General features: G+C 36.9%; 1 protein-coding gene and 1 pseudogene across 14 annotated transcripts; both read left to right on the top strand.

Annotated features, from left to right (window-relative positions):
• Positions 1–89408: 89408 nt before the first annotated feature.
• On the top strand, positions 89409–191166 carry LOC100731184 (coiled-coil domain-containing protein 112-like; annotated as a pseudogene).
• Positions 191167–215968: 24802 nt separating this feature from the next.
• On the top strand, positions 215969–270223 carry Map3k7 (mitogen-activated protein kinase kinase kinase 7). Of its 14 annotated transcripts, none has more exons than XR_010042013.1 (20): positions 215969–216390; positions 226043–226153; positions 228468–228533; positions 228987–229032; positions 230052–230190; positions 232584–232708; positions 235393–235521; positions 237341–237471; positions 238986–239067; positions 240657–240787; positions 241256–241385; positions 243707–243787; positions 249230–249294; positions 260825–260930; positions 263346–263407; positions 264402–264517; positions 266191–266924; positions 267960–268014; positions 269501–269533; positions 269844–270223. XR_010042013.1 is itself a non-coding variant. In XM_063233250.1 (17 exons), the coding sequence occupies exons 1-17, from the start codon at positions 216271–216273 to the stop codon at positions 266369–266371; spliced, it is 1821 nt and encodes a 606-aa protein (XP_063089320.1). In that variant the 5' UTR covers positions 215969–216270; the 3' UTR covers positions 266372–268110. The 14 variants fall into 14 exon arrangements, 2 of the variants coding, with proteins under 2 accessions (XP_063089320.1, XP_023419850.1); XR_010042014.1 differs by having other exon boundaries at positions 267943–268014; XR_010042017.1 differs by lacking the exon at positions 267960–268014.
• Positions 270224–288358: the final 18135 nt, after the last annotated feature.

Genomic DNA, 288358 nt, shown 5'->3' with positions numbered 1-288358 from the left:
GACTATACAGTATAAATGACTGACTAGGTAGACTGAAAAACAGTTTATAACACTGGATCAAAAGGCAATAAAAATCATTGTTTCATTTTACCTGAAATTACAAAATAAAACATTGAAATAAAATGGAAATTTTTCTAATCATCAGAGAACTATTCTTTGTATTTCAAAATATAGCAATCATTATCATTCCTCTAAGTTTAAGAAAAAAATATTGTGGAAACCCCTGTCCTCTTATCTGTCACTTTCCCCAGTCTCTTCCCCCATCCCTAAACAATCCCTAGTCTACTGAATTTTTCCCTGTTTACCTTACCTCGATATTTCATATAAATGGAATAATGCAAATACGTTGGCTTTTGTGACTCTCTTCTTTCCTTTAACCTAACATTTGTAAAGTTCATATTATTGCATCTATCAGTTCTTCAATCCCCTTATTGTTAAGTAATATTCTAACACATGTATGTCATATTTTATCTGTTCATCTGTGTTCAGTCATATGAGTTATTTCTACTTTTTATCATTAAGAGTAATCTTGCTATAAAAATTTGTCGTTAATGTGAATATATATATAGTTTAATTTTGCTTATGTAGATACAGTGCAATTAGTGGTCAGTTCTTCAGTTTTTAAGTCTCCCAATTTTATATTAAACATTATCAGTGGACACTGCTACAAAAGAGATTTTCTTATATTTTATTCAAATTCTTTACCCATGTTCTTACTGTTAATCAAATTATTTTTATCCTGCCAAAGATTATGAGATTTACATTCTGTTATAAAAGCATAAATCATCAGCTTTTATTTTTGGTTTTATTAGTCCATGTTTGAAACAATCAATACATTCATCATACAAAACTGGTACATATATATACTTTCTCTTGTTATTTACATCCTGTTTGAGCTCAGTAAACACTTTGTAATTTTCTTTGTTTCTTTGATTTCTTCAAACATTCTAACCACTTGGTTTTAAGTTCTTTGCCTCTGACTTCCTCCATTTCAGTGCCAGTGAGATTAGTTTTGGGGTAGAGTTTTGTAGGCATCTTGTTTTCTCATGTTTCTGTTATTTTTGTGCTGAAGATTAAAAATGAGTTAGGGTAGAAAAAAGACTGTAGAGATTCTTTAGCCAGTTGGGTATTTTCTTTTATGTTACCTCTTCAACCTACTCAACATAATCAGTGCCATCCACTGTTTTGCAAGGAGAGAATTGTAACCAGTTATATCAGCACCTAAAGAACCAATCATACAGAACCACATAATTTTAAACTTCCTTGAAAAGTTTTGCTGTTTTCTGCAGTGACCCAAAAAGACTGTGATATAGTACTGATGACGAGCAGCCTGGGATAGAGGCTGAGGGAAGGAAAAAGAAGAACAGTGGAAAGCAGGAAGTTCAGAAAGAAGAGAAGAGATAACGGCCAGTGACAGAAAAGTAGTAAGCCTGGGTTGACATTATTTTTACATCTGAAATGGAGGCTGGTGGGCACAATTTGAAAGCTAATTTTCAAGACACAGGAGGCATAATTGGAGATTGACGGAAGCCATATGTAGGCCAGATACCAAATAGGCTAATAGAAATCTTGTGTTTGAATCTTGTATACACAATTTTTGGTGATTGTTAACTTGACATGCCCATGAGAGATACTACTAACTTAAACTAATTCTTATTCTCCATTTCATAAATGTAAACATTGCACATATAGTTGTGTATGTGTTTGTGTAGATACATACATACATACATACATTCAGGAAAATAAAAATACTATGCTGTTTTTTAACAGATGACATTAACCTCAGATGGAGGACCCTGAACAATGTTGTATATCACAGAAAACCCACTACATGGTTAGTCCTTAGAGAAAAAATTCAAAGTGCATATGCAGCAATCTCAATAACCATGGTTACCCAAGAAGCAGCTCACAGTATTGATAAGTGACTGGAAGCTAATGACCACCACTCTGAGCACCTCTTATAATTGCTGAGTGAAAGGTAACTTGCATTAATCTCAGGATGTCTCAATAAATTTAATATTAAAATATTTATACAGATGAAAGGTATGAAGATGAAAGGAGAGACACACACATAAGAAAAAAAAGCACATAAGTAAACAGTCCCCTCAGTTATATATATGCTTCAGTCAGAATTCAACCAGAGTGCTCCTCCCCCTACATTCACAAATGCAGAAACTTTGATTTGCGGCAGTTATGGAGAGGGATGAGCTCCAGTTCTGAGTTGAGTCTGGGAGGTTGGAGGTGTCTGCTGGTGCTTGAGCTGGCTCCCCCCTCCTATGACTTGTTCTCTTTATTTTCGAGTGAATGAAGGGTCTTGGAGGTCCATAAGAATCCCTGAACCTGCTTCTCACTCCCTCTAGCAGGCATTGTTGTGCTTGGTTTTGGGTGCACTCCATTAGGCATGGCTAACCGAGGTTTTTCTGATTATATCTTCTGATACACTATGTTCCATTGGGTCAAGCAGGGGGAGCACAGTGTGAGTGGTAGAGTACCAAGTCATCCATTGATTTCTGAAGGGCCTTTTTGATCTTCATACCTTTCCTTCCACAATAATTTCTGCAGCTGTTTATACCTGTTCTTTCCATATATATCTTTCCACATGATCACTCTTTGCAACCTCCTCTAATCACACCACTCTTTACCCACAGCAAACTCTGTCTGCACCCACCCCACAAACTCATTGATGCCTAGGGCTTGCAGAGTTCAGCAGGTTCTGGCTGGTGGGGGCAAGGTTCTCAAGTAGACACCAAGCTCTCGAGTATCTGGAGGGCAGGCTGCAGGTCTAGACAGTCCATGTGCACAGAGCTCACTGGTGTTTTGGGAGGAGCAGTAACAAAGTACCTATACTGGCACTGCTTTAGGGTCTGTTCTTCTCCCCTGGATCACATTGATCACAATACTGCCAGACACTGAGCCACAGATCTCTAGATGCATGGTTCTTGATCGTTATAGAGCCATGCCCTTATGTTTTCTCTTTCCGAAGGACCTGCTGGTCCTAACTCAGTCAAACCCCTGTAAGCAATTCACTGGTTGTCAGTTTTTCTAGTGCTCTGGTCTGCAAATAGCTTCCTTATTGTGCTCCTTCTCCTGGTGAGAAGGATGCAGGCACTGGACTGGACTGGATGGTGGCTCAGCTACTTCCCTCAGTGGGGTTGGTTAACTCCCAAAATGATGTGTTTGCTGGACTTAGGGTGTAGGCAGTGCTGGAATGAAGAGAAGCCCTGCTTCTTTTTCTAAATTCCTCAAATACTATAATTCATCATGAAGGCTTTCCCTTTAAGTTGCTTCCTGCATTTGCAACATTAATCACCTCCATTGCTGAGAATCTGCAGTTCACACTTAACATCTTCTAAGCATCCTTCAAGAATTGCTGTCTCTAATCAACTATGATAAGTCTCGTGATGGATAATTTATAGCATAATAATTCACAAGGAGAGGGAATGATGAAGCTATATTAGTTTTATATTAAAATTATGTTAATATTAGCTAATATTTATATTTAATTTTAAAATTGAAATTTAAAATTATGTTAATATTAGCTAATATTTATATTTAATTTTAAAATTGAAATTGAAGATTAATTATAATCTTCAATGCAAACACTAACAATATAATTCAAAAGTATAGTGAAAGAAACAAAGGGAATTAAATAATACATTGGAAAATTTTAATTGTTTTAAAAGGTGGTAATATAACAAAAAAAGAATTCAAGCATAGATAAAAATAGCATGATGACAAACATAAATGTGATCTCTCCAGTAATCACATTAAATGTAAATGGATTAAGCAGTCTAATTAAAAGGCAGAGGTTTCCAGAGTGGATGAAAAAGCAAGGAAAAAAACATAATATAAGTAAGTGCCATATACAATCAACCCATTTTAGTTTTAAAAACACATAGTAGGGGGCTGAGGATTTAGCTCAGCAGCATAAGCACTTGCCTTACAAGTGCGCAGTCGTGAGTTCAATCCCCAGCACTGATAAAAAAAAAAAAAGCACATAGGAGTCTGAAGAAAAAAATGGAAACTATGTACTATAAAGCAGTAATAAAAATAATAATTTCAGTGGAAATATCCAGCAAAATATGCTTTAGGAAAAATATCCCCTATAGAAAAAGAAGCACATATGATAATGATAAAAATAATTATCTGACAACAAAACCCCGAAATGTATGAAAGTCACTGACATAATCAAAGAAATATGCAGTTTTAAAACACTGATTTAGTCATTGATAATACAAGTAGGTAAAGATCAATAAGGAAATCAAATACTTGAACAGTAGTCCCTAACAAAAATCTATTAAAGGACCTACCTTCAAATACCGCCTCATTGAGGTTAAGGCTTCAACATATAAATTTGGAGGAGGACAAAATTTGACCTAGAACACTGACCAAGAGAAGAAAAAGACTCAAGTGACAAAAATCTACAGTGAAAGTGGGAACATTATCAACCTTCCGGAAATAAAACAGATTATAATGGAGTATTATGTACTACTTTATACCAAAAGCATTAGATAAATTCAATTCAGTGGGAAAATTCCTGGGAAGATACAAACTACTAAAACTATCTTAATAATAAATAAAACATATAAATAGACCTGTAACAAATAAACACACTATATGTTAAATTTTACTAAGAAAAATGTCCAAAGCATCAATAATTTCACTGATAAATTCTACAAAATGTTAAATAAAATTTAATTTCTTCAAAAACTTCTAAAATTCTTCTATAAAATAAAAGATGGGATGTTTTCAATGTTATAAAGCCAACATACTCTGATACCAAAAGCCAAAAGATCAAAAGAAAACTATGAACCAATGTCCATTCTGAATATAAATATAAAATCATGCCCAACATAAGCAATAAAGTTCTAAATACAGTATCATTTTTTAAAATTAGGCATCAAGAGAAAGTAGAATTCATCTCAAAAACCAACCTCGGTTCAATATGCAAAAATCAATTAATATAATACACCAAAATAAAGGACCAAAAAGATTTTTATTGTGACATGAAATTCTGTTGAAGAAAGCAGAAAGCAGTGTCCTCCCAAGAAAGAGGTCATATGGGCTGCAGCCAGCAGTGCCCTGGGGTGAGGTTGCTTAATCCCCTTGGAGCTCAGATTTTGGCACAGTCTGCCCAGGTGTTGGACATAGAGCTACCTCCACGGGTTTTAATGCTACTTTGGTCTCAACTAAACAGATGAATAAAATGTGGTATAACGGACAATGGGATATTACTTAATCTTTAAAAAGCAATAAAGTATTGGTATATACTATAATGGGAAGAGATTTCAAATATATTAACAGAGATGTCAGAAAGGGCTACATATCATATGATTACAATGCATAGAACAATTAAGTTCATGGAAATTATGGCTGTCAGAGACTGAAGACGGGAAAGGAAGAATGGAAATAATTACTAATGGTACAGGATTCTTTCTGATGTCATAAAAATATTCAAAAATTTGGGAAACAGTGATGGTTGTACAATTCTTTGAAGATAATAAAAAATGGAATTACACAGTTTAAAAGAGTACATATAATGGTACATAATGTTCCCAAATTGGAACCAACCCTTATGTCCACCACAGTAGAATATACCACATGAGATAATACACCACATGCGACAGGAGTGACTCTCAAAACACATGAGCAGAAGCAGCCTGTGAAAAGTATCAATAGCATTGTGTTAGAAATTAGAATAGTGCCTGAGGAGAGAGGCTGCTACAGATTGGTCATATTTTATTTCTTTATCTAGTACTAAGTGCCAATTACATGAATATTTTCTTTTTGTTTAAAATAAAAAACTTCACACTGTGCATTTATGATTCATGCGCTTTCATATGCGTGTTATTTTTGAATAACACGTTCACCACCAAAAATAGTATTTCTATTCCCTACTATTTTCTAAATTAACCAGCCAGAAAATACAACAAAAAGGAATTAGATACCATTATAATTATTTAATTATGTGTGATCATTGGCTTATTGTCTATTTCAGTGACTCTCCACCAGGGGAAAATTTTTCTATTCTGAGGACATTTAGCAACATCTGGAGACATTTTTGCCTGTCACAACTGGGAGCCTGCTGCTGGCATCTAGTGAGAAAAGGCCAGAAATTCTACTAAGTATGCTACTGAGTCTAGCAAACAAAATATGTACCCTAAAATATCGACACTGCCACAGGCACACTCTACCTCTTCCAGTTGCTTTAGATCCACGAGAAAAGAGCAATCATCTATTTGATTTATGTCTGTTTTTTCCTACAACCCATTGGAGTTACCTGGTGAACAATAGGCTCTCAATAAAATTTATTGAATTAATAATTGAATGTATCTCTGTTTCTCTTCATATCTCAGTATAACCTCTTTCTCTCTCTATCTCTATCTCTATTCTCTCTCTCTCTCCTCTCTCTCTCTCACACACAAGCACATGCATGTGTACAGTGGATTACAGCTGCTGATGGAGGCCTAGAGAATCTAGGTCACTGCGACTTTTCCCTGACAATCTATATCTCAAATTTTGAGAAAATCTACGTAAAAATTAAATTGGGTGGGTATTTTTAAGCTTTTTCTGAAGACTCTTGAGAGAAGGTTCTGGTCTCTCCTGTCTACTTTCAATTCCAAGCAGATAACATTCAGCAATACACAGACAATTGGCAAAAGCTTAATAAACACAGCTTGAATTTGTGAGAATGTAGATAGTCAGTTAAGTAGTGAAGCCTTTAGTTTTTTCATCTGAAATTATGTGAATTATACTAAACAACCTCAAGGCCCTTTTAGCTAAAATTTGATGATTCAATTATTGAAAAAGGCATAAATTATAAGCTCTAAAGAGGTGATATTTTGTGTGTTGCCAAATTGTGGTTTTTTTCTGGATAGTCTCCCTATTACAGCAGAATGCAACAGCTTCACTTGATACCACCAACAGGTGTGTAATTAAGCCTGATCTTTCTCCAGCATAGTTCATTTTCCACTGATGGGTCTACAATTAAAACAACTCCCTCCCCAGAGAAGGATACATCAGTGTTATACTTTTCATCTTTAATTACATGGGTTGAAGATGAGTAAATGCACAGGAGATCCCAGTTGGGAGGAGTAAATTCATTAGGTGGTTGGTAATATGCCATCCTATCTGCATTTCAAGTGACTGTCTCTGCACAGTAAAGATGGCCTTCTACAAATCTGCTCAAATAGCCCAATGATTAAGCCCATTCCCTACTGCCTACCCGCGTACTGGAAACGTAATTGAAGACTATGAAATTTCTAGGCTCTCAAAAAGATAAGTGCTGTGTCAAAGCCAAAGCTAATTTGCTACTTCAATGCTTTTTAGTAGATGGGCCAAAATACCTTGCTAATGATCTATAGAAGAAAAGAGTTTCCAAATCATTCTGCCTCTTTCTCAGTAAACCTCCTTATAACTCCCTCTTTTCCTCTCATATCACTTGAGCTATTCACTTGTTTACTTGTACGTCTGAACACTTTCACTGGAATTTCAGTGTATAAAAGGATGGAGCATTTGTTTCATTAAAACTTATGACTACTTGGGTCACAGTGTCTGACCCATGACATCTAGTAACTGGTTCTGGAATAAATATTGATTCAGAATATTTCTTCTAGATAGACTTTTTGGTAGAGATTTCAGGGCTGAGATTACTGACACTGAACCCAGTCTACTAGAGCTGGCCTTGCTCTGGCATTGTAAGTTTCTTGTATACTTAGTCAAATTTTAGTCTTTTAATTTCCAGTCAATATAATGACTTACTATTCAATTCCTATAGCTCTGAAATCTAGAACTTTGCCTGGTAATTTTGTTACATATCTATGTGCTCAACACAACCTCTCTAATGACATTCACTTTTGTTTCTGTCAGGAAGTAATTAGTCACCCAAGCACTAATTGCCCTGTGCCCTAAGCTGTCTCCTAGCTATTAAGGACAAATTGACCTCTTTTTCTGGCAGGAAGGCATAACAGAAGTTGCCTAAAGAGGCCTGCAGAAAGGAACTTTCCCCAGGCCCCAGACTTCTGTCCTGGTTTGTTTCACACCCCCACCAGAACACACCAGCCTAACTGTGAGGGGAATATCCTTAGCTAGGGCAGAGAATTATCGTCTTCCAAGTCTATGAAACCAAATTCTTAAATCCACTCAGGATTCTGGCTGCCAACAGAAAAACTACGTCCTAACAAACTGTCCTTCCTTCCTTGTTTTTCTCTTCCTTCAGATGGTTTCTACCTAAGCTGCGTCTTTTTGGTAGGTCATTAGTGCGGCTTCAGGCCACATTTCATAACATCCAGCATCTTTCCACTTTACTACTAACCCTCCCGCCCCCGAGTTAATGCCCCAAACTCAGTAAGCACGCTGTCTGGGCATCAACGTCCCAATGTGGCCTTTTAACCTCCGTGTCACTAAGATAATATTTTAAATGTGATTTTTTAAAGTGTGATGAAAGTCTACATTCTTCTATACCCAACTCTTAATCAAACTGCACATTTTACTTTCATTCTAAAGCTCATTTTAGTATCAGTTAATGAGTTTTCTCTTGTAAGTAAGAATATATCTCATAAGCAAGCAAGCAACAAAAAGCTTTTTAATAACTAAAAAGTGAAGACTTGAGTAGCGTAAAGACATTGTGAACTTGGTATATCAAAATGGTAGACGGCAGTTTCAGGCTTACAACTTCCCAAATTCAGATTTAGTGGAAAAGAACTCAAGCTGAGCTGCTTAATTAAAAAAGACTATACTTAGTATCGGGAGGGTTTTTTTTTTGGATTTTTTGTTTGTTTCTTTGTCTGTTTGTTTCTTGAGACAGGATCTCACTACACAGCTTAGGCTAGCCTTGAACTCACTATGTAGCCCGGGTTGGCCTTGAACGCGTGGCAATCCTCTTGCCTCAGCCTCCCAAATACTGAGATTATAGATGTGTGCTGAAATTTTTCATTTCTTTTAATTCTTTGCAGTACATAATGGTTACAATTATTGTAAAGAACTGGTATATATATATATATATATTTTTCTTCTCACCCCATTTTTTGCAAGAATCAGAGTCATTTATTTATTTTACCAGTCTTTATTGTTAATTAATTTAAACACAGATTAACAAAAGAAAGCAAGTCAAAAAATATAAAAATGTATAAGGAAAGTATATTAAAACAAGGAACACTTTTAGTTATATTGGCAGTGCTAGATTACAATAATTATTTTTCTTTTTTTAACTGACTTGCTTTTCTTTTGCACTGTATGTTGGCTTTCTCATATAAGAAAAACCAAGAAATTCTTAACCTAATGTATCTGATTTGCTTCACTTAACATTATGGTCTCAAAGTGCACCATTTTCCCTATGAGGAGTCAATTTATTTATTCAAAGTAATTATTCAGATTAAAAGATTTAGGATTGAAAAAATGATCAAACAATCCAACAGTGAAAGCACAAACCATTATTTTGGATGAACTGACAGATATTAGTAGTACAGTTACTTATCTTGTGTGTGTGTGTGTGTGTGTGTGTGTGTGTGTGTGTAGTTTACTTTGAAGATAATAATAGACAATATATTAACCATTGTTAATCTCCTATTACTGTGTTTTGAAATTCTGTATCATTTTTATTCTTTTTTCATTTTAAAATGAAAAAGACTCAATTTATTCTTCTTTATGGCAGAGTAGCATTCCCTTGTATATAAATATCATATTTTAATACATTCTGTTAATAAACGTGGAGGCTGCTTCCAAGATTTAGTTATTATGAATTCTGCTTCTGTAAACATGGATATGCCTGTATCGCTATAATGTATTTAAATCTTTCAAGAAATATGTAACGGATAATATCTGGATCAAATAGAATTTCTGATTTTAGTTCTGAGGCATCTCAGTACTGATACAAGTCTTTTGAGGAAAGCTGGAAATACTTTTTTGCATTTTATAGGATTTCTCTTCATTCCATTAGTGGTTTTATTGCTATGCAGAAGCTTTTTAGTTTGATGTGATCCCATTTGTTGATTCTTAATATCATTCCTTGCATAACCAAGACTTTGTTCAGAAAGTCTATCTACATCTATGTCATCCCTGTAGCCTGGCCAGTTGCAGCCCACACAGCCTCTTTCATGGGCTGACACCACTCACAGCCTATAGCCTTCCTTAGGAGATATTCCACATCCTAGTATCTCCATCTGATACCACTGATATCTCCACTGCATCTTTGGTTTCCCTCTCACAGATTCACACTCTGTCTCCTTTTTGGGCTCATTCACGGGCTCCCATACATTCCTTTAAAATCTGGTTGGAATCCTCTCAGACTCCACAACTCTTGCATTCTGTATGCTTATGAAACGAGCATCACAGAGATGATGCCAGGTTCTGCTGTCAATAACAGCAATAGCCAGCCCCCTTTGTACACTAGCTGCAGTGGCCTCTGAGTGCTTGCATAACTGAGCTCAGTGAAATGAATTCCAGGGAACCTGGTGGCCCTTCTTAAGCAAAGATATTAGGGACTCTATCCTCAAACAAAAGTTTATATTTTGCACCCTTGAACCTGCAATTGTGGAGTCTTGCTGGTCTCTGAAATTCCCTCAAGACATCTTTTTCTTGTCCCTCACAAAGCTCTTGGTTTCTTTATAAGGTACTATTCTCTTCAGCAGCCAAACTTGCTTAGGCTTCATCTTGACAAGTGGTTCATTTTAGGCAAAAATTTAAGTTTTTCAAATTAATCTACTGTCCTTTGTAATCTTATTCTTATTAGAAATCTGGCTTAAAGCAGCTAGCAGTACCCATACTACAGGCAGAGCAGTGGCTTCTTGAAATTCCCCTACTAAACTAATTAGTCCACTGCTCTTAATCATAGCTTCCTTCAAACTTACCGAACAGGGGCAAAATTCAGACTTTTGTTTTTAGCCCAGAGTGTTACACACACAGCCTGTAGCCTAGTTGCCAAGACTTCTTACTCCCAATTGAAACCTTCTGAGCCTGGCCTTTACCCTTTGTGTTCCTATCAGCATTTTGATCTTCTAAGCTCCAAAAGAATCACTCACCAGGCTCTTCTTGTAACATTCTAGGGTTTTTTGAGTCCACATAGCCAACATTTCTAAACTCCTACAAAACACTTCCAAAGGCTTCTAAAACCCATAGTTTGATACAATCACAGGAATGACCCCACTTGTCCAGTACTAATTTTTGTATTATCTTTCCTATTGCTGAACACAATATCAGATGCTCGCATCTCAACCACTTACTAGTTTGCCCAGAGCGTCACTTGGGCAGCATGTTTGCTTGCATACTGACTGTCCCCTAGTGTTACTCAAGCAGATGTCATTTCAACCTGTTGACTCTTGTTTGCAAGAGATGCACTCTTAGATCTTTTTGTTTTGTATCTACCATTTTGGCATATGTTTTTATTTAGAACATTGTGTTCAGCTTTGCTGTTTGTTTCTAGTAAAATATAACAATAAGTTTTGCATATTTTCTTTCACTGATTTGTGTTTATTTACCAAAAAACTAAAAATCTGTGCTATCCTGCAGAAAAACTCTTATCGTAAGTTACATTAGATACAATTTTTATACTTCTCCAAGATTCAGTGATATTCTTTTACAGTGCAAAACAGACATGCTGGGGACATAGAGACCGAACAGGAAGAAATGCCAAAAGATCTTTAAAAGAAAAAGCTGAAAAAAGAAGAAAAGTTAGCTTATCAGAGAGGGAAAATCTGCATTATGAAATGTAAAACCAACAACAGATATGTCAACCGTTCATAATGCAGAAATGACAGAACTTGAAAGAAGAAACAAAATTTTAAAATTCCAGTAGTGGTCAATGAATATCTACAGATGATGTTGATAAAGTTGACAGGTATCTAATAAGCTATCCTGCTATCCAAAAGTGGGTGAAAAATATTATTATGAAATATTTATGCCCCTTCTGAACCAAAGAATATGAAACTTGTTCATTTTTTATTCAAACAAGGCTGCCCAAAAGGTAATTGAGATTAGGTCTAATAGATCAAATAATTGAGAAATAGGATAGAAAAATGCTAACCAGAATGCCCATCATTGATGTCTTTACTACTACATTTAACAGGTAAAAAATTGAAATTATACCACTCAAAGGAATAAAAGAAAAGACCAACATTATAGTATAAAATGTTTTGTTCAAAGAAACACAATGATGTAAAAAAAGAATTAAAAAGATAGATATTATTGTCAAGACTGTAATACTGTGTTGTATATTGAATGCTTTAAAATATCCATACACAGAAAAATTATTGAATACATTTGACAAAATTGTTGTGTGTTTTTTTTCCCAGTACCAGGAATCAAACTCAGCCTTGCACTTACCAGGCAAGCACTTGAGCCACTGAGCTAAATACTTAGCCCTAAAACTGTCTTTTTTGTACTTCCTGTTATATCTTATAAAATTAACAAAAAATATGCAGTTTTAGACCATCCTGCATGTAAATAGTTGAGCTAGCAAGAGATTGAAGCAAAAGTTTAATTTAGATTGCAGTCTCTGGGGGTTCAGTCCAAGGTCAGCTGGCTCCAACACAGGAACATAATATCAAAAAGTGTTTGTGAAGCAGATCATGATGGTTGAGAAGTACTGTGGGGTACAGTGCCGGTGAGAAAGGAACAAGGGACCAGGACCAGGACATGACCAAGGTCATGTCTCTATGGCCCACCCAGACACACACACACACATAAACAAACACACACACAAACACACATGCACACACACGCACACACACACACACACACACACACACACACACACACACACACACCAGAGATCAGTGGTTTGGGGGCAGTTTCCAAACCAAACAAGTTGAAACAAGCAAGCTTAACTGTCACAGATGCTTATCACACATTAGTTTTGTACAAAAGTTATAGCTTCCATGTGCTGATTATTTTGCCAAAAAAAGTAAATCTCAAAAGTAACTAATGAGTATGTGTTTCTTCAATCAATGCTCATTCTTTCCTAATAGCACATGCTTGCAATGTGTAATGACTACTTTCATTGTGGGTATTTGGAACACGTACATGACAGTCTTAATGCTTTTTATGTTCCCTTCTGCTCCCCACCCCACCTATTGGTGCCCTCACATTTGCAAAAGATCTATCTTTCTCTTCCCTTTACCTGTTATTTGGCTTTCATTTACACTTTGGGTTTCTCGTATGAAAGGCCATATGGCACTTAAGCTTGTGTGTCTGATTTATTTCACTTAACATTATGGATTCAAGGTGCATCCATGTTCCTACAAATGTTTCCTATTTATCATTCTTTATAAAAGCAGAATATGCCATTGTGTATAAATAGCATTTTTTATCCTTTCATCTGTTACTGGACATATAAACTGTTTGTAATATTTAGCTAGTATTAATTGTGCTGCTGTAATATGGTTATGCAGATATTACCACAATAAGATGTCTTTAACTCTTCCAGGAAGACTCCTAGTAGGGTAATGACCTGGGTTGAGTGGATTCCTACGTTTAGCTTTCTAAGGCATCTCTCTATTGATTTCCATAGTGTTTGCACTAGTTCATGGTCTAAGGAAGATCCCTCTTTCACCACAACCTTCCTGGCACTTGTTAATATTTGACATTTGGATAATGGTCATTCTTTTTGGATAAAATGAAATCTCAGTGTTGTTTTAATTTGCATTTCTATAATGACTTGTAATGCTGAATTTTTTTCAGGCATTTATGGGATGTTTGCACTTCTTCTGAGAAGTATCTATTCATTTCAGTGACCTATTTTTTTTACTGGTCTTTTATTTTGGGAGAATCTAATATTTTTTAGTTCTTTGTATGTTCTAAATATTAGTACCCTGTCACAGACATAGCTGTCAAAGAATCTTCCCATTCTATAGGCTTTTTATTTTTCATTTTTGAGGGATTTCTTTGCTGTGCAGAATCTTTCTTTCTTTCTTTCTTTCTTTCTTTCTGTCTGTCTGTCTGTCTGTCTGTCTTTCATTTATTTATTTATTTATTGGTACTGAGGATCCAACTCATGACCTCACGCTTGCCAGTCAAGCACTTATGCTGCTGAGCTATATCCCCAACGCTAGAACCTTTTTAATTTGATTAAGACTGTTGACTCTTGATGTTGGTTTTTGTGCAGTTGAGATTCTGTTCAGAAATCTCTTGCTTATGCCTAGGACTTCAAAAATTTTACCTATTTTATCTATTAGCAGGGAAACTGTTTTTGTTTAAGTATTAGATGTTTAGATGACCCATTTTCATTTTAGCTTAGTATAGGATGATAGATATGCATCTACTTTCAATCTTCATGTGGATAGCCACTTTTACTAAAGAGGCTGTTATTCCGTCAGCATATATTTTTGGACCTTTTGTCAGAGACCAGGTGGTTGAATGTGCCTGGGGTTTTTCTTGTGTTCTCTATTTTGTTCCCTTGACCCATAGGTCTATTTTTGTGCTGGAACTGTGCTGTTTTATCACTATGGCTTTGTAATATAACTTGAAGCTTTGGGTTGTGATGCCTTCTGATTTTCTCTTGTTACCCAGTATTGCCTTTGTAATGCTTCTAGATCCCATATGAATGTTAGCGTTGCTCTCTCTAGTTCTATAAGGAATGCCCTTGGTGTTTTTTAGTGCGATTGTACTAATTATATACATACTAGCTTTGGAAGTAAGGCCATTTTGACAAAGTTGGTTCTGCCTACCTGAGACCAGGGATAATTTTCCCATTTTGATAACATCTCCTTTTTCAAGGCTAAACCTTATAGATCACATGAGAGGTGGAGAAGTGGTGAGGAAAGACAGAGAGATAGGCAAAATAAAGCACAAACAATACAATAACAAGGAAAGAATCTGAGGAGAAAAGAAAGACTAAGGGAGAGAAAAATAAATGAAAAAGTTTAATAATTAGAAAATGTTTTAAAAAGTAGTTGACGCAGAAGGATTAAAGAAATGAGAAAAAGAAATAAGAAAGAAACACTAGAAAAAAAACTAGAACAGACATGGTGGCCAGAAAACACATGCAGAATCCCCATCTTGCTGCTATGATGTATAGTCAGAACCCTGCTTTAGATGTAGTCCCCTTGCAGGTACCAAGCCAGTCCCTTGGGAGCGCTAGCATGCTGATTAACTTCCTGCTCAGGAACAGTGAGAGCTGTCCATTTCTTTGGGTGTACCTTGTGGTTACAAGCTGTGTTTTGGGTCAACTGCAGTCTTTTTATCTGTCTCAGGACTGAACCACCTCAATTAGAAAGAAAGAAAGAAAGAAAGAAAATGATGTGAAATAATTCGCCTGACATTGAGTTCTGTCACCTCTGCCAGTGACCTAGCACAGCTGCTCCCAGTGCTGCTGGACAAATCTTACATTTGTCTCCATATTCTTTGTCGGGAAGCTGGAGGAAGTATATCATTGGGATTTCTTTATCCCAGCAGACCTCCTCTGATTTTTCATGCTCAAGTCCTAAACCTTCCCTGAATGAAGAGCTTCCCTTTCTGGCTCCCAGAACCTGGTATGGTTGTAAAGGCTGTAATGGTTGTAATGGCTGATAACATTGTCTCAATTTGAGCAGTTTAGAAGCTTCAGGAGGTAGCTCAGCAGTTCTACATCTTACAAAGTTTGGAGGACATGTCCCAAGTAACGGTTTATTGTAATGGTTGGTTTGTTGTATCGACCTGAGGAGTTTAAAAGTTTAACTAAATGAATCAGCAGGATGGTGTCTTGAACTGTGTTGCTCCTCACCCTGCCTTGGAGCCAGCTGATTAGACTGAAACTTCTAGAAACTTTGAACTAAATAAATCTTTCCTTATTTAATTTTGGACATTGGGTATTTTGTCTCAGCAATGAGAGAAAAGTAACTAAAACACCAGCTTTGCCTTAGGATCTCTTCCCCACTGGACTAGGATTTCCCAACAATAGATCTTAACTGTCTTTGGAGAAAAGAACAGGAAAGTGCCCACTCTGTACTGACTGCCCAGTTCTCTCCCTTGCTTCAGGGCCACACCCAGTGCAAGGTGGTTAGCCTCTTTCTTCCTAGAGTTGGGGCAGGCTTTTCTTCCTGACAGGGAGCTGTGGGTAGGACAGTGTTCTCTGGTGTTTGGAAGGATGATGAGTTATGGAGAGAAACAGCTCATTTTCCTTTTTCGTTGCCCTTTATGGGTTCCCTGAGTCACCAACCACAGTTTACTCCTGTGGATGGGTTTCGTCCCCCAGGATGCCAGGAAAGGTATGGGAGGAACCTATCCCAAGAGTCTGGCTTCTGCAGCTCTGGATGCTTGGCTGAGGCTGAAAGCCACTTCCCAGATGGCATCCTACAGGTGAAAGGTGCAGGAAGACATGCAACCCAGTATAGGCGACACTTTTGCTTTTCAAAGATCCGTATATTTAGTTTGATCTAGACAGACAGTCTTTCAGTCTTTCTAGATTTCTGAGTGTGGCTGTCTTTCAGAGTACCTGTATTTTTCAGGCGCAGTTCTCTGAGTCTGTCTTCTCATCAGTCATGTTAGACTCTCCCACGATCATTCTTCTCATTCATATTCTCCTTGACTTCTCTGTGATACTTGAAGATTCTGACTACTTACCCATTTCTCATGTAAAATGCTCTTCTCTTTTTCATATTATATCTGCCCTCCTCAAACACATCATTGACTCTTTTCTAAAATACACATTTTAGTGTATATATCTAAGTAAGTAACATACAGTTATAGGATAAACATAGTAAAAAAAAAAGAGGTTACTAGATTAAAGCAAATTAGTAGGTGCACTATTTCACATCCTTATTGTTGTGCAGCAAGAATGGACAAAGTTCTATTATTTAGCAAAAATCCCAGATGTGACACAATTTTTATTACTTGTAGTCCTCGTATGGCGCGGTAGATCTCTTGATTTTTCATCCTGAATGTGTGGCACTGTATCGTGTGCCATACGGCTCTTCATTTCCTCCCCAACCTGCCACCCTAGTAACTTCTACTTTGTTCTCTATCTCTGCATATTTGATTTTTAAAATATATTCTATATATAAGTGAAATCATTTTTATTTCCATGACTGTCTTATTTCATTTAGCATAATGTCCTCCAGGCTCTTCCACATTGTGAAAAATGTCAAAAGTCTCGCTCAGACAGGATGGAATAATACTCCCTTGTGTATACATACACTACTTATCCATTCATTCACTAACGAATATTTGAGTTGATTCCATCTCGGGGCTACTCTGAATAATGTTTCAATGAACAAAAGAGCATAGCTCCATACGAAGTGATGGTTTCATTTCATCTGGATATATACCCAGAAGAGGAATTGCAAGGTCATTGACTTGCATGGTCTTCAATAATATTTTAAAAGAGTAAGTGTCAGAAATACTTAGTGTTAGCCTGTGGAGGATCACCAGGTCGTCCTCCCCCAGATTCAAGTGTGACTGTGCTTGCTTAAGAGTAGTGCAGGGTGTATGGAGGTGACTTCTCAAAACTGGGTTCTGGGGAATCAGCACCATGTGCAGACTGCAGAGGGAGAGAACCAGTCCTCACAAATCAGTGCCACGCACAGGCTGCTGCTGGAGTGGGGACATCCATACCCAAGCCTCTCTGTGTGAGCCAGTGCCATTCATGAACTGAGGGGGCAGGGAGGGAACTAGACCTCACAAGGAGGTGATCCCTGCCTGGAAACCAGCACCATGCACAGGCCCATCGCTTGAGTGCAGACAGCCACACTCAAGCCTCTCTTGGTGAGTCAGCACCACTGGTGGACTGTGAAGACAGAGAACCAGGCCTCAGCAGGAGGTGACCCCCCTACCAAACCATATCATTTTCATTGTTTTGTTGGGTTGAGTTTTGTTCTCTTTTGTTTTGTTTATGTTAAATCTGATGGCATGAGCAGCTATTTAAACATAACAAAACATATTATGGTAGCCATTTTGGATTTACTATTAGCTTATTTTGAAGGCATTTATTACTGTTTTGTTTGATTGTTTCTACTCTATTCTTTTCTGTTTGATTTTTACCAAAGGTATCTGCAGCTGTTTTGAAGATAACAAAAGATATTACGGTAACTATTGCTGATTTTCTAAGGTTTTGAAGTCCTGTATCAGTTATACTAGTTTTCTTTGATCTCTTTTCCTTGGTTTTATCCTCTTTAAAATAAAAATAAATAAATAAATTGGTTTTGAGTGTAATTAGTGAGTCTGACCAAGGCTGTGTACATGTCTTCATTAGAAAATATGAGATGATATTTCCACTGAGGCCTGTATGCCTCCAGGGGAAAGCTCCTTCCCAGAATTGGCTACAAAGCAGATAACTCACTAACCATAGTCTAAATCTGGTGTTTCAACCCTTTGGCGAGAATGCTTTGTTCCATTTTTGTTTTTTTACAGAACTTGCCTGCCTAGCCGCTTGTCTAGTGCCTCCCGTTACCATTTCCCCCAGTGCAAGTGTAATCAATAAATATCAAGCTTCTGGCTGCCTCATGACTTTTTGTTCTCTTTATAAAAAAAAGGTCAAAATAAGTTTTTTAAAAAAAAAGGCCGGGGATTTAAATCAGTGGCATAAATGCCGGCCTGGCAACGATAAGGTCATGAGCTTGATCCTCGGTACAAAAAAATAGTTTAAAAAAAATGGCCATCCCAGATCCCTGCTGCACTGCCGTCTCTCGCTCTGTCTTCTCGCCCTGTGCCATAACACCTGGCAGGGGACTGGAGCCCACTGCGGGGACCCAGCACCAGCCTCAGCTCTCCGACAGTTCACTGTCTAGTTTCCAGTGGACTTAGCAAACACACTTTCTGGAATCGTTCCCTATTGTGTTAGACTGAGTATTGATAAAATCCAGACTCTGATTTCTCTGAGACCAATCTCACTTTGGCTTGTGAATTCCTCCTGAAAACTTGAATCACGCAGGCTGTGGCCTAAGTTTTCCCTCATCCTCATACCTCAGTCACTCATCCCACAGTTTCCTGGCCTGTCAAATCTGATTTTGCTATCTCTTGTGCGTCTTTTCCCTGAATTGAAAGCCCCATTGCCACCAACTTATTTCAAGTCCTTTTTGGCTTTATACTAAGCTATTGTAAAATTCCTCTAACTGAACTCCTGATCTATTCCATGCCAATCTATGTTGCGAACTTTTGTTAAATTAAACTTTTACACAATTGCTTTGATGAGATCAACCACTCTCCTTAAAAGTATTACAAGTTTTTCAATTGTCAGCAAGATAAAAGGTAATCTTTTTAGCCTGGAAATCAAGTTTCTTGATAATCTCGCTTCTCTACTATTTTGCAACCTGTTTCCTGCCAACAGCATGCACAGACTCTTCCCCCATCATAGCAGATTCCTAACGTTTCAACATATGCCTTCGTAATTCTGTTCACGCTGTCCTTGCCCCTGTAATAGTCTACTTCTTCCTTTGTCTCAAACATATTCTATCATCTCTCCAACAGTTCCACTGTACAATAGGACCAAATTAGTTCCCACCTTCACATTTATTTATATTTCCTGTTCCTTATTCTGCTTATAATCAAAGGCAGAAATAACTTCAATCAACCTCCCCTTCTATATTCTCTAGTTCACGTTTGGAACTTCTTGCTGCTTCTCCAAAGAGAGCAATACCCACCAGAATTTAATAACTGGGTCCCATCTCATTTCTAAACTCATTTACAAATTTATATGCTTTGGTTCTTATAAATGAGCTTTATCTTGTTTCCTGTTTCAAATTTCTGTCAACTAAAGCTCTTCCCATACCTATCCTTCTTCTCCTAAGATTTAGAGTTATATTACAAGTGCCTCCTCTTATACTAGTTATATAATCTTTTATATAAACTTTTCCAGATTTAATGTGGTTTAAAAATACAACACTCCTTACTTCATAAAGGTTAAATAAGCTACACAAATAAAGCACTTAAAGGCAAATATTACCATTGGATATATTGTATAATCAAGATATGTATCAGTGTTTAAATGTTATGGAAGAATTCTTTTATATCAGAAAATTAATACTTATACTGCCTGGTACTTTTTGACACCTAGTTCCAAATGTAAAGATGCATGGGTGAACACTTGCAATGGGACAGGTAAACAAGCAATCACAGAATCCATTGGCATAACATTTTAAGCCCTATATTTTAGCCCCAGTTATTTTCTCTGATTTTATTTGTTGTTGTCCCTGGGCCATTGGAGGCCTTGGAAAACCAAATTTTGATCTAAGACAAGGATCAGAAGCTTCTAATCAGAGCATAGATTTTCAAAATCTGGCCCCTGGCTGAATCATGCATGGACACACAAGGGTTAATTTCTGCTGTTCTGTTTTTTAAAGCTGTCACTGAGCTACTAAAAGCAATTCAAAGGAAAATAGTAAAACATCAAAATGTGCAGCAGCTTCCTTTTGTCAATTGTTTGTATTATTCTAAAAAGTTTACTGTATGTTCTAGTAATACCCCCAACATATTTATTTGTAGTAGAAAGATAAGGCTAAATCAAAACAGCATACACATCAGACTTAGAATCATTAAAATGTCCAGACTTTGCTAACAATTTTAACCACTGGCCACCAAGTTAACAATTGTGACTCAAATATCCCCTTTCCACACTTTGAGTGGTGAGGATGCACTGAAGGGGTAAATTAGTAATAAAACAGATCCAAACTTTTCTTTTCCTCCGTGTACCTTATGAAAGTGTTATCTAGGAGTGTACAGTCAAAAACCCTTGCTGAGACTTAATCATGATTCTAAAACTTACCTTGGAAATATCAGCAAGTTTGATATGAAAAGGCCTGAGACAATTTGATTCCTAACTCTTACTTTAAGTTTTCAAGGAAATAATGCATTGATTTGAAAAATATTTTGGTTTTTATTGGATTAAAAATACTTGTGTGCTTATTTATATGTTTTGCAGAGCCTTTCTAGGTATTTCTCAAGAAATCATTAAATAATTTCATTTAATTCCATCATGACCAGAGTTCCAAAAGCTTTCCATTTTAAAAAAAGGGAAAATCTGAGATGAACACACACTTTTCACAGGAAGATATGCAAATGGAAGGTAAATACATGAAGACATGCTCAACATCACTGGTCATTAGAGAAGTACAAATTAAAACAACTTTGAGATTCTGTCTCACTCCAGAAAGAATGGCTGCCAAATGTTGGCAGAGCTGTGGAGAAAAAGGAACACTCCTCCACTGCTGGTGGGAGTGCAGACTAGTACAACCACTGTGGAAATCAGTGTGGAGATGCCTCAAAAAACTAGAATTGGAGGTCCCATTCAATTTAGCTATTTCCCCTCTGGCTATTTCCCCAGACAATTTGCGAATGTCATGCCACAGCAATATATTTTCACCCATGTTTATAGCAGCACAATTTGTAATATCTAAATCTTGGATATAACCAAATGCCCATCAACTGCAGAATGGATTAAAAAGATGTGGTATTTCAACAGAATATTGCTTGGCAAAGAAGAATAATCTTGAGGCTTTTATAGGTAAATGGAGGCAACCTGAGAAAAATATTCATAAGTGAAATAAATCAAACTCACATTTGTAAATATCATATTGTCTCCCTTGTGTAAAAGAAAAACTTAAAGCATAATAAGATTCAAAATATACAATAGATACTGTGATAATGAAAGAGAAAGAAAGTGTTCAAAAGGAAAGAACTGAGACAGGGAAAGGAGAAAAGAAAGAAGGGAAAGATTATATGTATACAGGTACAAATATCTGTGTATGCATGTATAATATACAAAATAGATAACTATGCTGCTGATCTCTGTTAGCTCATCAGGAAGAACAGTTTGCACTTTCATTGTTTGATCATTTTCATGCCTGAATCTTGTAACCTGAACAACTACTTCTAAGACAATAATATGCAATATATTAACTAGTTTAATTTTCTATTTTTTTGAAATTCTGTATCATTTCTATCATTTTTTGCTTTGCTTTTTAAAATAAAATAAAAATAAAAGGAGATGACGTGCTCACATCATTTATTGGAGCATAATTTCAAAGGATAGAGGCATAACATCACCACTATCACCCATATACACTTAGTTATATGAGAATTTCTGGAGTAGATTTGAAAGAAACCCAAGAGATTGTGATATAATTTCCAGTGATCAGAAAGAGGTAAGCAGGCATGTTCTTTACTCTAAAACAATTAATAAGCCCTAATGGCTGCTATTTTTCCTTCTTGAACAAAACAATGACTAGATGATTTCATTTTCAATAGAATTTGTGTGCACAATTTAAAGCCGAGAAATATGAAATACATGTTCACTGGCACTAAATGAACCTATTTTTCAAGTGAGTAATGGCCAATAGATAGGTTTGTTTTCTCTTAATTGCAGAGTTGTGCTTATACAAAGTTTTCAGTAATTAGAATTTGAAAACCTTGGAAACATAAAATTACTTTTAAGACAGCAGTGAAAATAACCACTCACCTTTTCAACCAAGGTAAGAAAAAATATATTCAAGGAAGTAAAACTGAATACTGATGTTGTTCATTTTTATCACTAATATAATATACATCATGGAAAGAAGTCATTTTTTAGTAAGTGGTCTAATAAACTTTTCATAGTTATTTATCAGACTCTTATAATGCAATCTTGGCTATGCATTTCTAATCCTATAACTTCCCTATTTCCTAATTTCAAAAGGTCACCAACATAACAGAGCTGATAATTTTTCTCTACTACTAAATTCCCAGAGTGAAGGCCTTTTACTGGGTCATTTTTCCTTTGGCTTACCACAAGGCACAAATTACTAATCAATAGAAAAGAAAATACCAGTCACACAATCTCTTCACTTTAATTTCTCTAGTTATGTCCTCTGTTCAATAGTCTAAATAAGATTTCATTAATGTTACATTTTCCTAGAAATTTATATCAGATGCAAGTCCCCAGGCAACACTTAGGATAATAAACGAGGCTATCAGAGTGAGAAATTAGCTAGACCTTTCCATGATCCTTCAATCAAAATGCAATTAATAATGAACTCCATGCCTGATAAAACATATAGTCTGTCTCAGTAAATAAACACAACAAGGTTAGGATTTTCTCTTAGATAATGTAGTTTACATGATAGCTATATTTGCTGTGAGAGTACAATAAGTAGCTTGTATTTATTAAATTCCCATTTTTTGGCACATAATTCACTCTCTACTTTTTATGCACTATTTCAAAATCCCACAACATATAAAGTGATTATTAGTCTTTCCATTTTTAATTACTATTTTGTTCATAAAACCTGTTAACTTATCCTGGTTCCTACAGCTTGTAACTGCTAGAATCAGTTTAAATCCACTAAATTATAGAACATAATGAAACACATTTGTGAACTATGACTCTATTTATGATTTTATTTCCAGAACTGATAGTTTGTTGATTTAAATAAAAGCTAATATGTAGATTTTTAAATTGTCTAGTAAATTTAACTTCTTATGTCTTTTCTTCCTTTTAAAGTATTGTTTTCATGATATTTCAACTTTGTCCTAAGAAGCCAGATTAGGAAGTATTTCTTTGGGGTTACAGCTCTCATAAGGGTAAAAGTCTTAATTAAATGAAAATAGTAATTTGCTTCAAGAGTAACTGTGGAATAAAGAAAATTAATAATTTGGTCACTGTTACAGGTGAAATTAAAGAAAAAATTAAGCAATACCTACAATTCAATGAAAATGCAGATACAACATACTGAAACCTGTGGGGTGCAATGAAAGTGATCTTAAGAGGGAAATATATAACAATGAATTGTCATGTCAGGAAAACAGAAGGATTGCAAATAAACAACCTAATGCTACACCTCAGTCTTCTAGAGAAAGAAGAGCAAGTCAACCCAAAGCTCATAGAAGAGAGAAAATTATAAAGATCAGAGCAGAAATTAATGCAATTGAGGCTAAGAAAACAATCCAAAAATTAATGTATCAAAGAGTTGGTTCTATAAACAAAATTGATAAACCTCTAGCCAACCTTATCAAGAAACAGAAAAAAATTCATGCAATAAGGAATGAGAAAGGCGAAATTACTACAGATCCTATGGAAATTCAGATCATGAATACCTACTTTGAAAACCTTTACTCACATAGGGTAAAAAACACAGAGGAAACAGACAGATTTCTGGAAACATATGAATTACCAAAGCTGAATCAAGAAGATAAAACAATTTTGAATAACCCAATATCAGCTACTGAATTTGCAAATGTGGTTAAAAACAAAGAAAAACCCAGCTCCTGATGGATTCATTGCTGAATTCTATAAGAAATTTAGAGAAGATTTAATGACAATACTCCTCAAACTTTTCAATGAAACTGAAAGGGAAACAATTCTTCCTAAATCACTCCTAGAGGCAAGTATTACTCTGATACCAAAATGAGAGACAGACCCAACTAAAAAGGAGAACTGTAGGCCAGTCTGCCTAATGAATATCAATACAAAAATTCTCAATAAAATACTGGCAAGTAGAATGCAGCAAATCATCAAGATTATATATCATGGTCAAGTGGGATTTATCCCAGGAATGCAGGGATGGTTTTACAAATGCAAATCAATACATATAATATACCACCTCAACAGAGCCAAAAACAAAAATTACATGATCATCTCAATAGAAGCAGAAAAAGCTTTGGATAAAATCCAGCACTTGTTCATGATACAAACCTTACAGAAACTTAGAATAGATGGTGTCTCCCTCAATCTGATAAAAGCCATCTATGACAAACCAACAGCCAACACTGTACTAAATGAACAAAACTGAAAGCTTTCCCTCTAAAATCAGGAACAAGACAAGGATGTCTACTATCATCACTCCTATTCAGTATAGTTCTAAAAACACTAGCCAGAGCAATTAGATAAGAGAAAGCAATAAAAGGAAAAAAATAGGGAAGGAAGAATTTAAATTATCACTATATGCAGACGACATGATACTCTACCTAGAAGATTACAAAAATTCTATCAAAAGACTATTAGAGTTAATAAGCAAATTCAGCAGTGCAGCCAGATACAAAGTCAGTGCTCAAAAATTAATAGCATTACTATATACAAACAACAGATTCTCTGAGAGAGAAATTATGGAAATAACAGCTTTCACAATAACATAGAAAAAAAAGCAAAATTTAGGAATCAACCTAGCAAAGGATGTAAAAGACCTATACACTGAAAACTATTGGACTTTTAAAAAGGAGATTGAAGAGGATATCAGAAAATGAAAAGATATCGTTGCTCTTGGTTAGGGAGAATCAATTTTGTGAAAACAGTTATACTCCCAAAACTGCTATAGAGATTTAATGCAATCCCAATCAAAATGCCATTAACATGTCTTACACATCTAGAGAAAACATTCCTAAAATTCATTTGGAAACAGAAGAGACCTAGAATTACAAAGGCAATCCTGGGCAACAAAGGCAAGAAGGACACATCACAAGCCCTGACTTGAAATTATACTACAAAGATACAGCAATAAAATCAGCATGTTGCTGTTAAAAAAAAATAGACCTTAGGATCAGTGGAACAGATTAGAAAATATAGACACAACCACAAAGACACTCAGCCACTTTATCTTTGACAAAGGGACCAAATGTGTTCACTGGAAGAAAGGTAGCCTCTTTAATAAATGGTGCTGGAAAAATTGGCTTTCCACATGCTGAAGACTGAAACTAGACCCATGTTTATCACCATGAACTAAACTAAAGTAAAAATGATCAAAAATGTAATATTAAAACAGAAACACTAAATCTACTAGAAGACAAGGTAGATAGAAATCTTGAAGACATAGGGGTAGGCAAAGAGTTCATGAACAAAACACAGACTGCATAGGAAATGCTTCCCAGAATCAAAAGCTGGGATCTTTTCTTATTAAAAAGTTTTTGTACTTCAAAAGAAATCACCAACAGAGTGAAAAGAAACCCACAGAGTGGTAAAGAATTTTAGCCAGCTGTCTCTCAGACAAATGACTTATATGTAGAACATATAAAAAACTGAAAACCGTCAGGCCCCCCAAATTTAAAGACTCAATTCAAAAATGGGCAGAGTAGAATCCAAAATAATGAAATAATGAAATATCAGAGGTGAACACGCACTTCTCAGATGAAGAAATACAAATGGCAAATACATACATAAAGAAGTATTCAACATCAGTGCTCATTCTTGAAATGCAAATTAAAACAACATTGAGATTCCATCTCTCTCCAGAAAGAAATCAACTGATAACAAATGTTGGCAAGGCTGTGGGGCTAAAGGAACACTTCTTCAGTACTGGAGGGATTGTAAACTGGTACAACCAATGGGGGAAACCAGTGTGGAGATTCTTTAAAAGACTAGGACTGGAAGTCCCATTTAATGTAGCTGTTCCCCTTCTGGGTATTTTCCCAGAAAAATTGAAAATGTCATGCCACAGTGCTATATGTGGACCCATGTTTGTAGTGACACAATTTGTAGTAGCTAAATCTTGGAAACAAACCAAATGCCCATCAACCACAGAATGGATAAAAAAGATGTGGTGTTTTTATATAATGGAATATTACTCAGCTATAAAAGGTTAATCTTGAGGTTTTTATAAATAAATGGAAACAACTTGAAATTATATCCATAAGTGAATAAATCAAACTCACATTTATAAATATCAAATTGTCTCTAATATAAAAAATAATAAAAAATAAAAATCTGTAAGAGTAATGAGTCAAAATATACAATAGATATTGTAATAATGAAAGAGAATGAAAGTGCTCAAAAGGACAGAACAACTAGGATAGGGGAAAAGAAAAACGGAAGAAATGAAAGGATTATATGTGTCCCGGCCTGCGGGTGAGTTAACGTAGATGTCTGCTAGAGGGGGAGTGGGGATGAGAAGAGAGAAGATGCGAAGAATGGAGACAAGACAGTGCTCTGATCAAGTCTCGTGTATTCAAAGAAAGAGTATATAGGGTATTGGGGGAGGAGGGAGTTGGATTCTGAGACATCAGCAGGTAACTTAGCAACAGTGGCAAGACCGAGGGTTGTTGGGTAATTCAAATCACCCTCACACGGGTTCATAAAGTGGACTGATTAGCATAATCCCTGAATGGGCCAAACAGGCTAGGAAAGGAGAGAAGCTTAACTACCGAATGGAAACTTTAAGGTGGCTGCTGCCTGTAGATATAAGGTGGCAGCCAATTACAGAGCTTCCCACATATATGTACGTTGGTAATATACATAAATGTAGGCATGTATAAGTCTGCTAGATAGATAACTATATTATTAATCTCTGTTAATCACTGAAAAGAACAGTTTGTGTTATCATTGTTTGACTGATCACTTTTGTGCCTAGATTTTGTAACATGAGCAACTTTTTCTAAGATAACAATATGCAATATATTAACTAGTGTTAATGCCCTACTTTTTTCTTTTTGAAATTTTGTATCATTTGTATCCTTTTTTTCTGTTTTGCTATTTTTTAAAAAAAATTTTTGGTCACTTTTCTCTTTCACATGGATCTTGAAAGAGTCTGAGCTTTTTAGTAGTTTAAGGATTGTGTAGAGGCTGACACACTCACTTTAGTTTGGAATGGTAATGGTGTGACATTTTTCCTTGTTAAATTGTACCAAAACTATTCATAATATGAAAATAACTTTTACTATCTGTGTATCAGATAAAAAGTTACAAAATCTATCAAAGACAAGATTAAAGGAGTAATTATTTATGAGCAGTGTGTCTCTATTCATTCAGGGAAGACACTAATAAGCGGGGAAGTAGGAAATAGGAAGTCCACATTCACAGAATGAGACACTAAGACATTTGTCTCCTCGCACTTTAATTTAAGTAAGTCATATAAGCAGGATAGTTCTTTCTCCAAAAGAAACCACTTAGCTCATTTGAATTTATTATTATTATTTCACATAGTGCTGAAACTTAAGACAGCCTTTAAAATAATTGTACAAGATTTACCAACCAAGAGCTTTTCACGCTGTCACTTTCCTATAAAGAAGTGATAACACATAAAGTTAAAAGGAATTTTTAAAGATAATTTTAATATTCCCTTTGTGAGGACTGCATATGATGAAGGGCATATAACATCAGTAACGATATAAAACAGTGTTTAAAAAAAATATATATATATATATATATCATAACACAATCCCACAGAAAAGTATATGTATTTTAGAAAAGAGAAAATATGACTTATAAGGTCATATTGCAAGTCAGGGACCAAGCCAGGATTCAAATCTCAATTTGTCTGATTCTAAATTTTATGCTATATAATCCTCCCCAAATTACAAGAGTCACTCTGGTTTAAAGAAGGTTACATTTTCTATGAAGCCCTGGCACTCATATGCAAGGACCTGGATAATTTACCTAGGAAAAATGTGGTCATGAACAATGAGATAAACTTGGTTCAAATTAAAGAATTCGATCTCTAATTCAATAAATGCTTACTGAACAGTGCCTACAAATTGCAAGTGACCAGGATTGCAGACCTGGGAAGGACCCAGTTTGTCTTGATTCTCCAGTCACAATTCATGGCATTGCCACTACCTGAACTACAAAGAAGCATCATCTGTGTGTCCTTAAGTCACTCCTCTCCTCTCTTCTGGCATCCATCACGCAGTCTAGACGCCCCCAGAGATGCTTTCCATAACTCACAAACTTTTGTTTATCATTAACTCTACACCAGTGGTCATTTTCATATGGTTTGAGATTGTTCTCAGTATCTCTTCTCTCTGAGAAGTCAGTATCAACAGCAGCCATGTAGGATCACCAACAGGACCCAGACTGACGGAGCCACACATGACCTGCCTCCTCCTCCCTGCTCCAGAGCCTCAGTCTCTTGCTGAAAGAATTTAATCACTTACCTCGGCCTCCCTGGTAACACAGACAAAAAGTGGAAGGGACTAAGTTCCCTGTAGAACAACCCTGAACCAGAGAATACAGAAGACAAGAGGAAGAACTACAAGGTGAATTCTTTACCTTTCTTTGAAGCGAGACTGTCCTAGGCACTCTGGTTCCTAAGGCGCCACAGCTTTGACTGAGCTGTGCTCCTCATGGAGACCAGCAATGCACACCGCCTCCTTACCTTCCTCATGTGCCTCGCCTTCCCTCTCATTCTTGCTTCCTGGCATTGTTCCCTTTCCCACAAAGCCTTAGCAACTTCGCCCGTTTTCTAAGAATCCTAAGCTAAGAATACTTACACAAGTTCTGTTAGTCAGTTATCTCTAGATTGTCATCTCTTATTATAATAATCATAATAATGTTTTCCAAGAGCATTAGTATACCTAAAACACAATGTTCAATATCTTTTCTTCAAATTCTTTGTATGTACTCTCAACCCAAAGTTAAATTCTGGAGTGAAGCCAAGCGTGGTGGCCCCTTCCTGTATTCCTAGCACTTGGGAGTCCAGATAGTGCGTTCAAGGACAGCCTAGTAAAACCTTGCCTCAAAAAAAATTTTTGAGTGAAAATTTTATTCACTATTTATTTAAGAAAACACTTGTATTCCGTACATTTTCAGATTCAGTTTTATCAGAATTATCGTTCTGTTTTCTCATAATTTAAATTTCCTTACTGAGGTAAAACATCACAGTGTACGTCTTAGTTTATGTAAATTAAATTATCAGATTGCAGTTGTGTTTAATTTAATCCTTGCAAAGCAGACAAAGAAAATAAAGGCAAAGTAAGTGTATATATGTGGATAAACTTCATACAATGTAAGACCCTGGAGCCTGAGGCATGGGAAAGAGAGGAGAGATGCAGAAACATGAGATAGGGAAACGAGAAATCGTAACGATGCTTGAGCTTTTAGTCTCACATCACAGCACCTATTCTAAAATATTGACTTTTACTAGAGACAACACTCACAAGTTTACAAAACTTCAAGGAAGTTTCATTTCTTTACTCCCAACAACTAGATTTTTTGAAATGTTCCTGCAAGCTAATTTTTAAAAACAAGTTCAGTGCAAGTTAATAGAGATTTATAAAAGCACAAGCTTTTCTGCTGTGTCTTGCTTGTCTCTGAGACCTTCTTGTTCTCCATCACTGAACCAAAAGTCAGGGAAGAGGCTCTGGGCATTTCTGGAGTGAGATAGCAGAACCCGTTGGAGCACAAGTGTTAGGCGTGGTAATCAAATTCTTTTGTTGCTGTGAAGTCCATAAATCATCGTGTGAACAGAACCAAACTTCAAGCCCCATCAATAATAACAGGACTATGGCCAGCATCCCTGGTGGAAATCTGAGAACACATAGATGATGGTTCACTTGGCTTGGTTCATGAAGCGCCCATGTGCGCGTAAAATTTTAGAAAGAGAAATCAGAAATTATGTCCAGTTTGAGAATTCACGACTACTCACAGACCACATGTAGTTAATCATTAGTCATTTATAAAGCCCATATGATTTCTAAACTACTTATGGTATTGGTCATAGATACCTTTTATAAAAGTCTTAGTTTTAACAATCAATTTTTCTAAAAATTTATATTGCTCCCTGTTGAAAGAATTCTTGACCCTTTTCCTCTTTTTGTGCTACGTTTTTATGTTCTTGTTCACCTCATTTTAGCCAGTCTATATGCTGTAATCATCAGTCAATTCATTTTTCTTAGTAAAGAATGCTGTTTAACCCCTTTTTCATGGAACCACTTTAAGGCGATACATACTTCTCCAAAATTTCCTCATGACCCTGAACCTGGAAGCTGCCTTTCAATGGGTTTAAGGGGTACTTAGGCATCTAACCTTCGTTAGCTTGACACTTTGACTGACTAAGCAGGTCATGTACCTGATTTACAGCTTTTCTACCTTTTGCAATTTCCAAAAGAGTTTTGCTGAGTGCCTTGGCTGGAAAGGAGTTGTTTCATGGAGCAGATGTGGAAAGCTGCTTCAGACAAATCATAATATTTTATGTATGACTTGCTTCTAACTTTTAAAGTTACACATCTATCATTTCATTTAGTGTCTAGCTTGATGTGGGAAAATGAAAGGAAGCCAGAGTAAGAAGAATAAAAGAAGAAAAGGAGCCCAGGAGAGGTTTTCTTTACAAGAATAGATGGTGGAAAAAAATGAGAGACCACTAGGGAACATAAGTAGAGCTATAGTTCCAGGAAAATCAGCACATGATGAAGAACACTTTAACTTGTAGATGAGGTGCAGTGAGAAACAACTTGACTCTCTTAGAAGGTGTAATCACTCTTTATATAGTATCTTGCAGCTGAAAACCTCAAAGTCTTTGTTTTACAGTACAGACTATTACAGACATCTGGAACATGGTCATAGGTCCCGGGCAAACTTGGATTTGAGTTCTGGCACCATCACTTACAAGTGGTTCAACCTTGGAATAGTATATGTCTTCAACACCAGTTTTTTCATCTCTAAACTGAGCATGTACCTCTCCTAGGAGATCAATGTCGCAAGGTGCCTGTGAATTACTGAGTGCAATGCCTAGTGTGTATTAGTAGTAGCAGTTGTTACACAGTGGATACATGTGTTTGGGCATTGTCATCTTTTCCAACAGAACCAAGGGAAAGAGTGACTAGCCACGAACAAACAACAATTTCATTGTGATCAATAATTCTCTCTGCTGAGTTTCATTTATTTTCCTTGTATCTTTGGCAAATGTTCTTCATCATTTTGGGAAGGAAAATAAGAAGTTATACAATAGCTAAAATAATTAGATGTTTATAAGATGTCTATATGTGACCCACCCTCTAAGTTCAGACATACTAACCTTACCACTGAAGAAGCTTATGATCATGGTTAACTCTTAATATCAAAAATCCAGGATACATCAGAGATTAAGAATGACTGAAGACTTTATTCTCACAGAACTTTCTTCTCTTTCTCTACTTCTAACATCTCCCCTCTCAAATATCCTATCATTTTTATTAGAAGGTATGGTGCTTCGTTATTACTTGTATTTGCCAAGAATTATTCCAGTGGGTACTTGAACAGCCTGTAGGTGATCCAGCAGAACGTGGCTATTGGTACCTGGCTCCATAGACTCCTGCTTAGTCCATCACCTACAGTTCCATTTGGTAAATGAAGATTGGCACTATCAAAATCCTTCATGAGCTCTTGATAAATGCATTGTTCACAGTCACTCTTAAGACTTGAAACCTTCTTCATCTAAAAAGACAGCTATTTGGGGATCAGAAAACATAGAGCTTCTGTGCTTTTTAGTCCAAGGCTCATCTGCAGAATTCAGTCTTTATTTCCCATTAAACAACTTATTTATAATTAAAAAACATTGCCCTGTACTTATTAAAGAATCCAACCTTCAAAGAAATTTCATGTGTTTCCTCTTTCCACAAAGACAAGCATACTACCTTAGTGTGGTTTATAATCACCATTGCCAAAGGACTAATTTGGTCTTTTATTTTTTACATAAAAAAGCTTACAAAATACTATGTAAAATGCAATCAGCTCTAAAACTGAATGTAATCATATGAAATAAAGTGCCACATGTAAGATTAGGATTAAATGTTCAGTTACTAATTTTAAATGTGAATAATTCTGATTTGGGAGTGAGAGGTGGAAATTAAGTATGCCAGGAACTAGAATTTTTAATTGTTTCAGAAACAAAATTTTCCTTATACATTAACATTTATAGTTTTATCAGGCACAATGTCAGAAGCCAGATTGTATTTTGGCCCATAATACCGTATTTTATTAAAACTTTCTATTTATTCATGCAGTTCCCAGTGAACGTTTAAAATATTTATTTTCATCAGAAGTCATAGTAGTATGCCCCAAAAAATTACTATTATCTTCATGTCTATGTTAGGTGGAATTGTGACAAAATTAATGTGACTTAAAAACACCAATGCTAGCCAGGTATGGTGGAGCACTCCTGTAATCCAAGCACTCGGGAGGCTGAGGGAGGCAGATTGTTGCAAATTTGAGACCAGCCTGGGCTACAAAGTGAGCCCACATCCAGTCGGAAGCAAAGAGCGAGACCCTGTCTCAAAAAAGACCAAAAAAAAAAAAAAAAAAAAAAACACCAATGCTGACCTCATGTATTGCACTTGCTTAATTTAGCACTTAATAGAGTAATAGAGCTCTTGCTTAATTTAGCAGCTTCTAAATTTGATCCCAAGCACTACAGAAAAAAAGGAGAAGGAAGAGGGAAAAAAAGAAGAAAGGGAAGAGAAAGGGAAGGAGGAAGGGGAAAAGAGAAGAAGGACATGAAGAGGGAGGAAGAGTGGGGGGAGGGGGCGAGGCTTCATTGATCATTGTAGAGCCTAAACCAAGCATTCATCTGTCCTGAGAAAGATTCCCACTTAATACAAGTGAGACACCTTGAGAAGGGCCTGGGTCACCTGCTGCTTGCATCACTGCATGAGGAAGTCTTACAAACAAATCTGCTCCCCAGGAACAGTCTCAACCACACTCAATCCTGACCCTTTTGTGTGGATTAGAGCAATGATCATGACATTTTAAAGTATATACAAAACCCACAGTACCAGTCCAAGACATCTTCTGATTCCGATATGAGGTGATGCCTGAACTCTGAATCTAAGAAGGAGCACAAAGGCACTCTCCATGCTGGTGGCCATGGGACCACCTGGAGGACAGAAATTTAGCAGTCAGGTTGGTGTTGGCGCATAGACAAGGCTCCTGCTTTGTCCAGTTTTTGAGCCACCTATCTCTGGATTTACATGAATCTTTTTACTCTTTTAACAAGGCTATCTATGAGCCTTTACAGATTTTGTTCCAATAATTTCATTTTCTAAAACATAATCAAAATAGCTCATTGTACCCACAAGTACCCCTCAGTCTCTTAACTTGCTCCAAGGTTGTGGAATCCATCATTGCTTTAGATAGAAAAAGCTTTGAAATGAAATTGAATACGTATGGGGAGCTATGTGGCATATCAGTGAAGCCAGTAAGATCTCTCTTTCTCTCTGTCTGTCTCTGTCTCTGCCTCTGCCTCTGTCTCGTCTCTGTCTCTGTCTGTCTCTCTCTCTCTTTCTCTGTCTCATTTCCTCTGTCTGTCTGTCTGTCTGTCTGTCTGTCTCTGTGTGTTGTTGTTGTTGTTGTTGTTATTCATTGAAGATTCTGAGAGGATAAAAACAAACTACAAATAAAATTTTGAGGTATCGTCGCCTAGGCCATTTACTTCTTGTGTGTGCCTTAAAAATGCATAATGCCTCTGAGCCTCAGTTTCTCCAAACATAAAATAGAAAAACTTTACATTCAACCTGTAGAGTATGATTTATAGCCTCTAGTGAAACCTGCTACAGAAAGATGCTATAAAAAATGTGGAGTGTTCTTTTTATTATTGGTCACATCTGCACCAAGACCAGAAATACTTTTTTTAACAGAAGAAGGACTTAGTGTTCTCTATTCTCCACATTTTTTCCTCTAATGAGGTATAGAACTATGTAGTCGATAATGACTATAGCTTAAAGTATAGGTTCAGTTACTATGTAATCTCATAAATCTCTTTCAGCCAGAAGTAACAGCTAACCTCCGCTTCCTCTGATATTTTATTTACCCTGTAAATCAGCTCTATACTTGCACTCCACAAAGGGAGTTGGGAGGCCCAACTCTCCCCAGAATGTAAAGGGAGACAAACCGCTCACGTGTGCCCCTGATCCAGGAACCTTTTTGTGGCCAGCGGGCACACCCCCCAGGTGCAGGGCTTGGAGTCCTATTAATCATTAAGAACAGTTATGCCAGTTGAGTCATGAGAGGTGGGGAAAATACTGGGCTAAAAAGCAGAGCTGCTTGAAATTCTGAAGTAGAGCCATGCAGAACAGAGAATGGAATCACAGAAGTAAAAACATTAGCCAAAAACAATGGTTTTGCCTCAAAGCACGTGTCTTACTCTATTTGGCTTTGCTCTTAATTAACCTCCATCATCCTGCTACACGCATAGACACTGTGACCACACACACAGTTTCCCTTTTAGTGCAGATCTGCTTTTTCTCTGCAGAGGTCTCCCAGCTGAGACCAAGTGGTGTGGCTTCCTTTTTCTCTGAAACAAGATCCAAACAGGTAAGACCAGGTACATGTTTGATTCATTTTCCTCCATTCTCTGCCCTGACCTAAGAATATAATATAGGAATATAGACAATAAATAGTAGTATAGGAACAAGTAATTCATTTGTCAGGATCACACAGACAACCTTGAATTTGGTTCATTAACAGAAGGAAAACTCCCTCCTAATTAATTTAAAGAGCATCATTTGGACAACAATATAACAAAATAGAGTACCCTTGAACTTCTTATCAGTAAGTGTCCAAGCTCACAGACTTCATGCAATGTTTAATCACACAGTGAAGAGAAAGGCTTATAATAAGATAATGACTCCGTGGAACTCCTCCATATCACAGTGAGAGAAGGTGAAGAGGGAAGAGAAAAAATGAAAAAATCTAAGGGAAAAGCAAAAGCCACTGCTGAAGCGTACTGGAGTAAAAGGTAAATATATGGTCAAAACCACACTGAACACGTCTCAAATTAAACTGGTAAGTTTCATTTTAATTCAAACTACAATACACTTAGAAATTAAGCACTAAGAAAAAAGAAAAATGATCCGTTTCCTTAATCACTTCTCTAGATGCTCTAATGTTTAAGCATTGCTAGTCATATTCATGTCTACAGAATTTCCTGTGTATGTATGTATGTGTATGTGTGTGCCGGCATGTGTGTGCGTGTGTGTGTGTGTGTATAGTGAGGGGAGGTAGGAGTGGTTTAGGAAAACTAGAACTGATTTTCCTATCAGTTTGATTCATTGACTCATACTATTGTTACATGGATAATTTCCAAACTGATCATTTTCTAAAGATTAAAACAAATGTGCTCGCACTCTGAAAAGAAGCCTTCCAGATCACCGCCAGCCTAGCTGTCTCCCACCAAGATAACAAAATTCCCATCTGCTTGTCTGTCCCACGCTGAATCTTGGGGACTCACTCAGAGCTGCCAGTTTCCTTCTGTTTATGTTTTATATTAAACAACAATCTAAGGCACCCTGAATGTACTTTCAAATCTCCTGGAATTTATCTCTTGTACTGCTTAAAAAAATTTTTAAAGTCATATTTTTGAACTTTTGAACAGAGATTAGAACCATTGTTCAAGAAGATTCTAGTGCAAGATTCTTATCTTTAAGGTCACATAATGTGTTTTTTTTATAATCCCAACTTGCTTTGAGTACAGGCCAATTTAAAAAGGATCTTATGCTTTCCTCATTTCTCCTTTGTTTAAATAAAGTGTTTCTCATGTGAACTTTGCATAATTTTTAAGTTTTTGGAATATTTCATGTTCGTTTCTTATTGGCACATTCTTTGCTGAATGTCTATGTAGTTGTTTGACACTGATAGAAAATACAAAAAATAGAGTATCGCACTATACCTAGATAAGATGTAACCCTTGGAGGAAGCTGGGGGAAGGCTACAAAGGACTCAGTAGTATTTATTGTATTGCAACTTCATGTGAGTCTATAATTATTTGAAAATATAAAAACAAAGTGACCAACTGTCCAGGAATTTTCAGGTTTTAATGCTGAAATTCCCGCATCCTGGGAAACCTTAGCACACCAGGACAGTTGTTCACTCCACAAAACGAAATAGTCATTTTATCTATTTTCAGTGATTTCACACCTAAAGCAATCATGATAAATGAGGAGAGGGAACACTCATGAGCCAATAGAATGCATAACACATGTGTGACATTTCAGTGTGTCTCACCTGTGGCAAATACTGTCAATGTAACAGAAAATACCCCCCCGCCCCAGCCAGGACACCTCAATTTCTTAGTTCTCCAGGTAATACCTCCTGTTCTGGTTCCCGTTGCTCCTGTCTCTCAGGAACGGCTGGTCACTGTGGTGCACAACTGGTCACCACCATGCACATTGTATAAACTAACCCCCAATTGACAAGCCATTCTGCCTCTGTATTTCCTGCTTGCTTATCTCATGTAAACCCTAGACCACCAGAGATCAAGGCCTGATATTTTGGGAAAGATCCCAATCAGTGCCTGTCGATATAAATACATCTGTCTCCACGTCGTGGGTGTCGTTTCCATGTCTCTGCCTGCACTTGCATCAACAGATTACTTCCTCCTTCCTGAGCTCAGAGAGCCTCAGAATCCTCCTCAGCACAATACTGTTGCAGATCACCACTGGCAGTGAGCAGGAATTACTAATGGAAGTAAACCCACTCCCTGTTTTTATATTCTTCTGTCTACCAAACAGTTCTTTAGACAGTTTTACACCAATACAGCCTTAAAAAGAAAATATTGATTTCCAGGTTATGCTCTACTCTTCACTGGTAAAATAAACTTACTTTTTATAGTTTCCAGGCGTAGTTTTTGTCTTTCTCTGTAAGCTCCACTCAGTATTGACCGAAACTGATTTAGTCACTCAACAGTCGATCTTAAAAATCATATTTTGGAAATACCTCTTAAACTGCAAACTATTCCTGTGAGATATATGCATGCAACAGTAAGTTATTTTTTTAGCAAAAAAAATCATGCTAGAATTTTACATGACATGGTTTATAAAAACCAACTAAGTAAGTGTTCCCAGTTTTGTATACTCTTAAGGGTAATAGAATCATGCAGAGCTGTGTTCAAAATCTGGCAATCCCATATCTCATACTCTTGAGAACTCACATGCAATCTTACTCTCTTGAGAACTGTTTCTTCATCTATAAAATGATCACAGTAGTCTCTGCACTACTGAGATATTGTGATGCTCAAGGAGACAATGTACATGAAGTACAACATAAAATAAGTAGCAGTAACCAGATGGCACCATTGGTGGACCCCAGGGGGGAGAACAGGAAGCCAGCCCCTTCCAGTGAGTCGAGCCATTCATGGGCTGTGGGGAAGAAAATAAGAAGCCAGCCACTTTCTGTGAGTTGGTGCCATTCTTGGGCCATGGGGAGAAGAACAAGAAGCCAGCCACTTCCTGTGAGTCTGCACTTCCATAGGCCATGCGGAGGGAAGCCAGATGCAAGCCTCTTCTGGTGGGAAAGCTGGGAGGTGAGACGAGCCAAGGTATTCTTGCCCCCTGTAAGCTACCAGCTGATTTGGAGGAACATAGGCTGAGAAGATAACTATTGCAGAAAAATAAAACTTAGTACTTGCAGTGTTTAGTATTTCACTGATTTTGCAGGCCTAAAGTCAGAAGTGTGATCATTTGTTTAGAGGATACCAATACAGCATTTATGTGGGATCTCCTGTTAGAAGTGGTAGCCATCATTAATTCCATATAAAGTCCTGTATCATTTTCAATTTTTTTTTTGGTTTGCTTTTATTCTGTTTTGTCTTGTTTGATTTTATCATATCTGATGGCATAGGCAGCTATTCCAAAGATAACAAGATATATTATGGTAGCCAATTTAGATTTACCATTATCTTGTTTTGAAGTCCTACATTGCATTCATTGTTTCATTTTTATGGGTTCTATTCTGTTATGTTTTATTTGACTTTACTCTGTCTAATGCTATGGGAAGCTATTTTGAAGGCAAGAGGCATTAAGGTAGCCATTGTTGAATTTCTATTGTCTTGTTTTGAAATCCTGTATCATTTACAGTATTTTGTTATGAAATCCTGTATCCCTTGTACTATTTTGTTTTGATTAGCTCCATTCTATTTTATGTTGCTTGGTTTTATTTCCTTCAAAATAAAAAATAAGTAATAGTAATCATTTATTTTGTAATATTGTTATTACTTTCTTTGGCTTTCAATAATAAAATAAAATAAATTTCTTTTGTACCAGGGATTGAACACACAACCTCGCACTTACCAGGCAGGGATTTATGCCACTTAGCTAAATCCCCAGCCCATAAAATAAAAATCTTATATTACTAGACAAGTAGAAATTATTTAGAAATTTTAATTTCTTTCTTATCACAAGTAGTTATACACCTAAAATTAGTTCTAATATACTACACAAATGTAAATCATTATATGCCAATGAACATTTTAAAATCTCTGATCAACATCACTTAACACATTGGTACTTCAGACCAGGCATGTAATCACAGCACTCAGGAGGCTGAGGCAGAAAGATCACTACAAGTTCAAGGCCAGACTAACTATATAATCAGATCCTATCTTAAAAAAGAAAAAGAAAAAAATGAAGAAAGCATAGCTATTTAGCAATCTCATCACTCTTGAGAAAATGCACACCAATTGTCATACTTGGACCAATTTAGAATTAAATTCAAATGCTAAATAAAAGTTTATCAAATTTCTTATTCTAAACTATCAAAGTTAATCCAGTATCTCACCTGCTTGAGTGATAACATTTACTTTCAACTTTTAAATCTTTGTACTAAATTGGCAGGAGTAAAGTTTTTTAAAGAAAAAGAACATTAAAGAATTGGAATTTTTCCCTCCTCATTTTTCAAACTCCTTCATATAAAGGAGATTTGTCAATAAGTGCTGCTATTAACCATCTAAAGGACAGACAGTATATGAAAAATATATCAGTTAAATTCACATGTTTGGTAAATGGTATAATTTCCGGGTTGCTTAGTTTGTTAAGTTATAAAATAGTAATATGATGGAGTGCATATTACAGATAATGTATTAGTTGAGCCTGGTTTCCTAGGAGCTTATAGAAAATTTTAATTTCATAAATATACATACATATTTTTAACTGAGTTTAGCTCCCCAGTAGGCTACATGGCCTAATTACAAATCTTAAAATGTGAACTACAGAGAGATTCTAAAAATAAGTCAGCCACAAGCCCTTATTATTAATTTAAATATAATCTGAAATAGCATATACAAAAGGACAACTTACAGGGACGCTAAGACTGTCTGATTTTGTCAGCAGCATTCAGGTTCCCCTCTGACTTGCCCTCTGTTGGAAAGATTAAAAGTAAGGCCTGAAATTAACATAGCCTCCATCAATCGAGTCGCACAGTGTCCAGTCATTCTCCCTGTTCTATATTCCGGGCAGCTGTTGCTGTGGCTCTTGAGATGTTAGACTCACTAATAAGTAATTTTCCAGTCCTTTAGCAAGAGTGGAGCTAGAGGAGAGAAATGGCTTGTCTTGATGTGTTCCAGCTGGAAGTAAATAGGTTCTCCCATCCAAAAGCAGGTCATTGCCTGGAGCTTTCCAAGTTTTGCCTAACTGAGCACTGTATGAGGAGTTAGTCAGGATCCCACTGGCTTTACATGATTAAGAATAGAGGGACATAGTGATTCAACCCCCAGGAAGAGGATAAGAACTGTTAATTTCAATCCCAGATTTCCTTGCTAACACATTTTACAACCTTGAAAACACCACTTAGCTTTTGGCTGTGCTTCCACGATAGCCCTAATTATTTAATATTTATTGAATACTCAGAAACATTCGGTTCCTGAAGAGAATATAAAGCAAAAACAACTGGCTCTGTTAATTCAGTGTTTATTTTATAAGGACCCTGTTAGCAGCATTTCACAACCTACCATTCTGTACTAGACTAGACTAGAAAAAAATCATTCAGTATGTACAGACTATTCATTAGCAATGTTTTCACTGGATGAAAGAGAGGAGAGAATTGACTTCCCTTTTTGACTCAGGACACAATTCCAAGAAGATCTTGGTTCACAAAAAAAGGTGAAGTCTTTCATTCTGTTAACAAAATCTGTACTATGCAGAGAGACAAAGAAAACAGCCAAAATATAGGGGTGCTTGCGATTGTTTCTCTCTTCAAATTTGATTAAGACTCGAAGTTGTTTTAGTTTTGTCAAAGTTATGTTTATGATGAAGCCAAGAAAAGTGCTGGCAGTGAGGAAAAACAAAACCTCTGCAGAGCCAGCCTTGGGTTTGGATGGGTGCCCCATTTGCTTCCCCTTGTCACCAGCACATTTATCCTGATGTAAACAGCTATGTTTGCATAGACAGCACCAGAGTTCCTAAGAATTATTTGGATCAACAACCGTGAATAGCCCCTGACATTTGCAATATTCAGTGTCATCACTTGGTTCTACAGCTTATTCATGGGTGGATATGACTGATAGTTTTTTCTCTGCAGCGAGGAATTGTTTTCAACAGCAAATCGTATACATCAGGGCCTTTAAAATGCTTAAAATCGAGAGTGAAATTTGGGGAACTTTTTTTTATTGTTTTGATTTCTTTCTGTTTTGCTTGTATTTGTTTTAAAACAAGTTTCTATGGTTATCCTAGCACTGGAAGCCACAGTGAAATATATTATTCAAAGACCCAAATTGGAAATCATTTAACCTGCTAGGAAGAATCATCTTTATCTATTTTTGGAGTCAGTATGTAACCATCCCCAGTATACTACAATAGACAGGAAGATATTTTTCACTCTTTTTCTGTACATGCTTTCCATTTTTATAAGAAATCTTTGTAAAGATTAAAGCAAATAGAGGCAGGAAGCAAAATATGTAAAGCCATCTTACTCCTTTTTGCTTTCAAAATTATATCTTTGAAAACCTATCAATTTAGTCCCAATTACTTAAAACTGTATGACTATTTGTGCAACAGCTATACTAAAATTTAGTGCTGTGTGTGAAAAAGTAACAGTAATAACAGATTGCAATGTTAATAAATTGATTATCGTGTTAGAAAACTCCATATATTTACCTAAAAAAAGCCCAAATATTTACCGAACATCATTTAATATTTTCATGATATTCTGTGTGAGCTCTGTAAAAATAATGCATCTTTTGTGCTATGCTTTAATAGGGTGATAAATTTGTGCATATTAGCTGTGCAGGTCATTTGCCCCTATGCTAAATGGCCTCAGGCTGCTGCATAATGGGAGATTCCACAGACTCAGCCTCCTCTTCTTTCACTTGGAGCTGTCATTCTTCAATATTTGGAATCTCGCAGGCTTATCTCTTAACCATCTTTGCTTCTAGTCCAGAGGTGGGAAAATAAACTCAAAGTTTGGGGCTCCCTACTGGCTTTATTTCCACAGGAGGAAGACTTACCAGACAGAAGGCTGGGTTATTAAATGACTGAAAAACAAAACAGTAAACAATTAGGCAAGAATATAAATTATATTTTCTGCTGGAAATGCTGGCCATTAGTACTTAGCCATTGTACCTAGTCAATGCTTGTTTAAATTTTCTTCTGTGTGAGGGTAGTACTATAATCTCGTCTTTGCCAGATCCCTCTTCTCTTTTTCCTTCCCCTTCTCCTCCTCCTCCTTTTTCTTCTTCATCTCCTCCTGCTCCTCCTCTTCCTCCTCCTCCTTTTATAGAACTTCTTGAGTTCACTAATGTGATTTTAAATCGTAGTCCCACACATTCAATGTTCTGCCCACCTTTCTACAGACATGTAGCAGCCCTGCAGGTCTGCTTTTTTATTTTAGTCATCAGGTCCATCATGAAATTTGTGACAGTTACAGTGAGTCCAAGCCTGGCTCATTTTGAATACTAGTTATGACTTGTAGCTGTAGCTTCTAATATAAAAGCAGATCTTTTGTAAAACTCATTAGGGAAAATTTCATGACTTATCTATAAAAGCCTGACATGACTGAGAATTCAATTCTTAGCCACTCATTTAGTCCAGTGAGTCAAGACAGGCTGTCCCTGACAAACATTACCACCACCTCAGCATACAGTATAACACAGCCAAGGAAATTGCTAGCTACTATTCATCAGCCATGTGAGAGAAATACTTTATGACCTTTAAAGTGAGCCTTTGTGCATTAATATAGCTCTCTGACAATCCTCAACACATTTACTCATGGTGGATTTGACTCTTGGCTCAATGAGATCTAAAGGAAGTTGAATAAAAACACAGAAGAGCAATTTTGATCATTTATTTCTGTGGGAGTCTAGAGAATTTGCTTAGAAATCCAAATCCTCTAGCCTAAAGTGCTCTAACTGTCACTAACACATATAGCAAGTTCATAGACTGGCAAAGACCACATAGACATCTTGATTTCTCCCTTGGGGCCCAAACCTGTTTGTCCTACAGCTGAGCAGAGATATATGTTAATAGCAGCACTATTGTTTAAAATTAGTTTCTGCTTCTTGACTAATTTTACAGGATTTTGTGTGACCATTAAATCAATATTCTTCTTTGCAGCATGTGGTATTCACTTCACTTTCAAAAGTTAAGGTTCTTTCACATTTTTCTTTTGCAAAACAGCAAGCCAGTTAGGAAGAACTGTTACAATCACTGTCATATGATTATATTTTATAATGTGCTTCCATATCATACAAAAGCAGAAGTGGGGAAATGAGCCCAAAGCTTTGCATCCCATCCACATGAAACTTAAAGACACCTAACTGATGAGGTCATACATCCAGAGGCCAGGGCTGCTTCAGAGGGCTTAGATCAGAGTCCATCCTTCAGTGGACCACTCAATCAGCTCTGTCCTCACCTGGGTCAGCTTGTGCCGGAGGTCAAACCGGAAACTGAAAAATGGAATAATTATCTACTGTGTTGCTGACTCCACATCATGAAATGTCCTCCCAAATTATCCCTGAGTGATTAGAAGCAATTTCCAGCTGCCCCCAGTGCTCCTCGTGCTGAATGCCTTTCCTGTCCAGCTAAGTCCTCTCTAAAGCCAGACAGGCCAGAGAAGCTCAGCTCCAACCCCCTGTGTCCTATCAGTTGTCCTCTCTAAAGAATGGGAAATCTTTCTTCCAACTCCATCTAACACCTGCTCCCCGTCTCCTGCCCCTTTTAGCCCAAGCAATGTAATTTGAGATAAATACAAACAGTGTTACTCTGCACCCTTTTTTGCACCTATAACATGAAAGAAAGAAAGGAAGAAAGAAAGAAAGAAAGAAAGAAAGAAAGAAAGAAAGAAAGAAAGAAAGAAAGAAAGAAAGAAAGAAAGAAAGAAAAGAAAAACACCAAAGATGAAAACAATGGCTCACGTGAACTTTGCAGATTAATACATCTTCTGGTCCCTGCTGTCAGATTTATCTCTTCTTTGTAGCTAAATCAGGTCATTATGCTACAAATCTTTGTTCTACATGAAAGATTTAAATCTCCACAGAATTTGGAGACTGGGGAGGGGAGAACAGTCATAATAAACCATACTGAGTAATTGGCAATAGTTTCATCGAGATGTTTGTGTAGAGGCTACTATCAAATTCCAATAAACTTTTTCTGACCCTTTTCACTTTCCAATGTCCCTGAGAATCCTGAACAGACTACATTGTCCCGGCTCTCGAACTCTGCTCAATTATAAACTCTCTCCATATCTAACACATCATGTTTCCAAACAATCAAAGAAATTAAAAGATCTTTTGGGTTGCTATGTGATAATCATAGCAATTTTTTAGAGTTCCTATAACTCAAGCATTTGTCCTTGACGCGTTCTCAATTATTTCTTCAGAATTAAAAGAAGAAGGATGCATAATGCAAGGCTTAACAATTCCATTCAGCTGCTTTAAAATCAAAACCACAGAATGGCGGTGGCAACAAAAGTCTGGAAAGGCATTAAGTCATCAAAGTCGCCATTCAGAGAAACAGCTTTGGAATAGACGTCTTTCCCCTCATTTTTATCCAAAGAACCAGGGTGGGGACATTGAATATATTACTGAAGATAATGAAGCACCAGGCTTAAGTCAGGGCTGCTTTTATATAGATATTATTTAGGCAGACTGGATAGACTGCCCTGCAGTGTGAGTGGCAGTCTTTGCTTCCCATAGCAACCTTTTGCTTTCTGTTTATTTCAGGAAGCAAAAAGATGGTGATTTAAGTCTTGAGCCCTGCATCTGAATACTTCCACTGTACCTAAACAAAAAGCGAGGGAACACTTTATGTTTGTCTGGTGGGCTGACTGGAACCCACTTTTGTTCTGGATATGCAGTGCAGATCCAGGTTTGGCAGAGCCTGGTCTTGCATAGTTTCCAGGAGGCAGTGTTCATTGGGATTCTGTGTGAATGACACCCTGGGGATGAACAAGACAATGGCCCTGGGTTTAAGACCTTTTGAAAATAGCCATTTGCCACATGTTTAATCATGTTTCCTTCCTGATACCTAGAAGTGTTCTATTTTCAGTCATTTCAAAGAGGCAAAGTGGACCTCGTCAAGCAGCACAAGGAAATGTCTTTGGGTCAAAGTACTTATGACAAAAGACCTCGGAACGCTGTGGGGATCCTGCCATAAACAGTTAAAATTCTGACTGAAAGAAAGCCTAGAGACTGGGCTTTCCCTGTCTACAACTGACCCTGTCTACAATCTCAGGGTATAAGCTGACCCTGTCTACAACCTCAAGGACCATCTGACAAAATTATCTCTGACCTGGTCCCATCATCTTATCTCATCTCGCTCCCTCCAAAGACCTCTTCTCTGCTAAGTGTGTCTCCTTGAGAAGGTCCCTATTTAAATGCTAATGTTTTGCTCACCCTGTATCAGTCATTAGTTTATCACATTAGCCTCAGTCACCCTGGAAAAATGGAACCTGGTTGGGTGAGCACTAATAAAAGCCACGGTGAAAGGGTGCTCCAGACCTCGTGTGGGCAGTGGACATGAGTGGTGTTGATTAAAGAGTGCCCTGGTGTCAGCACCCAGAGTAACTGGAAATCAACTAAGTGGCTTATCAGAATGGGATACACATTCACTTCCCAAAACAAGTTAGAGGATACATTCAATGACACTTGTCTTCAACCCAGGTTTGTCTATGGGTTGTCCTAATGGAGTTTAAGCAAATTCCAATAAGCAAGATCAAAAATGTTAACCCCTTTCTAATAAAAAAAGAGATGGTTAAACAGTCCACAGACCTCTAGAAGCCACAATTCAGCTGGGAATCCAAACCGCATATTTGGCCCTTGCCATTTAAGATGGTCCAGAACAAACTAGGTCAATTCTGACAGAATGACAGTTATTCCCATAGTGGCATTGGGACGTTATTTGGAAATCAGATTATTTATTTTTAAAGACAACACCCATTGTCAGACTTGTTTTTCTTTCAGTTAATCTAAACAGGAACATCCTTATCTGCAAGGACACAGATACCTCATTTGTTGAACTTGCTGCAGTACATAAATGTGTTGCATAGAAATGAACTTTCTGGTTAAATTAAGATGTTCTGTATTATGAAAGCCTATATGTACTAACAACATGAATTAAATGTAAGAAAATGTTTCCCTGGGTATCTAAAAGGCAAAAAGAGTAAAAAGTGGCATAAAATTTGCACAAACATGTTTTAAACATGTTCAACTTCTTTTATTAATTTTTTTAATGATGCTTATTCTTAACATGCTCAAATGTCTCCCAGAGGGGAAAAGTGGGCTGTGAAAAACCTTTTGATCTTCATTCATTTTCAAGCATCTGCAAATTTAAAGGACCTGTTGGGGAAATATTCTGCTCATTTGTTGCCTAAGAGGCACTTCTGCTTTCAGTGGGAAGAAAGATGTTGAGTTACATTTGGAGAAGTCTCAAATTTAGGAAATTGCAATCTCTCCATGAAAACAGGAGTATGTGATTTTCTGGCTATTTTCCAGTGGCTCTCCACTGGAAAGAAAGTTTCAGAATACTCAAAAATAGTGCAGAAACATGTGTCCTTCAGAGCACTCCCTTGTTAAAGAAAGCATCTTTGTACCTATACGTCACCGTAATGCCACGGAAGCCAGTAGTGTTTGAGGACTGAGGTAAGGGAATCAATACCTAGGCAGAAAACATAGATGATTCAACAGGATAGAACTGTGTGATATTGGTGGAAAACAAGCTTTATGTAAGACTGACATGGATTTGAGTTGTTGTTCTAACACTTCCCAGTTATCTGGAGAAGTCAATAAACCCCTCTGGGCTTCAATTACATTATCAGCAACATAATATTGTCTCCTTTATAAAATTGTTAACAGTATTAAAATTTTAAATGCCTACAAATAGTAATACATATATAAATCACAATACCTGACAAGGTATAGTTAATATGCAAAAAAACTGGCAATCATCAAGAAATCAAAAAATAATACATGCTGGCATTCAGTGAAAAGGAGCTTTCCCACACTGTTGGCAGGAATATAAACTCACAACCATCATGGAGTTCAGTATGGAGATTTCTCAAAGAACTAAAGTTAAACATTCCATATTACTCAGGGTATCCCTCTTCTAGTTACATTTTCCAAAGAGCTAAACACATCATACTATGTGCTACATACTTGCCGATGTTTATAGCAATGAAATAATAGCTGAATCCTGGAAGCAGCCTGTATAGTCATCAATAGAAGTTTGGATAAAGAAACTGTGTTAACTGTGAAGTTACACTCAAATAATTTAAGGAAAGAGGCACTATGGTGTTGGATTATCTGGTGGTGAAACACAATGATGCTTGAATTGCTCAGTTCTGCCCTGCATTGTTCTATTACAATATCCTCTCTTATCTCAATCTTCCCCCTATTTTTAAATTAATCTATTTTCTCTCATTTTTTAATTAAGGAAAAACTAAATTAAAGAATAACGGGACATATTATAGTAACTTTTTTGTTGTCCTATTAACCTGAGTTGAACCCCAGTATTGCTCTCCCCATCTTGTTCTGTCTGATTATTATATATTCTATTTTGTTTGATAGTATCAAGTTTGAGGGTATAGGCAATCACTTTGAAGGCAATAAAATATACTATGATGCCCAATATGGATTGACTATCATCCTTTTTTTTTTTTTTTTTTGAAGTCCTGTAAGGTCCTCAGTGTAGATTTTATTGGTCTTGTTCTATACTGTTTTGATCAATTCTATTATACCTGATGATATAGACAACTCAATTTGAAAATAGCAAGAGGCACAATGGTAACCACTTTTGATCACCTGGTATTCTATTTTTGCATCACGTGCTATGCCCACCCTTCTGTTCTAACTGACTCTGTTTTGCTTAGTCACATTTGTTTTTATTCTCTTAAAAAACGTAATAAGAACCATGAGAGTGATAAAACCCTAAAAGTCTAATTGTTACTGTAAAAAAGAGAGGAAAATAAGGTGGACTAAGGGATATAACCGCAGGTATGTTCGAGAGTGTAGGATGGAAAACCATATAACTGAGCTTTTGTTGGATCATTGACCGGAACTGTCTCCAATTCCACTGTATGAATGTTCACTTTATATGCTTTAATTTAGTGATATGGACAACTGTTTCTGGGAAGATAATGTGTAGCCTGTTAACTGTAATTTCGTACTGTATATATTTTTTCTAGAAATACTGTATTATTTGTACCCTTTTACTGCATTGTTTTTTTTTTATGTCCTTTCTTTTTTCTTCTTCTTCTATCTTTAAATTAAAAAAAAAATTTAAACCAAAAAAAAGAAACTGTGTTATCTAAATATATTGAAACACTACTCAGCTATAAAAGACCAACTTGTAACTTTTGTAGAAAAATAGATGCGCATATGAAATAGACTGTTGAGTGAGATAAATCAGATACCCAATCATAAGTACTGAAGGCAACTATCATTTCAGTAAGGCAAGAACAGAAGGAGACAAGGGGCTATTCTCTTATACATAGAAAGAGGCCCAAGAGATTGTGGGCAAGAAGAGAGAGGAGACAGAAGGGAAATAAGCAGACTAAAGATTTGCCATGTACAGGAGCATAATGAATATGAACATTATATTTCATAACATTCAGGTAAGATTAATAATATCAATGAAAGTAAAAAAGAGAAAGTGGATTTAGAGGAAAGAGGAGGGAGGACATAGGGAAGAGAAAAGGGGAAAAAAAGAATGAAGCTATATTATGTACCTGTACCCATCCTCAAGATGATTATAAACTGCATACACTGAACACATGTACTAATAAAAACTAAATTTAAAAATTTTTTAAATTAAAAACATTGGTATTCCTGTTATTCATTCACTGAACAATTCCAAACATAAAGAATTCCACTAAAATTTCTTATTCAAATCTTTTAGATTTTCTACTCTGCAAAATCATAAAGAAACAATGCATAACCTATGCCCTATAATTTCACATATCAGGAAATAGGCCACAAAGAGATGAAACAATTCATCTGAGATCAGTAGCCTCATTACCTGCCGAGTCGGCATTAAAGGCCTATCTCCTGGTACTCCCTCGAGTCCCCTTTCCATCACCCTCAAATGGCCTCTAAGTAAGACGAAAGTTTTGCAATCCTTCTAATTCAAAAACATGTGACTCAACCGGAAGATGTACCTAGAAGTTTCAAATCGAACTACTCTAATGCAAACAAGTAATTTTATTCAGTGTCTATTAAAAACAAAGAAGCCATGCTTCCCTACTCACTTTATCTGGAACCTTCACTTTATTTGATCTAATAATAAAATAAGAGTAGGAAAGTAGTTAAGCTATGAAAAAAGCCATGACACAAGCATCCAGTGATGCTCATCAGTGATTAGTGCACAACTTGAATGGGAGGAAACCTGTGTTGAATTTTACTCATACCCTCAATAAAGGCATTAGCTAGTAAACTATTTTAATAGTCCTGATGAAATTGTAAAGGTTTTATTTTAACAATCTGATAGCATCAAAATGAATTCAACTTTTAACTACAAAAATCTTAAGGTAGCATTCTTGGTTTTAAAAAAGCGTAAGAGAGGCTAACAGACCAAAAGGATACGACCAAAATGTTGTATGCATACTCAGACATTTTTAAAAAATGTTTTTTGAGGTTTTCTCTAGTTAGACCCAGGTCATTCTTCAATCATTCTTGGAAGCGCTACATACACACATATGTACGCACAAGTGCACCACATGCACACATACATTATTCTCATAGTTCTGCCAAGAATTGTGCACTGCACTGATTTCTAAAGCACTTCTGCAATAATGGAAGTTGTATACACACATCATATTTTGGCTTCACATCAAAAGGAGAAGTCAGGAACCTCTCTCTGTAGGGTGAACAGTTTCTAGTTTTGAGAGCTAAGATGTGTCTTCAGGAGGGTGAAGAGAATTGAAGCATCAAGCAAATCTCCCTGTTCTCATTCAGTCTGAAAATTAACATAGCTTTGGAAACCTGGTTTCATGCTTCCTTACCCAGCTACCTGCAAAGCTCGCATGGCACCTTATACTTCAAATAGAGAATGATATGACCTGGAGGCATTGTGGGAGCCACTGAAGAGCCAGGCAAGGCAGACTAAATTTGAGCTTTCCTAGTACTGATGACAACCGTTAGCTTCTACTATTTCTGACTTTTGCATGCTTGCTCTCTAATTATGTCACATCTTGAAAATGCAGCAGGAGAAAATTCCATTTCAGCTCTAATAATAGAAATGGATAATATTTACCACTTTAACAGATTGTACTGTGTTGTGAATGAAGGCTGCCTCTTCAAACACATTATATAGATGAAGTTTCTCTGCATAGTGGAGCATACAGGAATTAGAAAACTAAGTAGACTATGGGAGCGATGTGATTTTAAGAAAGTAATTTAATCTAAATTGCGGTGTTAAAAGGAAATCTCACCCATAAAAATTGTATGTTGGAAAAGCAACTAAATGTCTAAGTAAGGGGAAAAAGCAATTTTAAAATGTTATTTTAAAGTATATTAGTGGTACTGAATCCTACTCTATTGAAAAATCAGATCATTTTCTCAAACAAAAGCTTAGTCTATCAATGTAGTAGTAGCAATATGCTGAATTACTCAAAAATATTGAACCACAGAAGAGAGAAAAATGAATGAATCGCATTCTACAAAACCACAACTAGTGGAGGCAGCAGCAAGAAATAACTTGCCTAAGGATTTGGACAAGGGCGTCTGAAGGGATGGTGCAGGGTCCCTGTGTGGGCTTTCACCCTGCATCACATCCACAATTGGCCACAAAATTAAAATTTCCGTCACGGTCAGTAATGTATTTCTCCATCAATATTTAGCTACAAAGTTGCATGTGGACTCACATTTTAAGGAAATTTGGGGTGTGTTAAGCATATTAGAAAAAAAAAAAAACTTCTCCCTGGGTCACCATTGAGTACAGACAATACCAGCTTGTGAAAAGTGCAATAGTCTTTCTTTGGGGTGAAAAATAAGATGACGTTTGATAAGGTTCAGTTGACTTACAGCAAATAAAATTCTTAAGGCAGAAGTAGATTTCAAGAATTGCAAGATTATCTACTTTATGGCAGAGTAATAATCACTGTATATAAATGTAACACTTTATCCATTCATCTGTTGATGGATATATACACTATTTCTAAGACCTATTATAAATTATGCTACTATAAACATGGATATAAAGTTATCCTTGTAGTATGATGATATTAACACTGAGGAAATTACCTAGAAGGAGAATAAGTGGGTCAAATGAAATTTCTATTTTTAACTTTTTTAGGAACTTCCACAGATTTCCAGAGTGACTGTAAACTTGAGGCATTTGTAGGTAGATATTTGTACCTGGAGAGCATGTTAATAAATTAGGCACACAGATTAAATATCATATGGTTTCTCTTATACAAAAAACTCAAAGAATGGAAGATAGATAAATAGGAAGTAGAGAGAAGTACAAATAATTCCTCAAATTATCTATTCTATTGTTTCAAAAATATTTTAATATACACATTAATTTGTTTGCTTACTAGTTCCTTATGGCTCATTGAAAAGAAAGTTTTATGCTTTTATATGTTTCTTCTCTATGTCTTGTATACTGAGCAACTACTTTGAAGATAACATTAGTGTGTTGACTAGTGTTATTCTTTTGTTTTATGAGATTTTATTTTTTCATAAAATTTAAAAATATAAAAAATAATTGCAAGAGCATATTATCTGATGGGGAGAGCAACTATTTAAACTCTGCATTGAAAGGTCCGGGATTTAGCTCAGTGGTATAAGTGCCTGCACAGCAAGCATGAGATTGTGAGTTCAATCTCCTGTACCAAAAATAATAATAATAATAAACTGCATTGATTAATATTCAACAAACATATAGTGTGCTATATATACTAACAGCTGAGATGATACGACCCAGGTTATACCTGCCTTCCCAACTGTGCAGAATCAATAAATTTAAGCCTTATGTGCACACTGTATCTCCACCTTCAATAGTTTCTGAGAAATAAGGGAGAAGTGAGACCACAGAAGATGGTGGGCCTCTACTAACAGGGGCCCTGCAACCCCACCTGGACATTAATCCATCGCATCCCTGCAATCTGGGTTTTTCCCAAAACATGCACCCTCCTTGGATTCCTGCTACCATATAGTGAACCATAAAAGCTCTCTCTTCAATTGAATCTTAGTAAAGAACTTTGCTATCATGACCCGCAGACCATGTAGGAGACAATGTATAAGTGTCTGAAACTTTGTGAATATATACATCATTTTTCAAAAAATATGTTACCCTGAATGTTTCAAGTGTGAAACAGTTGCAAATTAAATGCCGAACTGTTTAGATAGTACCATGCGAAAGATGCCTTAAATAGACAAGAATTATTCTATTTGTAACCTAAAGAATACCATGAAAAAATTCATTTTCCTAGACATAAAATGTAGATGCTGGTATAAAAGAGGATGCTTCACTTGATTTATAAGACTTAGAATATTGAAAATAAATTACCCCAAACCAAAGGTTGTGAGTATATGAGCTATTTTTAAAAAATCATTTAGGAATTACAAAAGCAAAACAAAACATGGAATTTGTTCCTACTCTGAATATCAGATCTTTTCCAGGCACTAACAATTTCAAAGAGACAGAAACATTAGCCACCCTGATTTGATTAGTACATGTTGTGTTCATACATTGAAATAGCTTGCTGTGGTTCATAAATACATACAATGACATGTTAGTGAAAGTCTTTAAGTTTTAAGGACAGGGAAATTCCAACTACCCTGATTTGAACATTACACTAATTTTAACTAACAATTATTAATTGTGGCGCACAGGGTACCACATTCATATGTGCAACATATAATTGGTAATTTAAAATTTTAGAAAGACTGAAAGGTATTTCAAGTGCTCTGACTAAAAACCAGAGAAGAGCAGGGAAAAATAACCACCCAAGGAGGTGGTGGAGAGAGAGTCAAAGGTACAGAGGATGCAGATGGAGCTGCTGGTTTCCTGATTCTGCCCATGACTACAATAGCAGCCACAAGATGCAGGCGGCAAACATCAGTGAAACTGATCCCGAACCCAGTTGCTGCTCCCAGCCTTAGCCCTTGGGCTCCAGTCCCCACCACAGGCAGCAGCCCGCCCTGAACTGTGTCCTAAGGCAGCTGAGTTCCTGTTTCTGGGAGACCCGGGACTCCTGCGTTGTCCAGTCTGGCCTCCACAACTCCTTGTCAAACATTCCTTGGACTGGTCAGCAGCGGCCACCACGCTAGCTGTCCCCTGACTTGCTCAGCATTGTCTCATGCTCGGATTTTTCCCCTAGCCGTTCAGGCTCCCTCTCCAATGCCTCACACAGGCATTTCCTCTAATAAAATCCTGGCACATTCAGCTCTGTTCTGCTCTGTGTCACAAGGAAGGGTGTAAGTGGCCTAGAAGCCTGCAAGTATTTCTGTTTCCTGCAAGCCTCGTGTGGCCCCAGGTATAAGACAGCCTCCAGATGTTTCTCTCCATTGTTTTCCTGAAAGCCTACATGGACTCTTAATAACTTATCTCAGTAAATTTCTCTTCCTGATGAGTTACTCACATATACCTAGACAACAATTTTTCAGAGTACTTTGAAAAAGCAATCTAACCGTAATGCAGTTAGATAAATACTCATCAAAAGTTGGGAGGCTGGTATTGGTTGGGTATGCCTTATTTTTAATACTTGAAAGCTTTAAATCAAATAAAACACCCTCTTTCATCCTAGCTTCCACACTTTGATTTAGGAAAATGAGGTTTTTCATGGTTTCCTGTAGGTTATAAATAGCATAGTTCTTGTCTATTTAAGACATATTTGGCAGTATGTGATACCTAGACAATTTGGCATTTAAATTTCAACTATAGCAGTTTAAAATATGCAGGATGACATAAGACATAAGCTAGGCTTCTAAACTTTGGCTTTTTATGACTAATATTTAAAATAATGTATCTTGAGGTTAATACTCCACTTGAAATTGTCTCTGTCTCTTTCTATACACAATTGGTTTGACTGTTATGACTGCCAAGATAAATTAGAAAAGAGTTGAGCCAATTGTGCCTTTAAACACAGCTTTAAATATCCCTGCCATGGAAGAAAAATGAAAAGGTTAAACTAGAAACTTCTAAGGTTTTTTTTTTTTTTTTCTAACTTCAATAGTGTAAGATTTTATGATTCCATGGCTTAATGCAGTCAGGTATGTTTAGAGTTCTCTCTCCCCAGCCTTGAGTTCCCTTTTCATGAAATCTGGGTAAATGGAATTTCCTTCTCTAAACATTAGTAACTATGACGGTGCCAGTTCCAGCATGTGAGAATGTCTGGACCACTCCTGAGCTCAGCCTCAATCAGATGGCAGGCGCCGCACTCCTGGCTTGGAGAAGGGAAAGATCTGTCTGGCCTCTGACATCCTTCTGTTCACTGCTGCTTTGAGGAGATAAGGAGAGGAAAACTGGAAGGCTTTCTACACTCTAAAAAACAATCCGACCCAGCTTTCCTTAATGATGTTACCTTTTACATCAAAAGCCATTAAAGCAAATACCTTCAAAAGAGTGACTCACTGAACAAGCCCGTTTAACGATGTTTAGCTACCTAAATCTCTATGACATCACAAATGTCCAACTAAACTTTCAGATTTTAGCTTGAATGATGACAGTGTGAAGATACCAGGTTTTCAATGGGAAAATCAGTCTTACCCTTTCCCAATTATGCCTTCACAGACAATGCCTCATGTGCACCTTCAGAAGTTAGTTAGATTTCAGAAATAAATGAGATCTAATTAGGCATCTGCTATCATTGCTCAAAAGAATTAATTCATCACTAATACTCTTATCAAGTATGATTTTCATCATAGTATCTATTAAAACTAATGCATATTTAAATATAGGTACTTTTATATACAAACACACAAATATATGTATGTGTGTTTATAAATATGAGTTTCCTTGATACGAAATCAGAGTACAATAGAATTTTCTTTTTGAAACATCTTCAGCAATCACTACTCTTCCAGTTCTAATTCTGTATCTGGGAATTCCAGGCCACGCCTGGAACTAGTTCTAATCATGTGCTTGGGAACCACAATATTCACTCTGTGGCTTTGACAGATTTATCTCTCTAAGTCTTACTTTTCCTGTGTTATTTTTCTCCTAGATCCTGATTCTGATTGAGATCAGTGTCCCCCACAAGTCCACATGTTAAAGACTTGATCATCAACCTGTAGAGCTATAGGAAGATGGTGGTGTCGTAAAGAGGCAGAACTTACTGGGAAGCAGTTAGGTCATGGGACGTGCCCTGGAAGAGGATTCTGGGACACCAGCCCTTCCTCTTTCTCTGTCTTTCCCTCCCAGTCAGCATCAGGTAGACTGACTCCCTCTTTCACATGTTCCCACCTTTATGTACCATTATGCTGCATTATGTAGCATCATGCCGCCAGGAGCCCAAAGCCAAGTGACCATGGGCTGAATCTCTGCAAGTATGAAGCTTCTAAACCCTTTTTAAAGTTAATTATCTAGAGTATTTTGTCATTGTGATGTAAATCTGACTTAACAGTTCCTAACTGACCTAAACAAAATAAATTTTTAAAAATTTTAAGAAACTTTGCTACTGTGAGGGTCTAAGCAGCTGACACTTGCAGATGAGATGAGATTTCTACACTCTGAGCATTTGTATGTGCAAAAAAGTGGATTTTTCTCTCCTTGCAAAGTTCACAAATTCTGTTCAAATCCACCTTCTTTTCAACTCCATAAACATCATTGCTTAATACAAATTAAAGTGAATTACAGCTTAACACTTTTCTCTCAACAGATCTACATCTTAGAAATTATTTCTGTTGAATTTGATACCATGATATTAGTAATCCAACTGTTTTACAATACGGGACATTTTTTATGTCAAATTGATTAGCAATGCTTTAACGGAATCTTATAGCTCTAGGTTCCACAAGTAATACAGCTATTCTTTACTATAATCACATGATTATGTCCCAACTCATTGATGAGCAATACTTTTTATTTGTTTATAAGATTCATCACCCATGAATAGTTAATTAGAGAACAATCTGATGAAACTAAAAATTCACTAAGAATTTCTTCTTTATTAGCCAGTTACTTTGTCTTAGTTTCAAAGCCAAAGACTGAATAATATCAAGCCACAGTCACAAATTTGTATTAGAAGTCACAACAGGGAGAAGGTAAAAGACCTATAACATTTCTTCTATTTGCTTCATTTAAGTAAGTATTGTAATTTTAACCATTTCAAATATATAATGAAATGCACAGTTAATAGGATAACAAGCCTCAACTCAAATTTTCACTCAGTTAAACAATATTATTAACAGTCACTCAAATATTTACAAAATAAAATGTAGAACATACAGTAAAGAGTCAAAAGCACCATTCCTTCTCTCCCTAGAAAAACCACCACAAATGATAGTACTCTTCCTATTCTTATTGTTTTCATTTTTAACTACATAGAAATATATTATAAATGTACGCTGAGCTGAGAACTTAGCTCAGTGGCATAAGCGCCTGCCTTGCAAGTGCGTGGTCATGAGTTTGATCCCTGATACCAAAAAACAAAAACAAAAAAACATAAGCTATTATATTCATATATTTTTATAGTTTAATGTTATCTACTATATCCTTTGACAACCTCTTTTCCACCCAACAATACTATATATTCATTTTGACACATATAGACCTAGTTTATTTGTGAATATTAATGTTCAGTAGTCTATTAAATTTCATTTAATTTTTCCTTTTCCTTATTTTTGAATGATTTTGTTGCTTCTAATTTTCTGCTAATACAACAATGCTGCTTATCATTTGTAGGAAAGAATTGGGAAGTGAACCCAGGGCCATCATATTGCACTGTACCCCCATACTTTTCATTTTGTATTTTGAGACATTTTTTGCCAAGTCACTAAGTTTCTCAGGCTGGGCTCAAACTTGCCATCCTCCTGCCTTAGCTCCCTGGACTGCTAGCATTATGTGCCACCACACCTGTCTTGCACTGACATTTTTGAAGATACCTTGTTGTCTGAGTGTTCAATCAGAATGAATAACTAGGAAGTAGGATATACACATCTGTAAAAATATTATTAAATAACTTTCAAAATGAGTACATCAATGTACCTAAAATCAGCAGTTTTTGAAAGTCCTATGTTCTTTATTTTCAACACCAAGTATGATTAAAGTTTTTAAGTTTTGCCAATCTATTGATTTTAAAATGGTGTCCATTTTGTTTTTTTTTCCAATTAGCAGTATGATTTTATGATTTTTTACAATTATATTGGCCTTGAAATTTCTTCTTCAATTAATTAACTTTCATATTTCTTGCTTATTTTCTATTAAAATGTTTCCTTTTATTTACAAATATCTTCAAATACAAACCTTATACTTTCATTTTATAGTCTTCTTACATATCTTTTCTATTTTAAATAAGTAAAGTTGTCAAAATTTTGAATCTTGCATAAGAATTCTTTCCCCACTGTGAAGACCATAAAATCACTTTATTCTTGCATTTTTCAGTTCATCTTTACATCTTAATTTATCAGAATTCATTTTTGTGCATGGTGTGAGGTGGATTTAAAACTTTATTTTTCCCATAAAAGTAGCTAATTGTCCTACTACCTTTATTTTCTACAATGACGTGAAAACCACGTCTCTCATATGTTAATTTCTCACATACACACAACTGCTGTTTGCTGCATTGGTGTATATGTACATTCCCCTTCCTGTACAATACGTTTTAATTAGTATATCTTTATAATGAACCTTAATAAAAGATAGAGGAAGTTCACTCTCTGTAATCTTTCTTCAGTTTTTTCCTTTGTCTGTTCTTGGCATTTTAATCAGTGGAGTTAATTTTAAAAACAACTGATTTTATAGATTTTGAGAGAATCAAAATTTTAAACTACTGAGCCTTCCCATCCAAACATATAACTGTTCATTTATTTAGGTCTTTGTATATATTATTCAACAGACTTTTACTGATATTTCCCAAAGGCCACATACTGTGTATATCAGTCAGGGTTTACTAGAGAAACAGGTGTAATACAAAGATACTCAGTGTATAAGAAATTGCAAGATTGGCTTACAATGGTCAGCCACAGAGTTGGATGAGGGAGCGTGCAGAGGGTGTCTGCACACTGGGGCTGAAGGGTTCAGTTCAAAGTCCAGCACTCACTGCAGTGTTCCGTGCAGGTCCATATCAGGAAGCCAATGGGTCCAAGACAGAAGGCTGAAAACTTTATGGTAGAAGGCTGAAGGATCCCAGGTGGAAGCCAAAGAGTCTGCACTAGAATCCAGGAGGTGACATCCAAGCTGAAGGCAAAGACTGGGGCTCCTCCAAAGAGCAGAAGAGTCAGCTCTTCTTCATAAGCCAGCCTCATTCCCTAGGATGTAGACTTGCTGAGTCAACTTAGTCAAGATTCTAAACTTCTCAAGTTGACGCAATCAATCAACCACTACACTATGGTAAATCTAATTTCAGATACATTGTAGTTTTGTGGCTATGAAGAATGTTTTAAGTTAAATTTTTAAACCAGACATGGTGACATATGCCTACAATCCTAATTATTCAGGAGGTTGAGGCAGGAAGATCACAAGTTTGAGTCTAGTCTGAGCAACTTAATAAGACACTATCTCAAAATAAAAAGGGCTGGGAATATAGCTCAGCAATATAGTTCTAGCATGAGGGAGGCAATGGGTCCAACCTCTAGTACATTTAAAACCAGTTTTATTGGATATATGCAAGTACAACTAATTTTTATATATAGTTCTCAAACTTTTCGGTACCTTCTACCATCTAAAATAAATACTCTTGAATTTCATATGCAGTCATATCATCTGTGATAGTAACAATATAGTTTCTTATGTTCCCATTCCCTTATTTCTTGTCTGTTTCCCATTTCTTATTGAGCTGCCTACAAACTCTAGAACAATACTGAATAGAAATGGTAATAGTACACATTTTCAATTGTTCCTGACTTTAAGAATCTGTATCTAATGTACCACCATTACATGTGGGGTTTACATTGTTTTAGATAGATTTCCCTTTTGTACAACAACTTTTTTTTCTATTGACTTTTTAAAACATTTTTAATATAAAAGCCTACTGCATCTAGTGTATCTACTGTAATGGACACATTTTTCTCTTTACAATAATATAGTAAGTTATATTTGATTCTAAAATTTTATCATCCCTCTAATTCTTTCTCTTTTTTTTGTACCAGGGATTGAACTCACAACCTTATGCTTACCAGACAGGCACTTATGCCGCTGAACTAAATCTCCAGCCCATCTCTATAATTCTTATCATAAACCCTACTGGTTGGTATTTCTTCAGTTCTGGAAAATTCTCATCTGGTCTCTATTCAGATACAAGTATCAACTTTTGCCCTTTCCTATTTTCTCTTTGTGGAAAGAAATGTATATATTAACAGATCTAACTACAGATATAGATGATAGAACAAAGATACTTCCTGTTAGATGTGTTAGTCTCATTCTATTTCAACTATCCTAATGAGTTACACTTGTGCTGATTACTTTTTTCTCATCGCTAAGACAAAAATACTCCAAATAAATGAAGGAAAGATTTGTTTAGCTCATAGTTTGTGGAGGCTTCCGTCCATAATCAGCTGACTCCAAGGCAGGATGGTATGGCAGAGGGCCAGCAGTTCATGGGATGGAAGAAGCAAAGTCAACCAGAGCAAAAGGCAGGGAACAAGCTTCTTTTCCTCCCTTATACTGTAAACAGGCTCCATGCTCCTAGGATGGGTATAGTACTCACACTATTTCCTGGGCCCTCCTCTTTACTGGCCAAGGGTGCTTACAAAGTGAGGGCCCTGGCCCCCTGCTGAGTCACTTAGTTAAACTTCTATACCTCTCAGGTTGATACTGTGTACCAACCATTCCAACACCATACTTCTATTCTTTAATTTTATTCTTTAATTTTTCATCTTTTATCCCTGATGCATCCTGGATAGATTCCTCAGGCTATCTTTGAGGTCACAGATTTTCTCTTAAGTAGAATCTTAATCTAATGCTTGACTTTCTCACAGAATTCTGGGGTAATGGCTTTTTGTAACTTCTAAACACTTCTTCAACTTGTCAATTCCTTTTCCACAAAACTCTACTATTTCTTTATATCTTTTAGTAGTTAGTTCATTTTAAGCATGCTTATTTTACAATCAGTTTAAGATTACTTATGTTCTTTAGTTGTTAGTTTTTTTCTTTGTTACATCTTGTACTGGTATTAGTTGCAACCCACTTAGGAAACAAAAGCCATGTAAGTAATTTGAATAGGAACATGTTAATACCAAGAATGATGAATTAATAAAAGATACTTAAAAACTCAAACAGCTTAAAAAAAAAAAAAAGGCCCCTAAAGAACCTAAGAATACCAAGTGTAGGGAACAACTATTACAGCTATGACTGAGAAAGGTACCTAAGGAAGAAACAAATTAGACAGTGATCCCACCCTTAGCAAGGCTGAGGTCCAAACCTGTTTGAAGGGCATGTGATTACCACTCACTGAGCACCAGTCTTCTGGATGCCTTGGCCAAAACTTCCGTAAGAAACTGCCCACTGGACCTCCCTATCCAGAGCCCAGGAGACTGTGTTAAGATCATTGCTCCCAGAGCTCAAAGACCCGCCCAGAGAACAGCCACACTAAGCTGTACTGCCTGGCAGGTTTCAGGCCTGCCCAGGACACACCCAGCGACCTTCTGTGGAACTGGGAACTGGGAAACTTAGCTGGTGGCTGAGGTGAGTCCGTGTGCCATCCTGAGCCCAGGACATTGTGTTATGATCATTGCTCCCAGAGCTCAAGGAGCCACCCAGAGCCCAGCCACTTTAGACTCTCCTTGGGAGGTTTTGCAGCCTGAGTAGATTATGCCCACAACCTTCTTCAATTATGGGAGTGGAGAGCAAATGAAGTGAATTTCAGGGCATTGGTCTTTGCCTGGGGAGAGCTTTAGCCCATCACCCACAGTGGGTAGGTGCCTGCCCAGCTACCTGGAACACTGAAGGTAGCACAGGAGGACCTGAGGGCCTAACTGGACCACACTCAGCAACATCCATTCAGTCCCAGGAGCCTAGAGCATAGGAGAGGATTTCCAACACATCTGGGGGAAGATTTAGAAAAACATTTGAAACACAGAAATATAGGAAGATGACAAAACGAAAGACCAAAATGCAATCTCAAACCTCCAGTCAATCCCAAGAAACCCTAGGAGTCATGTACATAGAAGAAAATATGTGCCATATACCTGAAATACCTGTAATAATAGCAACTGAAATAAAGTAGCAACTCCAGGAAGCTTTAAAGGAATTCAAACTAGAAACAATCTCTCAGGTAAAAGAAGAAATGGTAAAAGTAATGAAAGAGATGCTGAACACATCTAAAGAAGACACAGTTAAAAAATTAGAGGAACAAAACAAAAAGATAGAATCCCTGGATGAACAATTTAAGAAACAAACAATGCATGAAGCAGAATCAAAGAGATATACAGGAAATCAAAACTTCCATTGAAAGTTGTCAAAACTGACTCAACAAAAGTGAAGACAGAATTTCAGACCTTGAAGACAAGATTGCAGCTAGTGAACAGGAAAGGAAAGATCTTTTAAAAAAAAAAAAACAAGGAATCAGGAAATAACAATTGAACAGCTTCAAGGTGATGCAAAGAAAAACAACATAAGATTAATAGGGATAAATAAAAAAGAAGGGAACAACACAAATGATATCAAAAGGCTATTCACAGAAGTCATAGCTGAAAATTTCCCAAACATGAGACTGGAAACTGATATCAAGATCAGTGAAGCATATAGAACTCCAAATAGCCATAACCAAAATAAAGCTATACACAGGCATATAATAATGACCATCCTAGAAATCCAACATAATAATAGAATACTAAAAGCTGTCAGAGAGAAAAGGCAGATCACCTATAAAAGAAAGCCTACCAGAATCACAGCAGACTGCTCAACACAATGAAGTCAAGAAGAGCATGGAGGGAAGTATTTCAGATCCTAAAGGAAAATGATTTTCAACCTAGACTGATCTACCCTGCAAAACTGTCTTTCAAAATGGATGGAGAAATGAGATACTTCCATCACAAAGAACAGCTTGAGAACTTCATGATCACCAAGCCAACCTTACAAAGAATATTGAAAGACAGTTAAGATAACTTAGGAAAAAACCACTAAGCAAAGCAGACAATTAAACAGAACGAAAGATAAAGATGCAATGGCAGAAAGATAACATGTTAACAATAAGCCAACATATAACAACTATAACCATTAGTGTAAATGGTCTCAGTGTACCAATTAAAAGAAACAGACTGGCAGAATGGATCAAGAAACAAAATCCAACCATATGCTGTCTACAAGAAACTCATCTAACACAAAAGGATACTCACAGACTGAAAGTCAAAGAATAGAAAACAATATATCATGCAACAGGAACACCCCCCCCCCCAAAAAAAAGCAGGGGTAGCTATTCTGTTTGCAGACAATGTGAACTTTAAACCACTAATGATCAGAAGGGATAAAGAAGGTCATTACATACTGGTTAGGGGAAAACTTCAAGAGGAAGAGATAACTATCTTAAATATATATGTGCCAAATTCCAGAGCACTCAGTTATATAAAACAAGTATTAACAGAAATGAAAAACCAAATTATCAGTAACACAATTATAACAGGGGACCTTAACACACCATTGACACCAATGGACAGATCAACCAGAGAGAAAATCAGCAAAGAAATAACAGAACTGAATCACACCTGTCAACAATCAGACTTGATAGACATATACAGAGTGATCCACCCAACATCAGAATACACATTCTTCTCAGCAGTACATGGGTCTTTCTCTAAAATAGACCATATATTAGCTCACAGAGCATATTTAAATAAACGCAAAAGAGTTGAAATTATACCTTGCATGCTATCAGATCATAGTGTCATGAAATTAGAAATTAATGATAAAAAGTACTGCAAAAATCCCACACACACATGGACTCTGAATAACACACTCTTGAGTAATCAGTAGGTCACAGGGGAAATTAAACAATACCTACAAGGAAACAAAAATACAAATAAAACTTATCGGAATCTGTGGGATGCAATGAAAGCTGTCCTCAGAGGAAAATTTATTGCACTGAGTTCCCATATCAGGAAAACAGAACAAATACAAAGAAACAACCTGATGTTACACCTCAAACATCTAGAAAAAGAAGAGCAAGTCAAGCCCAAAGCCAAAAGAAGAGAGGAAATTATAAACATCAAAGCAGAAATTAATGCAATAGAGACTAAGAGAACAATCCAAAGAATCAATGAATCAAAGAGTTGGTTCTTTGAAAGAATAAATAAAATTGATAAGCCCCTAGCCAAGCTTATTTAAAAAGGGAAGAAAAAGCTCAAATTCATGCCATAAAGAATGAAAAAGGCAAAATCACTGCAGACCCTTTAGAAATACAGAAGATCATCAACACCTATTTGGAAAACCTCTACTCTCATAGGTTTGATAACACAGAAGAAATAGACAGATTGCTAGAAACATATGAACTACCCACTGAATAACCCAATTTCTATTCATGAAATTGAGAATGTAATCAGGTCCTTACTTACACAGAAGACCCCAGGCCTAGACAGATTCACTGCAGAATTCTACTAGAAGTACAAAGAAGGCTTAATGCCGACACTCCTCAAACTGTTCAATGAAATTGAAAGGGAAGCCATCCTTCCTAAGTCATTCCTAGAAGCAAATATTACTCCAGTACCAAAAGCAGAGAAAGACCAATCTAAAACAGAGAACTACAGGCCGATCTCCCTAATGAACACAGATGCAAAAATCCTCAATAAAAAATTGGCAAACAGAATGCAACAAAACATCAAGATTATACACCATGACCAAGTGGGATTCATCACAGGTATGCAGGGATGGTTCAACATACGTAAATCAAAAAATGTAATTCACCATATTAATAAAACCAAAAGTAAGAATCACATAATCATTTCTATAGATGCAGAAAAAACTTTTGATAAGGTCCAACATTCATTTATGATAAGAACCTTACAGAAAATTGGAATAGATGGTCTTTACCTCAATATAATAAAGGCCATCTATGACAAACCAACAGCCAGTTTCATACTAAATGGCCAAAAATTGAAAGTCTTTACTTTAAAATAAGGCACAAGACATGGATGTCCCTCCTATCCTAAATAGGATCACTGCTCCTATTTAATATAGTACTGGAAATACTAGCCAGAGCAATTAGACAAGAGAGAAATAAAATGGGTAAAGATAGGAAAAGAAAAAGTTAAATTATCATTATTTGCAGATGATATGATACTCTACATAGAAGACCCCCAAAACTCCATTGAAAGACTCTTAGACATAATAAATACATTCAGCAAGGTAGATGGATACAAAATCAATACTCAAAAATCAACAGCACTCCTATACACTAACAACAAGATCACAGAGAGAGAAATAAGCCATACCCTTCACACTAGCAACCAAAAAAATTAAATATTTAGGAATTACTCTCGTGAAAGAAGTGAAAGACCTATACAAGGAAAATTATAATACACTGAAAAAAGAAATTGAAGAGGATCTCAGAAAGTGGAAAGACATCCTTTGCTCATAGATAAGAAAAGTAAATATTGTGAAAATGGCCATTCTCCCAAAACTATTATACAGATTCAATACAATCCCAATTAAAATACCATCAACATGCCTCATAAATCTAGCCAAATCACTCCTAAAATTCATCTGGAGTTAGAAGAGACCTAGAACAGCAAAGACAGTTCTAAGCAGTGAAGACAAGGCAGGAGACATCACAATCCCTGACTTGAAGTTATACTACAAAGCAACCGTAGTAAAATCAACATGGTACTGGAATCAAAACAGAGCTGAAGATCAATGGAATAGATTAGAAGATACAATTACAAACACACTCACCCACCTTATCTTTGATAAAGGGGCCAAACAGGTTCACTGGAAGAACAACAGTCTCTTTAATAAATGATGTTGGACAAACTGGCTCTCCATATGCCAAAAACTAAAACTAGACCCATGCCTATCAGCATGTACTAAATTAAAATCTAAATGGATCAAAGATCTGAATATTAAAACAGAAACACTAAATCTATTGGAAAACAAATTGGGTAAAAACCTTGAAAACATAGGGGTAGGTAGAGATTTCATGAACAGAACTCAAACCACACGGGAAATACTTCCCAGAATCAATAACTGGGATCCCCTCTTATTAAAAAGTTTCTGCATGTCAAAAGAAATCTCCAGCATAGTGAAAAGAAAACCCACAAACTGGGAAAAAATCTTAGTGAACTGTCCCTCAGACAAAGGACTTCTGTCTAAAACATATAAAGAATTTTTAAAAATCAGACCCCCAAAATTCAAAGATCCAATCCAAAAATGGGCATCTGAGATGAATACACACTTTTCAGATGAAGAAATACAAATGGCAAATAGATACATGGAAAAATGTTCATCATCATTATTCATTAGAGAAATGCAATTTAAAAGCACACTGAAATTCCATCTCACTCCTGAAAGAATGGCCAGGATAAAAAAAAAAAAAAAACTACCAAGAACAAATGCTGGAGAGGCTGTGAGGAAAAGGAACTCTCCTGCACTGTTGATGGGAGTGTAGATTGGTGCAACCACTGTGGAAGTCAGTCTGGAGATTTCTCATAAAGCTGGGATTGGAAGTCCCATTTATTCCAGCTATTCCACTTCTAAGCATATTCCCAGAAGAACTGAAAGCATCATACCGCAGTGATATATGTGCACAATTTGTAATAGCCAGATCTTGGAAAAAATTGAAGTGCCCATCAACTGAGGAATGGATAAAAAAGTTGTGGTATTTTTATACAATGGAGTACTACTCAGCTATAAAGAATGATAACATTGAGATATTTATAAATAAATGGGCGCAGCTTGAGACCATGCTCATAAGTGAAATAAATCAAACCCACATGTACAAATCCGAATAGTTTCCCTGGTATAAGAAATGATAACAACACATAAAGTATGTGGTAATTGTGCTTCCCCATTATAAGCCTTGGAAGCCTTATAAGGTTTTCATTCATTAATTGTAATGGTTTTATTCTGGACTGTTTGATTTTACTGTCTGAGATGATATGAACAGCTATTTTGGATAAAACAAGACATCATAATAGCTAGTGCTGATTTAATACCATCTTTTTTTGAAGTCCCATCAAGCTTTTGGTCTTCTGTCTTCATCAGTCTTAACATGTTGTATGTTATTGGGTTTTATTATATGTGATAATATAAACAAAAACTTTTATAGACAAGAAAATAATCCAGAAACCATTGTTCATTTTCTGTTAGTTGGTTCTAAATACCCTATAATACTGTCATTCTCTTGAATGGTTTTACATTGTCTTGATATGTTTGATGCTACAGTATATGAAGTTACACTCAAATATTTCAAGGAAAGAGACACTATGGTAACTTTTATGTCGGGATATCTTGTGGTGAAACACTATGTTGCTTAAATTGTTATGTTCTGACCTGTGCTGTTTTGTTGTTATGTCTTCTTTTATCTCAATCTCCTTTTTTTATTATTTATTTTTTATTTTTATCTTTTTAATTAAGGGAAAAAATAAATAAGAGATAACAGGATATATTATAGTAACCCACTTTGATTTCCTATTAACTTAATTTGAAGCCCTGTGTTGCTCTCACTATCTTATTTTGACTGATTTTACTCTATTCTGTTTTGCTTGATAGTATCAAGTTTGAGAGTATAGGCAACAACTTTGAAGACAATAAGATTCACTCTAATGCCCATTCTGGTTTGACTATTTTTTTTTTTTTTTTGTCTTTTTCCTTTTCCTTTTTATCGGTACCCGGGGTTGAACTCAGGACTGCCTGCTTCCAAGGCAGCCGCTTATGCCACTGAACTAAACCTCCAGCCCCAACTATTATCTTCTTTTGAAGTCCTGTAATGTGTCCAATGTTTTGGTTTTATTGGTTTTGTTCTGTACTGTTTTGTTCAATTTTATTATACCTGACAATATAGGCAATTCTTTTTAAGATAACAAGATGCATTATGGTAACGATTGTTGATCACTTGTATTCTGTTTTTACATTATGTACTATGTCCATCCTTTTGATTTGACTGACTCTGTTTTGTCATGTCACATTTGGTTTTATTCTCTTCAAAAAAAAAAAAAAGTAATAAGAACTGTGGGAGTAATAAAACCCAAAATGTGTAATTGTTATTATAAAAAAGAGAGCCCTTTTTCTTTTGAAAGTGCTCTAAAGGATATAACTGCATGTATATTTAAGTGTATAAGATAGACAACCATATTACTGAGTTTTTGTTGGATCATTGAACTGTTTGCAGTCTCACTGTTTGAATGTCCACTTTATATGCTTTAATTTTGTAAGTTGAACAACTATTTCTAAGGTGACCATGTGTAATCTATTAACTAGTGATTTCCTACTCTTTATTTTTTTAAATTCTATATTACTTGTACCCTTTTTCTGTTTTCTTTCTTTTTCTCCTTAAATAAAATTTTTTAAAAAAAGAAGCTGCCCACTGTAGTGCCAGAGATATTTGTTAAGGTTCTCTGGGCTGAAGCTGACCAGGGGACAGGTTAGTTAGAGCTGGCACACGAAAAATGCCCCCTGAGAAACTGACTGGAGGTGAGGTCCTCTTGGTCTTCTGCAAGCCACTAGTAGCTGAGCACGGGGGAAAAAAGACTCAGGAACCCCCTCCTCTACTGTACCTTACACGGCCCTCCAGTATGTCAAAACCCAATATGCTATCTGCTGGCAAATAACCCAATTCTGTCAATAAAAATCAGGGCAGCAGGGACAGATTTATAACCAAGAAATATTAAACAAATTGGAACAACAAGCTTTCTCTTATGGTGGGTTCCTTTCTCTTATTATTTGTAACATTTAATTTAATTTTATTTTATTTTACTTTTTTAAGAACAGACTATATTTATTGAGAGAAAGAAAGCTTCTGTCCGTGGAACAGAAGAGGTCCCCAAGGAGGTTGTAAAGGATTCTGGAATATTTTATTTCTCATGAACAGTTAGCTTTTCATGAAAGTTTCATTAGAATTAAGTGCCCCTTTTGGTCAATTTTATACCTATTTCTCCCAGATCTCAGTGGTTCTTCTGGTCATCTCTAAATGTTTACTGGATTAGGGTTTCCATACAATATAAGCAGAATAATATGGACCTCAAAGCAGTATGTGTCACAGGCTTGTGAATTATTTTCACAGAAATTTTACACTTTCCAGAAACTTGGATAGATTTCTAGTTTCTTGAGACTTGGGGGAAATTTCCTAGAGTCTTTTCCAAGTGTTTAAGCAGGGAAAAAAATTATGAAGAGAAACCAAGGATTGGGAAATGCCAGATTAATCTACTACTTTGTCATTAAGTTTGATATTTTCCTTCCTCCATCTCAAAATTCTCAGTATATTTGTCTCTGTCGGTAACTCACTATGTGATGGGGACACACACCTTCATATTTACATCTATGATTGCATATCTCAGGGATCCCTAAAGTCCCCTAAACCTACTGCTATTCCTATACTGTATGTCTCAAATAACAGTGTCACAATCCCTCAACCCCCAGGACAGAACTATGAAATTTATCCTAAATTTCTGTTTTCCCTCATTCTCCTCCCTTCTTTCCTCACATCATTCAAAAAAATTATCAAATCTTATGGATGTTACCCTTTTATTTTTCATAGCCACAGCCTTAATTATGTTCCTTTAGCTTCAGCTTGCCTCAAATCTGTCTTTCTCCTAAAATGTCCAAACTCTTTACCCAGGCCTTCAAAGCCCTGCACGGCCTCGCTCTAGCCAGCCTCTGAGACATTATCTGTGCTGGTCACTTAATCATGGTCCAGCCATTGACCTTTCTCTTTCTCAAACATGACAGGTTCATATAGTTCTTAATTCAATATGAGCTTTTGTCAGCCCTAGGTGATCAGTCTATCCCCAATTTACAAAAAAACTGAGGTTTGCTGAGCAGAAGTAACTTGTCTATAGCTATCTATCTAGTAAATGACCAAAATAAGACTGGTTTCTAGCAATCTGATTCTGGGTCCACTCTTTACATGACTATGCTCTCCGGCCTCCTGTACTTACTCAATAAGGTCCTTCAGGAAACTGTCACAGAAGGGCTGACCCATCATGGAAAAATGTTCATGAGAAGAGCTGGAAAAGACAGAGTAACATTTCTTGGACCAGTTAAGCATAATAGCTACTCCAGGATAATCTCAACTTTAAATAGTCTATCTTATGATCCATAGGGTATTTGTATTCTATGGAATGTACATTCACAAAATGTGATCTTTATAAATATGAGATATATGTAAAATAAATTCTGAGTCATGTAGAGCAAATTCCAATATTCATTTTATATGACCTATATAAGACTTATAACCAATAAAATATTTATACGGAATAATCACAACCACATACATATGTGCACTCACACACATTCACCCTCCAGCACAATATTCTTAAACCGGAATTTGTTTTTACACACATCATAAATATTTTTAAGAGTAAATGAAAAAAATGTGTGTACAACTTTGTGTAAATATGTGTTCCTCTTCAAATTCTTCTTTTGCTTAGCATTTTTCAGCCTTTTTTAAACCCTTAGAACCAAAAGATCAATATACAATAATAAAAATAATTGAAAAGATGTCTAATTGGGGGTTGTGTATACGCTGCACATCCTTTCAATCACTTTTATTATTATATATTGATCCTGTGGCACAAAAATAGTGAACAAATTGAAGGCATCATTTCCTCCAAAGGTGTTTGCATCCTAATCCCTGGAACTTGTGAATATATTATATTACATGGCAAAGGGGAATTGAAGTTCCAGGAATTAGAGCTGCTAATCAACTACCTTGAGATGTGGATACTATCCTGGATTATCCAGTTGAGCCCCATGTAATCACAATGTAATTCATAACCAAACTAGATCGGCAGGAGACTCAGAGTCCATGATGCCATACAAGGAAATGGATTCTGCACAAACCCTCCAGGGGGGAACACAGAACTGCCAGAACTTTGATTTTAACCCCATGAGACGCACTTCTGATTCCTATCTCCAGAACAAGATTATAAATGTGTATTGTTGAAATCCATTAAAATTTTAGATAATAATTAAATTACCTACTCAGATTCTCATGTTTCCTTCTTTGATTTTCCTTTTCAGTATACAAGTTCTATCTTAGGACTAAATCTCCTAGCTTTGAATTCAGAACTGTTATTTCAGGATGACAACGTATATCTGTTCATATCCTTAGTCAACATGCATTTATACTTCTAGTCATAACGCTCCCCTGAATCATAGGCACAAATGTCTACCTCACACACAGTATGGCTGCTAAGATGCTCCATAGACCCATCAAAGTAACAGAGCCAAAACTGTCCCTCTGATGTGCCTACCCCATCTGCAGTGCCTAGAGTCTTCATTTCAGTTGATGCAAAGTTCACTCCTCCTGTTTAGGTCCAAGTCCTTTGAGTTTACCCTTGCCTCCTCTTTCCCTCACACTGCACACACGATCCATTGGAAGTCCGCCTCTCTGTATTCAAAATGCATGCGCTTCTCACTCCCTTTGCTGACATCACCCCACTCAAGCCACTGTTTCTGCTCAGCTAAGGGCCTCTAACTGGTCTCTGGCTTTACTCCGTTCAGCCCATTCTCAATACCGCAGCCAGACTGACCACACCTAAAACATAAAACTGACCTCAGCGCCCACCTACTCCACATTTCCCAATATGGAGTTCTCACCTCTTTCCTCCTGCCTCTTCCTGTGACTCTGCTGAGCTCCCTCAGCTCCAGGAACACAGACTCCCTGCTCCCGGAAGCAGAAGACACTGTCCTGCTTCAGAGGGACTGGGCTTGCTGCTGCTGATTTGAAATTTATTTATTTATTTGCTTTTTTTTTTATCAGTACCAGGGATCAAACTCAGGACAGCACACTTACAAGACAGGCGCTTATGCCACTGAGCTAAATCTCCAGGCCTCTGCTGATGATTTGAGACTCATTCCCTCAGTGAAGCCTTTCCTAACCAACTTGCAATAGAAGAAAAATCCATCCGCTCCTCACCCTCTTCTGTTACTTCCTAGCTAACTCAGCCTGCTAATCTTTCTCCGTAGTACTCAGTGCCATCTGACTCGGTATATATCTGCTTGCTGACTTGCTGAGATATAGACATTCAACACTCATAAAGTAAATCTCCAAGAAAACAACAACTATGCTTTGTTCATTGTTTTATGCTCATGTATGGTGTATATCTGAAATGTTTCCCAAAATCTCATGTGCTGAAGCCTTGACCACAAGGCACAAGTGTCCACTTGTAGGGTCTATAAGAGGTGATTGGATCTTGTATTGTGAAGGCTCCAGCTTCATCAATGGGTTAATCTGACGATGAACTCATAACCTAATCAGTTGTTGGGAAGTAACAGAAACTAGTTGGGCTTAATATGCCCTGTTTGGGGGAGGCAGGCCCCTGGAGACATGTCCTGGGAGGGAATATTGGAACCCTGACCTCATTCTCTCCCCCTCAAGTCCCCTCTTCTATCTTCCTTCCCCCAACTTTTAGGCCACCATGAAGTGAACAGTTTTGCTCCACTACATGCTGTCCAGCATGTTTCTTTTTGCCTTCAATCCAAAGAAATGGGGCCAAGTAACCATGGACTAAAACGTCTGAAACCATGAGCCAAAATAAAATCTCTTTCTCCTTTAATAATATATCCTAAAATCCAAAGCTGTGTCTGGCATTTAATAAGCTTGGATATGAGAATTTGGTAAATAATAAAATTATTGTCTTGAGGCCTAGAGATACCAAGATGAACAAAAAATAGTATTAGACAATGAAGAACTCACAGAAAGCACTGCTCAAGAACATTTTCTACAATGATGGGAATGTTATCAATGTGTTCTATCTAATATAGCAGCCATAAGCAACATGTGCCTACTGAGCACATAAAACTTGAATACTGTGAATTATAATTTTATTTTAAACGTAAATGATTCTTTTTAATACTAGTCTTTTCAGCAACCAAGCTCCTTTCTGTTCCAACTTTATGTTTTGTTTTTCTGACAAAACTGAAAACTTTTCAAATGAGATTTTTGCTGCTGTTTCTCAGGGAAAATCTTGCTAAGAGCAACAAGCAGTACACATGCCATGGCCTGAACACTGAGCTGCCTTGAAATTTCCTCACCTAGATTAATTAGCCCACTTCCCTTAATCTCATTTTCCTTCAAAGTCTCAGAATGTGGGCAAAATGTGGACAAATTTTCTTCTAGAGCGTAACATACTTGGGCTGAAGTCCAGCTCCCCATGGGTTCTTCTTTCCCTCCTAACACCTCCTAAGCTTTACCATTTGCCTTTGTATCAGTATTCAAGAGCTGACCTTGCAGTATCAAAATTTGTCTCAGTCACTCTCTTATCATTGGGACATTATATCCAACACCTGTCACTTAAAGGAGGAGAGATCTAGCTTGGTTCATATTTTAGTTCATTGTTGGCCACCTCCAAAGAATGAACAACATGGCAGAGGTGCATAGCAGAGGAAAAGCTGCTCATGTCATGGAGGTCGAGAAGCAGAGAGAAAAGTGATTAACGGCAGAGGGAGATACACACTTCCAGGTCTTACCTCCAGTGACTCAACTCCAAGCAGGCCCCACCTCATAACAGCAAATAAGCTTTAGTGTCCCATAATCCAATTTACTTCCCACAACCCCTGCTTATGAACACGTGAGGCTCTTGGGGGGCCGTAGGACATTAACAGTGAGTATATGATCGATTAATGGTTTGACTGACAGTGGAGATAGTTATAAAAGGCTTGCAGAGGACATGATAATTGAGTTGAACTTTAAAGAATGAGTAGGAGTTTGCAGGCCAAGACCAGGAAGATGACACATGGAAAGCAGACATGGATGGGAGTCCCCACACTGGCAAGATTTCAGGCAGTTCGGTGTGGTTATATTAGAGGTAGGTGCATTTGGTTATTACTGTCTGAAAGTTTAAATTAAATAAATTTTCCAAAATCTAAAAGCCAGTGTGCAGTGAAATATTATACAATTGTTTAATGACTTGAGACAAGGTAGACTTAGGCTTTAAATTTTTAGCCTCTTACATGCAGCCTGGTAACAAATGTAGATTAAGTTCCTTTAATTGCTTTTTGATTCAGAAAATTATCATAATTCATCTTATGGAGACCTTGGAGGTTATTTAACTGAAACTTTCTTTGGTCCAATGAGAAAATTAAGACCCACAAGTAGAGCTAATTAATGCAGAAATGGGACCATATTCCAGATGTTTTAGCTCATAGTCTTGGGTCATTACCAACAAACAGCAAATACTCAAGCATATGTCTTCCTCTCACCTGGCACAAAGCAAGCTACGAGTCCTACAACATGTCCATTTATAACTTCCAATCACTTTACAAAATAGAGAATGATGATCCAGTCACTAATTCTCTACTATGTAAAAAGGGTAGTCAAGGCCAACCAATGAAAAACATATAAAACATTAGAATTCTTAAAGCATAGTATTTCAGTTTGAAAGAGTTACTTACACACTATACCATGAATTGTTATTTTCACAACCAATAAGATGCAAAACTCTGTACAGTCGAGTAAAATGAAAATCATACTATACATTTGTTTCCCATCTTGACTCAACCACTCACTAGCTGGGTTACCTAGGACAAGTAATTAACCTCTATGAACATCCATTTCTTGATTGTTAAAATACAGGCATTGGATTTTCAAGACTCTTTCTGGCTCTATGGTTTTCATGTGATTTTTCTGAGTTAGAAAAAAACAAGCAAAAAAATTCTACTTAAACAGAGATTCATTTATTTTCCTTCTCTGTAGTCAGTCCAACAAGCCAATTGATACTTCTTCTGTCAGGCTATACATGAATTAAGTGTCCCAAAACAAGACTTCCCTATTCTATATTTTTCTGTGCTTATAAATCCTCTTACTAACATTGCCCTTTGCATCTTAAATTTAGCAACACATGAACATGCAAAACTCAGTCTGTGACTTTTCAAGGAGTCTCTTCTTTTGAAAACCCTGGTGCCTTTTATTACCAAGTTACAATCAATCTTCTGCAAATGTATTGAATTCCTCAGGTAGAAATGAGATAAAAGATATACTTTATCCTTCTTGGTATCATCTTTAAAATCTTTGGGCAGCCTAGAGAACCACAGAACCTAATTCATAATAAATAAGAATAAATAAAATAGTTTATTCCCATGGAACCAATTATGACTTCCTATGGCAATCTATGTAGGTCCCTAAATACAGTTACAATCGTTTACATTTAACTATTTCCACCACTGAAGTTAAGTGGCTCCTTTTCAGTTTAGTTCTATTTTTCATGCAAAAATGCAAATAAAATTTTTCCTTTGACTAATTTATTTTGACATATATGATGTTTATCCCTACTTTCTTGAGTTCCCCAACAGGTAGCTAAGCATTCACAGTATGTCTCTTAGAAGATGAGGCTCATCTCCTGCAAGCTCAATTAAGAACAGATGGTTAAAAACTGCAACAGTATTTGCATAAAAAGATCATCATACTTTGACACTATAGATTTTAGATTACTTTTAACTGTTTTCCCTGAAAAGAGGGTCCCCTCCAGTAAGCGAAAAATAGCGAGAAAATTTGCCTTACGTTTTTTATGGAATAGGGAAACATTTCATAGCAAAGGCACTGTGAGAGGGAAAGTAGTGCACACACAATAAAGTAGCGTGACATACTGCGAATAAAGGTGTCACATCTGCTCAGATGTACCAGGAACTTACTAAAGCTGGTAGGCTTTAGCCGTTCACTCTCTCAGAACCAGGCAAACCTAAGGAATTCAAAAAGGCTGAGTTAAGATAATGTGCTCTATTTAATTGTTTTGAAAAAAAAAGAACATCAAAGCAGAGCTCAATGATCTACTCTTTTTCTGTAAATCAAGGTAAATCAGGCTCCCTATTGTGGTTTTCAGACGTGGTGATTGCATCATCTCATTACATCTCTGTCCTGGTCTGACTTACAGAAGCTTGGGTGACAGATAAGCTGCTGAAGAACAAGGATGAATTGTTCTATTCAGAGCAGATTTTTTTTTTTAAAAAATGAGTTGTCAGATCTTCAGCTACAAAAATATGGCCATTATAAAAAGTTTGATAAAAATAACATTTAAAAAATACAAGTAAATTTGATGCTGGTTTGAAAAACGAAACAAAAATATAAATAACTTCTCCAATAAACACAACTCTAGGTAACTCTGTTTTATACCCACAGAAATTTACCTCCCAGATGACACTAACTGACCACAGAGCTAATCATATGACCTAGGTGAAAGAGTTTTGGCCCAGACAGGACACTGTAGCTGGTGAAGCCTTAGAGGCGGAACCAAGGAGCTTCATTTTTCCCACCCTAGGAATTTGCCCCTCGTGCCAAACGAGTGCCAGTGAGATACCTGTGCATCCCTAATGCCCCCTCAGGCACCACCCCCACCTAAGCTACATGTATGGCCCCCACTCCACGTGTCCCACGGAGAGATCGCAGACCCCGGGGGAAGATGCTGGGCCCCAGGGTGTCGGGGGTCTCTCCCTGCATTCTTAAAATAAAGGTCGTTTATATTTCATACTTCTTATCTTTTCAGCCGCCGCCGCCCCCACAGTTCTATCACTAGGTACAGTCAATGAGCTGAGCCACAGGAGTTGTGAAAAGCTCTACCAGGAAGAGAAAGTTCTAGTAAGATTCTTGCTAACAGCAAGAAAAGCGCCAATCAGATTCTACATCTAACAATTTTTTTGGATAAATGGAGAAAAATCAGTCTGTTAGCAGTGAGAACTGAAGTTGCAAAGATTCTCTGAGTAAGATTCAATAAGGAGGACCAGACACAGAGCTCAGCAGCACAGCGCCTGCCTGGCAAGCACAAGGTCCTGAGTTCAATCCCCAGGGCAAAATAAATAAATAAACAATCATAGAGCAGGAGGGACAAACTGAGGTCACGAGGAAATCAAAGGTATGACTGCGGACAAATCAGGAGCATGCAATTGCTATAATGTAGGTAAAATAAAGATGAGAGATACTGATTTATTTGATGAGAAGACATGAGACAAGAGAATAAATAAGAAGAGCTAAATCACAGTAAGGACATATCACTGCATTGGAAATAGTGTTGTCAGGATCCCTAGGACTGCCTTGGACTTATTTCTAGTGTTGTGTTATGTATATTTCTTACTCTTGTTCCCCTGAGAACCTATTTCTTTTATTTCCCTTTCAAAAACCCCTCACTTACTTAAACTATCCCCCAAACACTTTGTCTTTGAAATCAGAAATATTCAATATGTCTATTGTCTATAAACTTTTAAGGTTTTTGTCATTTTCTCACTGGTTTGTTACAATATTTCATATATTCAGTCTGTAAGTCTCTATAAAAATCTGTTCACCTTTTGACTCAACATAGTAAACAGCAGTGTTTTCAGTCCATGCATTATAAAAACCACTCTCTTTATCATTTTCCTCATCACTGAGACAGTCACTGAGACACTGAGACACCCGACATTCACAGTCTAAAGGAGAGTTACTATGTAGGTTCGTATTTTCAGCACACAGTCATCTGACTCCAAGACAGGAAGGCATAGTGTGAGGGTCTCCCCGAGGAAAGCTGCTCAAATTATGGCAACCAGGAAGCAGACAGCAAGGAGCAGAGCCAGGAAAGGAGATATGCTCATCCAGGGCAAGCTCCTGGTGACCTGCCACTAGCCAGGCCCCACCTCCCCAGTAGCAAGTAAATTGTAGCACCCCTATAATCCAATCTCTTTCCAACAGGCCCACCAACAAGCTCATGAGGCTCTTGGAGCATATCTAGATACAAATCATAATAGCCACTTTACAGGACTTTTACTATGCTTTCAAAATAATTACCATTCCATATTCTGTTTCTATAAATTTAACTATGCAAGGTATCTCATGAAAGTTGAATCAAAAGGTATTTTTCCTTTTACAACTGGTTTATTTCAGTTAACATAGTGGCCTAGATGTTTGTGCATGTTATAGCACATGCAGAACTTTTACCTTTCCACTCTACATATATGTCACATTATGGATAAGTACTCGTCTATTGATGAACATTTGTGCTGCCTCCAGCCCATGGCTAACGTGAGTAATGCTACTATGAACATGAGCATGCAGATATCAACCCAACTATCTGCTTTAATCCAGAAATAGAATTGCTGGATCAGATGGCAGTTCTAATTTCAAGTTTTTAAAGGAATCTCATATTTGCTCCTTAGTATCTGTACCATTCTACACTCCAATATATAACACACAAGGGTCCGACTTCTTCACATCCTTACCTATACTTATTTATTTCATTTTTTTTTAAATACATCCATCTTAGTGGTTGAGATAGCATTCTTTTACTTTATAGTAGTGAAATATGTTTAAATTTCAAAATTTTCTAAAAAATTTTTTATGTATATAAGTTGTCAGATTTTAAAGCTCTAATATATTGCTTCAAAAATATGCCCATCTTCATATTATATAGATATTTGCTTTCTGGTATTACTTTAATACACTCAGGATTAATCATATGAAGTAGAGTCTAAGCATTGTTTCAAGTCTTATTAAGTGCTTTCTCAATATCATGTTTAAGTAGCATACATCCTTTTTGACTAACTTGAAATTCTACATTTATTATGAGTTAAATATTTAAATATAATGGAAAAACATCTGGGCTATTTATTCAATTTCTATATGTTAAAGTATTGATTACTATTGCTTTAAAATTATGTAGTAATTTAAAAGGGAGAGTCGTTCTTCACTATAGTGTTTATCTAAAATGTTCTGAATTATCATCGTATATAAGGTTTATACACAGGTCAAAGAGTAGCATACAGTTTAATTAACTACCAAAGATATCATCCCATTATAGAATAATATAATGTAGCATAATTTAATGTAATATAGCATACTCAATGTTCATAATGATGAATCAAAACATTATGAAAAATGTAAATATATTCAGCACAACTGCTAAAAATAAATCAAAGAATGTGATGTACTTCAGTGAAATTGATGTAACATAACAGTAAAAAGTTTCTCTGCTTCAAAAACAAAGGTACAGCATCTACAATAACAAAAACAAATCTCCTTAATCACAGGAATGCACTCAGACTTAATTTTAATTACACTTAGGAATCAGCAAAGCATTGTTCTCAGAGATGAGGTCCCAGAAGCCCTCAAGTGCGCCTGCATTTGCTCTTCATCAAATCATCAGAAATCATTGTAGTCTTCTAACTACAGCTTTTCTCCATTATCACTCCTATGGCCGTGGTTGGTTCTCTCAGATTGCAGTGATAGCTATGCTGTCCTTTGTAATTTCAGAGAACATGCGCCCAGCCTTTTATGGTTTTCCTTTCCTGAATCACTTCCTAAAGATGCCAGAGCTATCACAGAACCTGCATTATAACATCCAACTAGTCTCTGTTCTTCTGTTTCTTTGCCTCAGGCAGGTCCTGCCTTATCATTTGCAACCGTTTTGAGTCAAAACCATTCTCTAGTGAACAAATGGCATAAAGAGAAGCCTCAGAGGAAACTACACAAATTACAGAACACATTCATCTCAGGATAGCATGGTAGGCACATTAATTACATACATCTACGATAGGAGGCATAACATTGTGGTCTGTTCACCAAAGAGTCCATTACAATAGCTCTTTTCTTTTTGACCAGAGGCTAAATGCACCCTGAGCACAGAAATATATATTTTAACAGTGTATTGTGGCTTGCTTAGTGTAAAACTGGATAGAAGAGAAGTGGCAGCGTGTCAGAAAGTAATGGAAACTCGAATCAAGTAATGTAAGTTGGAATGTAGAGAAAAGTAGAATCTCTGGTTGAATATGAAAAGTAATGCTTAGATAACCAAAAGAATTTCTTAGGTAACTGGCAAGCTTATCCTCGGTATACTTGCACATAGTCAGTAAATGCTTGTTAAATGAATGAGTGAAGTTTTTAGAACTATCTATATTCATTGACACTCAAAGTGAGGTCAAGAGACTATGGGTCAAATGGCTAAATAGCAAGATAAGCAAGATAAGCCCATAAGAAGATAAGCTTCCTCCAGAGGGTACATTAATTTGACTAACTTTCTTTTTCTTTTTTTAAATTTTATTTTAAAGAGGATAAAACAAGGATAATAAAACCAATCAAAACAAACCAGGATAAGTGATATAGGACTTCAAAACATAACAAAATCAACAATTCTTAGCATAATGCCTTTTGTTGTCTTCAAATAGCTGCAGATAACTTCATAGTAAAAATCAAACAGAACAGAATAGAATAGAAACAATAAAAACAAAACAATGTAATAAAGGACTTCAAAACAAGCCAATAGTAAATCCAAAATGGTTACCATAATATGTCTTCTTATCTTTTAAATAGCTGCTCATGCCATCAGATTTAACACAATCAAACAAAACAAAAGAGAATAAAATCCAACCCAACAAAACATACTAAGATTGTTTCCATGAAGGAAGCAGTACATTGGTATACTCTCGAACATTCTCTTAATTTATCAGCATTTTGATCATAGGTACGCTTTTGCCCAGGTCCTGAACATTAGTTCATTAAAATATAATTCTGCAGAAATGCAGGTGGCAGTAAAGTCTTCTTACATTATCTGTGACAGGGCCCATGCCCTGCCCTGCAAAGATGTTCTTAGTTCCATGGTGAGATACAGGTCAGACTTTCAGAGACGATAAACAGATTGTTGCGAACAACAATGCATTCAATTGATATACAGGTATATATGCAGGCCAGTTCTGCGCTAAGCTCAGAGAATTGGCTATGTTAGTATTTATGCAATTAATGATAGCTACAGTGATTGCATAGAAGGTAAATAGGACCCGATAATCTAAAAACTGTTTAAGGGGTCTCATTCACTGAACTGAGAGCATCAAAAAAAATCACATGTAATGGATAGATTCTGCCACCCAAAGAACTTTTTCTGATGGTTCATGAATATGAATGGATTTAAGAAAGCCATCCTTCAATTTGCATGCTTTCAGCTGTCTGTATGAGAATACCTGAGTTAAACTGGATGCCACACAGAGGAAATGCATTTGATCACATGAGTTAAAGTTAGAGTTACAATGAGCTTTGGCTTGGCCATTCCGTGACTCCAGCCCACTTCCCTGCTTTGCTCTGGGCCCTCCTTTCTGTCACGCAGTGCGCCCTCAGACAGGCAAAAAGTAGCTTAGCCATCCTTGCTCACACGCAGACTCTTCCCGTGGTCCCCTATTAAAACCAAGGAAGTCCTTTTCAGTAGCGGCCTCTGATAAATTTACTTCCATATTTCATCTATTCCAATTGGAATCACTCAAATTCCCAGACAAAGCTCTCTAGCCAGGGAAATGACACGGCAGGTTAGGCCTAATGTCCTGAAACTGACAGAGACACTGATACTGGAATTTCCTTAGAACACAGTTCATCCTTCCAGCTGAGGCCAATGCCTCAAACTTCCTATGATGGAAAAGGGCTGACTTAAACCTCCATATAAAACATAAAGTTCAAACCCAGTCTCATTAAGGAGTGGACAACCTACAATGTGAAGTAATAAAGATAAAAAATAAGTGCTGGAGTGTCATAACATGAAGAAGTAATGTCACAAGGGATGTTTGATAATAGATAATTCCAAAAGAGAAATATTGTCCAAGGAGAATTGGGAAGTTGGCCTGTTGATGTCTCTAAATGTAGCAGTGACTAAAGAAAATTATGTTGTGATTCTGGAAGATGGATTCCAGTAATTTAAGCAGATATGACCGTAGGGCAGAGAAGGATTAAATCCGAGTTGTGTTAGCCTGAAGAGACTTCCCTTGGGCACTACCTAATCTTTTTGCTGCAAAATCCATGTTCGCCAAGCAACCTGCCAAATTATTATTTGTTCTTCTGAGTGACTGACCCTACAACAGGGATTGCCCAGTTGAAAAAATGCTCCTGATTGAAAAAATCAGTTCCATTTCCCTTGGTAAATTGGCACCATGGTTTATAAATCATTCTCTTTTGTATTTTGTTAGAGAGGTTCTATTCCTCAAAACCAGTTCCCCCAACAAAATAATAAATGCAAGATCTTGAAAAGGTAAAGCTGAGTCCTACAGCGAGGACTAAAATATTTCCATCAAGGTGTGAGCCCCATGAGTCATTGCCTGAATGTGCCAGCCGACTTGCCCTTCAGTGGGAACTTCAATACATGAGCCCCCCAATTTAAAGTCCATTTGAAAACACACCAAGAATACCCTGATCTTTAATTGAATAGAGGGTTCTGAAAGAGATACTAAGCCTAAGAGCTGTGAGCCAACCCTCTAAAATCCAAAATATCAAAGACTAACTCCTGACTTCCCACTGGGCACGTGACTGTGAGAAAGTCATCAAAACTCAGTAATCCAATTATGAAACGGCAAGTACTGTAACTCAGAACATTTTATAATAATTAAGATATGGTTCACTAAGTGCCTGGCATATGACAGTTTTCTGTTGTTTTTTCCTATTTTTTAAATACTGTGTTGATGTTACAACTTCTGTATTTGGTTAAAAGGTATCTGCTAATGTTGTCCAACGCAGTAATTGGTAACTAAGAGCTCAATAAATGAGCTTGAGTGACTATAGAATATGGAAGATACGTGTAATCCAAAATGCCAGTGTAATTTGTAAGATTTTTTCTTCATCCAGATTAAATCAGTGTGAGCACCCAGCATGGGCAAAGTCTGATTTATCTGCTTCCTAATCAAGTCACAGTATCTTTGCATAGCTCTTACTTATTTATGAATTGTTTAAAAACAACAACTAGAAAACATCACAGAACATTAATTTAAAAGAAGAAAATGATGGTGTTATGTGAAGAGCAGTTCATCGAATATATTTAATCTAGAAGAAGTCAGAAAGTAAAAACATGGGAAATATTAGATCTCCTCAAATATTCCAAAGGTCATGGCATACGAGAGGAAATAGAGTCTATAGACTTTTTACTTGTCTGTCTTTTCCATTAGACCAACAAATAACTTGAGAGAGGAGACTAAGCCTCATCTCTCACTGTATTCCCAGAAATTGGCTTAGTGCTGAGAACGTTATAGGTGCACAATAAATGTTTGTTGATTGAGAAGACAAAAGGGTGAAAAAATGAATGTGTGATAGAAAGATAGGATGGAGAGGGTCAAGGAATAGACAGTATTGAAATCATTAGGAGACGTTAATGCGAGGATAAGTTAGAAAACAGAAAAGTAAAATGAACATAGGGAAAAGATTGTTTCAAAATCCCTCAGCTAATTTGTATAAAGGCTCACTAGAACACAGCAGCTAGACATCTAATTTATTACTCCTACTACATTTCATTGTTTTCAAATCTAATACAATTTGGTGGATTTCTATTATAATCCTGCCATAGAACTCTGCTAGGGGCTGATTTGCATTCCCCTAAAAATATTTATGTCCAAATGCACAGTACCTCATAATGAAAATAGGATCATTACAGATATAATTAGGGTGAAGTCATACTGCAATAGAGTGAACCCCTAATCCATGGAAAGAGGAAAGGTGGACAGAGACAGGACTAGAAGAAAAATAAGGTCCAGCAACACAAGAAGAAGAATGTCACCTATAAGTCAAGGAGAGAGGCCTGGAAAAGATCCTCTGCCAGCCCCTCAAAGAACACAATCCTGTTGGCATTGAACTTTGGGCTCTCAACCTCCAGAAATGTGGAATATTGCATTTATGTTGTTTACACCAACCTAGCTGTGGCATTTTGATATGGCAGTCTGAGCAGACTAACACAGAGCAAAGGTCAAAATACACTAAAAGCTCTAGTACAAGATTTTTGAATCACCTCTGACTAAAAGTTCTTCCCTGAGCAGAAATGCTTATTTTATTTAATTTATAATTGAGCAAGAAAGGAAATTTTATGTCAAGCCATTAAATTGGGGGGTTTTATTTGTTATAGTAGCTGATATTATCTTATAAAGCACTTAAGTAATTTAACTGGTAAGGTATTTTAAGTTAATTTTACATAAAAACAAACATGGACATACCACAGAAACAATTTAACATCCAATTAAAATTTTGGAATAAAATATCTTCAAAGAAAATTTGAGTTTTTAGGAAATATGTAGGCAAAGTTTCCTAAAACCTTCCCTAGGGTGTACCTTCTGTATTTGAAGATAAGGTCTTTAAAGAGGTAATTAAGTTAAATTGAGGTTGGGCTTTCATTCAATGTGACTGGTGTCCTTCTAAGAAGAGAATTTAAGGCTCTCTCTCTCTCTCTCTCTCTCTCTCTCTCTCTCTCTCTCTGTCTCATACACACACACACACACACACACACACACACACACACACACAGCAGGAGGGAGGGAATGAGGGTGGGAAAGAAAGATAAAGGAAAAAGTGGAGGGAGGAAACCAAAGGATGGAGGGAGGGACGGGGGACAGAGAGAACCAAGAAAAATGTCTAATAGTCAAAGAGAGAGATCCTCAAAATACACAGACCTGATGGCACCTTGAACCTGGACTTGCAGCCAAGTAAATTTACTGGGAAGAAATAAAATGCTGTTATTTAAGACTGTGTTAAAGACTTTGTTATGGCAGCTCTAGCAAACTAGCAGACTTAGCGTCCTTTCCTTCATACAATGTGTGTGCGATAGATTTAACCCAGCAGCTCTGTATTACAGGACTGAAGAAGACCCTTTGCTTGGTGTGTATAACATTGCCCTCTACATTAAAAACACTTTGATGTATTATCAGTACAATACACACATCTCTGTCATTTCAGCCTCAAAACAGCCGTGTAGGACACATGTAATTAGGGCTGAATCTTTAGGGAACTACTGAAAGGCAAAGCTGTTAAGTAATGGGACTACAAATCACAGCCTAGTCTTCTGGCCCCTTTACTCTCTAAGAACGGAAGCAAATGATTATTGAACACATACTAGGTACCAGCACTACACTATATGCCTTACATTCATTATGTCATTTAGTCTTCAGAGCAAACTCTGTGAAACTGAGAATCCTGCAGGATAGCTAACTTGCTCACAGTCACACACTAAGTGGGAAAGTCAGGTTTGCACCCAAGCCACTCCCTCCACTGTACCTTTTACCTGTTATAATTCATCTCTGTCTTTTCTTCATAAACTTTATCTACCTTTCCGCTATTCACTGTCTTCAGCAAGTCTCCAGCTGTTGCTAAAACATCCATCCTCCACACCTCCCACCTTGCAGATCAGGTGCGCTGGGCCCAACTCCAGTGCCAGAAACTTCGTGCCTTCTAAATGCAGTAGGTGACTCGGGGCTTGACATTTGATGTCAGTGGCTGACAGTCTCCAATTAAACCATGTCAGAAACAGGAGGAATGTGATGTTCTTGTATTTTTTCACCCTGAGCATTCCGTGGCTTTCCCCCTTCATTCAGGATCACAGCCAAAGTGGAAGCTGAAATCCTCTCTGACAGCGTTGGCTGGATTGCCACAGTGAATTAGTCCAGATCCCCACGGACTGCCTTTCTCTTTGTTCTAGCTTGTCACAGCAGCAGCAGCAGCGAGGAGGGTGACCCAGCGCTTTTAGTCTAGACATACAGTCATCAGAGGCCCTCAGGGCTCTGGGTAAATTTACAAGCTTTTGAGACAAGGACCTGTCTGATAACAAAACCAACACCTGATAATTGACACCCTAAAGATAGAGAGCTCTGCAGAGAAATACAGAACTGACAGCTTTCTCAGCATGTCACACCATTTCACCTTGTCTACTGTTGCTTGGTTTGATGATATCAGTTTCGTATCCAGAACTGTCTTTCCAAGAGATTAGATTCCCCTCTTTGGCACCAGAAGAGCTCTGGCAGGGGCCTCCCCACCATGGATGAGGTGTATTCTCCTCCTCCTTCCCTCCACTGCTTTTGGAGTCCAGAACAGCTGCTGATCTCATCAGCAACCCCTGAAAGATCAGTGGAAAAATCCTATAGCTCTCATGCCTACACCCCACCACACTCAGGGCAAGCGCATGTATAAGAACGGGCCTGCAACAGAGACCAGCTAGGAAGGTAGAGGTCTTTGTTTCTGAAATCTCTTTGGGTCCAGACTTCCATACAGGGATGGGAGGAGTGCTACAAAGACAGAATTCCCTAAATAGAGCAAGAATATGTAAAGTAACCTTATTTCAGATCAGGGAGAGGAGAAAAGTGACCCTCCTCATACTGTAAAATATTTTCTACCTCCCAGAAGCAGCAAAAATGTATGAAGATCAAGTCTTCATTCTTTGTCTCTCTCTCTCTCTCTCTCTCTCTCTCTCTCTCTCTCTCTCTCCTTTTTCTCTTCTGTCTCTGTCTCTCTCGCTCTCTCTATACACACATACACACACACACACACACACACACACACACACACACACACTCAGAAACTAGTCATTTTATTTACAGAGTTCCTACAATGCTTGTGACAAGGTATGAATTCCTTATAAAACGCAAGTAGCATGGGCAGGGAAGAGTTGCAGATCATTTTACATAGTTACTCTGGCTGCACTGCAATCCTGGGCTGGTGGACTAAAAATCTATCTCAGATAATTGACATTTATTTGATTGAAACAGCAGGGTGCCTTCCATCACCATGGGAGGAGACCATATGGAAGAACAGTGCGAGTAGAGATAATGTTTGTCTACTGAGTGTGCCAATGTGTTTAGAGATTATTCACAGGGCTCTGGGGACTCCAGTACGATAATGTTTCAGCCAAATTAGAATCAGATTAATTGCTCTAATCTAATGGAAAGACAATGTTTATCAAATTATTGCTCTTTTCACCACACGATATTGCAGTGTCATTATTCTTTGGGTTTAAGAAAGGAAATGAAAAGACTCTTGTAGCACATCTGCTCAAGAGTTAGATGATAGTGCTTTCCCACTACACACGGGACTGTAATGTGGTTGGCAATTCTGTGAAGTAACCTATAAATTAAAGTAAAAGATTTGTAGTGGATAAATCTGCTGGAGTCCTGTGATATCGGTTCATATTTTGATAAGCCAATCTAAAGTCAATTAACTTTTTCCAGATTCGAGAGACTTTCTTCTTCATATTATGTAGGGAGTGTTTTCCTCTATAAACAGGGGAGTGCTTTTATAAAAAAACGTAAGTAGCACTTACAAGAGAATTCTAAAACTCCTTTTCAAAATAACCAAAATCAGCCCAGCTTTTCAACACTAAGAGGAAATGAAAGTCTCAGAAACTCATCGCTTGTAACCCTCTGTAGACTCATACAAGACAATGAAACCTTCCCTGTCTTCTAAGATAGAGGAGTCCATTAACCTCCACAATAACACAATTGCCCATTTTGCTGCTGCTTTCTGACTTATCATTTGCATCCCTGAGAATTCTCAGCAGCTTCAAGCAATGATCAGGTGTTACCTCTTAGAGATACTGAGAGCCACATTCAAGCCTCAGAACGAGGTTCAGGCAAACGAATCAGTGCTTCTTACACCTACTAGACTAGATGCCTAGGTCGGACAGGGAATTTGAGAATGAGATAGGGAAGGAATTTTCTCCCATCTACATCTCTAGATGATGCTCTGTTGGACCCTGCAGAGGAGGGAAGAAAAGTAGCGCATTGAGATGTTCAGTTTTGTACAAATGATTATTTTAAATAACAGCAGTGTGAAGTCCTCAGTTTTCATGAAAGCTTTGGGGGAGATAACTGTCAAACTTCTACAGGGCCACATGATAAATCCAATGGTTACCTTTCCTTTCAGAACTTCCTTTCAGAACTACCCTTAGCAAATAAGACCAGAAAGAAGAAAAAAATTTCAAATTATATTTTCCTATATGTGTGTGTAGATACATATATAAAACAGTAGACAGAAATATTATGGCCTCCCTTTTGTAGCTGGCCCTTATGATTTATTGAATAAGAAATATTGACAGTTTTAAGGTTAAAGATATTTCTAATTGTCCTCCTTTTCTTTCTCCATTAAAGGATCTGTTATGTCCTCCAGCTGGCAAATGTATAATCGCAGAGGCTAAACCAAGATTTAGGGATAGATTTTAATTTGTGCTGTTGGTGGCTTTTCCTCACTTGTATCCTAAAGTCATTTTTAGGACTGGAAATTTTTAAAAACCCATGATTATGCTATCATTACTCAGTTGGTCTAAACAATGTCCCATATATCACTATAGCTCACATTTGTGGGGTGTCAAGACAAAGTTAGGAACACATGAATAGAGTCGATTGCTCTGTGACCCAACGAAGCACAAGTCTTGCTGTGAATTTTGTGTTGCTGCTTCAACAATGGACTCCCCTGTGTTAAAAAGACTCATTCATGAGAAATAAATGAAGAGTACTGTAGCTATATTGATGCCTAGGAAAACAGTGTATGTTTTCCAAGACAAAGCACAGAGCTGTAGATCTTCATTAATTACAATGCACTGGAACAAAAGCAAATCCAACAACTGTAATTAACGATGTGATGCCTATAACCTCCATCTAAAAGCTTTCATTTCTCTATAATTTAACAGTAAGAGCCTAAGAAATTATTTTAATCTTTATTTTTGCAATTCATTTTGGAAAGGTTGTATGACTCAGTCTGAGGCATATTCATACATTCATTTACATTTTTATTTTAAATACCTTCATTCTTTAAATCTTTCCCTATAATTTAGAACTGAATTCCAGAACTTTTATTGTAAGCCAAGTATTTGCAGTAACATTTGTGGAATTCGTACAAATATTATGAGTATGGTGGGCATAATTTTTATGTCTTTGGGTAGAAAAAGACAAATCTATTCTTAACTTAATCAGCAATACATTCAGAGAGTTATCAACTTAGATAATTTTTAGTAAAGAATAAAGAACAAACCACCAATCCACAAATGTTTATCTAATGCTTATAATATATAAATGTTAAAGAGACATAAGATATCACTCTGGCCTACAAGGTAAAAAGATAAAATGAGAAAAACATTAAAAACTAAAACAATTATATATTGATATAAATGACTCTTATTGCAATGATACTATAAATTTAAAACAAGGAGACACTAGTACTCTGCAAAGCGAAAAATGCTTTCACAGAGGAAGTAGGATGTATGATTGCTATTGAGATCCAAACCCAATTTCAGTAGATGGAAGAAAAGGTTAAAAGAATAACAAAACCAGGACACAAAGACAGGTGAGAATGCAGAAGAGGAAAAGGCCCCGCTGCTGACTGCATGAATGTTCAATAATTGAGATTAAAGTGAGAAAGACAGTGAGAGAAAAGAGTCCACAGGAAGGTGCAAGATGAGTGGATGGACTTAACAACTTGGTGCGGTAGACACTGTTAGAAGCAATAAGAGGAGAGTTATAGGGGGAGCTAGTCATAGGAAGGAGACCTTGGATTCAAAAAGGTAAAAAAGAACTGGTAAGATTGGAATGCTTACAAAGATAGTGGCTCAGCATCTCTCTTTCCAGTAACTGGAGAGTAATTGCAGAAAAAAAAGAGAAAGAATATCCACAAATGCCTGCAAAGTCAGGGTAGGATTAGTTCAATATGACATTAATGAAATGATGAACTAAAAGATGCTAATGAGCACAGGATTCTTATACCTCCCCTACCTGAACGGGAGCGGTCCACTGTATCACCAGGAAGTGTGGGCTTTGGGAATGAACATAGTCAGAGTCCAGCCTTACCATCAACTAGCCGTATGTCATAACAAAAATTATTTCACTTCTCGGAAGAGTTCCTAAGTCACAGTTACACTGTAAGAATTAAATGTGCTGGTGGAAATGAAGCATTTTGAATGCTACCTGGTGCACTTTAAATTTTCAGAAAACAATTGGTGTAGCTATATGGCTGAGTTAGTATGAGTATAAACATAGTGAGCGAAAGAACAAAGTGCAAACAATATAGCTATTGTGAGAAAGTGAGAACCTAAAATTCAAGATGTCAGTGGTATCATTTTGGTGGAAGTGATCAAGAGTCACAGAAAAAGGAGTCAATAAGAAATATGAAGGCTACAGACAGAGGTGATAATTTGCTTCAACTTCATGTTTCCTTGAGATGATTATTTGCACTAAATCACAGACTGTGTCTATGCCATGTACCTATCTGTCTCTGGGAAGAAGCTCGGAATATGGTAATGACTATGTTAGGGCTTAAATCTAAAATATTCCCCAAAACATTGGACCCTGCCCATTGAAAGCACAAAGGTGTAAAGTGATAAACTCCATTGAAAGATGATTTAAAGAACATGTCCAGCTAGGGAAGCCCTGAGCTCAACAAATCAGACCCTCACAGCCACTGCAGCTATGATCCAAGCAGACTCTGGCGTCATCTTGGTTTTTAAGCATGTAGAATGCAGGAGTTATGGGGTCATGAGGCTTCCACCCAGATTTCAGAAGAAGATCTGGGAAGCCAGTCAAAAATATGTGACAGGAGCCTGGGCCCTGCCGCTCGCCCTGGGATGTTCCACTCCACCCTGAGCTCTCTGCCGAGGCCCACGGATGTTCCCCTGTGGCGAACCCAGGGACCCAAACCCCCGACCCAACTGGTCTCTGTGGCCTTAGCATCTCAGAAAGCAAGCATGGCAGCCCTGATGATGATCATGGTGAAGGCAGCAGCCACTGTGGTAGCCAAGGCTGTGGCCAAGGCGAGCGTGGGCAGAACGATAGCTGCTTTCCTACTTCAGGTGGAATTCATCCTCTTCAACTTCAAAACTGAAAGCAGAAAGTTAGTTGAACAAAGGAAGCAGAATTCATACACACAGCAGAAAATTTTAAGAATCAAACTAGCTATTTTCTTGTTACTGGTAAATGGTCTAAAGTCAAGAAACAACTATAAGATAAAAGAAGCTTTAGTTAAATATTATTATTATAGAAAAAGGTAAACACAATCATTTCTACAACCAAAAAAATGACTTCAGAATTGAGCATAGTATGCTGGAAGAATTGGAAAAAAAGTTGATTAACAGCAGGAAAATGGAAAGAGCAAAAATCCAGCAACAATTAGCCAACATACATAACAATGTAAAAAAAATTCATCAGTTAAAAGATCTTCCTACACCTGATTGTTTTGAAAAGTTCAGAAAACTGATGGAAGAAATTGAAAACAGAATTAACACTTAAATAAGAGCAAAGACTGATATACAATGAACTTATTAAAGAAAACAACAAATAATGAATGGAGTGCCATATCCAGAAAAATTGACTCATGCTTTGGGAAATTCAGAAACAGAGAAAGCTTCAGAGCAATCTCAAGCAAAGTTCCTACAGACAAAATGAGACCAAATACTCTTCCAGAAGCAGTGGTAGATTCTGAAAAATTCCTTCAGCAAACAGGAGGGCGCAGTGGGGCTGGAGCACTTATGACCATGAGCACTTGGTCAAGGTGAGAAACAAACACAAATGGAGCCCCGCATTTATGGCAGAAGTTCTAGAACACCTTCCAGGAAGAACACAGGATGAAGTTCAATGGCACAAGAAATAGTATCAAAAATTTCTGGCTCTAGAAGAAAGAATAAAAGCCTGGTTAGGACTGGAAAAGTAAAAAGCAGCCAGAGAAATCTTCAAGTGAAAAGAGAAGGCAGACAACATTCCTTTGCTTTCCCAGATGAGCAGGAAGGTAAAAGCACAAAGAGGAAGAAGAAAAAACAGAGGCTGGCAATTGCAGCTTGGATAAAACAGAAACGTATACAACTGTCCATGAAATACACTTGTGTTATGGATCGAGAACTGGTGGTCAACTTAATGCCAGCTGGATTACATCAGCAAGGCATTGAGCGAAGATGCTCCACCTGGGGAAAGCTGCCAGGACAAATAGGTGGAGAAGAAGGGAGGTGTGAGGGTGGAGGCGTTAAGGAGGCACTGTGGGGTCTCCTATGAGTTGCTGTCTGAGCTGTTGGTTCTCCTGGAGAAGTTTAATCCTCACTTGGAGCATCGCTTCTTGGCTCCGGAGGGGAAGACATGTGCTGCCTGGTCTCCAGGATGAGCTAGTCACGCTGCTTCCTGGCACATACTCAACTGTGCTTGTCATTGGAGGAGCTCGGGGCCTGTGTGTCGCTGAGGATGGCTGGGTGCCTTTCAGGACAGCCCTGGTCTTTGCTGTGAGTGGGAATTCTCGGCTCCAGCATAGAACCCTCATCCCACTAGCACAGCTCCTTCATCCTGCTGGCATGGACTTTCTGGCTTCCACCGCTGACCCTTGGGTCTTCCTGGCACGGATCCATAAAGAGACTGGTGTGAGTCCTTCTTGTGGGCTCTGGACCTCCAGCTGGACTTGTGGGAGGCACTGTCCTGAGCTCTGTGTTTTTATCTGGACTCATGTGGGATATTGCCACAGGGTTTAGGCTCTTGACTAAATAATCTATGTCTTTGGTGTTGCAGATAGATTTCCTGCATTTTCCTGTGTTAACTCCTGGTGACCATTATAAAAATATTATAAACTCTGGTGATTTCTTACTGGTTTTTTTTTTTTTTTTTTTTTTTTTTTTTTTTTTTTTTTGGTAGTTCTGTATTACTTGTACCTTTACACTGTTTTGTTTTGTTCTGTTTTTTCTTTTTCCTTTTAAATAAATTTTTTTAAAAAGGTAAAAAAAAAAAAAAACAACTCCATGCCTTGATCATAATTGTTCTCTGTGTACAATCCCTGACTACAACTTGTAAGTTAAAAGAAGAGAAAGAGAAAAAGCAGCAGAAAGAGCGCCATCACCAGCTTAAACTAAAATTACTACTAGAAACTTACACCAACAGAAGAAAGAACAGGGAGAATTTCTGAGGCTTGAAAAGGAGATAAAAGAAAAGGCAGAAAAGGCTGAAAAAAGGGAAACTGTTGCTGATGAAATTACCAGGTTTCAGGAAAGAAACTTATATAAACTTAAATTGAAAATTCTAGATAGACAGAGAAAAAGGCAAAAAAAAAAGGAGACTGACAAAATTAAAGAAAAAGTTGAAAACAATGTTTGTAGAGATCCTCCCAGGCTTTACGCACCTACCAAAGATTGGGAAGAACGGACCAAACGCATAGGACAGCGGGCTCTGGGCCACTTCTACACACCCCACATGGAGCATTCCAACCCGGAGACAGGAATGCAGAGAAACATGTGAGGTAATGGAATTGCTATTCATTTAATGGGCGTTCTGGCACATTCAGTAATACCAGGAGAGTATGACTAACCATATTCTTTTAAATACCACTAGTCTAGTTGGATTACTGTGCTCTATGTAAATTGAGACTATTTTAAGTTTCATGCCACATCATCATTAATGGCTCCTGTTTCTAAGATGGTATTTAGGGTATATGTTGGCCTATTATTGATATAAAAGCTATTTATATAAATTTATGTTACAAATTTATCCATTTAAATACTCAAAGCATTTCAGAGATAGTTTGTTTTTCTCATGGTATAGCACAATAAATTCAGGCAGCCACAGAGAGGCTTATTTAAACACAAATTTGCAACTTTTGTAACTGCAAAGTAAGTTAGCCTGAATGAGAAAAATGGCTTTTAAAAAAAGAGTTACAAAATAACTTAATACTTTTGCTAAGTTTAACAAATTGGTGGTTTGTCAATTATTACATTTTTGTGCAATAAATATTTTGTATTTGAAAAAAAAGATATGAGAGAAGGTTACAGTCGTGCCAGAAGCTTCTGAGAGGGTGTGTGAGAAGCTGTGAGGGTGAAGCTGAGGGGACAGTGGAGGCCCCCAGAAGCTGGAGATCACAGGAAGATGGAGCATCTGCTGAGAAAAACCACACAGCTAGCAGAGCAGCTCAGGTCCGATAAATTAGTGCACTGTGCAAAACAGTGCAAAAGGACCCCAAAACTACCATAGGATCCAGTGATCCTCTCCTGGGGATATATCCAAAGAACTCAAAGTCAGTATAGGAAAAGGAATCTCTGCACACCCAGGTTCATTCTAGTGCTCTTCATGATAGCCTAGTCACAGAAGCAACTGAGATTCACATTAACAGATAAATGGATAAAGAAAATGTTGTACAATAGATATACATATATACACACATGATGGAGGATTATGCAGTCATAAAAAAGAATAAAATCATATCATTTATAGGAAAATGGGTGAAACTGGAGATCAGTGATATTTACTGAAATGAGCCAGCTCAGAAAGAAAAGTATCACATATTTACTTTCATATGTGGAATGTGAGTGGGGGGGAGGATGACATGAACGTAGAAGAGGCCTATTATAAAAACATTAGATAAAGGATCATAGGGAAAATGGAAATGATCAAAGCATGTTATATGCATATATGGAAATGTTACAAATATTATTACAATGTGCTGACAATTATCACAAAGAATTTTCCATTGCCACCTTAGAATCCATGATACAGCAACAGGGTGGAAACAGCCTGCCTTCTGAGTAATGCATGGTAGAGAGCTGTGCAGAAACACCATCCCAAATGCCACCAACTCACATGACTATGAAATAAAACTTGATCCCTAAAAGCTGACTTTTGACAGAATATAGTGTTAATTACTATAGTCCTTAAAAGCTTTTATGGTTGCCATATTATACTGTTGATTCATGTCCAAAGCTACTATTTAAGTACACACCTCCACCAGGAATTTGCTGATATTTTGGCTAAATCCAACATACTGAATTTATCTTTCATATTTTTAGGTGTAGTTTATCCCTTTCCAACTTCTCAAAAACTTGTACCATGCTTTCAAATTCATGTCTTCCATAAATGAATATGCCTTTAAACTCACGGATAAACACTTAATATTCAAATATAGTGGTCTTGGTATTTACTAAAGAAGGTACAAATATTGTTCCCATCCCAATAACATATCGTTCTTCCATGTGAAGTACTGCACAATGATTGATCAGTTCTTGTGTTGTCCCCTTTTCCCATTTCATGTTTCCTGTCATCTTGGGAAAGGTTTGAATATATTCCCCCAAGAATTCATGTCTTGGGATTTAATATGCATTGTGAGGGTTTAAAAGAGTGGAAACATAATCCAACTATGATGCAAAGAGCTAGAGCCTATAAGAAATGGTGAGAATTAGGTAAGTTCCCTAGGCTGGGTATATATGGGTGAATCCTGGTGGCTTTATAAAAGGGAGAGAGGCCAGAGCTCCCCGAGCCCCACCCTCTGCACCTGCCTCCTGCCACCCAATTCCCTGCTGTGCTTCAGCACTGCCAGCAAACACATCGTCACAGGATGTGGGACTTTGAATATTTAGAACTGCGAACTAAATAAACTTTCTTCCTTTGTAATATCACTTAGCTTCATAATCACTTTACTGTTGTAATAAAGCAAAACTAACTAATGTGTTATCCTTCAACAAAATTACTTATTATTTAGTTTCCCTTTTTCCCTGTTTATTTTTAGCTTTGATTTTTCAGTTTCCAGGAAACATATTCTCTTTTCTTGAGAAAATAGCCAAGGATGCATCATTCTGAAATCAAATGCTGGAGTCCAGGAGTAAAAAAACCTTATCTTTTTACACCATCTACAAAGCAAAAATACTCCCCTCACTTTTGCAAAATCCTGACTGCCATTTGTGTAAAAAAAAATAATGTTAGAAACATAGTTGTGTTCCCAAATTATTTTTCTTAGTATAAAGAAAAATGCTGACTTGAGCATCAGAAGACTTTGATTTGAGTCTCAATTACAAGTTTAAAAATCCTAGAAAAATGCCTTAACTTCTCTGAACCACAGGCTTGTTTTTGTTTTGTTTTAAACATCTGTTAATATACATAATTTTTTATTTTGGATATCCTTCGAAGCATTGGACTGTGGGATTGCGTGAGAACTGATGAATAAATGATGCTCAGAATCTTATGGCTGGGTGTTACTTTGGTTGCTTGTCTGCTCCAAGAATGCTTCCCATGTCTTTCTAATCAGGATCTTCTTCTCACTGTGGATCAGGGTTCTCACTGTGGATCAGGGGGAGTACGCGGTGGTCATTAAGTGTGATATATCTTGGCAAGTTCTCGGCTGTTACCCTATATATCTGTCTCAGGGAAAGCAGGAAGCTCTTCCCTGACACTTTGGATCTATGTCCTGTGATTTCCATCCTTTAAGGTTAGGGGAGGACACTGGGTCTGGAGCTGTAGGAACCAGAGTTATTTCCATTGGTCTCAGCAACAGAGTGTTACTCCATGCGAAAGTGTTTTAGGGTGACAGAGGTTTGGAAAGTAAAGTATGAATCCAGAAGGTTCATAATACTACATTAACATGTTAAAGACAGAAATCTGGGGGTAAAGAAAACTACTTCACTTTATTTCATTCCGTGGTTCTCAAAATTATTTGACCTTGGAAGTCTTTCTTCCATGGGATTAATATTAATGTCTCATTGAACTAATTTTCAGTGGAACTCTCTTCTGGAAATATTGATACAAGATAGTGAACAACTGCATTTTCTCAACTATATAGGAAAAAGCCTGTTTACTTTTATTCTTATTCTTACCTGTTCATAATCCATCCCCTGTCCCTGTCCCTGTCCCTGTCCCTATCCATCTCTCTCTCTCCCTCTCCCAAAAAGCCTTTGAAGAGAACACATAAGCCAAGTCTATGTTTCTGGATCTAAAACACCATCCCAGGCATCAAGGGGGTAGTTTTCTCTACTCTGTCAGACTTCTAGGATTGGCCTATATAAATTTCCAATCTTAATGCCATCCTTAAATTGTAGGACACCAACAACCGTAGGAAGTTGTGTAACTTTTGTGTGTAGCAATAAAAACAAACTCTAAAGACTGGAGTGAAAACCAAAGAGGACATTGGAGGATCTCTGTGTTAGACTGAATCAGTCACCTTCCCATCACTGAGACATAATACCCAGTACCCATCAATAAAAAGGACAGCGTCTATTTAGGCTCATAGTTTTCAGAGGGTTAAGTACACAGTCAGTTGACTCCAATAGACAAACAGCATGGTGAAAAGCCATAGTGAGTAAAAAAAAATCTAGTCCATCCACGGAAATCAGGAAGAGGAGAGAGAGAAGGGAGGAGCTGGGACAAGAATACCCGCTTCTAAGTCATGCCCTTAATGGCTCACTCCTTTCAGCCAAGCCCTCTCTCCAAACACAAAACATGAGGGGCATTTTAAATCCAAACTACAACATCCACCTTTAGCCCCTAAAAGGTTTTTGTCTATTTTATTATGCAAAATGCATTTAATTTATCTGCAAGAGTTGCTGAAGCCTTAACTGTTCCAACATAGCTGAAAAGTTTGAGATTAAAGTCTCCTCTGAGTCTCAAGGCAAACTCCTACCTGTTAACCCTTGCAAAAATAAAAATAAATAAAATTTTTCTAACATTCAATGGCACAGGGTAAGCACTTCATTTCAAAAGACAAGATTGAAGGACAAAGAGAAATGGGGCCAAACCAAGATGGAAATCTAGCAGGTCAGACACTAAATCTTGTAACTCTATGTGTAGCACACACGACAGGCAGTAGTTAGCCTATCACCAGTTTCAGATAGAACACCATGATAGTCTTGATTTTCACTGATGGCTAAAAAAATTGAACAAAAGACCTAAATAGCCAGAGCAATCCTGTAAATTGGGAGGAACCATACAAGAAGCATCATAATACCTGATTTCAAAGTATATTATGAACCATTGTAACAAAAGCAGCATGGTATTGGCCCTGGAATAGACATGTAGACTAACAGAGTACAATTAAAGACCAGGAAAAAAGACATTCATTTATAGCCAGCTGATGCTTACCAAGGCCAAAACACACATTAGAGAAAACATCATCTTTCCAACAAATGGTACTGAGAAAACTGGGCATTCACCTGTAACAGTCTGAAACTAGAACCCTCTCACTCTGCATGAAAAGAAAATTTTTTTGTCTTTTTTGAGACGGAGTCTCACTCTGCAGTTCAGGCTGGACTTGAGCTCACTTTGTAGCTCAGGCTGGTCTCAAACTCGCAATGATCCTCCCACCTCAGCCTCCTGAGGGACAGGCATGAGCCACAACGCCCGGCTCCATGCATGAAAAATTTAATGGATGAAAAGTCTGAGACTTTGAAACTTTCTCAGAGGAAAATGTGAAAGAAAAACTTTAAGATTTCGGTACAGGCAGCAATTTGCTGAATAAGACTCCAATAGATCATAAAATAAAAGCAAGAACTGACAAATGGGATTACATTAAATTAAAAAGCTTCTTCACAACAAAAGAAATAAGCAACAGAGCAGAGACAAGCTACAGAATGGGAGAAAATCTTTGCCATCTGTCCCTCTGACAGAGAACTGATACCCAGAAGACATGAAGAATAAGAAAAATTTAACATGAGAAGTACAAGCAATCCAATCAATACTTGGGCAAATAAGCACAACAGACAATTTACAAGTGATCAATAAATATATGAAAATATATGCTCAATTTGTTTGGATGTCCTCATGGATCATGTCTGTGGGTAGCCTACGTCATTTCCACAAATAACACAGTTACTTTCTTATCAGTGAGAAACAATACCTGACATCCACAAATTAAAGAAGAAAAGGTTTATTTTGGCCCACATTCTGTGGATGTTACAGACCATAGTCAGCTACCTCCAAAGCTGGGCAGCATGCCAGTCAGCATAATAGAGGAGAAACAGCTCAGGGCATGACAAGCAGGAAGCAGAGACAAATGAAGGGAGAAGGAAGTGAAATAAACTCTTTCTAAGCCAACCCCATGACTCCTCCAACCCGGCTTAACCTCCCAACATCATATTTATCTATAAATTCACCCTTGGGCTAATCCATGGGTGAATATCACACAACACCTCCCAAAAGTTCCCTATATGAGAACTTGAGGCTGTGGGGGACATCTAGCTATAAACCAAAACAGCAAGAATTAGTCAGATGAGCCTACCTAGATCCACAAGGCAAGTAAACATTAAGAAACAAAGGTAATTAATGCGTGAATACATGTAGTCTGTGTTACATAAACAAAATATTTAGCAAAATACAGCTAGAATGGGAGAAGTATGCATCATTTTTTTCTGGAGAGCTGGTCAGATATCACCTGGCACTCAGGCATCCAGTTTTAGTTCTGGGCTTCACACTCTAAAACATGTTAAACACTGAGACGTCTTCTGAGGAGGGCAAAAGAGCAGAGAACACAAGCACAGTATTATCAGGTGGAGAATAGCTATAGTAAATGGGGCTGCTGGACCTACAGGTGAGTCCAAGGAGACAAAATAGCTGCCTTCTGGTATATGAGTGGCTGCCACTTTAAAGAAGTGTTAAATGCTTCTGCAAAATCCGATGGGGTGGAATTTGGTGAGCTTTGTGTAAGTGAGGGCTGGGCAAGGACAGAAAAGCTGCCTCCACATGTCAGGCTGCCTTTATGGAGAGAGTTAAGCAGCCCTTCAATCACCAGGTGCTGGCAACCCAGATACAGTCAGTCATCATTGTTCATAGAGTCTATAGGTGCAAATTTGCCTAAAATTTATAAGTACTCAAAATCAAGATTCTGGAACTTTCACTGTCACTTGAAGATCTGTGCTGACCACTAAAAGTTTTGAGTCATCTAATGTGTCTGTTACCAGCTGAGTTCATAGAAGTGGGTATATTGCCTTCTTAGTTTAGCTCTGCTATGATAAACAAGCCTTTGGAGTGTCACATTTTTATATTTTTGGTTGATTTTGTTTTTTAAAATGACTCCCAACTGTAGTCCTGGAATGCTGCCTGGGACAAGAATGAGCCTACAGAGAAAATATGTATGTTGACAGTCTTCACTCAGGTAGGAGTGCTAGCTAGTGCTCTTAAGTGTGAGTATAATATTAATGAGTCTTCACATATTATTTGCCATTCGTATTTCTTCATCTGAGAAATGGGTGTTTATCTCAGATGCCCATTTTGGATTGGGTCTTTGCATTTGGGGGGCCTGATGTTTTTCAGTTTTTTATATGTACTAGATAGATATAAGCCCTTTGTGTGAGGAAGAGCTGGCTAAAATTCTTTCCCATTCTGTGGGTTTTCTCTTCTTCACTCTGTGATTTCTTTTGAAGTACAAAAGCTTTTTAATAAGATGAGATCCCAGTTGTTGATTCTGGGAAGCATTTCGCACTCAGTTTGCATTTTGTTTGTGAACTCTTTGCCTACTCCTATGTCTCCAAGACTGCTACCTACCTTGTCTTCCAATAGATTCAGTGGTTCTGTTTTAATATTTAGACCTTTGATCCATTTTGACTTTAGTTTAGTGTATGGTAATAAACATGGGTCTAGTGTCAGTCTTCAGGATGTGGAAAGCCAATTTTTCCAGCTCCATTTATTAAATAGGCTATCTTTAAAAAAATTTTTTGAAGGTAGTAAAATACAACAAAACAAGACAGAACAAGGCCAATGGAGACAAAGCAGTGAATCTGGTCCAGAATTTCAGAGCAGCACACCGGGATAACAGTAATAGGTACCATAGTATATCTTCTCAGCTTCACAGTAGTTGTCAATTCCATCATGTATAGCAAAATCAAACCAAAAACAGAATACTATAAAACCTATCGAAACATAATATTAAATAGAGCAAAACAATTGATCATAACAAAGCAAAACAGTGAAAACAATATTTGCCTTCAAATAAAGTTGGAAATCTCTCATATTTGCTATATTGTGTACTGTAATCCTCCCAAGAGATGCTCAGACCTCTGGCCCCAGGTCAGCATAATCAACCCACCAATACAAGCATTTAGTTGCTTTATGTGCCTTAGGTGCTACCAACTCAGGCTGTCCTTGACACCATCCAGTTGCTAATGTGGGGGGTGGGGGAGGAAGGGGAAGAAACGGGATAGGCATTTGATTTTCAGCCCACATGCCAGTAGGCTTGCGGGGACACTGACTTGTTCTATCCCTGGCATGCCCAAGGCTCACTCATGCCACGGCCACTTACCAGGAAGGAGGGCTTGTTGCTTTTTTGCTCAGCCCCCCAAGTTCCCCACATGGCTGGATCTAGGAAAAACAGACCATCTTTCTTCCAGTGAACGTGTTTAGCCCACTTGTCAAAGGTAAGATGGCTAAGTGTCTTAGTAGTTGTGTCTGCATCTTCTAATCTGTTCCATGGATCCATGATATTTATAAATGTGAGTTTGATTTACTTCACTCATGAATATGGTCGCAAGCTGTCTCCACTTACCTACAAAAGTCTCAAGATTATCTTTTTTCTAATTTTTTTTATTTTAAAGAGAATAAAACAAAAGATAACAGAACAAAACAAATCAGAATAGAACACTGCAAGCAACACAGCACTTTACAACAAGACAACCAGTCATCAACAGTAGCTACCATAATGTCTCTTTTATTTGACATAGTTGAGCATACCTTCACACACAATAATATCAAACATAACAAAATAGTATAAAATCATTCAAAAGAATGAAAGCATTACAGGACTTCACAACCAAATAACAAGAAATGAACAATGGCTGCTGTAATATCTCATTCCTCCCCCCAAAAATTTTATACCATCTCACATAATAAAATCAAATAAAATACAACAGAATAGAACCAATAAAAACAGAAGAACAAAAGCACAGTAGGACTTCAAAACGTGATCACAGTGAATCAGCAATGGCTGTGATAATGTCTTGTTTTCTTCAAATAGCTGTTCATACCATCACACATAATAAAATCAAACAAAACAGAATAAGACCCATCAAGCCAATGAATGAAAGCATTATAAGACTTCAAAGTAATATAATAGGAAACTGTGATTACTATAAAATATCCCATTATATTAAAAATAGCTGCCCTTACCATCTGACAGCATAAAATCTAACAAAATAAGACAAAACAAAGCCAAACCTTAACAAAATTGTGTAAACAATGCAAGAGTTCAAGCTAAGACTATATCAATTTGAGTGTATTTTCCATCTTCCCCTCCCCAGGTGTTTCCTCCCTTTTCTCTTATATTAACTGTTTTGCTTTTGGATCCCATGAACTCCTTCTGTTTCTTATGCTAGGGTTCACACATATGAGCTCAAACTGTTTCAGCCATGAACATGATCTCCAGTTGCATCCATTTACCTACAGGAGTCTTGAGATTATTCTACTTTATGGCTGGGTAGTTTTCCACTGCATGAAAATACCATATCTTTCTTATCCATTCTGCAGTTGATGGGCAAGTTACTCTTGCTTTTTTTGTTTGTTTGTTTTTTGTTTTTTGTCTCCTGTCGCATGGAACAATTGTTTTCTCTCCTTTCTTTTTCAGTCTATGAATTTCCATTCCAGTTAGATGTGTTTCTTGTATACAGTATTTCGTTGGATCTTGTTTCTTGATCCATTGTCCCTGTGTTTCTTTTTATTGCTGACCTGAGGCCATCTACATTAATGGTTACAACCAGCATACCTTAGTTTGACTCTGCCCTGCTGTCCTCCTGTTGGCCCTCCACTTTTTCCCTTTATTCAGTTGCCTGTCTTGTTTGGTGACCCTCCTCTGCTTCCTGTTCCTGGAACCATATTCATCTTTATCTCTCTCTAGAATATTCTTTAGCACTCTCTGTAGGGTTGGTTTGGTAGTCATGAATCCCTTCAATTGTTCTTTATCATGGAAGTATCTTATTTTTCCATCAATGTTAAAAGGTAGTTTTTCTGGGTAGATCAATCTGGGTTGGAAGTTGTTTTCTTTCAGGGTTTGAAACACCTCACTCCAAACTCTTCTTGACTTGATGGTTTGTGTTGAGAAGTTTGCTATGATTCTGATTGGTTTTCCTTTATAGGTGATCTCTTTTCTCTAACAGCTTTTAATATTTTATTCTTGTGCTGAATTTCAGGGATCTTGATAATTATATGTCTGGGTGTACATTTACTTTGGTTATGGCTAGTTGGAATCCTATATGCCTCACTTATCTGCACGCCAGGTCCATTTCCCATGTTTGGGAAGTTTTCTTCTATTACTTCTGTGAATATCCTTTTAATTTCATTTGTGTTGACTCCTGCTTCTTCCCCTACAACTATCACTCTTAAGTTATGCTTCTTTGCATCATCTTGCAGCCATTGAGTTGCTATTTCTTGATTCCGTGTTATTTTTAAGAGATCTTTCCTTTCACAATCACTAGCTGCAAGCCATAAAGTAGAATAATCTCAAGGCTCCTGTACGTAAATGGATGCAACTGGAGATCATGTTCATGGCTGAAACAGTTTGAACTCATATGTGTGAACCCTAGCATAAGAAAATTTCAAGGTTTGAAAGTCTATCTTGAGTCTCTTTCAAGCAGTTTTGCCAGCTTTCATTTGAATGTTTAATTTCCTGCATCTCTCTTTGAATCTGCTTCATACATTGTAATTCCTTTCTACATTCATTCAAGGTGTCCATCATTTTCCTATACACCTCTTTATTGTCTCTGTCTTCTTTAGACCTGCTGAGCAATTCTTTCAGTATGTTTGTGATTCCTCTTTTACCTGAGATATTATTTCTCATTTGACTGCTTTTATAATCTCATGAAGTTGTTTCCTCACTTCAGTTGCTGTCCTCTCAGAGATTTCAGGTGTGTGACTTCCATTTTCTTCCATGACTGTATCTCTCAGACTTATTGTGTGTGTTAGAGGTCTGAGTTTGCCTTTTGCTCCTTTGTCTTGACATTCTCTTGAGTTCCTCCCAACAAGCTGATTGTGGTGTCCCAGGCACTTCCCACATTGGCTGTCCCTAAGTACTGTAGGGAATGGGATGGTCACCTGGATTCCTCTAATTCCAGATTTACACCGAGGTAGTAGGATGTGGAGTGGGCTTCTCAGGAACTATGCAGCTACACTGGGGCTTTGCTTATGATCAGGGGCACATGAAAATGGGGCTGCTTCTCTCAACCTGTATGTCTACACTGGGACTCCCACAATGGTGGCAGGCACACAAGGGTGCGTTTGTCTGATTCTGTTAGTGGATGATGGCTGTCTGCAGGGGGGGCCCTCAAGTGGTGACCTACAGATGCACAGGGCTTCCCTGGGGGTGTCCCTGCTCCTGCTGGAGCCTTCTGGTGGCAGCTCCCAGAAGATGAAGGTAGATCTGCTGGTTCTTTCTGCCCACACTGGCCACCTGTAGAATGTGACATTTTAGTGGCAGTGCACAGTAGGTAGAGGTGGATCTGTCTGTCTCCTTTGGCCCACACTGGGCATGTGGAGGAATGGGCCTTCTGTGGGGGTGGCGATGCAAGGCAGGCAGAGGCGGGCCTTCTCCTGGTTCTCTCTGCCTGCTCTGGGTACACTGAAGGAAGGGCCTTCCAGCAGCAGTACCCAGCAGGCAGAGGCCAAGATTATCCTTTTCGTAGCTGAGTAATATTCCATTGTATAAAAATATCATCTCCTTTTTATCCATTCTGCAGTTGTTGAGCATTTTGGTTATTTCCAAGATTTAGCTATTACAAACTGTGCTGCTATAAACATGGGTGCATATATATCACTATGGCATGACATTTTCAATTTTCCTCAGAAAATACACAGAAAGGGAATAGCTAAATTAAATGGGATTTCTAATCCTAGGAGATTTTTTAGGAATCTTCACACTTGTTTCCACAGTGGTTGCACCAGGTTACCCTCCCACCAGCAATAGAGAAGGGTTCTTTTTCCCCCACAGCTCTGCCAACATTTGGTATCTGTTGATTTCTCATTGGCAACCATTCTTTCTGGAGTGAGATGGAATCTCTGAGTTGTTTTAATCTGAATTTCTCAAATGACCAGTGACGCTGAGCATGTCTTCATTCTCTGAGTTCATAAAAAAAAAAAAAAAAAAAAAAAAACAGTTTATGCTGTCACTGTGTGATTGTGCACTTTTTTGTCTAGGTTTTGTAACCTGAACAACTAGTTCTAAGATAATAACATGCAATGTATTAAGTAGTGTTAATTCCCTACTTTTTTCTTTTTTAGAATCCTGTATCATTTCTATCCTGTTTTATTTTGCTTTTTAAAATAAAATTTTCAAAAAATAGAGGAAATGCACATATGTATGAGTCAAATATATAAAAAGTATACATTTAAAGATTTTACATGTGTGCATGTTAAACAGAAACATACATGAAACAAGGTTATATATTTGTTGACTGAAAGATGTGAACAGGTTTACAGTAATTGCTTAACTGTATATTCCTAGAGATGGCATTATTTGGTGTTTACTAAACTCATTGTTTAAGTAATGTTATATAACACAAACACTTTGAATAATGAGAATTAGTAGTATATGTTATAAAAACAATATAATATTAACTGACACTAATAGGCACTCACCATGTACCAAGAAGTACATGCTAGACTCTCTGAGGATTATATTCTTTAATTCCTATAGTAACTTCATGAAATAAATACTTTAACTCTTTTATAAATAAGACAATAGGACCTTATATTACCTCAGGGACTCTGATTCAAATTCAAACAGGCCAATCTTAGTCCCTGTACTGGACTGACTAGTTTTTTTCCCACCCTGATTGGCTTGTGATGCAACTCTCTCTGCATTACAAACAACTCATACCTGAACCTTTCTGTGGTTCTTACCTTGTTTCCTTGATTCCTTTGTACAAAAACTATACATAATAATGAGATTAAATTCCCAGTAGACATATATAAAAGCAGGGAGTACATATATCTTGCATTGCAATGCAAGCTTCAAGTACACAACACCTACCTGAAGTTCATTAAATAGATCCATATATTGTTAAATATCCACTGAATAGACCAACATATTGTTAAATAGCCTTTGCCACAATTCTTCAAGTTCCCCAGATACAATCTTGGGCAGTCTCATAACTTTTCACTACACTGCCAGATTACAAGATGTCCGGTCATTTTAAGTCACAAACATGGGCTCAGATCATCTTGTCTCATCTTCCTTGCTCTTATCCCTGTCTTCAGTTCTAAAACTTTATTCACTGCATTTACTGTCATGGCATGGTTATACTGAGGGAAGAGAGGAGAGAAAGTTTTTATTTTATCAGTAGCATTGCAAGATGCTCTCTAGATCAATTGTGTGCTTGAAAGCCTTGATTTTTGAGACACATTTGAGAGATTTCTCAAGCACTGTGATCTTCTGCTGCTACTGAGACTCAGACAAGGGTATCACAGATAACCTTAATTGTCAGCTTGACAGGATGAAGAAAATCCTGGAGAGATGATTGGATTCTAGGGGTGATATACTCACCAGTGAATGAATCACTGATATTCATAGCTGCTTGTGCTGGTGGGATGCAGGGCAGAGTTGGTAGTGAGTCCCTGTGAGCATGGCTTTACAGGACACATCTTTGTCTGGTGCTCTTTGCCTCTGTTAGCTTTGTGGTCACCATGAACTGAGCAACTTTCTGCCTTGGAACCAGCTGATCCTGGGCTGATCTCTGCAACTATGAACCAAACTAAACTTCTCCTCCTTTAATTGCCAGTGTTGGGTATTTTGTCTCAGCTACAAGACCAACACTTACTGTATGTCTAGTCTGACTGGTTATCTTGACTTACCTGCAGCTGCTGAAAATCCTTCAGTGACTTCCAGCTTGCCCCATCTGCTGAGACACCGTAGCCTCTCTGATCCACACTTAAGCATCACCTAAGATGACCACCACCACAATCCCTCTCTTTCTCTTGTCTCTCACCTTAATACTGGAAAATACCAGCATACTGTTCAGCCAGAAAAATTCAGGAACTATAGCTAATTTCAATATAACAGAAACCATTTTCTTCTCATGTCAAGACAACTATGCAGCCTATTCCCCATATTTTGGATTTTCCAGACTGGAGTTTGGAGTTTCCAAACACTGTCCCTGGTGCCTGACCAAATCAAGAGTCACATTTCCAGAGCTCTAAAGGATCTTTCTGAAGGCCAACACACAAGGCAGGCACTCTCTGGAGAGTGGGAGGAGGCAAAACTCAGCCTTTTCACTCTTTTCTATCCTCAAAATAAGTATAGGATTGAAGATCATAGAACTTTGTTGTAACAATCTACTTTGAAATTCCAAACAGATGCTCTGTCTTACAGCGCATTCTAGTGTTTGTGATCAATCATATCTTGGTATCTTGTTTAAGATTCTAATTTAACATTCTAGATAGCTATGTATTCTGTTTCCCTGACATAAAATGTTTTTCCCCACGACTGAAAAATTTGGGAGACATTGTTTTAGATATGGATATCATCCTGCAAACCATTTTCAGCTACACAGTATGGTCTTTAAAATTTCTATTTTATTTTGTCTTCTAAATTCACACAATTACATGGTGAACTGATAAAAAATCATGAAATGAAGCAATAAGCTTTTTACATAATCATTTCCTAAAGAGACGGGGAAAAATCTTCTTTCAGTAATTCTACAGGCTTAACAAGGAATGAAGTCCCTTATGTACTAGTTTGTGGTCTGCAAAACCAGCACAGCATTTTTACCCAAAATGGCTATTAAATTTTGCCCAGGTAGGTGTTGTTTTGTCAAATTCTATTTTCTCAGGGATCATCCCTATTTTTCTGTCCTTGTTTCAAGGTCAGTAGTTAGTTGTCTATCTTCATACATTCATATTTTATTAAAAAAATAGAATTTTTCATTAAAACTTAAAAAGGGCATAACTCCTCAAGCAACTCTTAACCTAGAATCATTTCTCATTTCTTGTCTTCTCTTCCTTTTTTTTTAAGCAGAGTCTGGGCTAATAATTCTTTCTCTTATCTTGAGCTTTAATAGGGTCACAGGAAGCATTTTCCCTTTCTCTTATAGGGCACAACTATTCATTTTACTATGAGACCCTTACATCCCTTCATATAGGTTATTCTTATTCTTCACCTTATTCTTCAACCTAAAGGGCAAAGGCTCTGGGTGTATCAAGGAATCTCGAGGGTACTGAGGAACTAATACGGCCAGGCCTTTATGAGGCTCAGAGTGGTTTCCTATTCTGAATATGTCGGTTAATATTATGTAAAACCAGCACACTTGTTTACTTGACAATGCATATAGTAAAAACCTTAGGGAAATAAAGTGTCTAGACTCAAAACCACAAAATATAATCCCAAATACAAATTGATCCTGATCATGTCACTTGCCTTTATTTAATAACTTGTGGTTTCTTCCCAGGAAGCCAAGCAAGCAGTGGTTCTTGAAATAAGAAATGTACACGTAGGGAAATGAGCACGTAAACCACAGGGCAATGAGAAGAAAACATTATCATTTGTATCGAGCTTAAAAATAACAAAGTAAAGATTTCTACTATTTAATTTTGTATTAATATGGAGGATTTGAAATAGAGATCATAATAATTTGCTTGAGAGAATTGTGACAATTTATGGATGTTAGTATTGCAGAATTACTTTTAACTAAACTAACCACCACAAAATGGGCAAATGACTTTCAGAGATACTGTGAATTAAAGAAAATATTAAGAAAATCCCTGAATAACACAAAAGTGCTAAGGCAAATATTTTTCTAGCCACAAGGCAAGTAAAAAGCAACAATCATTCTTGTAACTGGAACATGTTTATTAAAAGAAAAGCACCAAATGTGTTTTATCTAGGTAACGATGACAGTATTTTAGGAGAAAGTGAAGAAATAATCTGTGCTTTCAAAAGACAATTTTGAAAAAAAGAAAAAGAAAGACAGAAAGAAAAATTGCATTGTTATACATATTTTTCTTGCTGGAAATCATCATCTAAAACTGCCAATTATAGGTACTTAAACTCACCATCTCCGAACCAGTCTAAAAGTTTTCATAGGAAGTTCAAGGCCAGTCTGGACTACCCAATCAGTTCAAGGTCATTATAAACTACATAGTGAGATCCTATTTCAAAAATAATAATATTAGTAATAAAAATTAAACTTTCTAGAATAATTTCAGTGATTTTATGCACACAGTGAATGAAATATAAAAATAAAGCAACTTCAGTTCATTTGCATGTTGACAAACAATATCAGGGAAACTACAAATATATTGGATGAATTAAGACAAAAACTTTTACAATTGGGCGTAGTAGTATACACTTGTAATCCCAGCACTGGAGGCTGAGCCAGAGGATTGGCATGAGTTTGAGGCTAACTTGAAACACATAACACAACCCAAATAAACAAAAAAACCAACAAACTTCTGCATAATTGATGGGTTAGTGGAAAATTACTTGAAAAATAATTATTATAATTTGTAAGTAAAACCAATAAAATTCCACTTAAATCTATATATCTTTGTGTTACTGTTTTCAGCAATGACACAACTTGTAACATTAAGGAAAACTAATCTTAAAATGATAACTTTATGCAGCTGTATTATTAAACGATACAAGATTTTCAAATGTGGCTAAGCATATTCATTGACATTACTTTCATTAAGTATCATTATAAGACAGCAACCAAAAATATTTTAAAACATTCATATCTAAAATAATTTTAAATTTTTATTTTATTTTCAGCCTATCTTTTTAAGATATCTACATCTGTATGTTGTATAATGATACAATGTAGTATAACATGGTAATACTATAAGTAACTTATAGAGAATAAATATATTGGAACCAAAGCTCAAGCTATTTGAGCAGTCAAAGAAGAGGCCACAAACTTGGAAGCTGACGTCCAGGAGTTTGTCTCACGCTTTCCTCTTGCTCCAGACATGTCTTTTTTAATCTTTTTTCCTACTCCCTTCACAACCGCCACCGCCCGGCTTTGACTCAGTATCTCCTAACACACCGAGATCTCCTTCACGTCTGTAGTTCACCCTGGAATATTCTGTCCTCTCTTGTCACTGCAGAATTTCCACTCTTCCTCTGAGACTTAGACCACATGTCACGTTGCCCATAAATATTTGTTCCATTCTCCTAAATATATCAGCCAGAGAGCCAGTTTGTGGGGAAATACAAAAAAACAGGGGGTCGGGTGATTTTGAATCTCAGTTCTACCATTTGAAATCACAGTATGGGGATGTTAATAAAATGTGTTTTCAGTTTTTTCATCCAATAAATGGAGATTCAACATTTCTTTATACAGGGGTCTACAGACTTTTTCTGTAAAAGGTGAGATAGTAAATAAATATTTTGGGTTTTACAAGCAAAATTATTTCTGTTGTAACTAAACTGTGCCACTGTTGCAAAAACTGCCACAGTTATTCATAAACAAATTGACAGGTCCATGCTCTAATACATAAAACTTTAATGACAAGAGTTGATGACAGATTTGACATGTAAACAATGATTTGCCAGTCCCTGTTTATAGAATTATGATAAAAACTGAAGTAACTCACACGTAAGAATAGTACATAGTGTGTAGTGAGTACTTCGCTTATTATATGCTAGTTCTGGGGAAGCATCTGAATAAAAATACAAACTTGATCCCTATAGTCATGTAACATGGGAAGTCCATAGTAAACAACTGCACAAATAAGCCCACCCCACACTCCACTTCCCACCAAATGTCAGAGTTAAATTAATCACTGTCATCACTGGTCCGTACACAACTCTTGTTGCCTTCTTTTATTCATGATGGTTCTGTTATGGCTGGTATGTAAATGTCACCGTGCCCTCATGGGGTCATAGGTGGTGTTTTCAGAGGTGGCTGGATCTAGGGTGTGTGATGCTGGGACTAACGATATAATATTGGGAGTAATGGTGCAATTCTAAGATTAAGGGTGCCCCACTCCAGGTGTGAGTGCAGTCAGTCTAAAAGACAGGTCGCCTGGATGGAATACAGGGACAGAAGCTTGTTACTTGTACTTACTGTCTTCGCTTGTCCTACCATGCCACGAACTGTTTCTCCCTTGCAGTGCCCCTCTGCCGTGCTGCCCTACCTTGGAGCCAGCTGACTATGGAATGAAACCTCCACAGACTGTGAACCAAGATAAACCTTTCCTCATTTAACCTTGGGTGTCATTTACTTTCCTCAGCAACTAAGACAGCTTCTATGGCAAAAATGCAGATTATATTGTAAGAGTAACATGCTCAAAAGAATGACACCTCTAGGACTGGGGATTTAGCTCAGTGGCGTAAGTACCTGCCTGGCAAGTGCAAGGTCATGGGTTCGATCCCTGGTCCAAAAAAAGTAAGAAATGACACTGCAACTTCAAAAGTTACTTAACGTAAGGCAAGAGGGAGAAGAGCCTGTTCCATGATGAGAAATCACATGTGCAAAGCCTCTGAAGAGAAGGATGGTTTTGATTGTTTTACAAAACCACAGTATAGATTAGGGATATAGGGAAACTAAATATCAGGATAGGAGGTGGTGGGGACCTCCAGGACATACAAAAGATTTAGGCTTTTATTCTAAATTACAAAGGAGGTGAATAGTCTTCAATAATCTCATTTGTATATACATAGGGCTTAATGTGATTTATTGTTATATAATTATTATTTAGAAGGCAGCAACAATCTTTTGGAATCCTTTGTTTTTTTACCACTGGTAAGCCACAGATGTTTTATGAATTAATATGTCTATTACAGTTGAATAGGCCACTAATAATCCAGGTTCTTGTGTACAATGAGAAAAGAATTGTCAAGCACACACCCAGCAGTAAGAAACAAGCCGTTTACATCCCCAACAAGTCTATGCCATCTCATTCCTTCTGGAATCATGCCTCATGCAGGGCACTCAGCAAGTCTGGTAATGAAGTGTGTGACCTACAGTGGGACACAGGACATTTTCCCTACTTCTGAGAAAGACCCAGAATGTCACCCGCCACGGGGATCATGCATCACTGGAGCACGGTGGGTACTCATGGTCTCCAGAACCAGCCTCAGAAGGCCTGGCGCAGGGACCACAAAGTGCGCCATGAGGCTTCATTCCTTCCCTCACAAAACTATGTTTTTACCGAAATAATTGTTGAGATCCTTGAAAAGGCGGTAGGGCTCTAATGGGAGCAAATGAAATGTAAGCTATCAAAACAATTGACAGTACCAAGGATATTTCCCTATTATTAATAGGAAAAGACAAATGCAGTAGTGAAGGCAGGGAGGAATGAAAACAAGATGAGAGAAAAAAAGAAAGAAAAAAGGGGCTCAAAGGCCAGGAGTGGTGCTTTCCGCATACATGTTACTACAAGGGGAACAGACAGTCACATGCAACACCAAGAAACAAAAACCAGAGAAGGGACAGAAGCAGCCACTGAAATGGGCAGATGAAGATGGACAGACAGAGCCTGAGGGAGACAAACAAAGCTCAATAGATTTCTGAAGTGTATTTATCAAGACAAATTGCTTTTGTCACATCCCGCTGTTTTTAAACATGAGTAAGTAGTTGCCTGTTATCACTGACCTTTAAAATTCTGATTAGCTGCTCAGCAATTAACCAGCATTCCCTAGACAGTCCTAACTCTGTACTGGAGGAGGTAGCCACAACAGGTCCCTGGGGTGGAGGAAGGATAGTAACCTGCAGAGAAGAAAATTACCATGCCACCGACAGAACTGCAGCTCCTCATAGAGTTCTTGCCTGTGGTCCTAAAAACAATAATAATTGTGCCACAATATTTTTAAATTTAAAAAGTGCTTTCTATCATTTCCAGCACAGCAACTGTGTTCCCCCGCTTGCTGTGCTATACACCTAAGGCAGTGCTGGGTTCTCTTACACATCAAACATTGCACAGTCTACAAGACTTGGAGAGAGCAAGCGGACCAGGCTCTGACCTCAAACAATAAACTTTTTCTCACTTACACTCTCTTTTCAGAAACTGGGGAGAAGCTCACGTTTTGCCTGGACACTAACTGCCCTGGATGTGTTTGTTTTCCTGGACCTTCATTTAAGAACACCTGTGGTTCTGGCTTCAGGCAATGAGATGAGTGGATGATTTCTCTTATCACAAAGCTAAGATTGGGCAACCTCTTCAAGCATGATTTCAGGTTCCCTCGAAAGAACAAGAGAAATCTGAAGCAAAGAGCATAGACTTACACAAAAAACTTCAACACAGGGGTGATCGTGGAAATTTTAAATCATTAGAAATCTGTAGCAGCTCTATTGTACTGAAAATATCCAGCCCTGGGCCCATCGGTCCCCCAGATCATCATCTCGCAAGAGAGTGAACCCCTGTTTCACAGTGATGATGAAGATGTGGTTTGAGTAATAATCCAAAGATAATCTAAATGTGGAGTCATCGCAGAATTCTCTTTGTTGACATAGATGTACCATAGTGCTACTTGTAAGACTCTAAGGGAGAAAGAGTCAGGCAGAACAGAACTAACACTGCAATCAACGTTTGATCACATGGACCAATAAAGCTAACCCAAGAGTTCTGAAGCTACAGCAGCGCCAGAGTGAACTTCATACAATGACAGCACGAAACGAATAGAATTTGGACCCAAATAAGAAGTACGTCAGTTTAAGTTGGTATAGGAGCACCAGGCCAGGTATTGCCTCTCTACAGACACCCATTTAAAACAGCTGGGCCAGATATGTTTTTATTACTAACTCGTCGCGTGCAGCTCCAATCAGCATTCAGTCAGGAAGCTTCATTTAGCATCCAGAAAAAGGAGAATTTTTAAGATTCTCGTTGGTTATTATCTAATATTTTTTAAAGCAGATTAAAATCACCTTCATTTCCCGCCACATTGCAAGAGTGGGGATGGAAATGAGTTGATGTTGCTGAGGGCAGCAAGATCAGGCTCAGGCTGAGTCACTGACCCTCAGGGCCAGACAAAAAGCTGCTACAAGGTACCAGATACCGTGGTGCATCCTCCTGACCCTCATTATCCAGTTTCCCGAGGCAGTAAAATCTTGAGTCATGTTTGTAGATGTATAGATAGAAATGGCAATAGAAAAACAAGGAAGGCCCTTCCAATGTGACCAGTATATGAGACAGGCATTGTTCTTGTTACACATCTGATAAATGACACAGAATGTGGCAGAAGTTCATCTGTATTTCCACAGCAGGCAGTGAGAGTAAAAAGGACAATCAGGTTAATTTTTCCTGGTCCAGTCATAAGTAAAAGGGAGATTACAGAAATAAGTGAGGTCACAAGTCTCCTTCCTTCTATGGTGGGAAGCAATGAGGTTAGCACATTAGCTCCTTTTCTCCTCACAGCAATGGTAAGGGGCAGCCTTGCCAGCCCCGTGGCACAGAATGGGAAACTTGGGCATGGGCAGTTAAACCAAGTCATGCTGCTAAAGGACAAGGAGCTTATCAGAAGAATGCAGATGATCCCAAACTATACTTCTTCAGCTCTGTCTATCTTACCAAGTTCTCCCCCAATGAGGGGCAACACATTTACTAGAATTCAACTGATCATCAACTCTTGAGTATGATAGCCAGTGTGTTTCCTGATCATCATGACAGGTACATTCTGTTGTAACATAAAATTATTTTGTTTGCTTTTTCCTTGTTTTGTATAAAATACATGGTGTGGGCCATCTAAATTAATGCATATTAAATTTTTCATAATAAGTCATTGACCTAAAAGCATTTCACATTAATACATGAGTTTAGCCTAGGAGTTGTCTTGATGGAGATTTTTCTTGCAAGAAATAGCCTGTACACAGAAGTTTCTTTAAGTAAAAGCCACATTGCTAATGGTTTTATGATGCTTCTGAAAATGAAGTTGACTTATAAGAAAAAGATTTCCCAGATAGATGTCTTTGCCAATGCACAACTTCTTGTCTGAAATGAAACACAACAGGAAACATAAAAATGCACTTTGGAGGGATATAATTTACTTAATGGACAAGACCCTCTTATTATGGATACCTTAGATAATGTGTTTTCAGGTAGCCACACCCCATTATACTCTATTACAGAACAAATTGTTACAGTTACCAGACAAACCCCCTAGAAAAAAAGAACAAAGTCTGTACACTCTACCAGAACCATTGCTGTAACCTTAGTTTTAACCACCCAAGTATATGGTTTCTGTTCACAATTACAGACTCTTCAAGACACCCATGTACTCCACATCTATGTTTCTAGGAAGGAAAAAACCTCTTCTTAAATTGATTTGCCCTTTGTCACTGTCACAGATATATTTTCCCTGTTTTGACAGGTAGTTGTAATTCTATTAGCAGCTCATCGACTTCCCTGTGAAATCGATCTGTGTTGGGCTGGCTGGGTCTTCTTAAACTGGCTGATTTATTGCTTCTGCATGTTTTTAGAAAGGAAAAGCACGTGCAAACTCGCAACCGAGCAAGAGTCAGAAGTGGGAGAGAATGAAGGAGGCGCAATGAAACAGTCCTCTGCACCAAAGAGTATAAAGTATCACCGCAATGTTTGAAAGTGAATCATTTTTAACCTCCTGTTAGGTCTCTCCTTAGGAAGTGAGCTGTGACCTTTTGTCACCAGCCTAGCTTAGATGTCTGCTAAAGTCTACAGGAATAGATGACTGTCAGTTTTGCTTATTAATTTATCCTGCTGTCTTGAGCATAAACTAGAACTTACATGGTCCCTATGTCCTCCTTGCCAATCTATTGTTTGCCTAATTTTGTTCTTGTATATCACCTCTTGCCCTCGCGAGAATACAAGTAGCTGCCTCTAGTTGCCTGTTTCTGTTCATTATCTTACCCATTATCTCACCATTAAAAACCAATTTGCAGGAGGCCACAGTTTGCCAGAGATCAGACACAGACTTCTGTGTATTTATTTTGTTCAAAGAACCACATCAGAAAAGAAAAAAGGGAAAAGTTGCGCTGGAAAAGGAAACATTAAAGAAACACCCTGCTTGGTCTTAAAGTTCCAAACCAAAACTTAAAATAGTGGCAGGCAAAGCTCTACTAAAATAGTCTGTGTGAAAACTTGCAAACCCAAAAATAAATTAATTTTTCTGGTACTAATGAACAAATTACTGTACCTCCATATACAATTGAGGTCAAAAATGATTCAAATATTAACTTAATAGACAAAAATGTGAATATTAACAATATGAATATTAACGTTGCACAAGTATCTTTTGTAATTTAATCATTGACTAATAGAGTGTAGAAGCTAATTCTAAGCATAATTTTTACAAGGAAAAATGACTAGGAAGGCAAATTTCACTTTTGCTGAGTTCTACACTGATCTAAGAAAAAAATTCACTTTTGCACAGCTCCTCCACTTATATAACCTGTGGAGGGGCTTCCATCAAGATATTCAACTCAACCTTCTCCTCTGAAATAACCCTAAGCTTTGGTTGTCTTCTCTACTCAAATCTTTTGAGATGTTAGGCCATCATGAACTAATCAGATTTAATGTACTAGCTCATAAGATTTTGCATTTTAACAGACATAGTATCTTAATACAAAGTAGAATTTTTGCAGACATAATACCTTAACCCAAATAATACCTTAACCCAAAATAGAGATTAATGATGAGAGCCCTGGACACCAGTAAAGACAAATTGATTGATGGAGGAGATATTTGTCAGCAGGTGAACTTTTTGACAACTCTCCAGTGACACTCCTATAATGATGCTAGCTCTAAACCACAAGCAATAATTCCTTTTTCCTGTAAAACTCTGTGGAAACTGAAGTCCTATTGTGCTATGCTATGCTAACTTAGTTAAGCTGGGAGTTCTGAAAGCTTCAGGCTAAAGTTGGCCAAAAGGGAAACAGATACGATTTGAAAGGCAGAAGTAAAGCCACAATCCCTGGATGGGAAGTGATGCTTGTATTCACTCTCCTCTACTTTGGGTCAAGTTCATCCCTGCTGGCCAAGTGACCCAGGCACACTATGCACTGCTCATCTATGGCTTCAAACGGTGGGAGCCACACAGAGGCTTCACCTGCCCCAATATTAGGCCAACTCTGGCAGCTGTATGCACTTGGCTTCTCAGATTAGGCAGCACAGACTCTCCACACATTCAGACTTGTCCTTTCCCAGCCCTTCAGCCACACTGATTAGGGATTCCTTTCCAGATCCTCCATGGCCTTCATTTCTTGCTTTCCGTTTTCTCCATTTGGAGAAGATATAAATTGCACATCCCCATCATTCCCATCGTTCTCGCCGTGCGCCTGCTTCCTGGCTCACTGAACAGTCACCTGCAGAACACCTTCCCAGAGGCCACGTTCTAGGCACACAAAGCCGTGCACAAATACATGAGCCACAGCTCCAAGGCTTGCCTGTTCCTAAGTATTATTAAACTTCAAACCTATGTTACATATCTAGCCTCTGATTTGTATTTAAATCAGGTGTGATTTCAATTCATTTTTAAATTGTTTACTATTTTTAAAAGCTGAACTGGTTTATAATATGTGTTTCTATGTATTTGGTAAATTAATGGGGTTAAAATACAATTATCAGCAACAACCTTGAAACCCAAGCAAGTGACATCATTTTATATCATGTATCCTTCTGATATGGATAATAGGCTATGAATATTTATAATTTCTGATCAAAATCAATTATAAGTTCTATCTCACGTATTGAAACACTAGATCTCAGAGTACAGAGTGCTTAGGACAATGCAGACTCCAGAATGTGTTCAATCTGAAATCTTTTTAACTACTAAGCACAAATGAACTATGGGCAAAGGTTTTACCACATCTCAACTGAAACCATTATTTAACTTATAGATCCTTGAGTATTATGAAAATAGTTTTGAATTAATTACATTGATACTGATTCTGATTGGGTTAACTACAACATTTTGAGTTGTTCAAATCTAATTCCACTGAAGTCAGGTTTTGAAACTCAAGCCTTATGCAAGTGGATTAGTCTGCTACAGCTGCCATAATAAAATACTACACACCAAGTGTTTTAAACCACAGAAATTTATTTCATCATAATTCTGGAGGTTCAAAGTTCAAGATCAATGTACCAGTAGCAGTTTTGTTTTCTGGTAAGTCCTCTCTCCTTAATGTACATATGATCACCTTCTTGCTGTGTTTTTTCAGTCTTTTCTCTGTACGTGGCTATTTCTAGTCTCTTTTTATAAGTCAAATCCTATTAGATTAGAGGTTGTCATGGTTTATGTCTGTGTCCCCCAGGCCTCATGAGTTGCACTGTGCATTTGTGATTGGTTCATTGTCTAGTGCTTGGATTGATGATGTCAGTGCTCCACCCACATAGGGGTGGAGCCAGGATGTGATGTAACGGGCAGGAAGAAGGTGTGTCTTGCTCTTTGCTGGTTCCCTTTTGCTGTTTGCAGCCGCCATGAACTGCTGCCCAGCCGTGCCCGCCTGCCTTGGAGCCATCTGAGCATGGACTGAAACCTCCAAAAAAACTATAAGACATAAACCTTTCCTTTCCCAACTTTGGGCTTCAGGTATTTTGTCTCAGCAGCAAGTAAAAAGTAACTAAGACAGAGGTCTATTCTTTGGCTTCTCTCAACCTTAATTACTTACTTAAAATCCCTCCCTCCAATACAATGGCATTGAGGGCTAGGGCTTCAGAATATAAAATGGGCCAGAAATTCAATCCATAACAATAATAAATATTGAAAAGAAAATTTTTATTTGAATATATTATAGGCCCATGGCTAAAGTTTGAGTCATTAAAGTATACATAACAAATATAAATATAATCTATACACAATTACTAAAAAACTTGGAAATTACATGCACAGATACTGATGTTTGATAATTTCTGTAAAACGTGATATGCTTATGATGGGTGAAAGAAAGATGTTGAAAAAAAGGGAAAAAGAGAACAATATAATGAGAACAAATGGTAGATTCACAAAGAGAAGCATGGAAAATCAGACACTGGATAACAAATAGAATAAGGTTAAAATAAATAATATGGAAGGATAAGAAAAGTGTACACATACATGCAAATACATGCTGGATATATAGCATAAGTATAATAGGAACTAGAAAGTAAGTATTAGAAGGCTTGGACAGGTCAGCTCTAGATGCTGCCTTCTGTCCTGATGGTCCACAAATCCGTTTAGAAGCTGTCAGAGGCATAATCATATGTTACAAAGCAAAGGTGGCCATTCACAAGAAAGCTGTGGAGGTAGCAAGTGTTCTAATACCTCTCTTAAAAGAACCCTTGGTTCTGGCACTTAACATGCATGGTAACAAGTTAGAATGTGTGCCATCAATTTTATCCAATTCTCTGTCCTATTGAAAAAATACTATAAAAGAGAAGCCTCAATAATAAAACAGACAAAGAATTCCAGCCGCAATTCTTTCTTCAGAGTGAGCTAAGTTTTCAGATTCCACCTTTGAAGGCTTTGAAGCCATAAGAATAAATGTAATATGGAAAACTTTCTTTGTTAGCCATTAATATCAAGTGTCACTAGAGTGCTCAAAATTGCATTGACTATAGAGACAAGCAAAATTTCTGCCTTTGAAAATGCAAAAGAATTTTGAAGAACACAACTAAAAGCACAAATAAAACAAGAAAACTTCTTTGAGATTGTTCAAGTGTCAGATTGCATCTGCAAAAGCAAAATTACATCACAATATTCTGACTTTTAATTTACTTTAAGCCAAATAAACATGAGTAATGAGAAAAAATCCCAGCCTAGGAGATGTTAACATCACAAATCATATAATGAACACTTGGTTGATTTCTGTCATAAAATTCCATCATAAAATCACACCTGCACGTAAAAATAGTTTTTTGCTAGTTTCAATCCCTTCCCTTCAAAACAGCTATCCCTGTCAAAGGACATTCAGTTCAGTGTCTGTGACTATCAGTTATTAGGGCTTGTCAGCAGTCAAAAATCATTCAAATATATTTCCTGCACCCTTCCAAAGCTATAAATAAAAATCTTACACTAGCACCTACTGAACAAAAAGATCTGGGCTTAAATGACAACAGCCAGGATTTAGGTTAGATAGAAATAAATATTTTGTGATGAGAGAAGTTAAGACATTGGAAAGGGTTATGTTGAGAGAGACTAGAACCTTCTATCTCTGAAACTATTTGACAATCAGTTGTATTTCCCGCACTAGATCTCAAAATCAAAACCTCAGGTAACAATAGGGATTTCCATATAACACAGAAAAATATTGTATCTATTTATTGCTGTATTATTGTCTTAGTTAGTTCTCTCTCTTGCTGAGAAAAAATAACCAACACCCCAAATTAAAGAGGCAAAGTATGTTGGCTCATGATTGGCAGAGGCTTCAGTCCTGTCTCCAGTACGTGGTGGCATAGCAGACAGGCCCTGCAGAGGAGCTCGCAGTGAGCAGAAGTAGCAAAGCAAGCAAGAGACGACACTTTCTGTCCCCTATGTTGTATCCAGCAGTGTAAGGGTGCCGCCAACCCATCAGTGAGCTGATTTGGTAATCACCCAACCTTAACCCTAACAGCCGTAATCCTAGCGTTGCATCATGAATTAATCACACACCCTAGATACAACAACGGCTGAAGAAGCCCACCTATGTTTGCATGAGGCTTTATGGGGGAACATCTAGAAACAAGACATGACAATTATCAAACCCTACCATTCTACTTACCAGAAAAGGAACAGAAAGGGATTCAGCCCTCATTTCCATTCTCCCTGGAAATGTGAATCTTTTCACATTTTTATTGCCATTTTTCTAATTAATCAAAGATACATATGGGTATCATTAACAAGTTTGATAATAGAAATTAAAGAATAATACAACAATCTCAGTTCCATCTTTAATATCATTCTATAAGCTGTGTAATTTTGGGGAAAAAATCAAGTATTCTGAGATTCAAATTCCTTTTAAGAAAAATAATTTCTTTCTTACGTACAACATAGGCTTATTGTAAGAATCAGATATAAAAATGCCTGTAAAATTACTACCTAAATTCTAAAACATTAACTACGTGATGATGTTATCATTGTGTGTATCTTGAGCTATCCAGTTGCATTCAAATCAGAGAAAAACAAATTTCTGTCAGTTAATAGGAACACATGGTACAGATGCAGGGCAAAGGGAGAAAAGCACCGACAACATGGGCAGAGAACAGAAATCGACTAACGTTTTTACCCAAGTTTTTGTGAACAGACGGAAACCACAAGGCGTCTGCTGCGCTGCACATTTTCTGGGTCTCCTGTACTTTAGCGGACAGCTTTTCCTCTTGGTTTTTTTACCCTTCATGAGTTTTCCTATCCCTTTTGCTACACTGAGAATTGCCGTGCTAAATCTTGCTGACACCCAGCTCTCAGGAGTCTAGACACTATTCTGACTTACAAAATATAGACTCTGAGTCATGATTCTCTTTAGTATCCTGTTTTAGGTCCGTGAGGATTTAAATGTAAACTCTGAGTTGAGGTTGGTCTTACTGTGCTCTGTGGTGCACTGTTAATTTGGGAGATTAAATATTTTGAAGGCAATAAATATAATAAAATTTCTTACAAGCAGAAGATAATCAAAAGTCTAGAGACTATAGAAGTCATACAGAAATTCATATAGAATCACACAGCATTTCTGTAACACATTTATTATAATAATTAAAATTATTGCAAGGAGTCTTACAAAATGTGAAATTATTAAATAATTATAAAAGTAGGAAAGTGTTGATGACAGATACAGAGAAAATATGACAGGTGGTGAACAAATTATTTTTTATTTTGAAACCAAGTGTAAAGAAATAAATTGTTCAGTCCAAAAGAATACTTGAATTTCAAAACTCATCTAAGTATTACCTAAGAGGATAACCCAGTACTTTATGACCAATTGAAATTAAATTTCAAACTTAGATCTGCTAAAACAATTTATAACTCGAACTTTAACTAAATTTCCATCAGTTAAAAATGGCATCACTAAGATCGAAATCATTGCAATAACATAGACAATTCAGCTCCTACATGCAAAACTTTTTTCTTTTCTTTATTTTGTTTTGCTTTTGTTTTATGGGGGTTTTCTTTTTGTTTTGGAAGTCAGTCTGAGATCCAACTTCTAGTTGGGTTACTTTTTTGCCTTTTTTGTCTTATAGGTATTAGTACATATTAATAATACAAATTAATGGGTTTCATCATTACATTTCCACACATGAATATAATTTGCTTTAATTATATACCACTTCTGGTCCTACTTTCTCTCCCTGATCTCATCTACCTTCCATAATAAGTCCCTTTCTACTCTCCTGTCATCTTCCCCCCACCCCACCCAAACCACCACCCTGGATTTCATACAGGAGAAAATAGGTCATGTTTGTCTTTCTGAGACTGACTTATTTTGTTTACCATGATGATGATATTCATACTATTTTCTGGAAAAGATATGATTTCTTTGTGGCTCAATGACATTCCATTGTGTATATAGGCATATTTTCTTTTTCCATTCATCCATTGATAAATATCTAGATTCCATAACTTGCCTATTGCAAAGAGTGCCACAATAAACACGGGTACGCAGGCATCCTTTTCATATGCAAACTTTGGTTCCATCCGGTATATACACATAAGTGGTATAGCTGAATGACAGAGTAACTCTATTTTTGGTTTCCTGAGAAACCTCTATACTGTTTTCCACAGTGGCTATGCTAATTTACATTCACACAAACAGTACAAGGGTGCCTTTTACCTTGCATCCTCACAGGCAATTTTATTTTTTGATGTCTGGTTAGTAGCCATTCTTACTGAAATTGAATCTCAGTGTAGCTTCCATTTATATTTATCTGATAGCTAAAAATAGAAAAGGTATTTTTTTCAAGCTTATTGGCCATTTGTACTTATGTTTTTAAATGTCTGTTCAGCCCATTGCATTGTTTGTACTTTTGGTATTAGCTTTGTTCAGTTCTTTCTATATTTTGAATATTGATCCTCTGTTGTAAGGACAGCTAACAAAGATTTTCTCCCACTACATAAGCTATCTCTTAATTCTGTTGATTGCCTCCTTTGTGGTCCATGCACTATTTCTAATGGATGTACAATGTCCAAGCTGGTAATTGTATGTAACTATATTATGAAAATTAATCTTGATTTGTCAACTTGATTGGTATGAGAGCTACTGTCTTTGTTACTTTTCTCTCATTGCTGAGACAAAGTACCTGACACCCAAAATTAAGGAAAGAAAGGTCTGTTTAGCTTGCAGTTTGTGGAAGCTTCAGTCCACACTCGGCTGGCTCCAAGGCAGGGTGGCATATGTCAGAGGGGCAACAGTTCATGGTGGTATAAGACAGCAAAAACAACAAGAGCAAAAGGGTAGATGTGCAAGAGAAAATTCTTCCTATCCCTTACATTGCACGCAGGCTACCCAGCTTAGGACAGGATGTAGAACTCATACCCATAATCCCAACACTGGACCATGAGTTAGTCACAAACTCTAGAAGCTTGCCCCCATAACTGGATGAAGCTTTGAGGGAACATCTAGACACAAACCATAACCGCTACCTATAGGACTAGCAAAGCATGCTCCTGCATATGGCTGGGTGGGGCTGGGGCATGAGCTTAGGGGCTACATGTGGTTTCCTGCCCCTTCCTCTGTAACACATTTGTCCTGTTCTCTGCTTCCCAGTTACCATGAAGTGCTTTCCCATGTCCTTCTTCCGTGATGTCACTACCTTGGAGGTAGCCAATCATGGACTCTGAAACTGTGACCTAAATTAATCCTCTTCTACTTTAAACCGCAGGCATCAGGTATTTTGTCTCAGCTTACCTTACTGCTACATATTCTAAACCTTAGCAATAAACATAACAAAAAGAATTCGAGAGAATTTTCTACTGAATAAACTAATGATGCCCTTCAACTTCTCATGTCTATTCTGGCATACGAGTTTTGTCATTTTGTAGGTCATTTAACAGAGCCATGACTTTGCTGTGTTGTTTTGTTTTTCCATTTTTTGGTTTTTGCTTTCATTTTGAGCTTGTTTTTGTTTATGTTTAAAGAGTTGTCTTGGAGGGATGTTTTCTAGTTGTGTGTGTGTGTGTGTGTGTGTGTGTGTGTGTGTATTTTGAAGTGATAATTTTGGATGGGGGCGTGATTCAAACATTGAAATTATTGATGGTCCTTATTCTAAGTGAGCTCCTTAAGGCCAATAAGCCAGCATACTTTTCATCCTATAGAGTTTCATACTATTAGGTTGTGATAGACACAGAAGATGGTTCCACATGGGAATTGGTTAAAAATCAAGTCTGTGAACAGCTAAGTATTAAACCCTGCTACACAATACAAACATTTTCAGAAATCTGAGGAAAAGAGAATCCTGAGGACTGGAAAGGTTCAGAATAATCCTCCAGGTCTCAAGTCCTGGAGAAGAGGATTTGAGTTGATCTTGGAAGGATGACTTAGGATTCGAGAGAAAGGATATTGGATTTTCAGGTTGGCTAAAGAACATTATTAAATTCTGAGAATTCTAGGCAGCCTGGAGACAGACTATTAGTGTGGGTAGGTGGAAATTAGTTTTGTAAAGTCTTCGTAATTTGACAAAAGAAGTCAGGCTTGATTGGCAAAGGAGAACCATTAGATTACTTATTTTTTTAATTTATTTTAAAAAGCAAAACAGAAAAAAGAGTAGAAATAATACAGAATTTCCAAAAATAGTAAGAAATTAACACTAATTAATATATTGCGTATTATTATCTTAGAAGCAGTTATTCATGTTACAAGATCCAGGCATAAAAAAAATGAACAGATGATCAAACAATGACAGCACAAACTGTTCTTTCTGATGAACTAACAGAGAGTTAGGTTAGTTCTTGAACGAAACCTTAATAAAGAGGATGTTGAAGGAAGCTTCAGATGACAAGTATAAACACGGGCATCAATGGAATTAATGCTGACTCCAGGTCACCAATTTGGACACAGCTGCATAAAACTAATCCCTATGGGCGGAATTAGAAACAGCTAGAAGGTGAATTGCCAAATAAAAGCTCCCTTTTTGTCAAAGAAACTAGGGTTTAGGGGGATTATACGATTTGTATAAATTGACTGTTGTTCTAGTTGACGAAGAATCAGAACTGAAACTTAGAAAATTTCACTAGAAAAATTTTGAAGAAAGGAATTACAGAATTTGACAATAGAAATTCTCAGACTGGGTATAGTGGTGCACTCCTATAATTCAAGCCTAGGGAGGCTGAGGCAGGAGGATCCTTGCAAGTTCCAGACCATCTGAGCCCTGTCTCAAAAAAAAAAAATTCTATAAAAAGGAAATAGAGAACTTGATTATTGCCAAATAAAAATAAAAATGACAGGCTTAAATCTTACCTTTCTGGGTTAGTGTTACCGTTAATCATGAGCGAGTTCAGAAAATCAGCTTCTAGAAAAGCAAATGAGTTAGAATTTGATAAAGGTGAATTTCAGATGATGGTAGAATATCTAGGTAGATATTCCTGGAGTAATGAGAAATAAGGAACTGCTCAAAGGCAAAGGTACATTTTGCTAGCATCTCCTCAGATCTCTCTCCTGGACTCCAGTATCACCACATATTAATCCTTTCATCCAAAAAGCATGTCCCCAGTTTCTGTTGAACAAAACTGAATTCATTATCTTTAGTCGCTACCTGCATTAGTACCACTATTTAAACTTTTCATTTTCACTAAACAAATATTTATTATCACTGAAATCAGAAACCTGGTAGAAATCTTCATCTCCTTCTTCTATCCAGCAGTGCATCCAGTGGTGACAAAATCCTGACCAATGTTCCCTTAATATTTCTTCCGTCCTTATTGCTGCTGCTTGATTTAGACCCTACACCTCCTGCCTGGGTTATGGCAATAGTGTCTCCACTGATTCTTCTGTCTCTGGTCTGGATCCCATTTCAGTTTTTTTCACGTATAACTACTTGCATCAGAGGCGAATCAGATTGTTCTGTTACTCGTATATTTATAATTCTTTAATTACCAGTCTTAACCTCCATTTGGGGTTCAACTCTCTCTCCTTCACCATAATCTTCTTCTTGTTTCCTTCTCAAGAGTTCCAATAAATATAAACATATTTAATTGCATAATTGCAATAAACATACTTAATTGCTGATTTGCATGACAGGGTTTTGGTGGGTAACTCACTCTGATTATAATGCCCTTCTCCCCATATGTCTTCACCTCATACTTTTCACTCCTTCTACTAAGTGGACAGTTATCCGTCTTTTAATAGTAACCCCAAACATGACTTTCTTTATATAGCTTTTTCTGATCTCCCCTCACAGGGGTGAATGTGTCTCTTCTTTCTGTTTTCTTTGTACAGAAGCCATATTATCACATTGCAAGTATACTTGAATCCTTACCTCTTCTGGGATTGAACGGTCTTTCACCCAGAAGCCATGTCTTACCATCTATCTCCTAAAAGAAAAATGAATTCACAGGACACTTCACAAAGATTGACATGTGTGTCTCATATGCCTTTATCTAAACAAGGAATTATACAATCAAAGGTGCCATTAAAATAACACTGAAAATGCACATGGATTGAGTCAGAAAACTGGATAACGGTTAAGTTCCAAGAACAGCTAAGAAGCCACTTAAAATGACAGAAAATGATAAAGAACTTTTCAGAAGCCAAGGATAATGAGTTTTTGTTTTTTGTCTTTTTCCTTTTTCCTTTTTATCGGTACCAGGGATCAAACTCACAACTGCCTGCTTGAAACGCAGGTGCTTATGCCGCTGAGATAAATCCCCAGCCCCTGAATAATGAGTTTTAAGGAGTAATGACAGAAGGACCCTCTTTCAATCTGGAGTGCTGACAGTGCGCAAGGGGAGTTTCAGCGCCCTTGCGCTGGCTCATTGGCTCTGCGAGAGCTTTAAACCATCACTCTCAGCAGTTAGGATCCTGCCTAGGTCCCTGAAACACAGGAGGAGGCTTGGGAGGTCCTGCAGGCCTGACTGGACCACGCCTAGTGACCTTCTGTCAATCCAGGGAGATCAGGGTATGTGTGGTGAGTTCTAGTGCCCTTGTGCTGGCTCAGGGAGAACTTTGGACCATCACTTGCAGTGGTTAGGAGCCCACCCAGGTTTCTGAAACACAAGATGAGGCACAAGAGCCTGTTTAGCCTGTTTTGGCCAACGGTCTGCAGAGGAGGAGCTGGGCAGATCTGGGGTGCCCTCCCCGGCCTCTCTGTGTGTCTGGAGGACTCTGGATATCTCCGCCCAGACTGTTGGAGTCCCCCCAAGCTTCCAGGTGCAGTGAAGGGGAGAGGTGGGTTTGAGGCTTCCACATCAGCCTCCCCATTCCAGTTACACTTGGAGAACTGCTAAGCTCCCGACGGGTGGGCGGGCCCACACTATAAGCCTAGCCCAGCCTGTTTAGCAGCTGCGCCTGGCCATCAGTCTGCAGAGGAGGAGCTGGACAGATCTGTGGTGCCCTCACCGGCCTCTCTGCGTGTCTGGAGGACTCTGGATATCTCCACCCAGACTGATGGAGTCCCCCCAGGCTTCCAGGTGCAGTGAAGGGGAGAGGTGGATTTGAGGCTCCCACATCAGCCTCCCCATTCCGGTTACACTTGGAGAATTGCTGAGCCCCCGATGGGTGGGCCGGCCCACACTATCAGCCGAGCCCAGCCTGTTTTGTTGGCCACGCCTAGCCATCAGTGTACAGAGGAGGAGCTGGGCGGATCTGGGGTGCCTGCATCGGCCTCTCCATGTGTCTAGGGACTGTGGATATCTCTGCAACCAGGGAGGGTCCACAGGTTCCTGAGGCACCACAGCCTGTGGTGAGTACCATAACCCGGCTGTGATTGAAGAACTGTGGAGCTTCCAAGGGGCAGGTGGGTGCACAGTGTCCCTGAGGCCCAGCTTGTCTGGAACTGTGGAGTTCTGAGCAGGCAGAGGAGGGCCACTGGTTCTGTAGGCCCAATGGCTTGGGGTAGCGCGGTGCCAGAGTCTCAGTAGCTCCAAACACAGAAGGGGATTTTCAACAGATCCTGAGGAAGCTTTCAAATAACACTTGAAACACAGAAATATAGGAAAATGACAAAACGAAAGAACAAATTACAACCTCAAACCTCCAGCCCATCTCAAGAAACCCTAGGAGCGATGTATATAGAAGAAAATATATCCCATCCACCTCATATATCGGACACAATAGCTAATGAAATTGACAAGCAACTCCAGGAAGCTTTAAAGAAATTCAAACTCGAAATAATCTCCCAAATAAAAGAAGAAATGATAAAAGAAATGAAAGAGATTCTAAATATATCTAAAGAAAACACAGATAAAAAATTGGAGGAACTAAACAAAAGATAGAATCCCTAGACAAGCAATATAAGAAACAAACAGAATACGTAATGCAGATGCACAGAGATATACAGGAAATAAAAAACTCCACTGAAAGTTGTAAAAACCACCTTAATGAAAGTGAAGATAGAATTTCAGACCTTGAAGACAGGATTGCAGCTAGTGAACAGGAAAGGAAAGATCTTTTGAAAATAACAAGGAATCAGGAAACAACAATTCAACAACTGCAAGACGATGCAAAGAAGAACAACATAAGAATGATAGGGATTAATGAAAGGGAGACAACATGAAGGATGTCAGGAGGATATTTAGAGAAGTAATAGCTGAAAATTTCCCAAGCATGAGATCAGAAACTGACATCAGGATCAGTGAAGCATATAGAACTCCAAACAGTCATAACCAAAATAAAACTACACCCAGACATATAATAATCACCATCCCAGAAATCCAACACAAGAATAGATTATTAAAAGCTGTCAGAGAGAAAAGACAGATCACTTATAAAGGAAAACCTATCAGAATCACAGCAGACTACTCAGCACAAATGATAAAGTCAAGAAGAGCATGGAGTGAAGTATTCCAGATCCTAAAGCAAAATGATTTCCAACCAAGACTGATATATCCTGCAAAACTATCATTCAAAATAGATGGTGCAATACGATACTTCCATGACAAAGAACAGCTGAAGAACTTCATGAACACGAAATCAACCCTGCAAAAAATATTGAAAGACAGTTTAGATACACAAAGGAAAAAACCACTAAGCAAAGCAAATAATTAAACAGAACAGAAAGATAAAGATGCAACAGCAGAGAGATAACATTCCTACAATTAACCAGCATTTAACAGTAATAACCATTAATGTAAATGGTCTCAATGCACCAATCAAAAGAAACAGACTAGCAGAATGGATCAAGAAACAAAATCCAACCATATGCTGTTTACAGGAAACCCATCTAACCCAGAAGGATACTCACAGACTGAAAGTCAAAGGATGAAAACAATTCTTCATGCAGCAGGAATCCAAAAAAAAGCAGGAGTAGCAATTCTGTTTGCAGACAACGTAAACATTAAAGCAACAATGACCATAAAGGACAAAGAAGGGCACTACATACTCGTAAGGGGAAAACTCCAAGAGGAAGAGATAACTATCTTAAATATATACGCACCAAACTCCAGAGCACCCAGTTATATAAAACAATTATTAACAGAAATGAAAACTCAAATTATCAGTAACACAATTGTAACAGGAGACCTTAATACACCACTGACACCAACGGACAGATCAACCAGACAGAAAATGAGCAAAGAAATAACAGAACTGAATCACACCTGTGAAAAAATGGGTTTGATAGACATATACAGAATGTTCCACCCAACAACATCAGAATACACATTCTTCTCAGCAGTACATGGATCATTTTCTAAAATAGACCATATATTAGCTCACAGAACATATTTAAGCAAATGCAAAAGAGTTGAAATCATCCCGTGCATATTATTGGATCATAGTGCTCTGAAATTAGAAATTAATGATAAAAGATACTGCAAAAATTCCGCAAACACATGGAAACTGAATAACACACTCTTGAGTAATCAGTGGGTCACAGAAGAAATTAAAGAAGAGATTAAACAATACCTAAAAGAAAATGAAAATGCAGATACAACTTACCGGAATCTGTGGGATGCAATGAAAGCCGTCCTGAGAGGAAAATTTATTGCACTGAGTTCCCACATCAGGAAAACAGAACGAATACAAATAAATAACTTGATGCTACACCTCAAACAGCTAGAAAAAGAAGAGCAAGTCAAGCCCAAAGCCAAAAGAAGAGAGGAAATTATAAAAATCAGAGCAGAAATCAATGCAATAGAGACTAAGAAAACAATCCAAAGAATCAACGTATCAAAGAGTTGGTTCTTTGAAAGAATAAATAAAATCGATAAGCCCCTAGCCAACCTTATTTAAAAAAGGGAAGAAAAAGCTCAAATTCATGCAATAAGAAATGAAAAAGGAGAAATCACTACAGACCCAATAGAAATACAGAGGATCATCAACACCTATTTCGAAAACCTCTACTCTCAAAAGTATGATAACACAGAAGAAATAGACAGATTCTTAGAAGCATATGAAGTACCAAAGCTAGATCGAGGATATAAAACTGTTGAATAACCCAATCTCTGCTAATGAAATTGAAAATGTAATTGGGTCCTTGCCCACCAAGAAGAGCCCAGGCCCAGATGGATTCACTGCAGAATTCTACAAGAAATATAAAGAAGACCTAATGCCGACACTCCTCAAACTATTCAATGAAATTGAAAGGGAAGCAATCCTTCCTAAGTCATTCCTGGAAGCAAATATTACTCTAGTACCAAAACCTGAGAAAGACCCAACTATAAAAGAGAACTATAGACCGATCTCCCTAATGAACACAGATGCAAAAATCCTCAATAAAATATTGGCAAATAGGATCCAGCAAATCATCAAGAAGATTATACACCATGACCAAGTGGGATTCATCCCAGGAATGCAAGGATGGTTCAACATATGCAAATCAATAAATGTAATCCACCATATCAATAAAGCCAAAAATAAGGATCACATGATCATTTCTATAGATGCAGAAAAAGCCTTCGATAAGGTCCAACACTTATTCATGATAAGAACTTTACAGAAAATTGGAATAAATGCTCTTTACCTCAATATAATAAAGGCCATTTATGACAAACCAACAGGCAGCATCATACTAAATGGCCAAAAATTGAAAGCCTTTACTTTAAAATGGGGCACAAGACAAGGATGTCCTTTATCACCACTCCTATTTAATATAGTACTGGAAGTACTAGCCAGAGCAATTAGGCAAGAAAGAGAAATAAAAGGGGTAAAGATAGGAAAAGAAGAAGTTAAATTATCATTGTTTGCAGATGACATGATACTCTACATAGAAGACCCCCTAAACTCCATTGAAATACTCTTAGATACAATAAATAAATTCAGTAATGTGGCTGGATACAAAATCAATACTCAGAAATCAATAGCATTCCTATACACGAACAACAAAATTACAGAGAGGGAAATAAGAGAAACTGGACTATTCACATTAGCAAGCAAAAAAAATGAAATATTTAGGAATTACTCTTACGAAAGAAGTGAAAGACTTATACAGTGAAAATTATAATACACTGAAAAAGGAAATTGAAGATGATCTCAGAAAATGGAAAGACATCCCTTGCTCATGGATAGGAAGAACAAACATTGTGAAAATGGCCATTCTCCCAAAACTGTTAGACAGATTCAATGCAATCCCAATAGAAATACCATCAACATACCTTATAGACCTAGAGAAATCACTCCTAAATTTCATCTGGAACCAGAAGAGACCTAGAATCGCAAAGGCAATTCTAAGCAGCAAAGACAAAGCAGGAGGCATCACAATCCCTGACTTGAAGTTATACTACAAAGCAACAGTAGTAAAATCAACATGGTATTGGAATCAAAACAGAGCCAAAGATCAGTGGAATAGATTAGAAGATACAACCACAACTACAAACACACTCAAACCACCTTATCTTTGATAAAGGAGCCAAGCAGGTTCACTGGAAGAAAGACAGTCTCTTTAATAAATGGTGCTGGAAAAACTGGCTCTCCATTTGCCGAAAACTAAAGCTAGACCCATGTCTATCACCATGTACTAAATTAAAATCTAAATGGGTCAAAGATCTGAATATTAAAACAGAAACACTAAATCTATTGGAAGACAAATTAGGTAGAAACCTTGGAGACATAGGAGTAGGTAAAGAATTCATGAACAGGACTCAAACCGCACGGGAAATACTTCCCAGAATCAATAACTGGGACCACTTCTTATTAAAAAGTTTCTGCATGTCAAAAGAAATCTCCAGCATAGTGAAAAGAAAACCCACAAACTGGGAAAAGATTTTAGTGAACTCTCTCTCAGACAAGGGCCTCTTGTCTAAAACATATAAAGAATTGAAGAACCTCAGACCTCCAAAATTCAAAGATCCAATCCAAAAATGGGCATCTGAGATGAATACGCAATTCTCAGATGAAGAAATGCAAATGGCAAATAAATACATGAAAAAATGCTCATCATCATTGGTCATTAGAGAAATGCAAATTAAAACCACACTGAGATACCATCTCACTCCTGAAAGAATGGCCAGGATCAAGAAAACCAACAACAAATGCTGGAGAGGCTATGGGGAAAAAGGAACTCTCCTGCACTGCTGGTGGGAGTGTAGACTGGTACAGCCTTTGTGGAGATCTGTCTGGAGATTTCTCAAAAAGTTGGGACTGGAAATCCCATTTATTCCAGCTATTCCACTTCTAGGCATATTCCCAGAAGAACTGAAAGCATCATACCACAGTGATATATGTGCACCTATGTTTATAGCAGCACAATTTGTAATTGCCAGATCTTGGAAACAACCCAAGTGTCCATCAACTGAGGAATGGATAAAAAAGTTGTGGTATTTCTATACAATGGAGTATTATTCAGCTATAAAGAAGGATCACATTGAGATATTTATCAATAAATGGGCGCAGCTTGAGACCATACTCATAAGTGAAATAAATCAATCTCGCATGTGTGAATACCGAATAGTTTCCCTAATGTAAGTAATGATTCAAATATATAAAAATATGTGGTAATCATAATTCCCCATTAGGTGGCCTTGAAGCCTTATAAAGTTTTCACTCATTAATTAGAAAGGCTTTATTCTGGGCTTCTTGATATGGAAATATTTGAAGCTAGAGTATATGAAGTTTTATCCAAATATTTCAAGGAAAAAGACAGACACTATGGTAACTACTATTAAGTCGGGTTATATGGTGGTGAAGTACTAGGTTGCTGAAACAGTCATGCTTTGACCTCTATTGTTATATTGTTATGTCCTGTTTTATCTCAATCTCCCCCTTATTCTTTTAAAAAAAATTATTTAGTCATTTCTTATGTTTGTCTTAATTAAAGAAAAAATTTTTTAAATTAGGATATATAAATAGTAACTCTTTTTGATTTCCTATTAACTTGTTTTGAAGTATGTAATACTCCCAGGATCTTGTTTTGACTGATTAGACTCTGTTCCATTCTATATGATAGTATCAAGTTTGAAGACATAGGCAACTACTTTGAAGGCAGTAAGATTCACTAAGATACCCATTCTGGTTTGACTATTGTTTTCTTTGGAAGTCCTATAATGTTTACAGTGCCTAAGTTTTATTGGTCTTGTTCTCTACTGTTTTGTCCAACTTTATAATATCTAATGAGATAGACAATTCTTTTTAAGGAAACAAGAGACAACGTTGATAACCATTGTTGATAACCTTGTACTCTGTTCTACACCATGTGCTATGTCTATCCTTGGTTTTGACTGGCAGCTTTGTTTTGCCATATTTGACTGTATTCTCTCCCCCCCAAAAAAAGTAATAAGCACTAAGGAGTAATAAAATCCAAAATGTGTAAATTTTGTTGTAAAAAAGAGAGGGAAAAAAAAAGAAAAAGAGCTCTAACGGATATAACAGCAAGTGTGTTTAGGGGTGTTAAATAGCTGACTATATCAATGTTTTTGGATCATTGAACACAGCTGTTTGCAGTCTCCCTGTTTGAATGTCCACCTTGTATTCTTTGATACTGTGATTTGAGCAACTATTTTCAAGATGATAATATGTAATCTACTAACAGGTGATTTCTTAATGTTTTTTTTTTTTTTTGTAGTTCTGTATTACGTGTACCCTTACACCACTTTGTTTTGTTTTGTGTTTTTCTCTTTTTCCTCTTAAATAAAAAAAAAAAAAAAGATGAGGCACGAGAAGTTCCATGGGCCTGGCTGAACCATGCCTCGCAGCCTTCTTTCAGTCTGGGAGCTGAGGGCATGTGAGGTGTGTTTCAGTGAGCTTGTGCTCCCTCAGGGAGAGCTTTGGACCATTACTCCCAGTGGTTAGGAGCCTGCCCAGCTGCCTGAACCAATGGAAGAGGCACAGGAGGTCCTCAGGCCTGACTGGGCCACTCTCAGTGACCTCCATTCAGTCCAAGGAGCTGAGGGCAAAGGAGCTGATTTTCAACATGCCTTGGGGAAGCTTTGGAACATTGCTCAAAACCCAGAAATACAGGAAAATGACAAAACAAAAGGCCAAAATGCAATCTCAAATCTCTAGCCCATCCCAAGAAAGCCTAGGAGCCATGTACATAGAAGAAAATATAAGCCATACACTTGAAATGCCTGAAATGATGTCACCTGAAATAAACAAATCCAGGAAGTTATAAGAGAACTCAAATCAGAAATAATCTCCCTGGTAAAAGAAGAAATGATAAATGTAATGAAATAAATGCTGAATACATAAAAATAAGACACAGTTTAAAAAAATTAGAGGAACAATGCAAAGAGATAGAAAGCATGAATGAACAATATAAGAAACAAACAGAATGCATGAAGCAGATTCAAAGAGATATACCGGAAATCAAAAATTCCATTAAAAGTTGGCAAAACTGCCTCAACGAAAGTGAAGATAGAATTTCAGACTTTGAAAACAAGATTGCAGCTAGTGAACAGGAAAGGGAAGATCTTTTAAAAATAACAAGGAATCAGGAAATAACAATTCAACAGTTGCAAAATGTTTCAAAGAAAAACAACATAAGATTTATAGGGATAAATGAAAAATAAGGGGACAACATAAATTATATCAAAACAAAACTGAGAGAGAGATAAGAGAAGCCACACCCTTCACAATAGCATCCAAAAAACTGAAATACTTAAGAATTAATCTAATGGATGTAGTAAAAGATCTATTCAGGGAGAATTAAGTACACTGAAAAAAGAAATCAAAGAGGATGTCAGAAAATGGAAAGACATTCCTTGTTCATGGATAGGAAGAACAAATATTGCAAAAATGGCCATTCTCCCACAATTTTTATACAGATTCAATGCAACCCCAATCAAATATGACTAGCATACCTCATAGATGTAGAGAAATCACTCCTAAAATTCATCTGGAACCAGAAGAGACCTAGAATAGCAAAGGCAATTCTAAGCAGCAAAGGCAAGGCAGGAGGCATCACAATCCCTGACTTAAAGTTATACTACAAAGCTACTGTAATAAAATCAGCATGGTACTAGAATAAAAACAGACCTGAAGATCAATGGAAAAAATTAGAAGATACAACCACAACGACAAACACACTCAACCACCCCATCTTGTATAAAGGAGCCAAACATGTTCACTGAAAGAACAATAGTCTCTTTAATAAATGGTGCTGGAAAAATTGGCTCTTCATATGCCAAATACTAAAACTAGATACATGCCTATCACCATGTACTAAACTAAAGTCTAAATGGATCAAAGATCTAAATATTAAAACAAATACTAAATCTTTTGGGAGACCAAGTAGGTAAAAATCTTAAAGCTATAAGAGTAGATAGAGAATTCATGAACAGGAATCAAACCGCATGGGAAACATTTCCCAGAATCAATAACTGGGATCATATCTTATTAAAGAGTTTCTGCATGTTGAAAGAAATCTCCAGCATAGTGAAAAGAAAATTCAAAAATTGGGGGGAAATCTTAGTGTTCTGTTCCTCAGACAAAGGACTTCTGTCTAAAACATACAAAGAATTTTTAAAAAATCAGACCCCTGAAATTTAAACACCAAATCCAAAAATGGGCATCTGAGATGAATACACAGTTCTCAGATGAAGAAATACAAATGGCAAATAAATACATGAAAAAATGTTCAGCATCATTAGTCATTTGGGAAATGCAAATTAAAACCACACTGAGCTTCCGTCTCATTCCAGAAAGAATGGCCAGGATAAAGAAAACTACGAACAACAAATGCTGGAGAGGCTGTGGGGAAAAAGTACTCTCCTGCACTGTTGGTGGGAGTGTAGACTGGTGCAGCCACTTGGAGGTCAGTCTAGAGATTCCTCAAAAGCTTGAATTGGAAATCCCATTTGATCCAGCTATTCCACTTCTAGGCACATTCCAAAAGAACTGAAAACTTCATACCACAGTGATATATGTGCACCCATGTTTATAGCAGCACAATTGGTAATAGTCAGATCTTGGAAGCAACCTAAATGCCCATCAATTGAGGAGTGGATAAAAAAGATGTGGTATTTTTATGCAATGGAGTACTACTCAGCTATAAGGAATGATCACATTGAGATATTTATAAATAAATGGATGGAGCTTAAGACCATACTGATAAGTGAAATAAATCATACTCACATGTCTAAATATCATATAGTCTCCCTAGTATAACAAATGGTAAGAGTACATAAGATTTTATAGTAATCATGGTTCCCCATTACATTGCTTTGAAGTCTTATAATGTTTTCATTCATTTGTTGGAATGGCTTTATTCTGTTTTGTTTGATTTTATTATGTGTGACTTATGAACAGCTACATTGAAGCACACAAGACATTATGGCAGTCAGAGCTGATTTAATATCATCTTGCTTTGAAGTCCTACTATGCTTTTGTTCTATTTCCATTGGTTCTATCATGTTGTGCTTATTGGATTTTAATATGCATGATAGTATAAACAATTTTTTTATTTAAAGAAAAAGAAAAAAACAGAAAAAGGGCAGAAATAATACATGATTTAAAAAAATAAACAGTAAGATATCTCTAGTTGATAATTACATGATGTCCTCTTACAAATAGTTGTTCAAGTTACAAAAGTGAAGTATACAAGTGGACATTCAAACAGAGATTGCAAACAGTTCTGTCCAACTATCCAACAAAAACTTAGCAATATGGTTATCAATCTTATACACTTAAACATACATGCAGTTATATCCTTTAGAGCACTTTCTTTTCCTCTCTTTTTTACAATAGAAGTTACATATTTTGGGTTTTATTACCCCTGCGTTTCTTATTACTTTTTACACTAGAGACACAATGTGATGTTTATAAACAGGATTCTTATTTATTTCACTTATGAGGATAGCGTCAAGTTGTCTCCATTTGCCTATGAAGGCCTCAAAAGCATCCTTTTTATACAATAGCCATTGTATAAATATACCACATCTTTTTCATCCATTCTGCAGGTGATGGGCATCTTGGTTGTTTCCAAGATTTAGCTATTACAAATTGTGCTTCTATTAACATGGGTGTACATATATCACTGTGATATGACCTTTTCAGTTTTTCTGGGAAAATACCCTGGAGGGGAATAGCTGGGTTGAATGGAACTTCCAGTCCCAGTCTTGTGAGAAGTCTCCATAGTGATTTCCCCAGTGGCTGCACCATTTTACACTCTGACCAACAGTGGAGCAGTGCTCCTTTTTCCCCAGCAGCCTCCCCAATATTTGCTATCAGTTGTTTTCTTGATACCAGCCATTCTTTCCTGGGTGAGATGAAATCTCAATGCTGTTTTAATTTGAATTTCTTGAATGACCAGCGATGGTGAACATTTCTTTATGTATATAATTGCCCTTTGTATATCTTCATCTGAGGACTATGTGTTCATCTCCGATGCCCATTTTTGGAGAGGGTCTTTGAATTTGGGGGGCTTGATGTTTTTCAATTCTTTATATATTCTGGATATAAGTGCTTTATCTGAGGGGTTGCTGGCTAAAATTCTTTCTCATTCTGTGGGCTTTCTTTTCACTCTGTTGGTGATTTCTTTTGAAGTGCAGAAACTCTTCAATATGAGATCCCAGTTGTTGACTCTTTGAAGTGTTTCCCGTGCAGTTTGCATTTTGTTCATTAATTCTCTGCCTACACAAGAATTCTACCTACCTTGTCTTCCAGTAGATTTAGTGTTTCTGTTTTAATATTTAGGTCTTTGATCCATTTAGACTTTTGTTTAGTGCATGGTGATAGGCATGGATCTAGTTTCAGTCTTCAGCACGTGAAGAGCCAATTTTTCCAACACCATTTATTAAAGAGGCTATCCTTCTTCCAGTGAACATGTTTAGCCCCTTTGTCAAACATAAAGTGGATGAGTGTCTTTGTAGTTGTGTTTGCATCTTCTAATCTGTTGCATTAATGCTCAGGTCTATTTCTTTGCCAGTACCATGCTGATTTTATCACTGTGGCTTTCTGGTATAGTTTCAAGTCAGAAATTGAGAGGCCTCCCGCCTTGCCTTTGTTGCCCAGAATTGCCTTTACTATTCTAGGTTTCTTCTGTTTCCAAATGAATTTTAGGAGTGTTTTCTCTAGATCTGTGAAATATGTTGATGGTATTTCGATGGGGATTGCATTAAATCTGTATAACAGTTTTGGGAGTATGGTCATTTGCATAATTTTGGCTCTTCCTAGCCAAGAGCAAGGAATATCCTTCCATTTGCTAATATCCTCTTTCAATCTACTTTTTTAGTATAGCATAATTTCTAGCATATAGATCTTTTGCATTCTTAGTTAGGTTGATTCCTAAGTATTTTATTTTTTAAGATGCTATGGTGAAGGGTGATATTTCCATAATTTCTCTCTCAGAGTTTTTGGTTTTTGTAAAGGAATGCTATTGATTTTGAGTGTTGACTTTGTATCCAGCTAACTGAATTTTTTTGTTACTTCTAGTAGTCTTTTAATGGAGCTTTTTGGATCTTATATATAAAGTATCATATCATCTGCAAATAGTGATAATTTAACTTCTTCCTTTCCTATCTTTATTCCTTGTATTTCACTTTCTTGTCTGATTGCTCTGGTTAATATTTTCAGAACTATATTGAATAGGAGTGATGATAGTGGACATCCTTGTCTTGTTCCTGATCTTAAAAGGAAAGCTTTCAGTTTTTGTCCATTTAGTATAATTTTGGATGTTGCTTTGTCATAGATGGCCTTTATAAGATTGAGGCAGACACCATGTGTTTTGAGTTTCTAAAGTGTTTTTATCTTGAACATGTGTTGGACTTTATTGAAAGATTTATTTTTTTGCATCTATGGAGGTGACCATGTGGTTTTTGTTTTTGGCTCTGTTGATGTGGTATATTACATCTATTGATTTGCATATGTTAAACTATCCCTGCATTCCTGGGACGAATCCCACTTGATCATGATGTATATAATCTTCTTGATGATTTGCTGCATTCTATTTGCCAGTATTTTATTGAGAATTTTTGCATCAATGCTCATTAGTGAAATTGATCTGTGGTTCTTTTTGGTTGGGTCTTTCTCTGGTTTTGGTATCAGAGTAATATTTGCCTCCAGGAATTTCAATTTCATTCAAGAGGTTAAGGAGTATTGGCATCAAATCTTCTCTAAATTTCTTGTAGAATTCAGCCATGAATCCATCAGGACCTGGGATTTTCTTTGTTGGTAAGTTTTTAATTACATTTTCAATTTCAATAGCTGATATTGGGTTATTCAAAATTGCTATATCTTCTTGGTTGAGCTTTGGTAGTTCATATGTTTCTAGAAATCTGTCCATTTCCTCTGTGTTTTCCACTCTATGGGGGTAGAGATTTTCAAAGTAGGTATTTATGATCTTTTGAATTTCCATGGGATCTGTAGCAATTTCACCCTTTTCAGTCCTTATTGTATGAATTTCAACTTTTTCTTTCTTTTTCTTTATAAGGTTAGCTAGAGGTTTGTCAATTTTGTTTATTCTCTCAAAAAATCAGCTTTTTGATTCATTCTTTTTTTTGTTTCAATTGCATTGATTTCTACTCTAATCTTTACAATTTCCTGTCTTCTATGATCTTTGGGTTTAATTTGCTCTTCTTTTTCTAGAAGCTTGAGATGAAGCATTAGATTATTTATTTGTGCTCATTCTGTTTTCTTGATATGACAGTTTATTGCTACATATTTCCCTCTTAAGAATGCTTTTATTGCATCCCACAGATTACATATGCTGTTTCTGCATTTTCATTGAATTGTAGGTATTGCTTTATTTCTTCTTTAATTTCATTTGTAGCCCACTGGTTGTTTAAAAGGTTGTTATTTAATTTCTATGTATTTATGCATGTTTTGCAATTTCTTTTGTCATTAATTTCCTCCCTAAATCATTCCTGGAGGCAAATATTTCCCAAAACCAGAGAAAGACCCTACCAAAAAGGAGAACTATAGGCCAATTTCACAAATGAACATTGATGCAAAAATTCTTAATAAAATACTGGCAAATAGAATGCAGCAAATCATCAAGAAGATTATACATCATGACCAAGTGGGATTCATCCCAGGAATGCAGGGATAGTTTAACATATGCAAATCAATACATGTAATAACCACATCAATAGAGCCAACAGTGCCATTAATGCACTATGGTCATATTACGCATGGGATAATTTCAATACCTTTGCAGTTACCTAAGAATGTTTTATACGATAATATATGGTCTATTTTGGAGAATGTCCCAATCACAGCTGAGAAGAATGTGTATTCTGATGTGGTTGGGTGGGACCCTGTAAACAACACCTGCTAAGTCCATTTGCTCATTGGTATGATTCAGTTCTATTATTTCTTTGCTGACTTTTTGTCTAGTTGATCTATCTCTTTGAGACAATGGGATGTTAAGGTCTCCTGTTATAGTTTATGTTCTTTTGTATTTGCTTTTTCATGTCCATTAGTATTTGTCTTATATAGTTGGGTGCTCCTGTATTTGGTGCATATATATTTATAATTGTTAGTTCTTCCTCTTAAATTTTTCCACTAATGAGTATGTAGTGACCGTCTTTATCTCTTTTAATCATTTTAGGTTTGAAGTTCATGTTGTCTGCAAATAAAATAGTTGCCCCTGGTTTTTTCTGGGTTCTTGTTGCATAAAATACTGTTTTCCACCCTTTGACTTTTTTTAAAATTTTATTTAGAGAGGGACTAAACAAAACAGAAAATGGCTAGAAATAATACATACTTTCAAAGAAAAAATAAACAGTAAGAAATCACTAGTTGATGTTTACATATTGTCCTCTTACAAATAGTTATTAAAGATACAAAAGTGGAATATACAAAGTGGGAATTCAGAGAGCAAGACTGAAAACAGTTCTGTTCAACTATTCAACAAAAACTTAGTATGGTTATCAATCCTATATATTGAATCCTATATATTGAATTTCTGAGATCTTGATTATTATAATGGCTGAGTGTAGCTCTGTTTTCGTTGTAGGTGGCTGGAGTTCTGTATGCCTCATATGTCTAAATATCATTTCGTTTTCCTATGTTTGGGAAGTTCTCCTTAATTACGTCTGTGAATACCTTTGTAGTTCCTTTGTTTGTAGCCCTGCTGCTTTATTCACATTCTTTATTCTCAAGTTATAGATCCTCTTGTCATCTTCTAGCCTTTGTATTGTTACTGCTTGTTTCCTTGTTATTTTTTAAAAGTTTTTCCTTTCATAATCTCACATTGCAAGCCTGTCCTCCAGTTTAGAAAATCTATCCTTAGTTTCTTTGAAGCAGGTTTTCCGGCTTTCAGTGGAGTTTTTAATTTCCTGGTAATCTCTGAATCTGCTTCATGTATTCTTTTTTTTTCTTTATATTCTTCATCAAATAGTTCTCTCTTTTTGATGTGTTCCTCCGTTCTACCATCTGTGTCTTGAGAGGTGCTTAGCATTTTTTTTATTACTTTATTTACATCTTGCTTTACTTGGTTAAATATTTCACTTTTGAACTTGTCTATGAGGTCCTGAAGAAATCTCTTTATGTCCATTGATGCTGTGTCTGATGTTGCATGTTTGCTGTCCTTAATCTCCTTTGTATTTACCTTTCCTGGATCAATGTTCTCAGTGTTGGGGGCTGGGGACTTTTTCTTGTTGCTTCCTCTTCTCATATTTTTTGTTTCTTCCATACAGGCATATAGAGGAGACCCCAGTATCTTTCTTTGTTGGGTACCATTCTTCTGATGCACATTGGGTAGGTGATCCTGCCCCCTCCAGTGTGCTATTGTGATGCAAACAGGGTCATAAAATGCTGGCCCCTCCCCTCCAGGTCAGTCAACCTCCTGAGGCCTTCACTCTATTAGTGTGCTCTGCATTGTAGGGAATTGGTTTGGGACAACTTATCAGGTCTTAGCCAGGGGCATGACCCAGGCCAACCACATCCCACCAATCCCATCTGGGAAGAGGACAACTGACTGAAGTCTCTGCAGTACCTTGTTTTGCCAGTCCTGCCCAGTTCCAAAATGTTGTTCCCTTACCCATGGAAGGGTTTTGTTCCCAGCACTCACTGCAGGCCAATGTAGGTCCCTTGCCAACTCTGCTCTCCGGCAGTCTCACCTATCTCTGACTTCAGTGTATCTGCACTTCAGCACAACTGGGGTTCTGGCAAGTCGTAGTGGAAGGAACCTGGTCAGTCCATTGAGTCACAGCTGCGAAAGTTTGGGCATGCCAGCCAGTGCAGTTCTCTGGTGCATTGCTCCCCTTCGTCATCACATCTCCCAACCAAGGCCTTCAGGCTTGCCAGCCACCAGCTTCACTGTGTCCGTGCATCTCCAGGTTCTAACAGTGCACAGTGGGACTGGCTCTGGTGAACGTGCCACCAGCTACTGCCTTCCTCTGTTCAAGTTTTTCTTTTTTAAGATTCTTTCTGTGGGCTTCAATTTTCACTTTAGTTTCTTCCTGGGTAAAGGGGACCTATGTCTGTCCTGCTTTTCTTCTCCAGAATGCCATATTCCAGCATCTGGGCTGTTTCTCTCAGAGAGGCTTTCTACTCTGCTGTTTACTGTTCCGCCATCTTCTCAGACTCCTTATCTACCCTTTGACTTTTAATCTATGAGTACTCAGTAAAACTTTGATCAGATGTGTTTCTTGTATACAGCATATTGTGGGATAATGTTTCTTGAACCATTCTGTCAACCTATTTCTTTTAATTGAGGCAACTTACATTTATGAATATCACTGATATGTACTGGCTCAACTTTGCCATATTATGTTCTAGTTGTTTCCTTTCTGCTTTTCCATTATTTAATTGCTTTTCCTACCAGGTGGTTTTTTTCTGTTGCTGTAATGGGGATTGTGGTCACTTTTATCTCTATCTAGTATATCTTTCAATACTCTTTCTAGGGTTGGTTTGGTGGATATGAATTTCTTCAGTTGTTCTTTGTCATGGAAGTATCTTGTTTCATTAAATTTGAAAGAAAGTTTTACTGAGTACATCAGTCTGGGTTAAAAATTGTTTTGTTTCAGGGCTTGAAATACCTCACTCAAAGCTCCTCTTGATTTGAGGATTTGTGCTGAAGTCTGCTGTGATATGTGGATATGAATTTCTTCAGTTGTTCTTTGTCATGGAAGTATCTTGTTTCATTAAATTTGAAAGAAAGTTTTACTGAGTACATCAGTCTGGGTTAAAAATTGTTTTGTTTCAGGGCTTGAAATACCTCACTCAAAGCTCCTCTTGATTTGAGGATTTGTGCTGAAGTCTGCTGTGATATTAATGGGCTTTTCTTGATAGGTGAGTTTCGTCTTTTCTCTAGAAGGTTTTAGTATTCTGTTTTTATGCTGTATGTCTGAGATCTTAGTTATAATATGTCTGGGTGTAGATTTATGTTGATTGTGACTGTTTGGCTTTCTATATCCCTCACTTATCTGCATATCAGAATTTTTCCCCATGTTTGGGAAATTTTCTGCTATTACTTCTGTGAATATTTTGATTATGTCATTTGGATTGACTCCTACATGTTCACTGATACCTATTAATCTTACATTGTTGCTCCTGGCATCATCTTGAAGCTGTTGGATTGTCATTTCATGCTGCTTTGTTATTTTTTAAAGTTCTATCCTTTTATGATTGCTAATTGCAATCCTGTCCTCAAGGTCCAAAAACCTATCCCCAGCTTTAATTAAACAGTTGTGCCAGCTCTTAATAGAATTTTTTGTTTCTTGTATGTCTCTTTGAGTCTGTTTCATGAATTCTGCTTGTTTTCTATATTGTTCATTCAAGATTTCAATTAGTTTCCATGCTCCTGTACTTTTCTCTCTATGTCTTCTTCAGCTGTGCTCAGCAACACCTTTATTAAGGTTGTTGTTTCTATCTTTACATGGGAGAGTACTTCTAATTTGATTTCCTCTATAGCTTCACGGAGTTGTTTTTTTATTTTATTCACTATCTTTTCAGAGATTTCTGGTGTGTTACTCAATGTCTCCTGTATTTGCTCCTGTTTGACTAAATGTTTGACACTGCATTTTGCTTTTTTGTTTTGGCATTTTCCCCTTTCAAAGTTAATATTTGGTCCTTCAATCCCACTAGTGTCAACTATTGGTAGTGTGTTCGTGGGGTCCTAATGTAAGGTTGATATTTGTCCAATTGTGGGGTCCCACAATGAATAGGTGGTCCAGCCACCTGACTTCCCCCTGCAGGGCCTGTTGGGTGAGTCCTATATTCTTCCTGGGCTGACAAGCCAGTAGTATTGACGTAGGTCAACTTTTAGTTCCTGCTATTACTTTATCTTCAGGTTATTCCAGGTCACCAAATCTCCCTGTCTACAGTATTTGTGTTGGCTGAGGCCCTACTGTGTCCCTATTGTGTGCCTGTGTGTCTCATAAGCCCTTTTGATTTTCTCCAAGTTGGGGGAGTCTATTGGCACACACTTCACCTTGCCTAATGTTTTCTGTGTGCAGGAAGGAGTCACCCACACTCTTGCCAGACTCACCAATGTCTTACTGTTAGTTGGAAGGAGCTTTACTATTGGCCCTATTTACCCACTGTACACTTCTATTGTAGGGGCATACTCACCACACTGACTGGAGCCTACTGAGATCTTGTCTTTGGGTGAGGCAGTTACTGAATCTCCCTTCAAGCTAGTACAGTTAATCTGCTGTATTCCAAGGTTCTCTGAGAAAGGATGGGAACTGAAGATCAACAGCAGTATTAGATTCAGGAAGTAGGGAATATCCCCAAGGGGCCAACAGATGTCCTGGGTCTGGGCACCCACTGGGTGTGGGCCAAGGTCCCAGGGCAGCGTGACATTCCTCAGTGCTGATTGAAGTCACAAAGGAAGCAGGCAGCTATGCAGGCCAAGGTCCGAGGGGCATATGTGTTCCCCAGCACCAGCGGAAGTCACACAGGAAGCTCGAGGCAGTCCAAGTCAAGGCCCCAGGGCAGCATGGCATTCCTCATTGTGGGCTGGAGCCATGCCTATTTCTGGGTTTTGAGCGATGTTTCAAAGCTTCCTCAGCACACTGGGAAACACTGGCCCACTTTTGTCTCCCAGGGCAGACTGCTGGCAACTGCTTGCCACTTGGAGCTTACTGGAAGTGGGTGGATTGGGCCCACAGGGACTCTGTGTTTCTTTGGTGATTTGAGACACAGAACATGGTCTTACTGCCTGGGAGCAAAGTTCTAAGGCTTCCCCAGGCACTGGAATTAAACCCCTATGCAGTGAGGGCCCAGGACTGGATTCTGGGTGATTTCCGATGCAGGGCATGCTCTTTCTGCCTGGCAGCAAAGTTTCAAATTTTCCTGGTGTGCTGAAATTCAACCCACATACGCAGTCAGGGTCTGGGACTCTGAACAAATTTTTTATGGAAAATGAGATATTATAGTAGCCATTGTTCATTTTCTGTTACTTGGTTTAGAATGTCCTGTAATACTTTCACTCTCTTGAATGGTTTTATACTATTTTGTTATGTTTGATATTGTGTGTAAAGGTATGCTCAACTATTTCAAAGAAAAGAGACATTACAGTAGGTACTATTAATATCCAGTTGTTTTGTTGTGAAGTGCTGTGTTGCTTACATTGTTCTGTTCTGATTTGCTTTGTTCTGTTCTCATTTGTTTTATTCTCTTTAAAATAAAAAAAGAAGTAATAGCAGAAAATCATTCAAAGAAGTTAGTTTTTTGTTTGTTTTTGAGGGGTTTTTTTGAGGTCCTGTGTATTGAAATTAGAGCCTCTGCAACGAATTATATCCCCAACACCTTTGTATTTCATTGCTAGTGGGAGCACTTGAAAGTGAATACATATGAGGCACCGTACTCATCACAGCAATTAGTTTACTGGTGAAGTCATGTTCTATTAGGATGTACAGCCTTCCTGGAGGTGAGCACATGGTGTGACCTAGAAGGATATATTCTTGTCCTGGACTTTTCCCTTTGTTCTCTGCTTCTGGAGAGCCATCCATGGAGCAGCTTTCCCCCTCCATGCCCTTCACCATATCATCTGCCTTGGAACCAGGTAGTCATGGACTGAATCCCCCAAACCACGCACCAAACTAAACCTCCCCTTCTTTAAACTGTGTCAAGTATTTTGTACCAGTGTGAGGAAAATCACTAACACAAAACCATAATTCCTTTGCCGTATTAGTTTACATTTTTATGTTTTATACATATTTGAATTTTTAAGTCATACATGTCTTGCTAACACTGAAGCATTACAAGTTTTTTTTTCCTGGACTAAAACCTTCTAACATTGTATGTTGCTTGCATACTAAGCAAATCAATAAATATATATGAAAACTCTAACTGTTCAGAGTAAATGTGTCCATGATTGCAATTTTTCCTAACCTGGAGCTATCCTAACCTTTGGCTACCACAAAATAGGGTAAAATTTAGGTGTAGATAACAGGTTTAAATAGGAGGACAAAGTTAAAATGTCCCAAGCAGGCAAGATAAATTAATCAAGTCAAGCTTGAGAGCACATAATTTTTCATAAGGGAGACGTGGCTGCTAAATTTTGTAACAGATTGCTGTGAAGAAACATCAACTCAGTATTGCAGAAGCTTCAAAAGGACAAAAGAATAAAAAGAACCCAGTTTTACCTCTGAAATCTTCTCATTCTATTGTCTATTGAGTGAACAATAAGAACAGAGTAACTGACGCCTCATGCCGTCATTGGCCTAATTACAGAAGAAGCCACATACCCAAGGACACTGCTTGAGGATTCAATGACATATGCAGTGCTTTTTAAATTAACTTTTCCCCATTCAAGGTACTGAGCTAGGCAAAAACCTAAATAAAATTTAAGACTATCTCAAATAAAAGAATATAGGAAAAACTATGAAAACTCAGCCAGAAGATCACGAGGCCGACTAATAGTGTGTGAAGCCATAGAAGCCAAGAAACTACAGAATTCCAGGGATGCAAGAACTAAGCAGCGTTGTTAGAACTGGAGATTAGGAAGTTATAGGTGACAACAGGAAAGACATTCTGATAAATTCTGGAAGACAGCTGCAAGAACTCAGGGCAAAGGCAAAAAGGAGAGGAGGAATTAAAGGCAGCTATGAAGGACCACTCTTGAAATGCTTGAATAAGACTAAGGGTAGACTAGATAGTAGCTATAGAAGAAATAATGAGGAAAACACATGCATAAATAATGTACTTTTTTATTTATTAAAAAAATTAAAAGAAAGAAGGAGATTAAGATAAAAGAGGACATAACAATATAATAACACAGGTCAGAACAGAACAATTTAAGCAACATAGTGCTTCACCACAAGATAACCCAACATAAAAGTAGCTACCATAGTGTCTCTTTCCTTGAGATATTTGAGTGTAACTTTGTATACTATAGCATCAAACACAACATGACAGTGTAAAACCATTCAAGAGAATGAAAATATTACAGGGTATTTAGAACCAACTAACAGAAAATGAACAATGGTTTCTATATTATCTCCTTGTCTATAAAAATTTTTGTTTATACTATCACATATAATAAAATCCAGTAAGATACAACATGATAAACCTATGGAGACAGAAGAACAAAAGCTCCATGGGACTTCAAAGTAAGATGATATTATGTCAGCACTAGCTATTATGATGTCTTGTTTTCTTCAAAATAACTGTTCATACCATCACAGACAATAAAATCAAACAACCCAGAATAATGTACTTTGAAGGATGATGAAAACTTAAGCATGCATGCAGGCCAAGGAAAAGGTGCCACCAAAGGGCAGAAGATAGATATATAGTAGATGTTAGAGACTGAGGCGCTCTCAAGGAAGACTGAGCAAAGTTAGACAGGAGGACAAAGCACCTCAGGGCCCAGCTGGAAAGAACTGGCCTTGAGCAGGTCAAGGGAATGCTTATCTTAGGAGAGCAGAAGACACTGCATAGAAACTAAAGGCGGAAGTAAGCCTACATATGGCGAGAGGAGGTGATAGGAGCAAGAAAAGAGTCTCAATTTTTCTCGACATGAATTTTTCCTCCATAGAGGTGGACTAAATATGGATCCAAAGTCTCCTCTTTCCGTGCAAGCCAAAGTCCATGCTTCTAGATATGCATGCCCTTTCCCTAAGCCCAAACCTAGAGATCAGAACCATATATCTTAGCACTTCTCTGATAGGAGAACAAAGAAAAAATAAACTTTCATTTCTTCTGATTATAAAGTAGAAATAGTATAAAATACTAAGGATGGGTTCTCTTTTCTAATTGGCTACCAATTTTTGTGTAGGTCATTCCCCGACTCTATATGCTGAATGGGACAAAAGAAAGGATTACCTTCAGAAGAAAGATTTTGAAGCAGTCCAAAAAGAAAACAAATATTGTCCAGTTCTAACACTTTGAGTATTCTCTATATTGTTTCTACTAATTAAAATTAAACATTTTAGTAAGAGAGTCTTAATGGAATTTTATTTTGCTTTAACCCATCAAAAGACCAATTTTCCCCTAATAAGGGGAGACGTGTCATGTCCCAATTTAATTAATAAATATTTTCTGAGATAAAGATTTATAGGCTTGAAGAATAGTCGCCTAAATCCAAGTCTCTTGGCACATGCTTAGACAGATGACAGATAAGTAGATAAGTAGATAAATAAATAGAATCAACAAGGAACACAAGTAAAACCACATGTGACCTTCAATATTACTATGAGACTATGAGGATACCATCAAAAGTTATCACAAATAAGCATGATCTTAATAAAAGCTTGCACATCAGATATGGCAGCACATACTTAAAATTTCAGCATTTGGGAGGCTGAGGCAAGAGGATCACTGAGTTTGAGGCCTACCTGGGCTACAAAGTGAGTTCAAGGCCAGTCTGAACTGCACAGTAAAACTGTCTCAAAAAGACAAAAAGTAAAAATAAAATAAAAGCTTTCACACTCACTACATGTTTAATATTTGAAGAGGTAGCAGAGTGGGGGGGTAGGCGTATGCAAGAAAGTCTCAATGGAAAAAAGACAGAGAAAGAAAGGACTGAGAACAAGCACAGACATGAACTTCTTCCTAGAAAAAGCCCAATACTAAATACCAAAATATCAAAAACAGGCCTCTGTAGTTAAAAAACGGTAGGACATTTAGTTTATAGCACCAGCTAAAGGAAAGGAGCTTACAGGTAAGTAGACAGAAAGTGACAGCCTGTGAGATGTACTGCACCTGGAGAATACTCAGTGTGTAACGGCTAGAGCCTCTGGGAGACAGGGCATCTTATTTTTTGAAGGGAAATAAAGAAGCAAGACAATATTAAAAGTTTCATAGTGAAAATAGAGACAAAAAAACCACCAAATTATCTACCTGCAATGGCACAATAATATCATTGAAAGAGGACATACATTTCTGTTTTTCCAGAAAGAGCACTCTTGAATTTGGAACCATATCCAAAAAATGCCTAGAAACAGAATAAGTAAAATTACTGTGTAAATTCTATCATAAAAGAAAAAAACAGTCATTACAACTGATGAAATTTTTTCCTCAAAAAAACCATGAAATAGAAGAAAAGTGAAATATTGTCCAAATTGGCTTAAATAGAATTAATTCAGTATTTTGAAAGTTAAAAGAAATGAAAATAAAGTAAAACTAGATTTAGAAATTTGAAAACTCAGAATATTAAAAAATAGGAAAATGTGCATGGGAAGTAATTAAACATAAGAAAGAAATTTGGGTTTTAGCTGCCGCGCCTGGCCATCGGTCTGCAGAGGAGGAGCTGGGCAAATCTGGGGTGCCCTCACCTGCCTCTCTGCGTTTCTGGAGGACTCTGGATGTCTCCGCTCAGACTGTTGGAGTCCCCCCAGGCTTCCAGGTGCAGTGAAGGGGAGAGGTGGGTTTGAGGCTTCCACATCAGCCTCCCCATTCCGGTTACACTTGGAGAATTGCTGAGCTCCCGACGGGTGGGCCGGCCCACACTATCAGTCGAGCCCAGCCTGTTTTGCGGCCACGCCTAGCCATCAGTGTACAGAGGAGGAGCTGGGCAGATCTGGGGTGCCTGCATCAGCCTCTCCGTGTGTCTGGAGGACTGTGGATATCTCTGCAACCAGGGAGGGTCCACAGGTTCCTGAGGCACTGCGGCCTGTGGTGAATACCCTAACCCGGCTGCGATTGAAGAACTGTGGAGCTTCCAAGCGGCAGGTGGGCGCATAGTGTCCCTGAGGCCCAGCTTGTCTGGAACTGCAGAGTTCTGAGCAGGCAGAGGAGGGCCACTGGTTCTGTAGGCCCAATGGCTTGGGGTAGCACGGTGCCAGAGTCTCAGTAGCTCCAAACATAGAAGGGGATTTTCAACAGGTCCTGAGGAAGCTTTCAAATAACACTTGAAACACAGAAATATAGGAAAATGACAAAACGAAAGACCAAATTACAACCTCAAACCTCCAGCCCATCTCAAGAAACCCTAGGAGCAACGTATATAGAAGAAAATATATCCCATCCACCTCATATATCGGACACAATAGCTACTGAAATTGACAAGCAACTCCAGGAAGCTTTAAAGAAATTCAAACGCGAAATAATCTCCCAGATAAAAGAAGAAATGATAAAAGAAATGAAAGAGATTCTAAATATATCTAAAGAAAACACAGATAAAAAATTGGAGGAACTAAACAAAAGATAGAATCCCTAGACAAGCAATATAAGAAACAAACAGAACACATAATGCAGATGCACAGAGATATACAGGAAATAAAAAACTCCACTGAAAGTTGTAAAAACCACCTTAATGAAAGTGAAGATAGAATTTCAGACCTTGAAGACAGGATTGCAGCTAGTGAACAGGAAAGGAAAGATCTTTTGAAAATAACAAGGAATCAGGAAACAACAATTCAACAACTGCAAGACAATGCAAAGAAGAATAACATAAGAATGATAGGGATTAATGAAAGGGAGGGAGACAACATGAAGGATGTCAGGAGGATATTTAGAGAAGTAATAGCTGAAAATTTCCCAAGCATGAGATCAGAAACTGACATCAGGATCAGTGAAGCATATAGAACTCCAAACACTCATAACCAAAATAAAACTACACCCAGACATATAATAATCACCATCCCAGAAATCCAACACAAGAATAGATTATTAAAAGCTGTCAGAGAGAAAAGACAGATCACTTATAAAGGAAAACCTATCAGAATCACAGCAGACTTCTCAGCACAAACGATAAAGTCAAGAAGAGCATGGAGTGAAGTATTCCAGATCCTAAAGCAAAATGATTTCCAACCAAGACTGATATATCCTGCAAAACTATCATTCAAAATAGATGATGCAATACGATACTTCCATGACAAAGAACAGCTGAAGAACTTCATGAACACGAAACCAACCCTGCAAAAAATATTGAAAGACAGTTTAGATACACAAAGGAAAAAACCACTAAGCAAAGCAAATAATTAAACAGAAGAGAAAGATAAAGATGCAACAGCAGAGAGATAACATTCCTACAATTAACCAGCATTTAACAGTAATAACCATTAATGTAAATGGTCTCAATGCACCAATCAAAAGAAACAGACTAGCAGAATGGATCAAGAAACAAAATCCAACCATATGCTGTTTACAGGAAACCCATCTAACCCAGAAGGATACTCACAGACTGAAAGTCAAAGGATGGAAAACAATTCTTCATGCAGCAGGAATCCAAAAAAAGGCAGGAGTAGCCATTCTGTTTGCAGACAACGTGAACTTTAAACCACAATGACCATAAAGGACAAAGAAGGGCACTACATACTCGTAAGGGGAAAACTCCAAGAGGAAGAGATAACTATCTTAAATATATACGCACCAAACTCCAGAGCACCCAGTTATATAAAACAATTATTAACAGAAATGAAAACTCAAATTATCAGTAACACAATTGTAACAGGAGAACTTAATACACCACTGACACCAACGGACAGATCAACCAGACAGAAAATGAGCAAAGAAATAACAAAACTGAATCATACCTGTGAAAAAATGGGTTTGATAGACATATACAGAATGTTCCACCCAACAACATCAGAATACACATTCTTCTCAGCAGTACATGGATCATTTTCTAAAATAGACCATATATTAGCACACAGAACATATTTAAGCAAATGCAAAAGAGTTGAAATCATCCCTTGCATATTATCGGATCATAGCGCTCTGAAATTAGAAATTAATGATAAAAGATACTGCAAAAATTCCGCAAATACATGGAAACTGAATAACACACTCTTGAGTAATCAGTGGGTCACAGAAGAAATTAAAGAAGAAATTAAACAATACCTAAAAGAAAATGAAAATGCAGATATAACTTACCAGTATCTGTGGGATGCAATGAAAGCCATCCTGAGAGGAAAATTTATTGCACTGAGTTCCCACATGAGGAAAACAGAACGAATACAAATAAATAACTTGATGCTACACCTCAAACAGCTAGAAAAAGAAGAGCAAGTCAAGCCCAAAGCCAAAAGAAGAGAGGAAATTATAAAAATCAGAGCAGAAATCAATGCAATAGAGACTAAGAAAACAATCCAAAGAATCAACGAATCAAAGAGTTGGTTCTTTGAAAGAATAAATAAAATCAATAAGCCCCTAGCCAACCTTATTTAAAAAAGGGAAGAAAAAGCTCAAATTCATGCAATAAGAAATGAAAAAGGAGAAATCACTACAGACCCAATAGAAATACAGAGGATCATCAACACCTATTTCGAAAACCTCTACTCTCAAAAGTTTGATAACACAGAAGAAATGGACAGATTCTTAGAAGCATATGAAGTACCAAAGCTAGATCGAGGATATAAAACTGTTGAATAACCCAATCTCTGCTAATGAAATTGAAAATGTAATTAAGTCCTTACCCACCAAGAAGAGCCCAGGCCCAGATGGATTCACTGCAGAATTCTACAAGAAATATAAAGAAGACCTAATGCCGACACTCCTCAAACTATTCAATGAAATTGAAAGGGAAGCAATCCTTCCTAAGTCATTCCTGGAAGCAAATATTACTCTAGTACCAAAACCTGAGAAAGACCCAACTATAAAAGAGAACTATAGACCGATCTCCCTAATGAACACAGATGCAAAAATCCTCAATAAAATATTGGCAAATAGGATCCAGCAAATCATCAAGAAGATTATACACCATGACCAAGTGGGATTCATCCCAGGAATGCAAGGATGGTTCAACATATGCAAATCAATAAATGTAATCCACCATATCAATAAAGCCAAAAATAAGAATCACATGATCATTTCTATAGATGCAGAAAAAGCCTTCGATAAGGTCCAACACTTATTCATGATAAGAACTTTACAGAAAATTGGAATAAATGCTCTTTACCTCAATATAATAAAGGCCATTTATGACAAACCAACAGCCAGCATCATACTAAATGGCCAAAAATTGAAAGCCTTTACTTTAAAATAGGGCACAAGACAAGGATGTCCTTTATCACCACTCCTATTTAATATAGTACTGGAAGTACTAGCCAGAGCAATTAGGCAAGAAAGAGAAATAAAAGGGGTAAAGATAGGAAAAGAAGAAGTTAAATTATCATTGTTTGCAGATGACATGATACTCTACATAGAAGACCCCCTAAACTCCATTGAAATACTCTTAGATACAATAAATAAATTCAGTAATGTGGCTGGATACAAAATCAATACTCAGAAATCAATAGCATTTCTATACACGAACAACAAAATTACAGAGAGGGAAATAAGAGAAACTGGACTATTCACATTAGCAAGCAAAAAAATGAAATATTTAGGAATTACTCTTATGAAAGAAGTGAAAGACTTATACAGTGAAAATTATAATACACTGAAAAAGGAAATTGAAGATGATCTCAGAAAATGGAAAGACATCCCTTGCTCATGGATAGGAAGAACAAACATTGTGAAAATGGCCATTCTCCCAAAACTGTTATACAGATTCAATGCAATCCCAATAGAAATACCATCAACATACCTTATAGATCTAGAGAAATCACTCCTAAATTTCATCTGGAACCAGAAGAGACCTAGAATCGCAAAGGCAATTCTAAGCAGCAAAGACAAAGCAGGAGGCATCACAATCCCTGACTTGAAGTTATACTACAAAGCAACAGTAGTAAAATCAACATGGTATTGGAATCAAAACAGAGCCGAAGATCAGTGGAATAGATTAGAAGATACAACCACAACTACAAACACACTCAACACCTTATCTTTGATAAAGGAGCCAAGCAGGTTCACTGGAAAAACAACAGTCTCTTTAATAAATGGTGCTGGAAAAACTGGCTCTCCATTTGCCGAAAACTAAAGCTAGACCCATGTCTATCACCATGTACTAAATTAAAATCTAAATGGGTCAAAGATCTGAATATTAAAACAGAAACACTAAATCTATTGGAAGACAAATTAGGTAGAAACCTTGGAGACATAGGAGTAGGTAAAGAATTCATGAACAGGACTCAAACTGCATGGGAAATACTTCCCAGAATCAATAACTGGGACCACTTCTTATAAAAAGTTTCTGCATGTCAAAAGAAATCTCCAGCATAGTGAAAAGAAAACCCACAAACTGGGAAAAGATTTTAGTGAACTCTCTCTCAGACAAGGGCCTCTTGTCTAAAACATATAAAGAATTGAAGAACCTCAGACCTCCAAAATTCAAAGATCCAATCCAAAAATGGGCATCTGAGATGAATACGCAATTCTCAGATGAAGAAATGCAAATGGCAAATAAATACATGAAAAAATGCTCATCATCACTGGTCATTAGAGAAATGCAAATTAAAACCACACTGAGATACCATCTCACTCCTGAAAGAATGGCCAGGATCAAGAAAACCAACAACGAATGCTGGAGAGGCTGTGGGGAAAAAGGAATTCTCCTGCAATGCTGGTGGGAGTGTAGACTGGTACAGCCTTTGTGGAGATCTTTCTGGAGATTTCTCAAAAAGTTGGGACTGGAAATCCCATTTATTCCAGCTATTCCACTTCTAGGCATATTCCCAGAAGAACTGAAAGCATCATACCACAGTGATATATGTGCACCTATGTTTATAGCAGTACAATTTGTAATCGCCAGATCTTGGAAACAACCCAAGTGTCCATCAACTGAGGAATGGATAAAAAAGTTGTGGTATTTCTATACAATGGAGTATTATTCAGCTATAAAGAAGGATCACATTGAGATATTTATCAATAAATGGGCACAGCTTGACACCATACTCATAAGTGAAATAAATCAATCTCGCATGTGTGAATACCGAATAGTTTCCCTAATGTAAGTAATGATTCAAATATATAAAAATATGTGGTAATCATGATTCATTAGGTGGCCTTGAAGCCTTATAAAGTTTTCACTCATTAATTAGAAAGGCTTTATTCTGGGCTTCTTGATATGGAAATATTTGAAGCTAGAGTATATGAAGTTTTATCCAAATATTTCAAGGAAAAAGACAGACACTATGGTAACTACTATTAAGTCGGGTTATATGGTGGTGAAGTACTAGGTTGCTGAAACAGTCATGCTTTGACCTCTATTGTTATATGGTTATGTCCTGTTTTATCTCAATCTCCCCCTTCTTCTTTTAAAAAAAATTATTTAGTCATTTCTTATGTTTGTCTTAATTAAAGAAAAAATTTAAAAAATTAGGATATATAAATAGTAACTCTTTTTGATTTCCTATTAACTTCCTAGTTAACCTATTAACTTCCTATTAACTTGTTTTGAAGTCCTGTAACACTCCCACGATCTTGTTTTGACTGATTAGACTCTGTTCCATTCTATATGATAGTATCAAGTTTGAAGACATAGGCAACTACTTTGAAGGCAATAAGATTCACTAAGATTCTGGTTTGACTATTGTCTTCTTTGGAAGTCCTGTAATGTTTACAATGCCTAAGTTTTATTGGTCTTGTTCTCTACTGTTTTGTCCAACTTTATAATATCTAATGAGATAGACAATTCTTTTTAAGGAAACAAGAGACAACGTTGATAACCATTGTTGATAACCTTGTACTCTGTTCTACACCATGTGCTATGTCTATCCTTGGTTTTGACTGACAGCTTTGTTTTGCCATATTTGACTGTATTCTCTCCTCCCCCCCAAAAAAGTAATAAGCACTAAGGAGTAATAAAATCCAAAATGTGTAAATTTTGTTGTAAAAAAGAGAGGGGAAAAAAAAGAAAAAAAGAAAAAGCGCTGTAACGGATATAACAGCAAGTGTGTTTAGGGGTGTTAAATAGCTGACTATATCAATGTTTTTGGATCATTGAACACAGCTGTTTGCAGTCTCCCTGTTTGAATGTCCACCTTGTGTTCTTTGATACTGTGATTTGAGCAACTATTTTCAAGATGATAATATGTAATCTACTAACAGGTGATTTCTTACTGTTATTTTTTTTTTTGTAGTTCTGTATTACATGTACCCTTACACCGCTTTGTTTTGTTTTGTGTTTTTCTCTTTTTCCTCTTAAAATTAAAAAAAAAAAGAAAGAAATTTGCCAAAAAGCAAACCATCTCAAAAAAGAACAATAAATCACAGTGTGCCCATGAGAAAATAAATGCAAATAAAATTTTAGTTAAAGGTGTTTAAAGAGATAAATAAGTACGTAGAGAATGAATATACAATGTGAAAGAACAGCTGGGTGTTTGCAGTACACATTTTTAAGCCCAGGATACAGGAGGCTTAGCCAGGGGGAGCCATGAGTTAGAGGCCAGCATGGACTATACTAAGTTCAAAGCCACCCTGAACTACACAGTGAGATCCTGTCTCAAAATAGCCAGAAAATGAAAAGAGAAACTTTTTTAAATTTAAAAGAACAAAGGAGTAAAAGAAGTCAGAGAGAAGAATGTCTGAAATTGGAAACAGGCAAAGAAATTCCAACATACATGTAATTAGAACCCCTACAGAAGAAACACAAAACATTATGGACCAAAACTTTTAAATATAAATTTTCTGGAAATAAGAAGCATGTTTCACTTATTAAAATTTCCTATTAACAAAAAAATACTTAAGAAATGTGTTATGGGTTGAAAACTGGTGGTCAAATTAACAGCAGCAGAATTAAATCACCATGGTGCTGGGCATAGATGCTTCTCCTGAGGAAAGTTGCCAGCATAAACAGAGAGGTGAAGAAGGAAGCCATTACTGAGTTGTTGTGCTGAGACGTTGAGGCATTGTGGGTTCTCCTACGAGCTGCTGTTTGAGCCTGGAGAAGCTCGGGTCCTCACATGGAGCATTGCTTCCTGGCTCTGGAGGAGAAGACTTGTGCTGCTTTGTTTCCAGGATGAACTCGTCATGCTGGCTTCCTGGCATGTACTCAATTGTGCTTATTGTCAGAGGAGCTCAGGTTCTGTGTGTTGCTGAGGATGGCTGTGGTGCCTTTCAGGACAGCCCAGTCATTGTTGTGAGTGTGACTTCTCAGCTCTAGCACTGAACCCTCATTCCACCAGCACAGCTCCTTCACCCTGCTGGCATAGACTTTCTGGCTTCCACTGCTGACCTTTGGGCCTTCCCAGCACAGATCTGTAAAAGAGACTGGCGTGAGTCCTTCTTGTGAGCTCTGGACCTCAAGTAGGACTCATGGGAGGCATTGTCATGAGCTCTGGGTTTTCATCTGGACTTATGTGGGACACTGCTGTGGGATTTAGGTTCTTGACTAAATTTCTATGTCTGTGGTGTTGCGGATAGATTTCCTGCATTTTCTTGTGTTAATTCCTGGTGACCATTACAAAAATAATATTATAAACTCCATGTCCTGATTCTATTTGTTCTCTGCACACCCCTAATTACAACGACATGCATACAAAAAGATCAAATTATTTATAAGAATAAGAAAGTCATTCTGTATTAGGCATATCAAGAGCAATATATAAAACAATAAAATGGGGCAGCATTCTCAAAACCTTTTTTTAAAGAATAATAAAAGTTTTCTATCTCCCTAACTGTCCTTTTAAAGCTATAAAAAACAATTCTGAATGTGCCAAACTCAGAAGATGCTATGCATATATAACCTTGAGAAATGTAATAGAGGGTGATCTTTATCAAACTGGTAGATAATTGGGAAAACTTCAGTAAGGGAACTGTGATAAACATTTAGTGTACTTACTTTTAGAGCTAAAACCAAATTAAATAATGGGGACAATTGTGGAGGAAATAGTATATGAGCATTGTATGTTCTTATAAAGTATATGAAAGCAGTTAAATAATATGAGAAAGAAGAGTAAAAGTGGGAAAAATAACTTATAGGTAACATTTGGGAGTGAACAGATATGATTTGAAGTTGACAGACTATATGGTAATTAAGTTAAAAAGGAAATAAAAGACTTAAAAGCATAGCCAGTAGAAAAATACAAATTTTCCTAAATATCAGAAGGAATATTTTTATAGCAAAAATATATATCACAGGAGAAAAGAATAGAATAAATATAATATACCATATATATTAATGCAATATGAAATGTAACAAGGATACCAAACACACTAGTTCTTGTGGTCAAGGGTTATGAGGAGAACAATTAGAATCAGGACACAGAATTTATAATTTAATTTTATGATGATCATTCAGAGTTAAACAAAAGAAAGTTCAGGAAATCTGTCCACAACACTAAAGACAGACTATTCATCCAAGGGCCTGGATCCCACAGCAATGTCCTGCATGAGCCCAGGTAAAGACCTAGGCCCATGACAATGCCTCCTACAAATTCAGCTGGAGGTCTAGAGCCCACGAAGAGGACTCACACTAGTCTGTTTTATGGATCCGTGCTGGGAAAGCTCAAAGATCAGTGGTAGAAACTAGACAGTCTAGGCCAGCAGGGTGGAGGAGCTTCGCTGGTAGGTTGAAGGTTCTACACTGGAGCTGAGAAGTTACAGTCAGAATAAAGAGCAGGACTTCCCTGAAACATACCACAGCCATCCTCAGCAACACAGAAATCCTGAGCTCCTCTGACAATAACAACAGTAGAGTACATGTCAAAAAGCTAGCATGACAAGCTTTTCCTCGAGATTAAACAGCATACATCTTCCCCTCCAGAGACAGGAAGTGTAGCTCGCTAGAAGGACCAGAGCTCCTCCAAAGTGAACCACAGCCACTCTCACCAACCAGGGCCCCAGTTCCTCTGATGATTAGCCATGATGTCCTCCTCCGGGAGAATCAAGAGCTCAAAACAACATTTAGGAGAATCCACAACACCCAGCTCTTCTTTTCCATGTCTCTATTTATGCTGGCAACTTTCCTCAGGTGGGCTGTCTACAATGAGCACCACACTGATTTAATTCAGCTGTTGTTAAATTGACCACCAGTTTTTAATCCATAACAATCTACCCCTGGTCAACTTAAAATCCACACACATTTCCTTAAACTATAGTCTTTAGTGGCAGATTTGTGAAAGTTAACATATCTTGGTCTATTCAAATTTTCATTAATATAATTACATATATACAATTCTTTTTACACTTATTCCTGCACCAAAAACAAAATATTCAAAAGGTGACCAAGATTCAGCATTAAAACACAATACTTTGATTAGTCTGTTGTTTACAAACATATAAAAACAACATTAAAATCAAATTAAAAGACTGCCATCACAGTCCTCACTTCCCATTAAGTTTTTTTTTTTTTTTTTTTTTTTGGTCTTTTTTCCCTTTTATTGGTACTGGGGATCAAACTCACGACTGCCTGCTTGCAAGGCAGGCGCTTGTGCCGCTGAACTAAATCTCCAGCCCCCAACTTCCCATAAACTTTTAACACGGCATGGCAAGACTAAAATACAAGGATCTCCTGCAATTCAAATATACTCTTCATTTTTCCATTGTCTTCTTCTAAACAACTATGTTCTTCTTTACTTCATCTTCATAATCCACTGTTCCGCTAGAGCCTTCTTTCTGGCCAAATGTTTTAAATTACTCTACTGGCTCTTTGCTCTAAATTTCCAACATGGATTTGGTCAAAAGCTCTCAGAAGTAACCGTGCTACCATCCCAACAGTAGACTGCACTGAAATTTTTCTGCTGCCTAGGTAATATCTCTAAATACAAACAAAATGCAGAATGACTTTCAGCCAAAGCACAATATACTACCTGGATTCTAGTAGCTGATGTAATCCTCAATAGAAGCCTCCCAAGCTTCATCTCAACTGGCAGCGTTTCCATCAGACTCTGATTTTCCAGACTCCACTCAGACAATATAGTTTACAGCATGCAGAGGCTGTCTTTTGGCCAGTCTCTCAAAAGTTTTCCAAATTAATTTCCAAGGCTCTGAAGCCACATGGCCAGGCAGCATAACAGCAACGACCCCACTCTGCTGGAAACAATTTCTGTCACATTGCTGAGACAAAATACTTGATGCCCAGTGTGAAAGAAGGAAAGGTTTATTTCTTACAATTTTGGAGGTTTCAATCCATACTTAGCTGGGTCCAAGCAACAGGGTGGCATGGTGGGCCGTCATTTGTAGCCAGCTACAACCAGCAAAGCATGAACTGGCAAGAGAGAGACAAACCTTCTTCCCACTGATACCTCAAATCCTGGCTCCAGCCCTGGGTGGGTGAAACACTCACACCACCAATCCAGGTGCTAGACAACGAACCAATCACAAACACTAGATTTGGTTGCATCCATAATTCCATGAGGCTTGGGGGCCACTTACATAAGCCATGACACTAATTCTATCAATAAATAAGAGGTTACCTTGCCTGTTTAAAATTAAATTCCAATTGGTTCATAAAGCAAAACCTAGCTATATAAAACAAACACATCTACCACAGTAATCTTAGAAGTTAAATATAAACGTATGGACAGAGAGGAACAAGTTGTCTTAGTTTCTTGTCACTGACACACAAACTTTTTTTTTAAAAAGAGGTTTTATTTTTGGCTCCCAGTTTGTAAAGGCTTCAGTCCATAGCCAGCTGGCTCCAAGGCAGAGTGACATGGCAGAAGAGAAACAACTCATGGCTTGGCAGGCAGGAAACAGAGCTAAAATCATTGAGGAGGGAGGAAGACTGATCCTACCAGGCAACACCCAGTGGCTTATCTTCTCCAACCAGGCTTCCCCTCCCAACATCACAGTTAGCTGTACACGTATCTGTGAATTTGATGAGTATCACTGATGAGTATCATGCATCCATGATCCAGTTACTTCCCAAAAGCCCCACTTTTGACCCCAAGAGGCTTTAGGAAGACATCTGGATATAAACCATAAATCAAATAGAAACAATAAGAAACTAGGGGATTTCAACCTTTATATAAAGTAGAATTCAGGCCAAAAAGCACTAAACAAGAAAATAAAAGATAACATACAATGTTAAAACAAGAATTTACCTTGAAAACACAACATCATGAATATCTATTCACTAAATAATATTTTTAAATTCTGCTATAGTTTGGATATAGTGGAATTTGCTATAGTTTGGATATAGTGGAATCCTCTAGGATTCATGTGCAGGAAGAGTGGTTCCCAAAGTGGCTGTGTTGGAAGTTAGTATGGACCTTTTTAGATAAGGCCTGGGTCGGGGGAATCCTTTGGTTACTAAGGGAACTGCCCTCAGGAAAAACTAGACTATTTCTTGTGGAAACACTATTAGTTCTCTTGAAAGGGTTGTTACAAAAACCTGAGCCTAGACTCATCCTTTGAACATTTCTTTGTAACAACTCTTTAGGAGTCCAGTTGGGTGATTTGATCTCTCCCTTCTGCAAGAGAGTACTCCAGCTATCAGTTACGCAACCTTCACCAGAGCAAAGCTAGCATAGACATCATGCCTTTGAACCTCCAAAGCTGTGAGCTAAATAATCCTCTTTTCTTAGTAACAAAAAATAGACTAATGCTACCATATATACCAAAAAACCTTATTTATAATGCAAGGAAAAAGATAGAAATTCATAAATAAGGAAACTGAATACTTTATATGCCACTTTCAATAAGAAACCAATCAAGTTAAAAAAAAACAAAATTAAGGGTATAGAACTCTAAACATTGTCAATAGGATATATCTTATAAATAAGTATAACATTGTTACAGTAATAAGAGATGTCTTTCAGGATATATATGAAATATTTGCCAAAGTAATAATGTTTGAGGAAAAAGATATATTTAATTGACAAAACATCATATAATTGCATGAAGTAGAAATATTTGTAAATGACACACATCAATCACAATGTACTAAAACTAAAAGTGAAAAAACTATCATATAAAAGTCCTTACGCCTTTTATTTTGCTAGACAACCTTAATAAGGTGAAAGGAAATATAAACAAAAATACACAACTTCTGAATAATATTAATACTATTACTATTATTACTAATATACTATTATTATTACTAATATTACTTATACTACATATCAGAGTCCATTGGATATATTTAAAAGGAGAAAAAGGAAATTCATAAGCTTAAACATCTATATTAATTAAAATACAAGAACAGATCTAAGTAAGTAAAATTCTCAGTTCAAACACATTCAAAAAGAACAACAAAGTAAATCAGAAATAAACAATGATCAGTGTCTTAGTTACTTTTCTCATTGCAAAATGGCCAACACTCAAGTTTAAAGGGGAAAAGGTTTATTTAGCTCACAGTTTGTAGAGGTTTCAGTCCATAATTGGTTGGCTCCAACTCAAGATGCCACATGGCAGAGGCAACAGTTCATGGAGGTGAAAGACAGCAAAAGCAACAAAGAGGTAAAGGAGGAGGAGGACAGAGAAGCCTTTTTCTGTCCCTGATAGTGTATGCAGGCTACCACCCTAGGGCAGGTGCAGCACTCATACCCTTAATCCCAGCACTGGACCATGAGCAAATCACACACTCTAGAAGTCTGCTACTTCTGAAGAGACTATGACTGCATGAGGCTTTGGGAAGATGTCTAGACACAAACTATAACATGAAGATAAAGGAAGAAATGAATTGCTAGAGAATTGGAAATAGATCAAAATTTAAAAATTGTGACTCTTTGATAAAAATTACTAACTTACTAATGAGATCTCTTCAGGCTAGAGCTCAATTCTAAATATAAATGTCATTTATGTTTAACATACACCTCAAACACAGAGCCTACAGGTAATTTTATACAATATTTTTATTCTTCCCTTATAGAAACTATTTGGAATTTCCTACTCGTGATGTTTTGGTAGTGCTCAAAAAGTTTTGGATTTTTCAGCACTTCAGATTTAGAGACACTCAATCTATATCTAATTACATTAAAATATTTTTAAAAAACATTTCTTGACATAAAACACTACAACCAGCTTTCTGAAGAAGAGGACGTAGTGGGTGCTACGGACTTTGGTAGCATCTGCTCTTGCTCCTGACTCCTCACTGTTCTCTTGCCAAGGAACAGGTCGGTCAGGAAGCCACACTGCTGCCATGAGTTTAAAGATACTGGAAAACACCCAGGGAGCTCGAGTTGGCGATTCACCAGCCACAGTGTGAAGGTGCTGTCTACATGTGTACTGACTTGATCAGGGGTGCAAAGGGGAAGAATCCCAGAGTGCAGGGACCCATTCACGTGCTACTAAGACTTTGAGAATCACTATAAGAAAAACACCTTGTGGTGAAGGGTCTAAGACATGGGATCATTTCCAGATGAGAATCCACAAAGGGCTCATCCATTTACACAGTCCTTCTGAGATTGTTAAGCAGTGCTGAGCCAGGAGTAGCTGCTGAAGTCACCATTGCAGAGGCCTAAGGCGAATGATTAATACATTGAAATCGTTAAAAAAAACTACAACCAAAATCAGATGACAAATCAGGAGAATATTACATAACACACATATATAACACAGAACATATATGCAGATAAAAGATTATTATCCTGATATAGGAAAAATTTTAAATTAATAAAAATCATACAAAAAAGTACTCATAAATAATCCACCAAAAAAAGGAGAGCTAAAACAACTCAAGCAGTATGAAAAATTGTTCAGTTTCACTCAATATAGTTAAAATTACACTGAGATATCATTGTTCACCCATTAAAGTGGCAAAAATTCAAAAGCTTAACAGTATACTGGGTTTTTCTCCTGTCTTTTTTTATTAGTATATGTTTACAAAACATGCATTCATAGTGGAGAATAGTCTATTTCCCTATTTGCTGTCATCTTTTATTTTGCTCCTAAATTAATTATAATTTGGGTTTATCCACATAAGTGAAACCATGTGATACTTAACCTTCTATATTTGATTTATTTCACTTAGCATTGTGGTCACAAGATGCATCCATTTTCCCACAGATAATGCAAAATGTTCCTTCTTTATAGCTGAGAAGTACTCCATTATATGTACTATATACGTATCTATATGTGTGTATATATAAATGTATGTATAACTAGATATGCATACATGTATGTAGATATATATGTGTGTATATATATGTATATATATTCATCTTTCAATGGGCATGTAGATTGCTTCCAAGATTTAGCTGTTATCAGTTGTGCTACTACATATACAAATACGCATTAGGATGAAATAATGTCTTTCTCTTTCAGAAAGATATCCAAAAGAGGTATCTCTGGATCAAATGGAATCTCTGTTTGTTTTCTGAAGAATCTCCATCATTATTTCCATAGTGGTTGCCCTAATTTAGATTCCCACAAAGGTAGGATTCCCTTTTCCCCACAACCTCATCAGCATTTTGTTGTGTGTTTTGTTGTTTTTGTTGTTGATGATGTTGTTTTGTTTCGTCTGTGATAGTCATTCTTTCCGAAGTAAGATGGAATCTCAGTGTTATTTGATTTTCACTTCTCTAATAACCAAAGTTGACAAGCACTTTGGATGTACTCATTGGTCATTTGTACTTTTGCCCATTTTTTAATTAGGTCTTTTATTTGAGAGTGCATAAATTTTTTGAGTTCTTTATATTTTCTAGACACTAGTCTTTTATCTGAGAAGTACCTGGCCAACTTTTTTCCTATTGTGTAGGATATCTGATAACTCTGTTGGCTTTCTTTGCTGTCCAAAGAGCTCCATGTATTGATTTCTGTTACTCTTTCTGACATTGGAGTTTTGTTCAGAAAGTCCTTGCCCAAGCCAATGTCTTCAACAGTTTTGCCATTTTTTCCAGTAGATGCATGTTTCTGTTTTGTATAAATCTTTGAGCCATTTTCATTTGATTTTAGTGAAAGGTGAGAGATATGGATCTATATTCATTCTTCTATATGTGGAAAACCAGTTTTCCCAGAGCTATTTGTTAAAAAGTGATCTTTTTACAGCATGTTTTCAGTCCCTTTATTGAAGATTAGATGGTGCCTGCACTTGTTTCTGCATCTTTAATTCTGTTCCATTGATCATTTTGACAAAATAACTTTTGTGTAACACCAATGAGGATACAAAATAATATAACTCTATGAAGAAAATTTTGATATCTTAACAAAATGCATGTATATACCCTTCAAACCAACAAGAATTTTATGCAAAAGTTACATTTCCAACTGAGAAATATCAAAAAATATCTAAAAGCTACAACATAAGAGACTGAATGACTAAATTGTGCCTCAAGCACATCATGCAATATGAGGCAATAGTAAAAAAAAAAAATGGAGGAAAATCTCCATGAATTGATATGAAGTGATTCTCATATTAGTGCAAAAATGCGTAATAGGAACTTCCAGCAAAATGGTAGAGTAGTGAGCAGCAGAGAAAGAACCTCTCCAAGTTTTGGTGTCCAGACCCTGGAATACAGCAACATGAGGAAAAGCAGGAGAGAAGTAGGTCCCATGGACACGGGAAGGATCTCAACTGAGACTTTAAGCCCATGAAGAGAGATAATTCAAGATTCCAGCAACAATAAGAAAAACAGGGCAGAAGCCCTGCTGGATGGGGAGAAGCATCAAGGAAGCCACACATCCTCCCTGCGTGCTGGTGGAGGCCCTGTGGTCAGCTGGGGAGGAGCGTCAGGGAAGCCGCCTCCACCTCTTCACCCCCAACACCTGTAAACAACCAGAGGGACCCAGGCTGAGATAGTGATAACCGAAGTAAGGAAGCAATTTGACATTTATGTTGTTTGACTTTGCAAGCCTGGGGCCAGTAGTCTGAGCAACTATTTAAAGGCTAACCATATGCAATATAGTAATGATTGTGGATTTCCTACTGTCCTATCACTGTTTTGTTTCGTTTCGTGTTTCTGTTCTGTTTTACTCTCTTTAAAATAAATAAATAAAATGTATAAAATGCACTATATAGTATAATTCTTAATTGCCTCCTACTGACCAAATCCGAGGCAATCTGAGCACAAAAACAAGTACAATTAAGCATTACAATCTATTGTCTAAAATGAGAATTCATGCACAGATGCTAATACTAAATGATCAACAGAGATAACTTTTTTAAATGTATTTTTAACTAGAATGTTAATTACTTTGATTGCTAATAACAATGGACTTTATATCTATTTTTCTAGGAAATGCCTGCCTATATTCTTAGCCCTTATCTGGACTAGCATTTAAATATTAATCATAAGGTTATATTGTTCTTTGCCCTTATTTTGATTAGAGTTTAAATATATTTGTAAGATTATCATTTCTCTCTCACATGTATATGTGTATGTAAACATAAATCTTTATTAAATTTGAGATTATTTTCCTAATATTTCAGTTTTTATTTGAGGAACTTCTTCTAATAGATGTACATCAAGAAAAATAATAATAATAAATATAATAAAATAATAGGAGATAATAAAATAATAGATGTACATCAAGAAAAATAACTCCTTGGATATTATACTCTTTCAAACCTATTCCTCAATTTATCATCAAAAAATAACCCAAAAAAAAAAAAACCCTCAAAAATCACAAGAAGAACCACTAATGCTAAAATGAAAGAAAAGAATCAGAAAAGAAGGAGGCACACTGTGAGGGTTAATGAGAGGAGAGCCGAATTCCCTCTGTTGTGCCTTAAACCATTCAACTGCAGCAGTGAAGGACACCAAAGAGAAAAATGCGATCCTTTTCCGCAGAGAAATTAATTACTTTCCCAGATCAGAAACCTTTCGAATGAAAAATTTCCTGTTGCCCAGGAGCACCTTCCTAATTAATGATCTTTAGTTTCCCAGGTAAGCTCACGCTGCAGAACTCCCTTCTCAGCTCTTGTTGAAAGAAGAAGTGTTTAAGGTGTGACCCGAAGGCGACAGAAAGGGAGCGTTTATGCGGAGGAAATGAACTGGCAGTGCAGTCCGTGGCCGCACTCTTCTGTGTGTACCCATTACATGGGCGCTGCAAGGCTCTCCGGCCCTTGGCTCAGTGACAGAAGGATGTGCTGACGCGAGGCTCCAGCGCACCTCTGAAAACCCACTGCGCAGTTAACTTCTCTGCATTACTGAGAACAATTGTAGAGATCAATAGAAAACAGCCTGCTCTGAAGACATTTCCTACAGCATAATTTGAAAAAGTAGAATACAGGAAGCAGTGAGCCAGAAAAAATCAGGTCTTACTACTAATTAGAAAATTTTCTGAGCTTTCTCTCCCAAGAAAATCAGTTCATCGGTTAAAGGACTAATTTGAAACATGGTCGGTTTACAAATTTTCATTTGGATTGAAAAAAATTACAGCCAGATATTTGAACCAACAGTCCAAATAAAACTGGGAGACTGATTAATTACTTACTGTTAATAAAATTGTAATGGAAAATTGATTATTCACTAGTAGTTAAAAGCTGTTTTCTACATGTAGAATGAAGACAGTCTATGAAGCAGAAAAAAATACAGCACCCACTAGAGTATCTCCTTTAATCAGAGAAGGGAAAAAGAGACTTAATGCTGTGTCCCAGAAACATAATTTCCTCTTAAACTTTTATTTTATTACATTTCCTTGCAACAACTTAATAAACGCTTAAATTGTGTTTAGCTCTTAATCCCAACCACCGAAGAAGCAATCTTTTTCTTTTGTAGGTTGATCCTATTTGACCCAGTGTGGGAATGACACAGAGCCCGAATTCGTGTATCTACATGTATAGGGTCTTATTTTAAGTCAATAGTTCAGGAGCCATTTTTGCCTTTCCTATCAAAAGAAAACCCTGCTTCACCTCTACCCACATCCACCGATCTCATTCAATTTTTGTATGTGTGGTTCGGCAGTTCACACTGATGTGATATCCAGGAGTGTCAGTGCCTTGAGACTGTTTCTGTCAAAACCAATTCTTTTAAATAAAAATAAGAAAATAAACTGTCCTTAAGCAGATCAGCAGCACCAAGTTTTCTCCTCTTTAAAAGAAATAAACCTTACAGAAACAGACTGCCAGTGTTTGCAGACTTGTATCTTTCTTCAAAGAAATTGCTCAGCCTCCTCCATGACTGGTTTGACCATTTATACCAACACTTCAATAGACCCTCCATCCTTGGAGTGGTCTCAAAATGTCGTCCTATTGACTCTATCTCCTTTCCTTTTATTTTTCCTATGCCCAAGCCATGATCTATACAAAATTCCTTCATATTATCTTAAATATTTCTATAATTGCAAAATTAAAATTCAGATCCATTGTTCAGTGGTCCTTCTCTTCCCTCAACTCCATTGATTCTCTCCTTTGTGTATAAAATTAGGTGTTATATGTTTTACTCTTTGCTAAATTTTTAATAGTTGTTATAAGAAAATACGTAAAGATAAAAAGAGGACACATGAATCAATAGAAACTGTAAACATAAATCAGGGCCAACTAAATATTAGCAAAAGTACAATGTTGCATATTCTAAGGACATATAAAATTTTTTCTGCTAAATGTTGGGCTGACTGAATACTAATATACTTTTTATTACATAATTAACTATATTGCAAAACATAGGAAAATAGAGATAAGCCAAGAAAATAAAAAATCTTCTTGATCCAATTGCCTAAAATGAGTAATATTAACATTTGATGAAAGTGCTTTCAAATTTTTCCCATTCTTGCAATTTCTTTTTTATGCTATTGGGACTCTTAATAAGTGAACTGTTTTGAAATATATTGTGTTGATAAATATACACCTAAAACATCTTCTTTATGACTACATTCTTTGAATTTTATGTCTTAATTTAATTAGCCAAATATTAACATATTTTTAGGTACTACATGTTATGCATTTTTATAGGTAGTATTGACTTAATGATTGCTTTACAGTAGTTAATGCACACGGACCAGGCTGCTCTTAAAGCCCAGGGTTGTATCACAACACCAGCAGTAATGTCTCATTCTTAGGGATACCTTGCATTCTTACGGGAAACTCAGCTAAATACATTTTTTATTGTACTACAGCATTTAATTCTTCAGGCTCATCTGCTATCAATTAAGGTGATAAGCTCTCAAAAGCTAGCTTTTCAATTATGTTTTATACCTCAACTGAAATGTTCCTGTCATTGCATATCATGTAGTAATTTTGAAAAGGTTTCATCTTAGCAACTAAGTGATAACTTTAAAATCAAGAATCCGAACCAATTAATTCCTAACATTAATTACTTCTTTTAAAACAAAAGGCACTTTAAACTATCTGAAAATATACTTTTTTTATCCTACTGATGGTCCTTATCTCTTTCTCCCCCAGCTTGCAATTCTGTTGACAACTCATGCTCAGACTCAAATCATCATTCAAATCATAATTAAAGCATAATTCTGAGCTCTCTTTGTACATGCTAATTCTACCACCACCAGATGTAACAGCCACACAGAAATTCATATGGAGTATTATTAACTTGCAAGGAGCAGAATTAAGATGCATAAAAGTATCTTCTGTAGTAAGTAAATATTTTGGTTTTAATTACATTATTACCTTGTTTTATGCTACTAATTACAACAATTTATTGTATAATTGACTCTCAGAGAAAAATAGTACCAGAGCAGTTCTGCAGTCTTAAGCTGAAGATGGTATATACTAATAAGTTTACCCTAACTATTCAGTTCTCTTAAAAAATAATGTGAAATATTCTTGTAATAGCCTTGATAAATCTCTTTCCTGCTCTCTAATATATAAACTTATTGTGTACTCCTGTTACTTGCTGATTTATTACCCTATAAATCACACAGGGCAATAAAAAATTATATTCACGAGCCATGGACAATATAGTGTTTGTCTTTATTCCCTAGCACCCAGCTCAGAATTTAAAACTTAGTAGATGCTCAATAAATTTTATGAAATAAGCTAATAAATTAATCATTTAAAAGATTCCTTTCACTTCCCATAATAAAAGTATTGTTGAATGCTAGTATCCATTTCAGCCTTCATAGATTAATAACCTGCAGCCTTTCGAGCAAAAGACTGAACATTAGAAATAATAATAGTTTGCCATAGATTGAAAACAAATGAACTCATTCCGAGATTCAGCAGTCATTCATAAGCCACTTGAGCTGCCTGCCTGCTTACAGTTTATGACTTCAGTCAAGGCTTTCTCGTGAAATAAAGCCTGTGTTCACTCTGGGGCCATCTATTGTTCTGTCTGTAATTTGTACCAAAATTTAAAGGTTATAAATATTTGCCATGAAGCCTATTGCGGAGCTGCATTCACTCACACATAGGTGTCTTTTTTTCTTTAAATAACTATCAGACTGGGGACTGGCATTTACTTACTTCATAATAACCTAATAATATATACCTTTGAACCCAGGATGTTCTTCAAATACCGTGATTTATTATGTCTTCCTGGGTCACATAGCAGTCCACCTCATCAGATTCAATCGGGTTAGCCTCCTTCTCCCAGGAGGAGCACCCAGCAGTAAAAAGTGAAGAGCTGTTTCTTACATGAAACTATATATGCTTGAAATTATCCTTCAAATTAAAACATTCTAATGAATTACATTGCAAACGACAATTGAGTGAGTGAAAATAAGCAGAATTAGGATATAAACTTTCGTTACTACTTCTAAACCTATTTCCATCTTACTGCCGTGCTTCCCGTTTAGTTTCTCTTGAACTAATGTGCCCTCTAATGGTTAAAATAAAAACATAATCAAAACCAGAAAATAAGTGTCAATATATTAGTTGCAAAAAAAATTTATATTTAAAAGATACTTCTTTGACTCAAACCTATGACTTTTAAATTAAAATAGATGCATTTTAATATATAGCAGGAAGAAAAAGTCTTCTATTTATTCTGTATGGTAGACAAAACAAATGAGGTATAACAAACAGACTTTCACCAAATAGATTCAAATGCTAGTTCCTGTGTTTAAAAAAGCAAGCAATTGTAATGATGCCTATAATTAAGTCTCCAGATTTAAAAATTGAAATATAAATTAGGATTATGTTTATTCTAATATTATAGCTTAAGCACTTAGCTTAAGAAAATATGTTACTCTAAAAATCAATTGTTATGGTTCTTCATTTTCATTTCTCTAACTTAAAATGAAAATTCATCACCTTCAGAAAATATGTGTACACAAAAATGCTAAATTACTATGCTTTTATGTTCATGATTTACACTCAATGTCCATGTTGTATTATTTTTTGGTTATACTGTGGTATCAGAACATAATAGAGATTTTAAAAATACCCTATTAATATGACCAATAGTAATTGTCTAGCAAGGAAGGCAGGGATTCAGGGGACAATTGCTTAAATTGTTTAACTTGGCTTACTGTGTTCAGAAAAGTTAATGTCTTTCTATATCATTTATTTCTAACACGAATTTTATCATAATAGAAAAATATGTAGAGAAAATATATTTAATTCTGTCCATCTAGAGCAGAATTGAAATCAAAGACATAAACTGAAAACATGCTTAAAACTTTCTGTCTTGTTTAACTATCATTGTTAGCACTTTAGGTAATTTGCCTCTCGTCAAAATGAGACACAGAATTTTCAAGATCTTTCCAATTTTTGATGAAAAAAAAAACACAATCATTTCCCTGTCCTAGAAATTAAAGACATCACTTTTTGTATTATGTAGTTGGGGTGACTGTCATTGAGGTGAACTGACCTGCCGAGACTGCACAAAATCTGTGATGAAAACAAGATTAGAATCTAGAATTATTAAGCAGTTTGCTGATTCGTGCTGATGCCTGTTATACATCAAAGGAAAAGGTTATTGTATTTAACAAAAACCCCTACATCTCATTGAATTAGATATCTGCCATTATCATTTAGCATTCATTTTAAAGATATACACATTAAGTTTCAAGTGGATATAAAAATGTGAAAAAGCTGTAAGCTCAAGGATGGAAAACCTGAATTTTAGTTCTGCTTTTCTATTAAGAGTCCTTGAACAAAGGCATTGAAGACTCTGACTCCAGTTTGTTCAGCCTCTAAACGACGTAATTGAATTAGATAACATCTGAGCTTGCTGGTAATTAAAACTTAAGATTTATAAAAATAATTTACCTGTATATATAATCTAAAATTGTAGGATGGGTGTGGTGGCGCACTCAGGAAGCTGAGACAGGAAAATCACCAGGAGTTTGAGGCAAGTGTGGACAACATACCAAGTTTGAGGCCAGCCTAAATTACATTATTAAAATTTTGTTTTTGTCTCAAAAACAAAAAAGTATAATAAAATGAATAAAATTATATTATTTAGTACTAAGTTATTTAATATTAAGTTAATGTACAATTTTTCCTTTTAAATTTCACTATACTTGATCATGTTTCAAAAAATACATGATAATATTTTTGGTAGGATAAAATATCTGGTGAAAGTACTTTCAAACTATTAAGGATTAAGGTGGGTCTGGGGATTTAGCTCAGCGGCATAAGCACCTGCTTTGCAAGCAGGCAGTCATGAGTTCGATCCCCGGTACCGATAAAAAAGGAAAAAGACAAAAAAAAAAAGGATTAAGGTAAACAATTTCTAGTTCCATTTGCCATGTTTGCGTTGTTTGTAAGTTATGTTTTGTCTTGGTTGGTGTGTTAAGCACTGAACATAGGAATTATTTCTCCCTTATTAGTTCTACGTGATACTACTATTCAGCTAAAGACGTTCTCAATAACGTTTCCCAACACATTCAAGATTGAAGTTTACCATTTTAATAAATAGAACTGGGCTCAACTGACTGAATTATCAATAAAAGTGGTGAATAAGTATGTCCTCACATTTATAAAGGAAACTTAGATACAATATGCCAAGGGATTTAAAAGTATACATAGCAAATATATGTTCATACCAAAATCTGTATAATGATAAATGATTGGAAATAGATATATTTTGGTAATAAAGACAGAAATAACTGCCAAAAGCATCAACGAAACTCACATTACTGTATAGAATTAGAACTGGCAGGATATGACTCCTTCAAGTTCTTCAATCTCATAATTTCCTACTATGAAGAAAGCTGAAAATCAAGGAATAATCAGTCCGGTGTTTCCCTCTGATTCTTCCGCACAGTGTTGGCCAGTGCTGGGGTCCACAGCCATAGTTGGCTGTGCCCACCCAAGCAGCCTCAGGGCACCGACTAGAAAACCTCCCTTTGCCACTGTGATCACCAAATTTCTTTTATCCTTTTATTTTCTAGAAGCAAGAAGAATTGTTTCCCTGATACCAGAAGAATTCCATTTACCGCCTTCACACCTGGCTCCAGTCAGATGCTGTATTTACCGCTCACCTGGGCTCACGACATGATAATTATTTCCACTTCTTTAGCATCATATGTAAGACCCACACATCAGAAAGCACACTGAAGTCCATTCAGAACTGTAGCCTGATTCTTTCATTTCTAATTTCTAATCTCAGATAATTTGCCTTGATCTCTAATCATCTACTTCTTCTATTTACTAGTAACATGGCCCCTCAAGTTCTTTGCTTCTTCATCTATAACACCAAGACAAATGTAATAACTTCATAGGGTTATCCTAAAGATTAATTATATTTCTATAAATAAAATACTCAGAATAATGCCTGGCATATAAGTCTTTAATAAAACCTTAGCTATTATTAGAATGGTCAATATAACTTTTTCTCTTAGTCATAGTGACAGAACGCCAAACCAGCAAGTAAATTAATTTTAATTTTTCCACCATCTGGCTGTACTTTTGTAATCTAGGTACTCATAAATCCTAGTTTCCTTATTATACTTGCTGTCCTGGGATAACTGTTAACAGCAATTGCTTTTATTCTCCAAGCTTTCCAGGTCTGGAGAATAAAGTATGTAATCATCCTAATTATAATATAAAGTATTTGGGTTTTCTTCTGTAAAGAATGAATAATATGTCCTCCGAGATCATATGAAACAGGGATTTTGTGAAGATACATAGGTTAGAAAGAAATATTTGAGTTCTTTGTAAGTAAAGTTTAAATTTTATAAAGTACTACAGCATCATCTTTGGTTATGATGATATAATCTGAAGGCTCTCTGGATAAATAGAGTTTGGACTAATGAGCATGTTGAGAGCTACTTCTGTTTACTGGTCTGAAATGTATGCAAGTCCCTCTGGAACTGTTTCCTCCTTCTCCTTCCTCCGCTTCTCTTTCTGTTTTCACTTTCTTGTCTTCTGAAAGAGAAGCAGTGAAGGGATTGGGCAAGAAGAGAAAAAAAATTTTATTCCCCTCCCCAAATGCTACCTTATGCCCCATTACAGCTGATTTCCAAATAAAGGGGCTCATTCTCCAGGCCAAGCCTAATGAGCAGTCACTCATAAGCAAATGACTGAACGTCTTAAATCCAGGGGAGAAAACAAATAGATCTGTAAGAGTCCTTTATCACTGCATAAACTCTACAGAATGACAATAGTGAATGTGAGAAGCAATAACATTTTTATTTAGTTTATTACTAAATATTTTTAAAGCACATAAAGCCAGAAATAGCTCCTGGAGTGCAGCAGTATTTTTTAAAGATTAACTGAATCACATGAGAGTTGCTTTTCTTAACTCGTTTCTATCACATAGTTTTTCCAGTTTGAATATTGTATTACTATCTTTAAATTGCTTTATCATAAGTCATCGATTAATGAAACTTGTAAAATTTAAGACGAATGCATATTTGTAAAGTATGTGTTGCAATCAATACTATTTACTTTTAAAGTTGATTGACTAAATAAACATAGTTCACAATTATGAAAAATACAGATTTTTTATGTACCGCAGGAAACATGAAAAATTTAATCTTAAGTATGAATCAAGCCGTAACTGCTTGATTGTTAAAATGAGCCAAAGGAAACAAAAAACAAGGATCCTGCAGAGAACAATAAATTGTGAAAGCAATCATAGAGGGAAATAATTGTTACATTTGTGATTCTTTCAATTATGGATTATGGAGACAACTGCTCGGCAACCTCTTCAGTTTCAAGACTGCATGGGGCTTTATATAATAAGCCTCTGAATAAAGGAACTATTATCAATAGCGTTTGCAATGTAATTGGCTGCCTTTGAAGCTAAAGAGGTCTCTTTTGCTTTCCAGTTTTGATTCCTAGCTATATTTTAAAACATTGGCATTCTTTCTAGCTGTTTAACCTCCATTTTGCTCATAGATTCTCTGGAGGATAGTGTGTATATGTTTTACCAGAGCTGAGCAACATTTTCACTAGGGAGGAATAAACCTTACAATAAGCCCAGAATCTGTTAAGCATCTTTAAGTTTATGTGTTTATCCAGTAACATGCCTACGCTGCACATCTACCCTATTATAATTACATTTAACATTAAAAGGACCATCACCTCTAGCCACAAGTAGAATTTATTAAGTCCTCAAACAAAGCAAGCCTCTAAAGCCTGGTCCATTTGCCAGAAATAATACTAAGAAAGATGTAGTATTCCTTTTTAATGATTTTCTAGAAAAAGCTTTGGCTTAAGCAGACTTCAGTATGGTGAACGCTGATGTTCTCTGAGGTATCTGCCCCTACAGAAACAGCAGGCTGTGGAGATGACTGCTTAAGAAATACTCCCACTGCCCTGGTTTGGTGTAGCTACATGAGACGATTTACTAATACAATACTAAAAAGAGGGAAGGAAATAATTAAAATGTACATCTCACCACTAGATCAAGAATTCTAGTGAAGAATTATACCTGAAAGCTGTAATTAGAAATAGAAAACACTCATTCCAATCTAATGTCCATGATCCATCCTTTGGGTTTCGTACAGTGAAAATCTCAGATGTCAAATGACAACATCCTTTTGAATCCCTGCCATAGAAGTCTTTTTTGATGTTTGTTAAATGCCATTCAGTCAGTAACACCAACATGGAAAAGTGTCAAAAGAGAGTGCATTATTAGAGACTACAATATTTAAAGAGCATTACACTGATTTTTAAAATAAAGTGTCCCACTGTGATGTTACCTCATTACTGAGTACTTTGATTGGCTTACTAAAACTGTTTGTTTTTCCTAGATGATCAGGGCTCATCTAAAAACACTTGACAAAAAGCAAATGTAGTTCTGGATGGTAAGATCTCAATCACTGTTTTCAGAGCCTCTGGGGTCTATCTGCCTTCACACAGGGCCTCCCTCTCTGTTCCCATGCTCTGCTGGCTCTGAACAAAGATAAGTTATAGTTTCAGAGATATTAAAAGTCTCCCACAGCACTTCCCCATGACAACCCAATATTAGCAAATTCCTACTTTGTGTCTTTTCCTGCACCTCAAAGGATTGATTGTAGAATGCCTTTATTAAAATACAAAAATGTTGCTATAACACCTAATACTTTATCATCGGCTACAATAACAATGCCAATTGTATAATTTCCTAAGCTCTTTGCTTAAAAACAAAAGGGCCTTTAAAAAAGGTTAGTTTTCATGCATTCAAGCACATGTTGTCAACCAACCAAAACTGGACTAATTCCTGGGAATGTCAAGATAAAATGTTCCAGCCTGTAGGAAGTTTACTGTGATTTGGGAAGGTGAACATATGTACCAATAATTTTATTACATGTCATAAGTGAACCTTGATAAGGAACCATTCAAAAGCAAGCAACAGAACTTCACCTGGACCAATGAAAGAAGCAATTTATTTGCACACATTGTTAAGAGTATTTAAGCAACCGCAGTCTTAAAAGAGACTCAAAACAAGAATTGGTAAGTCAACAGAGACCAAGAGAGGGCCCCATTCTTTCTCTCTTAGTGCCTTCAGGGGTCTCTCACAAAGGCTTTTTCTTCCAATCTCTTCCAGTTTGCTATTATTTCTGTAGATCAGACCTCTTGGTTTACACATATGACCACATCAACCTTTAAGACTGTAAGACATTATTCCTCCAACTAACTCACTCTCTTTATATCTCTTTATTAATTGCTTGGAAAGAGAATCTGACATAATCCACCACTCGTTCAAGGATAGATTATGTTAAAAGAAAGGTAGCGATGAGTTGGTGAGGTCACTGTCTTCTCTTATATAGTAATTTCAAGGTGAAGTTTGAAGGAGAGGTAAGCAGCTTTCAGAAAGACCAACTGTCATATTTAAAGGCACAAATGGAGCAGGGGCACCTCTTATAAAGATTTATAGATTGAGACACATGGCCAAGAAACAATTGGTAAAATAGGGAGCTAACCAGGGACCAGATAACAAAGTATTTTATTTATGTTTATTAGTAGCATATGTGTTCAGCACTTAATAATTACATTCACCTTGGAGAATTGGTACAGAGACATGTCAAATCCCCCCCGCCCCATTTTCCTGTCTTTCTCATTTCCTAGATCTCATGTCATTTCCTATCTTCTTGTTTCCTCTCATCTCCCTTTTATTTTGCTTTTTGAATAATTTATATTTTGGGGCTCTTAAACAAGTGAAACCATGCAATGCTTATATTCCGTGTCCGATTTAATTCACTTAGCATTATGGTCTCAAGAGGCACTCATTTTCAGACTTCATCTTTCTCTAGTAAGAATAGCTGTCTACAGAGCTCAAAAAACAACAAAAGCCAGTGAGGTTGTGGAGGAAAAAAAGTATTCTACATTGCTGATGAGAATGTGAGCTAGTAAAACCACTATGAAAGTCAGTATAAAGTTCTGTTTAAAAACCAAAATTAAAAATTTCATTTTACATAGCTGAGTATCTTCCTAAAAGAATTATAGTCATTAGAAATTATTACAGTGCTACAGTGCATACCCATGTTTATAGCAGCACAATTCACAATAGCCAAAATATGAAAGCAGCCTGTATACACATCAAACAGATAAATGGATAAAGAAATATATATATATATATATATAGCTTAGCCATAAAGAAGGACAAAGTATTTTTATGTTCCACTAAGTACAGTTTTTATCCTTATAGAGTTATGTCAACATTTTTAAGAAGAGACAAAGGTACATTTGCATTTTAAAAGAAAATCCTGAAAGCTTCTAATTCCAGCAGTCTAGGAGGTTGGCAGGAGGACTGCAAGTTCAAAACTATCCTGGGCAACTTAGTGACTTTGTGACACCTTGTCATAAGATTGGAATGGGAAGGGGCCGGGGATTTAGCTCAGCGGCATAAGCGCCTGCCTTGCAAGCAGGCAGTCATGAGTTCGATCCCTGGTACCAATAAAAAAAATAAAAAATAAAAAATAAAATTAAAAAAAAAGATTGGAATGGGATGGGATGGGATGGCACAGAACAGAATAGAATAGAATAGAATAGAATAGAATAGAATAGAATAGAATAGAATAGAATAGAATAGAATAGAATAGAATAGAATAGAATAGGCTGGGAATGTAGCTCAGTGCGAAAACCCTAAGTTTATTCAATCACCAGTGCTAAAAGAGAGGGAGAAAGAGAGACAGACAGAAACAGTGACACAGACAGGGACAGAGACAGAGAGACACATACAAAGGGAGAGACAGAGGCTCTATCAGCAAAGTGAAGGATGAACTTTAAGAAGACCTGAATGTATCATCCAAGAAGATACTGCAGTAAACCAGACAAAATATGATGCAGGCTCAAAATAAGACCATAGAAAGATGATACAGATGAAAGGATTCAAGAATACTGAGAAAATCGAATCCGAGACTGAATAGGCTTAGCTCAGAAAACCAAAGACTCATAATCCTTTCTATGGGGAGAAAAAAAATGTAAAGCAAACCCAAGGCAGGTGGTAAAGAGCGCAAGCACACGGGAAACAGAATACACCAGAAGTGATAGCACATAATATGCAACTTACCTTTCCCTCAATCTTTCCTTCAGCTACCTGGCTGTGGTCACTGGACATTTTAAATAAATGGCCAACTGTACGTCTTCAGGGAAAGACAATTGAAATGTAAGCCTGAATCAAAGCCATGCTATAGGGGCTGGGGATTTAGCTCAGTGGCGTAAGCACCTGCCTTGCAAACAGGCAGTCGTGAGTTCGATTCCAGGTACTGGTAAAAAGGAAACACACACACACACACACAAAGGTCATACTACAATTACCCTGCCATTTTATTGAAAGTACTGTCAAGGAGCCAGGAGCGGCATGAAGGCAGGGAAAGGAACAGTACAGCTCCTCCCGCCACATGACCAGCAGATTGAGAGAGAGACACTGATACTCAGGGATTTAAAGGGCTTTGAGCCACAGGCAGTTAGTGAGAGACTCCCACCCCATCCACCTCGGAAAGGAGACTGAAGGCCACCCCTGGGGCCGCAGGAGCAGCGAGTCAGACTGCAGCACCCCAGCCCACCCCGCTTGTTGCAAGCAGCAAGCAATATGCCGGTGGGTGTGGAGCAGAGGAGGCTGTGCCAGGATGGGAGGAACCAGCTGCACACAGGGCGGAGAGCAGCCCATGCTGTCCCTGCCTAAGGGCGCCACAGCAGCTGGGAGACAGACTACAGACAAACAGGGTAAGGCGCAGGCAGGCAGCTGTGGGTCTCAGTGTTACTGGCCAAAGGCTGGTCCCAGGCCCACATCCAGAGGCCAATATCATGCCTGCACCTGGCACTGATCCTACAGCAGGCTTGGCTGGGTTACCCAGCACGCTCTGGGCTCTGAATTGGACACTGCCACGGAACTGTGGCCCCCAGGGGAAAAGTGTTTGTTTGTTTGTTTGTTTGTTTGTTTTTCCTTCTTATGTCTGATTTTTTCAGTTGTTGTTTGCTTTCTTTTGTTTTCATGTGTGTGTTTGGGTTTTTATTTTTATTGTTTCGCTCACTCTGCTGTCTTTTCTCTCACTTTTATTTCTTGATGTTTCGATATTTTTAGCGAGTGAACATTATCTCTAGTCTTTTGAGTTTGCTTCAATATTGTGCTTTCTCCTTCACTCTTTCTCTCCTGTCTTCTCCAGTTTCCCAAGGCTTAGGCGATCACCCCTTGGCTTCCATCCTTGCTTCTACTGCATTTTTCTTCATTTCTCGCTCTATCTTATTCCCTATCTCTCTTACCCCCCACACACACACACACATACAAGGCAAAATCACACAACTAAGGGGCAAATCATTTCATAGAAGTCTCTGGTTTATGCTTGATTTTGTTATATAACTATAAAGTTTACTTCTGTGATGAAAGACACTGAATTAGTAGTTACCATAATTTGTTTCTAGTTTCTAGGCTGTGCAGATGCTATTATTATTGCTGATGGTCATTGTCATTGCTTACTATTTAGACAGGGTGTCATACTTGTTCTAAACACTTGTTCTCCCTTATATGACAATACTGTGATTGTCTGGGGCCGTAACCATTACTACAGTCCAGTGGTAGAGGACTGTATGTTGAGCCAAATAGATAGCAACTAATCAACCCTAATAAATTGGGAGCATAGGATCTTGGGACAGACGCAAAGATCAAGAGCTAACTACATATTGATGACATCTCTCAGGAATAGTTATTTTCTGAGGAAGCCTCAATACAAGTAATAAAACTATCATAAGCAAATTACAAGTATCAACACAGAAAAAAAGAAAAGAAAATGACAGGACACAGAAGAAAAATGCAACCCAGGACAAGTCCAGGGGACAACGAGATAGAAGAAATCAGAAGCTGCCTATCAGAACTTTCCCAAAAGATAGCAGCAAATTTTTTAAAAGGCTATAGAGAAAATCAGATTGGAAATAATCCCTCAGGTAAAAAAGAGATAGATGACAATGATGATCAAAATGAAGGACTTGCCTAGTCAACCTAGAGTAGAGACAGATTTAAAAAAAGAGAGAGGACTTTAGCAAAATGATGGAGACCCTAAAGGCCCAAACTAGGAAAAAAATGGAACCATATATCCAAGAGATTAAAAATTCCATTCAAAATATATGTGGCAAACTGAACCAAGGTGAGGACAGAATATTAGACTTAAAAGACATGATTGCAATTGGCAATAACAAAAAGAAAGATTTCTTAAAAATAGCAACGGGCCATGAAAAATCAATCCAACAGCTGCAAGATGATGCAAAGAAGAACAACACAAGATTCATCCAAATCAATGAGAAAGCAGGAGACAATGTAAATGCCAGAAAAAACATGTTCATAGAAGTAATGGCTAAAAACTTCCAAAACATGGAAAAACAATTTGACACACAGTTAAGTGAGATACATAGATCTCCAACTATCCCTGACCAACATAAACCTATACTAACGCATGTAATAATCAAGATTCCAGATAGTCAACACAAGAACAGAATAGTACAAGCTATTAGAGAAAAGAAACTGAAGGGTCTGGGGATTTAGCTCAGCGGCATAAGCACCTGCCTTGCAAGCAGGCAGTCATGAGTTCGATCCCTGGTACCGGTAAAAAGGAAAAAGCCAAAAAAAAAAAAAAAAAAAAAGAAACTGAATCATCTACAAAGGAAAGTCCATCAGAATCATAGCAGCCCTCAACACAAGCCCTTAGGTCAAGGAAGACATGGAGTAAAGTACTTAAAGTACTCAAAGAAAACAACCCTTCTACCCACACTGACGTACCCTGCAAAAATATCTCTCAAAATCAATGGAGAAAAATAAGATACTCCCATGACAAAGAACAACTGGGGAAATTCATGACCACCAAGCCAGCTCTCAGAAATTCTGAAGGGTATTTTAGAAAGAGGTAATGAGGGTCACAATCCCAATAACATCAATAAGAAGACACCAACAGTCAGGGAAAGCAACTAAACAGAGGACAAAGACAGGGAACCAACAATAGGAAAATAATTTGGCAACGGTAAGTCAATACATATCAATATAACCATCAGTGTAAATGGCCTCAATTCACAAATCAAAAGAAACAGACTGGATTTGAATGTATCAAAAGATAAGATCAGCATCATGCAACATAAAGGAAAAATATTTAACTCAAAAAAAAAGCCATAGATTGAAAAACAAAGGATGGAAAACAATACTTCATGTGATAGGAACTCAGAAAAAGGCGGGGATAGCTATTCTATTTCCAAGAGGAAGAGATAACAATCATAAATATATATGTACCAAATGAGAGCACACCTAACTATATAAAAATATTAACAGACATGAAAGATCAAATAAGCACTAACAAAATTGTAATGGGGGAATTTAATATCCCACTGTCACAAATAGACAAATCAGCTAGACAAAAAACCAACAATGAAATACTAAAGATAAACCAAACCTGTGAACAAATGGACTTAGTAGATGTCTGTGGTGTTTTGCCACACATAGGAATACAAATTCTTCTCAGCTGCACATGGGACATTCTCTAAAATAGATGACATTCTGGCTTATAGAAAATGCTTAAGAAAATGCAAAGGAAATTATCCCATGTATATTATCAGACTATAGTGCAATGAAATCGGATATTAATAGCAAAAGAAACTATGAAAACATAACATAAACATTGGGAAATTAAATAGCAACCTCCTGGACAACTGATGGATCAAAAACAAAATTTAAAGAGAAATTAAACAGTGTCTACAACTAAATGATAATGCTGATATGACACACCAGAACTTATGGGATGCAAGGAATGCAGTCCTAATAGGAAAATTTATAGCAGTGGATTCTCACACCAGAAAAACAGAACAAGCTCAAATAAACAATTTAATTTTGAACCACAAATTCTGAGAAGAAAAAGTCAGGCCAAAACCACATACGAGGGAGGAAATAAGAAAGATCAGAGAAGAAATTAATACAAGACAGACTAAGAAAACAATACAAAGAATCAATGGAAGAATTGGTTCTTTGAAAGATTAAATAAAATTGATAAATACATATTCAACCTTATCAAAAAAGAAACAAAAGACTAATTCATGCAATTAGGAAACACAAAGGTGAAATCACAACAGATCCAGCAAAAATCTAGAGGATTATCAATACCTACTTTGAGAATCTTTATTCTAATAAGATGAAAAACACCAAAGAAATGGACAGATTCCTAGGTATATAACCAAAATGGATTCAATACGTTATTCTAAATTCTAAATAATTCTAAATAATTCAGTATCAGTCAAAGAAATTGAAAATGTAATTTAAAACTTATCAACAAAGAAAAGCCAAGATCCTCATGGATTCACTGATGAATTCTACAAAAATATTTAGAGATGATCTAATGTTGCTACTCTTCAAACTCTAATGAAATTGAAAGCAAGCAATATTCCTAAAGTCATTGCTAAAAGCAAGCATTACTCTGATACTAAAACCAGAAACGTTTCCAACCACCAAAAAAAAAAAAAACTACAGGCCAATCTCCCTAAGGAACATAGATGCGAAAATTCTTAATAAGATACTGACAAACAGAATGCAGCAAATCATCAAGAATATTATACACTATGATCAAGAGTCATCCCAGGGATGCAGGGATAGTTCAACATATGCAAATTAATAAATATAATATATCATATTAATAGAGCCAAGGACAAAATCATACGATCATCTCAGTAGATAAAGAAAACCATTTGACATTTAGTCCAGCATTCATTCATGATGAAAACTGTACAGAAAATTGGAATAGATGGCCCTTATCTCAATCTGATAAAACTCCTGTGTGACAAACCAACAACCAACATCATACTGAATGGTCAGAAACTGAAAGCTTTCACTCTAAATCCAGGAACAAATAAGAATGTCCACTATCACTACTCCTATTCAGTGTTGTTTTAGAAACAGCCAGAGCAATTAGACAAGACAAAGAAATAAAAGGATAACAGTAGGAAAGAAAGAAGTTCAGTTATCATTATTTGCAGATGCCATGATACTCTACACAGAAGACCTCAAAAAGAATCAAACAATTCTATATTTAATAATCATATTCAGTCACCTAGCAGGATCTGAAGTCAACACTCAAAAACCAGTAGCATTCCTATACACAAAAAATAAAGTCACTGAGAGAAAGAAATCACACTCTTTACAATAGCACTGAAAAAAAGACTCAATCTACTAAAGGTAGTAAATTATCCTTACATTGAAAACTATAATACTCTGAAAAAGGAGATCAAAGCGGATGTCAGAAAATGGAAAGATATCCCTTATTCCTGGGTTGGAATATCTATTGTAACTTTTGAATCTTAAAGAGTAAATAACATCCAAAAGTTACAATAGATATAATAAATGAGAAAGAAACTGCTCAAAGAGAAATTATATTGTCCGATCGATTCTGTATGCCTGTATCTGGTAACTTGAGCAATTATTTTGAAGATAACAATATGCAATATAACAACCATTATTAATTTTCTATCATCTTGGTTTGAAATCGATATCGCTATTATTTGTTGTTGTTGTCAATTTGCTTCTGCTATTGGATTTTTTGTTTTGTTTTATTTTGGTTTTTGTTAGCTTTTTGAGTTTTCTGTGTTTTTTTCCCTTTAAAAGAAAAGAAGAAATCAACAAATAACAAATACTGGCAGAGATACAGGAAAAAAGGAACCCTCCTCCACTGTTGGTAGGAGAGTAGACAGATATACCCACTGTGGAAATCAGGGTGGAGATTTTTCAGAAAACTTAAACTAGAGATTCCATTTGATCCAGCGATTCCCTTTCTTAGTATCTTCCCAAAAGAATTAAGAGCATCATACCACACCAATATATAAACATCTATATTTACAGCACACAGTTTGTAATAGCTAAATCTTAGAAACAACCCAAATGCCCAACAATTGATAATTGAATAAAGATGTGCTTTTTTACACGGTGGAGTACTACTCATGCATCAAGAAGGATAAACTTGAGACATTTATAGGTAAATGGACGGACCTGAAACCATAGTGTTAAGTACAATAAATTTAATACTTATGTGTTCATATCACATTGTTTCTGTGGTATGAGAAAATGAAAGTGTAAATAAACAATAGGATGTGTACAAGCTAGTATGAAACAAGAAAAAAATACTCAATTGGGAAAGGGACATAGGGAGGGGGAAGAAGAAAGGTAAAGAATAAAAATAAAACAAGAAAAGAAGGAAAATTGGAAGCAAAGTAGGAAGCGGGGTTGAAGGAAAAGTAAAGGAATGAAAAACACAGGACTGGAGATAAGGCAGGTAAAGGACACCGTCTCCATGAAGAGAGTGATCGTCGTGTATATTGAAAATTCCAATAAATTTAATTAATAAAAAAAGAAATTACATATACCAAAACATTGGAAACCATCTAGGAAAAATCAAATAAAATACATTTAGAAAAGGCTTCAAATAGTTCTTTTAAGCTATCTGTGTGCATATAATACTTAAAATATTTACATATAAAATTTCAACCATAATTTATAGAGCTTGACATTTTTGTTCAGATGATTGAAGCACACTCATTAAGAATCAGAATATTTTGCAAAAGGGAGGGAATGAAGAGATGGAGGAAGAGGAGAAGAGAACAGAAGAAGGAGATTTTTAAAAGTTAAAATGTGTAATGCACATATACCAACTCCAATCATTGTGTACTGCAAACATGTACTGGACTAATAAAAATTTAAATTTTGCAAACAAATTTTTAACTCATGTCTTTTTTCTTTCTTTCTTCGTCAGCTTTGAGGGGTTGGGGAGTTTTCTTTCTTCTTTCATTTTTTTCTCTTTATTTTTCTAATATGTTTTCTTCTTTTACATTTTTCTTTAACTTTCTATTATTCTTTTTTTGAAGACAGGGCCTCACTCTGCAGCTCAGGCTGGCCTACAGTCCATGCTGGTCTCTAACTGCAGCTCAGCCTCCCGAGGGCTAGGGTTACAAGACCGCACCACCACACCTGGCTCATTTTCTCATTCTTTAATAGGGTATTTGTGTCAGTTTTCCTCCTTCTCATCTTTTCTATTTTTTTTCAAATTTTAACTCTTTCATTCTCCCATTTCACTTCTCCATCTTTACTAATATTATTATTAAGCTCTAGCAATCTTTAACTATTTAACTGTATGACATTATTATCAAATCCTTTTCTATTGTTAATTGTGGTACAGTTTTCCCATTTAATAGGTACTTACAATATATCAATATTTGGTTTGCCTTTATGTCTAAAATACAATTATAGATTTATTTTCTGTGGTTAAGGATGGTACAGTAGTAGCTTCTGTTGAGTCTCAGGGTAGGTCAGTATCCAGCCTGTCTTTGACTATATTATTTTTGCTGATTTTTGTTGCCAGGGTGACATAGTTGTAATTAAATGACTTACTGTACACCAATACCTAATTCATGTTTGTATCATCAACAGCACTACAACTCATACCTAGGGAACTGCAACCTGGCCCAACTACACTGTACCCTTCTGTCCTAAATTAATGAAGGTGATTGAACTTTAGGATGGAGTCAAAGGCCTATAGTCACATCCAGAGTGCAGTACTAAAAACTCACAATAACTAAAGAGATTTCCATATGAGCAACAAAGCCTTTGTTTGTTTGTGTGTTTGTTTTTTGGTACTGAGGATCAAATTCACGACCTTGCACTTGCCAGGCAAGCGCTTGTGCCACTGAGCTAATCCCCGGCCCCCAACAAAGCCTTTAAACTACAATCTACCTACAAAACTCAAAACACAAAGACACACATACACGTGCATGTGTATGCGCGTGTGCACATACACACACAAAAACACTGGAAGGCAAGGCACAAAATGCCTCCAAAAAACTTCCAAATCTCCCAAAACTGACCCTTCAATGGGAAGAAAATCAAAATCTAAGTGTACAGCTGACCAACACAAAATAATAAAAGAGAAAATAAATAGATCAACAAAGTGGTCCATGAACCCAAAGATGATATAACTAAACAGATTATAGGCATAATAAACAAAATGATTGGTGAACTTTCAGAAGACACTAATAAAAAATTAACTAAACAAAAGCACATAAAACAAATTACTAGTTTATCAAAAAATTAGTGCCCATGAAAATCTATGAAACAAAAATCCAGGAGATAAAAAAATTTAATTGAAAGTGTGATGGGCAAAAGTGAGCAGTGTAAAGCCAGAGTGTCAGAGCAAGGCAACCATATACTTGGAGACACAGTAGAAATGAGAGAACATGGAAAATGAATCCAACAACTGCTACTCAGTTGGCTCCAAGGCAGCGTGGCATGCCAGGACAGCCATTCATGGCTGCTGCAAACAGCAAAATCAAAAGTTCAAGGGTCATGGATTTAGCCCAGCAGCATACATGCCTGCTTGGCAAGCACAAAGTTGTGAGTTCGATTCCCCGTACAAAAAAAAAAAAAACAACAAGCAAAAGAGAGAGACACACCTCTTCCCACCATTATCCAGGCTGCATCCCTGGGCAGGTACAACACTCACACCACCAGTCTGAGCACTGGATAATGAACTAATCACAAATTCTAGATTCAGCCACATCCGTGTTACATGAGGCCTGGGGGGGAGGACAAAGGAATATATAATCTATAACAATATGGAACCAAAAGACACCTGGAATAGCAAAAACAACCCTGGGCAACAAAAGCAAAGCAGGAGGCATCACAACCTCAAGTTTAAAAGCTGTACCATAAAGTTACAGCAATAAACAAGCACGATATTGGCATTAAAAAAAACACCTCTGGGGATCAGTGCAATAGAAATAAGGATACACAAACAACCCTAGACAAATTCATCCATCTGATCTTTGACAAAGGGGCCAAAAACACAGGCTGGAGGAAAGATGGCTTCTTTAGCATTAATTGGGGAGGGGGGTTTTCCTGGTTGTCCATGTACAGAATGAATCTAGATCCATATCTCTTACCCATATCGCTAGAAATCAAATAGAAATGATCAAAGATTTAAATGTGAAATCACAGTCACTTAAACATAAAATGGATAAGACTCTTGTAGACATGAGTGTGGGTGTAAGCGAGAACAAAACCCTTGTTTCGACAGGAAATAGTACCGAGAATCAACAGTGGGGATCATATCAAATGTAAAACTTTCTTCATAGTGAAAGAAACATCCAAAAAAGTGAAGAGATAACCGGCAAATGCAAAAAAAAAAAAAATGGCAGCTATTCTTTAGGCAGGAGACTAATATCTAGAATATATAAAGAACTCAAACAAATTAAACCCTCTAAAAACCCCAGTAAATAGGGAGCTGACATGAGTAGTCATCCTCAGAATAACACAGCCTGTAAATGCTTGAAGAAATGCTCAACAACATCGAGGCCACTATAGAAATGCAAATTAACACAACACTGAGTTTCCGTTTTATTTTAAAAAGAATGGCTATCATCAAGAAATCAAATAATAACAAATACTGGTAAAGCTGGAGTAGGTAAAGGAATCCTTCTAAGCTGTTGGTAGAAAAGTTAGTTAGTATAGCCACTATGGAAATCTGTATGCAGATTCCTCAAAAAACTAAAGACAGAACTCCACCCACCCAGCTATTCCCCTTATAGGTATCTTCCCTAAAGAGTTAGAAACTTCCTATCAGAGCGAGCATGCATACCCATGTTGATAACAGAATAAACCATAATAGCAAAATCCTGGAAGCAGATTATATGCCCACCAACAGATGAATAGATAAAGAACGTGTGGTATTTTCACACAAGGGTGTACTAGTCTGCCATCAAGAAAGATAATTTGAGTCATTTGTAGGAAACTGATCCACCTTGAGACCATAATGTTAAGTGAAATAAATCAGACACATAAGGTTAAATACCAGATAGTTTCTCTCGTATAAGAAATCCAAATTATAAATAAAGAGAAAAATAAAGGATAAATAATAGGAAGTAGACCAAATGATGGAAGGGAAAAGACGAAATGGAGGGGGAAGAGGATGAAAATAGAAATAAAATGTTTATGTACATGTACCCACTCTCTACAATGAATGTAATCATTTACATGTAAATATGTACTAATAAAAAATCTGTCTATTACAATGAATGACAAGAATTTATCTTAGTAAAGTACTAACTTGTAGGTGTTAGGCCTTTTCATTATTATTTAATTAGAATTTTTCACAGTGTTGTTTTCCTTTTAATTCCTAGAATAAAAAGTAAGAAATGAGGAATGTGAACTTCTCAGATGATCCTGTGACTTTGAAGTCACATATCTGCGGATATGATCTCTTGCCTTCGCCTTAGAAGCCCTGGGGAGCAACACTATCTGACTGATTATGAATGTGTATATTTTCATAAGAATATGCAATCTTAGCCAGCTCCACACAGGATACTGAAGTGACTAAGTATCAAATTAAAGATTATTCTTTTTTGTGTGGAATTCACTCCAGCAAGAAATTGAACAAGGGGATTTGAAATCCAAAAACCACGGACTGCCTCCTGAGATGTTATTAATTATTAGTGGGCCACCGTCTTCCAGTTTTTATCTCCCTGTACACCCCATATTCCCATTGCTTTAAATTATTATCCTTATTTGCTAAATGCCTTCAGTATGCTTGGCACCCTCGCAGGCACAGGTACTACAATTGCCCAGGGGCTTTCTACCTAAATTACACAGATATAATTTAAGTTTGAAAATGACTTATAGTTGTCAGTTACAGTCTTTTAAATAGGCTTAGAGACAATAGAGAAAAACTACAAGTATATAGGTTAGTAGATCTCTTTTATTTCCCTTTTGGGTCTTCTTTCTGTTCCACAGCTTGGTCCCCTAACTCAGACAGGAGTATCACAGAATTATGCCACATCAGTAGTGAGAGCCACTGGCAAGAAAGAGAAAATTATCAGCATGTGCGTGCAATCCTGAGAGTGCACACGCCTCTCATCTGCTCCCTGCTCTGCCAAGATGGGCTCCATATTCCAAAGCTGTGGCAAATGAGGACACTTGAGAGAAAGATAAAGTCTCGGAGCTACTTTCTTCTTCCCTAACCCTGCTCTAACCAAGCGAAGCCTGAGTAAGGGAAGCAGCGCCCATGTCCCTGTCCACATCTTCACCGTCTCCTTGAGACCCTGCTCATCCTGATTTCTACTCCATCTCTTGTGACAGTGGGCTAGAGGAGTACAGTCTAAACTTCAGTGCCTCTGCTTTCCATCTTTTGCATGCCTGGCAAAGCCCAACTCCTTTAGACATGTTTGTTTTCAAAAAGTCTAAGCATATAAAACATGCAAAGAAAAGTCAGGCATGGTGACACACACTGTAATCCCAGCACTTGGGAGGCTGGCACAGGATTACTGTGAGTCTGAGGCCAGGCTGGGCTACAAGGTACACTCAAGGCCAGTCTGCACTACATAGTGAGACCTCGGGAAAGGAAGGAAGGAAGAAAGAAAAAAAGAAAGAAAGAAAGAAAGAAAGAAAGAAAGAAAGAAAGAAAGAAAGAAAGAAAGAAAGAAAGAAAAAGAAAGAGAAGCTTTTCAATTATATTTCTTCACCAAATTGCCATCACACCTATAAATATGATCCTTCTTTAAAAGTAAAAAAGGTTTTGCCTCAAGCTCAGACAGATAGGGCGAAAACAGTGAACTGGGCTGTTCACTAATAAAGAAAACCCCATACAAAACCAAGCAAACCTATGGGGAGGGCAGTAGCCAACCAACCCCTGGGCCAGAGGAAAAATAACAGCAGGAGAGTTACTGCAAGGAATGGGTATAAGGACATAGCCTGAGGCTCCAGGAATCATTATAGGTCGGCTCCACCAAATGCTTTTCTCCAGCCCATAATCCCATTGCCTTTGCAGCCATCACCAAAATAACCCCACCCCAGCTCTTGTTCCTGCCTCTGCCAGTGGTCTTCACCCCAGTTGTCCTGTGCCCAACAGAAAAGAGAAGAGGAGGAGGATCTCCACAGCGCATGCAGTACACCCAGAAATTCTATGCTAAAAGCTACTTCTTTGCACAGCATCATATGCATTATGTTTCTCTCCAGAGCTGAACCAAGAACTTCAACAGACATCCTTTTCTGTGGAAGGGTGTTTGGATTACCTAAACATGGACATGTTTTCCCTTTGAAATACATATTTCTCAAAGGCAAAGCCCTTGTCTGACTGTGATTACGGGGAACACTGCATATGAATACATTTCCACAGGAGAAGCAGCTTCAGATCTGCGGCATCGCTGCCTGCTGACCTTATTCTCTACCATAATTCACAAAGCCAGCTCCTCGGGCATTTCAGCCCTGCAGTGTGCTACAAGCTACACACACTTCTACAACCAGCAGTTTCCAACTCTGCTGCCTCCTGCAGCCGTCTCCTTTTTGTTTCCTATCTGTACTAATTCATCCTACATTCCCTTCCCTTGCATGTACTATGCATGTACTCATTATTGACCAAAAGGCTACTTACTGAATGCCTACTGTGTACAAGACATTGGAGTGAGCACTGGTATCATTCCTTCTAGAGTCCCCGTGGTTTTAGCATTCCGTTCATGTTTGCTTAACCCACCACTTTCTAAAATGTCAACTGGGTCTTAGTCCACTGATGCGATATAACCTAAGTTTTTCTTCCTCAGACTCATGGCATTTATCTGGAGAGTCTAAATGCATACAAACTTCTTTTCTTACTGATCCTTTAGTGTCTCACTGAAACACAAAAACTCTAGTCTGTTTCTTCTAAATAAAAGTCACTCAATTACTAAGATAAATGATATCTCAGTGAAAATATGTTTTGTAAAAATTGTATAAAAGTCACCTCAAAATCAGTTATGTCAAGTTGGTTTCAGCACTTGTTGCCACAAAATATGGAACTTTGGTTCATTTTAAGTTGAAGGAATATTTTAAATTGAAAAGATTTGATAAAACAGCAGAAACAGGAAGGTTCCTATTATGGTTTGTGTTTGGATGACCCCTCACAGCCTCATGCAGTCATGGAGGGGGGATTCTAAGGTGGCTGAGTCTAGCATTTGTGATCGGTTCATCATCTAGCACTAGATAGGCAGTGTGAGCGCTCTCACAGGGCAGGTAGCCGGCATGCAATATAAGGGAGGGAAGGGTTGTGCTTTTCCCTTTTGATCCTTTTGCTCTTGTTGCTTGAGGCCACCATGAAAGGTTTGGAGCCAGCTAAGTATGGACTGAAACCTTCCAAAACTGTAAGCTAAGTAAACGTTTCCTTATTTCATTTTGGGCATCAAGGATTTTGTCTCAGCAAGGAGAGAAAAGTAACCAAGACACTTTCCCTGAGCATCTCCCCAAAGGCTGGTCATAAAACCTGAGAATAACTTTTATGACCTTTCCTTGTGACAACTGCCCTTCTTGTATACAGAAAAAAGCAGCATCTTTATGTCCAAAGATGAATGAATACAAGGAAACATCCTAACTCCTTGCACAGTTTCTCCTAGTTTGTTACATTCAGCTAATACTTCCTTGGTCCTGTCATATTTCTTCACAACTGAATACTCTTTAAACAAAGCATTCAAGTGCAAATATTTTTTCAGGTTTTCATTTTTTTCTGAAGGCTCCTGTGGTGGATTAACTAATGGTCAACTTGTAATACCCAGTTGAACCGAATCAGTGTGGTTCTGGGGGTGGAAGCCCACATCCGGATTGCTGCCAACAGCATAAAAGGCGGCTGGAGGGAGAGATAGTGTGCTGTTGATTCTTCCGGAAATGCTTGTCATGCTGGTTTTCCTGATATTAACTCAGCTCTGCTCATCATCAGAGGAGCTTGTGACCTCCCTGTTGATGAGAATGGCTGTGGTTTTCTTTGGGAGAGCTCTGGTTGTTACTCTGAAGTTTGCTTTTTAGCTCCAATACAGCTTCAGCCTGCTGGCTCGGATCCTCCATCACACTGATATTTCTACCACTGAGCTTTGGACCTTCCCGGTGCGGGTCTTGATACAGATGTGCACGAGACATTGCTGTGGGCCTTGGGCCTCCAGCTGGACTCATGGAGAACATTGCCACAAGATCTGGATCTTCACCTGGATTCACATAGGACACTGCCCTCAGAGCCAGACCCTCTGCTGGATTTTTTGGGTCTTTAGTATATGCAAAGATCTGCATTCTTTTGCATTTGACTCTTTGGGTGAATATTATAAAATAATCCTATAATTGATGTGTCTTTTATTAAATAAATATTTTCCCTTGTAAACCCTAACTACAATAGTTCCTGCCTCATGTAAACTTATATTAAATAAATCTGTATGATTTTCTCTTGTTAATCTGTCTTTTGTTCAGGGTCCTCAGCCTTCATAGTCCAGAGATGGCTCTCAGGGGACACAAGAAGTAAAAATATGAAAACTATGATAGAGGAAAACCAAAATAAAGTTGAAATACCTAAAATCCTGAGAGTACAAGGTACAATTATTCCATGTTTACTTGAAAATACAGATTTTCAAGGAGAAAAAAATGGAGCAAAGGTGAATTTTCACTTGACAAAAAGATTTACATTATAACTTTACAATATGAATATGGCATGGTTTAATCAATAAAAACAACATATACATACCCTTTCTGGTATGCATGGATGTAGCAAATCTATTGTATATTTACACTAGTTACTCAATATAAGTTTGTTGAATAATGGAGGGTCATTTTTCAATTTTTAGCTCCAATTCTGTCTTCTAAGCCCTGCCAAATATCTATGAAAGTAAGAATAACCAGGTGGAAAACATATTTTTAAGAACAAGTTAAATGATTTAAGACCGGATCAGTCCCCTGCTTTCTGTTAGCTGGCCGGACAAAGGCTAAAACATGATTGTCAGGTCTGGAATCCATAAATGTCATAAGCACGAAGCTGGCTAAACCGTATCAATGTTACAGGAGTGGAAGGGGAGGAAAGGGAAGGCCAGAAGATGTAAATAAAACAGTTTATTATCATAGTTTATAAATGTCTGTTAAAAGGAAGATTTAACGTTACATGTGTTTTCTTAGTTTCGTACTGTCTAAATTCTTTTTTATATAATTACTGCCTGGATTTGCCAGAAATTCCCTTTTTCTGTATAACTTCTACAGATCTTTATTGTTATATTATCTGGATCTTCTCATCCCTGTCTCTTCTTTCCTTTTCTTTGTATATATAATGTGATTTCTCCTCAAACACTTCATGTTTTTCTACTTTTTTCTTACGCTAAATATGATTTGTACATAATCAAGTCTGTAGATGACTGTGATACTTAATATTTTAGGCTGAAAAGTACACAAATGAAAGCAGTATCATCCTATTTTTTTAAATTTTGCTTTCAAAGAAGATTCTTTGTATTTTTATTTACAAACAGTTTTAGTCAGCTAATGGTGTAAATGCAAATCAGTGTTTCCAACAAGAACCCAAATTCTAAAGCTAGAAGTCCAGAAAATGCAGGCTCTGTAAAAATTTGCCATGCCTCGACTTTTTTGAAGAGAATATATTTGGGTCTGGATGAAGTCACTGATGTGCCTTTTGAAGAAACAAATGTCAGTGCGACCTATTAAAGTCAACCCTGAGCCAGGTAGCAACAATGAGCTGAGGATTAGCATTGACAGCTCCCTTAACGTGATTCTTTTGGACAGGGATTAATTTAATGTGTTGCTGTCAAATGAAACAAAAAAAAAAACGAGATGGATTTACTAATGACTCTGTTCTATACCACACACTTTTCCACTCCTGATCTATGTCAGAGTGAATCTGACAGCAAGAGAAAATAATTTTTAAAATGAAAAGGAGGAAGATATTCCTTTCTTGACAAACTTTCAAGATGGGAGTTCTTACTGAGATCCCAAGAAAGCGGAGGACGTGCGTGGGGGCCCCGAGGGGGAAGGGGCGCACCCACCGCGCAGCGCCCTGGCACTGGACCTGGGGCCTTGTTTCGGGTTAGGCACAAACTTGCAAGGCGTCCTTAACTTCTTCAGGCCCAGTAACCTCCATGTGCATGTGAGAGGCTGCAGTACAAGACCTCCACATTTCTTCTGAACTCTAAATTGCTAATCTCTAGAAGAGGGGGCCGAGCCCCAGGAGCACCAGCATTGTTCCAAAGACAAACCGCTGGGGTTGTGACAGAGAGGGGGCGAGTCACAGAGGAAGGCTGATCTCTAGAAAATGGCTTGCCAAGTCAAATGCTAAAGTCTCCTTAAAATAGTTTGGCTTCTTCTTTGTTCTTCCTAACAAAGAAACTTTAATTCGCAGTTCTCTGCGAAGAAAGACAATGCAGACAAGCCATTTTCAGGTGAAAGGTGTCTCGACAATTAACAATCATTGAATAATCACTGAGGATTGGCAGGAGCTATTCATCCAAGAGGGTGCCCTTACTAGGAAATTGTGTCGGTTTACAGTACAGACTGGGCATTATTCTTCACGTGATTGTGTCTGTGTTAGCTCCGCAGGTGCACACGCTCCTGGTCTCACGCATTTGTGTATGTTATGTGTGTGGTTTGTAAACACGCTGGCCTCATGCACAGGCAGGATGACCGCAGCGCCCACGCCCGGCAGTGGGCAGCACCGTCCGCCCGCCAGCCCTGCGCCGGGCCTGCGGTTCACGCGGTGCAGCCGGGCCGCAAGTCTGGGGCTGCGGGGTGCGCAGGAGCCCGGGACCAGCTCGGGCCGCCCCGCCCCGCCCGGGCCCGGCGCCCCTGCGCGCTCGCTCCCCCCCAGGCGGTCTGGGCGGCGCCGGCACCCGCTCCGGGCCGGGTGGCTGGGAGCGCGGAGGACCCGCTGGGCGCTCGGCTCGGGGACCCTGGGCAGGTGCCCCACCGGGGACGGCTGCCGTCCTCCCCCGCGGCTTCTCGGTCCTTCGGCCGTGCTGTCGCTGCTGACCTTGTACTTTCCCTCGGTTTTGTCTCTCCAGTCTCTCTGGAATCAATTCTGTCTGTCTGTCTGTCTGTCGGTCTGTCTGTCTGTCTGTCTGTCTCTCTGTGTCTGTCTCTGTGTGTCTGTCTGTCTGTCTGTCTCTCTCTCTCTCTCTCTCTCTCTCTCTCTCTCTCTCTCTCTCTCTGTCTCTCTGTATCTGTCTGTCTGTCTGTCTGTCTCTCTGTGTCTGTCTGTCTGCCTGTCTCCCCACCCCCCACCCCCATCACCCCGGGGCGGGCCACCCCGAATACACAGGCAGGGAGAAAGGGCTGCCCCCTCTGCAGACGCTGTCTCCCGACGCCTGCCCTCGCCCGCTTCAGACCGTTACATTTCTAGGCGCGGGACCCCGAGACCAGCCCGGCCCCAGGGTGGCAGCCGCGAGGACTTCGCCGCGGTGTCCCCCGCCAGGTCCAGAAGCCCAAGCGGAATCTGGCCACCCTGGGCCCCCGCGATGAGCGAGCTGAGTGGAAGCCGAGACTCAGAGTCCGTGTTCCAGCAAGCATCCTGGTGCTTGGGAGCGAGAGTGAAATTCATGTGTGCTGCTCCATGTGCAAATATGAGCATATGCTTAAATCTTCAAGTGAACTAAGAATAACTGTAAAAATATTAATAGCCCAAGGTCTATTCAAGGGTTTTTTTTAAAAAAAGCCGTAATTTTTACCTACAGTACTGGGGTTTGGGTGAAGTTCTTAATTATGAAAGTTGGTTAAAAGAGAAAACATTGGAAAAATACAAAACTGAATTGCCTAAAGAGGAACTACACGGGTATTTATTCATTTACTGAGATATTTTAAAGATGTCTAATAATACATGTTATTTCTTTGTAACAAAAAGTACGATAGACACTATCATTTTATATATATATATATATATATATATATATATATATTGCAGAGTATACATAAAATGTCATACACTATAACCAAAGTTCGTACAAGAATTTTTAAGAAGCTGAATGGGGGTAGGGAACTGTTGTAGAGATGGCTGAATAAAGAATTTTTAGTTGCTTGCAGGTTACTTCAAACCCATAGGTATCAGGTTTCCTTTGAAATTATTTTTCATTTTTATTAGAATCTAATTGAAGATCAGCTGTAAAAAGGTGGGGGAAGCAAGATAAGCCGAGAAATACCAGTCATGTGCACAGGTCTGTGAAAGAGTAAAAGAACCACAGTACCACCTTGTGGAGAAGAAAGGTTGTGTTTTCAATATTGTTTTTAAGTTTATTACACTGCAGTTATACACACAAATTAAAAATAAAAATAAAACCATTTAGGGCACATGCAGAAATTTAGATCTACGTGAATAAAATTTAGATCTATGTTTCCTTTATTTTCAACACCTTAACATGTTTATATTAAATCTTATGACTACACTAACATGCTAAATGTAATTAAGAAACTCTTAATATTGCCCAAAAAACCCAGAAATCTAATATCCAGCATAAAATAGTAAATATAAAATGGTTTTTACAGCTAAAAAGAATGATAATTTTTGGCTTAGATTTCACAAACTATTAGTATGCTTTTTAAAAATGCATTTCTTTGTTCAGTTATTCAGACCTGAAAAGGGCATATTTTTAGATAAATGAAAAGTAAATATTCAAAAAGAAATGTGACTTGTTATATATAATAGTAGAACAACCATGTTTAGGACCTATACATATTATGATAACAAAATTCACTTTCAGAATATAAAAAGGGCACAGATCATAAGGCTTGGATTTTAAGAAGTAAAAATGCAAGACTCCCAAGTCAGGAAATGCCAAATAGTAACTGTTCCCCTTCTACGGTACACCTGGAAATATCTTACAGCACCCAAGTGTTTCCTGCTCTAAACATGTTTTCTGTAAGGCAAGAGGGAATTCGGGGGTTACCTGTAGGCACTCGTATGCTTTGTGCTTTAGAATCACAGGGTTGGTATATCCCTCTGACCTTCAGGAAGGACTAAATCAAAAGCCTCCCCGGAAGAGACCAGTGTATTTCAAACTGTGTTCAGCAGAGCCCCAGGGGCTGTCAGAAGATTATGAGGGGAGGGAAACAGAGAAAAGCCCCTTACTCCCACTCTCCACCAAGCAACTCTCCTTTCATCATTTTCCTATAGAGGAATTCTGCTTAAGATTCAGTGTAAACACCGGCTCCGTGGCTTTGAAAATGTTACAAAATCACCAATCTAACAAAATGTATTTTGTAAGTCTAGTAAAGAATTGCTGTAAGAAATGTCCCAAGGCTTCCTGCAAATTTATGAACCAATGTACTTTAAAAGCAGCACATCATGCCTTCTCCTTTAAAAAAAAAATTACAAAATGTATACTATTGATTTTAAAAATCAACTGAATAAAACTGCCCATATCACAGCCCCAATCCACTCTGCAGTTAATATTTTGATTTGTTTCCCCCAAGACACTTTCTGTGTGTACCTAGATGCACGCACACGTGGGTACACACACATACACAGAAATCAGGGTCATATGCCTGTGTTCCCACCTCAGGTACATAGTACCTTTCATAGCTGCAGAAACATCTCATTCCTCAAAAGATTCCATAATACTTGAAGAATGGATGTATGCAATTCATATAAGCTCATTTGTATCACTATCTGGATTTTCATCGTTATGTCATATTATTTGCACCTGTTCTTCCTTTTATCTAAATACTTTCTTAGATTTTTTACTGGGCCAACATTCACACATATAACTTTCAAGTTTGTAATGTTACTTCCTCAAAGAAACCACATCATCAATTTTTAAGAAGCAATGATCTCAAAATCTTAAAAAATATTTTCTCAAACAATATGCATTTCCTGAAGGAGTCAACATTTTCTTTCTCTGAACATTTAAAACAGAACAGAACAGATATTTTAAATATAGTTGCAAATTCATTCATTCACAAGAAAACAAATAAACCTATATACTTTTTAGATTTTTTCATTATCACAAGAATGCAATTATGCTTTTTTGAAGAGCTATTTGACTACATTTGTCAATATTTAAAATATATATTTTTTTCAACCCAACAAGGGTAGATTTATCTATAGGAATATTCACACAATTCACTAATACATTTAACACATTTATTGAACACATCTAAGTGCTAATCATTTTGCTAATTTCTCATGGAAGAGTGGTTAAAAAGAAAAACAAACCTGTATAGTATGGTAGGAAAAATCTACACATCCTAAATATTCACACAGTATCTATGACACTACAAATTTGATAAATAGTAACAGGAAAATTATATTATAATAAAATATTTTAATAGTGGATTTTTTTCTTAAAGAGTAAGACAAGTTATCATATCTCTTATACTTGACCTTTTAAATCTAATTTTTGATGGTATATTTGTAAAGCATTCTATATATGCTCCTCTGCTTTCTTTCTTTTTTTTATTTTCTTGCTTTCTTTCTTTTAATATACTCAACATATGGATAAGCTGCTTAATTCTAACTATACTTTGATTGAGATTGACAAGTTGCTGTTTTCAGCTCATTTATTGTTTCTCTCCAAATTTATTGTTGAAATGTTTAGGCCTTGCATCTTACCATCTCTTTCTTTTTTCCACTGTAAATTCATTTTGCAAATAAGGATAAAATATAATAAGTTTCCCAAATATGTGAATAAATTCTACCACTTAGATAAAACCAAACACACAGGGGAAGCCATGCCGTTGTAGCTGTTACTGGGAAATGAGTTCAGGGCCTTGCACGTGCTCGTGAATGTTCTGCCACAAATTTACATCCCAGCTCTTTTTTATCTTGAAATAAAATCTTGTTCATTGTCCAAGTTGGCCTTGAACTTGCAATCCTGCTGCCTCAACCTCTCAAATAGCTGGACTTATTCATGTACCACCATGCCCAGCTAAGCTAAATTTTTAATTGGCTGTTGGTGATAACCCAGGATTATTTTAAAATCGTCCCTGAGAAGATGCTGAAGAGTCCAAACTCAGCGTGCACAGATATTTTGGGTGTGTCAATGTTAAAATATTAAAGTCTGTACCGAAAAAATTGTATGAAAACCAAAGGCTGACATAAAATACAAGGTTTTTTCCATTACGGCAAAAGAGTGAAAGTTAGACAACAAAGCTGTAGCTTTTATCAATGTCTGAATCCCTAAGGATGCCATTTGTATTAGCAGTAACGGACACCAAGATTAAGTCAAGTTATGAACTCACTGAAAATTCAGACATGTCTGAGCTTATCTAGAAGACAAGGGAGACCTAGCCACCAAATTCTATTTATAAAAGAGGCTAAGGATGCAGTAGGAAAATAGCTCTTCTTCAGGTTAGTACAGGCTTTCAGAGTGTAGACCAATGAAGGGTGGGGAGCGGCTGTCAATGTGGAGGATGGTTTGCACTGTAAGCAAAGTTATGTGAAACACACCCAGAAATTTCTTGAAAGCATTGGTAAGAATCACCTGAGAGAGGGGATCACAACCAGGCAAATTATATTTTCTTTCAATTAATATGACCCTATGACCCAGGGCCATATGTTTGTTCCGTATCTGGTTCACCATGAGCAATTTAAATTAGACAGCATAACACCGAGAAGGTCCTTACAAAGCTGACACTGGCTTTGCTGAGACAAGTTCTGTCTTCTTCTCTGTGTGTGTGTGTGTGTGTGTGTGTGTGTGAGAGAGAGAGAGAGAGAGAGAGAGAGAGAGAGAGAGAGAGAGAGAGAGAGAGAGATTGAACTCACAACCTTGTGCTTGCCAGGAAGGTGCTTATGCACTGAGTTAAATCCCCAGCCCGCCAACTTCTTCTTTCAAGATTTGGTCAAGTTTGAATTTTTGAGACAGAGTTGCATTTAAATTATATGAAAAGATTATTTGAAGATTCCGTAATAACACTTTCTGGTATAATTTCAGTACCTTGGAGTGGAGACTGATGGAGAAAAATAAGAAAAGACATGAGGGATTTACTAAAACAATGGATAATGCTTCTACTGGCACAGCACTTGGATTAGACAGGTATATTAATTAGTTGTCACTTACAATGTATACTAAAGATTTTTGCATTTATTGTACATAAAATTTACCTCAGAAGAAAAAGTACTGAAATCTTTATGAATCCTGAAATATTTATGGGGAAATGCGCTAGTGGGGGCAATTTATTTTCATCAGTAAATACACAAAAACAGGGCATAAGGCCACATGCAGTGGGGCATGCCTGTAGTCTCAGTGCCTAGTGAGGCTGAGGCAGAAGAATTTATAGAATCAAAAAGTCTGAGGTCAACCTTGGCAACATAGGAAGACTGACTCTTAAAAACAGAAAAAACAAACTAATTAAAATGTAGTAATGGATGGGGAAAAAAAGCTAAAGAAATGGATCAAGGTGATAAAGTGGGTACTGTTAAATGTTAATGTTAAATCTGGGGGATAGATGTTTAGGTGTTTACAGTAAAATTATTTCAAGTTTACATTTATGTATGTAAATTTTCATAATAAAATATTGGGAAGAAAAATTAGTTTCTTGAGTCTAAGGTTTGAAGTATAAAAGGTACCAAAACAGGTTGCAGATACAGCTGTTTATATTTCATCTAAATCCAAGGAAGATCCAGAATAACAGGAATAGGTCAAAGCATCATTTCCCCTTCTTCGGATTCTCCTTGCGCCACACAGTTGGTTACACTGATTCTCCCACCTGGAGGTCTTTGCCTGGTGTTCCAGCCATTGGTGTGTAGGCAGTCAGTATGAAAGCCAGCATAGATCCTCATGATAAAGCCACCTCCAACTCACAGACACATGACACTTCAAACAAAAAAGCTTAGATATTAGCCTAGATCCCTAGTCTTATTGGCTTGCTTTCTTTTCTATTTATTTATTTACTCATTTATTTTTGAGAAAGGGTTTCACTATGAAGTCCAGGCTACCCTTGAATGCCCCAGGCTGGCCTCAAAGCTGTAGCAATCCTCCTGCCTCACCCTACCAAGTGCTGGGATTACAAGCAGGCATGTGCCATCACACCCAGCCTCGCACTGGCTTTCATGCTGCTGCTTGAGGTTCTTCTGCTCACAATCAGGTTTGGAATTCACAAAAGGCCAGGGATGCCAGGATTATCCTGCCCTAGAAAGCTCTCATTGTATGAGTGGAGGTGCCGTTTTAGTTCTGATTATCTCATCAAGTTTCTGTGGTCACTTTCCCATTTGGTGTCTGAGGCCTAACCTGTTACATAAATAGATGATGACTACTGTATCAGCAAGATCCCTCCATAGGCAGCTAAAGAAGAGAGGGTATTTGACTTGGAAGGCCTGAGACTCCAAACAAGGGTTGAGAAAGTTGAGGATACTTCCAAAGACTGATGTCCAACCCCTGAGTTGTTCAACAAGTATATTTAAGTCTCTACAATGTACCTAGCGACAATACCAAACATTGAGTAATTAGGTGGTAAACAGATTACTGTGGAACTCACAGAGCTTACAGTGGTAGGAGAATTCGTAAATAAACACCAAAAAAGAAAATGTTAAATACATACCATATATTACAATTACTATGGAAAAATCAGGGTCCTTTAAGAGCCATCGAAGACATTCACTTTAGATGGGGTAGGTAGGGAAGATCTCTCTAAAGAAGTTCTAGGTGTGCTCTGACTTAGCAAAGTGAAATAAGAAGCAGGGGGAAGACAAGACAGACAGAAGCTGTGAAAATATCTGCAATAGGTTGTTAGAGAATGGGGAAGAATAATCATGCGATTGGCATAAAGTGGCATCAACAAGCGGGTATAAAGCTTTGGATAAAGTTTTGGACAAGTAAGTTTGGACCAGATCTTATCATGAAGACTGATAAAGGTGTTAGGAAATTTAGATTTAAGTAAAATGAGAAATAATTATAGGCTTTTAGGCAAAAAAATGATGTCTTCTTAAGCAGCCTCTGGCCCAGAAATGACTAGATTCTTGGTATCAAGCCTTCAGGTTTTTTTGTTTTCTTCTTTTTTTTCCTGTACTGCTCCCTGCTACTCCTTGTTAGCAGGAGCTTAGCAAACATTTGTTGAATAACAATATACCTTAAAAGACAATTGGTCTTCTTTATGAATGTAGATTTAGATAATTATTGTAAGTATAATTAATACTCAAGTTTCAATGGTTATGTTTCCTTTGAGCATTCAACCATAGCATGAATTCAACAGCAAAGGGCACTTATCACTCTATAGCTTAACTCTCTAGAACATAGATCAAGAACCAGAAGCCTCCTAAAATGGAAGTTTATAGGTGATTGATCACAAAGTTGAAGAGGAAGTGAGACCAGCAGATTCATAGCCTATATCATAAGTGAAAAAAAGTGTAAATTGGTACCAGGGGAATGTCTGTAGAACAGTCGAAACTTAATGCTTTCCATAAGCAAGAGCACAAGATCTCCTGGAACCACCAGATCCATGTGTTCACTTTGTCATTAGGATTCTGTCTCTCTCCACTCCTCTTTTAACTCCTTTTATAGGTTTTGTTTTCACATCAGCTCTTTCCAAAATCACAGTGATAGCTACTCTTGGCTCTCAGTATACAAACTACCAGCAAACTGTCTAGCTATCAAAGCAGAAAGAAAATGCTTCTTTCCCATAATTCTAAACAGTCTGTTGGCCTTGATTGGCCTGGCATGATTCACATATCCACCACGGATCAATCTCCAACAGGATACTGCCAGAGGTCACTCTTACATGGTACTCCTACTATGAAGCGGAAAACAGTCAGCTAGAATGTTAAACATGTTTCTATTGTATTGTATATTGTACAATTACGTTTTTCAAAAGATATACATATATGAATTTAAAGCCTTCAAATAATAGTCTATCTGTATAAACTTCCTGATATGCTTCTTCAATTTTTCTTGAGGTACAGATTTCAGGTAAGCACTCCAACCAATGAATGCACAGGAATCTCATTTATAAATGTATATCTTGACATATGACAACGTGTCAATACCCATTTGTAAGAATAATATGCATTTTTAAGAAAATATTGTGACCAGTTTTAAATTAAGCTAAAAATGCGACATAAAATTAAACATGGCCCTTTTTTCAAACTTATATATACAGTGTTCTGCATAATATTAAGAATTGTGTTTTAGATCAGCTATTAGTCAAAAATGTATTAAATTTGCATATTTAATCAAAAGTTTAAAAAACCTTAAGTGTAAATATGGGTAAACCCAAATATAAAATTTTTGAGAAATACTAATCTCAGTAAAATACTAGTAGGGCAATAAAATAAATTTTGAAACAAAGTCCCACAATAATGAAAAGTTATTCTTTTAAAATTTTTTTAATTTTATTTGTACATGTTTGCAATTCTTGTAGTTGACAATCACCTTGGGGAATGGTTATATGTATGTATCCATTACAGCATTTTTTTCGTTTTAAAGTCCTCTTCCCTCCCTCCTCCTCCTGTTCCCCTATCCCATTTTTCATTCTCATTGATATTATTTGTCTTGGAGATTTCTCAAAGATCTGAAATTAGAAATTCTATATGACCCAGGTATTCCCCTGCTATGTATCTTCCCCACAGAGATTAAATTATCATACTACAGTGATATATGCATACCAAATGTTTACAGGAGCACAATTTATCATAGCTAAATCTCAGAAGCAGCCTGAATACCCATCAACAGATGACTGGATAAATAAAATGTGGTCTTTATATATAATGGAATACTACTCAACTATAAAGAATAAATTTGAAACATTTGTAGAAAAATGGATATACCTGAAAAATGTAAAGAGACATAAACCAGATATACACGCTTAAATACCATATGACATTTTTCATTTGAGTGAGGAAAAGTACAAACAAAAAAAATGATGAAGGATGGATAGAAAACTTTCTTATAATAGGAAAGTGGTCCAAGGGAGCAAGAGAAGGGGTGAGGAGGAGGGGAAAGAGAAATAAGAATAAAGATATGTCATTCATAGGAACCTAATATTTCCAATTAACATAAACATTATATGCCATAACAGGAGCTAAGACAAGTAATATCAATAAGAATGAAAAATCATTCTCAAAACAATGACTGAAGAGCAAAATGGAAAAAAAAGTAAACTAGAAACCTGTCATCAATATAGCAGAGAAAGTATATTACTACTATCTTGCATTGCAATCCAAGCATTAGGGAAACAAATTAAACACATCTGAGTGAACACAATAACCTCTTATTAATAATTTTTTTTTTTTTTTTTGTCTTTTTGAGACAGAGTCTCGTTATGCAGTTCAGGCCATGTACTCACTTTGTAGTCCAGGCTGGTCTCAAACTTGCAATGATCCTCCAGCCTCAACCTTTCAAATTCTGGGATTACAGGCATGCATCACATCATTAATAATTATTAAGACATAAAAACTATCCAGATTTTCAAAAAAAAAAATATATATATATGCAAGAATAGTGTGCCAATATCGCTGGAAACACCAAACCTTGGGAATCTAAGGCAGGAAAATCACTGTGAGTTTGAAGTTAGCCTGGGCTACAAAGTGAGATCAATGCCGGCCTGAACTGCCGAGCAAGACCCTGTCTCAAATATATACATACATATTTGAAAAATATATATACACATACATATACATACATATACATATATAGCTGGAAATAACAAAATAAGCTCAAACATCAACTTCATGAATGTGGAGTACAAAGATGAAGCAATCACTAGTTTTAGTCATTGTAATATCTCTAAAGGTAGTGCAGTACCTGACACATGGTAGATGTTCAATAAAAGAATGACATATCTATGCACTTCACCCAGTTATTTACTTTATATAAAGTTAATCATTTGGTGAGTCCTTTGGTGAGTTCAAATTGAAACCAATTAATTTAATACAAAATTTGCATAAAGGTGAATCCTTGAGTATTAATTTACATACATATATACATATACATTTATTATAACAGTTTATGTTATATTGTTACTGTATCTCTGCAATCAAATATATCCTAAAGGAGTCTACCAATCATACATTAATGTATATAAACTTTCAGGCCTGAAAAACAAAACAAATCAAAAATGTTACATACTATTTGTTTTAGGTGGACTTACTGTCAACAGTCAAGCTTCTATTTGGATTGCTTGGAAAATGTAAACTTGTTAGTTGAGTTTCCCTAGAAGCAAACCCTGAGGCAAACACTAAATACACATAGTTTATTTGGAAGAGTGACCCTGGAGAAATGGGAAGGTGATGCAAAAATAGAAAATAGGGTGAACAGGGTGAATTATTAAGCAACTACTCCAGTACACAGCATGAGGAAGCTCCAACATTGTACTAGAAAGGGGATAAGGAGCCTATTTGTACCTTTACACCACAGGTTGTGGGGTTATAATCCATTACCTGGGGGATATTAATTTCCAAGAACTTTCCACCTGCTCATATATGAGGTCAGAGTGATGCTCTTCAATACAGATGTAGTTTCTGGTCTTGAAAAGGCAGGCTGACACACATGAAAATAGAGAATCTGAAGAGATATGGGCAGTGCATTCAGAATGTCTGTTGAACCACATAAGTAATGGCAACTGTTATGTAAGAGAAAGGTATCCAGAGTAAGAAATGGGAGATATGGAAATAAAATATGACTGTAACTTCATTTTAGCTCCAAACTAAACATCCTGTCAGGGTACCACTATATAGTAAACTAGTACTGTGTACGCACAGTAAATCACTATTTCTTGAAGGAATGAATGTTTTAGGACTAAGCTGTACAAATACAGACACACTGAAACACAGAAATAGCAACCCACTTATTCTGAACTGATTTTAGGTATTTGTTAAAGTACATTTTGTCAATCTAGATAAGAAGGAATAGCTTTGGTGCAGGAATTTTTCCTTGTAAAACATAGTCACCATGTCCATTTTTAGCCAAAATGAATCAAAAAGAAAATATATTGTACCATCACAATTTACCTTAATACAAATGATACAGAAAATTACAAACTAAAGTAAAAGAGTATCTTGATTTTAAGAAGTAGAGGTACTTTACCTCTGTTCTCTACACATACTGTATTGTTCACTTTCCTTCTCAAGATTCAATGGCATCTCAAGGATAATGCAGTTTACATCTAATTACAGTACTGCAGCTAAATTCCTGGGCTTTCAGAAATCATTTTATGTCAATTCATTATGCTTCAATTGAAGGAGAATTATCAATTCTGATAATATCTATTTCTTTATAAATCAAGCTGAAGATCTAGAATAAAATGTTTTCCTTGTTTTCCAAAGGAGATCAATTTTAGACTTATTAAAGTTGATGAGTCTTTAGAAAAAGGTAGAAATCAATTCTGAGCAGAAGAGCTAAGGTAGCCAACATTTTTTGAAATTAGGACCAAAGATGACTCCATTTTTGTTAGCTTAATAAACATGATGTCAGTGAAAATGTGCTACTGTTTTTCTTTTCATGAAGATAGCTTATACTGATTAATAAACCTTCAAATTGGATGTATTAGGAGATGTAGAACTCACTCTCATTTAGATTGATCAAGCATTGCTTAATTTAGTCTCAGAATGAAATTTTCCTTTAGGCTGTAAATTTCCTCCAGCTTTTATCAGGATAATGAGACACTAACTTTAAGCAATTGTCATTAATCAAAGAAAATGAAGTATATATTAGAGAACTTCAAGAATCTTAAGAGATTTAAGTTAAAACTGTAACATAAGCTGAATGATAATATCTGCTATTTTTTTCATCCTCATATGACCTATTTGTACTTAATGCCTTATAATATAGCATTACATTTGATGCATTCAGTGTGTATGGATCACATTCCTAAACATCTATGAGGATTTATTCCTTAGGGATTCATCAAACTTGTACCCTTTAAAATATTTTGCTCTGTTCAAATTTCAGCTTAAATTTCTTTTACTAAAACTAAAGAATCTCTCCATCCTATTCCCTAAGTTTTAAGTGGAGTTAGTCATAAATCAGTAATACATTACCAAATAGAAGAAAGGGAATACTATTAGGAAAACCATTGTGACGCAACCCTAATGTGTAATTAGCTTCTTAAATAAGTACATAGACAAATCTCGCTTTGGAACATCCATATTCGAAAATCATTCTTCAACCTAGGCCTGGTGGCTCCTGCCTATAATTTTAACACTCCAAGATTACTTTAGCATTCTGAGATAGAAGGATCACAAGTTCAAGCCCAGCCTAGACAATTTGGCCAGACTCTGCCTTAAAGTGCATGTGAATGGTGGGGTATGATTGGGGATGTAGCTCAGTATGAAGATCGAGTTCAATCTCTAGTACCAATTAAACAATTAAATAGCATTCTTTGAGGAAGAATACAATTAAACATTTATCTTAACAAATTCCAATATGCTCCAAATCATTTCAACCATTTGATAGGTAAGTAGATGTCCAGAACTGAAAATATGTCTCTAAGCTTCACAAGAACATTCTAGAACAGAAGCCTCCAAATCCCAGGACAGGAATGGTACCGGACTATGGCCCAGCTACACAGCAAGAGCTGAGGAGCATGCAAGGAATGACGCTTCAGCTGAACCTACAGCCACTCTGTGTCACTCACAATAGCAGCTGACCTCTGTGTTCTGTCACATCAGTGGCAGCATTAGATTCCCATAGGATATCAATCCCTACTTTAAATCATCCTAAAACAACCTTCCATGCCAAACTCTGATACCCCATCTATGGAAAAACTGTCTTCCACAAAACTGACCCCTGGTGCCCAATAGTTTAGGGACTGGTGCTCTAGAGATCATTAAAATGACATATCTTCCTATGTACATAGTTACTTTCTTTTCAAACAGGTAACACATCAAGTTGATAAAATAATTTATATCAAATAATGCATTAACCTATGTCAGTACCAGTATCTTTATATACACCTCTTTTCAAGTGTCTTGCATTCATGTACCCTATTTGTCCTTAGGTTAACTGGTCTCCTTACTCCACACTCACACTCCAGATTAGTAGGTATTATTGGTTCTTTTGCTCATGTTTACTAGAGGTTTCAGCAAGTCTGACACACATTTGAATGAAGCAAAATTTACCAAAAAGATGTTACATCCAATATGAAGATGTCTCATGAAGGTCTCATTAAGGTCCCATGGAGCCTACTAGAAAGTCTTTAACTTTAGGAGAAAAAAATTTATTACAAATTGTGCAGAATCATCAATACCAACTTTCTTCTTGGAAAATGACAGACATGCTAGTATATTCTTGTAAACTACTTGGGAAGCTGAGGTGGAAGGATCTTGAGTTAAAAGCCACATACTAAGAAAAATATTCAGACCACAAGGCAGGTAAGATGAACAACAGGAAAATGTGGACCCAAGATTAAATATGTAATCAAACTTCAGTTTCCCAAAATGATTATTCACTTAAATAAATGCTGTTATTGATATGTGACCTTGAGGATTCTCAACTCTGACTGAAACTAATGCTATCCTGGTCACATTAGACTTACTGGATCAGAATCTACAAAAGTAATGCTTACTGACTGACCTATAAGGTTGTACCTAACTTTTCATTTTTAAATTATGTCATCTATTTCAGTTTCTTTGGATAGTACTTCATTCATTTTAACCTTTTTCCTCCTTTGCAGTACTAGGTATTCAATGCAGGGTACACTGAGCATGTATCTCCAACCCTTTTTATTTTCTATTTTGAAACAGGATTTGGTAATGAATTTGGGATCGTAGTGCCTCAGATTCTTAAGTTGCTAAGATTACAAGCATACACTACCACAAATGGCCATTCATATTAACACCTCCAAAATGATATATTTTATAGGTACCATATACATAATTTCATATACCATTTCATGTAGCATACTAAAATATCTAAAGATTGATTGGCACAATTTATCAAGTGTGATAGAACAAGTGATATCTAACAAAATCGAATTGATTCAAATTTCTCCTAGTGACTCAAACAAAATATTTTAACAATGATAGAAACTTAGTATAGCCCTTTTAAGTGCAATACTCCCAATTCCCATGTCTTATTTTGTTTTTGCTGAGACAAAACACTGGACACTCAAAGTTAAAGGAGAAAAAGTGTATTTAATTCAGAGTTTATAGAGGTTTGAGTCCATAATTGGCTGGCTTCAAGATAGGGTGGCACATGGCAGAGAGACCGTTGCTCATGGCAGCAGAAGACAAACACAAGCAACAAGAGAAGGAGGTGAGACAAAGCTCTCGGTCTTATATTCATGCAGGCCACCTGCTGTAGGGTGGGTGTAGCATTCATAATCCCAGCATTAGTCCATGAATCAATCACAAACCATAGATTCAGCCACCTATGAAAAGCCTGCCTCTCAGGAGTATATGAGTCTTTAGGGGGACATCTAGACACAAACCCTAACATGGTATAATTAGGTAGGTTTCAAATATTAAGAATTTATCACATTGTCTACTCAAAGTTATCAGCATGTGTGCGGTCTTCGGCACTTCAGCTAAGCAATTCTATTAGGAAATAGTTGCCATAATTCCACTTCTTGTATTTCTCCTACTACTTCTAATACTTCTTCAAACAGCTGAGCACTAAACATTGATTTCCCAAATTTATCAAGTGTGATAGAACAAGTGAATATTGAAGATCAAAACACCATTTAGGGATGGTTTTTCCATTAGACACTTTCCCTTAACCTTTTCATGCCTCTGGGCATAATTAAAAGACTCTGTTACTTTTCCTGTACTGTGTGTTAAAGTTTAAGTGTATTACATAATTGAATTGATTAACAATTTTTAGAAGATTAATTAGCATCCCAACAGGAATTTAACAGAACTTTTCATTAATACCTTAATCTTGATAGTTCCAATTTCCCTCTTAGAGCACTTGGAATTCCCAGAGATGGCTTCTAAATGCAAAACCCCTATTTATTTAATGAAGCTTTTTGCCACAGAGAGTAGCTCTGTGGGGTGCTGGTGAGCTCAGAGGAAGATGTGAAATGGGCTGTTTAGGAACAAGAATACAAAGTAGGACCTTTCAGTCTTGCAGGTTTCAAGCACTACAATATCCCTTACCCTGCCTGCAATTTCAGCAGAGTAGAGTTTGTTAAAATTATAATGAATAGTAAATGGCATCCATTCTAATGGAAAGTTTTAATTTGTGATTCCCTGAGGCTGCGTGAAATGAAACACCCTTATTCATTCCCAAAAGCAAAGTGAAATTGCTTCTGGAATTTCTTCTGAAAAAAAAAAAAAAAAAATCCAAGAACACTGATTTGATGTATTAGTCTGCAAAACAAAACATTTAAAGAATGCACTTTTGTAGTGAGGAGCACTCTCTCTAGAAAGACTATTTTTACTTTCAAATTTTGTTCTTATCTAATTACCTTTCTGCTCTTAAATATTGATGCTGAGGGGCTGGGGATTTAGCTCAGTGGCATAAGCGCCTGCCTTGCAAGCAGGCAGTCGTGAGTTCGATCCCTGGTACCGATAAAAAGGAAAAAGACAAAAAAAAAAAAAAAATTGATGCTGAGGTACACCATGTTGAAACTTGCCTCAGAAGCTCAGAAAACAAAAATCTGTGTACTCTGTCTAATTTGACATATTTTTTTAAAATATCAGCTATTTCTGAAAGTGATCATTAACACCATAATAAGCTTTTATTATTAAATTCCAACAAAAATTATTTAAGTATGCTAAATTGTAGTGGGCATTTGAAAAGAAGAACTAAAGTTTACTCTCAGAAAAACAGTCTCTGAAGAATAAAGTATTCTAAAAGCCAATTTTAATAAGATGGAGACCAGGAGAACAAAGCATTTTTAAACATTCTACAATACTTTAAAAAACACCTATTAAAAATAATTGGCTTGTTAATTGCATATGCATGTAACTATTTGTTAACTCTTTCCCTAACAATATTATAAGAAAATATTTGGCCAACCCTCATACTTGAAATAAATTAACCAGCATTTACTCAGAAATAAATAAATAAATAAATATATATATATATATATATATATATATATATATATATATATATTCACTTATTTTCTAAACAGTTAAGTTTCTACTACATTTCAAATACTGTTCTAAATCCCGAGGAGACGATGATGAATACACTACTCCTGACCAAGTGGAACTAACATCCAGTCAGCAGGGCTGAGGGGCTGTGATGACAGAAAATAAACAAGGCACAAAATTATTAAGTAAAATGGTGTCAGGTAGGCAAAGCTATAGAAATGAAATAGAGACTGGACAGAAAGTGAAAGGTAGGGAATCAAAGGGAGCATAATGTTACTATTCCTGAGGCAACGTTTGAGCTGAGACCTAAGTGATAAGAAACTTCCATGAGAAATTTAGGAACCAGCAAACATAAATTGGGAATTCCTCATCTACAAGCTATTAGTGCATAACAACAGATAAAAAAAAAAAATACCAAAACAGACCTATAAACATTAGGAGGAGCCAGGGCAAAAGTACAAATGGAGGACCACATTCTATATGTCTAAATGCTTGTAAGGTCCAGATCAACATGAAAAACCAGATAAGAAAAAGCATTCCATCTTCCTTCTGTGGCAATATTCCTCTACTAGAGGACTGTGGTATGGGCCTTATCCATGCCCATAGGGACACCCAATTTGCCCATCAAAATTCACTCACAGACAGACAGACAATGAATGAGATCCCTTGTGTAGCCTTCCAAAAGACAGACATTGATAAGCAGCTTGCACATACAGCTTTGGAACTCTTTGAGTGGGTACTTCAGAATTGTAATTTTTCTGATTCTCCTATTCCATTAAGGAACATGTATAAGAAAAGCCAGAAAGGCGTATTTTAAAGTGTGAGACTGAAAGCATAGATGCCTCGTGCTGAAGCTCATGAGCAAAAAGAATCATAAGCTTGTTCGTCTCTCTCCAGCAACTGACCGAAACTAGCCTCCCTTTCAAGTATTTTCGGGGGAGGGGGTGGTAATTGAGACAGGGTCTTGCTTTGTAGTTCAAACTGGCCTTGAAATCACAATGTAGCCCATACTAGCCTCGAATTAGGGTAGTCCTCCTGCCTCAGCCTCTCAAGTACTGGGATTACAGAAATGTACCACCATCCCTGCTCCTTCCAAGTTTGTACCAGTCAGCAACTGAGCTATCCTAAGACAACACAGTCTGACGGTGTCTGTGATGGAGAATTGTTTTCCCCTTTATTACCCCTTAAGGAAGGTAAAAAAAGGAAAGTCAAGTAAGTATTCAACATTTAATTAATCTCTATGATCCAGTTACTCTTAATTTGCACCAAAATCTTTGCTATAGGTATTAGATAAACTAAAAAAGTTTAAGAAATTTATTCGAGGTATGTGGCAGAATTAAGGTACGAACTCTGCCATAAAAATTCTAAAATCTGTGTTTTAAAGATAAAGAACAGAAATTTTAATTGCAATTAGTTCACCAACCCTCTTCAAAGCACGGGCAAAGTACAAATGGTTTAGAGAAAGGAAAGTAAGACAACTAGAAAAACAGAATAGATTTTGCTATTGACTTCACTATTTAATAGGGAAAAAAAGAAACCTCAAAGTTTAACAGACAATTAGATGAGTGATCCATCAATATCCTGACTTTTCAGTTCCAAAGACCTACTGCTCCTTTTCTCCCAATATCTCAGATCAGATCTTGCCCTCACCTGAAACTGTATCACCCCTGAAATAACAAATTCAAGCATCTTGCTTTTTATTTATAAACGTAGATCAACCCAATTTTTCTAGGAAACTGTCACCACATCTATTTTTTAATCACACGGCAAACCTCTAAGCTTCTGACACCCTCTGCCTTCCCCAAACCATCATCTCTCCCATTATTATTTTATCCTATCTATGATCCATCATTTCAACTATACTTGCCGGAGTCCTAAACTCCCTTGCTCCACTGCAGGCTTGATTCATACCATTCTGAACATTTCCTTCCTTAATCAAAATTCTCAAAAAGTTGGCCATATTACTGCCCTCGTTCCCCTTATTTTTCAATCCAATCCATCTGGTTTCTATTACCATGCAAAAATTTCCCTAGTCAAACCTATGAGTAACATCTGAGTCCCTGAGACCAATACAAATTTTCTTCACAATTATTTCTTATAATTACATTATTTCAACATACAACCACTCTTTTTATCTTGACTTCCACAATATCATCATTTTTAGTTTTCTACTTCCACCTCTACCCATCCCCAGCCATTCGATCCCGTAAGGTTCTGTGTAAAGCCCTATTCTTCCATGAGCTTTTTTTCTAATGGCTTTAATTTTGACAAATACATCAATATCTGCTTTTGTAGCTCTGTCCTGCTTTGTTTTGCTAAGATCAACTATCTACTTAATAGTAAGATTTGGGGCTAGCAGTATAGCTCCATGATAGAACATTTGTCTAGCATGCATGAGATCCTGGGTCCAATCCCACCACCCCACATAATACTTAAATTCCTCAGGTACCTCTAGGTCAGTTTGTCCTGTTTAAAATTAATTTCTCAAAGCTTTTAAAAGTGGGGAGGGAGGGGTTGAAAGGAAGACACGGGAATAGGAAAAAGAAGAATCCAGTTATATCATGTGCAGTAGAAATCCTCTATGATGTGATCATTATGTATATCTAAAATGTATCAGTAGAATCTGATTTTTTAAAAAAAAATAATTTCTTCATTGTTTTCTTCCCAGTCTGCTTTCAGTCTTCCCTCCTTCCACCTAAGGCACCCTTCCTAACCTAAGAAGCACAAATGAGAAATCCAGAAACCATCCTACCATTGCCCTTTCCTTCTCCCCCACATCCGGTGAACTCTAACCTCCATCCTTAACTCATGAAAGTTAAAGACATTAAAAGGGACGCAAAGTTAAAATTATAAGGTAAGATGGGTTTAACTCTTCTCCATCACTTCTCTGAATTGAAAATATAACAGAATCCTTTGATTTTAAGAAAAAAAATACAATTTTGACCAGGTTAAATGAAAACCTGGAACTTACTATCTAACATAACCAATACATACAATGGAAGGAGAGGCTGCTCCTTGGGGATAATGGGAACTCCAGAGGTGAATGTTTCTGGGAACTAATTTTAGATTAGTGTCAATATCAGAAATCCAAATAAATGAAGCACAAAATCAGAAATACTGGCATCAATGATGTTGAAAATCTGTAAGCAATTCATTTTGAAATACATTTAACAAAAAATAAATGAGATAAGATTGAAAATACGATGAATAAGTTTTAAAAATTTTATTTCTATAATTGCCATTAATTCTCCTCAGAATACACTCTGAGTACAGTTTTCCCATTGTTTTCCCGTTTCTCAAGCAGCTCTGGAAGTTCTTTTTTTGAGTCTCTTTAGTTCCACTGTCATGGCTGCTGTGATGTCTTGAATCAATTTGAACAACTTACCTTTCAGTCATTTTGATACTTAGAAAGAGGCAGAAGTCACACAGGGAAAGATCAAGTGAATAAAGTGGATGAAAATGTATCACACTGTGTCTGCAAGCTTGTCTTCCTGTTAGACATCACATGGCCACACCATTCATCACAGTTTGACTACACTTTGAAAGACACTCAGGAAAGAGGGCTCCTACAATTGCTTCAGAAAATGTCAAGAATAACAGGGTAAGTGTTTGAAGTGGAGTATTTTGAGGGAGGCAAATTTGTGTTTTACTGTACTAATTTAAACATTTACTGTATATTTTAATCATTCCTTGTAAACGAATGTAGCACAAATGGATAAGCAAATGGATTAATAAATGATAAAGCAAGTATAGTAAAATATTAAAGGTAGAATTTTGGTGGGGAGACAGTAAGTACTACCAAATTCTTTTGACTTTTCTGTGTATTTGACATGTACAGTAATAAAAACTTAGGGAGAAAAGTCAAAGCAGAACTGTATCACGCCAGTAGTGATTAGCTCTTTTGTCAGAATTTTAGTCCCAGAATGAAGATAACAGTAATTAGATCCTACACTCCTGGAACAGAAGGGACAAAAGTTATTCATTTTTCCAGTTTGCATAACAAATATTTCTTGAGTTCCCATTTGGAAGAATCCGCTATACTAAAATTAAGGTGTTAAGAGAAATCAAAGATGGACCTGCAGAATGATACCCCGAATTGATCATTCTAGTTTGGAAATATAAAGAAAAACCAAGTGAAATGGTTCTCCCATTCATTCAATCTGATTGTATTTGGTTATTAACACACCGCACATAAATTCACAATTTCCCACTTAGCTGAATACACGACAGAATTCTTTGGTGAAACAGGAAATGCACTGCACGCATAAGAAAATCTTTATGATGGGTGAAAAATTTTTAATTTGCTTTCGGCATCGTAAATTTAGTTGTTTGAATTAAGAAAAAAATCTGAGTATTAAGAAGAGATTAAGCATCATGATCACCAAAGCAGTACTAGAATCAAGATCCCCAGGAAGATCATCTAGTGAGCAGGTATACAGTGAGAATTTTTTTTTCCTTTCGCTTTTTTATTCACTTACCAAATTGTCACAAGTTGTTATGAAATGTCACTAGACCTACAAATAAAAAGGGACACAGTATTTGCTGGGAGTTCAAAATAACTTCTTGCTAAATAGAATGACTTATTTGTAATCTCAAAGGTGTTTAACTTACTTCCCTACAGAATTTACTTGGTCGGCCACTCCTTCATTGGAAAGCTCTCCTCTAGTGACAACTGTATTACTACTGTCCCATATCCCTCTGTCAGAATACTGCCCATTCCACACACCCGTGGTAGGAATTGAAGCCAGTGTGCATGCTGGTCCTCCACTGCTGAGCTGCATTCCCAGTCTCTTTTCAGCCTCCCACTGAGACTGAACATTTGCAAAGTCTGCCCTTGGTTCTTAAATTCCTCTTTCTAACCTCAATTTTCCCCACTCTTTAGGTCCAACTGACTAAAGGTTAACAACTACCTTAAAACTAAAAATTGTGTTGATAATACAACAAAACAAGCCGACTGATCTGCCTCTGAGAATCAAACAGTTTTAATCTCTCTGAATTTACTTTCTCGTGTCCCGAAAAATGGCCACAAAATCATTTGATTGCATATTGGTAAACGATTCATAAAGAAATGCTTAGCACTTGCATAGTGCTACATACACCTAAGTCCACAATTTGAGATGAACACAACAAATTATGTCAAATTGTAAATACCCATATAATCTGCAAAACTTTTAACATCAAAATTATCAACTTCTCTTTATGAGCACTCAGCATTCATGGTGTTAACTCAGGTTGTATATGCTCTTACAATGAGCTGACTTTTAGGATCTCTTAGTTTGGGAACAGTTCAAAGTAGCAAGCCCAACGGATTCCCCACACCAAAAAGGAAACAATCTGCAGGACTTCTTAAAGAAACAGCTCAATTTTGTTTCGACTACAACTGAAAATCTCAGCCACAAAAACACAGTACAATCCAACAAACAATGCAAAACTTCCCTGCCCGACTGCAGGCCGCTCAGAAGAGAGTAAGTAGGGGAACGACGTAAGTCATGAAGCAGAACCGAAATTGCGTTTCATCTTTCCCGCTGCTCCCCAAATAACCACTGGTGCTGGTTTTCCGGCCTGCTCCGCGCCACTTCCGGTCGCGCATTTTAATTGCGCCACCGGGTCGGATCTCGCGGTAGCACCCAGTCAGTGAGACCCTTTTACAAAGGTCTCGCGAAGTTTGTTCTAGCGGTCCAAGTGCTAGCGTTTCACCCTCCTCCACCCCACCCCCAACCTGTCCTTCCTTTCTTTCCAAACTGCAAAATTCTCCTCCCCTTCCTCCAGCTCACCACCCTTCCTCCTAGTTCCGATTTCGGACCGGAACCGGAAGTGGGGTGGGCGGAGCCCGACAGCGGAAAACCCTGCGGAGCCGGAGCCGGAGCCGGGACACTGCTGTGGCTGCTGTCCCGTCCGTCGCCACGGATCGTCGAGTGACAGGACTGCACGACTCCAGGCTGAAAGTCGGCCCGGAGGCGGGTGAGCGCTGGTCTCACCCGAGTTGTCTGGGCGGCACTGTCCCCGGGACCCCCGGGTGCCGCGAGGGATCATGTCTACAGCCTCCGCGGCTTCCTCCTCCTCCTCGACTTCGGCCAGTGAGATGATCGAAGCCCCTTCCCAGGTCCTTAACTTTGAAGAGATCGATTACAAGGAGATCGAGGTGGAAGAGGTGAGCGAGGTCTAGACCGAGTCGGTGGTCCCAGAAGGTGCTTCCCCAGACCGCTGTAGTTCACGAGATGCAGCCAGGAGCCTCCACAGCCGCGCAGAGATGGAGTGTAGGGAGGACTCTTGGAGCTCAAAAGGCATCTTTTACCCTAAGCTTTTCACTCCTATGAGTTTGAGTTTGATGCTCTAGTGCCTGGATTTGGCCACCTCACACAGGAGAATAACTGGTGAAGTGGTGTGGTCCAGCTGTTTTCATTATTTTAAGTAGTAAATTCACCAAAAACTGCCGGTTGTGAAGTTTCAGTTCGCCGGACATGGTGTTTTTAAGGGCCTAGGATTGAGTTATGTTCTACTTCTAGCACAGTATGTATAGACATTCAAGAAAATGCTTGTTAAATGAGTAGCGTCAAATGTAGTAAAATGTTTTTCTCTGATACCATAGGATAGTACTGGTAATACTGAGCGTTCTGCTTGCATTTGGGCTGACTTAGGTGAATTTCATCATTAGTAACATAGACTAGTGTATGATGAAAAGAAGTTAACCGTATTCTGGAAAGATAAATAAACATTACAGTAACAACCAGAACGTAACAGCAGACCAGAAATCGTTGTTAGTACGATCTTTATTCGACAGCGATGTATAGACTACAGTATTTCACTGTACATTTAATACTTCTTTTCAAATTCTTAACACTAGGTTAGTTCTAAGGATCTTACAATTTAGGAAAATAAATATGCATATATATATACGTTTATTTATATGTATATATAGAGAGAGAGACAGACAGACAGAAAGAGAGGAGGGGGGAAGTATTATCTTTCTACAATATGTAAGTTGAGTGCTTTGCTTTACCCATACCATAATAGCACTGTAAGTCCTAGTGAAATCTAATAGACTCTGAGTTATCTTTACTTTCTTTGAAAAACTAAAATTACTTTACAGTAGTAGTAAGTTTGGAGTAATAAGCTTCCTAACATTCCGTGAGTACTTTTTTCCTGTGTGTGTCTAGGACGAATAATGGACTACAGACTCATAAAGTAACTTTTTTTTAATTGCATAAAGTACCGTTAGAGAACATCTTGTTCGTAAGAATATTCTCATCTTACAGGGTACTGTGGTAGAAAGACCGAGATTTGTGGTGTTAAGAGAAAGGTTCAGTATATCACTTATTAGCAATGTGATTTGGCTACAAGTGTTCTAACCTCTTTTACTATTAATTTCCTTAATTATAAAATAGTGATAATTCTCTTTTATCTGTATAACAGACCCAATTAAACAGTACAAGCAAAATACCCAACACAGTGTTTGTTACATTTTATTTAGCTTAGTCCAGAGAAGATAGAACAGTGAGTGACCTGCTTTAAGGTCAAGTAGCTAAGACCAGTATTTGAAAGAGTAGAAAAAAAATTAGGTGCCCCCCACCCCCACTGGGGCTATGATAAGTTCTTTTTTCAGAAGTGGATGGTTGATGGCTAACATTCTTTTTTAAGAATGAAAATTCAGTGAGTCAGTATATAAGAATTGCAGTTTTTAAATAAGCATTTGCGTCTGCTCTGCGGTGCACTGCTATGCTTGTAGAGTATGAATTGTTATATAATAATAACTTGTACTTCATGGTCTACTAGATGTTTTTACAAACTTACTTCATGTGATTCTTACAGCCTTAGTTTTTGCATACTATTTTCTAAACTGTTTTACATTCTTCTTGGAAAGGTGGTACTAAGGAGACATTTATAACTTCAATGTGCTTTCCTTAAAACCATTTCATTCGTGATTACATTTTTATGCTTAAAACCCTTCTTTCAGTTATGTATCGGTCATTTGAAACGGGGAAATGTATTTAAGACATTTCTGAGAAATGCGTTTTGTTTTTAGATGAAATTTTCTGTTATTGGACAGTCATTTAGGAATTTCTTTTTGTTGTTGTGGCTCTTTCACATTTTTAGTATCCAGTTTCACATTAGAGATTTAGTCCTTTATGATGTCAAAACAATTTCATAACTCTTTTTTTGGTAGGGGGTATTGAACTCATGACCTTGCACTTACCATGCAAGCGCTTGAGCCACTAAGTTAAATCCCCGGCCCCTATTTCATAATTTTTTAAATCATGTTCTTTATTTGTACACGTTAAGTCAGTGTAATATTTAATCTATCCATGATGCACCAAAAAAAGGCACTCAATAACTGTTTGAACTTAGATTCCACTTCTAGGTTAAATCATAACTAGGAAAGTTGAATAATGATGGAAACCGAAACTTACATGAACAAATATCTTAGTAATTTTCTCATCTCTGAGATAAACACATTACGTGACACCCACAGTTTAAAAAAGGAGCGACCCACAGTTCAGTCCATGGTTGCCACAAAATGGCATGGTGGAAAATTGCCACAGAAGAAAGCTGCTTATGTCACGTGGCCAGGAAGCAGAGCAGGGAGGATCCAGGAAGGGAGATACATCCTTACTAGTCACCCCCAGTGACCTTCCAACCATCCAGATTCTACATTCTAACAGCAAGTCACCTCTAGCAGCCCTGGTGACCAGTCACCTTCCAGAAGTGCTGCCTCTGAGCACTTGACAGTTTTGGAGATCATTCTTGATGTAAACCATAACAAGTATAGTACTTCTCATTTAAAAAATTATATTTGACGTTTCTCAAAAACATGGTTGAATCAGCATCATATCAATATAACTAAAACTCTGCAAAATAAGAGTTCCTATCACAGACCAAATATTTAAGGATAGTATTTCTAAGATACCAAGCGCTTTTAATCATATAATTCCTAATATTCTGGCTCAGTATTATGTATTGCACCTTTTAAAGTCAGTTCTGCTGCTACGTTACGTAAATTATCAGCCTTAGAAGTCCACTTGCATATTTTGTTTGCGTATTTTGTTTTAAGTCATGAAGTTTTGCCTTCCTGGATTTGAGTGTCGATCGTGTTAGAGTGCGTTGTAAGCTGTACTTTGAGGAAGAAGAGGTCGCAGAGCGGCATGGGAAAACCGCTGCTCTGGGCACTTAGAGAATTAAGCTGCTCTTCTAGTTCTGCCGTAATTTATTCCTTTGTACAAGTCTCCTTTTGAAGATGGGTGATTCCCCTTATAAAATGAGGGATTGAATAAAATCATTTATGATTCTTCTGGTTTGAAAATTAAAAACACATTTATTGTTTCCAGTATTTAAGCTGTTTCCACAGTAAACTTAAAAATTCTTTAAGGACAGCAGTCATGATGTGATCGCTTCTGAACTTACTTGGTGACCAGCTAATTTTGGGTAGACAGGGTAAATGGTATCCCTATTTTACAGATAATAACAAACAGTCATAGCGTTTAATTTGCCAGAAGCCACAAGTAAATAGTAGAGCTAGAGACTAAATCTGAGATTTCTTGCTCATGAGTTGCTTATTCCTTCCACTGGATTTAGTGTCACTTCAGTTTTTTCTGAAGTACTCTATAATGAAACCTTATTCTGAGAATGCAGATATAAAATGCTGATTTCTTTTATTGTAGTTGGTCCTGAGCATTTAACAAGCATTCTCTGCATAATACTGTTGAATTTCTCTGGGAAGTAAACAGAAGAATCCTAGGACGTTCTCTAAAAATATGACTTATTATGGACTACAATAAACAGAACAGTTAATTACATTGTCGGAACCATGAATTTAAAGCTGTGAATATAGTCTTATGTTGAGCACGTAGTTTGGAAGTTAAATTAATCACAGAAGAGTCATGAAAAGAGGACAAGTTTTTTACTAGGTTTTGAATAAAGTCACCATCATGGGTAGGAAAAGTCACTTAGATAAATTGTCCCTGTTTATTGCTGTTCCTAGAGGGCTTTTCCCTCAGGACTGTATATTAGCCTTTCACAAATTCAGATCTCATCGCAGATCTCCCTTCCTCAGAGCATCTTTTCCTTAAGCAACCAAAAACTTGTCATTTCTGTTATCCTTTGTGGTATTTAGTACTAACTGAAATTGTGTATCCTCCTCACCAAAATACTGAATGAGAGGTGTCCTATCCACACCCCAAGGCCTAGCAAACCTAGGTTCTCTATACGTACTTAAATGAGCAAATGAAATTATCAAAGCATAACTGTGAGAACTAATTGCTCACCTTGCACTACTCATAATGAAATGGGTGAGATCAGTTATGTGACTTGGCCATGGCACCATTTGCACCGGAAGTGAGGTCTGATTCTTATTCCAGTGTTGGTTCCATTACACCCTGTTATACTTAGCAAACACTCTTGTTTAGCAGAGGTAAAAGGTGCTGTCCAGGGCCAGATTCTGTGAGTTAGCCAAGTATAGATGAACTTTTATTGAAATACTAAAAAGACCCTGTTTACAGTGATTGCTTTGCAAAAGACAGAGCAGAGTATTGAATGCAGTTACAGCATATGAGCAAGCGTATTAGACTTGTATAATCACAAGAACATTTACATGTATTAAGCTTCATTAAAGAGGTTCTCAAGGCTTTGTTTCAAAAGTTAAAATATACTAGGAAGGGGAAATGTAGGAAGAACTTTTAACAGTATATATATTTTTGTTGGTTTACGTTATAAATATATTGATTATCTACTGATAACAGAGAAAAATCTAAGTTTTAGTGGTGTGAATAAGCTTAATCTGTAGATTTGCTAGCCACTATTTAATTATGGATATCCAAAGCAAACTCTTTTCCCTGTAAAACTTAAGTGACCATTGATTTCAGCAGAAATTTGGAATGGCTGTTGTAGTAAAGTCATGACAGAGGTAATATTTCTTAATCCTGCATATATACGTTAAAAGATAAACTGAGAATATTAAAGGAATGTCCTATTAAATGGGTAAGACATTTTATGGCAGGCTTTAAGACACTATATGAAGAATTCAGAAGAAAGAATCAAAGCTTTATTTTTTATATCGTCTGTCTTGTCAGCAGATGACAATTCTCCTGTGCCACAGTTTATTAATAGCTATTGAAGTTCTGAAATAGTTGGAGGCCCCAAGTCCTAACTAATAAATGTTAGATCTGTACTTGTTCTGTCATGTTCCAGATTTCTAGCCAGCATAGCCAATGGTCCATTCACATAGCCCATAGAACAGGGCCAACCAAACTAATGGCTATAGTCACTGAACTAAAAATAACCTTAGTTGGGGACAATAAAGATGAACTATTTCATAGTAAATCAAGAACACAAGGGCGTATTCCTTTTCCAGGAAGTTAGTTCAGTTTATGCATTTGGTTATTTTGACTTGCATGAAGGAATATAGTAATCTTTTACCATACAGAATTTAGTTTTTAACAGGATCAGTTTCTTAAAACACACACACACAAATTCTGTGATTTTTGTGCCTTTTTACAATAATTTCATAAAAATATTTATACACTCATATCATTTATTTTTTATTAAATTTAAGTCTGCTTTAATGAGTTGTAGACCCCCCCCCCCGAAATCAAAAGAACTAAACCATAAATACATACCTGGAGAGAATTAATGTAAAACATTTAACTCAGCAAACACTAATTGAAGCACTCAGGAGGTGGAGACAGAAGGATCGCTGTGAGACCAGCTTGGGCTGCACAGTGAGTTCAGGGCCAGCCAGAACTGCATAGTAAAACCTGTCTTTAAAAAGACTAAATAAATAAATATTTAAAAATTTACAAAATAAAAACATTTTCATTGTCTTACTCAGGTAGCTAAGACAGGAGAATCACAAGTATAAAGCCACTCTGGGTAATTTAGGAAGAGCTTGTCTTAAAATAATAGGTGCTAGAGGTGTAACTCACTGATATTTACCTGGCCAGTGTTCAAAACCTTGGGAGAAAGAGGCATTTTCTTAAAAATTTGTACACTGTTAATATTTTCCCCCAACAGCAGAGAATTGTTTTATACTGTCAGTCTGAGAGAGCTAAGTTGCAGACAGTAACTTGACTTTCTTCTTTTTTTTTTTTTAATCAGTACTGGGGATCGAACTCACAGCGACCTGCTTGCAAGGCAGGTGCTGCTTATGCCACTGAGCTAAATCCCCAGCCCCAGTAACTGATTTATCAGTGAATTCTATTAGAGCAATGGCCTCTAAATTTTTTAAAAATTATTTTCCACCAGTAAAATAAAGCACTCTGGTTTATATATGTGCAGTTTGGGATACTTGTGTGTATAAGATACATATATATATATATATATATATATATATCATAAAGCATGCAAGACTAGGTACAGTAGCTTTAATAACAGTTAGCAGAATTTAAGTTATAGTCCCAAACCATCATCTGATATACCTCAAATTGATTGGTTGATTGGGTTTTTTTCTTTTGTTTGTTTGTTTTCTGGGGGTGGTTTATTTTGAGACAAGGTTTTGCTGTGTACTCCAGGATGGCGTTAAACTCACTGTGCAGCTTAGGTTGGCCTTGTACTTGTGGTCCTTCTGCCTTAGACCCCAGTGCTACTGTTACAGCACCACCTCAGCCCCAAGGAAAGTTTTTTATTATTATTTTAAAAAGAATAAAATAAAGTGAACCAAAACAAAACAGATCACAGTAAAACAATGCAAATGACACAGGACTTCAAGACAACAGGAAATCAACAGTAGCTACTATAATGTCTCCTTTATTCTTTGAAATAATTGTCCATACCTTCACACATAATAAGTTGATACAAAACAAAATAGTATAAAAGCAACTTAAACAGAAGAGTGAGATGCTTACAGGGACGTGATGGTGGAAGTCATTTTTTGATACACAGGAATTTAATTCTTTCACCATCTGAGCTTTGTCCTTGTAACTTTATTCCTTTGAATTCAGAGCAGTTCTTTGATATGTTACAGTTTATATGTATTGCTTTGGACTCCTTGCATTATCATTTTACATTCTATTATTTCACTCTGCATGTGAAGAATCTTGTATCTTTAATGAGAGTGGAGCTTCTTGAAATCATGGACTTTCATATTTCAGAGTATTCTGGAAAATTATTGTCTCAAGCAAAAGAGAAAAGTTACCATGTCCTCAATTGCCCATATAGTATTGTGTTCCCATGATTTTAAATTGACTCGGAATCAGCCATCATTTTATCACTAGGTGTCACTCATGGATCACAAATGGTAATACGAGCCCCAAACAGTTCAGACAAGTGTATGATCCATGAATGTACGTAATGTTTGGAATCCCTTCGTGAACATTTTTCAGAATAGAGAAATGAAGCAGAGACAAGTCCTCCTAACTACCAGTTGCTCTGATATATTTGTAAATACATGGTTGAAGAATATACGAACTTACTCAAAATCATTTGTTCATAATTCTGATATCAACAGGTAGGTTAGTCTATATCTTCTTAATGTGGTCATAAAAAAATTTAGGATGTTTGCTGTTCATCTTAGTTTGATAGAAATAAATGTTCTAGCATCTTATACTCATTCATACTAAACTACGAGCATTTGTTATTCTTTGGGAGTATTTAGGGAAATGCTTAGAAGAAGCCCTATAGAAATTCACTAATTAAAAAGAAAGATATGTAAAAACATCTCTGTTTTACTCATGCAAAAACAGAAGCTCAAAGACATTAACTATTTCAGCATCAAGAGCTGACATGTAAATAGAGTCTACAAATTCAGATCTGGTTCTGGAGCCTAGAGTGCTCTTTGTGTTATTCTAATAATGCCAGGGAGCCAGCACTCATTCAAGGAAAAGTAAAGTGGATGGAGGTTGAGAGGTGTGAAGGAGAAGAGCCTGAACATCAGAAGGACCCTGAAAACATAGGACTAGAAACATAACAGAAAAACTCACCAAAGGAAAGACCAGATTCCACAGATGGCCTGCCTTGCATTTTACCCTAGAGCTGGTCGCTTGCTTTAGCCAGTGACAGAAGGACGCTGAAAGCCCAATGTGCTGGTCACTACATACTCTAAACTTCAAATCCTGGCCTCTGAATACTTTTTGACCATGTGATCTTAAATAAATTGCGATCCTCTGACTCCATTTGTTTACATTTTAAGATAGAGCCGGATTAAATGTATTAAATGAAAAACATAATACCTGCCATATGATAAACATTCAATAAATGTTAACCATTTGGTTGGCTTTATATATTGAGCAATATGATAAATGTTAATGCTGTTTTATGTGACTCTTGAAGTAGGATTTGAACCATGGATGGAGTGCTTATATATCCAAATTGCAGCTACTGTGTTAGAGCTGTTACCAGTGCCCCCTTTTTACTTGCTACATAAGTGTCCACAGTGTAGGTAATAATAAATCATTTGATCTTTGTTTTGTTTTGGTACTGGGGATTGAACTCATGATCCCGTGCTCACCAGGCAAGCGCTTGAGGTGCTGAGCTAAATCCCCAACCCCTAAAGCATTTGATCTTACTAATTAGAGTTAGCTTTGTTATAGTCAACTTAGAAAAGATGGGATAAAAATTCATTCATTTGAAGTGTACAATTTAGTGACTTCTGTAAATCTGTCATTCGCCAGCCATCAAAATAAATCCGTTGTCGACCATGTCATCACCTTGGCTGGGTACATGCTACCAGTTTATATTCCGGTTTTCCCCCTCAGTGCTATGTAACTACCGATCTACTTTCTGTTTTTATGGATTTTTCTTTCATGGACATGAAATCTCACATGTTGCCTCTAGTATCTTGCTTCTTTACCTAGTATAATGTTGACGTTGTCTGTGTTGCTGTATGTATCAGGACTTTGTGGTTTTTGCTGAGTATATTCCATGTATAAGTAACGCTGCATTGTGTGTCCTTCACCATGACTGAGCCTTTTTCATCTACGTTTTTAATCCTTTCCCCCGTATCCCGTATCTCTACTCAGTTGTTTTATAAGTAGCTTAAAACATTTATCATATGTTCCTGCCCTTTATTTTTATGTTTCTAACTCTTTCTACTCTTATCTTACCCATGTTAATTTTTTATGCAATTAATAAATTCTTTACTTTGTTTATGCTTTCATCTTTTTTTAAATTTTACCTGTACTTGAGAATGGAGTGTCTAGACCATACTTTTTCAAAGCTTTTGGAACTTCATGTCATTATCTTCCACTTCAGTGAGATTTCTTACTTACCTCATGGGATGGCTTTTCATCACTGTGACAAAATACCAAAGATAAATAACTGCAGGGAGGAAAGGCTTATTTCGGGTCACAGCTTTGGAGGTTTCAGTCTGTGTTTGCTTAACCCTGTTTTGGGCATGTGGCAGGACACAACATGAGGGCAAGGAATGCATGACAGAGGTCTCTTCACTCCATGGCCACTAGGAAACAAAAGGGGAGGAAGAAGGGAGAGAAAAGGAGAGTAATTTCCGAGGCGAGGCATACCTTTAGTGACCTAACTGCCTCCTAGAAGGTCGCACTTTGCAAAGATTCTGCCACTCTTACAGCGCTATCTGGGGACCAAGATTTCAATTCATGAGCTTTTGGGTGACACTTAAGAGCCAGGCTAGAACCTGGGATATAGCTCAGGGGCACAGCACTGCCTGACAAATGTGAGGCCCCGAGGTTTATTCCTGGTACCAAAACAAAAACAAACAAACGATCAAACCAGAGCACTTCTACTAAGTGGCAAATCCAGTATTAATTACACTATTTCTAAATTTTCTGTAATTCAACTTCAATGTTATATGCTGAGCTGGATCTGTTTGCTTCTGATGCATGTGGATTTTTCTTTAAACTCAGGTTGTTGGAAGAGGAGCTTTTGGAGTAGTTTGCAAAGCAAAGTGGAGAGCAAAAGATGTGGCTATTAAGCAAATAGAAAGTGAATCTGAGAGGAAAGCTTTTATTGTAGAGGTAAGTTGATTTGACCTTTCTATAATTCTTCACTTGAGATACTCTGAATTTAACATGTGAAAGGCATAGTTCCTCAGATGGCACTTCTCTATAAACAGCTTCAGCAATTTGGCGAAACCAGAGGAGGTGGTGTAGGAACATTTCATCATTCTACTTTTAAGTCTGATTTAAAGTTAGGGGGAAATAGATTTATTATATAAATTAATTCATCCTTGAATTAATATGTAGTCTCATTCATGGAATTCAGATCTATTTTAAGGCATAATATTTTAATTTTGAAATGGAAAAGAATTAATATTCCTTCACACTTTAAAATTAAGTTGGGAAATTTATGTGTACATTTTTTAGTTGAATTTTTAAAAATTCAAATGACATTAAAGAAAAATAATTTCAAATTTGTTTTCCTTAACATGAATATTTACAGTTCTGTTCTTTCACAGATAGGATGTTGAAGGAAAATTTCATTAGTAAGATTATTGTGTTTTCAGATTTATTCCTTATTGTGTGTTACTCTGTATATTAGACCAGAATATTCGATAAAATCAACATTTTTATCATTTATTAGCTAAACTTTTCTCTTTAAGTCTTCTGAATTTATGTCTTTTCTTTTAGTATAATTTTAAAATATACAGTACTTTATATTTTTAATATATAACAGAAATGAAAAGTTAATTGCGTTATGGTAAAGTAATTTGACATGGCTGCAAGGAGAAACACTGGTGATGGTTTAATACGATCAAGAGGAAAGATAATCTTTAATCATATGCTGCAGTGATCTGACTGCCTAAGCCTTGCTCTAGTCGTGGTTTTTGTTTGTGGTTAGCTAAGGTCATTGATCACATACTGTTGTGTCGGCAGTTTCACTCAGCTGAGAGAAATAGCATATTTGTTAAATGCTTGGACTCAGTAGTCCGTTTAAAGAGGAAAAGATTCCTTAACCTTTTTAGTGATGAAACCTAAATCCCCTGTATTGTCCCTCATCTAATTTCCTGCTTCCCAGAGCAGCTACTTTAGGCTTATCTCTTCACTGGTGCTTGGTGACCCCCAGTCCAGTAGCTGCTTTTTTACACCTTCTCTAAAGACTGTAGTCTCTAGTCTGCGGAGGATGGTCTGCTGTAGGTACCGAGCTGTGTGCAGTGAGGAAAGGGCTCCTTGGGGCTTTCAACCATTTGCTCTCTACTCCCCTTTATTAGGTACCTGATGCTACCACTGTATCTCTTGGAAGTTTTGAGATAAGTCTGGTTGCTTCTCAATTTTCCCAGTACCAGTTTATAACTCAGCTCTTTCGGGTCTGCATTGTCGATTATTGGTACTGTGTAACTACAGAAATTCATGGTATTTTTTCAGTTAAGTTAACAAATTACATAAATGTTGGCTATAAGGGATAAAGCTTTCTGTGGCATATAGTAAAAGGGGTAGACCTCATCTGAACTTGCAGCCTTATATAGGAAGAAGAGACAGGAAGAAAGAAAAAAGAAAGCCAGAAACAGCCTTTTTCAGGGAGGTACATTAGTAGGAGTCTGAGATGCGGAAAAAGGAACATGAATACGGCCAAACCACTCGCGGACTTCAGTGTGAACTGCTGGATCAGGGAAGATTAAAACAGCAGCCAGGAGAAGTCCGCAGTGATCACCGCAGCGGGTCAGGGTAGAATTCCTAAGGCAGGAGCTGTGGAGAAGGGGGCGTTACTTCAAGATAGAAAATGAAATTAGAGCCAAGTATGCGGAAAGAGTACATAATAAGTCAGATGGTCCAAAAAAGTTCAAGCCCTAGCTGTAGCACTTTTCATAACCCATTTAATTTTCTCTAAATCTTAACCTTTAGATCTCACCTTTAAAATGAAAATGATGATACCTTGCAGAGCTATAATAATTATGATAATTAGTTATGGTAAGACAGAGCCATACACAAAGTGAATAGACTGTTCACCTGTAGCTGTACAGATGATGGTGACAAAAGGAACGTGGCCTTTGACTTAGATACCTCTACTCAGTGCTGTCGGGGATTATGTCCTGATGTCGCGTCATGCTTAGTTTCTTCTACTTACTAATTATGTCTTGTTCATAGCTCCTATTACAGCACTTTACATGCTTTTTTCTTTATGTCTGTCTTCAGAACTAAACAGCTGGAGGACAGTGATTCTGTGTCATTCTGACCAGGCTTTGGTATTTTCTAGGGCCTGTGATCACAGTGCTTACTACATGGTAATTGCCAAATGATTCTTAAAAATATTTTGTAAGACCTTAGGATTTTAACAATGTCATAAAATCAGCTTCTCAAAAATTACTTTAAAAGCATCCTTAATTTGTTACAGCTTCGCCAATTGTCCCGTGTGAACCATCCTAATATTGTAAAGTTGTATGGAGCCTGCTTGAATCCAGTAAGTCTGTAACTTTTTCGTTGTGATTTGACAGATGTAGTTTATGAAGCTATTTTGATCTGATGTCTCAGTTGTATTCTGAGAAAACAGTTGTATTTTATAGGTTTAATTTGTTTCTAATCTTTTAACAAAACAGTATATTGGAGGAATTGCATACATAAACTTACCTTCTTATAAAGCTTTAGAAAGCTTTTGAAAGCATCAACATATTAGCACTGCAGAAAATCCCCAAAGATTTTGTGATTATGTTTTTTATATATAATTCCTCTTTTAGTACTCTTAGAAGACAAGATTTTACAGATACCTATTTTTTCTTCCTGTGGAGGCTTTTACATAATAGAGGCCAAAAGAATAATTTTTCATGCATCTTTAAAATTCAGAGGTTAAATGAACTCTCTGGCCCCTTAAGTTACTATAGCTCTAGTTAATTCTTCTGGTATGCATTTCTTTTAGGTATGTCTTGTGATGGAATATGCTGAAGGGGGCTCTTTATATAATGGTGAGTATCATTACATCTGTCTGTATATAGTAGATTAAAATAACTTGAAAACTTTCAGTGTAAATCATAGGCAACTTAATTCTTTCACAGTGTGCTATCAGAGTTCCAAAAGAAGTTTTTCAAAGATTAAAATTAAAACATAAGATGCCACATTAGTATATGAAATTTGGAAGTTTATCAGTTTTTAAATTGATAATACTTCCATTATGTTAAAAACATTTAAGTAAAGTAAAATGTATTTTTTAAATAGATTTTAAAATACATTCAAATGTTTCTTCTTTGTGACTACTTTAAGCTTTGAGCCTCATCATTTTAGAACTAACCATTCTTCCTTATCACTGTTTACTTTTCAAAAAAAAATTGTGAAAACTCAATTCACAGATAATTTTAATTGTAACAGTTAAGATTTTGTGTACCACATATTACCTTTGTGGAATAGAGATTTTTCACTCTAAATATATTAGCCATGTAAATAAGTATAATGTACTTTAGTAACAATTACATATAATAAAAATGTTTATTTTTAGGTTAATATTTTATGCAAATTTTTACTTTGTGCCTGTGTGTTTCTTGCTGTTGATGGGTACCTAATATCCCATTATTTTATTGGGTTGGACACCAGTTTTAACTGGTAATATAGTTGTAAGCATCTTGTTTCTGTACTGTTGCTCTGTATCTCTTGTATAGTTAGCATGATGCATGCTCATAATAAGGTGGTCATAATTTTTATTTTTGTGGAAATCTATCAATTTGAAAAAGTGTGATGTTGTATATTATTTTTATTTAGATGTATGAATAACATAACAATAACTAGAGATCATTTTAAATGTTAAATACTGAGGAGACAGTTATCCTCTCAAAATTACGAGATTTCCATCTTGTTTATTTAGAAAATAAAAGGGACTAATGGGATCGTAGGTAGAAAAATACCCATCTGTGTTGCCTTAGTGCTTGCATCCACATTGTATCTTTTGTTATATGCAATAAAATTCTTTTTAGTTTGTGCCTTTCTTTTGTAGTGCTGCATGGTGCCGAACCATTGCCGTATTACACTGCTGCCCATGCAATGAGTTGGTGTTTACAGTGTTCCCAAGGAGTGGCTTACCTACACAGCATGCAACCCAAAGCTCTAATTCACAGGGACCTGAAACCACCGAAGTAAGTGGGTAGTGTGACACCCAGCTTTCCTCCCTCACTTCCTCTGCTTCCTACCCCCCCTAATTCTAGGTAATTATTTGCCCATGAGTTTCTCTTTTCTTTTCCCTTTTGGCCTATTCAAGAGTATTTTTCATTCACCTTCATCATTTAATTATTTACCTGAGTTGACATTTTAGGATGTTGCTTTTCAGGGGATTTTTATTTTTAATAACTCCTGCCTTAGATTATCATACTCTTAGAATGTTAGCCAAATATAATTTGTACCTGCAGCATGTGATCTTGCTACTAGAGAGTCATTTTTGAGCAAAACAAATCTGACGTCACCCATACTGTATTCTAACAACTAGCACAATATCCATACATGGTAGATTTTCTGCAAAACTTTGTAAAGTGATATTACTTGTCTTTTTAGGGAAAAGCAAAAAATCATTGCTGTCAGATAATGGAGGCTGAAAATATTCCAGATTTCTCCATATTGAGAATGCTGGGAATTAAAAGAACTTTAAAATTCTTTAAAAAGCTGAATCCAGGACCTGAGGATATAGCTCAGCGATAGAACATGTGCCTGGCATACTTTAGGCCTGGGTTCAATTCCTGGAACCAAAAGACAGCTGAAACTTTTGAATTTTTATTTGTTTTATGAGTATTCAATTAAGTTAAGAAAAGATACGTGAGAAATGTATTTTCCATTCTTTCTGTTTTTTACGTTTTTTACTTACATGTGAAGGAGAAAGAAGGCCTTCACTTACCTTCTCTCTACTATCATATCAGTCTTCAGATTCTAAGAGGCGTCCTACTCACAAAGAAGTAGTGTAGTCATAAATTATTTCATCTTCTTGATACAGGTTTAAAGCATCCTTTCTGGATCTAGCTCATTATCATGTCTAATCTGATGCATTCTACAGAGGTTTAAAATCCTGGAATCATTGTTAGTACTAATGCACATTTTTTCCAATTCACAGCTTAAAATGTTTTCTTTTTAACCGATCCCTGGTAAAATAACATTTAAACTCTAGATTCATGGCATTTTTATTTTTGGCTATGAAAATAATTTAAATTTAGATTTCAGTCATGTTGAATGTCATGGTTAGGGTTGGAGAAAGTCTCATGAATAAAGCTCTATTAATATAAAAATTACTCAAAAAACAATTATAGTGAATGTACGAGGTTAAAACAAGGAAGGCAGTTACAGAGTACTTATAATTTGCTTTGAGTGTGGAATAATAAGAATTTGAGCAAAAACAGTGAGACAAGAGAAAATGTTTTGTTTGTTTGTTTGTAACAGTCACACTATGCAGTTTAGGCTGGACTTGAGCTCACTTTGTCGCTCAAGCTGGTCTCAAACTTGTAATGATCCTTCTGCCTCACCCTCCAAAGTGGTGGGATTACAGTCATGCACCACCACTTGAATTGTATTTAGACAAAATTACACTTACATATTTTTTCCACCTCATAGAGTTATCATAGAGGGATTTTTGGTAATATGAAGATATGAATAACAGTTTATCTGATCTGTCTTAATCACAGTGGACTTAAAGAGAGCTGGTTTTCTAAATCTCTCCAGTTAGAATTTAAGTACAAAGTTATATACAAAAGTTTGTAAAAATTCATAAGTAAAATGAGACTCCATGTACTGCCTGCTATGGAGTATTACTATGGTATAATTATGCAAATTACATTACCCATCTATCTTTCTGTTTGTCAGGAAAACCAAAACCTTCCAAGAACAGTTTACTAAGGAATTTTAGTTGGGTAATAATGATACCTACAGAATTCTAAATTGAGAAAATTTTCAAGAAGTCTTTCATTAGGTCATTTTAACCACATAGACTTGGACTCCTCCAAGCCTCTTATTCTCAATGGGAAAATGGTTTGGGGATTGGACATTTTCAGAAACATCTTCAAAATAAAGGCATTTAACAGAAAGACCATTTTTTCCCTTATGTATTAACTTATTTTTATCTTTAATTTATGACTAAACTGCCATTTCATGACACCATAATTGGAAGTTTTTTTAAATTCATGTTTTATTTTGGCCAGAGAGAAATATGGTCAGGAAAGACCACGGAGCTGGTGGTAGGGACATCAGAATGTGAGTCTAAAGGCTCCCTAGGGCTGGGGATAGTTCAGTGGCATAATAACCAGCCTGGTAAGGGCAAGGGCCTGGTGTCAAAAGGAAAAGAAAAGAGAAGGCTCCCTAAGAGAGCTCTAGGTTGTGGTCAGTTAATTTTTGCTGATATTTCTCTGAACTATTAAGCTGTTACAGTGACCAAGTAACATTTCACAGAAGTTTAATAATATTTGTTTAACTCTTTCCATCTCCGCAATTGCCCCCTCTTATTCTAGAATCAAATATTGGCTTTTTAACTTCTTTTTTTTTTTTTCCCCAACAGTTTGCTGCTCGTTGCAGGAGGGACAGTTCTAAAAATCTGTGATTTTGGTACAGCCTGTGACATTCAGACACATATGACCAATAACAAGGGGAGTGCTGCTTGGATGGCACCTGAAGTTTTTGAAGGTATTTAGAATAAAACCATAATGTGATTGATAATCTGCCTCTACATATGAATCCAATATGTGTTCATAGTTTCTGTATTTCCATGTTTTCTACATAGTAGGTAGTTTTGAAGGATATATTGGTCTATGTTTTAAGTAAATGTGATTTAGATCCCTTGTTTAATGCAGGGCTTAAATTGGCATGTTTTGTGCAGATTCAAGAATACATATAGTTGATTCTAACTGTTCACAGGTTCTGTGATTACAAAATGGCCTACTTGTTAAATTTCCTTTTTAACTCCCAAATCAGTGCTTGTGACACTTGGACAATATTTACAAGCAGTAGAAATGTGCAGTGCATACACCTTTTGAGCTCGCCCAGCAAGCTTGCTCCACCTTGCTGCTTTACTAATACTGTAAACAAGGCGCCTTTTTGCCATCTATCCAGAGCAGTGTCTTCTCCATTCTTACAGTGATTTTTCCATTTAAACCTGCTCTGCTGCCTAAGTACAAGAAGGCTAGAATTATGTAAGAGAATATAAGAAGGTACATGTTAGATGGTATTCATCAGGCATAATTTACAGTGTTATAAGTTCAGTGTTAAGAAATCATGTTAAATAAGATGTTTTTAAACAGAAACAAAGATAAAATAAAATTTTATATTGATAAATTGACAAAATTTCTGCAACAGAGGTATTCAGGAACTTAACTTTATATTTCCCCCAAGGAAAAATGATTCAGTGTGACTAAGTTAGTGTTCATGGAGGCTTAAAAAACATAAATGCCAGCAATAATGAGAATAAACCATGCTTAGTACTGGTTTTCTAGCAATTACAAGTTAAAAAGTATAAAATTCAAATAAGCATGTCTTTAATAAATTTCTGGACAGAAATATATACCGAGAACTACAAATAAAGACCAAGTTTATATTGTATGTACTTTTTTATACTTTCATAGCTCATTCAGGATCTAAAGGAGTATCTTTGAATTATATATGCTGCATTGTCACTTGAGTGGGATTATTTTGCTTAAAAATTTAATGAAAAAGTTAATGGACAAGCAAGTGTTAAATTATCCAAAATTAAGTAATGTCCTGTATTTCGTATTGAAAGAGTTGCTGGCCCAGACCGGACACTTTAACCAGGAGAGGCCTCAGCCAAATTAAGGGGCTCCTGCCTCCCCCGCCCCTATAGATTTACCTGTAACCCTATACCCCCATCCCTAAGAACCTGTCCCTGGCACCAAACGTGTGCCAATGAAATACCTGTGCATCTCTAATGGCCTTAGGGCACTGCCCTAAGCTTAGGCTATTTATATTCCCCCACGCCACGTGTCCGCGAGAGAGATCGCCAGATTCCAGCGGCCAGTGCGCCAGTCTTCTCTCCCCATGTTCCTGAAATAAAGGCCTCTTTTGTCTTATACTCCTCAACTTTTGGAAGCATCTTTTATCCTCTGAAGATAATCCTATCACGTATATGGAATACATATGTTTGACACTTGTCTTAATTACTTTTCTCATTGCTGAGACAAAACACCCAACACCCAAAGTTAAAGGAGAAAAGGTTTGTTTGGCTTGCACTTTGTAGAGTAGCTGGCTCCAAGGCAGGGACATCACAGGGCAGAAACAGTTCATGGCCCAGCAGGGAAGAAGGCAGCAGGAAAGTAACAAAATATGACAGCAGCAGCCCTTTCTGTCCCTTACATTTTTATCCGGGCTACCCACCCATGACATTCACACCCTTAATCCTAGCATTGCATCATGAATCAAGCCCAGCACCACATCCTTGATCTCGGGAAAATATCATCTGGAGGCACCAGCAGACCCAGTTAGATGGCAGTGTCATTGCTGTAGTGCGCTGCAGTGTGCCACTTAGCATGTGAAGCTAGCTATCACTATAACAGTAGGAATTACTGTAACTCGACGGGGGTACATTCGTGGGGGAGGGTTGGTGGGTTGTGTCAGTTGACCCACCAAATTAGTTCTCTTAAGTTGTACTATATAATCTGCTTAGTGTAAATCTATTATCCATAATTTTTATCATTTGATTTTTAAGTTTACAAATTGAGATTTTTATCTGTTTTTCTTGCCTTTTTTTTTTTTCTGGAAGTGGGATCGAATTCAAGACCTCACATTTGCCAGGGAAGCAGATAAGCCACTCAGCTAAGTCCCTTGTCTCTTTTATATTGAGAGAAAAGCACTAAATTAGAAATGCTTTTGCTTTGATAGCAAAGTTATACTATACATTGGAGAATGGGGACAAAATTTAAAATTAAAAATTTACAGAGGGCTGTAGTTCAGTGGTAGAACACATGCTTTGTGTGTGCAAGACCCTGGATTCAACCCCAGATTACCCTAAAATAAATACATACATGGGAGAGAGTTGTTGACATTTTCATGCTGTGCCCTAAAGGAAGGATCAGTCCAAGTATACAAAAAAGCCAAGGCCTGTGCCTCCTGATGAAAAGATACAAAATAGATGACTTCCCAAAGTACATTTCTCATTGTGTTGTTGATACTTAATTCATTTTTAAAAATGTGTTTGTTGAAAAGATTTAGGTACTATATTTCCAAAACAATGTTTCTTAGCTCTGTATGTGATAGCATCTTATTTTTGTCCAGATACCCATTGTAAAATTTATGAAACCTGTTGTTTGTATAACTCATGTGGAGAAAAAGTCTCAAGATTATACTGCCTTCTTTTCTAGGTAGCAATTACAGTGAAAAATGTGATGTCTTCAGCTGGGGTATTATCCTTTGGGAAGTGATAACGCGTCGGAAACCTTTTGATGAGATTGGCGGCCCAGCTTTCCGAATCATGTGGGCTGTTCATAATGGTTTGTGAAAGGAAACTTTTCTTTTATATATTGTGTACATTTCCTCTTTGAAAGACTGTTCCTATGACCACACCTAAAGGCCACTTATCCCTGACATTAAAGTGTACAGTTCTTTGTTACCCGACTACTTTCCCATTACCGTCTTCTGCTCCCAGATCCAGCAGCACAGTGCGAGAGTTCTGGCTCCCTATGGGGCTGAGGGGATTTACTGGCTGCACCAGGGCAGAGACCATTAGTGCACAGCTAGAGTAGTTCTCACCCTTGGGTTATATTTTCTCGCCATTTTTATGGAGTGAGTACTGTTGCTTTGTCATACAAATTAAGAAACTTAAGTTCTAGAGAGGTTAAATACCTTGGCTAATGTCACAAGATTCCTCAATGGTAAAGCTGAGACTCAGTGAATCCCAGTCTTTCTAACTCAAGTCTCATATTTTTAAGTGATACTAACTTGAGAATTCAGCGATCTTACATCCCTCAGATCCTTTTATATTTCTAGTAAAATTTCTAATCACATATGCTTATATGTTAGAGGGCATCTTCATTAATGAAGTTATCTTTGCATGAGAAAATAATCTTTTTGTAAAGGAAAATTACTTTCTTAGTATTTCAGTCCTATTGCTTGACTATACTTATTCTGATTAATATATTTTTATACATTTTATACACTATTTCCTAAGTGATTAAAAATAAATTTTATCTGTCTAGGTCATTTATAGATTGGTCAAACAGTACCACCATGAGAGTGATCCTAGCTATTTTATCAGTTTCCCAGCTAACCTCAGTGTTACTGCCTTAAACTTCATTGTGAAGAACACTACAGCGTTAACTAAGATAGTTTATTTTTACTGTCTCTCAGTTGAATGTCAGTGAAAGAAGGCATCAAAGAACTAACTTGTTAATTGGTTAAATTACAGAGATCTCATATTCGAGGGCTTCTTTATATAGAGACCTTAATAGTTACAAAAATTCAACAGTTTTAACTTTTAAAAGTAATTGATTCACAACAATCGTAACTACACAAAAGGTTCTTTTGGAAGTCAGTTTAATGTCATAGTTAACAATGTTCTGAATACAGAAGATGATTTTTTAATACATTTGAAATTTTTGCAATGAATTTGAAAATACAGGTCAAGTTTCCTCAAACCATCATTTTACTTAATGAAACACTTTAAGCCTCTGCTATGTTAAAATACTGTTTATGTCATATCAAATATTGTTAATTCTAAGTTTTACTGTTACCATAATGTGTTGTTTTTGAAGGTATGGTTTCTCTTTTGTGAAAATATACATAGGTAAAATAAATGTTAATCTAAAAGACAAAAAAGTGCAGTGGACCATCAAGTTACAACTTGTCTGTCCTATGAACAGCTTTGGTTATTGCCAGAATTTTAATTTTAACTTTAATTTTAACTTACAACCTAAGTCTTGAGTTGTGACCCAGATGCTTCCTACTTAGGCTTCTAGATGGTCTCAGATACAAATCCAGGCCTTACAGAGTTCTGGAAGGAACATTACAATGTCCTCTCCTGTATGGGTTGAGAAATCCTGGGCCATTGTCTAAGGACTCTGAGATCTACCTGCCTCCAGGAGAGAGACCTTGAAGGCCATTCAGAGGAGCCTGAGCCTTCAACCTGAGTTACAGGCAGCCCTTGGGAATGAATGGAGTTCATATGTTAAGGGTCTACTGTATTTTAATCCAAAAATATACATCTTGGATTACAATGTCTGTAAAATAAATACTGCTTGAGAAATGTATAAAAAGCCTGCACTGTTCTTTGGGTAAATACATTCTTTCCCTTTCCTCTACTTTTTAATTTAGGTACTCGACCTCCATTGATCAAAAATTTACCTAAGCCCATTGAGAGCCTGATGACTCGTTGTTGGTCGAAAGATCCTTCTCAGCGCCCTTCAATGGAAGAAATTGTGAAAATAATGACTCATTTGATGCGGGTATAAACCTTCTTTAGAGGGGCTTTAGGTTTAAGGGAATTTAAATATATACTGAGTTTTATACTTTGTATTTTCCAAGTAAGAGTAGGTATTTATTACTCACATAACCAGAAGAGTAAACATTGTTTTTGGGGAAAAATGTAGTTCTTTATAATGAAAAGATGGCTAGGGTCGTTTTCTAGACTTGAGTTTTCATACTGCTTACATCACTATTTGTTTTTGGAGGTACTGTCTAATCTGTAATGTGAGAAAAGCGGGATTAGATTAGACCTAAAGCCTTCACAGGACTTAGGTATATAAGACTTTAATAGCATGCTTACCTAAGTTTTAAATTTTCTGGTAGGGATTTTCATCAGGAATCCAGTTATTTATGCGGGCATTAGAGAGGTTACATTCTCACACCTACAAATCTCGGGGGGGGGTGGATAATGGAACTTTTAATTTAGAAGAACCCTTTTCAGATGACAAATTTTCCTAGTCTGTAAATCAAATATTTTAGAATTATTTTACATATTTTAAGCTTTCAGTTTTTTGGAATGCTAATAAAAATCATAAAGTGGTAGTTTAGCTTTAATAAGTTGAATTAAGGGCTGGGGATTTAGCTCAGCGGCATAAGTGTCTGCCTTGCAAATGTGTGGTCATGAGTTCAATCCCCAGTACCAATAAAAAAGAAAAAGACAAAAAAAAAAAAAAAAAAAAGAAAATAAGTTGAATTACTTATGAAAGTAATGAATTATTTGTTCAGCAGGAGAATCTTATAATCTTCTCAACTATAGACTCAGGTGATTTCTTAAATGGCAGAAGATTTAGTTTGTCTATTCTGTGAAAATAACTAAGGCAATAACTTGAACTAGCTGTAGATAGAACCGTAGACTCTAACGGTATGTGAGTGAAGGCAAACCTGAAGTATCTTGAGATAATTAAAACTTTAGGCTATCTAAATTATTTATTCTTTTATTCATATGTGCTATGTATTTGAGAGGATTTTTCTTTTTCCTTCTAATTTTTTATCCAGCAAATATTTTTAATATTAATGTACTTAATTCATAGAGAGGCATTCTATAATTAAAATGTTAGTCCTCACAGTTCTACGTGGTTTACCAGTCTCAGTTGTCAGACTAACAGTCATCGCAACAGTTTGGAAATTGATGTCACTGGTATGAGAACATGAATGTGTTTCATATAGTTGTGAGAAATGATGCTGCTCTATTCCATATGTTCCTCTAGAGAATATTTGCTGTTTTCCTCAACACTATCTAGGCTCCCTATAAAGTAGATGCTTACACAGGTGCATGGCATTGTCTGCAGTTGGTTTCAGAAGGGAGTTTGTCCTGTCAACTCTATAGAATCAAAACTCAGGGCTCTTCAAATCTAGTATATGCCTTACAGAAAATAAAGCTGCATCTTTGCTGCAGTCAGATTTCTAAGAAAATAATTTAACCAAACATTTCAAATTAATTTTAAAAGGATGTAATTTAAAATTGTTTAAATTGTGACTTTCTTTTTGTGTCTAGTACTTTCCAGGAGCAGATGAGCCATTACAGTATCCTTGTCAGTATTCAGATGAGGGGCAGAGCAACTCTGCCACCAGTACAGGTAATGGATAGAATGGAAAAATAGCATCCTGACTTTATTTTATCCGTTCCTGCGACATTATAATCCAGAAGCAAGGGCTGCTCTCCCCATTGGCATTTAATTCCTTCATTCTGTGTGTTTGACAGAACTTTGATTTCCAGGTGCATCATTTTTTGTGAAGGTACCTGGATTAAAGAGTTACTTAATGCCTGCTTCTAAGTGTTGGAATTTTTTACATAGTTATATATAAAAAGATTGGATATCATATTGCTGTGAATACCATTCTTAATTTGAAAGTTTTTCTATGAATATTGCTAAATACTGTTAGAAATTACTGTAAATGTATATAGCATGCCTTTGATTTTCTTCTGTACAGATATTTCATAACCTATGTTTTAGTTAAACAGTCCTTAATTTTTAAAGAAATAGTGAAAACGTTAGTTTGTAGTCATAAGAAATAGTAGAACCAGCACTCTGACTTAGGAAATTTTTAGTTGTCAAAATATGTGGCATTTCTTTCATTAATTTAATTACATCTACAAGTTATGTGTGTACACAGATTTATCCTGCACTTAAAATTTCATTTTTACTAACAAATATATTTACTGATCTATTTCTTTTGCCATTAACAAGATAAACTATTTTTGAGGTGCTTAACTATTTGGCTAGCTATTCTCCAGTTCCCATTTTATTGAAAACAATTTTAGTTCCTCTGAATTCTAAAGTGCGTTTCTCTAGATTGTACGTTGTGTCTCCCTTTGCTACCAATCCCTCTCCTGCTTTCCACGATTTCCCTTGATCCTTCCACCTTTTTGCCGACATTTAATCCCCTGACATCCTTTTTTCCTTCATCTTTTCACTCACTGCAGCCATCTGTTGTGATTTGTGAGGAATGATGCTTAGCTGTCTTGCCCGTTCTCAAATTTGCTTGATTAAATCACAGTCCTGATTACACTTGCTTATTCCTTGCTTGGACCAGTGCAACTGAGTGTGACTAAAACAGCACTCATGTACTGCCTTCAGACAGGTATTTCATGCTGTTGGACAGTTACATTGTAGCCATCTCCTCTTTCCTCCTCTTTCCTGAACTATAATTTTATAGTTCAGGCCCTGTTACAAAACCGCAAACACTTTTTGACTCCCCATTTCCAGCTGACCTTTTTTGTTATTTCTGGGAAAATGGGAGTAATCACAAGACGGCATCTACAGATTCCCCAGTGTGGCCACATACACAGCTACTTGTTTGATTGCTAAGGGGAACTCAGATTTCCCATTTTCCAAACTGACCTCCAGATACTCCCCCTGATGTTCACTCATCCTCTCATCGTCTCCCAGTTATTTGTCCTTAGTTATGCTACCTCAAATTATTCTGACTGTAAATGATGATTAAAGCATTATGATAACTTTTTGTACCATCCTTAGCTTTAAATTGGGTTTGTTTGACGTATCCATTATTAGTATATATTAGTATATATTTTTATTTTTAATCATTTTATATTTTTATTTCTATTTGTATCTTGCTAGATTAGAAAAGAATTTAAGTTTACATTATTGAATGAAACATTTGTATTATCCACAACCTCTAGCCAAAAAAGTTTCTGCTTTCCTAGGCTCATTCATGGACATCGCCTCTACAAATACCAGTAATAAAAGTGACACTAACACGGAGCAAGTTTCTGCTACGAATGATACTATTAAACGCTTAGAATCAAAATTGTTGAAAAATCAGCCAAAGCAACAGGTTTGTTATGTTTTTTAAAAGTAAAATTATATGGTAGCCTTACCAATACTCATAAATTTAGCTAAAAATGTTGCTGAGTTGAAATTATTTGCCATTATATACTATTTAAGTCCTGAGTCATCTTCCTGAAGTAGACAAGTAAGTGTAATAACAAAGATTTAGAAAGAGTTCTCCCACCGTTTATTACCAAACAAGTTGTTTTTCCTTTTTGATTTTGCTCCTCTTGCTTGAGGCATTTAAATTAACTAGTAATTGGAGCATTTAACCAACTCCAGCAACCACCTTTTCGTAAAGGTATTCCCTGACTTGTCCCCTCCAGCTGTAGCTCCCACTCTCTGCAAACATCGCTCGCCTTTAAGAGCAGCACGGGATCCACGAGGATTCTACTTGGTATCTGTCTTCTAGGCTGCCCAGGATTGCCACATCTGAAGAACCTTAGTAATTGAGATTGACCTATAATTTTAACAGAGTGAATCTGGCCGGTTAAGCTTGGGAGCGTCCCGTGGCAGCAGCGTGGAGAGCTTACCTCCAGCTTCTGAGGGCAAGAGGATGAGTGCTGATATGTCTGAGATAGAAGCCCGGATCACGGCGACCACAGGTAAGAGGAGCTGCACTCTGGAGAGGGGTAGAAGTGTGCATTCCTTTTGGCACTTTAGTGTCGTACTTTCTAGTGGGGATGTCAGGTTTACTTATGTCTTTTTTTTTTTTTTTTCTTTTTTCCTTTAAGCAGAAAGTAGAAGAGTATACTTTCTAAGTTTCTGACAGTTTATGCATTTACCTTGAGTTCTAAATAAGAAAAATACGAGTTGAACAATTATTTGGATAATAAAATATATCTTCCGAGTTACAGATCTTATTACATGTAATTCTTTGTGCTCCACATGTCAGCTTAAAGTTTAAGTGAGAAGTTGAGATTGACCAAAACCAAAATGTTTGCAGATTTGGACTGATTTTACTGGATATTTGTGCTAAGCTCAAGTAATAGCAAAATACTTTGTTTTGAAGTTAGCAAGAAATGGTAATTTATATCCAGCTGTGACTCAGCTTTAGTGTCTAGTTCTCCTTCCCTCCTGTGGCAAAAGTAGCTAAGCTGATTGTGGTTCATTCATTTAATTGTAAAATCAAAGGTAATAATAGTTTTATTGAATCTTTAAAGAGTAACTTTTATAAATTATGTTTTGTTAGTTTTTAAAATTATGGATCATGAAAGCACTGGTCAGCATAAAAATAACTACATGTTTTGTTAACTAAGAGAACTGATACCCTTTCTTCTAATCAGATTTCATTTTAGTAATTTGGCATGATTTGTATTTGGTTTAGTTTAGTTTTTCCTGAATCTATTCATCGTGGGAGGGAGGTGAAAATGTAAACAAACCAAAAAGTTACATATTTATCCTAATGAGAGATAAACATTGAACATTTTTGTGTATTTATCGTTAATCTTTTATGTATGTATGTGTAAGTGTACATCCATATGTATTTACATATCTATTTTTTAATTTGGTTAACCACTTTTTTTTAAGTCTTTCAGTTTGTTATTCTCTAAATAATATTCACAGTTTCAGAAAGAGGTGGTCCAGATAGGTCATCATAATAGTCCTCAACTAATAATGATCTTTAATTTTATCATCAGCAAGCACTAGAATCCATTAGACACAATATCCAAAATAACAGTATATGGGACATACAAGCTTTATTTTACACATAAAGCTTTATTTTGTACGTAAGCCTGGAGGTAGGCTCCATAATCACTGGGCAGCTTCCTCCTGCCGCCCTGTATCACAGTTCCTTTTGTGTAGCTTTCATCCTCAAGGTTATCTCCTAGCCCCAAATCACAGTGTTACTCCTTCCTCATTCCAGGCAGTAGGAAAGAAGAAATAGGGGCAGGTGAGAGGATAGCAACATCCACTAGATGTCATTGGCCAGAATGACAGAGCGCTACATGTAGAGTTCCATAGCTGTGTTCTGGAATCGTACTGTTCATAATAAGGAAGTGTTCTCTTGCCAAGGAAGAAGGAAAAAACAAACTAGTAGTCTCTGAAAGGCAAATCTTCAGAAATGAAGAAGTTGAGTAGACGCCACCAGTCATTGACAAGCACTGTGTTCTCTCCATGGGTCACAAGGATTTTCGGAGAGTAGAACTGATGAACCTTTCCTGCAGAGACATCTCTGTGCTCTGGGGAATCTTTTTCACGTCAGGGATGCCATTAAGGATAGACTCACCAAATGACTACCCTGAAACAAAAAGTAATATGACAGATTTGTGACTTTGCTAGTGTTATTTTTCAAGTCGTACTGATTTATAATTATTCTTAAGTGCTATTGCAGTAGATTAAAGAGAAGAATCACAAGCATTAAATTTTACCCTCTTTCCCTAAATTTAGGACATACACTATTGTATCGCTTTTGAATTTTATATAATTTTTTAGTGAATTGTCTTCTTTGTAAGGTTCATATTTTCAATAATTATCATTTAACCACTGAATTTTACTTTATAGCACACTTCAAGAAGCACCTAACAAAAATATATTCCTGTGTTTGTGTGATTAAATATGGCAGCTTGTTTCTTATTAACTCCTCTCTCCTCCCCTCCTTCTCGTCTCCCTTCTGGTCTTCATCATAGCCATTAGTTTCACTCAGGTAGATTATTTTTCAGCTTCCTCATTCCTTGCAGCACTGTTTGCCTCTGTTTTTTTCCCTGCTAATTAAAACCATTATGTGAAACTTGTTGTGTTGTTAGTTGTTTGCTCTTTAATCATGCCTTCTGTTAAGCTTGAACGAAAAGTTAGATAGTTCTGCATGACATTCTGCATGACATGGTATTAACATAACTGAGAATTACTCTGTTTTTGTAGTTAGTCATTTTCTGTTATTATTTGTGGTTGTTTGCATGTATACTGTATATATGTATTTTTGCAGCCTATTCCAAGCCTAAACGGGGCCACCGTAAAACCGCTTCATTTGGCAACATTCTGGATGTCCCTGAGATCGTCATACCAGGTATCATAGATCACCTGAGTTGGTCTAATAGCTGTGGAACTGGAATAATGATCCCTGGTACTTTTAAAATGCTTCTTGCTCCAATTTTTGAACAACATGAAAATGCATATCTTGCATGCACTAATTAGGAAAACTAATGGAAAACTCTGTGTTCTGAAGTGTACTTGAAAAGATGACCTCCAATCCCTAATAGTGTGGATAAAAATTGGCTTCTGCCACCTTTTCTTACCTTCATAGTGGACACATGAACTAAACCCACACCTTTTCTGAGACCCAGCACAGAAAGACTGTTGTAAACTGTCTTCCCATCCCCAATCTCCGTGCTCCCGCAGTCCATCGCTTTTGGAGCCCCCTGTGCGCTTCTGTCCCTAGTACTCTTTCTGTTAGTAGCAGGTGACACAAACTTGAGAAGGGAGCGTTGCTGAATACCACTTTTCTTAACGCAGAAAAGAGAAACAAGTAAAACTAGATGAGATTTGCTGTGTATAGGGTATTATTGCCAAAAAGAAAAAAAATTATTTAAAACAAATGATTAATTCTAGTTTTTGTATATTATAAAAAATATTTCACAAATTAGCATCTAGTGTCTAATATTGGTAAGCTTTTTTTGTTGATTTTTTTCCGAGTGGTCATTTCATAGATGAATATAAATCATCATTTTTAATAGAAACTCAGATGATGTACTGATTTTCAATACTGATTAATATATGTTGCTTTTATCAAAGTGTTCATATTTCTGCTTTAGATTTTCCTCCCCCTGTACACTGAAACATTTAATTAGGAAATACACTATTTTCCAGACATGTTCATGTGTATAATTTGAATGAAGTCTTTAGCACTGTATGTGTTGGATGTGTTGGGGCTTTTACTGTAGTATTTCTGTTATAATTTAATGCCTTTACCAAACTGCGTAACAGTCCATGTCTATATTAGTTACTGTTGCTGGTGTCAGTAGTAGCTAACTCCATTGTTCCCCTTTCCTTTCTCTCTCTCTCTCTCTCTCTCTCTCTCTCTCCTTCCTTTCATTCCCTTAACTTGTTCCTTTTTGTTCTGGGTTTTGAACTCAGAGTCTTACACATATGAGGCCAATATCACTGACTTGTAACTCCAGCCCTAAAGAATACCACTTTTTTGCTGTGCTGTGTTTCAAACTCAGGGCCTCATGTGTACCAGGCAAGCACTCTACCAGTGAGCTATTCCCTTAACCCAGTTTTTCATATAGTAAATACAGTATTTAATAAATATGTATTAAATAAGTAAGCAAACCCCTATTGGGCGAGCATCTCCTGTAACTACGAACTAGGAAACAAAAATATAAATTGTGCAATTTTAGAGACTGTTTTGTCTAGGAAATAAACTATTAATTTCTCACTTGTTTTTTAAGTGGTTTCTTACTTTATAGCATTGTCAGTATTACTGTTCAAAGAATAGTACTAATTCATTTGTTATGCAGTAATTTTTATTTATGAGTTAGGGCCATGTTAGTTAAAGTATTTAGTCATTTTATTTCTGTACTGGAAGTCACTGCATATAAGAGAGTTTATACTATAACTAAAGAATTGGTAGTTTTTAAACTTTTTTACAGAATTGTGGTTACCTTTTGAGAGAATTAGAAAAATTTAGATAACAGTATAATCATAATCCAGGTGTTACAGGTAAGCCTTAAGAACAAATATTTATGTAGTCAGTATGACACAAGATGGTGAGGAAAGGAGCAGAGGAGAAGAAAACTAGTTAGAACTGTCAGGAGGCGCAGGCATACAGTGCTAGAGGCTGACGTCCCGTACTGCTAAATATTCCCCCACAGCAGAGATTAACCAGTCCAACAAATTTAACAGTGCTGAACCTGAGAAACCCTGCTTAGATGCACTCTGTGAATTACAAAGTAGTGTTGAGTACATATCTTCATTGATCTTGATTATCAGATGAAATTGTAGCCATTTTACAGATAAATTTAGATACCATGAGGCTAAGTGGTTTTTCCAGTGTCACACTACTGGGACCCTAGCCCAGATCTAATTCCAAATCTCATCAATTTTCTTCTGTTTGATGAGTCACGAAAGACAGTATTCACATTAAGGAGTGCTCCTCACAAAGGGAGACCATGACATTGGGTCCTTAATGGAATCAGAAGACCTTAATTCTGCCATCGCTGGCCAGAATGGCAGTCAGTGTTGTTTGAATGGAAGCATTGAGTAATGCGTTTTATTAAATATTTTTGTTTCGTTCCTCTCCTCACCCCCAGATATCCAAACATTAACATAATCAATTTGCAGATTTTGTGCCTCAGCCTTCCAGAGTGCTATAATGACAGCATCAATACTTCCAGAAATTTTTTGCTCTACATGATTTCCCACAAGTTTTGCTGTATTAAGTGATACTACCTGTTTTTCCCTAAATAGTACAGCAGCAATATGAAGAGACCATGGAATAGAAAGGATTGCGTTTTCCTGGAAAGATTTAGCAGGTTCCTAACCATGCATGATAGTGTGATTAGCACTTATAAATCTTCAATTAGCATTGCTGGGGACCGCAAGGAGCTATATTAAGATACACTGTATCTCTTTCATGTGTAGATACATTCTTTCACCTGGCTTCCAAGAAAATTTTGTATTTGTGGCTAATTAAGGAAGTTAATTTAACCTTGCAGATAAATATTTAGGAAATCTCTCCTCCAGATTGTAGTGTACCACGATCACTTTTTGTAACTTAAAAACTAAAACTCTAACCTAAAAGAGATGGTCTGTTAGAAGCCAGAGCTTATCAGTAAGTAGTCATTGCTTTCATTTAATAGGAGAATTTTAAAAAACCTCTCTGAAGGGTATGAGACCAAATATGTTGAAATTGGTAAAAAACAACAAAAAAAATAGAATTTATGGTAGGCTAAATGAGAACAATTAATAATTACATATTCAGCTTACCATGCAGCAGTAGTTTTTACGGAGAACAGTGGCCCATTAGTTTTAGTATTTGGGATTGTGAATGTCAGATTTTTCAGCGTTTTAGTTAAGAGACATCTCCAGGCAAACAAGTGTTAGTTTTTAAACAAGGAAAATTTTCAGCAATATTGAAAAGTGAGTGTAGTTTAAGGAAGGCTATGAACTTCTTTAAACCAATAAAAAATCCACAGCAGTAGACTGGGACCTAAGCCAAATCTCTGAAACAGTTCTGTGATGACTTTCAAATACTTATTCAGGAATTCAGTTATACTTAAAAGAGCAACTTCTTTGAAAAGATAAATTCTGTCTTTATAGCATTACTGGAAAAAAAAAAAAAAAAAAAAAAAAGCTCTGGATTGACCTGTAAACTGCTGTTCTTGACTTCCTTTCTGTGGGAGGGGGTGTGAAGAGTTAGGTAGCACAGGCAGCCAGGGTGATGTATTCTCCTCTTCCAAGAGTTGTTTTTTAAAATGTCACTTCTTTTCCTGTATCATAAGTCATGAAAATTCCAGAATTCATTGAAGCCCGCATGGTCGTGTGTGGAGTTCAGGCCCCTTAGTCATTCCCTCCTTTCTTCTGTTCACTTCGTTTGTACAACCTTGTGTAGTACAGGTAAGGCATATAGCAAAGAACCATGCAATAATGTAAGTTCCAAGAATTTTCAGAATCCGTATTTTCTGAGAAACTATCCAATAGTTTTCATTCACAATAATGAGATTGATTTTTTTACATTCATATTTCTAAATACGACTTTTAAACTAAATATTGGAGCAACAAGTATTGGTTGATTGCACTCCTGTTTTGCTTTGTCTGTTTGCCCAATGATTTGTGCCACAGTTATGCTAATTAAAATGCATTGCCTGATACTGCTTGCTTTGACTCACGCAGTTGCTTGAACATTTCTCATTTTATGGCATTTGTTAACTGTCAGCTTTTCTTTATCCTACTTCTTTAAAAGTATTTATGCCCATTTCTTCCTTCCCCCAACCTAAACTCGGATTCATTTCTGTTGTTATTGCCCTGATGATGTAATGGTTTATAGACACATGTGCTGGTTGGTTCCTCAGATTCACAAATGTTGCTGATCCAGAAAGAGAATTCCAGACAATTTTAAAAGCCTGGCTCATGAATGCTAATTTTAGAAGGAGTGTGTTGAATGAAATGTGCCTAAAATTGCTTATTAGTCACAGTGATGGAGATCCTTTTTGTCCTTGGAAACAAGGATAGTTAAAAATATTCATAAAAGGATTTTAGTGTTTCTGATTCAAGAAATTGACTGTTTGTGGTTTTCATTTGTAATGGAAAGTTGGGGCTTCTGGTAAATTGAAATTTAAAATAAATTTGAATTCAAACTACAAAGAATTCTAAACATTCTAAGCTGGAAAAAAGTGATGATTTATACCTTGAAGTGTGTCTGTTACAGCTTTTATATTCACTGCACATATTAAACATGTAGGTTTCGTTTATTTTATGTGCAGAAACAAAGATGAGGTCACATGGATTAAGCTGGTGGTTACAGGGATTGGCGTAAGATTTTTTATTCTCAAAATCAAAAACATTAAACATTTAAATATGCATTATCTGTTAACTGGTCCACAACTCTTAGAGTGTATGTTCTCAGTACTACACTGCCTGCAAGTTGCAAATTTATATAATACAACTTTCAGAATTAAAAGAATTTGGAATATAGTGTCAGCTGCTGCTCATTGTATTTTGGTATTTCCTTTTAGACAGCTGTTCTCTCATCTCAGAAGGCACTGTATAAACAGCCTTTTCCCAAATATAAGTCCCAAGTGAAACTATTGCTTAATTCATTCTATTTTGTGAAGACTGAAGCTTGCAGAATTCTTTTTTATTGAATAGAAATTCAGTAAAGCAAAGTATACATAATAGCCTGTTTCTGCAAGTTGTATATTTGAGAACAAGAAACAAAATTGAGTTGTTATTCACAAGTAACAAATTACTAGATTCTAACAGTGACTAATGTGATTAATTCTGATTTGGTGTAACAAGTTGATGCCTAAGCATCCTTTGAGGTCTTGAAACAAGGTACTGCTGCCTGTTAGTTGTGTCTTACAATCTGCTCCTTGCTGTCTTGCTGTTAAAAACTGTAACGTAAGGTCCTTGAAATAGATGCCATCATCAGCTCCAGGCCCCAAGAATCCATCTATTTAAACACATGACAGAAGATGGTAGAAGAGAGTTCGGCAGCTTTTCCCGTGGTAGGAGTGGTTACTGTGTAAAGACACACAGTGCCGCTTTGTGGCCAGTGGCTTTTGAGTGAGAGCGCTGCAGCTGTTTCTCTTGTCCTGCCTATGGTTTGGGGAGTTTGGATGGTTTCTTTTTTTTTTTAAACAATAAATTCACTTTTTCTCTTACAAATATTACATGTAGATCCGAGGAGCAACTAATTTCAGCTTCTTCCTGTAGTAGTTACCTGCTTACATCCTTTATTACCTGTTTGAGTAGATTTCAGTGTCTGGCTTTTTTTATTTTTTAAAAGGCAATGGGCAACCAAGACGTAGATCCATCCAAGACTTGACTGTTACTGGAACAGAACCTGGTCAGGTAAGAGCTAACATTCATCTCACCTGTGTTTGAGAAGATTGATAGACATAAATCAAGAATTAATCATAATATGCTTTGCAAAATTGATTTTATGAGCTGACCTGAATTGTTACAGAGAAATTCATTGACGCAGAACCTAAATACTTAAGAGGGAAAAAAGCATAGTTGCTGTTATTAATTTAACTTTGAAGGATAAACTTCAATGTAAACTGCCTGAGAAGTAAATTGTTCAGTAGTGCTCTGATTGTGTTATATGATTTTCATATGTGTTTTAATAAAGAATAGTTCAATATTGTGGTTTAATGATGTTGTATAATTTAATGATGTTGTGATGATTGTTATCTAAAGTAAATTGGGTCATTCCTCTGGGGTCACAGAGCAATTGGCATACCCAGGGCACTAACATCTTTTGATTTGGCATATTTGTGCCTGATTTATACTTTTGTAAGCTCCAGAAAGGCTTCTATCCCAGTTCTTAAGGTTTGTATTAATTGTGTTTTTAGGTACTCTTCTAAACTCTGGCTGTCTCTTTATCAGTATTTCTTTGTAGATAGCTCAGACAGTACTATAGTTTAAGAGATTACTGACTAGTACAGAGTTTTAACCAAGTAGGTAGCTCCATAATTTTTTTGTTGTTAATCAGACTAATATATTTGACATAATTTATATCCTTTTCTTTAAAAGTCAGATCAATTATGAGATGTTTTATTGTTTTCTCAATTGGGCTGAAATAAATTTTGAGTTTAACATGCCAAGAAATAACAAAATATCACATCATGATCAATAGTCATGTAAAATTTTAGCACTTTATAACAATGTAATTTAATTTGTGATAATATCCCAGAAAGTGATTTTATTTTATTTTTACAAAATGAAATAAATTTAAATTTATTTAGCTTTTGGGAATTCTTCGTAGTCATTAATAAAAATTTGATAGCCTTTTATAATCATTGGCTTTAACAAAAATCATGTAGGTATTTAAATGATAAATAGCTGATCTTTATATATGAAAGTACTTTTATTGCACAACTCATAATGCCTACACACATGTATGTAACATTCCTAAAATATAGAAACGTGCATTATTTATTACATATTTTATACTAGTGACCTAAATCTTGATTTCACTTATTCAGTAAAAGTGTTTTGTCAGAGACTTAGAACTTTTAAGCGAAATAGCTCTCCTTTCTCTCCCTCAGATACTTAAAGGCTTTAATTAGCCCACTTAGTAACAGATAGTTTGACATCTGGTGCTATTTGCTTTCATTCCTTGGAGACTTGATGAGTTCATCTTTTTTAGCTGTTTACTGTTGTCATTCATATTCCAGTTAAGAGGGCCCCTAGCCAAGTTTTCTCCCTTTGATTAGGAGTGGGAAGCTTGCCCCAAGATGCATCAGGAGTGACTGCGGGTGTGAGTGCTTTTCCTGGATTTACAGATTGCAGGTTTTTATGATTGAGACTTAAAATGTCTCCCGCAAGGTATGTGTGTTTGGAAGGTGCTGGATCAGGGCCAGTGTGCTCGTCAGTAGACTAACCCATGCAGTGGCTGCTTTAGGAGGCAGGCCTGGCTGGGGTGGGTCACTGGATACTGACCTAGGAGGGTGTTTTGTGTATTCTTGTCCCCACCTCCAGCTCTGTCTCGCTCCCTCCCTGCCTTCCTCCCCCTACTCCCTTTCTCTCTCTTTCTGTCTCTCTTACTTCCTGCCTCCCTCCCTCCTCCCTCCCTTCTGCCTCTTCTTCCTGGCAGCCCTGATGTGAGCCTCTTTCCTTCACCCTGTGCTTTCCCTGTACTGTTAATTGGGGTGTTGGGTTTCAGTGTTGCGAAAGCTAATGTGGGAGGCATTGTAGTTCAGTACTGATCTTTCTGTACCAAGCCTTGCATATTTCTCACAGCTTGGAATTGTGATTATTGACTCATTAATTTGCAATATCTTCAGTTAGTAAAACATGGGCTGTAGTAGTGAGATAGTCATTTGCATGAACTGTTATGGAATATTCCAGAAGATTTGGAGTAAGGGAGTGTTTAATACAGCAATAAAAAGCTTGTCCCAAAATAGTGGATATATAACCTCTGTACAGCAATTTTTAAAAATTGGTCAGTCTCTCAAATTTTATTTCACTGTTATAACCTTAAAATGTCTAACATCTAGACTGGGATACATATGGTAAATGGTAATCCTAATATACTATGAAAATATTTTCCCCTGAAAGGTACGTGATAAATGACCATTAAATTCATTACTCAAAAATAAATTCATTGTGTGGAAGAAAAAAATTACAACATAGATTTTCTTGTTTGCTTGTTTTGCCTTGTTTTTTTGTGACACTGTGAGTAGAAACCAGTGAACACTGACCTATAGCCCCAACACTCTTAAGTTTTTATTTTGAGACAGATTGTCTTGACCTCGGGATCCTTCAGCCTCAGTCTCCTGGGTAGCTGGGGTTACAGGTGTGTGCCGTCACACACTGCTCAACATGGATTTCTGAACCTTGGAGGTGTGGGTCAGTGGTTACAAACCTGTGTCACATACGCTTTTTTGTTTTAGGATGAACAATGGTAATGTGAGAGGTTTTTCTCCTAAAGTTAAACCTTAGTATTCAGGTTTGATTGCAGTGTTGGCAGCTTTTCAGTAAATAAGGAGGTTTTGAGTTGCAGTTTGAGCACTCATCTCTAAACGGTTCACTACCTCTGCTGTAGTTCTTTCAAAAGCCAAGCAAATCAGTCATTGTGTGGATAGTAAAAGTTTTTTTGTTCCAGCTTTCATTTTTTTCTATTGAAGGAAATTGATAAAAGCATGAAGCAAAGAATCTGACCCACCCAATAAAATCACTGAGGGAAATGAGAGAACTTACTGGTAAAGCCTAACATTATCTCTTATAGAGAAATAAAAACTGACCAGAGTTAGAACTTTAGATCTTGTTGACTTGAGCTGTATGTAATCTCCATAAAATCACTTAAACCACTGCTGGCGAACGTTTGAGAGCTTTCAGTGATAGCAGACAGTCTGCTGTGGCAGGCATGCCATAGCTTTCCCATCACTGACTTAGACTTCCATATGTAAGCTAAAACATAGATGTTTTTCTAGTTTCATTTTCACTGAGAGGAATAATGAACAAGGCAAACTTCTTTATTAACTTATAAACACCAACAAAGAGTTAAAATTGATGTAGATCAGATGACCATTATCTGGGATGCTTGGGACCACAATATTATTGACCTGTCAGACAGCAGCATCCAATAGAGTTGTGCTGAAACCAGGGTAAATGAAACAAAACAAATAACTGTATAGTATAGTCAAAACACAGACCGGAAGTTACTAACACCTACAGAAAGCCAAAACGAGTGGCTGCTGCTGTACCTCAAACCAGTCTGCGCTTTATCTTCAGTCTAGTACGTCTTCTCTCCCCTGTAGAGTTGCCCCTGCTATTGAAATCAGTCCTGAGTGAACTCGTCCTTCATCAGGGCAACCCAAAAATGAGTCAACCAAAGCCTAAATTCTGTAACCACTGCATTCTAAACCCTCTTACTGAGACTCGCCATGGTGTCCCATGGGGAGCATTCTTCTTCACAGCAATGAGTATTACGCTTAGCTCTTGGCACTAGATAGATTCCTGGTGGCGTTAAGCTGGAGAGCTGTGACAGTACCTGTAATGTCCAGTCCCGGGAACTTTTCTTAATCAATGTTCTCATCATTTATAGAACTCCAGTAATAAAAGCTGCCATTTGTTACATACTTTGTTCCAAGCACTGATACACATTATCTAAATCTTAACTCTGTTACATGTGTTCTTTTTTATTTCTTTATTTGTAGTGGATAAACCAAGGATTAGAGGAACTTAACCCAAGTGTATGTCTTCCTCCACATTGTTACAACTTTGCTGTAGCCAAGCTGTTAATCCAAACCTGGTTCCATGGCACAGGAACGCTGCTCTTTTCCTTCCGTCTTGCATAAAAACAGTTTATATAGTGCATGGTAAAGTTGTGATACATGCTAAGTTTTGATTTCTGATAGTATGCATCATTACTTATTTAAATAGTTTTCACGGGATGAGTTTAGCTATACTATATCATTGAGGAAGGCTAAAGCACAATAAAATAGTGATCTTTACTATGATTTTTTTTATCATAGTAGATGACTGTGCTAACTTATTTTTCATGCATCTAGTTGTTCCTCTCTGTTTCCTGCAGTTACCTGCTCTCGGGTATGCCTGCATACACTTTTTGGAGTTATATTCAGTATAAATCTGTATTCAAGATTTCTCTTGGAAGGGCTCCAGTGATAATCACGACTCCATGATGATGTGGTTTTGGCTAGAGAACTACACATGCTGCATTTCTGTGTGAACTTTACAGTCTACTTTTGTAAGTTAAACATGTAACTTTGGCAAGTTCCTTAATGCTGCTGAGCCTCGGCAACCACATCAGCAAATAAGATGTGTAAACACCCACTTTGTAGGGTGCTCTCCACCTGTGCAAGTACCAGACACAGTAGATGCCAGTCCATGTTGTGTGCCTGTCTCCTCATAGTGTGCCTCCTAGAGCTCTTGATACTACTTTGTTATGCTTGTGATACTGTTTTTATTCTCTGGGTATAAAATAAAAATAGCACTTGGGTCAGGATCATGAAAAGCGTTTGCATTAAATGCCTTTCTATCACATACCAAAAGATATATTAGTGCACATTATTGTTATATTTGGGAAGGACATGTTTTAATTATGCCACTTTTGCCCATTTTCAATCTACATTTCTTTATGAATAAATTTTCTGTTAAAACTCAATAAGAAACTTAACAGTTGTGATTACAATTCTTGATTCATACTGCACATTTTTTTCTAGAGAATTTAAAGATCATATCAGAATAATGAAATTCTAAGTTTTCATTATAAAGAACTGTAATGGAGCCAGAATTAGACTGAGCCTGTATGTTGGATTAAAAAGAATGTTTTGAGTATTGCTGTCATGAATAAATTTAATTAAGTTTTCTGTAGGGACTATGATGGAAAAAGTATGTGAATCCACATTACTACTCTTATCCATTTTTAAAAATTTTATTATCAGAATGTTTAGCAAGAATGTAATATAAATCAACATTTAATCTCTGTGATTTGTGCTTGTATAATTTTAGAAGTAAGATTTCTAGGGGTTTTAAATAGCTTTTAAATGTCAGTTTAAATAGTATCACTGGGGATGAGTTCTTGAGTTAATGAAAATATTTTCTCAGTCTTTCAGGTGAGACATAAAAAGCCAAGCTTTATTTTTGTCTGTAAAATAACCCTAAATCCTTTTTATAAATATAGATATAAAGTCTGGTCAAAGGCCAGTTCTGCTTCATGTCTACTGACGGAATTTGCCCCTGCAGTTTAAATTTGGCTTAGTATTTTGCTGCCTTAAATTACTGTGAGGCATTTCTGTATTCCCATAGCCACTTCATGCCCAGTCCTTGTGGTAAGTCAGGTATATCTGTATTTCTTTAACTTCACAGTTTATATGGGAATCAAATAAGATCATTGTAATTATGATTTCTTAATAGTTTGAGAGCATTTATGGCCATCAGAATTTTGCCAGTGATTTTTTTTCCTTGGTTGGTTGTAAGCAGTAACATAAATTTAACCATAAATTGTAGTAGTTTGATTTTTTTTAATTGTCCGCTATTACTTGTTCTTCTAATTTTTATATCTTGTATTGTTCAGAGATTTAAATTATTATGTGTTTGTTTTAATATTTCTTTTGTCAAACAAACATGTTAGCGTATTATTCATTAAGATATATATTCCGTAACATAGAAAAAGAATTTTGGTTAATTTACCCATTTAAATTTGACTCCATATGAGTTCCTTCTAGCTTTAAAGAAAAACAAGTTTTAAAACGTGAAAAATATTAGCTTTGCTTCTTGATTTCATAATTATACTACAGATAGAGCAAGAGAGTCATGCACGTGAAGTACCAGGAGCTTCTTAAAAAGTAGACAGTACGATAAAACATGTAGCAGTGTTTGAGTACTGTAAGTGGTCATTCTTATTTGAAGACCCAGTTTTTACGTGTTCTGCATCCTATTTAATCTTATTAATTTCTTGTAACTGATACTGATTCTTCCATGCCAGAAATGTATTTGTTTTTTCTTCTAAAAATGTTAAAGTTCTAGCATAAAATTATACTGACTATGGAACACAGGCCTGACATTATTTTAAAGCAAAATCAATCTTGATTTACAGTAAGAGGTTGTGAATGTAGCTAAGGCCCTGGATTTAATCCTCAGTCCTGAAAAAAAAGGAAAAATTTTTAAAAGAAGGAAAGAAATTATTTATAATAGAATTTATAAGAAAAACAAATGTATTTTCTTAAATCAAGATTTGCTTAAAGGGACTCAATAATAATTTCATTATATCTATAATTTTTTTAACCAAGAGTAACAGTATCTCAAAAGAAAGAGTTGCATATTTCATCATTTGTTCTCTTTGATGTATGTTTATTCCTCTAATACATCAGAGTTCAATAAACCTCAGCACCAGTTTCATATGTGGATACCAACAGTTCAGCACATTACAACTTTACAAATCCTGTATACAAAACATATTCTCAGCTATTAAAAAAATAATACTTTTGATAAACCAAAAAACTCAGAGATTCAGTAGTATCTGAACTTACTTCAGGCCCAACTTTAAGTTTAGATCGAGACTGACTACAAATATAACTAGAATTGAAAGGGAAGACAATCCTTGTGGTAGAGTTGAGTCATTTATATGCTTTAAGAACTGTGAGTTTAAACTGAGAAGGAAATTATTAGGTGCTACAAATCTATTCCTAGTCCCATCTATCTTATTCTTAAAACCATCTTACTATCCACCTTCTAAGGAAAATTGTTACTGCTTTAAAGACAGTGTATTTTGTTGCTTTTTAGTTTTACAACCTGCTGGCATAGGTAGTACTGTGGTATTTTACTGTTGAGTCTTAGGTGGTTACATAACTTACCTAAAGCTGTACTACTTGTAACTAGTACAGCACAAACTCAGACTCTGATTACAATGTCTTCCTAGACCCAGCCTCTTAGTTATTACTGTTTCTTTTGCACACTTTATAAATGAGAACCCTAAGGCTCAAAGAGGAAGAGTTACTTATTCAGGTTCACACAGTGAGAAATGGCAGACTGAGCCGTAAACCCAGGTACCCAAAGTACTAGACTGAACCATGTGAAATTGCTGGGAATTGACAGTTTATGACCTACAAAAACAAATTTCATGTCGTTCTGTTTTGTGCATACTCTGTGTACTACATCATACTTCTGATTGAATTTAGAGTCAGACAAAAGGAATTGTACAAAAGGGAATCTGAATGGTTAATGTGTACTTGTTGATGGTGGGTCAGGAATACTTGAGAATTTCAGAACTCACCCAACAAGTAAACACTTTGTATTGAGTACAGTGCAAAGCATTTAGTCCTCAAACATGGGGTCAGAGCTTGTGCCTGAAGAGCCAGCGCAGTAACAGACTGACCGTGAGAAGGTGACCTGAGCTGGGCGCCACAGGGTTGGCAGGAATTAGCAAGGAGAGTGAATGATGATCGTAATACACAGGCCACTGAGATTTTGAAAAGACCAATCTGATAGGGAGTTAAAAACTCCTTTAGTGTAGAAAAACATTTTGGAATTTCTGAAGCAGTTTTATTATATACCCAAGATGAAAATTATATTTCAAGAGTTTTTGTTCAAAATTATTTTATGATTTAATCACAGAAATTAAGCGTAGGTTTTAGCCCTGTGTGGCACTCTGCAGTCACAGTCTTAGTCCAGCTCAGTCCCTCTCCAGGTAAAGAAAGTTAGTGAAATGACCTAAAGCAGAATGCACAGAATCAGTACTTGCCTCTGGACACAGTACTTCCCACTAGGATACGGCCTCTCGCTTTACCTCACAGTCCTGAGTGTGAGCGCTTCTGTGTTTACGTGCTGAAACTGGACATTAAATGTTTTACTTTCTGCAGCACTTCTTTTTGAGTCTCCTTTTTGCTATTGATTATATTAGAAGAAAAAGATGCTTTTTAAATATCCTTTAATAATTTATGAAATATGAATACTTTGATATGAATGTAAACAACTTGTGAGATTTCAAATCTGGTAATACAGTGGAACTCATGAACTCCCTATCCAGTTTAAGCATTGGAACATTGTGGGGCACAGCAGCACCTGCCTCAGAATCCCAGCACTTGGGGTGCTAAGGTTAGTCAGACCAAAAGTTCAAGCCCAGCCTGGGTCCTTCAGTGATTTGATGAGACCTTACATCAGAATAAAGACATTAAAATGGACTGGGATGTAGCTGTTCCTTCCCGGGGGCCTCCCACCAGCTCACTGTGCCTTGCTGTATCATGTGCCATGTCTCCAAACTTTATAAATAACTTTTATCTGCTTAAGAAATTCTTACCTTAAATGAAGCTTAAGTTTGTGATGGATGTTGTTTTGAAAAATGACTTTTATGTATCTGTTGAGTTTTTTTACCTTTAAACTGTTAGTATAATGAACTACATTAATAAAATTCTTCAGTTTGCATTTGTTGGATAAACAACTTTTTAAATGATTTTTATTGCTTATATATTGCCAAATTCTGTTCACCTTTTTTTTGACTTTGCATTGTTTTTTACATGAGGGAGGCTGATATTTTCTTTCTCATACTGTCCTTGTTTATTGACCAGATTTTATTGCCTTCACAGAATGACTCAGGAGGTATTTCCTCTTTTCTCTTTTTTAGACTAATTTAAGACTGGAAATGGCATTTTCTTGAATATTTGATAGCACTTACTTATAAAACCCCTCTGGGCTTGGTGTTTTATCTGATGTACATAAATTTTGGTAATTTATGCATTTTTGAGGATTTATCTATTTCACTTAATTTTTTTTAAATCTGTTAGGCATAATATTTTTTATCATATTAGCTCAACTTAAAAAATACTTTACTGCTTTTCGGGGGCAGGTTTATAACTTGGTTCTTTGTATGCCTGTAGCTTAGAGCCCTTGCTTGCAAGTTGTCAGTGCTTTCTGGTTTTTCAGCATAGTTGTTTAGAATTAAATGTTTTGCTCTAAATGTCTCTTTAGTTGGATCCCACGAATTTTAGCTTGACTTATGTTAAAATTTGAATATTTTCTAATTTTCATTTTGTTTTCTTTGACCAGTGAGTTAGAAGTGTTTTATGCTTTCTAGCCATAGAATTTTTAGTTAATCTTAAAATCAGTGCAAAGGACATCTGCATTATGATTTACAGGATACAGCTTTTGGTTTTTTGGCTTATGGCCTAATCAGTTTTCATAAATATTTCTAAGGATTGAAATGAATGCCCTTTCTCCATTTGCTTGGGTTTTTTGGGTTTTTTCCTTGTGTGGAGTTAGGGTTTTACTGTGTATGTGTTTTGGGTTTTGGCCTGCTTTTATAAATCATTAATAGAAAAATATTCAGATATGTCACTTTGATGATGGCTGTGTCCCTTTCTCCTTGCAGAGTTTCTTTATTTTGGTTTGACTTTTTTGCTTTGCTTACTATAATTGCATACAAGTAGAGCATATAAATTGTGAATTGTCAGTCTGAATTAAAGTGATTTTTAATCTTTCTCTAGAAATTTTTGCCCTAAAAATGTGATATTAATATAGGTATTTAAGTTTATTCTGGATAGTAATTGTTGTTTTTCAATTCTTTAAATTGCTTTTCTTTCTCTAAATTAGATCTGTGTCTTAGAAACAGTATTTAATTCAATCTGATAATTTTTTTACTATTGTAACCAGAATTTAATCCATTTATATTTGTTATTTTGACTATTTTCTCCCTCATACTTTAGCTTTTTCTTATTCTTTTTCTCCTTTGCCATCTTTTGAATTGAATAACTCTGTTTCTATTCTCATTTTTGTTTCTGGTTTCTGAGTTGCACTTTACTACGTTTAGTAAATACCTGTGAAATTTTGTCTGACTGTTGAAATCCTTCCTCCTCCTAAGTAGTGATCACCTTTTAGAATCATTGTTCTTCTTCCTTATGCTGTTGTTACTCAGAATTTCATTACTTGTTTGTTTGCTTGATAATTCTATAAATTAGTCTGTTTCTGTCGCTTAATATTTTCAGTATGTAGACTGAGGCCTTGTTTATTGATGTTCTTCATGGCATCCTGCCCTTCTATCAAAAAGGTTTTTTTTCCTTGCTAAAGTATAGTGCTTAGACGTCGCTGTGGTTCCAGTCTGTGAGGAGCAAACTCAGTTTTACTCATCTGAGAGTGCTGTTTTGACTGCAGTCTTTTGTTGTTGTTGTTGTTGCCTAAATAATTCTAGGTTGGCAGTAAGTTTTATGTCTGCACTTCATAGATTTTACTCTACATTTTGACTGGCTTCTTTTATGGTATGACCAGAGAGAATTTAACTCATGCTCTTTTGTAGATACAAGATAAATACACTTTTCCAAAATGTATGGGACCAGTTATATTTCAGAGCTCAGATTTTGGAATATTTGCATGTGTAATAATGAGGCATCTTGGGGCTACGAACTCAAGTGAAAATTCATTTGTGTTTTACATGTACCATATCATATATATAGGGGGGGAGCTTTAAAGTAAAAGATTTTTACATTATTTTTAGTGTATTTGTGTATTTTGACTGTGACCTAGCTCATGAGGTCAGGTATGGAATTTTCTACTTGTGGTATTAATTATTTCAGCACTCAGGTTTCAGATTTCAGAATGTTGCTCATTTCAAATTTCTAGATCAGTGGTAATCACTCCGTAATCTGTCTTTGTCTGCTTTTTCTTTGTCTGTCTTCTAGAATGTATGTATGCTGAATATGTGAGTTTTCTCTCTTTTTTTTTAACTTGAGATTTGTCTGACTGGGATTGTATCTTCCCTTGATCCTGGAAAATTTTTTACACTTGTTTTTCCCCCCATCCTTTTCTTTCATTAGTATATGTTCATGATATGTGATAAATGCATTCATCATGGAGTATTGGTTCGTATCGTATCTTGATCATTTTTATTTCCCCTCTTCCCTCCAGCCTGTCTTGTTCTAACCCTAGGTCTCTTTCCCGTCTCCACAAAGTCTGTCTCCATTTCCTAAATTGCCTGTTATTTTGCTACTAAATTTTTATAGATACACAGCAGATGCATTTTCACTCTTCCGTTTAGAGCCATGATAAACACAGATTTGCTGCCTTTGTTTTCCTAATTTACTCTTTGCTGGAGAACAAAACTTTCTCTAACTTTTTTAGCTTTAAGTAGAATTTTCTCCCATCACATTCCCGTATCACGAAAGCCCAAGATATACTGTATTACTGTGAATGCAAAGGCTCTAGAATTGTTCTCTTGAAATCCTCAAGACTAGCATTAGCCTCTTCTGCTGTCTTGATGCTCTGATCACAAAAGTATTTTACTTGCTTGCAAGCTCATCAGTTTTGAAAAGTAGCCCTATGTAAATGCATATAAAGTTCTAGATACAGTTGTATAGTGTTTTGTGGGTTTATTTTTTTATGTGTTTAATCAAGAATCATATTTTGTTCCTGTCACTTCTTCCTATAGGTGAGCAGTAGGTCATCCAGTCCTAGTGTCAGAATGATCACTACCTCAGGACCAACCTCAGAAAAACCAGCTCGAAGTCATCCATGGACTCCTGATGATTTCACAGGTGACTGGTCCAGTTCTTCCTTGTAATAAGAAATTGAATTTGTCATGTTTATGTTCATTAATCTTCACAAAGGCAAGCATTACGCAGTAGTTTCTCATTTTTCAAACTAATAAAATTAACTATTCAGTGATAACATGAGTAACATCACATTGTTCTTATTAAAATCTGGCTGTCTAGAGATAGTGATGGAAAATTCCACTGAGGGCATACAGTGAATGATGTGCTGCAGCAGAATGAACTCGTCCCTGTCATTAGGGAGATGCCTTGTAAATACTCAACAACACATTTAATTAGTTTTTATTTATATTTCATTAAATCAGAGAGGACCTTGGAAAATTAAACCATTTGGAATTTCATATAAGATCAGCTCTGTTACTGATATTCACAGTTAGGCTGAAATTTAAAAGTCATCTTTCTGAATTCACAAACTAAAATATGACTCAGTTATTTACAGATATTTGGCATGGTTTAGTCAAGTTTATAATTTAATTTAAAAAATTAACCAGGTGGTTTTTCACTGTGTCATGTCAGTTAGAACTCTGTTTAGCCCGGGGTGTACTCTCTAGTTTTAGTAAGTTTAAATTTAGTGGTGGTAGTTTCATACCTAGCATTATGCAGTGCACATGTAGAATTCATCATAGGCAGGAAGATGGGTAGAGAAAAAGGTACTCTTGTCGGACTTTGTCATTAACATTCAAGTAATGCCAGCTTTTTGGTTCCTCAACCACCAGAGTACTTTACTTGACAGTGCATCATTTGTCTTGGTTCAGTACTCAGTTTGGCAAAACCCTCGAACTGCAGCAGAGATTAATTTAGATACGTGAATCAGCCTTACTGCAGATTGTCAGACCATGGGAGTAAAATCAAAATTGTTGCAACTGTCTCCTGTAACCACTGCTTCCACTTCATGAATGCCTCTATCCCTTCTGGTACCTAAAAATACCACAGAACACCAATAGCTAAAAATCTTATTAGACTCAAGTTGAAATTTCAACTGAGTATTTTTCTTTTCCATCAAATAGATTACAGATGTGTCCCTGCATAGAAAATGTGTTCCTAATAGAATAAATTGTAGTGAATAGATAGGTAAACGCAGTGACACAGGAAAAAATATGAGTGTGAATATAAGTTAAAACAACCTAATTAAGACATTTTTTTTTAAAAAGCAGAAATATTTATTGAGAGAAAGAAAGCTTCTGTCTAAAAGAGAGACAGAAGGGGTCCTAAGTGGGTTGCCTAGTGAAGGCATTTTTTAAAATTTCTATGAGTTTCTGTATATTTTCAGAGAAAATTGAAGAGTGTAACAGTCGTAGATCGTGAGTATAGATATACAGAAAGACAAGTATACCCACAGAATCAAGCAAGAGAAATGCCTACATCCAGGGGAGGGAGACACACAGGGAAAAACTCACTTCTTTCTGTTCTTAGTACTTGTGTGCAATAGCAGACGTCTAAGGCATGACCTAGCCCTTATAACCATGATTGGAATCACCATACACAGTAACAGTTAGTCATCACAATACACAGTAATTTTCCATATTTACAACATTGGGTGTTTTAATGGAGAAATCAAATACTGCCGATCATAATTCATACCACAGCTTTTTTAGATTGTCATAAAGCAGGAGAAGGCAGCATTCCACATAAAGAAAAATGCCTTTTAAAGAACATGTGATGATAATAAGTGTGTGATGAGGGGACCAGGAAAGAGATGTTGCCTAGTTTAACCAAGCCAGTGTGAGTCTTAGCATTCAGGAGAAAAGATTTGATTAGCAATTGAAATATTAAAAACTAAACTCTCGTGAAGTAACCTTGCTATCTTGTGACCAGTTGGAAGTTTAGTTTTTTAGCTTAGCTATAAATGAGAAAGTAAAACCTCACTTCTTCATTGTAGGAAAAAGTTGAAATTCAGTAAATTTAAGTTGACCACTATGGCAGGACTTGGAATAAGCAAAATGCTTGGGCTGTTTTCCACCCCCAGTATAATGTGAAACATTGGTGTATTATACTTCATGCTAAAATACATGTCACATACATACAGATTACTGATATAATCAGGTATTTAGGTATCACAGTTTTGGAAAGAAGTAGAAGAAATGTTAAATTGAGAAAACTTTTACGATATTTAATTTTTCCTTTAAAGTCAGGGAATATTTTTTTACTCAGTTTTGGTTTTTGATTTTTAATTTTTTGGTTTTTTGTGGTGATACTGTGGATTGTACTTTAGTATCTATACTCAGATGCCTCCTTTTACCTTTAGAATTAAAAATTGACCTTTTTCATTACTAATAGCAGTAACTTTTATTTAATGGTATTTACTTCAGGGAGGGGACACAGTATCTCATGCATGCGTTCCTGCTGTTGTTTATGATTATTTACAACACAAAGTAAATAAAGTATGTGTTTGAATTTCAGATACTAATGGATCAGATAACTCGATCCCAATGGCCTATCTTACACTGGATCACCAACTACAGGTAAAAGTGTACTTTCCCAGTGAATATTCGCTTTTTTTCTTCTTAGGGAACTGATTTGATTTGTGTTGTGGCCTGGTCTTGAGAGAGACAGAGTTTCACCATGTAGTTCAGGCTGGTTTTGAACTTACTATGTAGTCTGTCCTGGTCTCAAACTTAAGGCAATCCTCCTGCCTTAGCTGTCTAAGTGCTAAGTGTGTGATATGCTACCATATCTCACAGGAGTTTATTTCTGACATTAGCAGTTGTGTTCCTGTCATTGTATGTTTGTTTACTTATGCTAAGAATCAGCTTCCTAAACTTTAAAATTAAAGAAAATGACTTTTATTTAGTTAATCTTAGTTAAGAGTGATACAATTATACATTCTTATCCTAGTGGTCATCTTAAAATAATTCTATATCTTTGTTCAAAGCCGCCAAGCATAGTGTTCTCACTTTTTAATTTTAGTGCATTAAAATATATAGAACCCATATAAGCTGCTCCCTGTTTAATACATTTGGTGATGTGTTCTCTTACATTCATAGTGATTAAAAATGTAAGTACTACACTGCAGTGCCTCTTCCTGTGTATGAGCTATAAACATCTCTTGAGGGCCACACACAGTGGCACTCACCTGTAACCCCAGCTATTCAAGAGGGAGAGGGAGGAGGATCACAAGCTCGCGGGCAGCCTGGGCCTTAGCCAGAACTTGTTAGCAGCCTGAAATGTCTTTTCAGGAGCTGTGAGTACTCCAGTCCTTGTTTTCTTGAACATGAAAATGTTAAAACCACAAGTATCAACTTAAGTTCTGAGCTAACTTTGACAAAAGGACACTGAGATTTTTCTAGGGATTTTTCTAGAGATTTTTCTATTTTTCTTGATTTAACGCTTATTTTTAAAGATCATTGCTTTAGAGCAATAAAAATATACCACAATTTCTGCCTTAACTCTCATCTTAGTTAGATATTGAGATTTAATTGTGTTAATTGTATTTTAACATTCCTGATTTATTTTCAGCCTCTAGCACCATGTCCAAACTCCAAAGAGTCTATGGCAGTATTTGAACAGCATTGTAAAATGGCACAAGAATATATGAAAGTTCAAACAGAAATTGCATTGTTATTACAGAGAAAGTAAGTCTTTAAAAAAATAGTATTTTGATTTCAAAATATATTAAGACAACAACATTATTTGAAGACATGAAAACTTAATTTTAGAATTAGTCATTAAATATATTTCCAGATAAAGATTTTATGGTAAGTTAAGCACCCTTTGACTATTTTCAAACAATGTTCAACTTTTTGACTATGTCATATCATATTAGTATTAAGGAAACTAAGCTAGTACTATATACCCAAATGACATATTGTTTCCATGGTTTACTAACATTCTGTTACTTTTATCTTAGAAATATTTTTGTAGATATATTCTTTCGTCTTGTGTGCTTATGCTTAAGAGTGCTATTACTTGTTGTAGGTCTCCAAGTTGTATCTGTGACAGCTTTTCTAGAGAACTTTGTAATACTGTGTTTTTCTGAGAGTTACAGAAACTGCCTTCCTCCCTAGTTTTAAGAAATCTAGTCCACACTAGTATATACACACTTCCTTAAAGAAAGGAAGAAGAAAAATTTCAGTTTCCCTAACCTTGATTCTCATGACATTTTGTACTTATGAAGCCAATTTATGAATGGTAACCAATGTCAAGTTTTGTAAGAAAAATAATCATGGCAACTATACATATGTAAGGTAGTACAATTCTCTCTATTAATCTTAATCTAAATTAACGAAGTGTTTTTCAGAATAATTTGTGAAAAGTTTTGTTTGTACTTCAAAATAAAAGAAATAATTTTATCACAGAATTTCTTGATACAGTAATGTAGATGAAATCAATTTGGTTTCTTACATAAGCCAAATAGGAAATAAAATATAGTCCTAAAATTACAGAAATAACTACGAACATTTTTTACAACAGAGAGGAAAAAAGCTCTATGTTTCTGATTTCACATTTTTAACTTATCTTTTTGTTATACTTAATCATTTAAGAGAAGAGTTCTGTGGTAGAAAAAATAAATGGTAGAATGTGAAGTAGTGTTAAAGCTGTGACAGTTTTAATCACTTTAATGAAAAATATTAAACAATTATTTAAGAACTTATTATTTATTTATTTATGCCCAGCAACTTCACAGTAAGCTAATATTTATTTAGCTCCCAAATAAAAGAGAAATTCCTTGAACCAAACTCTAAAAGACACTGATGATCTTTCTTGAAAATGTTTGCAAAACTGAGTGATTTAAATGCAGAAATTAGTGTCATTCTTACTGTTTTACAATAGGAAAGGGCTTTAAATTGGACACTGTATCTTAATTAGTTTGCAAATGTTCTGTTAGCTACCATTCAGCACTGTAGTTTAATAGAATTGTGACTTCAGAATACTAGTGAATATAGGTATAAAAGTAGAATGTGAATTATAAAAACTTAAAGCAGTGCTTTCCTGTAACCAAATAAGAACCTTTTTATTCTTCATCTTCCCACAAAAGTTAGCAAATAAAAGTTTCTAAAACTTTACCTGCTCCACAAGTTGCCTGAGTCCAGCTACTTACTGAAAAGATGATGGTGTTTGTATGGGAGTACAAGAAGAGTGGGTGGTGATTTCCATTCTGGCTCAAAACTCAGTTTGAATAGTGTACTTGGGTTACAAAATGATAGACTCAGAATAAAAGTTCTTATTAAGTGAGCTTTCATCATAAGCTAATACAGTATGAATTTTTCATCATGTGTAATATTTGTTATGTGGCATTTATCTTTAGGCAAGAACTAGTTGCAGAATTGGACCAGGATGAAAAGGACCAGCAAAATACATCTCGACTGGTACAGGAACATAAAAAGCTTTTAGATGAAAACAAAAGCCTTTCTACTTACTACCAGCAATGCAAAAAACAACTAGATGTCATCAGAAGTCAACAGCAAAAGCGGCAAGGAACTTCATGATTCTCTGGGACCGTTACATTTTAGAAAACGTGAAGACTTTTTTTTTTTTTTTTAAGAAAAGAAAAACCTTTATGACAGCTCCTGAGTGTTAGCTTTTTGGCGTGTTCTGAATGCCAGCTGCCTGTTTTTGCTGCATTTGTTCCGTCATTTATTTTCTTCTCATGGTGAACCTGTCTTGTTGCATATGATGGGATCTGTGACTTAGATGAGCAGCACTTCTCAACTCCAGACAGATACGGTGGACTGTGGCTGTAAATGCATGCTGTTGTGTGAAGGCTAGCCTAACAGAACGCAGGGTATCACACTAGCTGCTGTGTGCAAACATCATCTGTTTTCCCATGTTAGAAGGGGAACCTCAAGAACGATTTTGTTCTTGTATCTCATCTCAAAAAAAACTAATTTTTTTTTCCCCAAAAAATCATATACACCAAGTTAAAGACAGGGTATTATAAATCTAGACTAGTTGGTGGTGTGTTACAGACACAGAATCTTTAAGTTTGGTTCAACCTTGGATCAGTACTGAACTTAGTTCCATCTGTAACAATATTTAAAGGTAAGTGGTAGCTGCTGTATTTGATGAGCAATTTTACCACTTTTCATTAGACTGAAAATTGTTTGTTGAGCAAATGGAGTTCTCTTTGTGTCACTCTCTCTCCTCTCTCTCTCTCTTTTTAATTTTGGTGGTACTGGGAGATTGAGCCCAGGGCCTTTGCAATGAGCTACATCTCCAGCTTTGTTTTTGTTGTTGTTGTTTTAGTTTTCTTCTTTTTTGTTGTTATTTTGTTGTTGTTGTTGTTGTTGATGATGATATTTTGGTGATAATGTCTGGCTAAGTTTCCTAGGCTCGGCCAAATGGCAATTCTCCTTTCTTCAGCCTCCCTGACTGCTTTGATTATAGGCGTGTCCTACCACACACAGTTTGGAGCTTTTGTTTTCTTTGTAAGGCATAAATATTTTTAATTTTGTATGTGTATTAAAACTTTAAAGCTTTTATGACTCTAATATTAGTATCTCTTAAATTAAAAGGCAGAAAAGCATGACCTAGCTTAAATGATCATTCCTTCCTGTAATGATTGTTGGATTGTTTGACTATATATTTAAAAATACTAAAGAGAAATAAGGCAAAATGGAAGTATTCCAGCTAAAAGGCTTGCTATCAAATGAAGAACAAGCCAGGAGAAATTAGTAGAGAAGCTAAAGGAATAAAAATAAATATCCTATTTGCCCTTGATATTGGAATAATTGATTCCCTTGCAAGCCCATTCTGAAATGCCTGCTGCCTTTCAACACTTTTAAGAGAATCTCAATCCTTATAAAGAGAATATTTATATTGTTAATGATAACTTTGCTATCAAACTGCAAAATAACTTAATGTCATGAAAATAATAAACTACACAATCTATTTTTTCACTTGGTATTAAAATAAGTCACATTTTGATACCAGTAAAGGGGTGTATTTTAAATAAGGATGTCATTGGTCTCATTTTTATAGCATTAATGTTTTATGAAGAGAAAATAAAAAATGAAAATACAGTTGCTCTGATTAGAATACTATCATGATTGTATTGCAGTTTTTGCTCTGTTTCAGATAAGGAAGTTGGTCTAAGAAGTTACCAAACTATGCTTAAAAATGCTAAAAGCAGGTAACTTTTTCTTGCATTTTTTTTCCTCCCGCTGAGTTTTATAATGAATTCCCTTGTGTACACAAGCAATAAAGATAAAGGACAGTTTGTATTAAACTGTGTCATTTTTAGCTTCTTCAGAGTTGTAATTAGAAAGCTTATGGAAACTAAATGTCTTTTATCACTTAATTTAAACCAAAGGGAGGGTTTTCATTTCCAAAAACATTACCACGTAGCTCAAATTATTATTGGGCGCACAGAGCATGAGATATTCAAGCATGAATGGTATGGCTTGATTCTTCCATTAGGATTTAGCGCTAGAGATTTCAAAAAATTTTATTTCTGGACATTTGTGTGCTTTGCTATATCATAGCACACATAAAGTAAAATACTTTGTTACTGTCATTATTATTATATGCAGATACTTCTTACAAATAGTCAAATAGTTAAATGGAAGAAAATCATAGATTGAGTTGTGGTACCAGATGCAGAAGACGGTTGCACAGTTCCTTGTGTGTCTGTAGTAAATTTCTTGAGATTTCAGTTGTGTCCTGGATACTGACCACAGTTCAGTCTTACTCTCTTTTTAGTAGTTGCATTGCCAATCTCACACTTTTTTTTTTTTTTTTAAGTTCTGATTATCCTGTAAAAATGCCAAGGAAGGATACTGTGGATAATTAAAAGCCATATCAGGCAGATTTCATTAGTGTCTTTACTCATCAAAGCTGCAAACAGATGTTAACAAAGATCCAAACCTTCTAATAATTCTGGTTTTACAGTTTATTCTAACCCATTTCTGTAAGGTAGAAATAACAAACAGACAAGTCACTAAAATGTCCTAGTCTGAGAAATTCATAAGCACTCCCTGAACAAACACTAATTATGTTTTATTCTTGCCTCCAGGGAAAGAAAACAAGCTTTTCTGTCATCTAAAGGGAAATATTCTTTAGCAGTAAAAATTGCTTTTTGGAGTTGAATCAGTTAATATATACCTTAATGCAACACAGCAAAATGGAAAGTTTTTTTTAAGTCAGTTACAAATGTTAGGCTTTTTTCGTAAAGTATCCTAGAGTATTGAATGTCTTTTTTTTTCTTCCGGTTAGTTTTATGTTCCTATTTTAATCTGTCTATCACAGATCTTCCCTGTGAACCTGGTTTCTTTCTGTGTTTGTGATTCTTAGAACTCAACTCCTTAAGTTCTATTAATAGTCATGCAGAACATTTTTTGTAAAATGATACCATGCATAAATTCTTGTGTACTGTGTAAAGGAAGCTTTTTAGATTTTTTAAAAGTAAAATTCAGATTGTCCTAAATAGGTACATAAAAGTTGTAAATTGCATATATTGGCAAGTGAGCCATGATATGTGTGTGCTATACCAGTGTGTTTAACACAGAAAGTAATAAAAACTGAAATATCAGTAATCTTATAATATTCAGTACCATTGTACTATAATCATGGTTTTTGAGCCAATTAACAGCATATCTTTTTCTATTTCAAAATTTCAGATTAAATGATGCTCTTCGTTCATCAGTTTTAATGTAGGTAAAGCATAAAACATACAAATAATTCTTCTCATAGGAAATGTGGTTTGTTACTGTTTTTCCGAGTTACATTTCTTTACCAGCTACTTCCCAACCTATAGATATGCACAGATTTTTATAAACCCAATCTTCACTTCTGTAAATTTATACATTAATTTGCTCATTTTTAAAGTATTTATTGATCACCTATTATAAGCTGAGCTACTGCTGCTAATGCCAAGTTGCATGTCCATATCGCAGCAGTCAGAGTTCACAATATTGAGACTTGTGCCTGGGTCTGCTTTTCCATCATCGCCATCTCTTTTAGGCAGAGCTTCATAGATGGGGCCTCTCAGCCCATGATGTGAAGAAGAGCGCTGGACACGTTTTAAATCAATGACAGACAAAAGAAGAGGAACCTGAAGTAATTGCTAGCCCCAGCAAAAGAAGCTTTGTGAGCACCCTACTGGATAACCTCACGCCAGCGCTGAGACTTTTCAACACAAGCCTATCGCTAGACTTTGTCATACCATAATTTAAAATTCTCATCAGTTTCTGAGGTGCTTCCATTTTCACACTCACTTATTTGGCCAATGGGGTGTCTTCATTTCTTTTATTTCTTGAAAACCATGTACCAAAACAATGGAAATACAAAAACAGTATTGTGGGATTTGGTCTGGAAAATAAAAATTGTCCAGTCTACAGGAAGGTAAAGTATAATCTAGGTTTTTTTCATTTGGAGGTATTTTTTGTTTTTGCCTACTTTAGTGCAGTCTTTTATTTTTTTTAAATCATTGCTAATGTCAAACTTGAGTTTTGACACACGTGAGTACTTGTAGAATTCCCCCATGATCAAGAACTGAACATGTAAGCTCCTGTTTGACCCTAGGGAGTCAAGCCATCCCTGTACCCCAGCCTGTGCAGTATTGATCTTCCAAAAAATGTAGAATTTACATTTTCCTGCAGTTTTACATAAATGAAGTCACAACATGTAATTTTAGGTGTTTCAGTTTTTTTCTCACTTTAGTTTTGGGGATATTTTGTTTGTTGGTTTAGTTTGGTTTGGTTTTTGTTTCAGATTTACTTAGATTTTATTTGATGTCCTTTTTGTTTCAGAATACTATATTGAATTTAGTTACCGTGTCTGCTTAGCTCTTTTTTTTTTTTTAAGGGGAGCAAAACATAATAAAGAAACAAAACGAAACAGTAATAGGACAGTAGAAAACCCATAGTCATTACTATATTATGTACTGTTACCCTCTAAAAATTGCCCAGCCCACTGGCCTCGGGCCTGCAAAGTCGATGAAAGGACATAAATGTCAGGTTGCTTCCCTGCTTCAGTTACTGGCATCTCCGGCTGTCCTATGGCTTGCTCACTGCGGGGTGGGGGGGTGTCCTTGGGGCTTTTCCCTGGCCACCAGGCCTCCACTGGCACACGTGGGAGGGCTGCGTTGGTCTCTTGCTGATCCTCCCTTGCAGGGGCCACAGGGCTTGTGCCAGGACGTGGAGGCTGGGGCCGCATTGCTTGCTTACTATTTCCCACTGGCGCCTGGCGGATGGTGCCATCTGTCTCCCTTACAGCCTCACCCGGGCACCTGGCGGAGCTTAGGCCAGTGCACAGAGGTTGGGGCTGCACTTCCTCCTCGATGCCAGCAGGTGCATGGGGCTGGGGCCACATTGCTTTCTTAACTGTTTCCCACTGGTGTCAGGGGATGGGTGCCATATAGCTTCCTTCCTGCTTCTCCCTGGCAACTGGCAGCCGGCAGATTCCCTGGAGGCATGGGCTTGGGGGTCCCGCTGCCCACACCCCACTCCACCCCCGCCGTCCATCTGTCTGGCAAGTCCGCCATCTATTTTTGCTGGATTCCTGAATTGTTTCTCTTCATGGGCTCCAAGCCTCAGTTCAGACCCTTCCTGTGTCCATAGGACCCACTTCTTTCCTTCTCTTCCTCATGTTGCTGTATTCCAGGGTCTGGCCACCAGAAGTTGGAAAAGTTTTTTCTTTGCTGCCCACCACTCCGCCTTTCCCTGTAAGTTCTCTTTGGTTATTTAGACAGGGTCTTGCAGTGTAGTTCAGGCTGGCCTTGAACTTGCTGTGTAGTGTTGGCTGGCCTTGTATCGGGTTCTGACCTAGATCCCCAATCTCAAGCATGTGTACCGCAGAGGTATAAAGTAAATGAGACAAATTGTATGATTTTAGGGCTCCAGGAGGGTCAAAACCCTTTAGCTGAGCTTGAGACTCCAAGGACTAAGATAAAGACTTCTCTGGACCACCCACTTTTATTAGGTCTGACAACAAAGGGTGGGGAAACTGAGGAAAGCGCGGGAAATGAGCAGGACCTTGAGAGTCATTTCAAAGACTTCTCCAAGTAGTAAATGTGGCCAATTTAGGAGGACTGTTTTATCTCTAGGATGACATTTATGGTAGTGCGACTGTAGGAGTGAAATTTCCTCAGCTGCAGTCTCTATTTACTTAATTAGTGTTGGAGCCAAGGTGTCTTCAGCCGTGGCCTTCTCTTGCCCTTTGAAGTATCTCTGGCCTCACGGGCCACTGCAGGCCTCAGCCAGGACCAGTGACTCACAGAGGTTCACTTACTATGAACCAGCTCCTGTCGTCAGGCAGGGGGCCGAGGCCTAGGCCAGACTCACAGAGAAACACAGAAAGCCAATTAGTTAATTTTAAATCCTGCTCAGAGCCGCCTCATAGGGCTCTCCAACAGCCTTGAACTTGCAGCAACTCTCTTGGGCCTCAGCCTCCCAATGCTGAGATTGCAGCAGTGTGCCATATGCCTAGCTGAACAGTTTATGTTCCTCTGATAGGACTATTTAAACTGTTTCCAGTAATACTTGACAATCTGGTGTCAATCTTAAAGGGAAAACCTAGATTTTAGAAGACTATTGACATACTATGTGGCCTGTTTCACTGTATAATGTTATGTTCAAAAACATTTAAGACCTTTTCATTTCTATGCTTTTGTAGTCTTAATACTTTGCTCACAAAATTCCTTTTATGTCTTATAGTGGCAGGCATTAGAAATGCGAATGGACATGCAAGTAGCATATCTGTAGTCCCCTGGTAGATTTTAGCACTTAGTCTTAACTGGCTTAACTTTTTTCAAAAAGTTTCCTGTTTTGTTGTTAGATTACTGCTGGTTGCAGTTGACTTAACATCCTGGGAACGGTGAACAGGATTTCAGTGGTACTGAAGACAGTTTTCTTTAAAATGTTTGACATAATGTCTTTCACAGGTCCATCAGTGATCTTTCTGGTGCGGTGGTACACGGTGCGGCAGGTCCCGCAGTGCTCACCACCTGGCCTGCGGTTTCTTTCCATGACTGACAGCCGCTGCACCCGGCTTCTGTCACCCTCTGCCACGTAGGCCCTCCAAGCAGAGCTCATAGATACCTTTGTGGTTATTACAGGAATGACTCACTGATTGATTCTTTTACTAAATTCAAATTAAACCAAAGAAGCCAGAAAGTATACATAGCACCTTCTTTGGTGATTGAAGAATATGTGGTGATAGTCTGCCATTACATGCTCTAAAGCACTTCTAATCAGTTGCCTTCTAAAACTGTTCATCTAAAATAAGGTATATTGCAAAAAGTTGGTGTCATTCTTGTTCCTTTTACATTATCTTGAAAATTTTTAACAGTTATTTGAGGACTGAAAAAACATCTATTATCTAAGTTACAGGTGAAGTGGACAAATTTATGTGCTTCCAAAACAGATCTACTTTTGAATTGCATTCTAGTGCATTCTTAGTAAAACTCAGTTTATCTACATAGAATTATGTAGATAATTCTACATAATTCCTATTCATGGTCCTGAGGTTTTTTTTTTTGAAGAAGTGGTACACATTTCCTTGGTCTAAGCTAAACGTTTCTTCTTTTACTGTATGTTTTCACCCATATCAGAAAATCCCTTAATCTCATTTCCGACCATGTATACTTTAAGACACAGGTTTGGCTGCTGCCCAAAGTAATGGCTTAAGACAGCAAATGATCAGTGTGGTGGTGCATGTGTAATTTCAACTGCCTTTTTGTTTTTCATGTAAAATTCTAAAGTAATATAATATCACAGTCAAAGGAGAGAGATAAGGCACGGAAAGGGTACATCACTTACACTCAGATCCTTTGACCAGAACTTCTCTCATATGGCAACCAATAGCAATAAACAGGACTGAACTTATTTATGATGGGCGGCTCCATGCTGACCAGAGCTTGGAGTTCAGCTGTGAGTGAAGAACCAGAAGGATATAGAGGACAGTGAATAGCCTCCAGTATCCTGGGGAAAAGTCAGCCCCAACCTGTACCACCTCCTTGATCCCACTCTGCTAAAGGGGTCAGCTAGCTTCTCACAGACTGCCCAAGGAACTTGCATATTCATCACATAAAAATCTCACCAATGTGTTGTATACTTCCTTGAAAATATTCTGGCATTTATGTTGATGCAGATTGAAAATGTGAAAAAATTTCAAAATGTTTGGTAACCAAATTAAAACTAATTAAAACAGTGCCACTTAGAAAAGAAACTTTTTCATTGGCTTAGAACTTGGGATATATTTTATTTACTTAATAAAGTGAAAATTGGACTCCTAACTCCTTTTGTAAGAATCTTTCTGGTCCTTAATAGAATTGAAATAGTGCCCTTTAAAGGAACGATGCCTACAGAGACTACAAAGAAAAAAAAAGTAGTTGGTATATTCTGATGTTGATACGTTATTTTTCCCTTTTAAACATGATTTTCCTTTTAATTGCCTGCTGTGCAGTGACAGTAAAAGCTAGGAGAGGAAAATACCTTAAATACCCTGGCCATGTTCCACTGGGAAGAGGTATTTCACAGGGCCACTAAGTGGGCCATGGACACGGTCCTTTGAACACTGGCATTGCAATAATTAACTGATTGTGTCAACTTGAGTAAGGAGCACTCCACCAAACAGGATCAGCATAGTTCTAGGTGTGGCTGAAGGGATTTATCCAAAGCAGATGATGACATTTAACCGATAGACTTGTCACCTGCATGGAATAAAAGGGAAACGAAGGAGGCCTGCTGTCTCTTGGGAGGAGCTCCCATCTTCAGCTTCGCCTTGGAAGCTGTCTCCTGGTGCGCTCTTCAGCCTCAGGCACAGATCCTGGGCCTTGAGACACGGACTCTCGGGGACACCGTAGTGAGTTCCAGGCCTGTGGCCACATCCTTGGATCTCAAGCACTCAGGCAGGCCTCTTGCGCTCTTCCACCCCTGACTGCAGACTGCCATTGAAAGCCAGTCCGCTTAGTCCTGTATGTATTCATTTATCTACATTCAGTCTGTTTAGTAAGTACCAGCGGATATAGTCATGCATTCTACAAGGATGAGAACTTCTCTTCCCTCTCCTGTCCCTACAGGGGACAAGCGGGACTTCAGAGCCACACCATCTCCATCATACCTACGAGGATACTCACTTCCCACTCGTCTTGCTGGACCTTGCTTGGATGGTTTTCAAACTAAAGAAGAAAGTACACGGTTTGGAGAAATTCTGCTTCAGACTGAGAGGGTGTTACCAGGCACATGTAACTTTTTTTCAGTTCCCCAAGTGGTCTGTTCCACAAATACAGAACTACTTACACCTCAGAGCAGGGAAAAAAAAGAGCCCTGTGTTTTCTAGATCCTAATCCACCTAGTAATTGAAAACTAAGTGGATTCCATGTTCCTGAGATTCACAAAAGATAGGAACATGGTAGTAAGACTAAGGAAAGATGCAATGATAATTTTCAAAAACTAGAAAGGCAGTGTAAAATGCTTTTAGATAAATGAAAGTCTTGGGTGGGAACGAAGAGGATAGAGTCATCCAAAAAAATAAGACGTCCTGAGAGTAATACAAGTTACCCTCACGCTCTGAAATTACAGGAGGTGCTCAAAGTGGTGGCTATCAGCTTGCCGATATTTGTTAGTGCAGTGAGCTGCTGCTTGGGTAAACCTGCTCACCGAGATTGCCGCACATGCATTTTCAATGTCTTCTCTAAGAGCTGGCACTGTAAGGGCTTTTCTGTGATAGACGACTTCCTCTAGACTACCCCACAGGGGGATAATACCATCTGCTGAAAAAACACTATTTTTCTTTTCCTGAAGTATGTATACTTTTTTGGCAGACTCTGCATAAGGAGGGAAACATGAACTAACATCTACTCCCATCATTAAGGAGAAAATATAAAATGTAAAAGTGAAATTAGGAATTGTTTTAAATATATTCTGTTCTACAATTTTTTTTCTATTTGTTTTGCAGAACAGCATTTTGGGATTGTATGTCAGTGATAATCTGCTTGCCTAGGGTGTGTAAGGCACTGGGTTTGATTCATGTTATAATACACACACCAAAAAAAAAGAAAAAATGTACTTTTAAAGACAAAAAAAAACCGCAAAAACATCATACAGAATTAAAAACAAGTTAATAGGAAATTAACAATGGTTAATATGTTGCATACTGTTACCTTCAAAGTAGTTGCTCAGAATTCTAGAAGTAGGCATGCATAATTGATCAAATAGTATAAGCACAAACTATTACAGTGAATTTTAAAAAGTCAGTAGTAACTTAGCTATCTTTTTATATATATACATTTTTTTTCTTTTCCTTTTTTTCTCCTTTCACACATTTCAGTTGTTCTTTCCTTTTGAGCAATTTCTTTCCCTTTAGCAATTTCTATTGTAGATTTTAGATCTTACTTACTTTTTAAGTTTCTTACACTAAGGAAACTATGATATTTACACATAAGAGTTTGATTATTTTACTTATGAGTTTATTTTACTTACTCATTTTACTTATGAGTTATGAGTTTTACTTGAGTATTTATGAGTCTAGTTGCATCCATTCACTATAAAAGCCTAAAGTTTATCCTTCTTTATAGCTGACTAATACTCCATTGCATAGAAATACCACATCTTTTTTTATCCATTTCTCAGTTGATGGGCATTTGGGTTGTTTCCAAGATTTATCTATTACAAATTGTGCTGCCTATAAACATGGGTGTGCATACATCACTGTGGAATGATCATTTAAATTTTTCTGACAAAATACCCAGAACTGGAATAACTGGGTCAAACGGGTCCTCTAATCTTAGTTTTTTGAAAAATCTTCACACTGATTTCCACAGTGGTTGTATCAGTCTACACTCCACCAACAGTGGAGAAGAGTTCTTTTTCCCTTGCCAGTATTTATTACTGGCTGATTCCTTGATGATAGCCATTCTTTTGGGGATTAGCTGGAATATCAGTGTTGTTTTAATTTGCATTTTTCAAACGACCAATGCTGTTGGACATTTTTCATATATTTATTTTCCATTTGCATTTCTTCATCTGCAGAGTGTATATTCATTTCAGGTGCCCAGTTTTGGATTGGTTGTTTGAATTGGGGGGCCTAATTTTTTTCAGTTCTTGATATGTTCTAGATGTAAGTCCATTATCTGAGGGACAATTGGCTAAAATTTTTTTCCCATTTTGTTTTCACTCTGTGATTTCTTTGGGTGTACAAAAAGTTTTGAATAAGATGAAATCCCAGTTGTTGATTCTTTGAAGTACTTCCCATGCAGTTTAGTTTTTGTTCATAAACTCTCTGCCCATTCCTGTGTCTTCAAGATCTCTACCTGCTTTCTCTTCTAGTAGATTTAGTGTTTGTGTTTTAATATAGATCTTTGTTCCATTTTTTACTTTAGTACGTAGTGACAGATATGGGTCTACTTTTAGTCTTTGGCTTGTGGTATTTATGAAAGAGCCTATCTTTTCTCCAGTGAACATATTTGGCCCCTTTATCAAAATAAAGTGACTGAGTGTTTGTAGTTGTGTCTATATCTTCTAACTTGTTCCATTGATCCTAAGGTCTGTTTGGGGATTTTTTTCTTTGTTTTTTTGTTTGTTTTTGCCAGTGCCATGCTGAGTTTATCACAGTAGCTTTGTAGTATAATTTCAAATCAGGGATTGTGATCCCTACAGCCTTGCCTTTATTGTCCAGGATTGCCTTTCCTATTTGAGGTATCTTCTGTTTCCAAATGAATTTTAGGAATGTTTTCTCTAGATCCATGAGGTATGCTAATGATATTTTGATTGGGATTGCATTAAATCTGTGTAACAGTTTTGAGAGTATGATCATTTTCACAGTGTTGGTTCTTCCTATCCATGAATACAGGATATTTTTGTATTTTCCTCTTTGATCTCTTTTTTTCAGAATACTGTAATTTTCAATGTATAAGTCTTTTATTTTCTTTATTAGATTGATTCCTAAATATTTTCTTTTGGGTTTTTTTGTTTGTTTGGTTTGGTTTTTGTGCGTTTTTAAAATACTATTGTGAAAGGTGTGGTTTCCCTAATTTGTTTCCCATAAGTTTGTGTATGTACAGGAATGCTATTGATTTTTGAGTGTTGACTTGGTATACAGCTGCGTTACTGATTCAATTATTCAAAAAGTCTTTTGGTGGAGTTTTTGGGGTCTTCTGTGTAGAATACCATGTCACCTGCAAATAATGATAATTTCAAAATTATTCCTTTCCTATCCTTATTCCTTTTATTTATTTCTTGTGTATTTGCTCTGACTAATGTTTCCAAATATATATTGAATAAGAGTGGTGATTATTGACATCCTTGTCTTGTTCCTGATTTTAGAGTAAAAGCTTTCATTTTTTGTTCATTTAGTATGGTGTCAGCTGTTGGTTTGTCATAAATGGCTTTTATCAGATTGAAGTGAAGACCGTCTATTCTGATTTTCTGTAGGGTTTTTATCATTAATGAGAGTTAGACTTTAAAAAGCTTTTTATGCATCTGTTGAGATGATCATGTGATTTTTGTGTTTGGCTCTGTTGATGCGGTGAAATGGTTTATTGATTTGCTTATGTTGAACTATCTCTGCATTCCTGATATAGAGCCCACTTGGACATAGTGTACAATCTTCTTGATGATTTCCTGCATTCTGTTTGCTAGTACTGAGGATTTTTGCATCAAAGTTTTCATTAGGGAGATTGACCTGTAGTTCTCTTTTTTGGTTGGATCTTTCTCTAGTTTTGGTATCAGAATAATACTTGCCTCCAGGAATGAGTTAGGCAGAAATGCTTCCTTTTCAATTTCATTAAAGAGGAGCATTGACATTAAATCTTCCTTAAAGTTCTTGTGTAACTCAGCCATGAAACCATCAAGACCTTGGCTTTTCTTTGTTCATAAGTTTTTTATTATGTTTTTAATTTCATTAACTGATACTGGGTTATTCAAAATTTTTATATCTTCTCAATTCAACTTTGGTAATTCATACATTTCTGGAAATCTCTCGATTTCTTCTGTGTTTTCTAGCCTATGAGAATAAAGATTTTTGAAGTAGATGTTAATGATCTGAATTTCCACCAAATCTGTAGTGATTTCATAGTCTTTCAATGGAAAGTCTGTTCTTCAGGGATGTCTTCTGTGTGGGGGAGATTCTTGGTTTGTGTCTGTTACAAGATCGTACTTTCCCAATTAATTAAGACTGGGTTGTTGGTATCTTTTTGCTCAGTCCCTGGACCTTTGGTGTATGGCTGTGGTGAGGTTATTACCTCAGAACGTCCCAGGACTATTACAGAAGTGAGAGCTGATTACAACAGATATGACATCCAAAATTAGCAATAATGATAGCATCAAGCACAGTTTAGAAACTGACCAACTATGAGAGCTATTGATTTTGTACTTTAGACCACAGTAGCTGAGTCTATAGTTATACAATAGAACTGATCATAAATTAGGAGTTTGTATGCAAAGTGTTTCTCCAAGATAAAGACATTTTACCCTGTGGTTGGAAAATTCAAGGAGGATGGTGGATGTTATGCTTTGTGTCTGAATGTCCTCCCAAAGCCTCATGCAGTCATGGGGGTAGGCTTCTGGAATCTGTGATTGATTTATACTCCAGTGCTTGGATTTATACTGGAGTATACTGGAGTGGATGTGAATGCTACACCTATCATGGGGTGGGTAGCCTACCCCATGATAGACAGGGTCTTCTTTCTGTGCTCCTCCATTTTTGCTCTTGTTGGTTTTGCTGTCTTCTAGAACAATCGTTTTTAGATTATAATATTCTTTCCAATTGGCTTGTAATTACCACAGTCTGTTAATAGTATGACAAAGTTCTAATATTTGAGGTGGGATATGAGACAAAGAAAAGACCAAGAACCCAGCATAATGAATCTGTGGTTAGCCATCTAGAGAGGATGAATTGTGACCAGTTTTTTCAGAAAACTTCTGTAGTAATGACCAGCCACACACATGTGAACCATAAATCTCTCTGCATCCAGTAGAGTTTTTGATCTGAAGGGCACAGGGAAAATTTAAGGAAGTTCCATTGTCCCTTTTGAGAGAAAGAAATAGTTGCAAATTCAATAATCTCTGAGGAATAAAGCCTGATCTTTGCTTGCCTTTGGGGCACTGAGTTTATAAAAGTGAGAACATCAATAGAAAACAAGTGAATGCAAACTTGCGGAGATGAACGCACCTCTGAGTGACAAGATGCTAACCTGGAAACCAAGGGAGCGTGTCAGTTTCTTGCTCACATTCCTTAACAAGCAATGAAATTAAGCTTTGCTTAATTATTCATTTCTGTAGATAAAGGTGAAGTTTGCTGTATGCTTCTGTTCAGGCCCTGCCAACAGATGGTTCTTGGGAATGTTGAAAGACTAAAAAATAAACACCGCTGAGAGATACCTCAGTTTTAAAGCTCTTCTCGCTTATTCTCACACTTCAGGGACATCAAGTTAGTTTAAGTGACTTAAATATAGTAAGATCAACAGAATTCACACTCATTGTGTGGAACTGCAAATTGAAAAATAGAGGAAATACGTTTCTTTTGTTTTTGTTTTTGTTTTCCTAAATAAGCTACCACCTAAACCAGTTTTTCTGCCTGGAATGTTTAAGTGTTATTCTTATCACTGTTCTTTAGAGCTTCATTTGGGATCTGAGCAATCTTCCCTTCTCTAAATAACAACCTGTCCCAGCAACAAGTGCAGAGGTGGTTGGGCTGAAATACAAAATACTCAGGCAAGCTATACCTTAGCAGACTTCATGATAAGCAAGAGTGAAGTTGGTCAACATTTCCTGCAGTCAAATAATACTCTGTCCATATAGGGATTGGAGGCGATGTCTTATTTTAATACCTGTAAAAAGCCTTGAGCCAGAAGTGGTGGCACGTGATTATAATCCCAGAACCCTAGGAGACTGAGGTAAGAAGATCGCACACAGGCTTTGAGCCCAATGTAGGCAACTTAGGAAGACCCTGTCTCAAAATTTTTAGAAAGGGTCTGGGTAGAGCTCTGAGGATTTAGCTCAGTAGCCCAGTGTGAAGGCCCTGGGTTCAATCTCTATTACAAAAAATATATATATATATAACTTGAAGTTTTGAGTAGGTGTTACTTAAAAGATTTTCTTGACCTGGAGATGGTGGTACATGCCTATAATCCCAGCACTCAGGAGGCTGAGGCAGGAGGATCACTGCAAGTTTGAGGCCAGCCAGGGCCACAAAGTGAGTTCGAGGCCAGCCTAAACTGCATAATGAAATCTTGTCTCAAAAAAGAGACAAGAAAAAAAAAAAAAGATTTTCTTTACTACAGTGTTTTCTTATTCTCATTCTGACTGTTAAGAACTGGGCATTTTAGTTTCCATTAAAAAGTGACAAGTGACCATCGTACTTCACAAGACTGTCTTCTTTGGGCTAAGTTTGAGAGCATATGGATATGCTCTTTCCTGGTTAAAAAAAATCAGCATTTACTTATTTTGAGATGCATGTGAATGTGTGTGTGTGTGTGTGTGTGTGTGTGTGTGTGTGTGTGTGTGTGAGTGTGTGAGAGAGAGAGAGTTGTGTAGAAAAAGAGGAAGTGAAAAAGAGCCATAGTTGGAGACAAGAGAAGACTACTGACTGACACAACATAATCTCCAGTTTTTAGTTGTAATTTCGAGACATGGCGACTAACAAGTACATGCGTGCTTTATCCTGCATCAGCACTCATAACATTGCACCAGCGTGCAGGGAAGAACCTGCAGTCATCAAATGAGTTTTGTTTTTTAATTTTGTTTTTGTTTTAAGTATGAAAACAGGATCGTAGCTGGCAGCAAAGACCAAGGACGTAGAACATCCTGGCCTTGATGCTCACCACCTTCTAGTCTGATCTGTCACAGGCTCAGCCCCAGTTTCCTCAGGAGGTAAACAGAGAAGCACCAGTGGCCTGGATCGCTTAGGAAAATAAAATTAATACAGATTTGTCGAGTCTTTTCAGAAGAGTATTTAAGTTCTCTGACATAATGGTAGCATAAATGTTTTGCAGCTCCCTTGTGAATATTCACGTGGCTTAGAATCAGTGAATATCATGTGGACACTAGAGTTCTTGGGACAGTAAGGGAGGTCCTTGGGACAAGGGACGGTAGCTCAAACCAGGGGTAAGTTTGCAAGATAAACCAAACAAGACATCTCCTGGATAAAATAGCAGGGTGCAGTCCCGGGTTCAGCACAGGCCCCTGCTCAGTAGTGCTGAGCGACACTGAGAGAAACCACTGCTTCTGAACATACGTAGAAACTGAATTTAATCACTGCAAATTGTAGCGATTATTTGTTGAAGACCATAAACGTACACTATGACCAAATGGGTCATTCACAGAATATTCTCTGTTAACTTGGCAAAAATACTAATCAATAAGGATTACATTGAACACTAATCACTTTGAATGCACGAGGACCTTTTGTAATCCTGAGTTTCATATTTACATGTGGTAATTTCCCCCATGGTGGCCAAGTAGGGCTGATCATTGCCATGTAAGCAATAATGTAGGACAAGACACACTGTGTTTTCTCCGTCCACTCCCCGCCCCTCCTCCCCTTCATTCCCAATTTGATTTTAATTAAAACTTCAGAACTTGGCTCTGTTTAACAAGAGGCCAAAGCTAGTCTTGAAATGCTGACGGGCTCCTCCACTTCTGCCTGCTGGGTCAGCTCATTAAGGGTTATGATTTCATATCGCATCCACGGTAATCCACAGCACGGGCTGGGAGAGCCTTGTAGTGGAGAAGCAGAATGCACCTCAGCAAGTAAATCAGCTTGCCTTTTGCAGCATTCTAAAGATTAATTTTAATTGCTTTTCTCATACTGGCAATAAAACCCAGGGCCTTCACATTCAGCTACATCTCTAGCCCTTTTAAAGTTTTTTTTTATTTTGAGACACGGTCTTGCTAAGTCACTAAGTTGTCCAGGATGAATTTATAGTTAAGCTCTTCCTGCCTCAGCCTCCCAGAGTGCTAAAATTATAAGAACCACCAACATCAGTTTGACTTTTTTATTGTTTGTTCATTTTGTTTTTGAGACAGGGTCTTGCTATATAATTCAGGCTGCCTTGAACTTACTGTGTAGCCCAGGCTGATCTCAAACCCACAGCGATCCTCCTGCCTCAACCTCCCAGGTGCTAGGGTTACAGGCACATGCCACCACACCCAGCTTGAATTTTAAATTTTAGTTTAATTTTAGTTGCATTTTAATTTTTAAGGTAATTTGTATACTTTTTAAATCAAATTTGCTATGAAATGAGTTGCTGCTGTTGTATCCACAGTTCTCAATTCTGTCTCATATTTGTAATTATCCTTATACTGCTGTTTCTTAATTTTTGCCTTTTGTAATGGAAGATTTTGCTAAATTACACACGTCTCTCCCATCTCCTTATCATTTTATCCCGTTAGAGCACAATTTTAAATCAGATCACAATGTAGCATCATTATGATTATAATGTCACTATTACTCTCAGAAATATATATACTATATTTGCTATGTATGAATGATTATGTCAGCCCAAAGTTCATGTATAGAACTCTTAACCTTCAAGATCATGGTTGTAGATGTGGCACTTGAGAGTCAATTTAGGTCATGAGAATGGAGCCCTCAACAATGGGATCAGTGCCCTTATACAGAGACCTGAGAGAGTTCCAGAGACAAGCCAGCACCTCTGAATCAGACGCATGCACTCAGCAGCTGCTGACCCCACTAGAACTGTGAGAAACAAATGTCTGTTGTTTTTCAAACCCCCAGCATTTCGTTATACAATCTCAGGTGGATAAAGGTGAAATTATGTGATAGTAAAATTTATCTTAAAATTGTATCTTCTTCATTTGCATGTACACTCATCACTGAAATGAGATCCAACAGATTTACCACTTTATTGCTATCGATAATTTTTCAGATTGTCAAACAGTTCCAGACTCCCTTCAGACCCATTTTTCTCCAGGAGACACCATGCTGCAGCTACACAGTGCAATCCTGGTTCTAATACAGGTCATGCTTAATACAATTTTCCTGCAAATTGCAAATACTTTTATATTTTATATTTAGAAAATTATGACTTATTTTTATTCTAGTAATACACACATAACATAAAATTTACCAGTTTAATCATTTTAAGTATACAGTTCACTAGCATTATATATATTCAAATTATAAAACCATCATTAAACACCATCCATTTCCAGAACTTTCTGATCATCCAATTTAAATATTATTTTTAAATATTAATATTTTACCTAAGAATTCTATTCAAGAGTTGTAGGAAGTTATTGATCAGTAATTAGCTTTTAAAAATAGAAATTATGTTTCTGTATAATCAGATGAAGCTATTTTCGAGAAGAATAAAATAGCTAAACTATCTGAATAGAAAAGATGCTTTTGAGGTATTTTCTGTATTCATAAACTGTGGCTTAAATATCACTTGTTGAGGATCTAAAGAGATTTGAAATGATAGAGGTTTCATGCATCAATCATGCTGGTCAATAAAAGCCCTCAAACCTTCTATTCCAAGACCCAATAAATGCAGCTTTGCAAGCATGGATGCTATTTGAAAAATTCAAATCATCAGTTCCCAGTAATTTGGTTACTTGCTTGATTCTCACCTATTGGAACTACACTTGTTTTCACAGCAGGGGCATAATCGATTCCACATCCCACGTAGAATCTCACGGATAAGGTCTGAAACCCATTAACAATGGAAGTCATTTTTGACAGCAGAGCTAGTTCTGTGTCCTTTGCAGTGGACCTCACAAGACCTCTGCAAGCAGCCCAGTTCTGCACGCAGCTACCACAGGGTCAGGGCAGCAGGGGGTGCGGTGCATGGAGACCCAGTGGTCACTTACCGGGCAACACCAAGGGCTCCCCACAGGACCTAACAGCGGTACCCAAGGGCCCAAAAGGACTGATTACAATCAACTTCATATTGTTGCAGTTTACTTCCTACATTGGACAGAAACACAATCACCAAATACAAAAGATTACTGGGCAGCAAGGGTGAATGAAGCAAACAGCTAATATGAGACATCATTTCAAAAACAACTGTCTGGAGAAGCCTGTAATAGAATTTTCTAGTTTACCACTCTAAAGATGAAGGCCAGTTGCCATGGAAACATAGTCTCTTCAAAGACAGACAAGTCCTTCTTTTAGTCTGAGCTCTTTCTAGAAGGGTGGTGGGGAAGGCAGGAGAGGCAAGCCAAGGATTTGGGGCTCTAGACAATGAAAAGGAAGCTTTTTTCCATCACAAAAAATTCACCAGTGAAATCTGTGTGGATTTCAGCTCAAAGCTATTTGATTTTTGACTATACTATCACAAAACCTCGGGTTAGCTATTTTGGGGTACTTATGCAAAGTAACATTTCATTGATCATTTCCTTGGATTTGCTGTATTTAATTAGTGACATTTGGGCACCTCCAGTAAATGAGGCAACACTCAAAAAGGAGCAGTTTTTCCTGGTCTTCCACTCCAACTCTCCTCTGAGGTAACTGCCATTTTTTCCTATAACTCTACTTTTTTATTTTTTAAATGTATTTTAAGAAAAAACCTGATTAAAATCAAGCAGAGGAAGTCTGGCACACACTTGTGGTTCCAGCTACTTCAGAGTCAAGGATAACTCATGACCAGGAGTCTGAGAAAAGCCTGGATAGCACAATGAGATGCCATCTCAAAAGAAAATCAAAACATAGACAAACAATGGAGAAAGGGCTTGGACATGCATTTCTCCAAAGAAATTATAATAGTGGTCAATAAGCATTTGAAAAGATGTTCAATATCACTAACCACCAAAATAATTTTAATCAAACATCCTAACAATAAACCACTTCATACCTGTTAGTGGCATTAAAACCATTAGTTTTAGGGAGGATGTGGAAAAGCTGGGCTCCTAGTGCTTTATTGATAAGAAGTGTGAAATGTACACCGCTATGGGAGCATGGCGGTTTCTCAAATATTAAAAAGAGAATGACCAATGTGATTTAGCTATTCTATTTCTGGATATAAATCCATATGCTCAACCATTTGTATGCCCATGTCCCAGGCAGCCAAACAGTAGAAGCACCTTAAATGTTTAGTGATGGCTAAATAGATAAACAGGTGACAATATATAATATGATGGAGTATTCAGCCTTTAAAAAGAGGAAGTTCTGAGACATGCTACAATAGAAGTGATCCTGTAAAACATTAGGCTGAGTGGGAAAAGGCAGTCACAAGAGATCAAATTTTATACGGTTTCAGTTAAATGAGGTTCTGAGAGACCAGAAGTAAAATGGCGGTCACCGGGGTTGGAAGGGGGTGAACTGGGGAGTCATTGTTTGATGGCTTCAGAGTTGTTCAGAAAGATGGAAAAAGTCTGGCAATAGGTAATAGTGATAGTTGTACCACAATGTGATTGTAATTAATGCTACAGATCTGTGTACTTAAAAATGATTAAAGAGTTAAACTTTATATGTATTTCAACCTGATAAAATTTTAAACTAAAACATATGTAGCCATCATGTTCAGGAATGTCAAGTTTTGCTTTTTCTTTTTCTGATGCTAGCTTGCTTTTATAAAAAGAACATTATAATACATACATGTTCCTGGATAGCAAGCCCCAAACTTTAGTAATAAAAATTTTAATTATGCTTTATATGCGCTCAGAAGAGTGTCATGAGGGGCAGGACATCTTTCCAGGGTTCCAGGAGGAAGAGCAGGGGACCACCCTGCGTGTGGAACACCAGCAGGTAACACTGCACTCGTGATTCTGTGACACAAAGCCGGGCTCTGAGTTTCAGCAGAATACATGGATCTAATTAGAGATCATCAGAGCCAGAAGTTCCCAAACATGAGGCCACACTACTGCTGCAATGTTGATCTGCAATGAAATGAGAAAAATAACTACGATGTGATAACTTTTTCTTAAAACTTAACACGTAAAAAAAAAAAAAACTTCCTTCTAAAACAATCTCTTATTTTTGGTGCAAAATATTTTGTGTGATGTCATAATTCTTTTTCAGCATCCTCGATTCAGAAGAAGAAAAGATGCCAATCCTACATTCATTGCTACCGTTAGTTTTTAAAATTTCATTGATCTGGGACATCCCAGTCTAGGAAACAGTGGCAGCTCCAAAGGGCCTCTTTATGGAGAGGTTTTGGGTGCAATGTGTGATGTTTGTTGTAAGGATTGAGCGCTAGGGTGGGGACAAACTGACGTAACAAAGGCTCCAAAACCCTGAGTTCTGCATGTGACAGTCCAGTTGCTCAGAATAAGTGAGTTATTATCTCTTCTAGAGTCTCTGAGTCACCAAGTCCACCCGTTAGTGTGAGCTTTCTCCCTCGAGGGGTGAGGAGAGGAGAGAGGCTTAATTGTTACAAGAGCAGAGAGCTGTGGACGTGCTGTGTGCCTTTATCTTGCTGGTCCTAGAGGCTCTGCCTCACTCAGTAGGCCCCATAATGGAGGGAAAATGTGAGGAGGGTTACTCTAACATCTCAAGTATTTCCCCAGGAGTTCCTCTTTCCATGAGAAGAATATTCTCTAATTAAAATGCCACTATATATATATTTTTCTTTTAACAAATTGCCATCTAATTTCCCTTTGATCTATTTTTCCACTTGGGTTGCAAGGTTTTACAGAAATTTCCCAAATGCTTTGAGTCTGCAGTAATTTTATTTCATTCTAATTAAACTTCAAAGGACAAAAGGAAAAAATCATCATAACAAGCTAGGCTTTTTTCCACTTAAGCGTTTTTAGGGCATCCACAGTGTGCCTGACATTGTGCCAGGTGTTAGAGATTAAAGGCGACAGCATTACCACACACGGTCCTTCCCTTCAGCAGTAGGTGAACACGTCCTGCACAGAACGTTGCAGTGTACCATGGTGACAGAAATGCCCACAAATGGCTGTTCTCTACAGGGTCTTGTGTGAGCAAGATAAGGCGGTGACTGAGTTACACTTCCACTGAAATGTACAGGACAGACAGCAAGAAAGGCATCCTGGCAGAAGCTTGGATTTAGGTGTGAAGAAAGACATGGTCTGTGCACACATGTGCATATGGACATGTGTGTGTGTGTGTGTGTGTACATATGCATGTGTATATGACTGCACCTCCATAAGAAACAAGAAAGGATCAGAGTAAGTATGGTTTGGGGGACTTTACTGAATGGTACGTGGATAGGCAAGCTAACTTAAAGCACAGAAGCAGTGTCCTATGGTACACGTGGGTCTTGGTGATCAAAGTTTCCTTTAGCTATCTAGAAAGGAAAACTTGACTCCTGCAGAAAGAAGTGTGTCTTTAATGTGTGTCGTGACACATACTCCCTTTGGAGGCTCTGAGCGCTGACACTGACCCCTCGAGGACAGGAGTAGCAGGGTTGCCGCAGTGCTGTGTAAGGACACAGGACCCCTCACCCTGGGTTTCTCAAGCTTTGACGTCCGTAGGTGTCACTGGCAGTCTTGTTAAACGCAGACTGTGACTCAGTGACCCAAGATTCTTCATCCTTAACAAGATTTAAGGGGATGTCAATCCTTTGGTTGCAGGGCTGGGCGTTCAGGATTGAGCCTAATTCACAAAGT

The sequence above is a fragment of the Cavia porcellus genome, unplaced genomic scaffold (assembly GCF_034190915.1).
Source record: "Cavia porcellus strain 051 isolate PalLab524CR breed Dunkin Hartley unplaced genomic scaffold, mCavPor4.1 scaffold_22, whole genome shotgun sequence".
Taxonomy (NCBI): domain Eukaryota; kingdom Metazoa; phylum Chordata; class Mammalia; order Rodentia; family Caviidae; genus Cavia; species Cavia porcellus.
Note: the sequence above shows the minus strand (reverse complement) of the source record. Positions and strands in the feature narration are given on the sequence as shown.

Bases quoted from the DNA above. Each gene is read 5' to 3' on its own strand.
- Map3k7 (XM_063233250.1), top strand. From the start codon at position 216,271: ATGTCTACAGCCTCCGCGGCTTCCTCCTCCTCCTCGACTTCGGCCAGT. The intron at 239,068-240,656 runs GTAATGGATAGA...CTGCTTTCCTAG, and splicing joins CAACTCTGCCACCAGTACAG to GCTCATTCATGGACATCGCC. The intron at 249,295-260,824 runs GTAAGAGCTAAC...TTCTTCCTATAG, and splicing joins CTGGAACAGAACCTGGTCAG to GTGAGCAGTAGGTCATCCAG.